Source organism: Ranitomeya imitator, chromosome 4 (assembly GCF_032444005.1).
Source record: "Ranitomeya imitator isolate aRanImi1 chromosome 4, aRanImi1.pri, whole genome shotgun sequence".
In the NCBI taxonomy this organism is placed as follows: Eukaryota; Metazoa; Chordata; class Amphibia; order Anura; family Dendrobatidae; genus Ranitomeya; species Ranitomeya imitator.
Genome location: NC_091285.1, coordinates 651,254,320 through 651,542,677, shown reverse-complemented (window position 1 = coordinate 651,542,677; position 288,358 = coordinate 651,254,320). Strand labels below are relative to the sequence as shown.

The 288,358-nt window shown below is 42.4% G+C and overlaps 1 protein-coding gene across 2 annotated transcripts; it reads right to left on the bottom strand.

The window, feature by feature from the left end:
• Positions 1-89,725: 89,725 nt before the first annotated feature.
• Positions 89,726-225,758, bottom strand: EBF2 (EBF transcription factor 2). 2 transcript variants are annotated; one of them, XM_069767019.1, is made up of 16 exons: positions 225,468-225,758; positions 218,179-218,335; positions 193,639-193,702; positions 193,357-193,412; positions 192,857-192,930; positions 175,808-175,876; positions 112,055-112,136; positions 109,928-110,069; positions 100,363-100,493; positions 99,508-99,634; positions 96,414-96,502; positions 95,993-96,058; positions 95,718-95,892; positions 95,388-95,573; positions 94,907-95,065; positions 89,726-90,357 (listed from the first exon to the last, which is right to left on the bottom strand). In XM_069767019.1, the coding sequence occupies exons 1-16, from the start codon at positions 225,605-225,607 to the stop codon at positions 90,326-90,328; spliced, it is 1,749 nt and encodes a 582-aa protein (XP_069623120.1). In that variant the 5' UTR covers positions 225,608-225,758; the 3' UTR covers positions 89,726-90,325. The 2 variants fall into 2 exon arrangements, with proteins under 2 accessions (XP_069623120.1, XP_069623122.1); XM_069767021.1 differs by having other exon boundaries at positions 109,952-110,069.
• Positions 225,759-288,358: the final 62,600 nt, after the last annotated feature.

The window sequence follows — 288,358 nt, the reverse complement described above, 5'->3', positions numbered from 1 at the left end:
GAACTAGAGCGAGTACAAAGGAGGGCAACAAAATTAATAAAGGGGATGGGAGAACTACAATACCCAGATAGATTAGCAAAATTAGGATTATTTAGTCTAGAAAAAAGACGACTGAGGGGCGATCTAATAACCATGTATAAGTATATAAGGAGACAATACAAATATCTCGCTGAGGATCTGTTTATACCAAGGAAGGTGACGGGCACAAGGGGGCATTCTTTGCGTCTGGAGGAGAGAAGGTTTTTCCACCAACATAGAAGAGGATTCTTTACGGTTAGGGCAGTGAGAATCTGGAATTGCTTGCCTGAAGAGGTGGTGATGGCGAACTCAGTCGAGGGGTTCAAGAGAGGCCTGGATGTCTTCCTGGAGCAGAACAATATTGTATCATACAATTATTAGGTTCTGTAGAAGGACGTAGATCTAGGGATTTATTATGATGGAATAAAGGCTGAACTGGATGGACAAATGTCTTTTTTCGGCCTTACTAACTATGTGTATGTTACTATGAATCCCAATTGCAGTAAGTTCACCTACTTTTGGGACAGATTTACCAGTTTTCAGCCCAAGATAGGGCCACATTTGGCGGGATTGAAAACTACGTTATCCCACCAGCTGAGGAGATGGCGGTCCCATTGTAAAATATTCAACAGGGCTCCCAACTGTCGTGGGTCTTTAGAAAAATAGTTTGGCCCAAAATGGACCAAAGGGATCTTTGGGGCTCCAGGGTCCAGGAATGATTGCAACTCCTCCATATGCCATAGTTATGTCACTGCCCACCGGCAACATTTATTACATACAAATAGGTCCATGTGATAATGGAGGGAGTCTGAAAGCAATGACCACCACCGACAATGAGACCACCACAAATAGCAAGAATGGCCAGTGTCCTCTGTATGATTGCAGCGACTTTAGATGAGAGCAGTGCCCTCACATGTACACAATGGCTCCATCCACACAAGGGGCATTCAGGATCTTAGACCCTTATTTTTGTGATCGGTGGGTTTCAGATGGCTAGGTAATAAATGTTCTTGGCCCAAAATCCTTCTTTCGTCATCTAACTGCAGTCCCATGTAAGGTTGGTGTCACACCGCAGCTATGCAGGTCGATGCACGCTCCACTAGATGGCAGTAGAGTGGATGGAGGACTGCAACACTTGCCAGAGCAGACCTGCAGCACTGCAGCGAGGCCACCACCAGGTGGCAACAAGCTAGTCAAAGGAGCCGCGTTAAAACCAGTACAGTAACGTAGTACAAAGGGGAAAATGAACGCAGAGTCAGAGACGCACCAGAGGATCAATTGTTATGATCCGGTGACCTTGGAGCTGCATGAGAACTTTCACTGGAGAAAGTGGCCACTATACTGACCGCAAACCTGAACTTAACACCGCAACTAGAAGTAGCCGTGGAGTGTACCTAACACACCTAGACACCTCGTCACAGCCGGAGGACTAAATACCCCTAAAGATGGAAATCGGAATACTATCTTGCCTCAGAGAAAATCCCCAAAGGATAGACAGCCCCCCACAAATATTGGCGGTGAGTCGGAGAGGAAAAAACATACACAGGCAGAAAAAACAGGATTTAGCACAGGAGGCCACTCTAGCTAGATAGGACGGGATAGGACAGAGTTCTGTGCGGTCAGTATTAAAACCCTTCAAAAAATCCACAGCAGAATATACAAAAAACTTCCTACATCTAACTAAAGATGTAGGAGCATATATCTGCAACTCCAGTGAATCCTACAAACAGAGCAGGAATAAACTGAAACAAGCACACAGCAGTGTGCCACAGATACAAAAACAAAACACTTATCTTTGCTGAATTTGGCAGCAAGCAGGAGAAGCCAGAAAGAGATCCAACACTTCACAAGGAACATTGACAACTGGAAAGGGCTAAAGGATCCTGCACACCTAAATATCCCAGTCAGAATTGTAATTATCCGATACACCTGGCCAGGACTGCGAGTCACAGACAACTGCATTCCCACCAACAACCACTGGAGGGAACCCAAGAGCAGAATTCACAACAGTCAATACCAGATGGAAGCAGAAGTACCAGAAGCAAAAGACAGAGTCAGGTCAAAGCCAAGTCAAGTACCAGAGAGTCCAAACACAAAGGGAAAACACTAAGTTGGAACGGTGGAAGGGAAATGAACAGACATGGGAACAGTCAGGAATCGCAGCCGGACAAATCAGGATATAATCAGAGTCAGCTACTCACGCCGTAGGCAGAAGCTATAACTGACACCGCCTGCAGGATGCAGCGGAGATAAATAGCAAACCTGAGACCAAACTGAGGCTGAGAAAAGTTAACCCTTGACATAATAAGAGGTGGAAAAGGGAAGACAGGACTCAAAACCTGGTCTGGATCATTACAGTTAGCTTCTCACATCCGTGTTTTGTAACTGATCCTGTAAGTCTATAAGACTGCTAAATTTGAGGAGACCCGCGGCCCATCAGTCCATCACGGATGTATGAAACCGGCCTAGAACTCATTATCACACCTCTAGCATGACGTTTGGAGCCGGTCTAGGAGTTCTTTCACACTTACGTATAAAAATATGGATCAAACACGGATGCGTAATCCAATTTCTTTTCAGTTTGTTCTGTATTTTGTGAAAAGTTACCTTATCTTTATTTTGTTTCTTCAAGTTTTTGTTACATGTGAACTACTCAACAGTAGACCCCATGTGTATAAATTCAACTGTATGGGATAAAATCAGATCAGATCAGTTTGAACAAAAGGCGTATGCCATGAACAAAAAAAAAATAATTAAAAATAATACACCTTTATGGACAAAGCAGACACAATATGGAAAAAGCTTTTGAAATATAATGGCCCTGTCAATAAAAATTGGAATGAATGAGGGTTCCTAATATGGAGGTGTGAATGGGCCAAATTCAAGAACTTGAAAACTAGACCCGCTGGTTCATCCGTAAGGGTAAATTATGAGAAGAGACATGTTCCCGAGGGATTACTGGAAAACTAGCTATTACCTGTCTGCAGAAATCCCCATTGTGATGTTTGTACTTACTGCACAACAGATTACATTTTCCCAACAGACCACGATGTGTGTATATGCGCACCCCTGATGTTGCTGATTGCAATGTCTCCTTTCAAGAATTATTCCAAGTGTTTTAAGGTGTTTTAAGGAGATGGAGATATTTCCAGTGTTTTCCTTTGAAGAATAAGTGTGTTATCGCAATGTGTAATGTGAATTGTGCTATATGTTAATGGTGTTAATTATGTGTGTTGCTCGACAGTAGAGAAAGTGAGGGTTAATGGTTAAGACAAGCCCAGAGTGGGATGGATCAAGCTGAAGGGAGACAGACAGTTTCCTGTTAGAAAGTCAGATAGGGCCCAGTGTGGGTAAAAAGCAACCCCAAGGTCTGAAACAAGAAGTGCTGCATGACATGGGTGTGGGTGTCCCTAACCATGATAGGAGACCAAAAGAAAAAGATAGCAAGATCCTAGCAGAAAGTGGAAAAGAAGTGACCGAAGAAGTAGATTAATCAATTGGAGATGGGTCCTGGGAGAAGACGCCTAGCAGCAGGGCCGCTATGGAGGCATTACTGGATGAAATCCGGTGAGCATAAGCAAGGAGGGGGGCTGTACAGGGCCTTCCTCTTTTTGCATCTGTTCACCAGGCTCACCAGACCCCAAGGGCATGACCCATCTATTTATTTTATTAAGAATCAGTTCAGTTGAAATTTATTGCTGGTGACTTCCTTCACAGCAATAGTTAACAGCCGCCAGCCACTCAGAGTCCAGCAGGTGATTCCAGCGTGCATGTCGCTGGCGAATGATGTCACAACCATGTGCCGGCACATCTTTGCCTCAAATTGATGAGGAAGAGGGCACTGCTGGACCGCAGCCAGGTAAGGATAAACTTTTTTTATTTTTTGTGCTGAAAACACACATATAGGGCCAGGATGGGAGATCATATGGGTTCAGGATAGAGACATTTGGGACAAGGATGGGACAACATATGGGAGCAGAATGGGGCAGGATGGAGACCTATGGGACCAGGATTGGAGAACATATAGGGGCAGGATGGAGAACATATGGGGGCAGGATGAAAACACATGGGGCCAGAATGGGAGAACTTATGGGCAGCACGGTGGCGCAGTGCTTAGCACAGCAGCCTTGCAGCGCTGGAGTCCTGGGTTCTAATCCCACCCAGGACAACATCTGCAAAGAGTTTGTATGTTCTCTCCGTGTTTGCGTGGGTTTCCTCCGGGTACTCCGGTTTCCTTCCACACTCCAAAGACATACTGATAGGGATTCTAGATTGTGAGCCCCAATGGGGACAGTGATGATAATGTGTGCAAAACTGTAAAGCGCTGCGGAATATGTTAGCGCTATATAAAAATAAAGATTATTATTATTATTATTATGGGGGCAGGCTGAAGACACATGGTCCAGAATGGTAGAACATATGGGTTCAGAAGGGAGACACATAGGGCCAAGATGGGAGAACAAATGGGGCGGGATGGAGACATATGGGACCAGGATGCAAGAACACATGAGGGCAGGACGTGAGATCATATGGGGGCAAGATGGGAGAACATATAGGAGCAGGATAGAGATATATGGGGCCAGGATGGGAGATCATATGAGTTCTGGATGGAGGCACATGGGGACATGATGGGACAACATATTGGGGCAGGAAGGGAGAACATGTGGGGGCAGGATGTGAGAATATATGGGGGGAGATAGAGACATGCAGGACCAAACAGAAGAACATATGGGGGTAGGATGAAGACACGTGGGGCAAGGATGGGAGAACATATGGGGGCAGGATGAAGACATATGGGGCAGGATGGGAAGGATGAAGACACATAGGGCCAGGAATGAGACACATGGGGCCAGAAATTAGACACATGGGGGCCAGGAATGAGACACACGTGGAGAGGATAGTGGACATTATAACAGGAAAGAGGCCAGGATGTGGGACATCATTACGGTAGGGGGTAATTAATAGATATTATTACTGCTGTGATGTATTTTAGTTTTGAGGATATTGTTGCCAGTGGTGGGGAGGTCCTGCTACTGTGCAGGGTCACACTATGTTGCTTTTTTTCTTCATCTTGCGTAGTGTAGAAGTTGGCGAAAAAATTGAGGAATGTGCACTGGAAGCGGTGCTCTAGATAACTTTGTGTCATTTTCTGCAGAGACGAGTTGTGGCTGGAAGAAGTGATGGCGGTCTGTACCGGTTGAAGAAGAAAAGTGAAGATGAATTTCTTCAACTAGAGACATCACTAGTGAGTCAGTGTGTTACCTGTACACTTACACTATACACTGTATACTATGTACAGAGCGCCTGTGTATAATGTCACTGGTGATCACTGTATTACCTGTATACTATATACAGAGCTCCTGGGACCATGGTAGCAAAGCTCATCATCCCACATGGGTAAGCACCTTATGATAGCACTATCTATGGCGCTTTATGTATAGCAACAATCCTGGTTCTATAACTCACACATAGTATTGCTATGATGGCTATAGTCTGATGAACTCTTCCCCTATATCCTGTAGGGGGACATCATACCATGGCCTACTGATATAGCACATATATTTACTCATAACCCTGATCAGATTCAATATTTGATATGAGCTATCTATGATGTAGTGTTTGGTTGCCTTGTCTTCATCATATCAACCCATATTTTTATTACATTTGTACTTGTCTTTGCTATATGAGTGAGAACTTAATAAACTTTTGATATTGTTAAACACATGTAGTGTCTCTCACCTCAGCATTTATGCAAATCTTTTGGGCACATTACCTCCAATATCTCTGCAGGATTCTAGACTTTAAGAGTTGCCCCCACCTTTACTTTTCCTTTGGAAACTTACAGGTGTGTCTGGTATGTTTTTTTTTAACTCATACATAGCTCCTGTGTATAATGTCACTGGTGATCCTTGCAATAACCTGTACACTGACACTATATACAGAGCTCCTGTGTATAAAGTCACTGGTGAGTCATTGTATTACCTGTACACTTACAATATACACTGTACACTATGTACAGGGCTCCTGTGTATAATGGAATTCATGGTAATATCACTATTTTGTTTTTTTTATTAATTATCAGTATTGTAGTATTTGGTTACTATGTGGTGGTAATATGTGATTTGGTCATGGTGTGTTGGAATTTGTTTCTTGTATGTGGCATTCATCCCTGGATACTGAAGGAATTGAGCTCAGTAATTGACAGACCACTTTATCTTATACTCTTAGACTCTTTTGTAACAGGAGTGGTGCCACAGGATTGGAGGGTGGCTGATGTGGTACCGATATTTAAAAAAGGTGAGACGGTGGAGCCAGGCAACTACTGTCTGGTAAGCCTGACACCAGTAGTTTGCAAAGTTTATGAGGGCATTATAAGAGATGATCTACTGAGATATGCAGAGAATAATATAATAAATGACAACCAGCACGGATTCATGAAAGATTGGTTGTACCGTTTTTTTTCGGACTATAAGATGCATCGAACCATAAGACGCACCCCAAATTTTCAGAAGGAAAATAGAGGAAAGAAAATAATGTGTCAAATGGGGGTCTGTCTTACAGTCCGAATTCAGCTTACCAGGTGCGGTGGTGCTCTGCGTGGTGGCGGTGCTCTGTGGGGTGGCTGGGCACTGTGGGGTGCCTGGGCTCTATGGGGTGCCTAGGCTCTGTGGGGTGGCGGGGCTCTGTGGGGTGGCAGGGCAGCAGCGCTCTGTGGTGGTGTGGTGGTGACAGGGCTCTGTCTGTGTGGTGGGGCTCCGCTGGCATTTCATCAGAGACCGGAAGCCCCCACAGCTCCATTGCTGCGATGCGGTGGCTCCGGGAAAATGGCCGCCGGGGGCAGTGCATGCTCAGATTCTGATCTTGTTGCTGAGATCTCATCCCGAAATCTTGGGAGACGAGATCTCGGGATGAGATCTGAATCTGAGCATGCCCGGTCTCCGGTGGCCATTTTGCCGGATACCACCGCACCACATCGAAGCAACGGAGCTGCAGGGGCTTCCAGACTTTGACGAAATGCCAGCAGAGCAGAGCTCCGCCACCACCACAGAGCACCGCCACCGCCGCATCACAGCCACAGCAGCCTGGGATGGGAAGGCTGCATCGGGACCATCGCTGCCACAGGATTTGTAAGTATATTCCTACCACAAGATGCACCCCCATTTCCCCCAAAAATTTTGGAGGAAAAAAGTGCGTCTTATGGTCCAGAAAATACGGTATATAACCAACATGTTGGGTTTCTATGAGGAGGTAAGTGCAAATCTGGACATTGGTAATTCAGCTGATGTGATTTATCTGGACGTTGTGAAGGCATTGTATACTGTACCCCATAACATCTTTGTACTGAAGCTAAAGAAGCATTGACTGGGGGAAACTATATGCAGATGGGTAAGGAATTGGCTAAATGACCGGAATCAAAGAGTCATCATAAATGGTATGTTCTCTAAATGGGATAAAGTCAGCAGTGCGGACTGCAGAGATCTGTACTGGGAGCAGTGAGGACCACAGGGATCTGTACTGGGAGCAGTGAGGACTGCAGGGATCTGTGCTAGGACCGATTCTTTTTAACCTCGCTATTAATGACCTTTTGGATATGATTGAAAGAAAAGTGTCTGTCTTTGCTGATGACACCACACTTTGTAGGATATTAAAATCTGACCTTGACATTACAATATTGCAAAACGATCTGAATAAGGCTAAGTTCACATTTGCGTTCGGGGGCTATGCGCAGGGGCGCTGCTATCATGAGGCAAATTGAGCCCTTTGCTTCAGGTGGCAGTCCTCAGACAGGGAGAGGCAGAGCGGCAGTCAGAACACATGGTGCCGACTCTTCATAATCCCTGACATTTGCTGAGTTTCACTAGTGCGGTGCGCGCGCCCCTGCTCACAACCCACAACCTATTGGCTGCTCTGTGCACACAGGACCTGTGATGCGGTCACAGGAGGGGAGGAGTCAGGGGTCACATGATCGGGACCTCCATGGATTGCAGGACTCTGCTGTGCTGGTTTCCATGGTAAGCTACCTTATGTGTGGGGTCAGGAGGGGTTTACAGTGTGGATGTAGCAGATGCCATGTGTGTACGAGGTGTACAGAGCAGAGCTGAATGTGTACGAGGTGTATGGAGCGGAGCTGCATGTGGATGAGGTGTATGGAGCGGAGCCGTGTGTGTATGAGGTGTATGGAGCGGAGCCGTGTGTGTACGAGGTGTACAGAGCAGAGCCGCATGCGTACGAGGTGTATGGAGTGGAGCCTGGTGTGTATTAGGTGTACGAAGCGGAGCTGCATGTGTATGAGGTGTATGCAGCAGAGCCGGGTGTGTATGAGGGGTATGGAGCGGAGCCGCGTGTGTACGGAGTGGAGCCGTGTGTGTGCAAGGTGTACGGAGCACAGCCGCGTGTGTAGGAGTAACTATGTGTGCCATTATATGGTACGCAGTATCATGTGCGGCCATTATACAGTATTGAGCACTGTGTGTGGCCATTATACAGTATGGAGCATCATGTGGGGCCATTATACAGTATGGAGCATCATGTGTGGCCATTATACAGTATGGAGCATCATGTCTGGCTATTATACAGTATGGAGCATCATGTACGGGCAATATACAGTATGGAGCACTATGTGTGGCCAATATACAGTAAGGAGCATCATGTGGGGCCATTATACAGTATGGCGCATCATGTGTGGCCATTATACAGTATGGAGCATCATGTGGGGGCATTATACAGTATGGTGCATCATGTGGGGCCATTATACAGTATGGAGCATCATGTGGGGCTACTATACAGTATGGAGCATCATGTGGGGCCACTATACAGTATGGAGCATCATGTGTGGCCGATATACACTATGGATGCAGCCATTATACAGTATGGAGCATCATGTGCGGCCATTATACAGTATGAAGCATCATGTTTGGCCATTATTATACAGTATGGAGCATCATGTGTGGCCATTATACAGTAAGGCGCACTATGTGTGGCCAATATACAGTATGGAGCACTATGTGTGGCCATTATACAGTATGGAGCATCATGTACGGGCAATATACAGTATGGAGCACTATGTGTGGCCAATATACAGTATGGAGCATCATGTGTGGTCATTATACAGTATGGAGCATCATGTGTGGCCATTATACAGTATGGTGCATTATGTGGGGCCATTATACAGTATGGATCATCATGTGGGGCCATTATACAGTATGGAGCATCATGTGGGGCCATTATACAATATGGAGCATCATGTGGGGCCATTATACAGTATGGAGCATCATGTGGGGCCATTATACAGTATGGAGCATCCTGTGGTGCCATTATACAGTATGGAGCATTATGTAGGGCCATTATACAGTATGGAGCATCATGTGGGGCCATTATACAGTATGGATGCAGCCATTATACAGTATGGAGCATCATGTGCAGCCATTATATAGTATGGAGCATCATGTGGAGCCATTATACAGTATGGAGCATCATGTGGGGCCATTATACAGTATGGAGCATCATGTGTGGCCATTATACAGTATAGAGCATCATGTGTGGGTATTCTGGTTACAAGCTCAATGTCGAGCAGCAGCCGCAAAAGCAAACAAGATTTTAGAATGTATAAAAAGAGCGATAAAATCTTGCAATCTCAACTTATTATTACCACTTTATATTTAACTGATGAGGCCACATATAGAATATGGGATTCAGTTTTGGGCTCCACATTTTGAAAAGGATATTCAGAAGTTAGAATCAGTTCAAAGACGGACAACTAGACTATTACAAGGGATGGAAGACCTCTCATATGAGGAGAGGATGGAAAAGTTTGCTTGTTTAGCTTAGAAAAAAGACGCATCAGAGGAGATCTCATTTACATGTATAAATATATGTGTGGTCAGTACAGAGGACTGGCACATGACTTATTCCTTCCAAAAACTATACAAAGAACCAGGGGGTACTCATTACAGGTGGCAGAAAAGCGATTCTAACAGCTAAATAGGAAAGAGTTCTTTACAGTTAGAGCAGTCAGACTGTGGAATGCCCGACCACAAGAGGTAGTAATGGCAGACACTACAACAGCTTTTAAAAAAGGGATGGACTATTTCCTCAATACACATAACATTGCGGGTTATAGTTAAAAATGTTTAATTGTCGGAGAAAGGTTTAACTTGATGGACCTAGGTCTTTTTTCAACCTATGTAACTATATACAGTATGTATCTATTATTCGGTCACTATGTGGTTGTGATATGTGGTCTGGTCACGGTGTGATGGTATTTGTCCCTTGTATGTGGTATTATTGGTCATGTGATAAAATGTACAGTATGTGACTGATTTCCTTAAAGAAAAATAAAGAAAAATATACCTAAAAATAGTATTGGATATTATAACAAATGTTTCATAGGTTTTAGAGTAGAGTAGGGCCCGGCCAAAAGAGTTTCCTTGTCATGGTGGCTAAAAAAATCTTTTGGCCAAAACAAAAGCTGATGGCTATATATGTGATTTGGTGTTTCATTGGAACAGTTAATGTCTGATTGGTGAGTACGTGGTGCAGAAATAGTGTTTTTCCAAGACTGTGGACTGTGGAAAGTTCGAGGGGTGGAGGCAGAGCTGGGGTGGAGCATGGGTGGAGTCTCATAGGGTTCAATAATTTTACCAATATGGGGCTCGGAAATTCCTGGTGGCAGCCGTGCCTATAAGTAAGGCCTAGAGTTTATAACTCACAGAGGCAATGGGCCTAGATGGGAAAGGGTACGTAAGATGAAGAAAGTGCTCGGGGCAAAGTTCCAGAGTGTCAGTGACAGAGAAGTACAGGCCATACTGGCAACATAGTCAGTCATCTTCACTAATGCTAATGTAATGTGTGGTTCCCTAATGTTCATTAATGTGTGTCATGTAATGTGATGCCTTTGTTATATACTGTGTGTAAGCTTAGGGACAGTATAGGACCATAGGGTGATTAAAATAGAGGGGGCATATTAGAGATAGAGAATAGGATAGATAAAAGTATTAGTTTAGGCACAGGCAGCAATGAGTTAAGTTGATGAGAGGCGCACAGAGCAGGGCAGCACAGAGCAGGGAGATATAGGGTAGACACTTCCTGGTTCCGGCAGACACCCGGGCAGTCTGCCCAAGGGGCGGAACGCATACAGTGAGACAGTTACAGGCTGTGGGGGATAAGTCTTCAGATGGCAGTAAGGGGCCACCTGGCAGAAGAATAATGCAATCGGGGACACCAGCTCTACAGGACCATCCCCAAGAAGGATCCGAGAGAGAAATGACAGAGATACTAGAGTCTGCCTGAATGGCCGAAGAAGGGAAAGTACAGGAAACATTGCCTTGTATGAAATGTACTGTGCTGCTGATGTGAAAAACACAGATAAGAAGATGTCTCTGTGTTTGAACTGTGCTGTTTGTGAGATGAATATGCTGCTGTCTAGTAAAGCTAAGCTGTTGGAAAAAGACCTCGTCTCTGAAGTGATTTGCGGAGCTCATGAATGTCGAGCCGGCATGGCAGCAGCTGACAGAGCCTGTGAGTATGCTGTGGTGCATGCTGCACATGCAGCACAAGGGACTTTATTTATCTTTTCATGTAGAAGGTGAGAGGGTGCTCACTTAGTGAACTCGCCCACAACTACCACCCTGTGCCACCTTGTTACAATACCACAAAAAAGTGTAGTAGCATGCAATCAAAAAGTCGATTGTAAATAAAAATGGTATAGCTGAAAATGTCATCTCGTTCACAAAATAAAAGCTGCCATAAAGCTCCATCAGTGGAGAAATAAAAAAGCTATAGCTCTCAGAATAAAGCGATGCAAAAACAATTTTCTTTCTATGAAATTGTTTTTATTGTGTAAAACGAGCAATAGCATAAAAAATTACATAAATGTGGTATCGCTGTAATCGTTCTGACCCGAAGAATAAAACTGCGTTATCAATTTTACCACATGGAGAACAGCACAAAAAACAATTCATGGATTGCTGGATTTTGTTCATTTTGCCTCCCAAAAATCAGAATACAAAGTGATCAAAAAATGTCTTGCGCTCGAACATAGTACCAATAAAACATCAACTCATCCCACAAAAAAGAAGCTCTCACGTTGTTAGGACTGGCGGAACGCACCAAGAACGATGTAATAGATGCGTTCGCAGTCCGGGGTCCACCGTGCAGGTAAAAACCTGCTGCTAGTAAATGGCAGCGTAATATGGCGGTGGAAGCGAACCCGGTAAAACCACAGGTCCGCAATACCGCACTAAAGAGTGCAAGCAAGGAGTCAGCGAACACAACCCCAAGACACAGGATTGAAGTCCGATTAGACCACTTGCTGACACAACACCGCAACAGGGTGTGTTAGGCAACTCTTATAATTAGAGCACTGAAGTGCGAACTGTGCCGTGCTGGCAGGCACCACTAAGCACCCAGACGTGGGTCAGGAAGCGCACTACTGGCACGTGGCGCCGCACTGGCGGTCACAGCAATAGACGCTGATACGTGTGTGACACGTTGAGTGATTAGTCGGGCGCTAGATAGCAGCCATACTCCATACGCGAACAGTCATACAATAGGGTAGGGGTATTTAATGAACGACTTGCACTCACAACAAACACACGTATTCAATTGTAAGACAATACTAGCGCATGGCCGTGCGGTCATGCGCAGTTTATATAGCAGCAGCACAGGAAGTGGCTACAGTACCTTTGCCCTTCCAAGACCTGCCAAAAGGACCAATGGAATGTGCTGCAGAGCCTGAGCACATGACCCTCGATCTCCAACGGGAGATCTTACCCTGGACATGCTCAGTACGTGCAGACAAGGACTTAGTCTCAGAGAAGTCCGCTCGCTGCTGACCAGCACTGACATTAATGGCAGAGACTGGAGAAGCAGCAGTAACTCTCAGAACAGAGTGAGAATGAGCAAGACACTGGGACCGACGTCTTTGCTGAGCAGACTCCACTGCGGCTGGACAAGAATGGGAGACCGCAGCGGAGGTGGCTCGAGATTCCCCCTGTGCAGAAGCGGGAACTCGACCCCTAACATTACCCCCCCCTCCTTGGGCCTCGCAACATTCGAAGGCAGCAATGAGCTGCGGAGCCTGAATGTGCTCAGCAGGCTCCCAGGATCTATCCTCAGGACCGTAACCCCTCCAATCCACCAAATAAAATTTTTTGCCACGAACCACCTTGTACCCCAAGATAGCGTTCACCTCGTAATCGTCCGTAGACGAACCCGACGCCCCAGTAGATGACTCAGAAAACCGGGACATGTAGACGGGCTTAAGGAGGGACACGTGAAAGGTGTCGGTGATACCCAGGCGTGGAGGAAGGGCCAGACGGTAAACCACAGGATTAACCTGTTCGAGGACCTTAAAAGGACCTAAGTAGCGAGGTGCAAACTTGGTAGACTCAACTCGCAGCCTGATGTTACGGGCGGAGAGCCACACTAAGTCGCCAGGATCAAAGGTTGGAGCGGGGCGCCGATGTGCGTCGGCGGAGGACCTCATTCTCTCCTTGGAAGCCTGAATGGCATCCTGAGTGCGATCCCAAATGTCCCGTGCCTCCACAGCCCAGTCTGCCACCCTGGAATCGGCGGAAGACACGGGCATGGGCACAGGTACCCGCGGATGCTGACCATAGTTAAGGAGGAATGGAGTCTGTCCAGTGGAATCAGCGACGGCATTGTTAAGAGCAAACTCCGCCCACGGTAGCAAAGATGCCCAGTCATCCTGCTTAGCCGAAACAAAATGTCACAGATATGTGACCAAGGTCTGGTTGGCTCTCTCTACCAACCCATTCGTCTCGGGATGATAAGCCGAAGAGAGATTCAACTCGATACTGAGAAGACGACAAAGCTCTCTCCAGAACCGAGACGCAAACTGGGGACCTCGGTCACTGACAATTTTGTCTGGCATACCGTGAAGACGAAAGATGTGTTTGACAAACAACGCTGCCAAGGCCCGTGCAGAAGGTAACCGGGGAAGCGGCACCAAATGCACCATTTTAGAAAAATGGTCGGTGATTACCCAAATAATGGTACAGCCACGAGACTTGGGCAGACTCACAACAAAATCCATCCCGACCATCTCCCAGGGCCTGTCTGCCACCGGCAGAGGGTATAACAAACCAGCTGGCCGTTGTCGGGAAGACTTATTCTTGGCACAAGAGACACATGCCTGAACGTAGTCTCCGACGTCACGAACCATATGTGGCTACCAGTACGTCCTCGCCAGTAGCTCAGATGTCCTTTTTGTCCCAAAGTGTCCACCCACTCTGGATGAATGAGCCCAAGCGAGAACCTCCGGACGCAAATTGATGGGAACAAAAGTCTTGCCCGGGGGCACAGACTCCAGCGAAACCGGAGCTACAGTTCTCAGACTCTCCGAAGGGACAATGAGCCGAGGCTCGTCCTCCTCCTCCTCAGCTGACACGAAGGAGCGAGAGAGAGCGTCAGCACGAATGTTCTTCTCCCCGGCGAGATAATGTAGGGTAAAGTGGAACCGGGAGAAAAGCAAGGACCATCTGGCCTGACGAGAATTCAGCCGCTGGGCTGTTTGTAAATAGACCAAATTCTTGTGATCCGTGAAAACTTGGAATGGGAACCAAGCACCCTCCAAGAGATGTCTCCACTCCGAAAAGGCCAACTTCATTGCCAGCAACTCTCTATCCCCGATGGAGTAATTTCTCTCCGCTGGTGTGAAGGTCTTTGAGAAAAAGAAGCATGGGTGCTTCCGACCCTAAGCATCCTTTTGATAGAGGACTGCTCCAGCACCAACGGATGAGGCATCCACTTCCAAAAGGAATGGCTTACCCACATCGGGACGATGTAAGATAGGAGCACTGGCAAAATGGGACTTTATAGAAGAGAAGGCCTTGGAGACCCCTTCGGACCACGATTTGGGATTCGCTCCCTTCTTGGTGAGGGATACCAAGGGAGCTACCAAAGTTGAGAAGTGGGGAATGAACTGGCGATAGTAATTTATGAACCCCATAAAGCGCTGCACCGCTTTAAGAGAATGGGGTTCCTGCCAGTCCATCACTGCTTGTAGTTTGGCAGGATCCATAGCCAATCCCTGGGCCGAGATGATATAGCCCAGGAAAGGCAAGGACTCCTGTTCAAACACACACTTCTCCAACTTTGCATATAAGGAATTCGCCCGTAAGAGTTCGAAGACTCTGCCAACATCTCTCTGGTGGGAGTCAATATCTGGAGAGAAGATGAGAATATCATCCAGATAGACTACAACCGAGGTGGAAAGCATATCCCGGAAGATATCGTTGACAAAGTCCTGAAAAACGGCTGGGGCATTACAGAGCCCGAAGGGCATCACCAGGTACTCATAGTGCCCATCCCTGGTATTGAAAGCCGTTTTCCATTCGTCCCCCTCACGGATGCGAATTAAGTTGTAGGCACCCCGCAGATCTAGTTTGGTGAATATCTTTGCTCCCCTTAGCCTGTCAAAGAGCTCCGATATCAGGGGCAACGGGTACTTATTATTAATGGTGATAGCATTGAGACCCCTGTAATCAATGCAAGGACGTAATTCCCCGTTCTTCTTCTGTACGAAGAAGAATCCCGCCCCTGCAGGAGACACTGACTTCCTAATGAATCCTCTTGACAAATTCTCCTGGATGTATTGAGACATAGCCTCCGTCTCAGGGAGAGAGAGGGGATATACCCTTCCCCGAGGAGGTTCAGCTCCAGGCAAGAGGTCAATAGGACAGTCATAGGGGCGATGAGGCGGTAGAGTCTCTGCTGCCTTTTTAGAGAATACATCTGCATAGCACCAATAGTACCTTGGAAGAGATGAAAGGTCTGCGGGTACCTCGGTAGTAGAGACCTCTACACACTCACTCACACACCTGCCCATACAAGACTTACTCCAACCCAATATTCTCCCAGAGGACCACTCAATATGTGGGGAGTGGTAACGGAGCCAGGGTATTCCCAGTAAAATCTCATCCATTCCCTCGGGTAGGACTAGAAGGGAAATAATCTCCTGGTGGGAAGGGGACATGGACAACGAGAATGGAACAGTCTGGTGTGTGATTTGTTGTGGAAGTGTCGACCCATTCACAACTCTAACAGTTACAGGTTTGGCGAGCATAACAAGTGGTACAGCGTGGCGCAGAGCAAAAGCAGAGGACATGAAATTTCCCTCTGCTCCTGAATCCACACAAAGCTCGACTGGTAGAGGGGATGAGTCAAACAGGATTGTCCCTTTAAAGGACAGTTTGGAGGAAAAAGCCGCTGTGTCTAGTGAACCTCCCCCTAAGGTTACTAGACGCGATCGTTTTCCCGACCGCCGTGGACATTTATTAGTGTAATGTCCTCGTTGGTGACAATTTTTACAAACCATGGGTACTCGAGCGGCCTGAGACTTAGGTCCCGCTCGAGAAACCTCCATGGGCTCATGGGAGTCGGACGCCAAAACGGAAGATTCAAGAGGTCTGGCGAAGGTGGGAGCCAGTTTAAACCTCTGCCTACACTGGGTCTGCTCTAACCTTCGTTCGTGAAAACGGAGGTCGATGCGGGTAGATAGAGAAATAAGCTCTTCCAGTGTGGCGGGTATCTCCCTGGTGGCTAAGGCGTCCTTCACGTGGTCTGCCAGTCCCCTCCAGAACACCGGAATTAGAACTTTATCCGACCACTCTAACTCCGAGGCTAGAGTCCGAAACTGGATGGCAAACTGACTGATCACGGACGAACCCTGAGTGATTGTCAATAACTGGAGCGCAGTATCGTGTGTAATACGGGGTCCCAAAAAGACCTGCTTCAGAGCATCCAGAAAGAGCGGAACACTCTGTACCACACGGTCATCACGCTCCCAAAGTGGCGTTGCCCACTCCAACGCCCTGCACGACAAGAGAGATAAAATAAATCCCACTTTCGCCCGTTCCGTAGGGAAACGCGCCGCCAGGAGCTCAAGGTGTATGGAGCACTGGCTTACGAATCCGCGACATTGTTTACTGTCACCAGCAAACTTGTCAGGAAGCGGGAGATGGGATAAAGTCGGGGCAGAGGTGGCAGCGGACAAACTGGCTGCGGCTACACTTGCAGCCTGAACAGCGACAGCAGTGACATCCACAGCTGAGGTTGAACGCTCTAGAGCCGCCAACCTTCCCTCCAGCTGCTGGATGTACCGCTGTAAACGCTGATCGTCTGCCATTTACTAGCCAGACCCTGGCACTAGTATTCTGTTAGGACTGGCGGAACGCACCAAGAAAGATGTAATAGATGCGTTCGCAGTCCGGGGTCCACCGTGCAGGTAAAAACCTGCTGCTAGTAAATGGCAGCGTAATATGGCGGTGGAAGCGAACCCGGTAAAACCACAGGTCCGCAATACCGCACTAAAGAGTGCAAGCAAGGAGTCAGCGAACACAACCCCAAGACACAGGATTGAAGTCCGATTAGACCACTTGCTGACACAACACCGCAACAGGGTGTGTTAGGCAACTCTTATAATTAGAGCACTGAAGTGCGAACTGTGCCGTGCTGGCAGGCACCACTAAGCACCCAGACGTGGGTCAGGAAGCGCACTACTGGCGCGTGGCGCCGCACTGGCGGTCACAGCAATAGACGCTGATACGTGTGTGACACATTGAGTGATTAGTCGGGCGCTAGATAGCAGCCATACTCCATACGCGAACAGTCATACAATAGGGTAGGGGTATTTAATGAACGACTTGCACTCACAACAAACACACGTATTCAATTGTAAGACAATACTAGCGCATGGCCGTGCGGTCATGCGCAGTTTATATAGCAGCAGCACAGGAAGTGGCTACAGTACCTTTGCCATTCCAAGACCTGCCAAAAGGACCAATGGAATGTGCTGCAGAGCCTGAGCACATGACCCTCGATCTCCAACGGGAGATCTTACCCTGGACATGCTCAGTACGTGCAGACAAGGACTTAGTCCCAGAGAAGTCCGCTCGCTGCTGACCAGCACTGACATTAATGGCAGAGACTGGAGAAGCAGCAGTAACTCTCAGAACAGAGTGAGAATGAGCAAGACGCTGGGACCGACGTCTTTGCTGAGCAGACTCCACTGCGGCTGGACAAGAATGGGAGACCGCAGCGGAGGTGGCTCGAGATTCCCCCTGTGCAGAAGCGGGAACTCGACCCCTAACACACGTGACTCTGTCGGCAGAAATACAGAAAAATTATAGCTCTCAAAATATGACGATGCCAAAACTTTATTTTACAAGGAAAAGCATCTTTTAATGTGTGACAGCAGCTAAACAGAAAAAAAACTATATAAATCTGATATAGCTGGAATCACACCGATCCGAAGGATAAAGTCATCTAATCACTTTTACCGCTCAAGGAATGGCGTAAAAAATAAATAAAACTAATTCTTCACGTGCTGTTGATTTGTTCATTTTGTCTCCCAAAGATCGCAGTATGGCCGAGCTCAAATTTATCCTGCACTCTTCACTGAGCGCTTACACAGGGGTTTCCATGTAAATCTCTTAAATGTGTGATTCAGATAGGACCCCTGGCAGAAGATTCCCTATAATGAGGCAAATGGAGTCACCGTGAACTCCGTCTGGCCTATTATCTGATGGTGTCTGGCGTACAAAAAAGCGCTGCCACAGATTTCTACACTTCTAAATAATGAACAATGCTGAACAGAAGCCAGATGGAGTCCAGAGTAACTCTGCTGCCTCATAATAGTAAATGGAGGGAGTTTAATCTGAATCACATCATTTGGAGATTTAGATGGAAACCCCAAATTAAGTGCTCAGCGTAGAGTGTTGGATAAATGTGATCCTAAACGTTATGTAAAATGTTCACAATAAAAGCTTCAATTCAATCCACAAAAAAGCAAGTCCTCACTCAGGTCTGTCATCTGTTAACTGAAATATAGAAGGCTTACACATTACTGGTAAAACAAAGGCTCTAGAAAAGCAAAATGGCTCCTCACAAACAAAAAGAAATCCAGAGAATTCTGCTGTCCCAAATTCAATTGTCCCCCCTCCTTTCTGAGCCCCACAATGTACCTAAACCACAGTTAGAGTCCACGTTTGCCAATTCTGTAGCAATAATAGCCCGCTTAATTTACTGGTGCATGTCTCCAGAAGCATGAGCTGGGCATAATGTGCAGGCTCCACAATGTTTAGGCATTACAATGCACGGGCACAGCAATGTATGGACATGACTATGTTCTTGGCAGTACACTGGCAGATTGAAAATTTTCACTAGGCACTATACACTGCTGCTTGCTTTTGGAAAACACCCATGGAATCAAAATCGTCATTACACCTGTAGATAAATTCCTTGAGGGGTGTAATTTCTAAACTGGGGTCACTTGAGAGGGGATTTTGCTCTTCTGCCAATTAGGATCTCTGTATATGGAGTCCACAAACTATTCTACAATAATTTGTTCTCCAAAAGTCAAATAGCTTCCATCCCTCCCGAGTCTCGCCATGTGGCTAAGCAGTACTATACCGCCACATATAGGGTATTGCCACATTCAGTAGAATTTGTGTGACAAATTTTGGTGCCATTTTTACACTTTTGCCCTTGTGAAAATTTTAAACCCGGGTCTGGAAAAAATGTTTTTGTGGTAAAAATTTTATTTTTCTTCACTGCCCAATGGTATAAAATTCTGTGACACACCCGTGGTGCTAATATGATCACTGCACCCCTAGATGAATTCATTGAGAGGTTTAGTATGTAAAATATAGTCACTTATGTGAGGTTCTGCTATTCAAGTACCTCAGGGGCTCTGCCGGTGGGTCATGGCATCCGCTAACCATAACAACAAAATCTGCACTATAATATGGCACTTTTTCCCTTCTGAGCTTTGCTCTGTGCCTGAAAAGTATTTCTCGATTACATGTAGGATATTGGCGCACTCAAGAGAAATGGCACAACAAACTGTGAGATCCATTTTTCCTATTAGTCCTTGTAATAATTAAAAACTTGTGGCTATATCAACATTTTATTGGTAAGAATTTAATTATTCTTTCTTCACCTCCCAATGGTATAAAATTCTGTGAGGCACATGTGCTGTCAACATGCTCACTGTACCCCTAGATGAATTCATTGGGGTTGCGCCAAAGCAACATTTTAGTGCAAAAAATGGTAATTTTCCATTTACTCAACCTAATGCTATACAATTATGTGAATGGCCTGAAGGTTAAAAATGCTCACCATACCCCTAGATGAATTCCTTGAGAGGTGTAGTTTCCAAAATGGGGCCACTTGTGGGAGTTTCTGCAGTTTTGTATGTAAGGAGTTCTTCATATGTGATAAGGCATCAGCAATATTTAGTCCAGCCAAAATTGAGCTCCAGAATTCAGTTGGCACTCCTTCCCTTCTGAGCTCTGCCATGCACCTAAACAGTAGTTTTCCACCACATATGGGGTATCAGGGTACTCGTGTAACTTCACAACAAATTTTACTGTGCATTTCCTCCTATTATCCTTGTGAAAATGAAAAATTTGGGGCAAAACCACCATTTTGCAGAAAAAATTTTTTCCTAATTTTCACAGCTCAACTTATAAAATTCTGTGAATCCCCTGTAGGTCCAAGGTGCTCACCACACCTATAGATAAGTTCCTTGAGGGATGTACTTTTGTTGGTGGTTTACACTGTTTAGGACATCAGGGGCTCTGCAAACACGACATGGCATTCGCTATCGATTCTTGCCAATTTTGGGTTGCAAAAGTCAAATGGTGCTCCTTCCCTTCAAAGCTTTGCCGTGCCCCCAAACAGTAGTTTTCCCACTACATATGGGGTATCAGCATACTCAGGAGAAATTGCATAACAAATTATACAGTCCGTTTTCTCCTGTTAACCTTATGAAAATACAACATTTTTGTGGGGAAAAAGTAAAATTTTCATTTTTTCCTCCTCTATTTCTTTAATTGAATTGAGAAATCTCTGATCAACTTTTAACCTTTCTAGCTTCCTAACAAAATAAAAAAAATTCAAAAAATGATACTGTTGTAAAGTAGGCATGTGGTAAATGATGCTGCTAAACCGGAGATATACGAGTCAAACAATTGCCAAAAAAGTACTAGCAAAACACATTTATTAGATATTAAAAGGAAATCATACATGTCATATAAAGTGAAAATCAAATGAGAAAAATGTGACTGCATCCATGGATACAAAGATCCAGATGCAACAGATCGGGGCACAGAGAAAAGTAATACATCACAGTACATGCATAGTTTTAAATGTATACACCAGGGTACTAGCAACCCGGATGCATGGCAGGCACACTGGGCGTAATATGTGCACAATAGCACTAACAATGCCCTTACAGCTGCCACACATCAAGTATAACTGGATAGTACCATGTGAAAATAAGGTGAACAAATAAAGGGTTAATTACCCATAAATCACAGAGTGTCCCGTCTGGCTGCTGGATCTAGACCCCAACGCGCGTTTCGCATGTATGTGTTGCGGCTTCCTCAGGGGGCGTGGTTAATTAGGGATCCCGGTCTCATATAAATAGTGAATGGATCCATAAAAATCCCATTGACCTGCCGGGTCGTCCGATTGTCTCTGGTGTGGGGGGTTTGAGTGACCCCATATGTAAATTTGTGGATTACTATTTGAAACCTTTGGTTGAGTCGCTCCCCTCCTATGCCAGAGACACATCGGACGTCCTTCGCCGGATCAATGGGATACAACTTGAGGATAATATGTGCCTTGTTACTGCTGACATACAGTCCTTATATACTTGTATTGGCCATAATGATGGCTTGGAGGCCGTCCGCTTTTTCCTGGATGCCAGCAACTGGGATGGTGCCATTTGTGATCTGGTCATGGAATTGTTAACGTTTATACTGACTAAGAATTTCTTTGTCTTCAAGGATACCTTTTACCTTCAACAGCGTGGCACTGCCATGGGCGCGGCCTGTGCGCCCTCTTTCACCAATCTCTTTCTGGGATTTTGGGAGAGAGAAATTTTTGGCGGGGGAGGGCCGCAGGCCGTGGACCATGTGCAGTGCTGGCTGCGTTACATTGATGACCTTTTCATTATATGGCAGGGACCCGATGACGCCTTACATGAGTTCATGCGACAACTAAACAACTAAACAACAATATGCTCAATACCAAATTGACGTATCAGGTGAGTAAGACCGAGGTGGACTTCCTGGACATCAAAATTGAGGTGGATGATCAACGTTATTTACAGACTGATGTCTTCAGGAAGTCCACGTCGGTCAACTCCCTGTTACATGCCGAGTCGGGTCACCCATATAGCACCATTTCAGCCATCCCAGTTGGTCAGCATAGGATGAAGCGGATCTGCTCTTCGGCCATGAAATTTGAGGCCCAAGCATTGGATCTCAAAACTAGGTTTCAAACAAGGGGATATAGCAATAGGAGCATCAGGAAAGGGTACCTAAGAGCTAAATACACACCCCGAGACCAATTGTTATGCACTAGAGGCATTTCTAGTGGCACCAGAGGGTTGCCAAATCATGACACAGTACGATTTATCTCCACTTTCAATGGGGAATGGACTGCTATGAGAGCCTGTCTTCAAAAACATTGGGGCATACTTACCAGTGACCCGCTGTTCTCTCGATGCCTCAATGAATATCCGTCAATGACGGCCAGGAGAAGCAAAAATTTAAAAGATCTACTAGTGTCTAGCCATTATGCTCCCAGACATAGTGGATTTAGCTTTGGTTCAGGTGGACCAACGAGAGGATGCTTCCCATGTGGTAATTGTATTTCATGCCCCAATATCAGTCGCAGTGCGACTTTTGATTCGGCTGATGGTGGAAGGACTTTCACCATCAATTACCACATAACTTGTAACACCACACAAGTTATTTACTATGCAGTGTGTGGTTGCCCAAAAATATACATTGGACTCACCTCTCGACGTCTGGGTACACGCATACGAGAGCATGTGCGTGACATAATGGCAGCTAAGAATGAGACGGACACAGCTAAATTAAAGACTATACCACGTCATTTTAGACAGTTTCATAACTGTGATCCCAAATCTTTCATGGCACATGGCATTGATTGTGTTCATTGTGGCATCAGAGGCGGTGATGTCAAGCGGATCCTGGCACAACATGAGTGCCGCTGGATAAGTATGGTGGGCACCATGACACCTAGGGGCCTCAATGAGACACATGGTTTTTCATCTTTCCTTTGATTATATGTTGCCCTGGATGCCAGATTTCTTTATTTGTCCTTGCTATGAACCATCAGGTTTTTAATTAGGTTTCTCTGTTTATTTTTTATTATGTAGTAGTGTGCCTATGCTCCTGTCATGCACTTATGGTCTTCGATACTTGAAACATCCACCAGGCGCGATTGGAATATTAAACGTCCCTATGAATTTGGAACAGAAGACCAAGAACTATTTTAAGCGGATGATCATTATGGCATGATACATTTTGCATAAGCTTTTGACTCTTTACATTTGTTTGTTGATCTGCTTGTTCATAAGATGAGGAATACTGTCTCTGTATAATACATTCCTTATGACATTTTTTCAAGTGCCGATGCATTTTGTGCATGACTTTTGCATTTTTATTTAGTTGTTCATTGTTTTTTGGTGTTTATTTTTATATATATATGCAAAATAAATATTGTTCTTAATACTTCATTATAGTATATAATGCACTTAGCACTTTGTTTCACCTTTATGCACTGGTCACCTTAATTTACATAAGTAACTTACAGGCATTGAATTTCAATGTTTTGAGACTCATGCATTGTAATGCTACATACTGTATGGTCATTAGCATAGCCACGTCTGTTTTGGTTATGTCTTTGTATATATGCACCTTAAACTTCCTGTCACCAGTCACACTGGAGAGCATTGTCCGCCGCTGCTTGCTTGTTCCCCCTAGTGGCGGTCCATCTGTAGCGCGATGTGGGCATGGCGCCGACCCACTCACGTGACCGGGACTTGCCCGATGGGATCGAGGCTTGAGACGCGGCGGTGATGCTCCGATGCGCTTCACGCATGCGCACTACGCACTTTACGTCACGTCACATGACCGGATCCATTCACCATTTATATGAGACCGGGATCCCTAATTAACCACGCCCCCTGAGGAAGCGGCAACACATACATGCGAAACGCGCGTTGGGGTCTAGACCCAGCAGCCAGACAGGACACTCTGTGATTTATGGGTAATTAACCCTTTATTTGTTCACCTTATTTTCACATGGTACTATCCGGTTATACTTGATGTGTGGTTGCTGTAAGGGCATTGTTAGTGCTACTGTGCACATATTACGCCCAGTGTGCCTGCCATGCATCCAGGTTACTAGTACCCTGGTGTATACATTTAAAACTATGCATTTACTGTGATGTATTACTTTTCTCTGTGCCCCGATCTGTTGCATCTGGATCTTTGTATCCATGGATGCAGTCACATTTTTCTCATTTGATTTTCACTTTATATGACATGTATGATTTCCTTTTAATATCTAATAAATGTGTTTTGCTAGTACCTTTTTTGGCAATTGTTTGACTCGTATATCTCCGGTTTAGCAGTATTATTGTTGAGTCGCCCGAATTTATATTATTTACTGACGTATATGTTTATATGTGGTAAATGATGTTTATTAACTATTTTATGTAATATAACTCTCTGGTTTAAGGGTATGATAATTAATATTTAGAAAATTGCAAAATTTTCTAAAATTTTGCCAAAATTTCGATATTTTTCACAAACGCAAAATATATCTGCCTAAATTTACCACTAACATGAAGTCAATATGTCAAGAAAAAACATTCTCTGAATCACTGGGATACATTGAAGTGTTCCAGAATTATTATCCCATAATGTGACACTGGTCAGAACTGTAAAATTTGGCTTGGTCAAGGTGAAAATGGGCTCAGGGGGTGAAGGGATTAAAGAGAGTCTGTTTGAACCAAGCACAAGAACTTAATACACCCTTGGTGTGGCCACACATTTAAGTACTCCTTCCAACCTACTTGCTTTCCATCATCTCTGCTCTTCCCTGGCTCTATAAAGCCTGAACACTCAATCAAAGAAGAGGGGTGTAGGGTAGGGATAGAGGGAATTGGTTGACCACACCAAGGGTGCACCGACCGCCTGTACTTGGTTTGAACAGTCATTCTGTGCTGACAGACTCCCTTTAACATTGTCATTGATTTGCAATGCAAAAAATATTTGTTTAAAACTGGTATTTTCACTACGGCGGGCCAAGCAGCTTGATCTCTTGTTGTATGTTAGTCAGTCCTGGAGTGACGTGGTCAATGAGCAGCATTTGTCCACCATAGACAATTTTATTAACGCCATATCTGGATTGAAAATTTGTTAAAAATTGCATAAAATATTTATATAGGAGACGTAGGCTGCATATAAGGAGGCTTTGGGGGTTCGAAATTCCTGCTGATCCTTAAAATGACTTATAAATTCGCCACATACTACCTGGAGAAGGCCTTTTAATCCACTGGTATTATTTTATGTGTATGTTCCAACAACACAAGTGCCAGATCTGTGATTGGGGGGTCTGGAACAAAATACAGTTCACCGTATGCTGTAGTGACATTAACACTTGGATGGCGACCCCCTCAAAATGTATGGAAATACTGTATATATCCCATGGTGCATTGCAATTTATATTTGTAAGTCTCCCATGGCCCTAGAAGTGATTAAGCGCTGATGTATAAAATCTTCCGAATTCACACCTGTTGCTCGCTGCTCCCGCTTGGCACAGGCACATGTGAGGAGCAGTGCTAGCCTTTTGGTGTTAGGAATTTGCACCATCTAAGTTGTTAATTAAACAGTTGTTAGTAGCTGGCAGAACATTTAATAAGGAAAATTTACAAAAAGTTTTTTTTTTCTCTCCATGGATTCCAAGAGACAGCATTGACTTCCATCATGCAGGTGCCTAATTCTGCTCCGTCATCAGAGAAACATATCAGACCATATACCACCTAAACCCAAACCAGCTCACATTCTAATTACATTAATTTTGGGGAAAACTAATATGGATAGAAAATTAGGCCTAACTGATCAAAACTGTCAAACTATAAGATTATCTCTGTTGCTCATAGCAACCAATTAGAGTTTAGCTTTCATTTGTCCACAGCAGTTTAAAAAATAAAAGCTGCACTATGATTGGTTGCCATGGGTGACAAAGACAGTCTTGATAAATGAGGCCTACTCTCTAGGCTATAGGAAGGACATAACTACGGTATTTATTTTGCTAGCTTATATAGCAACTAGCTTTTGAACCCGTTCTACAACTGGGTGGCGAGCATTTTTATTGGCAAATTTATACAGTGTCTTCAGTAAAATGGCTCCAAAGGTCACAGTATGTGCATGCACTGACTCCAGCGCCATTTTATTGAAGTAATATACTACAAAGTCAACATAGCAGTGTTCACATGCCGGCTATAGGGATAATGGTGAGGGCTGGAGCACGCACTGCTAGTACAATTCTTCAATAAAATGGTGGCGGAGTCAACATGTGTGCATGCTGCGCTATCCGGCACCATTTTATTGAAGACAGTATGCCTGCGAATTTGCTTACACAGTGTCTTCAATAAAATGGCACTGTAGTGCGGTATGCGCATGCGCCAACTCCGGCTCCAAACTACCCATCCCGGCTTCATTCATAAGCACTTTACACACATTTTCATCACTGTCCCCATTGGGGCTCATAATCTAAATTCCCTATCAGTATTTCTTTGGCACTTGGGAGCAAACCAGAGAAGCCGAAGGAAACCCACATGAGCGCCATGCAGATGTCCTTGGTGGGATTTCAACTTTGGACCCCGGCGCTGCAAAGTAACAATGCTAAGCATCGAGCTGAACTAGAACAGGTGGAGAGGAGGGTGACTAAAGTTATTAAGGGAATGGGTGGGTGGTATCATTTAATATAAGAATAGGCAGGACTCAGATCTTTCTAATGAACTATTTACACCGCAGCCTGCAACGATAACCAGGGGGCATCCTCTACATTTAGAGAAGTGTTTCCAAAACTGAAGTCCTCACGGCCCCCCAACAGGTCATGTTCTCAGGATTTCCATAGTCTTGGTGCAGCGTCCCATGGTCGTGGTCGTTGCAGTAATATCATTCTCCTCTAGGGGAGAGTGATGTTACATTTGAAGGCAAAGAAAGACAACTGAATCCAGGTATCACAAACATGCAACACATTTCGCACTCCAGGCCACCAGGGGGAGCTATGCTCCTATTTATTAGGGCACTCTTCACACTTAGGTAAAACTAGTTGTCTGGAGAGGAAGTTAGGCAGTTGCTGACTGAGCGTTGCTCAGGTAGTTGGTCCCTGACAGGGGTGGGATCCTGTCAGAGGCCGAGACAGAAGGACACGGAGCTGCACCTGCCCTGAGTGCGGCAGCTTCCAGAAAGAGACATTGAAAGAGAACTGTATTGTAGAGAGGGTGAAGAAGTCATAGCAAAGGAGAGGATATCAGAGGAGTTCTGCCCTACACAAGCTGCCTCCTTCTGAGGCACAAGATCCCGGTTGCCGGAACACCGAGGGAGCAACAGTCCTTTATGCCTTGCTCCAGAGACCGGCAGGACAGCTAATTTCACGTTACTGATCCGCCCATATACCCAGGAGGCAAGGTGGCACCGCTTAGAGGCCGGCGCATGATAGAGTCCCTGTAAAAAGCCTCAAGCCACCGGTCATACGGGTTTGTCCTATCGATCTGGGGGACAGAGAGAGAGAGACATAACATCTTCAACAGTTGTGAGGACCTTATGAGAGGCTTAGCAGTAAGGTACTACAACACACGGCGCTAAAGTAAGGCTACTGATTTCTACCTGGATAAGGGGACTCTGGATTTTTCTCCAAACCGGCCGGACTCTGCCAGCCCTGTGATCTGTGCTCTGGACTGTGGATCTTGAAGCCTTCAGTAAAAGGTAATGGGACTGCAACCTTGTGTCCTCGTTCTTCACTGCGCCTCACACCATCCTGTGGGAAGGTATACCATCTAGCTGCCATAACATCACCCCAGCAGACCCCTTAGCAGCGTCGGTCACCCTGACCGAATACCACAGGTGGCATCACAAACATTCCCTTTAAAGACCTTTCCCCCTTTAACTCGGACGTCCCACGGGCCACGGATCGGGTCAGCCACCGTGACATCCCCCCGAGAACCGAAAAACCCGGTACCGAGTACCCCGCTGCCCGTGGGGGCGCTCCATTGGGCCCAGCATAGATTGAAAGCCCTATTTTCCAAATAGACTTCAGTGTCAAGTATATAACTCTACAGTTCTCTCCAAATTTTTTTTTCACCTTGGGGACCTTTGTTGACCACTAGTGTGTCACAGCTTGGGTTCGTTGGAGGAACCTTCAGTGATTTTGACTAGTTCAAAGTCCTGGTCAGAACAGCAAATCATCCCAAAGTTCAATAGCCCTGCCTATACAATTTTCTGGTAAGTGAACTCGAGGTCTCAAGATTTTAGACTTATCCAAGGAATGAAGTATTAACAACGTAATAGTCATAATACGGCTGCCATATATGTTCGTTAGGTCTAAGCTAAGTATGTGGGAACCTTATACTGGGAAAATCCATCCATACCATTTATGTAAAATACAATTTCTGCCTTCACAAAGGGCCACACAACAGGATTACATAAAAAAGTAATGCCTATTTTCTACATAGGTGTTGGCGTGTAATAAAATTTTATTGCTTAAACCAAAGCTACACTACAAAATAGTCTATATTCCACCGTGGACCCCATGGTTGTGAGTTGAGGAGGGTCTCATTACTGTGCTAGACTAGGTGTTAATGGATGGGCTGTCAGTGGTAACATGATATGTCTACAAACATGGTATGTGTACGTATTACTACAACCGCAGGGCCTTTTGTACTCCAAACAGCCAGACTTTTGTATGTTCAACAACCGTCATAACAAATGCACAGACTTTATCACAGTGTTATACACAAGGAGACATGTTGTGATACATACAAGTGAGATGGATGTAGCCAATGCATGAGAACTTTTTGAATGGATTAGAGGTGTCTGTGAAAATTATTTACCCCATCTCAGAATTTACAGTTGATATGTAATTACATTGGATGCAGTGAATTTCATTAAGTCTTTACCACTCACCATTTTTCTCTCCTCAACCAATTCCAGTGGCTCATCTCTACGAGCTTCTCCCAACATCTGTGTCCTTCTCCTCGTCTGCTCTCATCGTTCTTGCAGTTCTTTAAGTTCAGCCCACGACTCAACTCTTACTAGATCTGACAACTATGTAAATGGACATGTACCTACTAGACTTTTCCTAGTGATCAAGGTTCTTCCTTCCCGGCTCCCTGTTTAGGAACTTCTGGGTTGCTTGTGATTACCCCTGATCCTTGTCTTGTTTCCTGACTACAATTCTTTCTTGTTGTCTATTACTAATCCTGGTCCAGAGGGGGGGCTGTAGGAACGGAGTTAACGAAAGCCTCCCATGACTGCGTTGCCAAGGGAACGCAGGGGAGCAATTTTTAAATAATAATGCAGGGAAAGGGGATTGGTTTAAGGGACGGGGAGGAGTAGGGGGGTGGCCCAGAGTGATGGGGCGGGTTATGGGAAAAGTGCGGGAAAGGGGGCCATTACTTTTAGATATCCGACCTGTGAAGACGTGCAGGATGGCCTCCGTCGATGAAATCCGGGGGCAGCTGAGGGATATGGCGAGGTCTCGGCGCGGAGGCTGGCTGGAGGACCAGCTGGCGTCATTGCTGGGCAGTCCGGGTGCCCAGGGGACCAGATCCAGGAGGACCCGTCCCCCGGAGCGCCTGTCACCGGAGCTTGGCGGTCACCTACCCTCCCCGGCCCGTCCTCCGGCAGGAATCCACAGGCCGGTGCTGCTGGCGCTGGACGTCGGACGGGAGCAGCGGCGGCGCAGGCCCAGGGAGAAGCACAGGCCGCACCGGAAGTGCCTGGTGGAGTTCCGGGTCGCGGCTCCAACATGGCGGCGGTGTGCAGGAGCGGGACCCGGCGCGCAGCAGCGGCGTCTGCGGCGCCGGCGACGAGGAGCAGAGCGCAAGGAGCGGCGGCGGGGCAAGTGAGGAGCAGCGGAGCGGCGGCGGGTACCTCAGGGTTTGAATCACCCCGGGGGCCTGGCAGGGGCGGCGCGGCAAGAGGCAGAACGACGGACAGGCGTACCTCAACACCACAGCCTGGCCCAGCACGGCGGGGGAGAACGCTGGCAGCGGCGGGGGCTCGTGGCAGAGCCCAGCAAGAACACAGGTCCGGAGTCGGGCTGGCGGCCGCCAGGTCCAGGTCACCTAGAAGGTCCAGGGAGAGTTCCAGTTCGCCTGCTCCGGTCCCCCCTGGTGACGAGGAGGCCAGGGGCGCGGGCCTGGAGCAACACAGCGGCGCAGAGGATTCCGGTTCCAGGAGCGACCCGCGGGAGTTCGGTGATCGCACGGCTGGCGGGGACACAGCACCTGCGCAGCTTAGTGAGTATGAGAATAATTCTGTTGCGGGGTGGGATAGTGGTGCTCAGGCTGGGGATAGTTGGTATGGGGGGTTTGATTTGGCCGGGAGTGGGGGGTCCAGCACCGGGGGGGTCCCGGGGGTCAGGGAGCATTTGGCGGGTATGTCCCAGATTTTGAGGAGATTGGAGGGGGAGGGCCGGGATAGTGTGCGGTCGTCCCCGTTAGGTGCTTGGTTGCCGGCTTCAGGTACGGGTTCGGGAGTGGTAGTCGGGTCTGGTAGGGATAGTGGGGTAGAACAGGCGTCAACGGCAGGGGTGTCGGTACAGACTGACAAGGATAAAGGGGACAGGATTAAGTTGGATGATAGAGCTAAGGGGGAGGTTTATGTGTGTTTCGAGGGGCCTTTGGGGGCCCATTTAAAGAAAGAGGTTAAAGAAAAAATATAGAAAGATGAATATGTAGAGATTTTCTCCCTGTTGCCCCTGGAGAAGTTCAATCTGGATAAGGGTAAGAAGGAGGATAGTAAAAAGGAGGAGGAGGAGAAGAGGCGTTGGCGATTGATACCGCAGACGTTTGCGAATTGGCAGCAGGCGTTTTTCATTTTGGCTGGTGTTATAGGTGAAAAGTTTCCAGAGAATTGTGCAGGTTTGTTCTGCTATGTCGATGCGATAGGGGAAGCATACAGGGCGTACGGGGGCCAGGCGTGGTTACGCTATGACGAGCAGTTTCGGCAAAGGAAGGCGATTAGACCCGAGATAAAATGGGAGCAGAAAGACATAGGTTTGTGGTTGAAGGTGATGGCTCCGACGCGGTTTGGGCAGTCCTTTCATGGGGGTGGAGGGAGTAGTGGTCAGCAGTCAGGGCAAGGAAGTGGGGGACAGGGGTCACAAGGGGCTAAGGACAAAACAGGGACGTGTTGGCAGTTTAATGACGACCAATGCAAATACGGCAGTACATGCAAGTTCAAGCATGTCTGTTCCCACTGTGGAGGGGCTTCACATGGAGTGGCCAAGTGTTTTAAAAAAGCAAGCGGCAAACCAGCAGTGGGAGGCGGTCATGGGGGTGACACCGGTGAAGGTTCTAAAGATGGCCCCTTATCCAAGTAGGTATCCGGATAGAGAAAAGGCTAGGTTGTTGCGGGATGGTTTTTCGGAGGGTTTTAGGATTCCTCATCCGGCTCATGCTATCCCCTTTTCAAAAAAGAATTTGAGGTCGGCTAACCTTCAGGCAGATGTGGTTACGGCTAAATTGGCGAAGGAAGTTGAGTTAGGGCGCATGGCGGGGCCGTTTAGCGAGTTACCTGTGGAAGGGGTGGTTGTTTCGCCTCTTGGGGTTGTCCCTAAAAAAGAGCCTAATAAGTTTCGCCTTATTCAGCATCTGTCATATCCAAAGGGCCAGTCAGTTAATGACGGGATAGCGGAGGAACTTTGCTCGGTGGTTTATACCTCCTTTGATGCTGCGGTGCAGTGGGTGCGTAGGTATGGCAAAGGTGCACTAATGGCTAAGACAGATGTTGAATCAGCTTTCCGTCTACTTCCGGTTCACCCCGATAGTATCCCGCTGTTAGCAGCGTCAGACTGGAGTACCTTGGGCCCACCAGAGAAAAATCATTCTTGGGGCCCACCATGCCGTTTAAAAATACCACCCAGGATAGATCCTATATACCACACCACACACGAGAGCTGACAGATCCTCTATATACTACACCACACAGGAGAGCTGACAGATCCTCTATATACTACACCATACAGGAGAGCTGACAGATCCTCTGTATACTACACCACACAGGAGAGCTGACAGATCCTCTGTATACTACACCACACAGGAGAGCTGACAGATCCTCTATATACTACACCACACAGGAGAGCCAACAGATCCTCTATATACTACACCACACAGGAGAGCTGACAGATCCTCTATATACTATACCACACAGGAGAGCCAACAGATCCTCTATATACTACACCACACAGGAGAGCTGACAAATCCTCTATATACTATACCACACAGAAGAGCTGACAGATCCTCTATATACTACATTACACAGGAGAGCTGACAGATCCTCTATATACTGCACCACACAGGAGAGCTGACAGATCCTCTATATACTACACCACACGGGAGAGCTGACAGATCCTCTATATACTACACCACACAGGAGAGCTGACAGATCCTCTATATACTACACCACACAGGAGAGCTGACAGATCATCTATATACTACACCACACAGAAGAGCTGACAGATCCTCTATATACTACATTACACAGGAGAGCTGACAGATCCTCTATATACTACACCACACAGGAGAGCTGACAGATCCTCTATATACTACACCACACGGGAGAGCTGAGAGATCCTCTATATACTACACCACACAGGAGAGCTGACAGATCCTCTATATACTACACCACACAGGAGAGCTGACAGATCATCTATATACTACACCACACAGGAGAGCTGACAGATCCTCTATATACTACACCACACAGGAGAACTGACAGATCCTCTATATACTACACCACACAGGAGAGCTGACAGATCCTCTATATACTACACCACACAGGAGAACTGACAGATCCTCTATATACTACACCACACAGGAGAGCTGACAGATCCTCTATATACTGCACCACACAGGAGAGCTGACAGATCCTCTATATACTACACCACACAGGAGAGCTGACAGATCCTCTATATACTACACCACACAGGAGAGCTGACAGATCCTCTATATACTACACCACACAGGAGAGCTGACATCCTCTATATACTACACCACACAGGAGAGCTGACAGATCCTCTATATACTACACCACACGGGAGAGCTGACAGATCCTCTATATACTACACCACACGGGAGAGCTGACAGATCCTCTATATACTACACCACACAAGAGAGCTGACAGATCCTCTATATACTACACCACACAGGAGAGCTGACAGATCCTCTATATACTGCACCACACAGGAGAGCTGACAGATCCTCTATATACTACACCACACAGGAGAGCTGACAGATCCTCTATATACTACACCACACAGGAGAGCTGACAGATCCTCTATATACTACACCACACAGGAGAGCTGACAGATCCTCTATATACTACACCACACGGGAGAGCAGACAGATCCCCTATATACTACACCACACAGGAGAGCTGACAGATCCTCTATATACTACACCACACAGGAGAGCTGACAGATCCTCTATATACTACACCACACAAGAGAGCTGACAGATCCTCTATATACTACACCACACAGGAGAGCTGACAGATCCTCTATATACTACACCACACGGGAGAGCTGACAGATCCTCTATATACTACACCACACAGGAGAGCTGACAGATCCTCTATATACTACACCACACAGGAGAGCTGACAGATCCTCTATATACTACACCACACAGGAGAGCTGACAGATCCTCTATATACTACATTACACAGGAGAGCTGACAGATCCTCTATATACTACATTACACAGGAGAGCTGACAGATCCTCTATATACTACATTACACAGGAGAGCTGACAGATCCTCTATATACTACACCACACAGGAGAGCTGACAGATCCTCTATATACTACACCACACGGGAGAGCAGACAGATCCCCTATATACTACACCACACAGGAGAGCTGACAGATCCTCTATATACTACACCACACAGGAGAGCTGAAAGATCCTCTATATACTACACCACACAGGAGAGCTGACAGATCCTCTATATACTACACCAAACAGGAGAGCTGACAGATCCTCTATATACTACACCACACAGGAGAGGGGACAGATCCTCTATATACTACACCACACAGGAGAACTGACAGATCCTCTATATACTGCACCACACAGGAGAGCTGACAGATCCTCTATATACTACACCACACAGGAGAGCTGACAGATCCTCTATATACTACACCACACAGGAGAGCTGACAGATCCTCTATATACTGCACCACACAGGAGAGCTGACAGATCCTCTATATACTACACCACACAGGAGAGCTGACAGATCCTCTATATACTACACCACACAGGAGAGCTGACAGATCCTCTATATACTACACCACACAGGAGAGCTGACAGATCCTCTATATACTACATTACACAGGAGAGCTGACAGATCCTCTATATACTACATTACACAGGAGAGCTGACAGATCCTCTATATACTACACCACACAGGAGAGCTGACAGATCCTCTATATACTACACCACACAGGAGAGCTGACAGATCCTCTACATACTACACCACACAGGAGAGCTGACAGATCCTCTATATACTACACCACACAGGAGAGCTGACAGATCCTCTATATACTACACCACACAGGAGAGCTGACAGATCCTCTATATACTACATTACACAGGAGAGCTGACAGATCCTCTATATACTACATTACACAGGAGAGCTGACAGATCCTCTATATACTACACCACACAGGAGAGCTGACAGATCCTCTATATACTACACCACACGGGAGAGCAGACAGATCCCCTATATACTACACCACACAGGAGAGCTGACAGATCCTCTATATACTACACCACACAGGAGAGCTGACAGATCCTCTATATACTACACCACACAAGAGAGCTGACAGATCCTCTATATACTACACCACACAGGAGAGCTGACAGATCCTCTATATACTACATTACACAGGAGAGCTGACAGATCCTCTATATACTACACCACACAGGAGAGCTGACAGATCCTCTATATACTACACCACACAGGAGAGCCAACAGATCCTCTATATACTACACCACACAAGAGAGCTGACAGATCCTCTATATACTACACCACACAGGAGAGCTGACAGATCCTCTATATACTGCACCACACAGGAGAGCTGACAGATCCTCTATATACTACACCACACAGGAGAGCTGACAGATCCTCTATATACTACACCACACAGGAGAGCTGACAGATCCTCTATATACTACACCACACGGGAGAGCTGACAGATCCTCCATATACTACATTACACAGGAGAGCTGACAGATCCTCTATATACTACATTACACAGGAGAGCTGACAGATCCTCTATATACTACACCACACAGGAGAACTGACAGATCCTCTATATAGTACACCACACAGGAGAGCTGACAGATCCTCTATATACTACACCACACAGGAGAACTGACAGATCCTCTATATACTACACCACACGGGAGAGCTGACAGATCCTCTATATACTACACCACACAGGAGAGCTGACAGATCCTCCATATACTACATTACACAGGAGAGCTGACAGATCCTCTATATACTACACCACACGGGAGAGCTGACAGATCCTCTATATACTACACCACACAGGAGAACTGACAGATCCTCCATATACTACATTACACAGGAGAGCTGACAGATCCTCTATATACTACACCACACGGGAGAGCTGACAGATCCTCTATATACTACACCACACAGGAGAACTGACAGATCCTCTATATACTACACCACACGGGAGAGCTGACAGATCCTCTATATACTACACCACACAGGAGAGCTGACAGATCCTCCATATACTACATTACACAGGAGAGCTGACAGATCCTCTATATACTACACCACACGGGAGAGCTGACAGATCCTCTATATACTACACCACACGGGAGAGCTGACAGATCCTCCATATACTACATTACACAGGAGAGCTGACAGATCCTCTATATACTACATTACACAGGAGAGCAGTAATGTAGGTCCAGTGTGTGTAGTAAAATACTTACCGGTGTCCATATTCCACTGCAATGAAGACAGAAGCAACGAAACAGCGGCAGAAGACGGCGACTGCTGCGTATTTTATTACACACAGGGAAGCTTTCTGTTGGGGGCGAGACATTGTTTTTATTAGTATGATTTTGGTATAGATGTGATTTTTTTCATCACTTGTTATAGCTTTTTTTGTGGAATTGTGGCGACCCGAAAAAAGGACATTTGGAATTTTTGAGTTGTTTCTGTTTATGGTGTTTACTGATCGAGTTAATTGTTTTTATATTTTGATAGATCGGACTTTTCTGAACCCAGCAATGCAAAATATGTGTTGTTTTTTTATTTTTTAAATATATTTATTTTCAATTGAATAAAAAGGGGTGATTTGAACTTTTAGGAATTTTTTAAATTTTGTTTTTACCTTTCACTGGTACAGATAGCCCCCTTAGATGACATGAGGATGCGATCATCCGATCGCATGTGCTGTTATATACAGTGATGCCACAGCATCACTGCATATAGCAGAAATCACAGTCTCCTTTAAAGCTCGGCTACAGGAAGAAGACCCATGGCTGTCATGACAACCCATCGGCGACCCACGATCACATCATGGGCGCCAATGGGTGAGAGAATGATGCGCACGCATGTTGGCATGTGTTATATGCTGCTGTCAGAGATTGACACTGGCATTTAACACGCGCCATACATGTAAGGCAGATGTCGCAAAGGTGTTACCTGAGGACCCCCATCACCACTGTGTCACCCAATATCCTGTGGGCCCCCTCTCCCACTGTGCTATCTCTATTTTCCTGTGGGCCCCCTCCCCCACTGTGCTACCTCTATTTTCCTGTGGGCCCCTCCCCCACTGTGTCACCTCTATTTTCCTGTGGGCCCCCTCCCCCACTGTGTCACCTCTATTTTCCTGTGTGTCCCCTCCCCCACTGTGTCATCTCTATTTTCCTGTGGGCCCCCTCCCCCACTGTGTCACCTCTATTTTCCTGTGGGCCCCCTCCCCCACTGTGTCACCTCTATTTTCCTGTGGGCCCCCTCCCCCACTGTGTCACCTCTATTTTCCTGTGGGCCCCCTCCCCCACTGTGTCACCTCTATTTTCCTGTGGGCCCCCTCCCCCACTGTGTCACCTCTATTTTCCTGTGGGCCCCCTCCCCCACTGTGTCACCTCTATTTTCCTGTGGGCCCCCTCCCCCACTGTGTCACCTATTTTCCTGTGGGCCCCCTCCCCCACTGTCACCTCTATTTTCCTGTGGGCCCCCTCCCCCACTGTGTCACCTCTATTTTCCTGTGGGCCCCCTCCCCCACTGTGTCACCTCTATTTTCCTGTGGGCCCCCTCCCCACTGTGTCACCTCTATTTTCCTGTGGGCCCCCTCCCCCACTGTGTCACCTCTATTTTCCTGTGGGCCCCCTCCCCCACTGTGTCACCTCTATTTTCCTGTGGGCCCCCTCCCCCACTGTGTCACCTATTTTCCTGTGGGCCCCCTCCCCCACTGTGTCACCTCTATTTTCCTGTGGGCCCCCTCCCCCACTGTGTCACCTCTATTTTCCTGTGGGCCCCCTCCCCCACTGTGTCACCTATTTTCCTGTGGGCCCCCTCCCCCACTGTCACCTCTATTTTCCTGTGGGCCCCCTCCCCCACTGTGTCACCTCTATTTTCCTGTGGGCCCCCTCCCCCACTGTGTCACCTCTATTTTCCTGTGGGCCCCCTCCCCCACTGTGTCACCTATTTTCCTGTGGGCCCCCTCCCCCACTGTCACCTCTATTTTCCTGTGTGTCCCCTCCCCCACTGTGTCATCTCTATTTTCCTGTGGGCCCCCTCCCCCACTGTGTCACCTCTATTTTCCTGTGGGCCCCCTCCCCCACTGTGTCACCTCTATTTTCCTGTGGGCCCCCTCCCCCACTGTGTCACCTCTATTTTCCTGTGGGCCCCCTCCCCCACTGTGTCACCTCTATTTTCCTGTGGGCCCCCTCCCCCACTGTGTCACCTCTATTTTCCTGTGGGCCCCCTCCCCCACTGTGTCACCTCTATTTTCCTGTGGGCCCCCTCCCCCACTGTGTCACCTATTTTCCTGTGGGCCCCCTCCCCCACTGTCACCTCTATTTTCCTGTGGGCCCCCTCCCCCACTGTGTCACCTCTATTTTCCTGTGGGCCCCCTCCCCCACTGTGTCACCTCTATTTTCCTGTGGGCCCCCTCCCCACTGTGTCACCTCTATTTTCCTGTGGGCCCCCTCCCCCACTGTGTCACCTCTATTTTCCTGTGGGCCCCCTCCCCCACTGTGTCACCTCTATTTTCCTGTGGGCCCCCTCCCCCACTGTGTCACCTATTTTCCTGTGGGCCCCCTCCCCCACTGTCACCTCTATTTTCCTGTGGGCCCCCTCCCCCACTGTGTCACCCAATATTCTGTGGGCCCCTCCCCCACTGTGTCACCTCTCATTTCCTATGGGCCTAGTCAGAGAGGGAAAGGGGAGCCACAGTAAAATAGAGGTAGTTGACACAATAGGGGAGGGGGCCCACAAGAAAATTAGAATATCACTGTGGGCCCCCTCCCTTGTGTCACCTTTAGGATGCATGGGGCCCCCTCCCCTAACTGCCTCTGTTGCTGGAGATCTACTCAGGTGCCGGCATCATGGAGTTATTTACTTACAGTAACACTGACTGCAGCCATCAGACTCCCTCTGCTCCACTGCTGCTTGGGTAGGACTGCTGACCAATCACAGCACAGCTCCTTGCCTGAGCTGTGCTGTGAGCTCACACAAAGAAAACTAACACTGATTTGGCTGCAATTCAGCCAATCAACATTTACACTGCTGTCCAGGGCTTTGTGGATTGTGGAAGAGGAGCAGAGAGATCATACCCAGCACTGGAAACAGGTGACTGCGGGTCCTCAGTGTGTGCGTGTCTCCTCAGCCTCACAGTCAGCTGTTCCTCTGACTGTGCTGGCTGAAGTGAGGGTCAGCACACACAGCTCTTCTGGCAGAGGAATGGCAGCAGCAGCAGCAGGTGATGTGAAGGAGCTGTGCCTGCACTTCCCATCACCTGTGCAGTCTGCCAGCTCTGCCGACTATATAATGTGCGCACTGCTGGTGCACCCTACGAGCATGATGCAGGGCAGGCACAAATGAAGGAGGCAGGAGCTGGGGGCGGGGCCTACCGGAGGATTCTCCGGTGTCCCGGTGCCCCAGTCCGACCCTGGCTGTTAGGATGTTTTTGGAACGGGGGGTTTTATTTGGATAGGTGTTTGCCTATGGGTTGTTCGATTTCCTGCTCGCTGTTTGAAGCTTTTAGTACTTTTTTGGAGTGGGTTGTTCGGGATGTTTCTCAGGTTCCGTCTGTTATTCATTACTTAGACGACTTTTTGTTTGTGGGCCCCTCGGATTCTTTGTTGTGCGGTAATCTGTTGGCTACGATGGAGTGGGTGGCAGGACAGTTTGGTGTTCCCTTAGCGCGTGATAAAACGGAGGGACCTGTCACGGTGTTGAGTTTTTTAGGCATTCTCATAGACTCGGAGAAGATGGAGTGTCGCTTGCCTGAGGAGAAGCTGTTGGCTTTACGGCAAGAGGTGTTGAGATGCGAGAAGTTGCGTAAGGTTACGTTGAAAGAGTTACAGTCGTTGTTGGGGCGGTTGAACTTTGCGTGCCGTATTATGCCTATGGGCAGGATATTTTGTAGGAGATTGTCAAGGGCTACGGCGGGAGTACGTTCAGCACATCATTTTGTACGCTTGAACAAAGAGCACAGGGAGGATTTGGCGGTTTGGAGGCGTTTTCTGGACAACTATAACGGTAGGGCCCTGATCCAACAGGAGGATTTGAACGATTTTGATTGTGAAATTTTTACGGATGCGGCTGGTAGTGTCGGATACGGGGCGTATTGTGCCGGAAAGTGGAGTGTTGGGGGATGGCCTGATTGGTGGCGCGAAGCGGGTTTTACAAAAAATTTGGCGTTGTTGGAGTGGTTTCCAATTGTGGTTTCGGTGTTCATTTGGGGCAGTACTTTTAAGGATAGGCGGATACGTTTTCATTGCGACAATTTGAGTGTGGTGTCAGTAATCAATAGTTTGTCTTCATCATCTCCTCCGGTAATCAAATTGGTTCGGGAGTTAGTTTTGCGGTGCCTGGAGTTGAATACATGGATTTCGGCTGTACATGTTCCCGGCGTTCAAAATTCTATAGCCGATGCTCTGTCTCGTTTACAGTGGGAACGTTTCTGGGAGTTGGCTCCAGAAGCGGAAGATGCAGGAACGACATGCCCTTTTCATTTGTGGCAGATTGTTGCGGACGAGGAGGTCGGCTGATACAGTCTTCAGTGTCCGGAAGGACGTGGTCAGGTTATGAGGCGTCATGGCATTTGTGGGAAGGGTGGTTGGAACAGTTGGGTTCAGTTGAATCGGATGGTGACAGGGTGATGGCGATTTTGCTTTTGATTGGATCGGCGGAGGAATGGGGTTGGTCTGTGTCGAAATTGAATAAATTTGTAGCTGGCGTTGCTTTTGGTTTTAAGCTCCAGGGTTCCGTCGACGTCACTAAGGATTTCTTGATTCGGCAGGCGTTAAAAGGTTTTAGGAAGGGTTTTTCAACTTGCGATACTCAACGGCCCATATCTTTCGGGATGTTGGAGCGTCTGGGAGTAGCATTAGGGGAAGTTTGCAGTTCTGACTACGAGGCTGTTCTGTTTCGACTGGCGTTTTCGTTGGCCTTTCTTGGGGCGTTGAGAATAGGGGAGTTGGTTTCCCCTAGCAAGTTTACAGCCGGGGGTTTGTTGGCGGAGGATATTGAATTTTGGTGAGGTGGGGTTGCCTTTTGGATTCGGCGGTCGAAGACCAATCAGTTTGGGAAAGGAAGACATGTGGTTTTAGGAAAAGTGATTGGGTGGGTGATGTGCCCCCATCAGTGTTTGGAAGATTATTGGGGATTGGATCCAGATAGGTCTGGCCAACTTTTACGGCACCGTCAGGGTGAATTCTTATCCCGGTTCCAGTTTACGGCAGTATTGAGACAAGCATTGACAATTTTAGGCCTGGATCCCTTGTCATTTGGGACGCATTCATTTCGAATTGGGGCAGCATCTGAGGCGGCCGGTTTGGGGCTGGGTTATTCGTCGTATTGGCAGGTGGTCGTCGAATCGTTATTTATCTTATGTGTGTAATTGATTTTGTGGGGGTATTAATTATCGTTGTATTTTGCAGGTCGGACCCCACTTCTGGCGTGGATTTTCGGACATTCTTTTGTGCATTGGGGGGCGATTCGGGCCGATGTTAGACAAGATGGTAGGCAATTGGGATTTCAGAGGGAGGCGGTGGTGGTCCGATGGTTGGGTTTTCGGGGCATGTCGTGGCGTGAGTTTTTGACCGAGTTTTCCAGATCGGTTAGTTTGGATCGTTCACCGGACATTGTAGTGGTACATTTGGGTGGTAACGATTTGGGGTCTAAGCCGGTGAGAGAATTAATTCGGGATATACGGTATGATTTTTTACGATTGTGGGTATCCTTCCCAGGGATGGTTACGGTGTGGTCCGACATAGTGCCCAGAAAAACGTGGAGGGCAGTACGCTCTATGAAGGGTATTAATAGGGCCCGGGTTAAGCTAAACAGGGCTGTGGCGAGTTTTGTGTCTCGTAACGGGGGGGTGGCGGTTCGCCACTTTGAGTTGGAAGCTGGTGTTGGAAATTACTGGAGGAGTGATGGCGTTCATTTGAATGATATTGGCCTGGATTTGTGGATGTTGTCAATTCAAGAAGGGACAAAAGAGAATAGTAAAACCAAAAACACTCAGTTTGAAAAAATGTTGCAGTAATCCGCAAGTGCTAGTAAAAGATGTAAAAAACAGGGTATTTGGTTGATACGTTTTTTGCAAAAAATGTATACTAAGCTGCTCTACCAATCTTCACGGTATACCCTTATCAGAGCAGTCCTAACTAATGTATGCAATCCCTATCTGATGTATTTAAAAACCATACAGACTTGTTCACTGTGCAAGTAGCCCATGTGTTCCTGTTTCCATAATTGTTCTCTTGTGTCTACAAGACTGGGGAGTTCCACCACTCCTCTTGGGCTATCTGCACAAAAGCTGTTCTACCCTGTATGCACACATGGATTTTTCCTCTCTGAACCCTGTTCACACAGGTTATATACAGATGATCAGGTTTTTAAATACATCAGATAGGGATTGCATACATTAGTTAGGACTGCTCTGATAAGGGTATACCGTGATGATTGGTAGAGCAGCTTAGTATACATTTTTTGCAAAAAACGTATCAACCAAATACCCTGTTTTTTACATCTTTTACTAGCACTTGTGGATTACTGCAACATTTTTTCAAACTGAGTGTTTTTGGTTTTACTATTCTCTTTTGTGTCTTCAGGTTTCTTGGTGGTGTGTGAACATGATCATACAGACTTGTTCACTGTGCAAGTAGCCCATGTGTTCCTGTTTCCACAATTCAAGAAGGGGTAGAGAGGGCCATGGCGGTGGTGGGGCACTTGCGAGCCTGAGGTGTTCAGTGCTGCTCGTGGTTGGCGGGGGCGGGGTTCTTGGAGTTGGTTGCATGGGGCTGATCTGGCTTTGGTTTACTGGCTCTGGATGGGGATTTTACCTCGGGAGCTTTGGGGTTGGTTTGCCCTGTAAACGGGTTATATGGTGCCCTCGAGCTGGTGGTTACGGCTGAGGGTAAAGAAGGGTTTTTCATGTTGGTTTTGGGCTTTTGCCTATTAGGTGCCAGATTTATTAGCTCCAAGAACCCTCCCCTCAAGTTTTTATACAAATGTATAAATGGTTGTTTATGTTTGTTATTAATAAAATGGCCGCTGTGGCCAAATTATCCAAAAGAAATAATTGTCGTGTTTTAATTTAGGGGTATTAATAGTTCTGGGGTATAAGGATTGAAGGGGTAAGAGAGGCCTGGTATCTCGGAGGTCCCATCTTGGAATACGCAGTCAAGAGGGGGGGCTGTAGGAACGGAGTTAACGAAAGCCTCCCATGACTGCGTTGCCAAGGGAACGCAGGGGAGCAATTTTTAAATAATAATGCAGGGAAAGGGGATTGGTTTAAGGGACGGGGAGGAGTAGGGGGGTGGCCCAGAGTGATGGGGCGGGTTATGGGAAAAGTGCGGGAAAGGGGGCCACTACTTTTAGATATCCGACCTGTGAAGCCCACCCACCCTCCCTTGTTTTTGGTCCTTGCTTCGGGCGCTTTGTAAGGGTAACGAGGGAATAGTTGGGGAATTAGGTGCTAATGTTGTACTTCGTAGGGGTTTATGTTATACTGTTGTCACAGTGGCTGGTTGGCGGGGGGCGGGGTTCTTGGAGTTGGTTGCATGGGGCTGATCTGGCTTTGGTTTACTGGCTCTGGACGGGGATTTTACCTCGGGAGCTTTGGGGTTGGTTTGCCCGGTAAACGGGTTACATGGTGCCCTTGAGCTGGTGGTTACGGCTGAGGGTAAAGAAGGGTTTTTCATGTTGGTTTTGGGCTTTTGCCTATTAGGTGCCAGATTTATTAGCTCCAAGAACCCTCCCCTCAAGTTTTTATACAAATGTATAAATGGTTGTTTATGTTTGTTATTAATAAAATGGCCGCTGTGGCCAAATTATCCAAAAGAAATAATTGTCGTGTTTTAATTTAGGGGTATTAATAGTTCTGGGGTATAAGGATTGAAGGGGTAAGAGAGGCCTGGTATCTCGGAGGTCCCATCTTGGAATACGCAGTCATGACTTCTGACTAATCTTGACTTTATTATTGAATTTTAATACTAAGCCCGGTACCTGTGGTGTCACTTCTGGCCCTGACTCCCAGCTTGCTTCTTACTTCTCTCTAACTCAACCCCAGGCATGTCACCTCAGGTCTGCCTTCCCTGAGACAACTCTCAGATCCATTCGTGACCATGCAATGTTCGGCTAGTGCTGCAGTTGTTAATCCGCTGCTATTCTAGGAACATCTTGGTCTGGAGGTTAAGTGTGAAGACCATGAAAGACCATAGACTATGCACACTGTTTAGCCCCATCATGCAGAGTGTAACTTAAGGTACCGTAAGTGCACATTTCATACTTTTCAAGTGGATTTGGACCCCTGAAAAAGCACTCAAACTCGTTGGTTTAGCCTGCATACAAAAAATGTTGTGTGCACATACCCTTAGAGATTTCACTTTTCAGTACATGTTCACTCCAAAATGATTATCAAAATAAGATCACTTAACATAACATTATTTTATTCATTTACTTTTTTAGAAGTGCTTAATGATTCATATATACTAGGATCTTCAGTAAACAGAAGTAATCTGGTGGAAAAACCATGTCACTTTTTCGGCAGCAGAATTGATTTGTCACCAAAGAAAAGTGCTCCGAAGACTCCGTTTGTCCTGAACAGACGTGTGTAATGCTCTGAGGTCTCCTAGAACTGTATCCAATGCCTTTCAAGCACTTTGAGACAGCCTTAGTAATATCAAAGTGACTTCAACCCATTTAACCTATGTACACATGTGTTTTTGTTGCTTTTTTTCTGTCTGGATTTGGTGCAGAAAATATGTATCACTTTACAGTAACAACAAAGTGAAAGAGATTCCGGAATTCTCATGCACACCTTTCTTATTTTTTCCTTGCAGATTTACAGGAGATCTAAAAAAAATATACAACAAAAACACATGGCAAAAATAAATGAGGCACTACACAGGCTGCACGAGTTATTGAGTGCTTCATTAAACTGTCATAGACTGAATTACAATAAACGCTGGGGTGATGTTTAAATGATAGCAGCTTGATGATTGATATGAATACTTTGCGGATGTGTAGTACCAAGCCCCGGCCACTACCAGAAGACGGGCAGCTCCACAAGTGAGTACTTCCGACTGTTGGCTACCGACAACACTGGTAACGTGATCAGCGGGGGTACGGGGAGTCGAACCCCAGCCGATCAGAAAAGTAAAAGTAGTGGACAAACTTTTTAAACTATTGGGCCATTTTTTCTGAAATAAAATTCCATATAATTCAGATTCCCAAACTTTTAAAAATTTGAACCTAACTAAATCTATGCAGAATAATTCACCAATTGGGCAAATGAAAATCAATGGGCTAAACCAAACGTAATGAGCCAGAGCATAAGTCTGAATACGTGCAATGTGTAGGAGCACGTTCACACTGTGGCCATTTCACAGACAAAACCCAAGAAAAAACAAAATGAGCAAATAACCCTGTAGTAGGTAAATAAATAAAAATAGTACATGTGTTAGGAGTCGAGTTCCCATCGCTGCACAGGGGGAATCTCGAACCATTTCTGCTGCAATCTCCCATTCTGCATCAGCCGCAGTGGAACCTGCTCGGCGCAGACATCGGTCCCAGCGTCTCGCTCGGTCTCACTCTGTGCAAATGGTTATTGCTGCTTTTCCAGCTTCTGCCATTGAAGCCAGTGCTGGGCAGCGGCGAACAGACGCTTTTGGGACTAAGTCCTGCTTTTCCCCTTCTGAGCATGCCCAGGGTAAGATCTCCCGTTGGAGATAGAGGGTCACATGCTCAGATACTGCAGCAGATCCCATTGGTCCTCCAGGAAGGTCCTGACGGTGCTCAACTTCTGTGGCAGCCTCCCATTGGTCCTTCTGGGAAGGTCCTGTACATGCTGCAGCTATAAAAGGTTCGCATGACCGCATGGCCATGCGCTAGTGTACATTATGTATGAGCTCAGTGCCAGTGTGGTCGTGTTTGTATGCAGTCAGGGACCCGGCTGAAATAAGGCCCTAGAATGCTGGCACCTCCGGTGAGGAGTTTCTTGTGTGTGCATTTAGGGACCTGGCTGAAATATGCCCCTAGAATGCTGGCACCACCGGCGAAGAGTTTCATGTGTGTGGATTCAGGGCTGGCGTATAGCCATTAGAATTCCGGCTCCACCGGAGAGGAGCTGCGTGTTTGCATTTGTCTGCATGACCACTGTCGGCTCTACTAAGTAGCTGTGTTCCCCTGTGAGCTAAACAGGGCACAGCGTTCTATTTGCTAACGGACTCTGTGAAGTAACAGAGTTTGTTTATAGTACTATATTGTACCATCATACTTAGCAGCAGGTTCTTTCCTGCACAGTGGATCCTGGGTTGCGAACGCACCTATTCTTCTAATAAATATATTCGGTGCGTTCCGCCAACCCTAACAACATGTAAATAACATAGGGGACTTAGATAACATTATTTGCATTAAAAAAGTGTAAAAGTCATCTCACTGCGACAAGGACGGCCCTACATAAGGTGAGGTTTTAAAACTAGAGGTAGGAAAGGACCGTCGCAATTGGGTACACTGTGTCACAGTGGGTTGTCTTTTATGCTTTTCCAATCAAAATAGTGTTAAATCATTACTCTTATTTACATGTACTATTACATGTTCATTTCTATTACATTCTCATTTCTGTTACAGCACTTTTTTTGGTTTTGCTGTATAGAGTGCTACTCTCCCCTTTTCAGCAAACCATTTCACCTATATAGCTTCCCATGGAAAGGTGTCTTTACAGTTGGGCCTGTATCCTTGTGAGGAAAATGTATATAATAAGCTTAGTTTCTCTGCCAGCACATATAGGGTGGGAGTTGACCCCCCTTTACTTCAGGGTTTAGCTTTTCTTTTCAATGGGTGTGGAAGAGCTTTTATTGCTTCTTGCTAGCCCATGCTGTGAGCTAACCCCCCCTTCTCTCTCTGTCTCTCTTTGTTTCTATGTGTGTGTGTGCAGCTATTCTTCTCAATGCTCTGCCATGCCCCCAAGCCCAGGAAGGTTTATTGCTCTTGTAGCGGCCCAAAGCTCCCTCCAGCTGAAACTGGTCTGATTATTCTTCTCATAGACATGCGGTTCTTTGTTCGGTTATAATAAGATATTGGGCCACCGATTTGGGCTAGAAAAGTAATAAGGATATATTGTAAATCTCCACGGATTTATCCGCCACTGTAAGCACTAGCCTCTAATTCCACCAGGTAAAAAAGTACGGATTTCTCTGGAACTGCATGTCCCAACCAGACCAAATTTGGTTTCCTTAGAAAGCCAATTTTAAAATAAGCTGAATGAGGGGTGTTCTGGCATTTTCTGGAGCGGAGATACGAGGATTATAAAAGTTTGTGTTAAATTTGGTATGTTTGAGGAGATGGGAGGGTCCAAGAAAACCAACCCCTTTTGTGAGGTCATGAGGCTGTGGTTATTTAAGTGACTTCAGTTTACCCAGCCTGGAGTGAGTTAGAGTCTGAGTTTTTGCCTGAGGAGCTGTACTATGCATTGGGAAATTTGGAGTACTGCCTATCAGCAAGGTTTTGCCTGACATGATCTGAACACATGCGAGTTTTACCTTTCTTCTTTAATCCATATTATTTTTATAATTATCTTGTACATATTTTCAATTGTCTCTTTTTTTTCACATCTTTTTATGCCTTTTTATAAACACTGCCTTAAACTTTCGGAGTAAAATATATAAATTACTAGTTTCGTTCTTCCTGCTCTAAAACGTACCCTAAGTCTTCTGAAGGGAATTACGCTACTGTTTTGGGTTAGCTTCGGACCCGTTTAATTGAAGCTGGTGGCAGCATACCGTGTTCTGTGCCTTTGGGAGTCGTTGTAGCGACTGCGGCGTTGATAATTATTGTTCCTGCCTGCGTGGGAGTAGTTATCGCCTCGCTGCAGCGTGCCCAATAGCCAGTACATAGCAGGCAGCCTTTCTGGCGACTAATTACCCTTGGTGCAGTACCTAGTCTGACCTGAGGGTGAGGGAGCACCAGAGAGCTGCAAGTTTTCAAGCGGAACTGTAAAGCGGGATATACATAAATCCCTGCAGTTCGTGGTATATTGAAGAGCAGTGGGATAACTAGAATAAGCCCCTGCTGTAAACTAAGAGGTCCATAGACTTGTGTGTGTTTTTTTTCATCACATTGTACCAGTGGAGGGATAACTAAGATAAGCCCCACTACACATGCGATAGCCATCTGTTGGCCTAAAGTCACCCCGATACGTGACGTGGGGGGTGATGGTCACGGTGTGAATCGTGACATATTGGTGGCAGCGGTGTGGATTCGTGATGTATTGGTGGCAAGGCGGTGAGATCTTAGAGCATTAGTGATTTGGTTTGAGCAATCATTCCTCTCACTAAAAACTTGCAAAGTTCTTGCGAGGACTCTGCGCAAATAAGTTTGGAGAATGAACTCAGTGTTTATTAGTCCTGAGACAATTGTGTGTACTCGTAATTATCCCTTCCCTTTCTCTTTGTTTTTCTGTCCTATCTTTTATTTGGCAACCATGGTTGTGCTGGGTGAAACCTTTTATAAGCAGCAGACCAGAGACACCCTTATTGCCTTATGCAGGTCACAGCATATTGACTTTGCAGGCAAAAACAAAGCACAACTGGTGGCAGATCTGGTGCAATGGGAAGCAGCTCCAGACCAAGCCAGGCCACAAAGCCCAGTGGCCGCAGAAGCCAGCACAAGCGAACATGGTGCTGCAGCAGAGGTCCAACCACTGAATGCCGGCCCTATTAGCAATCAGGGCGAATTGTACCCCCACCTGCTGGCGGTCTTGGAACTACTCCCCGCCGATGACCGTGATGGACGTCTGCAGCTGATCCAGCAATACCAGGAGTGAGCCGAGCGGGAGGCTGAGAAAGCCGAGCGCCAAGCCCAGCGAGAACATGAATGGGAGATGCTCCGGCAGGGGGTGATACCCTCCACCGCTTGGAGCCGTGAGCCCAGCAGCGCTCAGATACCGAAGCCATGGCACGATCACTTTCCTGTTATGGAAAAGGATGGGGACTTGGACACTTTTCTGCGGGCCTTTGAGAAAGCCTGCAGACAGTACCAGCTGCCTACAGATGAATGGGCATGATACCTGACACCAGGGCTGCGATGCAAAGCTCTGGAGGCGTTTTCTGCCCTCCCTCAAGAACACAAGATGGTGACTATGGGGCCATCAAGCAGGCCCTGATAACAAAGTACCAGCTTACACCTGAGGTTTACTGTAGAAAGTTCCGGAACCTCCAACGTGGCCCACACGACAGTTACAGCGATGTGGTGCATGGACTCAGGACCCACTTTAACCAGTGGATCCAAGGACTGTCAGTGACCACCTCTGAGCAGCTGGGAGACCTGATGATCAAAGACGAGTTCTTACATCTTTGGCCAGCTGAGGTGCACCAGTTCATGATGGACAGAGAACCCAAAGACGTGACGAAAGCAGCGCAGATTGCCGATGCCTATGAGGCCAACCGTGGATCGGAAGTGCGGAAGCCAGTCACCACCAGCTGGAGAGGGGGTAAGCCTGCAACCAATGCCAGTACCCCTGCCAGCCAACACACCAGAGGTCCTGTCCCCGTGGCCAACAGCACCAGACCTACCACCGAACCTCGCCAGTGTTTCTTCTGCAAGCGGTCTGGCCATATGAGTCCCTACTGCCCAGACAAGCAGAAGAACCCCCCAGCCAAGGCCCCAGGGCCTAACACAGCAGTTCTTTTGGTGGGTGGGGTGGCTGGGAGGGTGTGTGACAACGTACAGCACGTCACTGTGGGAGGCCATGTCGCTACAGGCCTCAAGGACACCGGGGCTGAACGGACCCTTATCTGACCCGAACTGGCGTCCTCTGAAGAAATCATTCCGAGGAAAACCCTGTCACTGGGAATGGGGGCATCAGCTGTCCCTTGCCAATGGCCCGGGTTTATATTGATTGGGGTGCCAGGAGCGGTGTGAAGGAAGTGGGGCTGTCTGAAAATTTGCCCACTGATGTTTTGTTGGGGACTGATTTGGGGAGGATGGTTGCATACTATGTCCCTGACACCCCTCCCCAATCTGATAATAAGGGTAACGTTCACCCTGAGGATGATGATGATGATGATGATGGGAAATCGCATGTGTTACCTGACCATGCTTTATCTTGTAATGATGCATCTAATAACCATTTTTTTCCTAGGATTGATGGTGGAAATTATGTTCCTGTGCCAACTGAACCTGATAATGTTTTTTTGCAAAGGTCAATGTATCCATGGGTACAAGAATGCTCAGCCCCGTCGCTCTGCGGAGTGAGACGGCTGAGGAACCCCTAGATGGGGCAAGTGTCGGTGCTACAGGAAATGGGGAGATGCATGGGAACCGTGAGAAAGGTTACGCCATGAAATTGACCTGTGCCACCGAGGAAGGCAGCTGGCCCATAAGTAGCACTGCCCCTGAAGTGTTGGGGGTGGATGGGGAGGTAGAGCCCAGAGCAGCGCTGGCTGATGGGGCTGTAGAAATCCCCGGGGAGACAGCCTACGTAGCTGCTGTCACCCGCAGTCAGAGTGCCCGGAACGCAGATAACTGTTTGCCTTCCGGACCCTCCTCAGTCATCATTGTGACTGAACCAGAGGTGGACCCAGAGCAGGTCCAAGAGGATTCCCATGGGGAAGGGACCCTGACATCGCTTCTGGCTTCCCCTAGCCAGGAGTTTCAGGCCGCTCTGTGTGCAGATGCGAGCCTAGAGAGTTTGAGACAACTCGCCGACACGCCCACCTCTGAGACTGAGAAGGAGAGGGTGTTCTGGGAACGAGGAAGGTTGTACCGGGAGACAGTACCCGGAGAATCACAAAAGGAGTGGTTGAGGGAAAGACAGCTGGTCATCCCGCAGCAATTCTGGGGTGCGTTGTTATGGATTGCCCATGAGATCCCGCTACCTGGACACTTGGGGATCAGCAAAACTAAGGTCCTGCTGTCTCAACACTTCTATTGGCCTAAGATGGGGACAGATGTGTCAAACTACTGCCGCTCCTGTGTCACCTGTCAAAGAGTGGGGAAGGTGGGGCCTGCTTTTTAGGCTCCCCTGATCCCTTTGCCAGTGATAGAGGAGCCTTTCCAGAGGATCGCGGTGGACATTGTGGGCCTGCTGGCCGTCCCCAGCAGCTCTGGAAAGCGATACATCCTTACTGTGGTAGACTACGCTACCCGGTACCCAGAGGCAGTAGCTCTGTCGTCAACTAGGGCAGATAAGGTGGCAGATGCCCTGTTGGCTATCTTTTCACGTGTAGGATTTCCCAGGGAGATGCTTACCGATCAAGGGACCCAATTCATTTCTCACCTAATGGAGGCTCTCGTTAAGAGAATGCAGGTGAAGCACCTGGTATCGAGAGCATATCACCCACAGATCAATGGCTTGTGTGAACGCTTCAATGATACCCTCAAACCGATGCTACGCATGCTGGTTGAGACCCAAGGGCGCGACTGGGAGCGGTACCTCCCACACCTGCTATTCGCTTACCGAGAGGTTCCGCAGGCCTCAACGGGGTTCTCCCCCTTCGAGCTCCTGTACGGCAGAGGAGTCCGGGGATCCCTTGGGATGGTAAGAGAATCCTGGGAAGAGGAGCCAAACCCTTCTGAAGTGTCCATAGTGGAGTATGTCATGCACTTCCGTGACAAGATGCAGACCTTGACGCAGTTGGTGCATGACAACATGACGCAGGCTCAGGCTGACCAGAAGCACTGGTACGACCAGAACGCCCGGGAGCGGACCTACTACGTGGGTCAAAAGGTGTGGGTGCTGGTCCCCGTACCAACGGATAAGCTTCAGGCAGCCTGGGAGGGTCCGTACCTCGTCCACCAACAGCTCAACCCGGTCACCTACGTGGTCACGCTTGACCACGCTCGGGGTAGGTGAAAGGCCTTTCACGTCAACATGATGAAGGCTCATCACGAACGTGAACCTTTCGTCCTACCGGTCTGCAGCTTACCCAAAGACGGGGAGGAAGACACCCTCCTGGACATGCTGGCCCAGGCAGGGGCCGGTGGGTCCATTGAGGACGAGTTGGGAAGCGCCTCACTAACCGAACCCCAGCGGTCGCAGTTGCGGACCAAGCTGGAACCCTTCTGGGCCGTTTTCTCCAACCGACCTGGAAGGACTGAGTTAGCAGTCCACGAGGTGGACACCGGGAATCATGCCCCACTACGGCGAACACCTTATCGAATCTCCGACCCGATGCAGCAGGTTATGCACCAGGAGTGATTCGACGGTTAAAGAGTGCGTGGGCCTCACCTGTAGTTCTCGTGCCAAAGGAGGATCGGACCACCCGGTTCTGCATGGACTGCAGGGGGCTCAATGCCATCACAGTCTCTGATGAGCACCCAATGCCGCACATCGAGGAGCTGCTGGAGAGGTTAGCTGGTGCAGATTGCCTAACAATAATGGATCTGAGTCGAGGATACTGGCAGATTCCCCTGAGCCCCGAGGCGCAGGAGAGGTCCGCCTTTGTCACGCCCTTTGGACTGTATGAGTCCACGGTCATGCCCTTTGGCATGAGGAATGTCCCAGCCACTTTCCAGTGGATGGTCAGCCTCCTGCTTCAGGTACTGGAAAAGTACGCAGTGGCGTACTTGGATGACATTGCCATCTTCAGTTCCTCCTGGAAGGAACACCTGCAGCATTTCGAGGAGGTGCTCAGGTGAATTCACTGAGCTGGACTGACTATCAGGCCGGGAGAGTGGCAGATGGGCATGAGTGAGGTCCACTTCCTGGGGCACCAGATAGGCGGGGGGACCATGAAGCCAGAGCATGGCAATGTTGATGGGTTGGCCCACCAGGGTGAACCTGCTGAGGTGCGCATGGAGAAGCACCATCAGGTCCTGCCTCCATAGCACACACCTGAAGGCGGAGGTGTGAGGAAAATGTATATAATAAGTTTAGTTTCTCTGCCAGCACTTATAGGGTGGGCGTTGACCCCCTTTACTTCAGGGTTTAGCTTTTCTTTTCAATGGGTGTAGAAGAGCTTTATTGCTTCTTGCTAACTCATGCTGTGGGCTAAACCCCCCTTCTGTCTCTGTCTCTCTTTGTTTCTATGTGTGTGTGTGCAGCTATTCTTCTCAATGCTCTGCCCTGCCCCCAAGCCCAGGAAGGTTTATTGTGCTTGTAGCAGCCCAAAGCTCCCTCCAGCTGAAACTGGTCTGATTATCCTTCTCAAAGACATGCGGTTCTTTGTTCGTTTATAGTAAGATATTGGGCCACCGATTTGGGCTAGAAAAATAATAAGGATATATTGTGAATCTCCATCGACGGATTTATCCGCCACTGTAAGCACTAGCCTCTAATTCCACCAGGTAAAAAAGTACGTATTTCTCTGGAACTGCATGTCCCAACCAGCCCAAATTTGGTTTCCTTAGAAAGCCAATTTTAAAATAAGCTGAATGAGGGGTGTGCTGGGATTCTGGCATGTTCTGGAGCGGAGATACGAGGATTATAAAGCTTTGTGTTAAATTTGGTATGTTTGAGGAGATGGGAGGGTCCAAGGAAACCAACCCCTTTTGTGAGGTCACGAGGCTGTGGGTATTTAAGTGACTCCAGTTTACCCAGCCTGGAGTGAGTTAGAGTCTGAGTTTTTGCCTGAGGAGCTGTACTATGCATTGGGATATTTGGGAGCACTTCCTATCAGCATGGTTTTGCCTGACATGATCTGAAAACATGTGAGTTTTACCTTTCTTCTTTAATCCATGTTATTTTTATAATTACTTTGTACATATTTTCAATTGTCTCTTTTGTAACATCTTTATATGCCTTTTTATAAACACTGCCTTAAACTTTCGGAGTAAAATATATAAATTACTAGTTTCGTTCTTCCTGCTCTAAAACGTACCCTAAGTCTTCTGAAGGGAATTACGCTACTGTTTTGGGTTAGCTTCGGACCCGTTTAATCGAAGCTGGTGGCAGCATACCGTGTGCTGTGCCTTTGGGAGTCGTTGTAGTGGCTGCGGTGTTGATAATTATTGTTCCTGCCTGCGTGGGAGTAGTTATCGCCTCGCTGCAGCATGCCCAATAGCCAGTACATAGCAGGCCTTTCTGGCGACTAATTACCCTAGGTGCAGTACCTAGTCTGACCTGAGGGTGAGGGGGCGCCAGAGAGCACCAAGTTTTCAAGCGGAACTGTAAAGCGGGATATACATAAATCCCTGCAGTTCGTGGTATATTGAAGAGCAGTGGGATAACTAGAATAAGCCCCTGCTGTAAACTAAGAGGTCCATAGACTTGTTTGTGTTTTTTTTTTCATCACATTGTACCAGTGGAGGGATAACTAAGATAAGCCCCCCTGCACATGCGATAGCCGTCTGTTGGCCTAAAGCCACCCCGATCCGTGACGTGGGGTGTGACGGTCACGGTGTGAATCGTGACATATTGTTGGCAACGGTGTGGATTCGTGACAATCCTGCTCTGCTTTTATCTATATTGAGGTCTGCTGACACAAGATGGGATTTTAATTCTAGAGACAGGATAGGACAATCCCTACTGGGGCTCATCCCTACTCTGTTCTGGCTCACAGTTCCTGGACCATATATAAAGGGTCAAATACCGGTAAGTATTGAACACATCACCAGTTTTTTTAAGTAAATATATTTCTAAAGGTGCTATTGAAATGAAATTCTCACCAGATGTCGGTAACAACCCATCCAATCCACACAGGCAAAAAAAAATCAAACTGTAGATGTCCATAGATTAAGCCATGTAAAACACCCCACAAATAAACAGTGTCCCAGTCCCTTAGTGTCACGCTGTGTACAATGCAGTGTACTCACATTCAGGCCGGAGGCCTCTGCTGCATCCACATCCTTTGATCCAGGAACAGCATACAAATCAGGGGACACTCACTTCATATCAAACAGTACAACTTTACTCAGCCTGAGCTATCCCATTGGTTAATGGCTCCCTTGGCCCCCAGGATACTCCGTCCGGCTTCGCAATTTCCCATCCCACCTCCCTCAAGCATTTTAGTGTCTGGCTTCCTCTTGTAGGAAGTAAATATGGGATACTTCCTAGTGCCTAGTTCGGGTTGTAGGCCCCAGACATTACAGGAATGTCCGCTGAAGACAGTAGCCAACGTTCTCATACTGCCAGAGCAGTTTGTACTTATTGTTCCCCCCAGCCCTCTGGCCTTAAACTCCTGCTACCACTTTATCTATCTGAAATCTAATCCTCAACAAATCTAGCCAGGAAATACTCCCTCTTTTATATGACCCTGCCCCTCCAATGCTAGGCTGGTCCCAAGAAACATATTAACTGTATCTAACCCTGTGCTCCACTTCCTATACCTAATATACCCACCTCTGCATAATCCGTATCCTAAATCTAATTATCAACCTTGCACTATATGTTATGCACTCATGTATCTAAAGTCACTAGCTAAAACTAAAACTCTTACTGTTGCTCTTATTCATTCTCGTCTGGACTATTGTAACTCTCTACTAATCGGCCTCCTTCTTACCAAACTCTCCCTTCTCCAATCCGTCTTGAATGCTGCAGCCAGGATCATATTCCTCACCAACCGTTACACCGATGCCTCTACCCTGTGCCAGTCATTACACTGGTTACCCATCCACTCCAGAATTCAATATAAACGTATCACTCTCACCCACAAAGCACTCCACTGTTCGGCACCACCCTACTTGTCCTCCTGTTATGACCTGGTGGTTAGGAGCACCAGGAATGACCTGATGGTTAAACTCACAGGACAAGCTCTGGGAAGTGGGAACTTTGCTGACCGCAATCCCTAATCCTATCACACACACTAGAAATAGCCGTGGAGCGTACCTAACAGGCCTAGACGCCTCGGCACAGCCTAAGAACTAGCTAGCCCTAGAGATAGAAAATAAAGCCTACCTTGCCTCAGAGAAATTTCCCCAAAGGAAAAGGCAGCCCCCCACAAATATTAACTGTGAGTTAAGATGAAAGTCACAAAGACAGAAATGAAACAGGTTTTAGCAAAGGGAGGCCAGACTAACTAAATAGACAGAGGATAGGAAAGGTATCTTTGCGGTCAGCACAAAAACTACAAAAGACCACGCAGAGTGTGCAAAAAGACCCCCACACCGACTCACGGTGCGGAGGCGCCACCCTGCATCCCAGAGCTTCCAGCTAGCAAGACAAAATCATGAAAGCAAGCTGGACTAGAAAATAACAAACGGGGACTTAGCTTCTTGCAGGAAGAGACAGGTCTCCAGAAAGATCCAAGAGCGAACTGAACCAGCACAGGAACATTGACAGCTGGCATGGAGTAACGATCTGAGTGGAGTTAAATAGAGCAGCCAACCAAAGGATAAACCACGTCACCTGTGTAAGGAACCTCAGAAGCAGCAGCTTCACTCACAGCCACCAGAGGGAGTCCATGGACAGAACTCGCCGAAGTACCATTCACAACCACAGGAGGGAGTTCAACAACAGAATTCACAACAGTACCCCCCCCCTTTGAGGAGGGGTCACCGAACCCTCACCAGAGCCCCCAGGCCGATCAGGATGAGCCAAATGAAAGGCACGAACTAGATCAGCAGCATGAACATCAGAGGCAAAAACCCAGGAATTATCTTCCTGACCATAACCCTTCCACTTGACCAGGTACTGGAGTTTCCGTCACGAAAAACGAGAATCCAAAATCTTCTCCACCACATACTCCAACTCCCCCTCGACCAACACCGGGGCAGGAGGATCAACGGAGGGAACCATAGGCGCCACGTATCTCTGCAACAACGACCTATGGAACCAGGCTCGGACTGGCCCACCGGGGAACCGGAGAATCCTCCGGTGGGCCCTGGCACTGACACCTGCTGGCAGGGCCTCCCCCCGCTCCAGGGCCTCCCCCCGCTCCAGAGCCCCCTCCCCCGCCGCCGCCGCCCCAGCCTTGAATACTCACCCTGCTCCAGCGATGGTCTCAGCGTCCGCACTGCAGCTCGTCCTGAACGAGCGGTCACGTGACACCGTGTTAGGACTGGCGTAACGCACCAAGTATAAGGTTTAATGGTATTAGGTGCATTCGCCGTCTGAGGTCCACCGTGCAGGTAAAAGACCCTGCTGCTAGTAAGACGGACTATATGGCGGTACTAAGTATACACACATGGGTTAACTTCACCCTGCGTGAAGGAAGCGATCCTGTTGCGTCACAGGATCACAGTACCGCACATAAAGCGCGAGCAAGAAGTCAGCGGACTCAACCCCTACACAGGATTGAAGTCCGATTAGACACTTGCTGGCACAACACCGCAACGGGGTGTGTCAGAGGAACATAAATAGTAGTATAAAGGCACAAGAGTGCGTGCGGTGCCGCACTGACGGACGCCACTAACCACCCAGGCTTGGGTCAGGAAAGCGCAGAGCAAGCGCACGGCGCCGTACTGGCGGACACACCAACTGGTAGCTGTAATGTGTGTTTCGTGCTGTTGGATAAGTCGGGCGCTAGATAGCAAACATACACCTTCCGCGAACAGACATTCAATAGGGAGGGTTATTTAAAGAGCGACTTTCACTCACAACACACACACATATTTACAAGACAATACTAGCGCATGGCCGTGCGGCCATGCGAGGCTTAAATAGCTGCAGCATGTTTAGGACCTTCCAAAGAAGGACCAATGGAGTGCTGCAGCACCTGAGCATGTGACCCTGGATCTCCACTGAGAGATCTCGCCCTGGGCATGCTCAGAGTGCAAAGCAGGATTTAGTCCTAGCAGCTACAAGGACCTTAGCTGCAGTATCTGATCATGTGACCCTCGATCTCTACTGAGAGATCTTACTCTGAGCATGCTCAGAATGTAAAAAGCAGGACTTAGCCCCAGAAACATCAGCTCGCCGCTGCCCAGCACTGACTTCAATGGGAGAAGCAGGAAACGCAGCAGTAACTCTAAGCACAGTCAGACTGAGCGAGACGCTGGGATCGACGTCTCTGCTGAGCAAGCTCCACTGCGGCAGGAGAAGAATGGGAGACCGCAGCGGAGATGGCCCGAGATTCCCCCTGTGCAGAGGCAGGAACTTGACCCCTAACATTACCCCCCCCCCCCTAGGGCCCCCCCCTCCTTGGGCCTCGCTACGTTCAAAGGCAGCAATGAGCTGCGGAGCCCGAATGTGCTCAGCAGGCTCCCAGGACCTGTCCTCAGGGCCATAACCCTTCCAATCCACCAAATAGAATTTTTTACCACGTACCACCTTGTACCCCAAAATAGCGTTCACCTCGTAATCATCCGTAGACGAACCCGATGTCCCGGCAGATGACTCAGAAAACCGGGACATGTATACGGGCTTAAGGAGGGACACATGAAAGGTGTCGGTGATACCAAGGCGTGGAGGAAGGGCCAGACGGTAGACCACAGGATTAACCTGTTCGAGGACCTTGAAGGGACCCAAGTAGCGAGGTGCAAACTTAGTGGACTCTACATGCAGCCTGATGTTACGGGCGGAGAGCCACACTAAATCGCCAGGAGCAAAGGTCGGGGCAGGGCGCCGATGTGCATCGGCGGAGGACCTCATTCTCTCCTTTGAGGCCCAAATGGCATCCTGAGTGCGGTCCCAAATGTCCCGTGCCTCCACTGCCCAGTCTGCTACCCTGGAGTCAGCAGAGGACACGGGCATAGGCACAGGAACCCGCGGATGCTGGCCGTAATTAAGGAGGAAAGGTGTCTGACCAGTGGAGTCGGCTACAGCGTTATTAAGGGCGAACTCTGCCCATGGTAATAAAGATGCCCAGTCATCCTGCCTGGCAGAAACAAAATGTCGTAGATATGTGACCAGAGTCTGATTGGCCCTCTCTACCAACCCATTTGTCTCGGGATGATATGCGGAAGAGAGATTTAACTCAATGCTGAGAAGACGACAAAGCTCTCTCCAGAACCGAGACGCAAACTGGGGACCCCGGTCACTGACAATTTTGTCTGGCATGCCGTGTAGGCGGAAGATGTGTCTTATGAACAACGCTGCCAAGGCCCGTGCAGAAGGTAACCGTGGGAGCGGCACCAAATGCACCATTTTCGAGAAATGATCGGTAATAACCCAAATGACGGTACAACCGCGAGACTTGGGCAAACCCACTACAAAGTCCATCCCGACCATCTCCCAGGGCCTGTCTGCCACCGGCAAGGGATAGAGTAACCCAGACGGCCGTTGTCGAGGAGACTTAATTTTGGCGCATGAGACACACGCCAGAACGTAATCTCTGACATCTCGGAGCATATGCGGCCACCAGTACGTCCTCGCCAGCAGCTCAGATGTCCTTTTTGTCCCAAAGTGTCCACCCACCCTGGAGGAATGAGCCCAAGAGAGAACCTCCGGTCGCAAATTTATGGGCACAAAAGTCTTGCCCGGAGGCACAGACTCAAGCGACACCGGAGCCACGGTTCTCAAGCTCTCAGAAGGAACAATAAGCCGAGGCTCTCCTTCCTCCTCCTCAGATGACACAACAGAGCGAGAAAGGGCATCAGCTCGAATGTTCTTCTCCCCAGCGAGATAATGGAGGGTGAAGTGGAATCGGGAGAAGAATAAGGACCATCTGGCCTGGCGAGAATTTAGCCGCTGGGCTGTTTGCAAATATAGCAAATTTTTGTGGTCTGTGAAAACTTGAAAGGGAAAACGAGCCCCCTCCAAGAGATGTCTCCACTCTGAGAAAGCCAATTTCATCGCTAGCAACTCCCTGTCCCCGATGGAATAATTCCTCTCCGCTGGTGTGAAGGTCTTAGAGAAGAAGAAGCACGGATGCTTCCGACCTTGAGCATCCTTTTGGAAGAGGACTGCTCCAGCACCAACGGAAGAGGCATCCACCTCCATTATAAACGGCTTATCGACATCGGGACGATGTAGGATGGGAGCGCTAGCAAAATGAGACTTAGTAGAAGAAAAGGCCCTGGAGACCTCTTCAGACCACACTTTGGGATTTGCTCCCTTCTTGGTGAGGGCTACCAAGGGAGCTACCAGAGTTGAAAAGTGAGGAATGAACTGGCGGTAATAATTAATGAACCCCATAAAGCGCTGCACCGCCTTAAGGGAATGGGGCTCTTGCCAGTCCATCACAGCCTGTAGTTTGGCAGGATCCATAGCCAATCCCTGGGCGGAGATGATATAGCCCAGGAACGGTAAAGACTCCTGCTCAAACATACACTTCTCCAACTTTGCATAAAGAGAGTTTGCCCGTAGGAGGTCGAAGACTCTGCCAACATCTCTCCGGTGGGAGTCAATATCTGGAGAAAAGATGAGAATATCATCCAGATAGACTACAACCGAGGTGGAAAGCATATCCCGGAAGATGTCGTTGACAAAGTCTTGGAAAACGGCTGGGGCATTACAGAGCCCGAAGGGCATCACCAGATACTCATAGTGCCCATCTCTGGTGTTAAACGCCGTTTTCCATTCGTCCCCCTCACGGATGCGAATCAGGTTGTAAGCACCCCGCAGATCTAGTTTGGTAAACACCCTTGCTCCCCGAAGCCTATCGAAATGCTCAGATATCAAGGGCAAAGGATACTTGTTCTTAACGGTGATAGCGTTAAGACCCCTGTAGTCTATGCATGGACGTAGTTCCCCATTCTTCTTCTGCACGAAAAAGAACCCTGCCCCAGCAGGTGACACTGACTTCCTGATGAACCCTCTTGCCAGATTCTCGTGAATGTACTGAGACATTGCCTCCGTCTCCGGGAGAGATAATGGATAGACTCGACCCCGGGGAGGCTCAGCACCAGGCAAGAGATCAATAGGACACTCATAGGGGCGATGGGGCGGAAGGGTCTCCGCCGCCTTTTTGGAGAACACGTCTGCATACGACCAATATTGCTTGGGGAGAGAGGATAGATCTGTGGGTACCTCTGTAGTAGCAACCTGAACGCACTCTCGGTGACACCTACCCCCACATGATTCACCCCATCCCAGAATTCTGCCTGAGGACCACTCGATGTGAGGAGAGTGGTACCGTAACCAAGGTATCCCCAACAGGACCTCATCAATCCCCTCAGGAATGATGAGCAGAGATATAATCTCCTGATGGGATGGTGACATGGACAGAGTAAAAGGGATGGTCTGATGTGTTATCTGTGCGGGCAGTGTCGACCCATTCACCACTCGTACCGTTACTGGTTGAGGTAGTATAACCAGGGGTATTGCGTGACGTTGGGCGAAGGCAGAAGACATAAAATTGCCCTCCGCCCCAGAATCCACGCAGAGGTCTACCGAGTGGGAGGATGAGCCTAATGTTATTGTCCCCTTAAAGGATAATTTGGAGGCAAACGTCGCCGTGTCTAGTGCACCTCCACCTACTACCACTAGATGCTGACGTTTCCTCGACCGCTGCAGACATCTGGTGGCAAGATGTCCTGACTGTTGGCAAACATGACAAACCTGGAGTGCACGAGCGGTCCGGGACTTAGATCCCGCTCGTGACACTACCATAGGCTCATGGGACTCAGGAGCCTGGACTGGAGATTCCAAAGGTTTGGCGAAGGTGGGAGCCAGCCGAAACCTCTGCCTACACTGGGCTCGCCCTAACCTCCGCTCGTGAAAACGGAGGTCAATACGAGTGGATACTGTTATAAATTCCTCCAGTGTGGCGGGAATCTCCCTAGTGGCCAGGGCGTCCTTAACGTGGTCAGCCAGCCCCCTCCAAAATATAGGAATAAGGGCCTTATCCGACCACTCCAGCTCAGATGCTAGCGTGCGGAAGTGGACGGCAAACTGGCTGACCAAGGACGAGCCCTGAGTCAATGCCAACAGTTGGAGCGCCGTATCATGGGTGACACGAGGTCCTAAAAAGACCTGTTTCAGAGTGCTCAGGATTAACGGAGCACTCTGCACCACATGATCGCCACGCTCCCACAGCGGCGTAGCCCACTGCAACGCCCTGTCCAACAATAAAGATACGATAAAGCCCACCTTAGCCCGCTCTGTAGGGAAACGAGAGGCCAGAAGCTTGAGATGTATTGAGCACTGACTCACGAAACCCCTACAGGACTTACTGTCACCAGAAAATTTCTCTGGTAGCGGGAGGCGAGATAGCGTCGGTACAGGGGCGGCAGTGGACAAGGTAGCTGCAGCCACACTTGCAGCCTGAACAGCGACAGCAGTAACATCCACAGCTGAGGTTGAACGCTCAAGAGCCGCCAACCTTCCCTCCAGCTGCTGGATGTACCGCTGTAAACGCTGATCGTCCGTCATTACTAGCCAGACCTTGGCGCTAGTATTATGTTAGGACTGGCGGAACGCACCAAGTATAAGGTGTAATGGTATTAGGTGCGTTCGCCGTCCGAGGTCCACCGTGCAGGTAAAAGACCCTGCTGCTAGTAAGACGGACTATATGGCGGTACTAAGTATACACACATGGGTTAACTTCACCCTGCGTGAAGGAAGCGATCCTGTTGCGTCACAGGATCACAGTACCGCACATAAAGCGCGAGCAAGAAGTCAGCGGACTCAACCCCTACACAGGATTGAAGTCCGATTAGACACTTGCTGGCACAACACCGCAACGGGGTGTGTCAGAGGAACATAAATAGTAATATAAAGGCACAAGAGTGCGTGCGGTGCCGCACTGACGGACGCCACTAACCACCCAGGCTTGGGTCAGGAAAGCGCAGAGCAAGCGCACGGCGCCGTACTGGCGGACACAGCAACTGGTAGCTGTAATGTGTGTTTCGTGCTGTTGGATAAGTCGGGCGCTAGATAGCAAACATACACCTTCCGCGAACAGACATTCAATAGGGAGGGTTATTTAAAGAGCGACTTTCACTCACAACACACACACATATTTACAAGACAATACTAGCGCATGGCCATGCGGCCATGCGAGGCTTAAATAGCTGCAGCATGTTTAGGACCTTCCAAAGAAGGACCAATGGAGTGCTGCAGCACCTGAGCATGTGACCCTGGATCTCCACTGAGAGATCTCGCACTGGGCATGCTCAGAGTGCAAAGCAGGATTTAGTCCTAGCAGCTACAAGGACCTTAGCTGCAGTATCTGATCATGTGACCCTCGATCTCCACTGAGAGATCTTACTCTGAGCATGCTCAGAATGTAAAAAGCAGGACTTAGCCCCAGAAACGTCAGCTCGCCGCTGCCCAGCACTGACTTCAATGGGAGAAGCAGGAAACGCAGCAATAACTCTAAGCACAGAGTCAGACTGAGCGAGACGCTGGGATCGACGTCTCTGCTGAGCAAGCTCCACTGCGGCAGGAGAAGAATGGGAGACCGCAGCGGAGATGGCCCGAGATTCCCCCTGTGCAGAGGCAGGAACTCGACCCCTAACACACCGCTCATTAAGATCATGAATATGCGCATATTCATGATCTTAATGAACACTGTCACATGACCGCTCAAGCAGGAAGAAGGTGCTGCGCCGCCAGGAGTCGGGACAGCGCAAGGGAGGGATGTCGGCACGGCCGTGCAGTGGGACAGGTGAGTATGAGGGACGGGGGGGGGAGGAAGGAGGACATAAGCCGGCGCGCCGAGCGGGTGCGGAGAGAAAAGCCTGCATACAGGGGGGAATATGAGCCATGCAGGGGGGAATATGAGCCATACAGGGGCGGACTATGAGCCTTGCATACAGGGGCGGAATATGAGCCATTCATACAGGGGGGTGGATATGAGCCATGCATAGGGGGTGGGGAATATGAGCCATGCATACATGGGGAGATATGAGTCATGCATACAGGAGGGGGTAATATGAGCTATGTATATGGGATAGGAGGGAGATGAGCCATGCATACAGGAGGGGGGGTCATTATACAGTATTGAGCATCATGTGTGGCCGTTATACAGTATGGAGCATCAAGTGTGGCCAATGGACATTATACAGTATGGAGCATCATGTGTGGCCGTTATACAGTATGGAGCATCATGTGTGGCCAATGGACATTATACAGTATGGAGCATCATGTGTGGCCATTATACAGTGTGGAGCATCATTTGTGGTCACTATACAGTATTGAGCATCATGTGTGGCCATTATACAGTATGGAGAACTGTGTGGCCGTTATACACTATGGAGCACTATGTATTGGTGGTCATTATACAGTATGGAGCACTGTCTGGCCATTATACAGTATGGAGCAATGTGTGGCCATTATACACTATGGAGCATCATGTGTGGCCATTATACAGTATGCAGCATCATGTGTGGCCATTATACAGTATGCAGCATCATGTGTGGCCGTTATACAGTATGGAGCATCATGTGTGGCCGTTATACAGTATGGAGCATCATGTGTGGCCATTATACAGTATGGAGCACTGTGTGGCCATATTTTTGTTTGCTTATAATTATTGTATATAAAACAGTGTGATCAGCAGTGCTAAATGGCTGCAGTTGGGACGTGGATATGGGTGTGACTAGTTGTGAAATGGGTCTGGTCAGAGGCGTGGACTAAAATTTGCCGCGGCGCACTACGCGCGCCGCAAACGTTATGCGTCTTTGCCTTCAAAAGTTGGGAGGTATGGTACCACATTTGCCAGATCATGGCAAGTGCCGCAAATCCCATAGGGAATGAATGAGGCCGAAGGCAGTGTTGCTGTAAGTGATCCGTTACGCGGCAGATGCATAAAAACTGCCCAATATGCTGCAAAATGCGACTTTCACATCAGCGATTCTTGCCAAAGTCACTGCCAATAGTGTCATACTCACCAAAAGGGGAGGCAGCGCTAAAAGTGCCTAGGGCAGCAGAAACTCTAAATACGGCCCTGGGGGGCTACATTATATTCTGTGAGGGGGCCACCCCAACCCTTGCTACATTATTAAGACGTGAACTACCTTATATTATACCCTGATATTAGGGCTTTTTACCGCACATTTGGTGGTCTTGTATCTATTTCTATGTAGCTACATAGTGGGCCCCAAGAATGATTTTCTCTGGTGGGCCCAAGGTGCTCCAGTCCGACGCTGTATGGCACACATTATGGATGGCAAAAGAAGCTGGAAGGTCCAAACGAAATGACACAGGATTAAGAACTTCAGAAATCTTATATGGCCCAATGAAACGAGGCTTAAACTTAGGAGAGGAAACCTTCATAGGAACATGACGAGATGACAACCAAACCAAATCCCCAACACGAAGTCGGGGACCAAGACAGCGCTGGCGGTTAGCGAAACGTTGAGCCTTCTCCTGGGACAATGTCAAATTGTCCACCACATGAGTCCAAATCTGCTGCAACCTGTCCACCACCGTATCCACACCAGGACAGTCCGAAGGCTCAACCTGCCCTGAAGAGAAACGAGGATGGAAACCAGAATTATAGAAACTAAAGGAGAAACTAAAGTAGCCGAGCTGGCCCGATTATTAAGGGCGAACTCAGCCAAAGGCAAGAAGGACACCCAATCATCCTGATCAGCAGAAACAAAGCATCTCAGATATTTTTCCAAAGTCTGATTAGTTCATTCGGGTTTGGCCATTAGTCTGAGGATGGAAAGCCGAAGAAAAAGACAAATCAATGCCCATCTTAGCACAAAAGGACCGCCAAAACCTCGAAACAAACTGGGAACCTCTGTCCGAGACGATGTTCTCTGGAATGCCATGCAAACGAACCACATGCTGGAAAAACAATGGCACCAAATCAGAGGAGGAAGGCAATTTAGACAAGGGTACCAAATGGACCATCTTAGAGAAGCGATCACAAACCACCCAAATGACCGACATCCTTTGAGAAACAGGGAGATCAGAAATAAAATCCATGGAAATATGTGTCCAGGGCCTCTTCGGGACCGGCAAGGGCAAAAGCAACCCACTGGCACGAGAACAGCAGGGCTTAGCACGAGCACAAGTCCCACAGGACTGCACAAAAGAACGCACATCCCGTGACAAAGAAGGCCACCAAAAGGATCTAGCCACCAAATCTCTGGTACCAAAGATTCCAGGATGACCAGCCAACACCGAACAATGAACCTCAGAGATAACTCTACTAGTCCATCTATCAGGGACAAACAGTCTCTCCACTGGACAACGGTCAGGTCTATCAGCCTGAAACTTCTGCAGCACGCGCCGCAAATCAGGGGAGATGGCAGACAAAATGACCCCCTCTTTAAGAATACCCGCCGGCTCCGGATCACCCGGAGAGTCAGGCACAAAACTCCTTGACAGGGCATCAGCCTTCACATTCTTAGATCCCGGAAGGTATGAAACCACAAAATCAAAACGGGAGAAAAAGAGCGACCATCGAGCCTGTCTAGGATTCAACCGTTTGGCAGACTCGAGATAAGTCAAATTCTTGTGATCCGTCAAGACCACCACGCGATGTTTAGCTCCTTCAAGCCAATGTCGCCACTCCTCGAATGCCCACTTCATGGCCAACAACTCTCGATTGCCAACATCATAATTGCGCTCAGCAGCTGAGAATTTTCTAGAAAAGAAGGCACATGGTTTCATCACCGAGCCATCAGAACTTCTCTGCGACAAAACAGCCCCTGCTCCAATCTCAGAAGCATCAACCTCGACCTGAAACGGGAGCGAAACATCTGGCTGGCACAACACAGGGGCAGAAGAAAAACGACGCTTCAACACCTGAAAAGCCTCTACAGCCGCAGAGGACCAATTGACCACATCAGCACCTTTCTTGGTCAAATCAGTCAACGGTTTAGCAATACTAGAAAAATTAGCGATGAAGCGACGGTAAAAATTAGCAAAGCCCAGGAACTTCTGCAGGCTCTTCACAGATGTGGGTTGAGTCCAATCATAAATGGCCTGAACTTTAACAGGGTCCATCTCGATAGTAGAAGGGGAAAAAATGAAACCCAAAAATGAAACCTTCTGAACTCCAAAGAGACACTTTGACCCCTTCACAAACAAGGAATTCGCACGAAGGACCTGGAACACCATTCTGACCTGCTTCACATGAGACTCCCAATCATCCGAAAAGACCAAAATGTCATCCAAATATACAATCATGAATCTATCCAGGTACTCTCGAAAGATGTCATGCATATAGGACTGAAACACAGATGGAGCATTAGAAAGCCCGAATGGCATAACCAGGTACTCAAAATGGCCCTCGGGCGTATTAAATGCTGTTTTCCATTCATCGCCCTGTTTAATTCGCACAAGATTATACACCCCTCGAAGATCTATCTTGGTGGACCAACTAGCCCCCTTAATCTGAGCAAACAAATCAGACAGCAGCGGCAAAGGATACTGAAATTTGACTGTGATTTTATTAAGAAGGCGGTAATCAATACAAGGTCTCAAAGAGCCATCCTTCTTGGCCACAAAAAAGAACCCTGCTCCCAATGGTGAAGACGACGGGCGAATATGACCCTTCTCCAAGGACTCCTTTATATAACTCCGCATAGCGGCGTGTTCTGGCACCGATAAATTGAACAGTCGACCCTTAGGAAACTTACTACCAGGAATCAAATCAATAGCACAATCACAATCCCTATGAGGAGGTAGGGCACCGGATTTGGGCTCATCAAATACATCCCGGTAATCCGACAAAAACTCAGGGACTTCAGAAGGAGTGGAAGACGAAATTGACAGCAATGGAACATCACCATGTACCCCTTGACAACCCCAGCTGGACACAGACATTGATTTCCAATCCAATACTGGGTTGTGGACCTGTAGCCATGGTAACCCCAAAACGACCACATCATGCAGATTATGCAACACCAAAAAGCGAATATCCTCCTGATGTGCAGGAGCCATGCACATGGTCAAATGAGTCCAGTACTGAGGCTTATTCTTGGCCAAAGGCATAGCATCAATTCCTCTCAATGGAATAGGATACTGCAAGGGCTCCAAGAGAAAACCACAGCGCCTGGCAAACTCCAAGTCCATCAAGTTCAGGGCAGCGCCTGAATCCACAAATGCCATAACAGAATAGGACGACAGAGAGCAAATCAGAGTAACGGACAAAAGAAATTTAGACTGTACAGTACCAATGGTGGCAGACCTAGCGAACCGCTTAGTGCGCTTAGGACAATCGGAGATAGCATGAGTGGATTCACCACAGTAAAAACACAGCCCATTCCAACGTCTGTGTTCTTGCCGTTCAGCTCTGGTCAAAGTCCTATCACACTGCATAGGCTCAGGCCTATGCTCAGAGAATACCGCCAGATGGTGCACAGCTTTGCGCTCACGCAAGCGCCGATCGATCTGAATGGCCAAGGACATACACTCATTCAGACCAGCAGGCGTGGGAAATCCCACCATGACATTCTTAAGGGCTTCAGAAAGACCCTTTCTGAAAATTGCCGCCAGGGCACACTCATTCCACTGAGTAAGCACAGACCACTTTCTAAACTTCTGACAGTACACCTCGGCTTCATCCTGACCCTGACACAAAGCCAGCAAGATTTTCTCTGCCTGATCCACTGAATTTGGTTCATCATAAAGCAATCCAAGCACCAGAAAAAACGCATCAACATCACGCAATGCAGGATCTCCTGGCGCAAAGGAAAATGCCCAGTCTTGAGGGTCACCACGCAACAAAGAAATAATGATCTTTACTTGTTGAACGGGGTCACCAGAGGAGCGGGGTTTCAAAGCTAGAAACAGTTTACAATTATTTTTGAAATTCAGAAACTTAGATCTATTCCCAGAAAATAAATCAGGAATAGGAATTCTAGGCTCTAACATAGGATTCTGAAACACAAAATCTTGAATGTTTGTACCCTTGCAGTGAGATGATCCACACAAGAGGACAGACCTTGAATGTCCATCTCTACACCTGTGTCCTGAACCACCCAAAGGTCTAGGGGAAAAGAAAGGCAAAACACAGTGCAAAGAAAAAAAAATGGTCTCAGAGCTTCACTTATCCCTCTATTGAGATGCATTAATACTTTGGGCCAGCTGTTCTGTTATGACCTGGTGGTTAGAAGCACCAGGAATGACCTGATGGTTAAACTCACAGGACAAGCTCTGGGAAGTGGGAACTTTGCTGACCGCAATCCCTAATCCTATCACACACACTAGAAATAGCCGTGGAGCGTACCTAACAGGCCTAGACGCCTCGGCACAGCCTAAGAACTAGCTAGCCCTAGAGATAGAAAATAAAGCCTACCTTGCCTCAGAGAAATTTCCCCAAAGGAAAAGGCAGCCCCCCACAAATATTAACTGTGAGTTAAGATGAAAGTCACAAACACAGAAATGAAACAGGTTTTAGCAAAGGGAGGCCAGACTAACTAAATAGACAGAGGATAGGAAAGGTATCTTTGCGGTCAGCACAAAAACTACAAAAGACCACGCAGAGTGTGCAAAAAGACCCCCGCACCGACTCACGGTGCGGAGGCGCCACCCTGCATCCCAGAGCTTCCAGCTAGCAAGACAAAATCATGAAAGCAAGCTGGACTAGAAAACCATGAACAGAAAATAACAAACGGGGACTTAGCTTCTTGCAGGAAGAGACAGGTCTCCAGAAAGATCCAAGAGCGAACTGAACCAGCACAGGAACATTGACAGCTGGCATGGAGTAACGATCTGAGTGGAGTTAAATAAAGCAGCCAACCAAAGGATAAACCACGTCACCTGTGTAAGGAACCTCAGAAGCAGCAGCTTCACTCACAGCCACCAGAGGGAGTCCATGGACAGAACTCGCCGAAGTACCATTCATGACCACAGGAGGGAGTTCTGTTATGGCTGGCAATCAGGCAACACAGCGTGCAGTAATCAGCGCACATACAGAGATCTGGCAATAACCAAAAACAATAGGACGAGCTCTGAGACGTGGAATCTCTGTAGACTGCAGTACCTGATCTATCCTCACACAACTATAAGCAGCAGTGGATTGCGCCTATCAACTACCTATGCAACTCGGCACTGCCTGAGGAGCTGACTAGCCTGAAGATAGAAATACAAGCCTGACTTACCTCAGAGAAATACCCCAAAGGAATAGGCAGCCCCCCACATATAATGACTGTTAGCAAGATGAAAAGACAAACGTAGGAATGAAATAGATTCAGCAAAGTGAGGCCCGATATTCTAGACAGAGCGAGGATAGCAAAGAGAACTATGCAGTCTACAAAAACCCTAAAACGAAAACCACGCAAAGGGGCAAAAAGACCCACCGTGCCGAACTAACAGCACGGCGGTGCACCCCTTTGCTTCTCAGAGCTTCCAGCAAAAGTTAATAGCAAGCTGGACAGAAAAAACAGAAAACAAACTAGAAGCACTTATCTAGCAGAGCAGCAGGCCCAAGGAAAGATGCAGTAGCTCAGATCCAACACTGGAACATTGACAAGGAGCAAGGAAGACAGACTCAGGTGGAGCTACATAGCAAGGCAGCCAACGAGCTCACCAAAACACCTGAGGGAGGAAGCCCAGAGACTGCAATACCACTTGTGACCACAGAAGTGAACTCAGCCACAGAATTCACAACAGTACCCCCCCCTTGAGGAGGGGTCACCGAACCCTCACCAGAACCCCCAGGCCGACCAGGATGAGCCACATGAAAGGCACGAACAAGATCTGGGGCATGGACATCAGAGGCAAAAACCCAGGAATTATCTTCCTGAGCATAACCCTTCCATTTGACCAGATACTGGAGTTTCCGTCTAGAGACACGAGAATCCAAAATCTTCTCCACAATATACTCCAATTCCCCCTCCACCAAAACAGGGGCAGGAGGCTCCACAGATGGAACCATAGGTGCCACGTATCTCCTCAACAACGACCTATGGAATACATTATGTATGGAAAAGGAGTCTGGGAGGGTCAGACGAAAAGACACCGGATTGAGAATCTCAGAAATCCTATACGGACCAATAAAACGAGGTTTAAATTTAGGAGAGGAAACCTTCATAGGAATATGACGAGAAGATAACCAAACCAGATCCCCAACACGAAGTCGGGGTCCCACACGGCGTCTGCGATTAGCGAAAAGCTGAGCCTTCTCCTGGGACAAGGTCAAATTGTCCACTACCTGAGTCCAGATCTGCTGCAACCTGTCCACCACATAATCCACACCAGGACAGTCCGAAGACTCAACCTGTCCTGAAGAGAAACGAGGATGGAACCCAGAATTGCAGAAAAATGGAGAGACCAAGGTAGCCGAGCTGGCCCGATTATTAAGGGCGAACTCAGCCAACGGCAAAAATGACACCCAATCATCCTGGTCAGCGGAAACAAAACATCTCAGATATGTTTCCAAGGTCTGATTGGTTCGTTCGGTCTGGCCATTAGTCTGAGGATGGAAGGCCGAGGAAAAAGATAGGTCAATGCCCATCCTACCACAAAAGGCTCGCCAGAACCTCGAGACAAACTGGGAACCTCTGTCAGAAACAATATTCTCAGGAATGCCATGTAAACGAACCACATGCTGGAAGAACAAAGGCACCAAATCAGAGGAGGAAGGCAATTTAACCAAGGGCACCAGATGGACCATTTTAGAAAAGCGATCACAGACCACCCAAATGACCGACATTTTTTGAGAAACGGGAAGGTCAGAAATGAAATCCATCGAAATATGTGTCCAAGGCCTCTTCGGGACCGGCAAGGGCAAAAGCAACCCACTGGCACGTGAACAGCAGGGCTTAGCCCTAGCACAAATTCCACAGGACTGCACAAAAGCACGCACATCCCGTGACAGAGATGGCCACCAGAAGGATCTAGCAACCAACTCCCTGGTACCAAAGATTCCTGGATGACCGGCCAGCACCGAACAATGAAGTTCAGAGATAACTTTACTAGTCCACCTATCAGGGACGAACAGTTTCTCGGCCGGACAACGATCAGGTTTATTAGCCTGAAATTTCTGCAACACTCTCCGCAAATCAGGGGAGATGGCAGACACAATGACTCCTTCCTTGAGGATACTCGCCGGCTCAGATAACCCCGGAGAGTCGGGCACAAAACTCCTAGACAGAGCATCCGCCTTCACATTTTTAGAGCCCGGAAGGTATGAAATCACAAAATCAAAACGAGCAAAAAATAACGACCAACGGGCCTGTCTAGGATTCAAGCGCTTGGCAGACTCAAGATAAGTAAGGTTCTTATGATCAGTCAAAACCACTACGCGATGCTTAGCACCCTCAAGCCAATGACGCCACTCCTCGAATGCCCACTTCATGGCCAGCAACTCTCGGTTGCCCACATCATAATTACGCTCAGCAGCAGAAAATTTCCTGGAAAAGAAAGCACATGGTTTGAACACTGAGCAACCAGAACCTCTCTGTGACAAAACCGCCCCTGCACCAATCTCAGAAGCATCAACCTCGACCTGGAACGGAAGAGAAACATCAGGTTGACACAACACAGGGGCACAGCAAAAACGACGCTTCAACTCCTGAAAAGCTTCCACGGCAGCAGAAGACCAATTGACCAAATCAGCACCCTTCTTGGTCAAATCGGTCAATGGTCTGGCAATGCTAGAAAAATTACAGATGAAGCGACGATAAAAATTAGCAAAGCCCAGGAATTTCTGCAGACTTTTTAGAGATGTCGGCTGAGTCCAATCCTGGATGGCCTGAACCTTAACCGGATCCATCTCGATAGTAGAAGGGGAAAAGATGAACCCCAAAAATGAAACTTTCTGCACACCGAAGAGACACTTTGATCCCTTCACGAACAAGGAATTAGCACGCAGTACCTGGAAAACCATTCTGACTTGCTTCACATGAGACTCCCAATCATCTGAGAAGATCAAAATGTCATCCAAGTAAACAATCAAGAATTTATCCAGATACTCACGGAAAATGTCATGCATAAAAGACTGAAAAACAGATGGAGCATTGGCAAGTCCGAACGGCATCACCAGATACTCAAAATGACCCTCGGGCGTATTAAATGCCGTTTTCCATTCATCTCCCTGCCTGATTCTCACCAGATTATACGCACCACGAAGATCAATCTTAGTAAACCAACTAGCCCCCTTAATCCGAGCAAACAAGTCAGAAATCAATGGCAAGGGATACTGAAACTTAACAGTGATCTTATTAAGAAGGCGGTAATCAATACACGGTCTTAGCGAACCATCCTTCTTGGCTACAAAAAAGAACCCTGCTCCCAATGGTGACGACGATGGGCGAATATGTCCCTTCTCCAGGGACTCCTTCACATAACTGCGCATAGCGGTGTGTTCAGGTACGGACAAATTAAATAAACGACCCTTAGGGAATTTACTACCAGGAATCAAATCGATAGCACAATCACAATTCCTATGCGGAGGTAGGGCATCAGACTTGGACTCTTCAAATACATCCTGAAAGTCCGACAAGAACTCTGGGATGTCAGAAGGAATGGATGACGAAATAGACAAAAATGGAACATCACCATGTACTCCCTGACAACCCCAGCTGGTTACCGACATAGAGTTCCAATCCAATACTGGATTATGGGTTTGTAGCCATGGCAACCCCAACACGACCACATCATGCAAATTATGCAGTACCAAAAAGCGAATAACTTCCTGATGTGCAGGAGCCATGCACATGGTCAGCTGGGCCCAGTACTGAGGCTTATTCTTGGCCAAAGGTGTAGCATCAATTCCTCTCAACGGAATAGGACACCGCAAAGGCTCCAAGAAAAATCCACAACGTTTAGCATAATCCAAATCCATCAGATTCAGGGCAGCGCCTGAATCCACAAACGCCATGACAGAATATGATGACAAAGAGCACATTAAGGTAATGGACAAAAGGAATTTGGACTGTACAGTACCAATAACGGCAGAGCTATCGAACCGCCTAGTGCGTTTAGGACAATTAGAAATAGCATGAGTAGAATCACCACAATAGAAACACAGTCTGTTCAGACGTCTGTGTTCGTGCCGTTCTACTTTAGTCATAGTCCTGTCGCACTGCATAGGCTCAGGCTTACTCTCAGACAATACCGCCAGATGGTGCACAGATTTACGCTCGCGCAAGCGACGACCGATCTGAATGGCCAAGGACATAGACTCATTCAAACCAGCAGGCATAGGAAAACCCACCATGACATCCTTAAGAGCTTCAGAGAGACCCTTTCTGAACAAAGCCGCTAGTGCAGATTCATTCCACAGAGTGAGTACTGACCATTTCCTAAATTTCTGACAATATACTTCTACATCATCCTGACCCTGGCATAAAGCCAGCAGATTTTTCTCAGCTTGATCCACTGAATTAGGCTCATCGTAAAGCAATCCCAGCGCCTGGAAAAATGCATCAACATTACTCAATGCAGAATCTCCTGGTGCAAGAGAAAACGCCCAGTCCTGTGGGTCGCCGCGCAAAAAAGAAATAATAATCAAAACCTGTTGAATAGGATTACCAGAAGAATGAGGTTTCAAGGCCAAAAATAGCTTACAATTATTTCTGAAGCTCAGGAACTTAGTTCTGTCACCAAAAAACAAATCAGGAATCGGAATTCTTGGTTCTAGCATCGATTTCTGATCAATAGTATCTTGAATCTTTTGTACATTTACAACGAGATTATCCATTGAGGAGCACAGAGCCTGAATATCCATGTCCACAGCTGTGACCTGAAGCACTCTAATGTCTAGGGGAAAAAAAAGACTGAAGACAGAGCTAAGAAAAAAAAATGATGTCAGGATTTCTTTTTTCCCTCTATTGGAAATCATTGGACGTCTCCTTGTACTGTTATGGCTGGCAATCAGGCAACACAGCGTGCAGTAATCAGCGCACATACAGAGATCTGGCAATAACCAAAAACAATAGGACGAGCTCTGAGACGTGGAATCTCTGTAGACTGCAGTACCTGATCTATCCTCACACAACTGTAAGCAGCAGTGGATTGCGCCTATCAACTACCTATGCAACTCGGCACTGCCTGAGGAGCTGACTAGCCTGAAGATAGAAATACAAGCCTGACTTACCTCAGAGAAATACCCCAAAGGAATAGGCAGCCCCCCACATATAATGACTGTTAGCAAGATGAAAAGACAAACGTAGGAATGAAATAGATTCAGCAAAGTGAGGCCCGATATTCTAGACAGAGCGAGGATAGCAAAGAGAACTATGCAGTCTACAAAAACCCTAAAACGAAAACCACGCAAAGGGGCAAAAAGACCCACCGTGCCGAACTAACAGCACGGCGGTGCACCCCTTTGCTTCTCAGAGCTTCCAGCAAAAGTTAATAGCAAGCTGGACAGAAAAAACAGAAAACAAACTAGAAGCACTTATCTAGCAGAGCAGCAGGCCCAAGGAAAGATGCAGTAGCTCAGATCCAACACTGGAACATTGACAAGGAGCAAGGAAGACAGACTCAGGTGGAGCTACATAGCAAGGCAGCCAACGAGCTCACCAAAACACCTGAGGGAGGAAGCCCAGAGACTGCAATACCACTTGTGACCACAGAAGTGAACTCAGCCACAGAATTCACAACAGAGTTCAACAACAGAATTCACAACATCCTCCCTCATCTCAATCTACCACCCTACCCGTGCCCTCTGTTCTGTTAATGACCTGCGGTTCATATCCTCCATAATCAGAACCTCCCACTCCAAGACTTCTCATGCACTGCGCCAATTGTTTGGAATGCACTACCCAGCATAAATTGATTAATCCCAAAACCCACAGTTTTAAGCGTGCCCTGAAAACGCATCTCTTCAGACTGGTCTACCGCCTCAACATATTAATTTAACTATCCCTGTGTTGCCCATTCAAAATTTTCACCATAACCAGGTTCCTCATATCATGTTCTCACACGCTTTGAGCATTTAATAGTCATCTGTGTCTGTACTTTTACATATTCTGGCTGATAACCGCTTCATGCAGCAATACATGAAAACCCGATTTCTTACATTATGGCTGGTAAGAACATTGAAAGCAATTATTACCATCCACTTTTCGTGTCTCCCCTATTTCTTCATAGATTGTAACCTTGCGAGCAGGGCCCTCACTCAACTTGGTATCTGTGGATTTATGTGATTATTGTTATGCTGTAATGTCTTTTATTGTCTGTACAAGTCCCCTCTAAAATGTAAAGTGCTGTGGAATATGTCGGCGCTATAGAAATACAATTATTATTATTATTAGCTATCTCTTACCTAAGCCTTAACTTGTATCCTATACTTTCCCTATATCTTATACACAAATAACATTGTACATTAGTCACAATACATTAGGAGTAGAGTTGAGCGAAACGGATCGGCCAATTTCAAAAGTCGCCGACTTTTGGCAAAGTCGGGTTTCGTGAGGTCGGCGATCTTTGCTCCAAAGTCAGGTTCATTGAGACACACACACATATATATATATATATATATATATATATATATATACAGTGCCTACAAGTAGTATTCAACCCCCTGCAGATTTAGCAGGTTTAATAAGATGCAAATAAGTTAGAGCCTTCAAACTTCAAACAAGAGCAGGATTTATTAACAGATGCATAAATCTTACAAACCAAAAAGTTTTGTTGCTCAGTTAAATTTGTATAAATTTTAAACATAAAAGTGTGGGTCAATTATTATTCAACCCCTAGGTTTAATATTTTGTGGAATAACCTTTGTTTGCAATTACAGCTAATAATCGTCTTTTATAAGACCTGATCAGGCCGGCACAGGTCTCTGGAGTTATCTTGGCCCACTCCTCCATGCAGATCTTCTCCAAGTTATCTAGGTTCTTTGGGTGTCTCATGTGGACTTTAATCTTGAGCTCCTTCCACAAGTTTTCAATTGGGTTAAGGTCAGGAGACTGACTAGGCCACTGCAACACCTTGATTTTTTGCCTCTTGAACCAGGCCTTGGTTTTCTTGGCTGTGTGCTTTGGGTCGTTGTCTTGTTGGAAGATGAAATGACGACCCATCTTAAGATTCTTGATGGAGGAGCGGAGGTCCTTGGCCAAAATCTCCAGGTAGGCCGTGCTATCCATCTTCCCATGGATGCGGACCAGATGGCCAGGCCCCTTGGCTGAGAAACAGCCTCACAGCATGATGCTGCCACCACCATGCTTGACTGTAGGGATGGTATTCTTGGGGTCGTATGCAGTGCCATCCAGTCTCCAAACGTCACGTGTGTGGTTGGCACCAAAGATCTCGATCTTGGTCTCATCAGACCAGAGAACCTTGAACCAGTCAGTCTCAGAGTCCTCCAAGTGATCATGAGCAAACTGTAGACGAGCCTTGACATGACGCATTGAAAGTAAAGGTACCTTACGGGCTCGTCTGGAACGGAGACCATTGCGGTGGAGTACGTTACTTATGGTATTGACTGAAACCAATGTCCCCACTGCCATGAGATCTTCCTGGAGCTCCTTCCTTGTTGTCCTTGGGTTAGCCTTGACTCTTCGGACAAGCCTGGCCTCGGCACGGGAGGAAACTTTCAAAGACTGTCCAGGCCGTGGAACAGTAGTTCCATAAGCCTTCCACTTCCGGATGATGCTCCCAACAGTGGAGACAGGTAGGCCCAACTCCTTGGAAAGGGTTTTGTACCCCTTGCCAGCCTTGTGACCCTCCACGATCTTGTCTCTGATGGCCTTGGAATGCTCCTTTGTCTTTCCCATGTTGACCATGTTTGAGTGCTGTTCACAAGTTTGGGGAGGGTCTTAAATAGTCAGAAAAGGCTGGAAAAAGAGATAATTAATCCAAACATGTGAAGCTCATTGTTCTTTGTGCCTGAACTACTTCTTAATACTTTAGGGGAACCAAACAGAATTCTGGTGGGTTGAGGGGTTGAATAATAAATGACTCTCTGAGAAAACTTTTCCCAATTAAAAAAAAATAAACAAAGAAATAACATTCTTTTTTGCTGCAGTGCATTTCACACTTCCAGGCTGATCTACAGTCCAAATGTCACAATGCCAAGTTAATTCCAAATGTGTAAACCTGCTAAATCTGCAGGGGGTTGAATACTACTTGTAGGCACTGTATATATATTTATTTATATTTACTTCAGCGCGATATAGAAGAAAAGCCGGTAATTCAATTGCCGGCTTTTCATTTCTCCTTCCTAAACCCGACATGATATGAGACATGGTTTACATACAGTAAACCATGTCATATTCACATTTTGTTTGCATATTCCACACTACTAATGTTAGCAGTGTGTATGTGCAAAATTTGGGCGCTGTAGCTATTAAATTTAAGGGTTAAATCGCGGAAAAAATTGGCGTGGGCTCCCGCGCAATTTCCTCTGCCAGAGTGGTAAAGCCAGTGACTGAGGGCAGATATTAATAGCCTGAAGAGGGTCCACGGTTATTGGCCCCCCCTGGCTAAAAACATCTGCCCCCAGCCACCCCAGAAAAGGCACATCTTCAAGATGCGCTTATTCTGGCACTTGGCCACTCTCTTCCCACTCCGGTGTAGTGGTGGGATATGGGGTAATGAAGGGTTAATGTCACCTTGCTATTGTAAGGTGACATTAAGCCAGATTAATAATGGAGAGGCGTCAATTATGACACCTATCCATTAATAATCCAATTGTATGAAATGGTTAAATAAACACACATTATATTGCACAAGTATTTTAATGAAATAAACACACAGATTGTTGTAATATTTTATTGTTCTCTCAATCCACCTGAAGACCCTCGACCTGCAACAAATTAAAAATAATAAACCAACAATATCTCATACCTTCCGTCGATATGTCCCACGATGTAAATCCATCTGAAGGGGTTAAAATATTTTCCAGGCAGGAGCTCTGCTATAATGCAGCTGTGCTCGTGCCTGTAAAACCCCGGGGAATCATTTACATGTATAAATATATGTGTGGTCAGTGCAAAACACTGGCACATGACTTTTTCCTTCAAAAGACCATTCTAAGAACTAGGGGGCAATCAATACGGGTGGAAGAAAGTTGATTCCGGCAGCTAAACAGGAAAGGGCTCTTTACAGTTAGAGCAGTCAGAATGTGGAATGCTCTACCACAAGACGTAGTAATGGCAGACACTATAATAGCTTTCACAAAAGGGCTGGATGATTTCCTTGATACACACAATATTGTGGATTATAGTTAACCCCTTTCTGACATATGACGTACTATCCCGTCAAGGTGGGTGGGCCCGTATGAACACCGACGGGATAGTACGTCATACGCGATCGGCCGCGCTCACGGGGGGAGTCATCACTATGTGCCAGGAGCGGTCACGGACTGCCCCCGGCACATTAACCCCCGGCACACCACGATCAAACATGATCGCGGGGAGCCGGCGGTATAGGGAAGCATCGCGCAGGGAGGGGGCTCCCTGCGGGCTTCCCTGAGACCCCCGCAGAAACGTGATGTGATTGCGTTGCTGCGAGGGTCTCTTATCTCTCCTCCCTGCAGCAGGCCCGGATCCAAAATGGCCGCGGCATCCGGGTCCTGCAGGGAGGGAGGTGGCTTACCAAGTGCCTGCTCAGAGCAGGCGCTTAGTAAGCCTGCAGTGCTGTGCAAACTGTCAGATCAGCGATCTGTGATGTCCCCCCCTGGGACAAAGTAAAAAAGTTTAAAAAAAATTTCCACATGTGTAAAAAAAAAAAAAAATTCCTAAATAAAGAAAAAAATATATATTATTCCCATAAATATATTTCTTTATCTAAATAAAAAAAACAATAAAAGTACACATATTTAGTATTGCCGCGTCCGTAACGACCCAACCTATAAAACTATCCCACTCGTTAACCGCTTCAGTAAACACCGTAAGAAAAAAAAAAACGAGGCAAAAAACAACGCTTTATTATCATACCGCCGAACAAAAAGTGGAATAACACACGATCAAAAAGACAGATATAAATAACCATGGTACCGCTGAAAACGTCATCTTGTCCTGCAAAAAACGAGTTGCCATACAGCATCATCAGCAAAAAAATTTAAAAAGTTATAGTCCTGAGAATAAAGCGATGCCAAAATAATTATTTTTTCTATAAAATAGTTTTTATTGTATAAAAGCGCCAAAACATAAAAAAATGATATAAATGAGATATCACTGTAATTGTACTGACCTGTAGAATAAAACTGCTTTATCAATTTTACCAAACGTGGAACGGTATAAATGCCTCCCCCAAAAGAAATTCATGAATAGCTGGTTTTTGATCATTCTGCCTCACAAAAATCGGAATAAAAAGCGATAAAAAGTGTCACGTGCCCAAAAATGTTACCAATAAAACCGTCAACTCGTCCCGCAAAAAACAAGACCTCACATGACTCTGTGGACTTAAATATGAAAAAATTATAGCTCTCAAACGGTGGTAACGCAAAAAATATTTTTTGCAATAAAAAGCATCTTTCAGTGTGTGACGGCTGCCAATCATAAAAATCCACTTAAAAACCCGCTATAAAAGTAAATCAAACCCCCCCTTCATCACCCCCTTAGTTAGGGAAAAATTAAAAAATTAAAAAAATGTATTTATTTCCATTTTCCCATTAGGGTTAGGGTTAGGGCTAGGTTTAGGGTTAGGGTTAGGGCTAGGGCTAGGGTTAGGACTAGGGTTAGGGTTAGGGCTAGGGTTAGGGCTAGGGTTAGGGTTAGGGCTAGGGTTAGGGCTATGGTTAGGGTTGGGGCTAGGGTTAAGGCTACAGTTAGGGTTGGGGCTAAAGTTAGGGTTAGGGTTTGGATTACATTTACGTTGGGAATAGGGTTGGGATTAGGGTTAGGGGTGTGTCTGGGTTAGAGGTGTGGTTAGGGTTACTGTTGAGATTAGGGTTAGGGGTGTGTTTGGGTTAGGGTTTCAGTTAGAATTGGGGGTTTCCACTGTTTAGGCACATCAGGGGCTCTCCAAACGCGACATGGCGTCCGATCTCAATTCCAGCCAATTCTGAATTGAAAAAGTAAAACAGTGCTCCTTCCCTTCCGAGCTCTCCCGTGTGCCCAAACAGGGGTTTACCCCAACATATGGGGTATCAGCGTACTCAGGACAAATTGGACAACAGCTTTTGGGGTCAAATTTCTCCTGTTACCCTTGGGAAAATACAAAACTGGGGGCTAAAATATAATTTTTGTGGGAAAAAAGGAATTTTTATTTTCACGGCTCTGCATTATAAACTGTAGTGAAACACTTGGGGGTTCAAAGTTCTCACAACACATCTAGATAAGTTCCTTGGGGGGTCTAGTTTCCAATATGAGGTCACTTGTGGGGGGTTTCTACTGTTTAGGTACATCAGGGGCTCTGCAAATGCAGCGTGACGCCTGCAGACCAATCCATCTAAGTCTGCATTCCAAACGGCGCTCCTTCCCTTCCGAGGTCTGCCATGCACCCAAACAGTTGTTCCTTCCTACATATGGGGTATCAGCGTACTCAGGACAAATTGGACAACAACTTATGGGGTCCAATTTCTCCTGTTACCCTTGGGAAAATACAAAACTGGGGGCTAAAAAATAATTTTTGTGGGAAAAAAAATATTTTTTATTTTCACGGCTCTGCGTTATAAACTGTAGTGAAACACTTGCGGGTTCAAAGTTCTCACAACACATCTAGATAAGTTCCTTGGGGGGTCCAGTTTCCAATATGGGGTCACTTGTGGGGGTTTCTACTGTTTAGGTACATCAGTGGCTCTGCAAACGCAATGTGACGCCTGCAGACCAATCCATCTAAGTCTGCATTCCAAATGATGCTCCTTCCCTTCCGAGCTCTGCCATGCGCTCAAACAGTGGTTCCCCCCCCACATATCGGGTATCAGCGTACTCAGGACAAATTGGGCAACAACATTTAGGTTCCAATTTCTCCTGTTATCCTTGGAAAAATACAAAACTGGGGGCTAAAAAATAATTTTTGTGGAAAAAAAATATTTTTTATTTGCATGGCTCTGCATTATAAACTGTAGTGAAACATTTGGGGGTTCAAAGCTATCACAACACATCTAGATGAGTTCTTTAGGGGGTCTACTTTCTAAAATGGTGTCACTTGTAGGGGGTTTCTACTGTTTAGGTACATTAGAGGCTCTGCAAACGCAATGTGACGCCTGCAGACCATTCCATCTAAGTCTACATTCCAAATGGCGCTCCTTCCCTTCCGAGCCCTCCCATGCGGCCAAACAGTGGTTCCCCCCTACATATGGGGTATCAGCATACTCAGGACAAATTGGACAACAAATTTTGGGGTCCAATTTCTTCTCTTTCCCTTGGGAAAATAAAAAATTGGAGGCAAAAAGATAATTTTTGTGAAAAAATATGATTTTTTATTTTTACAGTTCTGCATTATAAACTTCTGTGAAGCACTTGGTGGGTCAAAGTGCTCACCACACCTCTAGATAAGTTCCTTATGGGGTCTACTTTCCAAAATGGTGTCACTTGTGGGGGGTTTCAATGTTTAGGCACATCAGTGGCTCTCCAAACGCAACATGGACATGGCGTCCCATCTCAATTCCAGTCAATTTTGCATTGAAAAGTCAAATGGCGCTCCTTCGCTTCCGAGCTCTGTCATGCGCCCAAACAGTGGTTTACCCCCACATATGGGGTATCGGCGTACTCAGGACAAATTATACAACAACTTTTGGGGTCCATTTTCTCCTGTTACCCTTGGTAAAATAAACCAAATTGGAGCTGAAGTAAATTTTTTGTGAAAAATAGTTAAATGTTCATTTTTATTTAAATATTCCAAAAATTCCTGTGAAACACCTGAAGGGTTAATAAACTTTTTGAATGTGGTTTTGAGCACCTTGAGGGGAGCAGTTTTTAGAATGGTGTCACACTTGGGTATTTTCTATCATATAGACCCCTAAAAATGACTTCAAATGAGATGTGGTCCCTAAAAAAAATGGTTTTGTAAAAATGAGAAATTGCTGGTCAACTTTTAACCCTTATAACTCCCTAACAAAAAAAAATTTTGGTTCCAAAATTGTGCTGATGTAAAGTAGACATGTGGGAAATGTTACTTATTAAGTATTTTGTATGACATATCTCTGTGATTTAATTGCATAAAAATTCAAATTTGGAAAATTGCAAAATTTTCAAAATTTTCGCCAAATTTCCATTTTTTCACAAATAAACGCAGGTAATATCAAAGAAATTTTACAATTGTCATGAGGTACAATATGTCATGAGAAAACAATGTCAGAATCACCAGGATCCGTTGAAGCATTCCAGAGTTATAACCTCATAAAGGGACAGTGGTCAGAATTGTAAAAATTGGCCTGGTCATTAACGTGCAAACCACCCTTGGGGGTAAAGGGGCTAAATTAGTGACGAAATGTACAATTGCTGTAGAAAGGTTGAACTTAATGGACCTAGGTCTTTTTTCAACCTACTTAAAGGGACACTGTCACCTGAATTTGGAGGGAACAATCTTCAGCCATGAAGATTGCCTTGTTCAGACATGTCGTACGGAGGACAGAGAATGAACTTCAATCCAATATTGCAGCCAGCATGCAGCCAGCGGGTAAGGAAAGGGTGAATCAAAAACCCCAAAACCCCGCCTCCATGGCTGAAGATTGTTCCCTCCAAATTCAAGTGACAGTGTCCCTTTAACTATGTATCTATGGAACAGCAGTAATAATATTCCTTAATTATCCCCAACAGTAAAAATGTCCCACATCCTGCTCCGATATGTACTCCAGTCTGGACCCCACATGTCTCATTTCAGGCCCCTTGTGTTCTCCCATTCCTGGCACCTTGTTTTATCCCATTACTAGATCCTTGTTTTCTCCCATTCCTGGCCCCATGTCTCTCTTTTTGCCCCCATGTGTCTATCTTCTGCCCCATATCATTTCCACTCTGTTCCATGTTGTTTCCACTCTGCCCCACGTGTCTCCACTCTGCCGTGTCATTCAATCCTGCCCCCATGTCTCTCCATTCTGCTCCATGTGACTCCATCCTACCCCCATGTCTCTCCATTCTTCCCCATGTCATCTCCATTCTGCTCCCATGTTCTCTCCCATCCTGCCTCATGTGTCTCCATCCTGCCCCCATGTCATCTCCATTCTGCCCCCATGTCATCTCCATCTTGCCCCCAAGTCATCTCCACTCTGCCCCATGTGCCTCCATTCTGCCATGTCACTCCATTCTGCCCCATGTCACTCCATTTTGCCCCCATGTGACTCCATTCTGCCCCATGTCATCTCCATTCTTCCCCATGTCATCTCCATTCTGCCCCATATTCTCTCCCATCTGCCCCCATGTATCTCCATTCTCTCTCGATGTATCTCAATTCCACTGGTCCCTCTGCTCACCAAGCCCCATATGCCAGTAAGGGCAGTAATGCCCTGATGGCAGCCCTGTCTCAGACTACCTAGGATACCTGTCATATACCCTCAGAACCTGATAATGCATATTCGGGCGCACAGGTGACCTCTCTTCTTTCTTGGGAAATAGATGCAGGAATATGCTTATATAAACATATATACTGTGCTCCGTACACCTAACCACGTCTATAAATATAAAGCGTTTGCTGTAATGCAGATACATGCATATGGATACATATTACTCTGCAGAGACTTCGCGCTCTCTCTGCTCTTGAATTTGCATTTCTTGCATATTAATGTTGTCCAATTTACATAAATATGGAAATTGCTATCTGGGCTAGTTAAGCAACTATGGGGTTAATTCTGGAGATGTAGGTTATAAGCTATTTTAATATGTGTATCAAATAACATATGTTCTTACCCTTCTATATTCTCACTCATATTCTCTGGAAAACGGAACATATTTACTGTAGTGACAGTAAACCGGGGGGTAGATGATATTAAAGGGGCGCTCTTATATAAGAAACCTCAGTTAAGGGGCTTATTATATTCTCAATTTTAACATTTACTTTTTTATTTTTTACCTCTCCTCCCTCTTTTCAGGTACCGCGGTCAAATCATTACCCAATTTTGGCAAACAAAGCAGGTTTTGCAGCGACATTGCCAATTATTGCCAAAGGTGATGAGACTAATCTGGTCTGCACCCCCCCATCCAAGGCCCCCATTTTAGCCTTATGGTCACCATTGCTGCCTTGTTAGTCATTGTGTCACTCTAGGTATAGTCCATCGTAGGATTTTTATGTGAAGTACTCAGAGATGCCCATCAAGTACTCAGAGATGCCCATCAATGGACATGAACCATTTGTCTACAGCAGGGTGGTGGAGGTATAACTTAACCACACCAAAGCAGAAACTCATGTTAAAAGGTGAATCCATCTTATATTGGTGGAGTTTGGACCTCTGTAAATCACATACAGTCGTAATCAATAGTATTCAGCCCCAAATTGAAATTTAGGCTTATCAAAATTTGAAAACTTTGAATAAATCAATCAAACAAAAACAATGGTAATAGCTCAATACTAGAGATGAGCTAACTTGTCCAGAAAACGTTCGCAAATCTCAAATTCGGCATGAACGTTGCAAATTTGGATTCATGCTCAGATTTCCGAGCTTTTGTCCTAAAAATTGGCTAAAATTGGCCAAAGTTCAGAAACTGACCGAGTTCTCTAGGGGCTCTTTCAGACGTCAGTGTTTCCGGTAGCAGCACGGGCTGCAAAATGTCCCGCACCCATGTGCAGTGATGACATACAGATGACATCCCTATGTCATCAGTGTGACACGTACCGTCGCCTGGGAATCAGTGGTACTGTTCGTGCTGTTACCCGATGCTGGGTGCTTAAGTGAAGACAACTCACATCACTGTACCCTGGGGACAATGTTGAGAGTTGTATTCAACTGTTAGCAGCGAGAGAGAGCAGGCTGCGGCTGATGAGAGTAATTATCAGCAGCCGCCTGTGTTATAAATAAATAAAGGTAAAAAAAAAATTATGTGGGGCTCCCCTGTATTTTTTATAACCAGCCAGGCAAAACTGACAGCTGCAGGCTGCAATCCTCAGCTTTCAGCTTTAGCAAGGTTGCTTATCAAGAATACAGGGGTCCCCATGCCCTATTTTTTTAAATATTTAAGTAAAAATTTTAAAATCAAGGTATAGGGTTCCTCTCAATTTTGATACCCAGCCAAGCTAAAGCCGACAGCTGGGGGCTGGTATTCTCAGGCTGCTAAGGGGCCATGGATATTGCCCACCCTGTTTAAAAATAGCAGCCCGCAGCCGCCCAGAAAAGTCACATCTATTAGATGTGCCAATTCTGGCGCTTTGCCCGGCTTTTCCCACTTGCCCTGTGGCGGTGGCAACTGGGGTTCATATTTGTGGGGTTGATGTCACTTTTGTGTTGTCCAGTGACATCAAGCCCACAGGTTAGTAATGGAGAGACGGCTATAAGAAACAGCTGCTATGAACTCAGGTGATCTTACTGTTCTTGTTGACAATTAAAAAAGTGATTGAAAAAAAAACGCATGGGGGTCCAGTGTTATTTTTATAATCAGCAGAAGGAAAGCTGACAGCTGGGGGCTGATGTTAATATTAGTTTTTTCATTTATTTATTTATTTATAACAAGTACAGTAAACTACACAAGCAAGGCATCACTCCATTCCTCCACTTGGACCTCAACTCCTGGTTTATGATTATTATTTTTTATTATATGTTATTTTAAGTAATAATTACCCTATCCACATTTGTTTGCAGGGCAATTGTCCTGCTCTTACCCCCATTTTGCTTCCTTTTGCAGTCCCTTAGCCCTTGCTATGACCATTTTCCAGTCATTTTACAGCACCAAAGTTTGGGTCCTCATTGACTTATATGGGGTTTGGAGTCTAGTTTGGGTCAGGTTCTAGTATCCGAGAACCTTAACATCAATGGGTCCCCTCATCCCTACTCCTAGAATTTCCTGATAATTGATTGAATCTTTTTCCAGTGCCAGAGGAAGCAAAACATCTATAAAGCATCCCCTAGCCAATGCCATGCTTCACTGTAGGCATCATCGAGATCCCATCATGTTCCCTCTAGGCATCACAGAACCACTGTCATAATTCACATCTAGGTATTACCGATCCACCATCGTGTTACACTGTAGACATCACCAAGTCACCATCATGCTTCAATGTAGAAACCACTGAGCCACCGCAATGCTTCAGTGTGGGTATCACTGAGCTACCACCATGCTTTACTGCAGACATTATTGAGCCACCACCATACATCACTGTAGGGTGTTCTTTTTAGCTGATGCTTTTTTTCCCCCTCCTGACATATCGCTGATCTATAGGAACAAAATGTTCCAGTTCCATATCATCGCTCCATAGAACAGAATTAAAAATGTATTTTTCCGGTTTTAAATATACTGGAACTGACTTGAGCTTTTGGGTCATTAGATGTGTAGCTCTCATAGAGTCTGGTCATGGAGACCATCAGTGTTTAGTATGTTATTTACTGTGCAAACTTAAACCTCAGCTCCTGCTGTCTCTAAATCTGTCTGCAGGTCTTTGGCTATAACTCTAGAGTTATTGACCACCTGATTTCTGAGTAAACCGGTGGCAGCCAGTGATAGCTTCCTATTTCTAACACATCCAGTTAATGCAGCCACGGTTCCTATAATTTTGCACTTGTATTTTTTTCCTAGCTTGTACAAGGCATTAGAACTGTGTGATTGTCTTGCAGGTTTCCAGGTGGTCGAGGACAACCATGTGCAAAGAGAGAAGAAATGTGAGGATGTGAACTGTTTTACCCCATCCCTACCCTGAAGACAACCGCGGTATGCGTATGTGTAATGTGAACAGTGTTATGCATTTAATGTGCATGTGTATAATCCCTATGTAATATGTTATGCTAATGTGTAGAATATCGGGGCAGATGCCGAAACCCCATGATGGTACATAAAGATAAGTTTTTATAGATAAAAGAAGGCAAGGAATATTAGTAATATACAGTAGGAGATAGAAAATAGATAAGGAATAGTTAGGCCGGGTGCCAACAATTCGGAAGTTGTAGAGCTTTGGACATAGCTCATGTTCGCTGCTCCCAAAGCGTTGCCTTCTATTGAGTGCAGGTAAATCCACACGTGTTCAATAAACCATGCGGATTTACCACGCTCAATACATTCTATTGATGTAATTTCTCTTGCGGAGAAGAGCTCAGCAAGAGAAATTGACATGCTGCGGTCTAGAAAGACGAATGTTAGTCTCCGCAGGTGATCCGCAGGCGTCTGTGGACTCATAGTGGACATGGGATTTCTCGAAGTCCCATCCACTATGCTGTAACATCTGGCCACTGCTGGTTTGTCACTGCATAATTACGCATAAATAAACAGCCTTACTGTTAATGGGCACATACCGTCAATGTTAGGTACAGGCCAACAAGATGGGAGGGGAATAGTTAATAAATGGAGAGGTACTTCTTTGTTATGGGTGTTTAGGAGTAGTGGAAGGTTCAAGCAAGTCATTTGTGGAGTTCAAGTGCAGTGGGTTGCTAGAGTCAACATGGGCCTATCACTCAGGGCAGTGGATTGCCATACAACTCATCCATGCGAATCCATTCACACAGGACATTGGGCAGGCCTGCAAGAGAAGATGGACATGGATCCTCAAAGGCGGAGGATGATGGAATCCAGTTGCACTGTCGATGGAGAGGGATCCCTAGAGGTAGTGGAGACAGCAGGAAAAGGATACTCTATCGAGAATGAGTGCTATGGCTGAAATTATGTCTGGTACCTGAGGGAGAGACTGTAACCTGCTGTGCCCACATGCTCCACTCTTATGACTGTCAACTGTTCAGTAAAAGTTTGACTGTTGAAAAGCACTTGGTGTCCAGTGGATTGTGAGCCGTGGTTCCTGAAGATGGAAATCCTGGAGTCTGCAGAGATCTATGGCCCAAACGTGAGTGTGATGCACCCCACAATTATATCTAACATTCAGTGATATCTTAACTTTAGATTATCAGGATCAGATTACACATGGATGGATTATATCTAATTTCCAGTGGTCTCCTGACTGTAGATTACCAGGACCAGATGGCACATTGATGGATTATATGTAATATCTAGTGATCTCCTGACTGTAGACTATCAAGACCAGATCACACATTGATGGATTATATGTAATATCTAATGATATCAGGACGGGATCACACATTGTTTGATCATATCTCACATTCAGTGGTCTCCTAACTCTAGATTATCAGAACCAGATCACACATTGATGGATTATATCTAATTTCCAGTGATTTCCTGACTGCAGATTATCACGGTCTATAAAGTATAATGAAAAGAACAAGCAGAAACAGCTTTTATACAAAATTCCTTAACATGAAATTTAATCTGGATGGACATCTCGAATAAAACAAATAAAATAAAAAATAAAAACTGACATTATCATTAATATTACTATTATTTGTCTTGTCCTTCTAACAAAGCAGATATCATGAAAGCAGCACTGTAAAAACCTAGAGATATCAGAACTCTTTAGAGACTGGTCCACGATCTATCATCACAGGTATCTCCTTCTCGTCTACACATTGAGATAAGTTGCTATCAGTATGCATGTGAGGTCCAAAAAGTTCAAAGAGAGATATTGGCATTGGCACACACCAACATAACGAAAGATGGAAAATAAGGACATGTCTTAAATTATCACTGGTGCATCAACGAGGCAACGCAATAGTACATAACATTTTCGTATGGCCAACACATATTGCTTGATGGACGTACAAAGTGCTTTATATCATATTGGTACAAGCGGATTTTCTTCTGTGTGCAAACAGATTTTGTTGTGTCTAGTTTATAGATTTGTTTTAGTCCAGTTATGGAATATGTATCTACTTTTTTAATGCTATGAATGTCTTGTATGTTTCATTCAGAAATAGCATGCATGTATGGTAATTATTGGTAACCTAAACCAATGATGGGGGGCGCTAGAGAGGCACTGTAAAATATCCAAAATGGACAACTTAAATGTTTAAAGTGACTGCATTGTGGTCTACGAAGGTTTCCCGGTCAACTCAACATCTCGAGTTTTGGTTCCACCTAATCTCTTAAATTATTACTAATCTCTCCACAAGTTTTAGACTTGTAGAAGAATAAATTAAACCACCTCTATAGACACATCAATATACCTTTATGGCACCAGGTGGCTGCTACTTACTAGAGGAACGCTAGGTCAGATGGAACCTGCCGTAGGATTTAGGAAAAGGTGTTGGTAGATAGTCATTTGTGGTCAAGGCGCAATCTAGAGGTATGGGTCCAACCTTGGGTTTAGATGCATGCAACCCTACGCGACACTCTACACATGTGTCTGGCATTTGTGAGACCACAGATCCCATCACCCATTTCAATATTTATTATTATGGTTTTTGTTTCTACGTCTAAATACAATAAGTTACAAGTTTATTCAATTAAATAATGTAAAACATATTAAAAATTAAAAAAATGTAAGCATGTAAGCAGAAAACATACAGCATAGGAAGCAGATTATCCTCATAGATAATGGCTGCACCGTCCTCCCTGCCGATACCCTGTTCGGTTCCTTTTTTCTAAAATGCTTTTTTTTCTTTTTATTTTCTTCTCGACGCTCAAACATAAAATTGGTATCAGAAAAAGTTAGTTGAAAATAGAAATAGTTCTTTTTTTTCCTACAAAGAAGAAAAAAAACCAAGAGTATCCAAAATATTCCTTGTAGTTGTCCGAATTTCCAGCTTTGTACAGGACTTAATGAAAGTTGTTCCATCATGTAGACATAAGATGCGTCGTATCCTTATGGGTCACTTCTCCTTGCTATGAAGAATGGTGGATCTCCATAGATAGACCAAGAGGTCTTCTCACTTTTGTAGATGCCACCTCAGATGTGGACCACGATACGCAATGTCTTCATGCTGTCCCTCTGCTTCTCATAAATATACAAAAAGTCCAATGCTTCCTCACATCGGTGGGACGACCAGGCCAGTCATAGCTGAAAACAAAACCAAAGATGAGTCAAGGTTACTTATATCCCCCAAATACTTAAAAGACATTTATAGAGACCCACCATCTTCTAAAACACCAATTAGGAATGAGAAACGACCACAGACTTTAATATTATGTTCAAAGTTGTATTATTTAGGTATTGTATAATATTGCTGATTTATATTACCGTACTTTTATCTGTTGACTTCTTATTTGGCCACTGTATATTTGGTATTATTTGAGCACTGTATGGTAATATTGTGTGGCCCTGCTACGTAGGTCCTTTACAATAAATTTGTTTTGTACCACTGTATGGGATCGATGTTATCAATACCATGGATGGCAAGAAGAACAAACAAATCAAGTTTGGAACGACTCAAGCCAGACATGTCACTCGAAACAAAGATCACCAAGCTACGATTTGCCTACTTTGGACGCATCATACAGAGAGAGCGATCACTAGAGAAGGCCAACAACCCGATGGCTTGATGCTATCAAGATAACTGTGGAGAAGAACCTGGTGGATCCATCTAGACTTGAACAAACTATCAGAAGATCGATCTTGTGCATCTATCAAGCCGCTATGGCTCGAGATCGAGCCAAAGGCTGCTACATAATAATAACAATAGGATTGGTATTTAGGTAACTGTATGAAAGTGTTATCTAGCCAACCTATGGCACCGTTATTTCGGAACCATGCTGTTTGGCTGTTATAACTAGGCATGGTTATATACTCATTATACAGTTATGCCAAAGGAGTTTCAATACATCTCATGTTGGGCTTCTATGGGTTTGTCTAATATCCTATCTTCAGGAACGCACCGCTCCCCTTCTTGCCATGGGCTGTATGCTCCCAAAGATTGGCAGTTCGGTCAGTAGCATGACTGCGCCACTGGCCCAATTGGTACCATCTACAATGCTGCAAGCAGAGTCAACTGGTGGAGCGAAAGGGCGCTGAAACTCGTCAAGTCTATCATTCCGGCGAACTTGCAAGCATTGCGCTCCTTGCCTAGGAGATCGTCCACCACTGACAAGCCGCAGAAGTGGGAGGTCACTTAGACAATACGCAGCACAGTATAGAAATGAAAATCCTTCCATTCTTGAGAACTAAGCAGATTTTTTTTAATAAGAAGTAAATTGCAAAGTTGCTTATTTTTACGAGCAGTTTGCAATTTTGCCCATTTAACAAGATGAGACAAACACCTTAACAAATCGCTGTTAAAGAATGAGAAGTCACTATATATATATATATATAGCATATTATATATATATATTTATATATATTATATATAATTAATGTTTATATATAAATATACAATATATATAGATTTCTTTGTGTATATATATAAATATATGAAATAATATATGTGTAAATAATATGAAACTGTATATTTATGTTATATATTTAATTTTCATTATTTTTTTTAGGACCATCATGTTTGGCATCCATTAATGAACATTCTTTAAACCCTCCTTGTTTTTATTCTTCAATGCCATCTCATAATATCCACCATCATAGGAAACAAACAGCTCATTCCAAGGAGGACACGTTGGTTGTTGGCCCGGTCGGAGAGATTGGAAGGGTCCGTGGTGTGTAATAGCCACTGTTCTCTGTATGAATTGCTTAGACTGAGTTTCATTGTCCTGGGCGAGCGCTATGACTGACAGGCGAACATATGTACACACAGCCTGCGCTCTATCTGATGTGTAACACTGGCTGGTTTCCTGCCTGGCTCCACATCTTCCCTCTGCCCTGCAGAGTTTTGCTGGCAGTGCGGGGATGAGGGGAGCTCCCTGGGGTGCGAGAGAGACCTTTTTGAGCCCAGTGCTGAAAGACCGGGCCTGGGAGTGAAATAAGATCTGCGGATATTCCCCAACCTCTCTACTGCTCAGGTTACCATCACAACCTATAACCACTTTACTGCCAGAAATCATACATGCGACTTAATGTCCACAAACTGAGAAATAACCCTGCAATATTATATAGTAATATACCCGAAGCAACGTATGCACATGTCATAATAATGTAAAGCAATATAACATGATAGCATAATATAGCATAATATACGGTAAGTAATATAACATAAGATCACCTAATAAAATTATGATAATATAAATAATAATATAATGCAATATAAAACATGATAATATAATATAACATAATATAAACCATATAATAATATAAATAATAATATAATACAATATACCACAAAATACCATAACATAATGTAAATAATATAGTAATATAAGATCACATAAGATAATAATATAATACAGTATAAAACATGATAACATAAATAATATAAATATAGCACCATAAAGTAAATAATAATATAATACAATATACGGTAACTCATAATAGTATAACATAACATAATGTAATAAATAATAATATAATATAGCATACAATAGTAAACATAACATAATATAATAATATATAATATCACATAATATAATCTAAATAATAATATAATACAATAATATAATCTAAATAATAATATAATACAATATAACACATAATAGTATAACATAATATAAAAAATATAATAATATAATATAAGATCACATAATATAATAATATAACATAAATAATATAAGTAATTTAATAATATAATATAAATAACAAAAAATATATAAATAACATAAATAATGATATAATACACTAATATAATATAAATAATAATAATATAATATGATAATATAACATCACATATTATAAATAATATATCCTAACAATGTAAAACAACATAATATAATTTGCAAATGATGTAATATATGTCATTCTATTAGCCTTTAGTGCATTGCACTTGTCGATGTGAAGCTTTGTGAGTAGCCCTGTCTCTTTCTCCCTTTAGTCAAGCAGAACAGCACAGCCCCATGCTGAGATCCCTGCAGAGATTTCCCAGCAGCCTCTCTGCTCATGCTTTTTGACAGGTCCCGCAGGAAGAGGGACAGTGAAGCTCCAGTAGAACTAGCCGGGGCTGCGAGTCGCTTATGTAAGGTGCCAAACTCATTGGAGATCGCAAACATCACTCCATGATCAAGCGAATGGTTTATACATGTTACATTACTGGACACTGAAGTTAAAAAAAAAAATATTCAGGAAAATGTGAACTTCCCCTTTAAATGGAACATTTTATCTGGAAAGTTCCGCTTTCATACACACTACGTAGTAATGGCAGAGGGAATCAGGGACCTCAAGGCGCATTTTTGCACTGGGAGTTGGAGGGTTAATAAAGAGCACAGAAACAAACACAGGGTCCCTTGTACAGGACTTGTGGTCCGCCGCTGTCAGGCGCTACCTACCTATACAGGAATGCACGCGTTAATACCTTATAGACGTATTAACTAGTGATGAGCGAATATACTCGTTACTCGAGATTTCCCGAGCACGCTCGGGCGTCCTCCGAGTATTTTTTAGTGCTCGGAGATTTAGTTTTTATCGCCGCCGCTGAATGATTTACATCTGTTAGCCAGTATAAGTACATGTGGGGGTTGCCTGGTTGCTAGGGAACCCCCACATGTACTTAAGCTGGCTAAGAGATGCAAATCATTCAGCGGCGGCGATAAAAACTAAATCTCCGAGCACTAAAAAATACTCGGAGGACACCCGAGCATGCTCGAGAAATCTCGAGTAACGAGTATATTCGCTCATCACTAGTATTAACATATTACACACATATACACTGTACATACACGCACACAAGCATATACAGTATAAGATACACACGTACACATACATACTCATACTTGTTTTTTTTATGAGATGACCTGGAGTTTATTTAATTGCATCTTGCCATACATGTCTGTAATTATTACATGTGTTAACTTTTTTTTATGGGTTCTGTAGAGGAAAAATAAACAATCAAGCCAATTTTTTAACAGAATCAATAATCTCTTCACTGTATTGTATGGGTTTTTACCACTACAGGGATACCAAATAATTTAATGTTTTTTTTCTGGTTTCTGGCATTTTTTTTTTTAAAAAGTGTATTAAAATATTTGATTATTTTAATTGGTTTTTGTTATTTTTGGGGGGTAATACAATTTAATCTCTGACTTTTATTTTATCCCTAAGACCACGTCCACATGTTCAGTATTTGGTCAGTATTTTACATCAGTATTTGTAAACGAAAACCAGAAGTGGAACATATAGAGGGAAACTATAATAGAAACATGTCACCACTTCTTTATTTTTCACCCACTCCTGGTTTTGACTTAATACTATTTAGATTTTTAGGCAGAGAAAATTACCTTATACTTACAGTACAGTCTGTGGCTCTCTATTAAAGTTTTTGCTGCCATTTTTCAGGTTGTGAGCGTGAATGAGTCAGGGAATAATGTAGTGCATGTGTAAGTATTACCTCACTGGGTGGCATCTAGCGAAAAGACCCCCATGCAGCTGCATATATGTTATGTCCGCCCCTGATTCAGGCTACATTTATCCACTATGTATGGCCACCTTAGAATGTTCCTGATAGAATGCTGTGTTTTCCATATATAAATATACTTTATGTCTTAAACATTTCAAAACATGCTATGTGGGATGCCCTCACCTCTGAAACCATTACCATTTCCACTGGAACAGGCTGGAGATGGGGAACCCTGCGGTCGAATAACTGGGGCGAAGGCACTCTTCTGTTTCATGGAAGGGAAGACGGAGGAGGAAAAAGGCAGGATGGATGAACTTCCAGAAGGTGGGCTGGACGGCATGACTGCAAAAAAAGTAGGGCATGAGTAAAGACACTGCCATTAGGACAATTAAAACTATTCTTTGAAAGATAATCCAAATTCTGAACATTCAATGTAGCAAAACCTCGACAGGCTGCAATTCATACTACAGCCACTGGGGGCAAACATATAGACACTACAGCATACACATCTCGTGATAGAATATCATAAAATCAGATTTTTAATTATTATTTTTGAAATCTGGTCATCTCACACCATTCATCTTGAGAGGAAATAAGACATCTGTAAAATTGTCTCAGCCTATAATATTCCATCCGTAGAGTGGATAAATGATAAATTACTCACTGCCATAGGGTGATGTAGTAGGTGAACCATTGATGAAACCTGGAGACCCAGGGACCCCCAAGTTAGACATTGGGACATTGCTGTAGCCATTCATGCTGTTACTAGGGGTGCTGTAATTAGACTGTTGTGGTGTGGAACTAGTGGAATAGCCGCGAGGGGAGATACTGCTTGTATTTCTTATGTATCCTGTGGAGGAAACACATAAAGGATGATCTGTTATGATGGGAGATCTGACGAACAGTGGAAACAATCAAAATGGTAATGACAGGAAGTACAAAGACTAGGCGGGATCATGGATCTCATAAATAGAAGTTGTATGATGCCACTTACCCTGATTATTGGCCTGTGTTTCTGAAATTGTGACTCCTAGCTGCCCTCCATATGAATTAATGCCCATCATGCCACCGTGCACAGGAGAGCTTGAGAGAGTAGGGATTTGATTGTGGTTGCGAGGGACACTATATAAAGCCTCAGCAATGTCCGCCGCTCTCTTGAGAATTATATCCTGTTGGAAGTAGGAAGAAGAAGATTGTCAAGATGATCAAGAAGATCAAAGACCTAAACATGAGAAATTTGCTTCCAAGAAGGATTGCAAGAATCGTTACCTGATTATTATGTGGGGTTCCATACAAAGCTTCTACCAAATCTGCTGCTCTTTTAAGTAACATTTCCTAAGGAAAATAGAAGAAACTGGTGAATGACGAGAACCAGAAATTTCCGAGGACTCAGTGACACTCAAGACAAAGGGGGCACTGGATGGAGCTGTCCCTGGTCCTGGTCCCATCACTATGAGGCTGACATTGAATATATGTACTATATATATATATATATATATATATATATATAATTTTTCTTTCTAAAGAAATTTATTATTTAGCCTTTTTGCCCTGTAGTCCACAATTTCCATCTTTGCTATTTTGCTTAAACGTCTTATCTTAAAATTGCAAATTGGCAGAATGTGTCCTTGAAGAACATCATATAAAATAGCTGTGGGCATTTTTTTGTTGGAAGCTATGCTCGTGTTACCTTTGCAAGCCTCTCAGGGTCTCCAGGATGTCTAGGGATCACCTTCTGTAACCTCTGGAATCCATAATCAATTGTAGGCTCATTTAATGCTGTTGAGAGAGAAAATAATCACATTAGTGACCATGTAAATGTATGTAGAATATAAAGGAGTCACCAATGAATTCATAGTTGTGGTCGTACTAGATAAGCTGAAACGGATGTGTCCACCATCCTTACCGCGAATTTCGTTAAGAGCTCCACTTTTTCATAAAATCCCAAAAATTCTCATGCAGACACATATAGCATAAGCAACGCTCCCCAGAGTTCTGCTTTTTTAAGCACGTCATCGTCGCCATTTAAATGTCTTGAGCCAAGAAGAAATGTAAAGAAGGACATATCTGTAGTTGTTAGCCATCTTGACTATCTGAGAAAGGTCCAGTAGACCACTCCTCACGTTCTTTCCTTTTCATATATTACATGAGCAGGTCAATATCCTAGGACACAAGATCTACATTTTTTTAGAAGATCATATGAGGTGTATGTTTACCCCACCAATCTGTATATATTTTGTAAGTGAAACTCAATGATATCTTTGGAGTAAATTAGTCCCTCTCCAACATCTTTTTCAGGACTAGGACCAGTATCTCCATTACTCTATTGGACATCAGTGTCCAATTCATGGAACTCCATAATCAGCCCCTCATCTTGTCAACAGGAGATTGATCTGTAATAATCTAAGGATGGACAGTAAAATCCTACATGAGAACCTACATGGTGGAGCACGAAAGTCACCACCAAAGGCTACCTCACCAGCCTTTGGGTCAAATACCAAGTGGATTCCATATTTCTTCCATTTGTCGGGGGAGCCTATATATAGTCTGTACAAATTAATGTTAGCTAAACCTCTGATTTTGGCAGGTTCAACTTATTATCCAACATCTTGGACATTAGAATTCAACATAACCGATCCTTGTCTCGATCCTCTGGAAAAAGAAGGATTAGGCATGTTGAATTATTTTGCCTAATCCTTTTCGGAGATATTTCACCGCCAGAGGTATCTGTCAGATGCTTATTTTCCTCTCCCCGTTGAAAAGATCTAAACTCTTGGCCAACCACTTGTCAACATTTAGAACCACCTCAACCTTAGGTTTAGTTTCACAAATTTCCGAAAGACCTGAGATCTTGCCTCTGGGATCCCTCACCCTTTTGTATAATCCATTAGATTGTAAGCTTTGCAAACTAGGAATGTTACCGATATAAACTAAGTGGGTAAATCATTATGAGAAACATATAGTACAACCTCCGCCTCTTGTTTATCTACGTGAAACATCCTCCTATTAAATGAACAGAGAAGGTCACGTCCCCACAGAAGCGGCATTTCTATTTACTTTTTATTAAGTAATTACAGGGAACATGAATTTTAATATAACGGGAGCCAGACGAGAGGGAATCTAATAGAAAAAAAAACTAAAAAAAAAAAGTAACGTTGGCTAAACTTAGATTTTCCCCAATCCCAGTGGGTGCGTTTAAGCAGTTTAATAAGACCCATTTCATCTGTCATTGAATTGCAAACCCCAATTGAATTAGGCTGGATGAAATTTACTGTATATCCTGGGAACGGCGGAAGATGGAAATGCTTCTATAGCATATTCTGTCGCTCCGCTGGCTGACACACATTACACCTTGCAAATTGATGCAAAATAGGTGTTTTTTTACCATAAATGTTTTCTTATTGAATGTAGTAGCTCCTTTGAGACACAAACATTTCCAATAATGATGAAGCACAACAGTGATAATTTGCCGCCGAGGCAAGGTGCGAAAAGTACACTATTAGCTCCAGTTTAGGCTGCTAAAATGTAATTTAATATTGTCGCTATCGTGTTTTTTTATTTCTTTTTTTTAAGCTTTTTTATTTTCACATTGAATGTTTTGCTCATTTCTTAAAATGGTGTCCATTTCTTGTACCGGTTAACACCATCACACCACTAACTACCAATCCAGGAAAAAAAAAGTTATAGTCATTGGTGCCGATCTACTTTTCCAAACCTTTATTTGTCCCCTGTAATGTGGATCCCTGCTCAGATTTTTTTTAGTACCCATAAAGCCAACTTGGCTTGTCCTCTTCCCTCCTGGAATCCATAAATGATAATTGGGTTACCTCTATGGTAAGTACACCCTTACATATTGATTAACAGACCAGCTAAGGTAAGGATAAAGAAAGGGGACTCCTTAGGAAAAATAAAAATAGAGTTCTCTACCCCAGGTTGGATGATGCCCCATGTTTAAGGGTGAGTAAAGTTAAAATGGTGGCCCTTCCTGGAGCCGGTTAACACCATCACACCATTAACCATCTGGACCAGGAAGACGTTGGTGCCCATCTGCTTTCCATGAGTTTTGGGTTAATTTCCCAAACCTTTGTTTATCCTAAGTAATGCGGATCCCTGTGCAGATTTTTAGGACCCAACACGCCAATTTGGCTTGGCCTCTTCTCTCTTGGGGCCCATAACTGTTGGATGGGCTACCTCCATGGTACCTCCACCCTGAATGTTGAATGACAGTTCAGATAAGGTTAGGATAAAGAGAGGGGGTCTCTCTAGGAAAAATAAAAATGGCGTTTTCTACCCCTTGGAGGATAACACCACCACACTTCTAGAACAGAGGGATGACATGACCTACAGATGTCTATCCTTACCTTCACTCTTGGCTTGAGATAACTTGAGATAAGTACGGTAGTAAAAGATGACCATGTATGAAAAATGAAAAAGATTTACGAAATTTGTTTGGGTGTTGTGAGTTTTCCAAACATGATTTTTTTTCTTTAAACTGGTCATCTCACACAGAAGAAAGGCAAGGAACGACATAGGTCTTCCTCATTAAGAACAATACAAGGGATAACTTCGAGATAAGTAGTAAAAGATGACCATGTATGAAAAATTGAAAAATAAAAAACAGTTACGAAATTTGTTTGGGTGTTATGTGTTTTCCAAATATGTTTTTTTTTCAAACTGGTAATCTTCCCCATTAAGAACAATACTACGGTGGAAGGGATTGCTTTGGGGTGAGGAATAGACAACAAGTGGCCTATAAATGACTTCTGGTCTTGGCTATGTTTTACCTGTGTATATAAACCTCCCTGGGGCTCCTTTGCAGAACTGTTTGGATTTGTAGGATAATGTCACCTCTACCACACCTGGGATGTGCCGTGGCGGTGTCTGTACTCGGATGGCATGTGGAGTGATAAGCTGTAGATAAGAAAGGCAGTTTTTTAAAATATTAAAGGACAAGAGTTATCAGAAAACAACCTATTGTTTTATCGTTAAATATCTTTAGAAATGATGGCAGTATATTTTGTTTTTATTTTTCATATAATGATCTCTTTAAAAATTAGAAATCTTTCAAATTTCATCCTGGCCACTAGGACTATATTAGACTCAAACTTCCTGTTGTTTTTTTTATAGAAAACTTTTCAGAAGTCTCATTATCATCACAGACAGGTGATATCAAAGCTCACCTCCTCCTTTCAAAATGACCTTTGCACATGGAAAGTATGAAAGCTTGCTAAATGGACCGCAAAATTGACTGATAGGATTTTATATTGAAGAGTGTAATATTAAACATTTTGGAAAAAGATATATTAATGATATTTATACTCGAAATGAAAAAAAAAATGAGAATTAACTATTAATATCAATGATAAACTAAATGATAGAGATCAATGCCAGTCTGCTGCATGGAAAGCTAACAAGATATTGTCTCATATTAGAAAGCAAGATTCTATCCCTTTCTATATAAAGGCATTTTTGACTTTTATGGCACATTGGTCAATCAATGCCCATTTTTTCTTTTTTTTTTGACCCAGTAACTATGTTTTTGCTCAACAGATAAATCTTAGATACTATCTTTATTCTACCGAGTTATGATATTTAACTAATATCCATACTGTCCTAAAAACAAGATAAAATGTACTAACCTCACTCCAAACCAACATCGTCCCAAACACCACTTGAAGACCATCAAAGAAGTTGTCCCCGATAATGATGACCATAGCACCTCCGGTTGTCCAACCCTCACTTGGACTGATGGCTTTGATGCATGGTGTAGCTGTAGACATACGAAAAAAAATGTCCTATTATGTAGAGCTTGAGCTACTTTACCTCACTTTATCGGTCACTTCCCTTGGGTTTATGCCAGTAATAGACAAAGCTGGTACCAAAGTTATGTGGGCATGACATATGGTATCATCTCAACAATATACAAATTAGTGCCCCAAGATGTTTCTGAATATTACATGTATTGTATATGAGATGCATGTGCATAAAATACATGCTAACTAATGTTTTTAAAATATTTTTAATTTTTTATTACATTTAATTTTCAATAGTAAAGATAGAAATACAAACTAAAAAAGTTAAAAAATGAAATATGCTAAGAAAAAAGGGAATATTTTATATAAATAAAATGAAAAAAAAATCTATCTCTATTAACGTGAAAATAAAAAATAAATTATAACCATCCCCGGATATTGTTAAGAGAAGAGTCAGATGTCCATATAAATTGGACAGGAATGGGAACGCAATGCTCGGACTGGCCGGCGGCTCTTCCCACCCGAGCATGACAGCTGCATAGAAATACATGCTGTCACACTCCTGTCGGGAAAGCCGCCGGCCAGTCCAAGCATTGAGTTACGATCCAAGTCCAATTTATACAGCCATCTGACTCTTCCTTAAAAAGTGGAATATAACACCTATATTATTGATGCCCTCAGCCAGAAACAATTCAGAGACTCTGTGCTCGTGGGATTAATATAAGCTTTACATGATTTCAATAGTAATTTGGGAGGACCCGACTCTCCTTAAGGAGACCAACTATGGAGTCTTATTGACAATGCTCCATGGGAAAACCAAGCAAATTAGATCTTTCCTGGTAGGCGAAAGCTCACAAGTACTGCCCATACAAAGCTTCTACCTTGTAACTCGGTGTTCAACCCTTCCCCAAATCTTAAAATATGAATAAAGACAAGTTAGAACCCGACATTTTTAGCCACACTTTCCTACCGGAAAAAAATTGCAGATTTCAATTCTAAGGGTACGTGCACACTAAGTTTTTTTCAGGAGTTATTAGAGCAGAAAGTGAGAGTAAACTCAATGTTATTGAGAAGCTTTGAGACTTTTAGGAGGATTTGGAGATTTTCCGTTGAGTTTCCATTCATTTTCTGCTCCAAAATCTTCTCTAGCCCAAGGCTAAGTGCACACAACATCTTTTCATCTCAGGTGAGCTCGACAAGTTTTTAAAGCAGAAGACTCTACAGGAAACGCTGGAGTTTGTTTTCTCCTGAAGGGCTTTTTGTGTCCTTTTTTTCAGTAGTTTCCTGAGAGTTTTTCTTATGGTTTTATCCACCGATGCTTTTTTGATGGGTCTCCTGGTTTTTGTGAAGGCTTTTTTTACTGTTGTTTTCTGGTCATTTTTTAAAATTCCATTGAATAATGATGAAACCGCTAGCGATTTTTTTTTTAAGTTCCAAAAATGTCCGCTCGTCTTTTGAGCTTCCCCATTGACTTGTCTTGTGAAATACAGAGCACTTTCCAAGCAGAAAATGCCTAAAGCAGGGACATGTTATTTTTTTTACCCGCTTGGAGATTTTAGAAACTTGAAGGTATTCTTAAGCCTACACATGTGCACAGCAAGTCATTTTCACATAGAAATGCACATGTTCATTCTTTTGAACTTTTTTTTATAGTATTTTCAGGCGATTTCCAGCTAAATAAGACGTTGTGTGTATAGCCAATGAGCGGAAACTCCAAGTTTTTAAGCAGTTTTGATTCTTTGAGGAGGATTTGGTCTATGTGCACATGGAGCATTTCGAGGAGTTTTTGGAGCAGAAACTTAGCAGAAACTCTTTCAATCCTTCTAAAAGATGTTAAACTTCTCAAAAACTTGAAGGTTCTGCTCAGTTTCCGCTCCAAAAAACTCAGCAAAATGAATTGGTGGTCACATAGCCTTGGAGAGTTTCTGTTCCCAAAACTCTCCCAAAAGACCGTGTGCACATACCCTTACAGAATGACTAGAGCTGTGAAGTGGAACATGGAGTCCTAACGAATCTACGCTTCACACTCAAGACATGTTTTTCCCTAGAAGAAATGGCTCAGTAAGCTTCCATGAAATTTGAGACCCAGTATGGATTGCATTGGTTTCTGTGGGCACCATACTATGACTTTACACAACTCGAAATATGCCGAGTGCATAAGGCCCAATTTTTTTTTAAAGAAAAGTCCTCAGAATGAAACATTGTCCAGATACATGACGTGCACATAATAGGATGTATCTCCACAGAGTAAGCTCGCTAAGGGGGGTGTTTGGTGTCATGAAGTCGAGCTGTCAGGACGAGGGAGAACTCGCACCTGCGCTGGGGCCCACTTCATGTTTATTCTGGGGGAATTGCAACCCTATATTTCACACTTAAGTCCCGAGTTTCCTTTCCAAATTCTTTATATGGGTGTGTTCTGACTACAATCTCATTTCATTACAGAGTTGTGGATTACAACCAGACATGAGCAAAACTATATATCCTGTGAAATAATGGAAATACCCATCATACCCAAGCCAAAAAAGAACATTTTACATCTTTAAAGTGCAAACTGAGAAACCTATCGGAAATTAATTCAAACCTGAGAATTTAAATCTAAGGATGGCAGGAGATGGAGCAGGGGACAGAGCAGGGTAAAAAGCAGGGGAGAGAGCAGGATACGGAGCAGGGGACAGAGCAGGGTAAAAAGCAGGGGAGAGAGCAGGATACGGAGCAGGGGACAGAGCAGGGTAAAAAGCAGGGGACTGAGCAGGAAATGAGCAGGGGACAGAGCAGGGTAAAAAGCAGGGGAGAGAGCAGGATACGGAGCAGGGGATGGAGCAGGGGACAGAGCAGGGGACTGAGCAGGAGAGAGCAGGATACGGAGCAGGGGATGGAGCGGGGGACAGAGCAGGGGACTGAGCAGGGGATCGAGCAGGGGAGAAAGCAGGGGACACAGCAGGGGACGAAGCAGGGGAGAGAGCAGGGGACTGAGCAGGTGAGAGCAGGGGACAGAGCAGGGGACTGAGCAGGTGAGAGCAGGGGACAGAGCAGGGGACTGAGCAGATGAGAGCAGGGGACGGAGCAGGGGACTAAGCAGGGGACGAGGCAGGGGAGAGAGCAGGGGACAGAGCAGGGGACTGAGCAGGGGATGGAGCAGGGGACGGAGCAGGGGACTAAGCAGGGGACGAAGCAGGGGAGAGAGCAGGGGACAGAGCAGGGGACAGAGCAGGTGAGAGCAGGGGACGGAGCAGGGGACTAAGCAGGGGACGAAGCAGGGGAGAGAGCAGGGGACAGAGCAGGGGACTGAGCAGGTGAGAGCAGGGGACGGAGCAGGGGACTAAGCAGGGGACGAAGCAGGGGAGAGAGCAGGGAACAGAGCAGGGGACTGAGCAGGTGACAGCAGGGGACGGAGCAGGGGACTAAGCAGGGGACGAAGCAGAGCACAGAGCAGGGGACAGAGCAGGGGACTGAGCAGGTGACAGCAGGGGATGGAGCAGGGGACTGAGCAGGTGAGAGCAGGGGACTGAGCAGGTGAGAAAGCAGGGGACAGAGCAGGGGACTGAGCAGGTGACAGCAGGGGATGGAGCAGGGGACTGAGAAGGTGAGAGCAGGGGACTGAGCAGGTGAGAAAGCAGGGGACAGAGCAGGGGACTGAGCAGGGGATGGAGCAGGGGATGGAGAAGGAGACAGAGCAGGGGACAGAGCAGGGGACTGAGCAGGGGATAGAACAGGGGACTGAGCAGGGGACAGAGCAGGTGAGAGAGCAGAGGAAAAAGCAGTGAAGAGAGAGCAGGGAAGAGAGAAGAGGACAGAGCAGGAGAGAGAACAGTGGACAGAGCAGAGGAGAGAGCAGAGGACGGAGCAGAAGAGAGAGCAGGGGACTGAGCAGGAAATGAGCAGGGGACAAAGCAGGGAATAGTGCAAGGGAGACAGTAGGGGATGGATCAGGTGACAGAGCAGGGGACGGAGCATGGAAAGGAGCAGGGGACAGAGCAGGGAATAGTGCAGGGGAGAGAGCAGGGAACAGAACAGGGGATGGAGAAGGGGACAGAGCAGTGGGCACAGTAGGGGAGAGAGCAAGGGACAGAGCAGGGGATGAGAGAAGGGGAAAGAGCAGTGAACACAGCATTGGAGGAGAGACCAGGGGGCAGAGCAGAAGGGAGAGCAGGGGACTGAGCAGGAGATGGAGCAGGGGACAGAGCAGGGAATAGAGCAGGGGAGAGAGAGAAGGGAAGATAGCAGGGGACTGAGCAGGGGCAGATCAGGGTAGAGAACAGGGAACAGAGCAGGGAATGGAGCAGGGGAGAGAGCATAAGAGAAAGCAGGGAACTCAGCAGGAGATGGAGCAGGGGACAGAGCAGGGAATAGAGCAGGAAAGAAAGCAGGGGACAGAGCAGTTGAGAGAGCAGGGGACTGAGCAGGGAAAGGAGCAGGGAATAGTGCAGGGGATAGAGTAGGCAATGGAGCAGGTGACAGAGCAGGGGACGGAGCAGGGGATGGAGCAGGGGACAGAGCAGGGGACGGAGCAGGGGACAGAGCAGGGGTCTCAAATTCAGTCATGTAGCAGGATAACTGGATAAACAGATAAGAGGGACAGACCATTCTTCTGAATCAGATTTTTTTAATTTAATGACAGTATGGAGTTTATCCAAAATGTGAAATAAAAAAAAATATTCAAATAGCTTCTGAGGAGATTTGAGATATAGAGGAGGATTTGAAGAGTTTGTACTCAGTTTATGCTACAAAATCTCCTAATAAAAACATTCTGTGTACACAAAGGCACGTAAAGAAAAACTAAAAAGGCGCTGATAGTAAAAAAAAATTACTAGGTGCTAGGTCATCTAGAACGTTCTTGTATACCGCATGTCAATTTAACTGGAAACACACCGGAGATGGAGAAAATGCCTATATATATACAGTATATAGGTCTATTACAATATATTATTTAAATATTTTATCTATTAAATTACATATTATCATTATTATTATTGCTTATATATTTTTATATATACATCTTATATATAGTTCAATTACTTATTATTATTATTGTTGTCATTGCTATTATTAATACTGCTGTTTATATATTTTTTGAATATATAGATTACATATATATTTATATAATGTAATTATATATGCATTATTATTATTATTGTTGCTGTAGTTGTTTTTGTGGTTATTATATAAATTAATTTTCCATACAGTTTATCTAAAAAATATATAATACTAATATTTTAAGTAAAAAACCTAATTAACATTTGCCTGAGATAACACTATAGGCTAATAAAAAAATATATATACCGTATATAGAAAACATAGGATGTATTACTTTACATTGTGATAAAAACAAATTTAAAAAGACGATGCTAAAAAGAAAAGCATCTAAGCCATAAAACATCCGACCATCCAAGGGTCATACTGTGTAGACTCTGTAGTACATGACATCGTTCATTTTTATTTTTTATTATATACTTTAGGAATCGATATTTCTTACAAAACGTTCATAATTTTTTTAGCATCTCGTGATTTATCGATCCACCCAAAACATTTTTAAAAAAAAATAATTTTGATTGAAATGTTTACAAATTAAACTATCCTCTAGAAATCCGAGCCAAAAAAAAAAAATGAATCGGAGAGTCGTAAGGAAAGAGCAAGTTTTGTGTGCATATTTTTTTATTTTTTTATGGCTTCTTCCCCTTCCATATGGATAGGCCTCACAACTCCATTTTCCATCAGGAGCCATAACCAGCCTCAATCTATCACTCGGCTTCCACCACTGACAGGGTCAAAGGTTCCTCAGATCTCTGGCTAGGTTCCAAAAAAACGGAGCAGCCAGTCAATCAAGTCCAATCAGTTTAACCAAAGCTGGACTCCAGTCTAGCCCCGCGCCCTGGGATTTATTTCCACCATTTGACCGCCCGCCGGGGGAAAATTAACACCACACTAAATTCCTCACTGATTCAATCATTCTCTTCCAGTTCATTAATTCCTCACATGGTTAATACAAGATGTGTTGAGTAGGAATAACCAGTCAAACAGTGCAGAAGTGATTCTGGGACATCAAGCCTTATAATAATACGTAAGATTAGATCATGAGTATTGTGCGTTCTAGAGCTCCGACACTTAAAGAAACCATTCTCTGCGCTAATTATTAAATCACTTTACTCCCACTTCATACCTATATTCATTTCAGTGTATGATGTAGGGCGGGAACGCTACGTGAGTATTTTCTGTGGGCTCACATCAATGCCTGTCATTCACACTTTACAGAAAGAAGTTACTGAACAGAATGGTTTACCGAGGCAAAATGCTTGTTTAGACATGCTTAAAGGGGTTGTCCAGACTCAGGACTCAAGTCTGCAGACTTTCTATATGACTACAGACTTGTGAATCCTCACAGTGCGCACAGTGATTGCTGTCAGGATTCTCCAATGTGGACGCAAGGAGCAGGCAATCTGCATACTTCCGGCCACATTCCAACTAGACTCAATTCACTTGTATAGAGGAAAGCTGTGCACATCTAGTTGGCACGTGGCGGCATGTATCAGGATTCTCCGGCCTTAACGCCCAAGAATCTTGACAGCGCGCACACTGCGCACTGTGAGGAATCACAAGTCTGCAGTCACACAGAATGACTACATGAACCCTAGGCCTGAATAACCCCTTTAAGATATGCTGTCACAATCTGTCAATATATAGCAATTTTTTTTTGTTTTACCCCTGTGTTGTCTTGTGCAACTTCTAGAGAACCTATCACCATTTTTTCTAAATGATAGGTATTAAAACACATTAACATATTTAAACACAAGTCATTGAAAAGTATTAAAAAAATTTGCTCGAAAACTATTTGTGAAAAACAGTCTGGGATTTTTTCAATGTGCTGGATCCATTTGTGGTCCGTGTATCAATTTTGCATCTGTTAACCTATATCCATTAATGAGGACATGTCGCTTGGTCAGAAATGCACAGTTTTTGCTATTATTTTATTCCTGCTGCTTCCCTGTGTATTCTTTTTTTTTTTTTAATCTGCCATACGGTTCCAGAGGTATGGGCCTTTTACTTTAAAGCTAATTTTTATGGTTTTTATAAAGGGGATGTGATGCGCAAGCTCCTCTTGGGTGTGTCTTTAGATTGCTCTGCATAATTACCCTGTGAGCCACGCCCCCTTGCTAAAGACTATAAAACGTAGCATTAATTAAAATGGTCTATATCTCTGGAATAGTAGAGTGGATTTAAAAGAAAAATCGGAATACTCAGGGAAACAACGGGAAAAACATAAGAGCAGAAGGTCTACACTTTTGACCTGTTGACAGGTCCTCTTTAAACTGTAAAATATGGACAGAAAATTGATGACTTCTGTGTAGTAGATGTTCTTTTTCACTGGGCCATTGAGTTGCGTTGGTGAGTTTGATCTTCAAAATGGGCCAATGAAAGACATGGCTGCGTTCTTTTTTTTTTTTCCGGACATTTGGTCGGCAAAACAAATGATATATGGATCATTGATCAATCTGGAAAAATAAGTAACAGCACACATACCCCCAAAAAATGATATGTGAAACTGGCCTTATTTGTGACCACTGATGGGTAAGGAGAACTTCATGATAAGGAGAATCTTGTTATGTCCTTGGTACCTTTCCACAATCCCCGATAGTAGACAGAGAGAGACCTAGCTAATTATCACGAGCTTTCATAGCCCTATCTATAAAAAAAACAGGGCCGGTAACTATCCATGGCAGTAAAAAGCGAGTGTCAGAACCGTGACATCACCCCCAACATCTCACAGCTGACAATTTAGGGCACTGAGGATAGTTAGCAGTTTTGTTTTCAGTCAAAGATATTACACCTTATGATAGCTAGCTATGTTTCTGTGCATTTTTTGGAATTACTAAAATTTTGAAATTTAACTATTATTCGAAAAGAATTATAATAGATCCTCTCTAATTTTAAGGGTGTTTTATTGAGGATTGAAGCTATCCAACAATCAGTGGATCGTCATGGGTATGGTTTCAGGAACCCAGAGCTGTGATTGCAGGTGGTAGTGACCACTGGCCATACATACATACCAACAGGTGCTAACTGGTGGTAACCAGCATCCGATTTAACTACACATTGCAGTATCGGAATTTTTAGACTTCTTAAATTGTGAAAACAGTCCAAAAATTATCCGTTTATGGGGGCAGATGCTTGCCTTGGCATTGGCTTGTCTGGGACTAATATTAAACTATTAAAAGGAAGTGTGCAATAAAAAATGGATTTACAACATGCAAACAGTTGCATTTCTGGAATGTGGAGATTTTTCTTTTATCTTTAAATAAAAATACAAAATTATGGTTCCTCGTCTCACGAGGCAGGAAGCAGATTTTCTGCGAAACACAAACCTTGGTTTCAGGATTTTTCTTCAGAAGCCAAATTATGACAGAGGGGTTTTAAACTCCCCTTCTTATTCGCAATGGGTGAAGAATAAAAAAAATTGCTGTTGTTATGGTGCTATTGCTTCAGTATATTACAGATCAATCAATTCCCAATCACTTGAATATTTGAGAATACCAATCTCAATTTCTATAGTCTTCAGCACTACAGTAGATCCTTCACAATGAGATTCAGAAGTTTCTATCACTATGAGGAGTGAGCTATGTGCTTTGACCTCCTACCGCTAACTTCTAAAATACTAAAGTGGCCGCTGCTTGGCTGGCCCTCATGTTTTATAGGGGCTGCGATAGACAATGTAATAGCTGCAAGGCCTTAAGTGGAAACCCACATTGCGCCTGACATCATGACCTTGCCTTTTGGCAGCTTTCAGTAGTGTGTAAAATGGTGGTGGTTATTTTTTTACAATCCTCAAGAATCAAATTGCAAATTGTTTGAATTTGCATGGATCTGTTCGAAGATGATTCACAGCGGATTGATCCGCTCATTGCTATCTTCCAATAATAACATCAATGGCAAGCATGTAATACCTTGGCTTCCATAGTAAAAGTTGCTCTTTGTAAGCAGTCTTCTTCTATGCCTCAGATCAGTAGGTCCCATGTGGCATAATGCCTCTATGACCACCAAAAGCCTTAATACAGAACTATACAATAGAGTTGTCTTCATATTTGGTCATCAGGACCATAATTAATTTTGGAAGAAAGCTCTGATGTGAATTGAGGTTGTCAAGATTAGACAACACGTTTAAGAATCTTGATACAGTCAGATATGGTCAACTGGTTTTCGAGTAAATGGTTCTACAGCTACGAAGTGTCTATGCAAGCGCTTGTATATTAGTACATGAATGGGAGGAAAGAGTTCAGAATACTATGAGTAGTTACAACACGATAGTTCACCAGTAGAAGTGGAACATCCACTTAAGAAGTTGTGTGCAAAAACAAGTCAGTTAGAAAGAAATGAATGAAAAGCACTGTCAGCATTAGCGTAGGTTAACGTAGCGTTGATGTCTCTGGTTGCAGATAGTGAAAGAATGAGAAGACCGTACCGTACTCCAGACAAGGGTCCGTACCTTCGGTAGGGTCTAGCCTTCTTGCCCGCCGCCCATGCTTCGAGTTGTTATGGACAAACATATTATCTGACACGGCCAGGACATGTCCATCTACGTTCACTGTGGTGGAGAGGACAACCTGTAAGAACAAAGATGTCAGATATCGAGCCCAAAATTTCCTCCTATTCTCTTTATTCAAAAGTTAAACTCATAAGTTTACTGAGTTCATTATTTGGGTAAAATAAATGCAAAAACTTAAGCAGAGGTAGAGCCTGAAATTCAGAGTCCTTTGCGAAATCTAAATGTGAACCCCCAACTATAGAAAGAGCCTTTGTGCAATTGTGGGCTACAATCTGGCTGGGAAACTAGCATGTAACTCAAGTAAGACCCCCTGTAATGCCTCTACAGTGGCCCACAATTGTAACTTCTTTTTTTTTAACCAATTCTCAGCCTTCATTTACTATGGCTGTGGTGGTCTCACAATCTTTTTCTTCCCTGGGTCAAGGGCAATGACATTCTTGTATAATTGTTGTATTATTTGTACGGAACTCTGTAACAGAACTCATGGTTTCATGAGATCTTGTTCCTCAACAGGATATGAATATGCTTAAAATATGCACAACATCTTTATGACAGTGTTATTAATTCCTACAATAAGTTGTTCTGTGCCCATTTACATCCAGAAGTATAAACACATCACTCAAGTAAAAAGCAGTCGAACACATTCTGGTAATATTTCCATCCTCTACGATAAACCCTCTTTAGACTCCACCTCGGGTTCAGAGCCTCTAGGGCTGAGGGTCAGACAAAGTCAAGCTCAGAAACACTACACAAGAGACCCACTGACCTTGGGAAATCTTTACATCTTATCTAAACAGATCAAGGTCAGTAGGTCTCTCCGCCACCTTAACTGTTTCCATGTTTAAGAGGGCTTGAGGTGTCAATGTGTCCCTGAGATGTGACAAGAAATGAGACTGAAGGTTCAGACCACATCTTAGAAAAAGCTTGTGATTCACAAGCAGAACTGATACGAAGGTGTTTATGTAGAAGTTGAATGATATTTATGGTATAAGAATATGAATCCCACAAGATATATGCTCTACCTGTAATTGTGAGATGTTCAAGCGATTGAGAAAACTGGATCTGGTTTAATTTTTGGTTGCTAATCACTTATGTCTCTCATCATTTCTCCTCTATAATCAAACTCAATTTTGGACAAACATCCTTACCTATCAGTTGTAAACTGTTCAATTTCCCTGCAGTGCCTCCACTGGACAAATAAAGTATTACACAATTCTGTTTAACATTTACAGGTTGATGATAAAATGTATATAAGTAATCAAAAGATTCTATGATGCTGCCTCTCTTTCTCTTCAACCTACAGAGCAGAGTGGCTTCTTAATCCGGAACCTCCATCTTTTAATTCAATGTTCTAAGAAACCCTCCTCCCGAAAGAACAAAATGGCATACAGGAAGAACTCAGAAACATCGATGTCTAACGATGGGTGTCTTTGGTTTGGCTTAAACCCCTAGACATGTTTGAAAGCTTTTTAAAGGGAGTCTATTAGCACAGAATGACTGTTCAAAACAAGTACAGGCACTTGGAGAATCCTTGGGGTTGCCAAACAATTTAATGTACCTTCCCTCCTACTTGTTTTCCCTCTGTTCCCACCTCTCCTCTTCTTTGATTGACAGCTCTGTCTTTATTAAGCCAAAGATGGGTGTAGATAGATGGACAACAAGCTGGTGGGAAGGTGCACTGAACTGTTTGGCCACGCCAAGAGTGCACCAAGCACCTATGCTTGGTTTGAACAATCACTCTGTGCTGACAAATGACCTTGAATAAGTCGACTTTCCTCCGACAGGGTAGCTTTTTGTAGGTGGTACTAAGAGACAGTGTCCTTCTCTTTGGAGTTGACCAAATTAGCATATTTTTCCCTTTTTAATTCTCTAAACAAGTTTAATCTCCACAATTATTCCATAATAAGATGTATTAAAATTGACTGTCTAAACCATTTTACAATTATGTACTTTGTACGTTTGTATTAAGAATCTTCGTATATTGACCCTTTTCAATGTGTTATAATGCATAAATAGATTTTATTAGAAATATTAAATACAAACCTGGAACCGTCTCATGTCTCGGGGGTTTCCTGCTGTCTTTAGACAGTTCTGGTTACATTTCAAAAAGAACTTGAGGAAGAACCTAATGGAGATAATACAACATATTAGTCCAAGAATCTAACATCCCAGGGCTTGACATAACATCATATTAAAATACGTACTTCTATTTGACAACTTACAAAATAAGCGTTATATACAGCAATAATCCTAATTGACACAAACTTGGCTCCATCCCTCGTGACAGATTTGTATGATTATGAAATACTGTACAGTATATGTCTTACCATTGTATGTGTATATACTGTAATGAGGACCAAATAATTTAGTACCTGAATATGAGGGCTTAGAATCTAAAGAGGATAACTTTTAGCCTACATAAACATACCATACAAACATATCCTAACTGTATTAAACATTCATTAACTGCAGACCTCTCGGGTGAAGTAATGCTAATGCTACAAAGCAGAGACCAGGCTGATGACCTAGATCTGAATGAAGAATAATCAGGCTATTTGTGTGAACTATGTAGACAGAAAACTTGTGTGGATGCTTGATGAATGTTATTTTTCTTAATATGTAATTACTTTATATATCTTTACTTTAAATACCTACTTACACTATGTTTGAGACATTAAATGTATGTAGATCATGTGATGTCATTTAAGAGAGATTAAATCGTTTGTAAAAAGTTTAGGACTATATTACTGATATTAAAGAGTTAAACTGATATAATAATAAAAAAATTTAAATAAGGTACCGCAATGGGGTCAAATGTTACCCGCAATTGTGCAAAAAATTTACATTATAATATACTAATCTATTTTTTCCTACTGTATGGTTATTTAGATATACACTGGATTGAAGATCAACGTTACAACATTCTGCGCCACTGTTTTTTTAGATTTCTACTCTGTATATCTTCAACATTAAAAATGCAAGATTGACAAAATGTCCTTTTATGGATTGTGCAGTTAAAAGAAAATTTTTCAAGACTTTCATGTATTTATAAAACGAACGGTATATTATATCCGGGTTACATACAATTTTATAATTTCATAATTTTACACATATATTTACTATGCTAATGTATTCGATGTAACGTATGTTATATCACATTATGATAAAAAAAATATATGATATTAAATATTTATAAATATAAATAAATAAAAATGATAGCATATTTCAGACATGATTTATTTTTTTTTACTGATGGATGATGAGCATGATTATCTCTTTTTTATCACTTCCTCCAGGCTGAGAATTATGCTGTTTTCATACTACTTCTCTGGTTACATAATACATTTAATTTCTATGTATACACATGAAGCACATCAGCATAATGTAACTGCTAAAATGAAAAACGAGATACCTCATCATATAAAGCCCCTGACAGCTACATGTCCCATATCCAGTCTATGACTATAGAAACATTTAACACTTCTTCTAAGTTGTACAAACATGCAATTTGCTGAATGACTTTAATTTACTTCTATTCTCCATCTAGTTGCGTATTTGGTTAAACAGCAGCTGACATTCCTGAATATTCAAGTAGCTTTTTTTTCTCAAATTAACACACTTTTTATTGCAATTTTAGCACTTTAGAGTCTACTTATCCATAACAGCAGTTTCCATATTAAAGACGTGGCAAACGATCTGAAGACAGGATGACTTTGATATGAGATTTCCTAATGATTTACAAATCCTTCATCACTGTAAATAATGTTTGGCAACACATTTATCAGATTTAATGATTGGGGTTTTTTTTTTTCTGTTGCTCCTTTAGCTATGGCATTTAATCCAGTTTTTGCATCAGTTTGCATCCGTACACAAAATGGAAAAAAAATCTAAAAAAAATATTGGGTGACAATTAAAAAAAGTTTAGTGTATTTTATCTATCATTTTAAATATTTTTTTTTAACTTTTTTTTTAAAGTATTTATGTTCACTAACTACTGAACCTTTACTAATAGACCTGCAGATTTTTAGCAAAGATTGGATATTTGGTATGCTTCTGGTTCTGCGTTAATCTATTCTACCATATGTGTGTCCCTCTACATATAGGTAGAGTATGTGTGTATATATATATATATATATATATATATATATATACACACATATACCGTATATATATATATATATATATATATATATACACCCATAGCACCCAATATACCCATAAAAGAACTGCCCTGACACTGTTACATCACAGCTGCACCTGACCTGAGATATAAATATATATATATATATATATATATATAAATTTTGGTTTCATATTTATATATATATAAATATGTATAACTACACATATATATGTATTAATATATATATATAAATATATATATACTGTATATATACACGCTTTCGTGGGTACATATGGTTCTGGCATTGTGTATATATATATATATATATTCAAATCTCTAGTTTATATATTTGTAAGTTCTTATAAGGTCTGAACTGTACATATAGCTGTGGTGTCATATATGTATATATATATATATATATATATATATATATATATATATATATATATATATAATAGACATATATATGCAGTATATATATATACACAGTATATATACTGTGTACATATATATATATACCAAACCAGAGCTATATGTACACTTCAGACAAGAACATAGGGACGAGCCCTTAGCTACCATATGTACACTATATATAGGTATATAATATATACACAGTGAGGCCCTGTGCACATTAATACCGGGCTGCATGTACGCACGGCGTATGTATGTGAGAGGCAGGGGGAGGGTGGAAGCGGCGCAGGAGACGTGTGTGTGGGTCATAGCTGTATGTTCCCGCAGTAAGTTTGGGTCCCAGGTGAGTCGGTCGGTTCCTCGTGTTACTATGACAACCACATTTACTGCAGTCCCAAAATCCCATCACAGCGCACACGTACAGAGCAGAATTAAAGGCAGAGGCACACAGCCGTACAGCAGCATGCCACTCCGGCCGACACACACCGCGCTGCGCCACACAAACCGCACACAGACCCACAGGGCAATCAGCGGGAATATTATATGGCGCGCCGCACCACGAAGCACATACAGCTGAGAGATATGGCGCTAGGTCTCTTTCCCACTATATTCAGCGCTGAGATTTGGCTCCTGAGAGGTGAATTGGGGTCCGCAAACGTATGGGGGGGGCTAGTTGTCTGCTTACACGCATCTGAGCCGAAGAGTGGAACGTCCATAGGGATCAGTGTGCGCGAGTGTCCATGGGAAAAGGGGCGCAAGGTGCAAGAAAAGAGCGACTCTAAAAATAACGAGCGAAATAGCACAACATTAAATAAAGGAGGAATAACAGCTCTAAAATTCCATAATAGTTGTAAGTTTACATATATATATATATATATATATATATATATTGCTCTACACACAGTTTATTAATTATATTACATACACACAGGACAATATATATGTGGGTATATATATATATACTGTTTTATGTATGTGTGTGCACATATATATATATACTGTTCTATATGTATATGTATATAGCTCTATATGTGTGTGTATATATTGTTCTGTGTGTGTATATGTATATATATATTGCTCTGTGTATATATGTATATATATATTTATTCTGTATATATATAGTTCTACGTCAGATTGTATATATATACATTGCTCTACGTGTATATATATATATTGCTTAAGCACACTTTATAACTTATATTATATACACACAGAACAATATATACTGTATAAGTGGGTATATATATACTGTTCAATATGTATATATATCGCTTTACATGTGAGTGTATATATATATATATATATATATATATATAGCTCTATGTGTGTGTATATAGTGTTCTATGTGTGTATTTATATATACAGTATATATATATATGTATATATATATATATTGCTCCATGTATACATGTATATATATTTATTGTTCTGTATGTGTGTGTGTATATATATATATATCATTATATATATATATATACTGTATATACAGTATATATATAGTTCTATGTGTGTGTATATATAGGCGCATGCATATTTGTATATATATATTGTTCTGTATATATATATATGTATATACACACAGAACAATATATATATATATATATATATATATATATATATTTATATACACACACACATATATATGCACAAATGGAAATATATATGTATGTATATATATATATATATATATTTATATATATATAGGTAAAAAAAACAATGGTGATGATACTACAGAAATTAAGAATATTAATAACATAGAGAAAATAATGCTGAATAATAAACTAATAATCTCAGTTATTAGTAGGACTAATATTAGGGTTAGGGCACATGAACACACACAGCACTGACACTCTCCCAGTCTTTAAGGAGTTAACTTCATCTTGAACTGTTCGCACCCCTCGCCGCTCCCAGCAGTAAGCATGAACAGATAAATAAGCCATTATTTCCATACTAAATACGTGGCAAACGATCTGAAGACAGGATGAACATTTTTCACCAGGACCATTGAAACTCCTGTCTATCGGCTGAGCCAAATATGGCAGCTCAGACCTCTTTGAGTAAAGAGAATGAGCTGCAATACCAGATTCTGCCAGTGGACAGAAGAGGCGCTGTTTCTGGGAAATATGACTATTTTTAGTGTTTTGTGACAATTGCTTTAAAGTCTGTAGGTAGTACTATAGCTGCATAGGTGCTTGTCCCCCAATAAAAATGATACCTTTTTTGTAAAGATCGGATGTGCCAGTCATGAGAAATCTTGTGTACAAGCCATATGCAAATCAGACTGGAAGTGCACTGGGGGCGTGTCAGAGCACTTGGTAGAAGCACTTCCAGACTGATTTGCATATCTCTTCTAAGGCAGATTTCTCATGACTGGCATATCGGATCTTTACAAAATAGGTATCATTTTTATTGGGGGGCAGGCGCCTACACAGCTGTACTGCTACTTTCACATATAAAATCATGCTGACAGGTTCCCATTAAGTCTGTCATGAAGAATCACAACTTATCTCATGCCAGGATTTTATTGCAGTGGCTAACTTTTTTTAAATCCTAATTTCTAGGGGAAAAAAAATAAAAGTCACCTGTGGCAATAACACCCAACCATGGTCTCACAAGAATACATTCCAATCATTGCCGTTGACCACAAGCCTTTGTAAAAACTGGGGTTTACTTTTGCAATTACTCATAAAGTATTGGAAAAAGTTTTTTTTGAGGCTTCAGATATATGTATATGTTAGCAGTTAGGGCTCCATTTTCTTATATAAAGCTGCAAATCCCCTGCATCAATATCAAGTCAAATGATAAAATTCTGCCTACCAGTAGTCACCACTAGAGGGAGCTTATCTTATTACTGTTTACACATTGATCTTAAAGGGATTCTGTCAGTGGGATCACCTCTCCTAAGCCGTCCATATGGGCATGTAGGTCATAGGAAGCTGAACTAAATGATACCTTGATACCTGTGATCCAATGTTTTATTCCTGAGAAATCCAGATTTTTCTTAATATGCAAATGAGCTGTTAAGATCTATGGGCCGGACATAGATCTTCCTCAAAATCTGCCTCCAGAGCTTATTTTTAAATGAAAGGGGGCGTTACCAGTGTGAGACATGTAGATCAGGAGAGCAGACTGTCAGTCACTACATGTTTTACATTGGTAACACCCCCTATTACTTACAATAAGCTCTGGAGGCAGATTCTTGGGGAGATCTATCTCCTACCCATAGATCTTAATGGCTCATTTACATATTGAGAAAAATATGGATTTCTCTGGAATAAGAAACTGGACCACAGATATCAAGGTATCATTTGATTACATTAGTAATACCCCCGTTCATTTATAATAAGCTCTGGAGGCAGATTCTTGAGGAGATCTATCTTCCACCCATAGATCTTAATGGCTCATTTGCATATTAAGAAAAATGTGTGTTTCTCTGGATCAAGACATCAGATCACAGTTATAAAGGTATCATTTTATTCAGCTTCCTATGACCTACATGACCACATAGGAGGGTTGATCCTACAGTCAGAATCCCTTTAATAATAAAACAGTATCAAGTGAGCGCCCTCTAGTGGTTGCTACAGGGAGACTTTTTTCTAACTTTATGTATAAACATATATTGTACATTTTTGAAAAAAATATTTTATATTTTTTTATATTATATATTTTGAGATATTTCAAAGAATTAAGCGAGAAAAGTGATAAAAATGGAGGTTAGCAACAATTTCATTGCAATGCCACATTCTTATGACCAGAACCAGATTACCCACTGTGGGGTAGGATTTGCGAAATCCCAAAAATTGCATTTTGCATTTCTGTCTGATTTTTGCCCCCTCTTTGCATCGAATGTTCCATTTAATTTCATTGCGATGTCACATTCTTACATCCTGAACCAGATTACCCACTGCGAGGTAGGATTTGCGAAACGCGTCTCATTTATTTTTTCCTTTTGATTCAATTTTCCCAAAAATGGCAAAAATTGCGGAACATTTTCCATTTCTGTCTGATTTTTACCTCCTCTTCGCATCGAACTTTTCATATAATTTCATTGCGATGTCACATTCTTACAACCAGAACCAGATTGCCCACTGCGGGGCCGGATTTGCGAAACACGTCTCATTTTTGTGATTCAATTTTCCCGAAAATGGCAAAAATTGCCGAACATTTTGCGCTTCTGACCGACTTTTGCCCCCTCTTTGCTTCAAACAATCCATTTAATTTCATTGCGATGTCACATTCTTACATCCTGAACCAGATTACTGTGAGGTAGGATTTGCGAAACGCGTCTCACTTTTTTTTTCCTTTTGATTCAATTTTCCCCAAAATGGCAAAAATGGCAAAAATTGCCGAACATTTTGCGTTTTTGTCAGATTTTTGCCCCCTCTTTGCATCGAACGTTCCATTTCATTTCTTTGCGATGTCACATTCTTACATCCTGAACCAGATTACCCACTGCGAGGTAGGATTTGCGAAACGCGTCTCATTTATTTTTTCCTTTTGATTCAATTTTCCCAAAAATGGCAAAAATTGGGGAACATTTTGCGTTTCTGTCCGATTTTTGCCCCCTCTTTGCATCGAACGTTCCATATAATTTCATTGCGATGTCACATTCTTACAACCAGAACCAGATTACCCACTGCGGGGTAGGATTTGCGAAACGCGTCTCACTTTTTATTTCCTTTTGATTCAATTTTCCCAAAAATGGCAAAAATTGCGGAACATTTTGCGCTTCTGACCGACTTTTGCCCCCTTTTTGCTTTGAACGTTCCATTTAATTTCATTGTGATGTCACATTCTTACATCCTGAACCATATTACCCACTGCGAGGTAGAACTTGCGAAACACGCCTCATTTTTTTTTTCTACTTTTGATTAAATTTTCCCAAAAATGGCAAAAATTGCGGAACATTTTGCATTTCTGTCTGATTTTTGCACCTTCTTCGCATCGAACGTTCCATTTTTCTCGAAAATCGGGCCGCGATATCCGACAGCTTTTTTTTCCCCCTTCTCTCCCCTTATAATCATCCAATGTTTGTTAGGATCATTAAACTAAAACTGACTTTTCACCTGCTCCCATACCATATGCAGCTGCAAATTTTTAAATTAAACTATGAAACCATGCATACATTTACATATATTACGGCATACCCTCTCCATTTAACATGCAAATGTACTCCAATGTTTCAGAACACCTTCTGTCGCTAATTAATTTGCTGAATTATAATTAGACTAATCCTGCATAATTAATAAGCGCAGACTTCTTTTTTTTTTTTTTTTTAAATGTGTTTGAGGCTCTGTAAGACTCAGCACGGCTTTCGATAAACTGCTAAATAAGTGTCGGGGAAAAAAAAGGAGTAAATAAACACGAGGAAGAGGGGGTTAGGAAGAAAGGTAGAGGGGGTGGGTGGGTGGGCACACGAGGGCTGGGGGGGTCCTTGGCACGGGAGGCACTTTGTGCGTGACTGGTGGGTGCATCAGGGTGTGAATGTACAGAGGACATAGAGCGAGGAGCGCGGAAGCCTTCCGAATGTCGCGCGTAGGAAGTGGGTGGAAAGGATTAGCGAGCCGTATGTTGCATTAGGACGTGTAATTCTATTAAAGTCGGGGTATATCAAAGCCCGGAGTGCGAGCCTGAAGATTTTGCGAGCTCCGTCGACGCTGACTGGAGTCATTTTCGTCCCAGGTGCCAGGAGCAGCTGAGTGATCCAGTGAAACGATTAAGCTCCATTAGTGTTGAATCCGCTCGGTGATGGAGAAGAGGGCATTCCAAATAGCCGGTGTTTAATGCCAAGAAATACTGCGGGGATAGGCCTGGCAGCTATACAGAATTCAGGGAGGTCGGGGGGTTTAAAGGGAAAAATATAAATAAAAATGTAGCATTGTAAAAATAATAACAGATGTGGTTCAGTGGTTAAGAGCACCAAATAGAAAAAAAAATGTGTTTTGTTTGTTTGTTCGTTTTTTGTGTTGTGTGGACCTTGATCGGTAATTCAATTATTGACACGAGGGGCCGAATTGGCAAAAAAGAAAATCTGTGTACAAAATCTGTTAATGGGGGTCCTAACCTGTACGGAGAAACACTGTAGGAATGAGACTGGCAAGGCTACGTCATTGAGAGCTGCGGGGCCTGCCGTGAACCCGTACACAAGCACATACTCAAATGTTAATTGAAGACATAAGAGAATTGCCACCCGAATCCATTGACTAAATAGTCTGGCCGAGGAAGAATTGGTTGAAGCCAACCCCTCTAACTTCCTTGGCATCCAGTAACTGCAAATCCTACCCTCTCCCAGCTGCCCTGTAGCATTGATGATTGGGAAAACCATATAACTACAAAAAAAGTTGAAGAAAATAGCATAGGTGAAAAGTACCGTGGGTGGTTCAGTGGGTAAGAGCACACCAGTAAATCAAATAACAGGGATGCTTTATAGTCCTAGCTGCAATTTATGGTTGTGGGTCTATATGCACATAAAATGACATATTCTTAAGAAAACAGCAACATATTAGAGTGAGAGGTTCAGTGGTTAAGAGCACGCTATTGAGTAAAATAACAGGCAAACATTATAGTCCTAGCTGTAATTGATGATTGGGAAACCATAAGCATATAAAAAAGACATATACATAAGAAAATAGGAACATATTGGAATGAGTGGCTCAGTGGTTAAGAGCATGCCAGTAAATAAAATAACAGGCATACATCATAGTCCTAGCTGCAATTGATGGTTAGGAAACTGTATGCATACAAAAAAAACGTATATATAAGAAAATAGCAACATATTGGAATGAGTGGATCAGTGGTTAAGAGCACACCAGTGAATGAAATAACAGGCATACATTATAGTCCTAGCTGCAATTGATGGTTAGGAAACCGTATGCATACAAAAAAAGACATATACATAAGAAAATAGCAACATATTGGAATGAGTGGATCAGTGGTTAAGAGCGCACCAGTTAATAAAATAACAGGCATACATTATAGTCCTAGCTGCAATTGATGGTTAGGAAACCGTATGCATATAAAAAAGACATATGCATAAAAAGATAGCAGCATATTAGAGTGAGTGGATCAGTGATTAAGAGCACACCAGTGAATAAAATAACAGGCATGCATTATAGCTGCAATTGATGGTTGGGGGATCATATTCACACAAAACGACATATTCATAAGAAAATAGCAATGTATTAGAGTGAGTGGCTCAGTGATTAAGAGCACACCATTGACTATAATTTACAGGCATGCTTTTTATTATGATTATTATTTTTTTTAACCCACTCATTTAATTACTCCTTTCAAGGAATTCGGACCAATAAATGACTCTCTATGCTCTAAAATCGTGTAACCAAAGGGCACAGTTAGCCCAATCGAATAGTTTATACTTGTGCCCGTCTGTTAACCCTGTCAATTCCTGAGCGTCTTTCTACAACGATCCAGTTAATTCATCCAAGACTGATATTGCGGACTACCTTGTTACGCAGCATATTCCCCTACAAAGTTTTTTCCAACCTCATTTAGATGACAAAACCAAGTCGGCTACAGTTTGATTTTTTTTTTTTACTTCTCAGTACAAGGACTATTACGAGGCAGAAATGTGCAGATCACTGAGCTTTTAATATCCTCTGGTAGTGATTAATTACCTCCAATACATAACATTGGAACAGTGCCACCCGGTGGTCACATTACCACTGCACATCTACAACAGTTGGTTGAAAGTAATATAAACCATTTAAAAAAAAATAAAAATAAAGTAAAAATATAAAATGTCAGGCTGGAAAAGTGTATGTTTAATTCTAATTTATCTCACCCCTCTTCTCCAGATGTGTCCATATCTTAAAGAATAAGACTTAAGGCAATACACTTGTAAGCCCTGACAGCCCTGCGAGTGCACTGCCAATGACCCGCACCTCGCTGACACACTTCCGTCATACAGGGAGTGATATCAGCCTCGTCCAGCTGTTCTATATCCTCCAGTATCACATAGCAGCGTCTTAATTAAGCGGCCGTATGTGTATACAGCTGTATGACTATCTCGGTATTATAACATACAGGTGTTTATATGAAGGGACTTGTCAGAAAAAATCCTAAAAAGGAGGAGAAGGGTTTAGAAAAATGGAATTGTTCCATTCCGGAAAAACAAAATCCAACATTCTAAATCTGCAGACTCATAGAACCCGAGATGTCGAGTCGTCTTATATATGGCGTAAGCTATTGTTCTCTGTTATCTGGAGCCTAGGGAAAAAATAGGTATGCAAACTAATACTGTCCTAAAAAAGAAAGAAAACAGTCTCTCTAGTGCCACCTATTGGAAGCACCCATGCTGTCAATATCTGACCCAGCAATGAGCCTTGTCACGTGGCATAAGATATGCTGCAAAACAGAAAAGAGAGATATCCTTCCTCTGGGAATCAAATATCTTTGTGGAGTATTTAGAGGGATATTTCATTGTCTTTTTTAAAATTTCAACTGAGTTCCTCCTCTAATTGCACCGTTCCACTGATTCTAGAACAGTTTTTCTTTTTCTTCTGCGCCCCTCCATTCCAAAGTTATGCCCCTGGTAATAAAAGTGTAAATTTTCCCTGCAACGGGCTGGGCGTGTACCATAGAACTCTGTGGGTGTTTCTTTTTTCTCCTCTATAAAGCTGACCAATGAAAACATGGCCACGCCCACAGATAAGTTCTGTAGTAGATTTCCAGCTGGTTGAAGGAAAAATGTGCCTTTTTATTACCAGGGGGCATAACTTTGGAACCGACGGGCGCAGAAGAAAAAGAAAAACTGTTCAAGAATCAGTGTAGTGGCAGCATTTTGATGTGGTACTCATTTTAAATAAAAAAATCCAGTTAAAAATCCTTTAAAGGGTGCAATTGTGAAGATTTATAGGGCAATTTACAGATACTTAAAGGGATCCTGTCTCGTTGATGAGTTCTGTTTAAGTAGAAGGGAGACATGAAGGCACATAGTGACCTGAAATTACATGGTTGTGAACAAAATGGAGTATGTAAACTTATACCAACCCAACAGTGAGTGACGGGCACGTGCCCGGGCAGACGTGACGGGCTCCGCTCCTGTGTATTATTACTCCGTGTTATATAACAGAGCGGCTCATATAAAGGCCTGTGATGTAAGACGTCGGTATAAATCTCGATATTTCCAGGGCAAACATATGATTTTAGGGCAGTAATTGGACGCGCACTTGTATTTCCATGAAATATTGACTCTCCCACCCAACACTCATTGCAGCCAAAAGCCTGGAGATGGCGAAGAATAAATCACTTGCTCGCTGCTTTACGAACAAGGCGAAAAACAAATCAAATTTGTCTGCGGCCCTAACTGCGCAAAGTCGTTGCTTCCAATTTAAAGGAGCTCAATAGAGTCTGACGCCAGCTAGTAGCACTTAATAAGCAGTGATGGATGGTGAAACGAAATGTGTTCTCTCCGCTCGTGTTACCAGCCACGCCGAGCAGCCAGGGGGAATCTCACTTCATGCCTTCCTTACTGACATGTGTGTCTCAAGGGGAGGCTGCCATCTTTAATTCATAGCGCCCTCCCTCCGCCCCCTCTGGGCAACACAAACATACAACTTCCCATCAATTTACAGACACAGATTTGCAGTGGGAAAAATCAATGAACTGATTTCTAATTCTGTTTATTTTTGTTCTTTCAGGGTGAAGGTCATAAAAAGGAAGATGAGGGGGAGACCTCTGCTCACACGGACCATGGACTATACAACGGGGGTCTCATTCCTGGGGTTGGACCTTGGGCGAATATGGACAGGTTCAGATCAATGCAGACCAATATCTACTATCTATCATCTATCTATCTATCTATCTATCTATCTATCTATCTATCTATCTATCAATCATCTATCTATCTATCTATCTATCTATCTATCATCTATCTATCTATCTATCTATCTATCTATCTATCTATCTATCTATCATCTATCTATTATCTATCTATCTATCTATCAATCATCTATCTATCTATCTATCAATCATCTATCTATCTATCTATCTATCTATCTTTCTATCATCTATCTATCATCTATCTATCTATCTTTCCATCTATTATCTATCTATCTATCTATCTATCTATCTATCTATCTATCTATCTATCATCTGTCTATCTATTATCTATTATTTATCTATCTATCATCTATCTATCATCTATCTATCATCTATCTATTATCTATCTATCGTCTATCTATTATCTATCTATCTACATATCTATATTGATTATCTATCTTTCCATCTATTATCTATCTATTTATCTATCATCTATCTTATCTATCTATTATCTATTATCTATCTATCTATCATCTATTATTTATCTATCTCCATCTATTATCTATCTATCTATCATCTATCTATCATCTATTATTTATCTGTCTCTATCTATTATCTATCTTTCCATCTATTATCTATCTATTATCTATCTATCTATCTATCTATTATCTATCCATCTTTCCATCTATTATCTATCTATCTATCTATCTATTATCTATCTATCTATCTATCTATCTATCTATCTATCTATCTATCTATCTATTATCTATCTATTATAGTAACATAGTAACATAGTTACTAAGGCCGAAAAAAAGACATTTGTCCATCCAGTTCAGCCTATATTCCATCATAATAAATCCCCAGATCTACGTCCTTCTACAGAACCTAATAATTGTATGATACAATATTGTTCTGCTCCAGGAAGACATCCAGGCCTCTCTTGAACCCCTCGACTGAGTTCGCCATCACCACCTCCTCAGGCAAGCAATTCCAGATTCTCACTGCCCTAACAGTAAAGAATCCTCTTCTATGTTGGTGGAAAAACCTTCTCTCCTCCAGACGCAAAGAATGCCCCCTTGTGCCCGTCACCTTCCTTGGTATAAACAGATCCGCAGCGAGATATTTGTATTGTCCCCTTATATACTTATACATGGTTATTATATCTATCTATTATTTATCTATCTATCTATCTATCTATCTATCTATCTATCTATTATCTATCTATTATCCATCAATATATCTATTTATTATCTATCTATCTATTATCTATCTATTATCTATCATCTTTATTACAGAGTACGTGGGATGTGGGCCTATAGCAAAGAAGTAAAAGTCCACAAAAATGGCTGATTCAGCTCCATCCTGCCCACAGTCTGGCAAGAACAAGAGGACCTGATGTTGGATTGTCACCCACGCCCCTTGCTTGACCCGTGGGCCATCTCTTCACCCTTCTATGCTAATATATTTTTGCCTTTGTGGAGAGGTTGGCCTCTGTCTCTTCGAGGGTCCTAGGTAACACATATAGGCTACATACCCCCTGATTATTGTTTTCTGAGTGTATTTATCGAGGATATTCTTACTTAGAAGTAAAGGATGAGTAGACGTCTCCCAATGAAGGGTTACGTAACATGCTGCCGATATGGTGCATTTGCCACATGATACATGACTTCATATGCTACCAACACTTGTTAAAATGCAATATAAAAAATACCTTTGATAAATTTATTTTTTTAATGTGGATGAAAGTTATTTGGAAATTAGAGAATAAAAATAACCATAATATAGAATAGTAATCATATAAAACCTACATAAAAAAGTAACAAAAAATAAATAAAAAAGCATTAATAAATGAAAAAAATAATACTAAATAAAATACTAACATAACAAAAACTTTTAAGAACGCAATTGAAATTATAAAATCGCAAAACATGTAAAGAAATTAATAATAAAATAATTAATAAAATCATTTCAGAATAGATATGTAAAAAAAAACGAAATCTAAAACTACAATAAGACAATTGCAAAATAAATAAACAAACAAAATCAATAATAACATCATTTCAAACTACACACGTCAAGAAAAAAAAATAAATTAAATAAAAAAACTTAATAAAACAATCACAAAACAAATACGTAGCGAAAAAAACTTTAAAATAAATTACAGTAAGTAAATTATAACATCATTTCAACAAAAGTACATAAAGTAAAAAAAAAAATGAAAGGATTAAAAAAAAATAATAAAACGCAAAAAAAAAAAAAAAAGCTAAAATAATGGAAGTAAATTATAACCTCATTTCAATATAGATGTGTAAAGAAAAAAATAAATGGAATGAACGTAAAACTTTCAAAAAATGATCACAAAACAAATCTATAAAGTAAAAATAAAAGGATAGCTGTAAAAAATAATTGTAATAAAAATATATAAAATAGGTAAAAAATAAATTAAAAATAAAGATTGAACCATGATAAAAATGTATATATATATATATATATATATATACATATATATATATATATATATATATAGCACATTGAGTGATAAGATGTATGGCAGTGGAAAGGGAAAGCGATGATGCTTCTCCTTATTAATGATGTGACTGTCATCTCGGCCCAGTGTGATAATATTAGTTGAAATATTTTCTGTAGTCACCTAATGTAAACATCCAACAGGGGGGAAGGTCACTTCAGCCTCTTCCAGCACCTCCCAGGAGACCCCCCTGTTTACATAGGCGTCCCCCAGGACCTAGAGGAACAAGCTGAGCAGATGTCTAGGGAGGAGAAGACGCCACTGACTGTTGTGGGGGGAGGGAGAGGAGTTGAGGTTTGGAAGACTTGGAACAATAAGGATGAACATAGATCTGCGCGTGGGGCTGTCATACTCATTGTCCCGGTCTTTGTCCCTCCGTCATAGGGCGGGGTACCGGTGTCAGTAGTTTTGTGCATGGGACAGGGTCTCCTTCCTTTTAGTCCTCTATGGACTATAGGAGTCACTCATTGACCTTCTCTCTATTCCTCCCTTCCACCTGCGGGATGCTCCGCTTTTGGGAAGTACATGGAGCTCCGGTCTCTTCTTGGTCATTGGTTTGCGCCATGTTGTCCTCCTCATCTTATAGATGACATGTCTTACACTGCTTCACTTGGGCTTCACTCTTGGTTTCCACCACTAGTTGAATCCAGAAATTGCATTAGACTATATTTGATTATAGCAGAAGGGAAAGATTCCCTCTAGTCTAGATCCAACTATTCCTACTCCCCACCCCACCAAACACGCGTAATAAGGGTCTCGGTGCTGCGTCACTGGGGACATCACTGGAAGATTTCTGACAAGTGATGGACAGATAAAGCTTCTCCTGGATGGGCGCAGGCAGATGGAAACACACAGCTTGTCTTAAATATTCATTTCTTTCCCTTAACCGGATTCCCCAGTTTCCACAGAATCGTTTTTCCTGCGATATCAGGGATATATTCCACGGGGGAATATGCGGAGGGAAACGTGGAAGGAGTTAGGGGATGGGGTGAAAGATGGCAGAATATTAACTCAATATCGAGCAGCTTCGTCTAGTTGTTTTGACAGGAGCCTCGTACACATGTTGGGTCGGGGAAGTGTGTTTCTCAAACGTAGCGGAATCGAGTTATTTTTTCTTTAAAATTTGGCAAAGCTTAACAATAATATTGCCATATGTTATCTGTAGTTTTACATAGGACTGCATGTAAACCTCCTGCACAGATGATTTGGTCCCAGAGGTATATGATAATGTCAGTTCACCTCGTAAGATCTATGGCAGATTGTGCTCAAATTATTTTTTTGTAGGGTTTCAGGAAGCTGATATGTAGGTCACCTCAAAGAAGCTGTGACCCATTGAGGCCTGGACTCATCCAGATCTCTTCAGTGTCCTGTGGCCCTATAGGTCTAGAACGTTTCTCGCTGCGGCCTACATCGATCAGACTTGTTTTTCACCAGATCCCACAGATGATCAATCAGACTGAGATCTTGGGGATTTGAGGACAAGTCTTCACCTCGATATCTATGTCATGTTCCTCACATCATTCCTGACAATGTCTGTAGTGTAGAAGGGGCATTACCCTGCTGGAAGAGGGCACTGCCAATAGGTAATATCGAGAATGATCAATGTTTTACGTAGTTGAGAGGTGTCATGTCTACATGATGCCAGGATCTAAGCAAAACTTTGCTCCATCACACTGTTTGTCTTCCGATAGATCACCCTGGAGCCATCTCTTTCCATGGTAAGTGATGCACATAAAACTGGCCGTCCACAGGATGTAAAATGTGATTCCTGAGACCAGACACCTTCTCCACTGCTTCATGGTCCAGTTTTGATAACCATGTGCCCATTGTAGGCAATTTTGATGCTAGACAGAGATCAGCATGGGCTCTTTATGACTGCACAGCTCTGTACACAGCAAGCGGAGATGTTCTGTTGGTTCCGACAACTTTCATAAGCAGCAGTAACTACTAAAGTTGTCGTTCTTTTGTGGCATCACAAGAGACCTGACAGACTAGTCTTCTCTCACCACACACATCAGTCAACCTTAGGCGCCCAAGACCCTGTTGCGAGTTCCCGAGTTCTCCTTCCTTGGACCACATTCAGTAGGTACTAATCACTACTTACTGGGAACCTCCCTACACCATGGTTTCGGAAATGATCTTACCAAATCGTATAGTCATCACAATTTGACCCTCTCGTCAAAGTCCTTACGCTTGGTCATTTTTCCTGCTTCCAGCAAATTGACATCAAGAGCAAATTGTTCACTTGCTCCTAATATATCTACCCCTGAGAGAAGCCATTATCAGCAGATAATCAATGTCATCCATTGATATCAGTGGCTTTAATTTTTTTTTATTTTATGGTAGTAGATAGAAAAGCCCCACTATTGTCTATAGGCATAGGTCCCGCTTCATAATTTCTGTTTCTCCACTGTTCTGGAGTAATTTGCTCCTTTTAGCAGCTTTAGCATTTGCTCCTTACTATATACGTTTTGCGTACCTTTCATTGAGTCTTTTTGTTTTTTATTTTTCCTTGACAACTTTGAAAATTTTTATTAAATGTCTTTTTTATTTTATTTTATACAGCTCACTACAGTTCTTGCCGGAAGTAAAGTTTCTGGAGGAGTTTTCCATTTGGTGCATTTTTGTGACTTTTTAAATGATTTTTTGACTTTTGGTGCTGAAAAGTCCCAAAAACGCTAGATAAAAAAATAAAGGACATTTTTTTACTTTCTGCCAAATTTATAACCCCTAATTTTCAGAATTTGGCACAAGAAACGTCAGCGAATACCACAAGACAAAGCAAGAAGAGTAACTTCAATACATCGTAAATGATGAACCGGGCTTTTAGTCTTTTGTTGCAGCTCAGCTCAGCCTCTACGCAATTGAATACAAAAAAGCTGCCATGCCAGGGACATCCTGCAGACAAGGGTGGCGCTGTTTATAAGAAAAATTTTAAAAAAAAATATTTTCTGAACCTGAATCATTCATATAAATATGATTTTACTATCTTAGTTGTGAAAATTTTTCACTCAAGGCACGAAGTGAAAAATTGCAATTTTTCCCCCTTCAAAATGTGGTTTATGAAGTAATTACAATGACTGATTATCTATTCTGTCGCCTTATTTTATATAATTTGTGACCACTGAAGAGACAAGTATAGGAGCTGTCTGCACCTAAATTAGATACCGTCATGTCTTTGGCCCTAGAGACGTCGTCCTAACCGTCCCTCAGAGTTTCTGTAGGACTCCTAATTTCACCATTTAGCGCTTTCCAGCGACGGATTCGCTTTGTTCTTACTGCGGCTTTCACCCCTGTAATCTGCAACTTATTCCCTTGTCTGCCTCTTGTAATGGGCCGTGCACATTGACGTTTCTGGTGCTGTATAAGCCCAATTGCCTGTATGAAGCGATTTTCCCATCGAGGAGTATGCATTCATTCATGGTCACATTACACTCTCTGTACTTCGACCACAAATGTTCCATTTTTCAACAGATCCGATTACTTTCCAGTTTCGTATTCCCTTCCTATAGGTTAATAGGTGTATCAAGGAGAAAATAAACTACTAAAAAAAAAACAAAAAAAAAAATATGAAAGCCAGATTTGATAACTCATCAGACTTTAGAGCAGCTTACTGGCATTGAGAAAACAACACTAGCAGCAATCTATTCCTTCAAGCCATAAATGCCATAAAAGTTGAGGGGCTTATGCCTAAGGCAAAACTCATATTTATGTTTAGTCTTCTATTTTACTTCTTTTGAACTCTTGTTTTTTTTTTAAAAAAAAGGGGGTATGGGTCCTACATGGATTGGTATAAGAATCTGAAGAATGTAGAACTCAGTCCTTGAGGTGACATCCACTGAAGATCCAGATTTGAGGTCAGTATCATTGTATACTTTGTATATTAGAGATGATTTCTCCCTGTTACTCTCCAGCCTCTCCTCTCTGCCAGGCCCTTCACTGACTTCCTATCGCCCAGAGGCTACAGTTCAAAACACTAACAATGACATACAAAGCCATTCACAACCTGTCTCCTCCATACATCTGTGACATGGTCTCCTGGTACTTACCTACACGCAACCTTCGATCGTCTCATGATCTCTACTCCTCTCTCATCTCTTCCTCCCACAACCGCATCCAAGACTTCTCCCGTGCTTCCCCTATACTCTGGAACTCTCTACCCCAACACATCAGACTCTCGCCTACCACGGAATCCTTCAAAAGGAACCTGAAGACCCATCTCTTCTGACAAGCCTACAGCCTGCAGTGATCCTCAACCTACTGAACCGCCGCACAACCAGCTCTACCCTCTCCTAGTGTATCCTCACCCATCCCCTGTAGACTGTGAGCCCTCGCGGGCAGGGTCCTCTCTCCTCATGTACCTGTATGTGCCTTGTTTTACTCATGTTTATTGTACTTGTCTATATTTGCCCTGTTCACATGTAAAGCACCATGGAATAAATGGTGCTATAAAAATGTATAATAATAATAATAATAATGATTTGATGCAAATCAAATTTGTGTAAATTTTTTAGGAACCTGGTGAATTTGAAAAATTTGTGGCTCGCTTAGGCTAAAAGCCAGAAAAGGATCAAGTGACGTCAGGTGTGGTTGTCTGGGCTTTCCCCATAATGCCTGACATTTATCACATGTTATGGCTCAGTCAATCAGGAGGGATTGTCATAGCCTGTATAAAAGCCAAGGCAGGAAATGCAGCAGCCATAACATGGGCGAATCTGGACAGTGAGAGGACGTCACGTCACGACTTTTCCATGGAGAAAATGACATAAAATACTGAATAAACTGTAAAAGATAATATACGACAGCACAGAAGTGTAGAAGATTATCGCGTGATGAAAAGAGAATAGTGTCATAGGCGACTCGAGGCATCGGAACATTCAATTTGCATCAAATCGATTTTTGGCAAAATTGGTGAATCTGAATTTCGATCATGGTTATTGTATAGACTTTTGTATGCTTTTATGTGGTTTGGTAGCAATAATGCTGCGATATTTTAGTAGTTCTGCTCCCGACAGCCAAGATGCTAATCACACACATGGTGTGAGGCTCCCTATGTAGACGTGTAAGGGCACGGAGAGGTCTGTACAGTGAAAACCTCACACAGGATCCCGTCTAACGCTCCCTCCTGTACTTCCTCTCTGCAGGACCATATTTTGTTTCATTTACACCGTCCAGTCCTCGGCGCTCGGCTTTCGAGCACACCAGCGCACCTCATTAAATAAAATAGTGTAAAACATGCCAATTAATATATTAATGTGCAGGCTGCGGGGCGGGAGGGGAAGCAGGCCCCAAACGTCCCATGTGAGAGGCAGCCGGCTACAGACCAATCCAGCAGAGACTCGTTTAGAAATTACCCACAATGCCTCACCAAAGTGTGTTTCTGATACCAGAATGCACAGGGGGGCTTTAAATAATGGATTGCACCAGGAATCATTAAAAACAAAATGCAATTTTTTTTTTTTTCTTCCTGTGGATTTTTCTTTTCCTTTGGCGAGGATAAAATGCGAGATGTAGAATTTCGTGCGCCTTTCCGACACATTCGGTATTGTTACTCGCTCTTAACCCCTTGCTTCCTACAAGCCAGGAAGGCTTTTATGTATGCGAGTGGAGTACAGAAACGCTCGCCATATTCTTCTTTTTTTGCATCTGAGGTGTTTGGGACTTGTCCTTGGGGGGGGAGTGGAAAAATACAATCTTAGCTAGGGGCTGTTGGGTAAATTCTGGCCGACCGAACTCCCACCTAAGAATGAGTTCCTACTAAAACGTCTTCTTACATCCATGATGGGATCAGAATTTAAAGGGACTATCCAGGATTCAAAACCACAGCTGTTGTTTTTTTTCCTCCGAAACAGCGCCACTCTTCTTCATAGGCTATTTTTGGTATTGCAACTTAGTCACATTCACAGTAATGCTGTCATAGATTAGACAAGATCAAATGCAAAATTGATGCTGACGTCAGACTAAGGAGCGGAGATGTTCTTGCTCAGGCTCTGGGACTAACGAAAATCACCCAGTGTTGCTCTAGAGCAGTGTTCCCCAAGTCCGGTCCTTAAGAGCCACCAACAGGTCATGTTTTCAGGATTTCCTTAGTATTGCACAGGTGATAATTGCATCACCTGCACAGGAAAGCATTCAATGATCTGTGCAATACTAAGGAAATCCTCAGAACATGACCTGTTGGTGGCTCTTGAGGACCCGACTTGGGGAACACTGCTCTAGAGTCAAGGTTGAGTATGGAGACTTATGATCCATTCAAGAAGGGGTCCTGAAAATCTTAGTTCTGAAGACCACAGGAGGTCCTAGTGAGAAAGACCCCCATTAATCAGCATGTTATATTCTATCCTTGGGATAGGGGTACTTGAAATTTTGGAAAAAACCCCTTGAAGGTGCCCATATGGGTAAGAGCAAAGGAGCCAAACCCAACTAACTCATGTATATGGAGGCCTCAATGAAGATTATGATGAGGGAATGAAGGATGAGGCATGTTCAATACCAATGCCTAATCATTTCCCTCTCCATGGTAGACAAGCAGCGGCCAGAAGTGGAACTGGAAAATATATTCCAAAATAAACACCTGCTTCCCCAAGAATGCTATCTGATCTGATCGCCACATACATACTATAATAGCCAGGTATTCTATTAGCTTCTCTTGCTCTGGAGGACTCAACACATGAGAATTGTGTAATACTTCACTTCCCCTGCGGGGGCGCTGTAGGGATGTCAAACACTTCTAGACCTCTTCTTCAAGACTTCCAAAGCGGACTAACGTGAAGGAGGTTGCGTAGTTAAATTGGAAGGTTCTCATCATATAGTTTATTGACATTTATTTAATCTGGTTATTTGATGATGCCATGCTCCTCGTGGTATTTATGAAACATAATCCCTCTCTACATTTATAGGATTAGTCAAAATCCTGTAATGGAAGATATCTCCACCACTGCATCAATAATGATCTCTCCCTGGAAGATGAGGCCATTCCATGGACACAACTATCAAGGCAGCAGGTATAGCAGCTGCAATAGGATCATACAACTAATGGGTGGCAGGCAAATTCACCAAAAATGAAAGGTATCCAAGGGGTATCGCTTCTTGTGGAGAGTGATGTCAACCATGTCGAGATGAGGAGACTTTCAAGCCACAAGTGCAGTTCTATTTCTGAGATATCATTATGTTTATCATCCCCAGGCTGCGACATCACTGTTTTATATCTCTTTACCGTGACATTATCTATATATATAATTGTCTAAGGGTTTTTCCGTCTTTCTGTCTGTCTGTCCTGGAAATCCCAAGTCTCTGATTGGTCGAGGCCGCCAGGTCTCGACCAATCAGCGACGGGCACAGTATCGACGTAGAAATCCCACGTCTCTGATTGGTCGAGGCCACCAGGCCTCGACCAATCAGCGACGGGCACAGCGACGATGAAGTCATAAAGGACGTAGAAATCCCGTGTTTCTGATTCAGCTATGGGCACAGTATCGAAGTAGCTGTCATACTGGTTGCCATGGCGACGATGATGTCATAAAGGTTGCCTCAACCAATCAGCGACGGGCACAGTCTGCCGCGAATTCTGGAATCATCATTGTCCATATACTACGGGGACATGCATATTCTAGAACACCCGATGCGTTAGAATCGGGCCACAAACTAGTTGTGTATATAATCCTTGTACTGTGACATCACTGTGTTTATTATCCCTGTACTGTGACATCACTGTGTTTATTATCCTTGTACTGTGACATCACTGTGTATTTTATCCCTGTACTGTGACATCACTGTGTTTATTATCTCTGTACTGTGACATCACTGTGTATATTATCCCTATACTGTGACATCACTGTCTTTATTATCTCTGTACTGTGACATCACTGTGTTTATTATCCATGTACTGTGACATCACTGTGTTTATTATCTCTGTACTGTGACATCACTGTGTTTATTATCCCTGTACTGTGACATCACTGTGTTTATTATCTCTGTACTGTGACATCACTGTGTTTATTATCCCTGTACTGTGACATCACTGTGTTTATTATCCCTGTACTGTGACATCACTGTGTTTATTATCCCTGCACTGTGACATCACTGTGTTTATTATCCCTGTACTGTGACATCACTGTGTATATTATCCCTGTACTGTGATATCACTGTGTTTATTATCCCTGTACTGTGACATCACTGTGTATATTATCCCTGTACTGTGACATCACTGTGTTTATTATCCCTGTACTGTGACATCACTGTGTTTATTATCCCTGTACTGTGACATCACTGTGTTTATTATCTCTGTACTGTGACATCACTGTGTTTATTATCCTTGTACTGTGACATCACTGTGTTTATTATCCCTGTACTGTGACATCACTGTGTATATTATCCCTGTACTGTGACATCACTGTGTTTATTATCCCTGTACTGTGACATCACTGTGTATATTATCCCTGTACTGTGACATCACTGTGTTTATTATCCCTGTACTGTGACATCACTGTGTTTATTATCCCTGTACTGTAACATCACTGTGTTTATTATCTCTGTACTGTGACATCACTGTGTTTATTATCCCTGTACTGTGACATCACTGTGTTTATTATCCCTGTACTGTGACATCACTGTGTTTATTATCCTTGTACTGTGACATCACTGTGTTTATTATCCCTGTACTGTGACATCACTGTGTATTTTATCCCTGTACTGTGACATCACTGTGTTTATTATCTCTGTACTGTGACATCACTGTGTATTTTATCCCTGTACTGTGACATCACTGTCTTGATTATCTCTGTACTGTGACATCACTGTGTTTATTATCCATGTACTGTGACATCACTGTGTTTATTATCTCTGTACTGTGACATCACTGTGTTTATTATCTCTGTACTGTGACATCACTGTGTTTATTATCCCTGCACTGTGACATCACTGTGTTTATTATCCCTGTACTGTGACATCACTGTGTATATTATCCCTGTACTGTGACATCACTGTGTTTATTATCCCTGTACTGTGACATCACTGTGTATATTATCCCTGTACTGTGACATCACTGTGTTTATTATCCCTGTACTGTGACATCACTGTGTTTATTATCCCTGTACTGTGACATCACTGTGTTTATTATCTCTGTACTGTGACATCACTGTGTTTATTATCTCTGTACTGTGACATCACTGTGTTTATTATCCTTGTACTGTGACATCACTATGTATATTATCTCTGTACTGTGACATCACTATGTATATTATCCCTGTACTGTGACATCACTGTGTTTATTATCTCTGTACTGTGACATCACTGTGTTTATTATCTCTGTACTGTGACATCACTGTGTTTATTATCCTTGTACTGTGACATCACTATGTATATTATCTCTGTACTGTGACATCACTGTGTTTATTATCCCTGTACTGTGACATCACTGTGTATATTATCCCTGTACTGTGACATCACTGTGTTTATTATCCTTGTACTGTGACATCACTGTGTTTATTATCCATGTACTGTGACATCACTGTGTTTATTATCTCTGTACTGTGACATCACTGTGTTTATTATCCCTGTACTGTGACATCACTGTGTTTATTATCCCTGCACTGTGACATCACTGTGTTTATTATCCCTGTACTGTGACATCACTGTGTATATTATCCCTGTACTGTGACATCACTGTGTTTATTATCCCTGTACTGTGACATCACTGTGTATATTATCCCTGTACTGTGACATCACTGTGTTTATTATCCCTGTACTGTGACATCACTGTGTTTATTATCCCTGTACTGTGACATCACTGTGTTTATTATCTCTGTACTGTGACATCACTGTGTATATTATCCCTGTACTGTGACATCACTGTGTTTATTATCCCTGTACTGTGACATCACTGTGTATATTATCCCTGTACTGTGACATCACTGTGTTTATTATCCCTGTACTGTGACATCACTGTGTATATTATCCCTGTACTGTGACATCACTGTGTTTATTATCCATGTACTGTGACATCACTGTGTTTATTATCCCTGTACTGTGACATCACTGTGTTTATTATCCCTGTACTGTGACATCACTGTGTATATTATCCCTGTACTGTGACATCACTGTGTTTATTATCCCTGTACTGTGACATCACTGTGTTTATTATCCATGTACTGCGACATCACTGTGTTTATTATCTCTGTACTGTGACATCACTGTATTTATTATCCCTGTACTGTGACATCACTGTGTATATTATCCCTGTACTGTGACATCACTGTGTTTATTATCCCTGTACTGTGACATCACTGTGTATATTATCCCTGTACTGTGACATCACTGTGTTTATTATCTCTGTACTGTGACATCACTGTGTTTATTATCCCTGCACTGTGACATCACTGTGTTTATTATCCATGTACTGTGACATCACTGTGTTTATTATCCTTGTACTGTGACATCACTATGTATATTATCTCTGTACTGTGACATCACTGTGTTTATTATCTCTGTACTGTAACATCACTGTGTTTATTATCCCTGTACTGTGACATCACTGTGTTTATTATCCTTGTACTGTGACATCACTATGTATATTATCCCTGTACTGTGACATCACTGTGTTTATTATCTCTGTACTGTGACATCACTGTGTTTATTATCTCTGTACTGTGACATCACTGTGTTTATTATCCTTGTACTGTGACATCACTATGTATATTATCTCTGTACTGTGACATCACTGTGTTTATTATCCCTGTACTGTGACATCACTGTGTATATTATCCCTGTACTGTGACATCACTGTGTTTATTATCCTTGTACTGTGACATCACTGTGTTTATTATCCGTGTACTGTGACATCACTGTGTTTATTATCTCTGTACTGTGACATCACTGTGTTTATTATCCCTGTACTGTGACATCACTGTGTTTATTATCTCTGTACTGTGACATCACTGTGTTTATTATCCCTGTACTGTGACATCACTGTGTTTATTATCCCTGTACTGTGACATCACTGTGTGTATTATCCCTGTATTGTGACATCACTGTGTTTATTATCTCTGTACTGTGACATCACTGTTTATTATCTCTGTACTGTGACATCACTGTGTGTATTATCCCTGTACTGTGACATCACTGTGTTTATTATCCCTGCACTGTGACATCACTGTGTATTATCCCTGTACTTTGACATCACTGTGTTTATTATCCCTGTTCTGTGACATCACTGTGTTTATTATCCCTGTACTGTGACATCGCTGTGTTTATTATCCCTGCACTGTGACATCACTGTGTGTATTATCCCTGTATTGTGACATCACTGTGTTTATTATCCCTGTACTGTGACATCACTGTGTTTATTATCCCTGTACTGTGACATCACTGTGTTTATTATCCCTGTATTGTGACATCACTGTGTTTATTATCCCTGTACTGTGACATCACTGTGTTTATTATCTCTGTACTGTGACATCACTGTGTTTATTATCCCTGTACTGTGACATCACTGTGTTTATTATCCCTGTACTGTGAAATCGCTGTGTTTATTATCCCTGCACTGTGACATCACTGTGTGTATTATCCCTGTATTGTGACATCACTGTGTTTATTATCCCTGTACTGTAACATCACTGTGTGTATTATCCCTGTATTGTGACATCACTGTGTTTATTATCTCTGTGCTGTGACATCACTGTGTTTATTATCCCTGTACTGTGACATCACTGTTTATTATCTCTGTACTGTGACATCACTGTGTGTATTATCCCTGTATTGTGACATCACTGTGTTTATTATCTCTGTACTGTGACATCACTGTGTTTATTATCCCTGTACTGTGAAATCGCTGTGTTTATTATCCCTGCACTGTGACATCACTGTGTGTATTATCCCTGTATTGTGACATCACTGTGTTTATTATCCCTGTACTGTAACATCACTGTGTGTATTATCCCTGTATTGTGACATCACTGTGTTTATTATCTCTGTGCTGTGACATCACTGTGTTTATTATCCCTGTACTGTGACATCACTGTTTATTATCTCTGTACTGTGACATCACTGTGTATTATCCCTGTACTGTGACATCACTGTGTTTATTATCCCTGTACTGTGACATCACTGTGTTTATTATCCCTGTACTGTGACATCGCTGTGTTTATTATCCCTGCACTGTGACATCACTGTGTGTATTATCCCTGTATTGTGACATCACTGTGTTTATTATCCCTGTACTGTGACATCACTGTGTTTATTATCCCTGTACTGTGACATCACTGTGTTTATTATCCCTGTATTGTGACATCACTGTGTTTATTATCCCTGTACTGTGACATCACTGTGTTTATTATCTCTGTACTGTGACATCACTGTGTTTATTATCCCTGTACTGTGACATCACTGTGTTTATTATCCCTGTACTGTGACATCACTGTGTTTATTATCCCTGCACTGTGACATCACTGTGTTTATTATCCCTGTACTGTGACATCACTGTGTTTATTATCCCGGTACTGTGACATCACTGTGTTTATTATCCCTGTACTGTGACATCACTGTGTTTATTATCCCTGTATTGTGACATCACTGTGTTTATTATCCCTGTATTGTGACATCACTGTGTTTATTATCTCTGTACTGTGACATCACTGTGTTTATTATCCCTGTACTGTGACATCACTGTGTTTATTATCCCTGTACTGTGACATCGCTGTGTTTATTATCCCTGCACTGTGACATCACTGTGTGTATTATCCCTGTATTGTGACATCACTGTGTTTATTATCCCTGTACTGTGACATCACTGTGTTTATTATCCCTGTACTGTGACATCACTGTGTGTATTATCCCTGTATTGTGACATCACTGTGTTTATTATCCCTGTACTGTGACATCACTGTGTTTATTATCTCTGTACTGTGACATCACTGTGTTTATTATCCCTGTACTGTGACATCACTGTGTTTATTATCCCTGTACTGTGACATCACTGTGTTTATTATCCCTGCACTGTGACATCACTGTGTTTATTATCTCTGTACTGTGACATCACTGTGTTTATTATCCCTGTACTGTGACATCACTGTGTTTATTATCCCTGTACTGTGACATCACTGTGTTTATTATCCCTGCACTGTGACATCACTGTGTTTATTATCTCTGTACTGTGACATCACTGTGTTTATTATCCCGGTAGTGTGACATCACTGTGTATATTATCTCTGTACTGTGACATCACTGTGTTTATTATCCCTGTACTGTGACATCACTGTGTTTATTATCCCTGTACTGTGACATCACTGTGTTTATTATCCCGGTAGTGTGACATCACTGTGTTTATTATCCCTGCACTGTGACATCACTGTGTTTATTATCCCTGTACTGTGACATCACTGTGTTTATTATCCCTGCACTGTGACATCACTGTGTTTATTATCCCTGTACTGTGACATCACTGTGTTTATTATCCCTGTACTGTGACATCACTGTGTATATTATCTCTGTACTGTGACATCACTGTGTTTATTATCCCTGTACTGTGACATCACTGTGTTTATTATCCCGGTAGTGTGACATCACTGTGTATATTATCTCTGTACTGTGACATCACTGTGTTTATTATCCCTGTACTGTGACATCACTGTGTTTATTATCCCTGCACTGTGACATCACTGTGTGTATTATCCCTGTATTGTGACATCACTGTGTTTATTATCCCTGTACTGTGACATCACTGGGTTTATTATCCCTGTACTGTGACATCACTGTGTTTATTATCCCTGCACTGTGACATCACTGTGTGTATTATCCCTGTATTGTGACATCACTGTGTTTATTATCCCTGTACTGTGACATCACTGTGTTTATTATCCCTGCACTGTGACATCACTGTGTTTATTATCCCTGTACTGTGACATCACTGTGTTTATTATCCCTGTACTGTGACATCACTGTGTTTATTATCTCTGTACTGTGACATCACTGTGTTTATTATCTCTGTACTGTGACATCACTGTGTTTATTATCTCTGTACTGTGACATCACTGTGTTTATTATCTCTGTACTGTGACATCACTGTGTGTATTATCTCTGTACTGTGACATCACTGTGTTTATTATCTCTGTACTGTGACATCACTGTGTTTATTATCTCTGTACTGTGACATCACTGTGTTTATTATCTCTGTACTGTGACATCACTGTGTTTATTATCTCTGTACTGTGACATCACTGTGTGTATTATCCCTGTACTGTGACATCACTGTGTTTATTATCCCTGTACTGTGACATCACTGTGTTTATTATCTCTGTACTGTGACATCACTGTGTTTATTATCTCTGTACTGTGACATCACTGTGTTTATTATCTCTGTACTGTGACATCACTGTGTTTATTATCTCTGTACTGTGACATCACTGTGTGTATTATCCCTGTACTGTGACATCACTGTGTTTATTATCCCTGTACTGTGACATCACTGTGCTTATTATCTCTGTACTGTGACATCACTGTGTTTATTATCTCTGTACTGTGACATCACTGTGTTTATTATCTCTGTACTGTGACATCACTGTGTGTATTATCCCTGTACTGTGACATCACTGTGTTTATTATCCCTGTACTGTGACATCACTGTGTTTATTATCCCTGTACTGTGACATCACTGTGTTTATTATCTCTGTACTGTGACATCACTGTGTTTATTATCTCTGTACTGTGACATCACTGTTTTATATCTCTTTACCGTGACATTATTGTGTATATAATCCTTGTACTGTGACATCACTGTGTTTATTATCTCTGTACTGTGACATCACTGTGTTTATTATCTCTGTACTGTGACATCACTGTGTTTATTATCCCTGTACTGTGACATCACTGTGTTTTTACAGTGACTAATTAATATAATGTTATATATCACTTTGTTACTTTATGTATATGTACATTATGTATTGATATATGGTTTACACTGCTGCTCTTTATTTTACCTTTTTAACACTCTGTACTTTAATTCTAGTAATTGATATTTTAAGATGAACTTTTTTGGTAGTTTATGGCTCGGGCTGTCTTTTGTAAGTGATATAATATCGCTATGTGTGTTATCCCTATACTGTGACATTACCCGCACTGACCTATCCCCTATGCATGAAGTCAGGTGATTTAGGAGCTGGGCTTAATTCTTCTATGATTATATGCTGAATTATAATCTCTTCATGACTAGAATTGACCTCTAGTGCCCTAATCCAATAAAATATCCAGTAGTCTGAAACATTAAATTGCCATCGAGTCAAGCCTGAAACATATTTCATTTTTGTTTCAAATTATGCAACCTATAAGCAAACAAATTTGCCTGCAGCGCCCCCAGAGGACAAATGAAGTATTACATGGTATCTGTTTGAGTTGAATGCATTTTCTGTGTAATATATGGACATGCTAGGTCCTCAGAAACAGAGATTACTTATAGATAATGGATCCAGGTCCTAAATGATCTGAGAATACCCTAATAGGATACATATTGGGATATATTAGGTGGAACCTTAGCTGTAACACCAATTTGGTGCCTTTTATGGAGGTTTGGATATGGGATGGAAAAAGTAATTGGATTGGCTGGATTTTGCGATATGATATTCATATGATACTGGATTCATACTAGGGTGCACCAACACCCCATAGAAGTCTATGGATGTCGTATGACAATTACTCTCGTGTGCAGGAGCCCTATAATGCCAAATCAATGAAGAAGCCTTATGTATATGACCCCAATTATCCATCAGCAATCAGCAATTAGCTATTACCTTTCCGGGGAAGATTGGACAATGAACATCGTCCGGTTGATTGCTATGGATTATTGCATTTTTTGGACTAAATGCACTGACAGTAATTGAGTCTTTGATGGCTTTAATAATAAACGCCAGGAGCCGATTTGCTGCCGGGTTTTTAGTGCTGATTTGCACCTTTGAGCATCGTTACATAGTTAAATAACCCTTATTGCCTCTTGTACCGTCCCCAGAGATACTTGTTAATATCTAAAGCAGGTTTGACTCCAGAACGGTAATGACTTGTACCATCGCTTTATAGGACCAGTAAAGAGATTAACAAGCCGAGCACCGGATACAGACGTAACAGGGCTGAGGATGACGGATACAGTGGGGTACGTGTCAGGGACGGAGCAGGGCTGAGGATGACGGATACAGCGGGGTACGTGTCAGGGAGGGAGCAGGGCTGAGGATGACGGATACAGCGGGGTACATGTTAGGGATGGAGCAGGGCTGAGGATGACGGATACAGCGGGGTACGTGTCAGGGAGGGAGCAGGGCTGAGGATGACGGATACAGCGGGGTACGTGTTAGGGATGGAGCAGGGCTGAGGATGACGGATACAGTGGGGTACGTGTCAGGGATGGAGCAGGGCTGAGGATGACGGATACAGGGGGATACGTGTCAGGGATGGAGCAGGGCTGAGGATGACGGATACAGTGGGGTACATGTTAGGGATGGAGCAGGGCTGAGGATGACGGATACAGTGGGGTACGTGTCAGGGATGGAGCAGGGCTGAGGATGACGGATACAGTGGGGAACGTGTTAGGGATGGAGCAGGGCTGAGGATGACGGATACAGGGGGGTACGTGTTAGGGATGGAGCAGGGCTGAGGATGACGGATACAGTGGGGAACGTGTTAGGGATGGAGCAGGGCTGAGGATGACGGATACAGTGGGGTACGTGTTAGGGATGGAGCAGGGCTGAGGATGACGGATACAGTGGGGTACGTGTCAGGGATGGAGCAGGGCTGAAGATGACGGATACAGTGGGGTATGTGTCAGGGATGGAGCAGGGCTGAGGATGACGGATACAGTGGGGTACGTGTCAGGGATGGAGCAGGGCTGAAGATGACGGATACAGTGGGGTATGTGTCAGGGATGGAGCAGGGCTGAGGATGACGGATACAGTGGGGAACGTGTTAGGGATGGAGCAGGGCTGAGGATGACGGATACAGTGGGGTACGTGTCAGGGATGGAGCAGGGCTGAAGATGACGGATACAGGGGGGTACGTGTCAGGGATGGAGCAGGGCTGAGGATGACGGATACAGTGGGGTACGTGTCAGGGATGGAGCAGGGCTGAAGATGACGGATACAGTGGGGAACATGTTAGGGATGGAGCAGGGCTGAAGATGACGGATACAGTGGGGTATGTGTCAGGGATGGAGCAGGGCTGAGGATGACGGATACAGTGGGGTACATGTCAGGGATGGAGCAGGGCTGAAGATGACGGATACAGTGGGGTATGTGTCAGGGATGGAGCAGGGCTGAGGATGACGGATACAGTGGGGAACGTGTTAGGGATGGAGCAGGGCTGAGGATGACGGATACAGGGGGGTACGTGTTAGGGATGGAGCAGGGCTGAGGATGACGGATACAGTGGGGAACGTGTTAGGGATGGAGCAGGGCTGAGGATGACGGATACAGTGGGGTACGTGTTAGGGATGGAGCAGGGCTGAGGATGACGGATACAGTGGGGTACATGTCAGGGATGGAGCAGGGCTGAAGATGACGGATACAGTGGGGTATGTGTCAGGGATGGAGCAGGGCTGAGGATGACGGATACAGTGGGGTACATGTCAGGGATGGAGCAGGGCTGAAGATGACGGATACAGTGGGGTACGTGTCAGGGATGGAGCAGGGCTGAAGATGACGGATACAGTGGGGTACATGTCAGGGATGGAGCAGGGCTGAAGATGACGGATACAGTGGGGTACGTGTCAGGGATGGAGCAGGGCTGAAGATGACGGATACAGTGGGGTACGTGTTAGGGATGGAGCAGGGCTGAAGATGACGGATACAGTGGGGAACGTGTTAGGGATGGAGCAGGGCTGAGGATGACGGATACAGGGGGGTACGTGTTAGGGATGGAGCAGGGCTGAGGATGACGGATACAGTGGGGAACGTGTTAGGGATGGAGCAGGGCTGAGGATGACGGATACAGTGGGGTACGTGTTAGGGATGGAGCAGGGCTGAGGATGACGGATACAGCGCGGTACGTGTTAGGGATGGAGCAGGGCTGAGGATGACGGATACAGCGGGGTACGTGTCAGGGATGGAGCAGGGCTGAGGATGACGGATACAGTGGGGTACGTGTCAGGGATGGAGCAGGGCTGAAGATGACGGATACAGTGGGGAACATGTTAGGGATGGAGCAGGGCTGAAGATGACGGATACAGTGGGGTACGTGTTAGGGATGGAGCAGGGCTGAGGATGACGGATACAGTGGGGTACGTGTTAGGGATGGAGCAGGGCTGAGGATGACGGATACAGCGGGGTACGTGTTAGGGATGGAGCAGGGCTGAGGATGACGGATACAGCGCGGTACGTGTCAGGGATGGAGCAGGGCTGAGGATGACGGATACAGTGGGGTACGTGTCAGGGACGGAGAAGGGCTGAGGATGACGGATACAGCGGGGTACATGTTAGGGATGGAGCAGGGCTGAGGATGACGGATACAGCGGGGTACGTGTTAGGGATGGAGCAGGGCTGAGGATGACGGATACAGCGGGGTACATGTCAGGGATGGAGCAGGGCTGAGGATGACGGATACAGCGGGGTACATGTCAGGGATGGAGCAGGGCTGAGGATGACGGATACAGCGGGGTACATGTTAGGGATGGAGCAGGGCTGAGGATGACGGATACAGTGGGGTACATGTCAGGGATGGAGCAGGGCTGAGGATGACGGATACAGCGGGGTACATGTTAGGGATGGAGCAGGGCTGAGGATGACGGATACAGCGGGGTACATGTCAGGGATGGAGCAGGGCTGAGGATGACGGATACAGCGGGGTACATGTTAGGGATGGAGCAGGGCTGAGGATGATCAATACAGCGGGGTACGTGTCAGGGATGAAGCAGGGCTGAGGATGACGGATACAGCGGGGTACATGTCAGGGATGGAGCAGGGCTGAGGATGACGGATACAGTGGGGTACGTGTTAGGGATGGAGCAGGGCTGAAGATGATCTATACAGCGGGGTACGTGTCAGGGATGAAGCAGGGCTGAGGATGACGGATACAGTGGGGTACGTGTTAGGGATGGAGCAGGGTTGAGTTTGCCATGTAACACAAATCATGGCGATCTCACATTGCATTTTTTGGGGGTTTGCATGGGACTGCATGTAGTGGACATCTTACATTGGTTACCTATAAACTGGCAGCAGATTAATTGGGCTATGGAATATGGTGTCACATAATAAGAGGAAGGATGGAAGGAAGGATTATATATATAGAGAGAGAGAAAGAAAGTAAGAAAGAAAGGAAAGATAGAAAGAAAGGTTTCCTCTGACAAACAGCAGCCCCAGTTGTGTCTATTGCGGCCCAGTAATATGATCTGTTCTTATCTCTGACACTGGTCAGATTGAGCTGGTGCCAAGCATGGACTTCCTGCCATTAGACTCCATTCTCTGCACATTCGCCGCTCTTCTCTGTGCTCCTCATACAAGATCCGATATACTGGAGTCTGCACTGTGTCTCCCAGTTGCTCCCATTGACATATTAACATGTTAGTAGAAGTCAACATGCAGAATTGGTAAAATCCGCAGTGGAATACACTGGCGTGTATAGGGTGTATATTTTACGTATCCACAAGCTGCAGACTTTTTTTTCTGGACAAAGTCTGATTCTGTTGCAGAATCAGCACAATTTTATTGCAGATTTTTCCCCACTGATGTCAATGAGGAAATAAAAAAATCTGCAATCAGAACCTTAAATAATAAGGGTAAGTTCACACTGGGCATTTTTGCAGCATTTTTTTCACCACCCATTCAAGTTATTGGGTGAAAAATGCAAAAAAAAATGCTAAAAAAAGTTTAAAAAACACTGAAAGAAGTGACATGCTCTATGTCAAAAAAACGCAGCAAAGCACAAAATACTGATGACAAAAAAAAACAACGTGTGTGAATGAGATTTCTGAAATCTCATAGGCTTTGCTGGTAACGTAAAAAGCAGCTGAAAATTAGCATAAAAAAACGCAACAAAAACACCCAGGGTGAATGTAGCATTAATGATATGGAGAAATGGATTTTAAACCAATATTTTATTCAGATTTATTTTGCTGCAGCCACAGGAAATTCTAATTTGTACCAAAATCCACAAGTTTTCGTGTGGGTTTCCTCCGGGTTCTCCGGTTTACTCCATAGACATTCTGACAGGAAATTTAGAGTGTGAGCCCCAGTGGGGACAGGGATGATGTCTGTAAAGCGTTGCGGTATATGTAGGTGCTACGTAAGTATGGGGAGTGTATATAGGATGTAGTTTTTTATGGGGAAGTTACCACTGTAGACGACAAACCCCACACGCTTTCCCCAAATTCAGGTTCAATCAAGTGTTAGAGCTCATTCAGACGTCAGTTTTTCTCATCTGATTTCTTTCTGTGGATTTTACCGATAGAATTTGTACCTATTATAGTCTACGGGGCTGTAAACATGTCAGACCAACCGGTCTGCACCAAATCATGGAGACTTGGCTGATTTTGATCCGAGTGTTGACTCAAACTCGCCAATGTAAGTCTATAGGTCCATTAAAAAATCGGACGGCACATGGATGCCGTCGATGTGCAACCATTTTGCACTGATTTTTTGATAGCAAGTGGAGAAAAGAAGGCTTCATTCAGACATCCAATTTTCACATACAAGCGCTGTGTTTTTCATGGATAGCACTCATACCCATGATATTCTATGGGGCCGTGTACATGTCCAATTATTTTCCTCCTCTGAAAATATCAGAGATGTCCATTTTTGGATCCAAGGGGCGGCTCAATATCGGCAATGCGAGTCTATGGATCTGTGAAAAACTCGGACCGCACTCGGATGACATCCTGGACTGTCAGAATGGAGAAGGTGGAGAAACGTTTTTGACATTTCTCCACATCGAAGAAAAATGGATGACCCTAGGACCGCACTCTGATCAAAGTCTGGTAAGAATAATTGGTCTGATTTCCGTATTCTGATTGAGGCCTGACACTGACCAAAACTTTGATGACTGATCAGAAACATGGATGAAGTTCGGACAGTTTTTTGTGTACGAGAAAAGTCACTGATGTCTGAAGGTGGCCTTTGATACACTGAATCTACAACACAAGAGAGAAGATGGAGAAAAGGGCCCCACCTAGAAGATGATATTAAGGTCTCATTCAGACGTCAGTGATCTTTATCCTTAACGTAAAATGCTTTGATATCCATCAGTGTTTTTGGATGAGATTTTGAGCACTGTTGGGTCCATGTTTTAGCATTTACTGTCAGTGAATTTTTCATATGCTGAAAGAAACAAAAAAATTGCAAAGCCCGATTACAATGTTAAAAAAAACACAGACTCTACACTGATGGCTTCTGTGTGCTGTCCACTATAGACTTGTACTGACTGATTTTGATACATGATTCATATCAAAAAAGGACATGTCTCCATTTTTTGTGTGGTTGGCAAAAAAAATACACTATAATGGTAGGTGTTCTATCAGTGAGAAAGCTAAGAGAGCCATCTCCATATCAACGTGTGTCACCATCCTTAGCACTGAGGTCATCCCTCACATCAGTCCCCGAGCTATTGAGGCTTGCAATCATATTTCTAGATTAACCAATCAATATTTTTTTCCATCCTTGTAGACCACGGAAGGAAACCTATGAAAACACGGGAATAACATGCAAACTCCATTCAGATGTTCCTCCTTTGGTCGGTTTCAAGCCCAGAATCTCAACACTAGAAGAAAATAGCATGAACTTCTGAAATTTGTAGAAAATGCCACGTCTTTGTCAATTTTATGTTTCCTACATACGTGGCTCCCTATGTCCCCAATATTCCTCTGCTTTGGGTGGGATTGGTGGGAAAGTTATACACAATATGTGTATACTGACCATTCTCTTGGCCACCTCTGAATCATCACCATTAGTGTCACAACCACCAGAAGTCTCCAATAGTTGGGTGGGAAAGTTATACACAATATGTGTATACTGACCATTCTCTTGACCACCTCTGAACCATCACCATTAGTGTCACAACCACCAGGAGTCTCCAATAGTTGGGTGGGAAAGTTATACACAATATGTGTATACTGACCATTCTCTTGGCCACCTCTGAATCATCACCATTAGTGTCACAACCACCAGAAGTCTCCAATAGTTGGGTTGGAAAGTTATACACAATATGTGTATACTGACCATTCTCTTGACCACCTCTGAACCATCACCATTAGTGTCACAACCACCAGAAGTCTCCAATAGTTGGGTGGGAAAGTTATACACAATATGTGTATACTGACCATTCTCTTGACCACCTCTGAACCATCACCATTAGTGTCACAACCACCAGGAGTCTCCAATAGTTGGGTGGGAAAGTTATACACAATATGTGTATACTGACCATTCTCTTGGCCACCTCTGAATCATCACCATTAGTGTCACAACCACCAGAAGTCTCCAATAGTTGGGTTGGAAAGTTATACACAATATGTGTATACTGACCATTCTCTTGACCACCTCTGAACCATCACCATTAGTGTCACAAACACCAGGAGTCTCCAATAGTTGGGTGGGAAAGTTATACACAATATGTGTTTACTGACCATTCTCTTGACCACCTCTGAACCATCACCATTAGTGTCACAGCCACCAGGAGTCTCCAATAGTTGGGTGGGAAAGTTATACACAATACGTGTATACTGACTATTCTCTTGGCCACCTCTGAACCATCACCATTAGTGTCACGACCACCAGGTGTCTCCAACAGTTGGGTGGGAAAGTTATACACAATACGTGTATACTGACTATTCTCTTGGCCACCTCTGAACCATCACCATTAGTGTCACAACGACCAGGAGTCTCCAGTAGTTGGGTGGGAAAGTTATACACAATACGTGTATACTGACCATTCTCTTGGCCACCTCTGAACCATCACCATTAGTGTCACAAACACCAGGACTCTCCAATAGTTGGGTGGGAAAGTTATACACAATATGTGTATACAGACCATTCTCTTGGCCACCTCTGAACCATCACCATTATTATCACAACCACCAGGAGTCTCCAATAGTTGGGTTTGAAAGTTATACACAATATGTGTATACTGACCATTCTCTTGGCAACCTCTGAACATCACCATTAGTGTCACAATGACCAGGAGTCTCCAATAGTTGGGTGGGAAAGTTATACACAATACGTGTATACTGACCATTCTCTTGGCCACCTCTGAACCATCACCATTAGTGTCACAACCACCAGGAGTCTCCAATAGTTGGGTGGGAAAGTTATACACAATATGTGTATACAGACCATTCTCTTGGCCACCTCTGAACCATCACCATTAGTGTCACCAGCACCAGGACTCTCCAATAGTTGGGTGGGAAAGTTATACACAATATGTGTATACAGACCATTCTCTTGGCCACCTCTGAACCATCACCATTATTATCACAACCACCAGGAGTCTCCAATAGTTGGGTTTGAAAGTTATACACAATATGTGTATACTGACCATTCTCTTGGCCACCTCTGAACCATCACCATTAGTGTCACCAGCACCAGGAGTCTCCAATAGTTGGGTGGGAAAGTTATACACAATACGTGTATACTGACCATTCTCTTGGCCACCTCTGAACCATCACCATTAGTGTCACAACCACCAGGAGTCTCCAATAGTTGGGTGGGAAAGTTATACACAATATGTGTATACAGACCATTCTCTTGGCCACCTCTGAACCATCACCATTAGTGTCACCAGCACCAGGACTCTCCAATAGTTGGGTGGGAAAGTTACACACAATATGTGTATACAGACCATTCTCTTGGCCACCTCTGAATCATCACCATTATTATCACAACCACCAGGAGTCTCCAATAGTTGGGTTTGAAAGTTATACACAATATGTGTATACTGACCATTCTCTTGGCCACCTCTGAACCATCACCATTAGTGTCACCAGCACCAGGAGTCTCCAATAGTTGGGTGGGAAAGTTATACACAATAAGTGTATACTGACCATTCTCTTGGCCACCTCTGAACATCACCATTAGTGTCACAACCACCAGGAGTCTCCAATAGCTGGGAGCCTGGAAAGTTGCCCTAAGCTAAAAGGACCTGCCCCGGTGAGGTTATGGACCGTGCAGTAGACATGTACTGGATAAACGTGTGTGGATCGATCCCATTGTGTGTTCAGAACAGAACTACATGTCCTCTCGCAGAGGCCTGCTGCCATGAAATGTGCTGCTCCCCTAAAACATTTGGCAGGAAAAGTGAAATGAAATGAAACTGGTTTTTGGAGAAGCGGAAGGTCAGAGGCGTTCTCCCGCGCCGGCACATGAGAGGTGAAGTCTTTCCAAGCTGTTCTCGAGTCTTTGCTAGGCGATGATCTTACATCCGAATGTCACAGGCGCTGTGTCACAAAACAGATGTTCTCCCAGCCCTGATTGCTGGAACTTTACTGTTCTTCAGTGCAGCACACAGGCCAAAAAACTGTGCGATTGTGTGAACTAAGGGGGATGTTCCTGAGGTTTTGAGAAGTAGAGAGCGATGAAGAGTTAACCCCTTATTATGTTCTCCTATATGCCTGAGACCCAACATATACAAGTACAGGAGAAGGATCAATAACAGCCCAAAACTGTGACCCCCTGGATGGATTAATGTGAACATTTGTGACTTGGGGTCAGACTATGTCCTTATTAAGGCTGTTCCGAAAAATTAAACTGAGCAGAAAGGGCATCTTGTGCCACTTGATGGACACTTCAGGTTCTACAACTTCCTGTAGACCATGAATAGTTGGACATCGGTGCTCAGTTTATGTACCGCCTTAGGGCTACGTAGTTTATGTGTATTTACTGTACTATAAATTGTGAACACGTGTGGAATATACAATAATGCAGAGCTTTACTCATCGGGATTCATCAAAACTTGAAGTTTCTGGGCCCCAATGAGGCATCAGTAACAAGGGCCCCGCACCTATCATGAGCTATTTATCATTAAGGTTTAATCTGAAAGCAGCATAATATAGGGCAAGAGAGTATGATTCCAATGATATGTCACTTACTAGGCTGTGTCCTGAACTTTCAATACAATCAGTGATTTATCAGCAGGAAATTATCATTGAAGGACTAGGTGTCACGTACACAGAAGTGAGGCTAATCTGTAACCTCGCCCCTATCACTGATTGGCAGCTTCCTTTCAATATAAACAGGAAGCTGCCAATCAGTGGTGTGGGCGGGGTTATTCACAGCTCAGTATTCTGAGCACTGCTCCATCTACAGCAGAGAAAACAAGGATTTTATCAAAATGGCATCAAGCAGGCCAGTAAGTGATACATCGCTGGAATCAGGCTCTCTTACCCTATATTATTCTTCTCCAAGATTACATAGCAAAAACTTACTGACAGATTCCCTTTACGTCCAAAAATGTCCTATGTTAGAAGTATTGGAATGCTATGGCCATCTTAAAGGATATTTTAGGGTATTCAAATCTAGTAAGTGGGCAAAAGTAAAGAGTTGTTCCTACGAAAAAAAATAATATATTGTATCCCTTATCCAAAGGATAGGCCGTTAGTTGAAGACTGCTGGAGGTCTGACCGGTAAGACATCAGCAATCCAGAAATTGGTGGTCTGAAACCCTGAGAACAAGGTTCTGCTCTGGTCTTGGATGGAGCGGAGTTGTACATGCTTGATCTCCTCTCCGCGCCACACATTGAGTATTCAAGTGCCAGCAGTCAATTTCCAGTAGTCCCAGTGGTGAACACAGATGGATGAGGACCCCTATGTAAGAACAGTATATGGGTCCCTCTTTGTGTCTGTGACAGGACCTGGAGGTGGATGTGGCCCCCTTACCTCTTGGGCTCCATGTTCCATCAATGATAGGACTTCCCCTGGGTAGTCCAATAGACAATGACTGGAGCGGAGGCGGCACTCTGGGCTGCAGAGCCTCATTCTCACGGATCAAGAGCTCCAATCTTAGGATCACTAGGGTCAGAGCATCCGCAACCCCAGGAATCAGCAAGTTAGCATCCTAGGGGATGTGTTTTGTTTTTTTTTTGTTGGGAGGGGAATAACCAGAATCAGAGCAGAGAGTAGGAACGAATAATTTCTCTAATGCTGGAGGACCAAGTCCATTTATGCCCTTCACTGACTCATATGAGAACGGTGTAATACCTCATTTGCCCTGCGGTTGTGCTGTAGAGAAACTGATCGGTTGCTGCTAGGGTCTTCCGCTGATTGTGCCAGATCGTTGCGATCAGGAGAAATCTTCTAACAAAAAAGGGATTTCCGATGTTAACAACCCCTGTAATTGATATCTCACAAGCGTTTTCTGGCCGCTCTCCTCTTAACGCATTATACAATAGAAGTCGCCCATGAACAAAGATTACTCACAGATTTTATTTCAAAAGGAAATATGTGAAGCAGCATTTGACACCACGAGTGGCAGATCAATAGCCCGATTCCCCTAATTAGCAGCGAGCGGCGTCCGACTACATGAGGGAAATTTAAATACATATTGATACAAATAGGGATGAAAGAAGCCAAAGATCTTATTTGCCGTTCCTAATTGTGAAGCATAAATGTTACCGCAGCTCCTGAGCGTTTAAGAAAAGACTTTTTCACAGACTCCATCGAGCCCTCGGCTAATTAAGAAAGAAGCAGGTGCACAGAAATTTCTAATTTAGGCAATTGTTTGTAATTAATAATGTTTACTTCCAACGTCCTATCCGAGGCGGCCGGCCAAACCTCTGGGGTGATATCAGCCATTAACTGCAGTTCCCACTGTAATAATTAGTGGGAGGAGGGGAGGGACGGGGAGAAGAAACTTGTAATTTGAGGTGGTCCTTCTTTATTGCGGGTGGATGTTTCATTTTGCTAATTAATGATACGTTCCGAAAGTCTAATAATGTTGTTATTAAGGAGTAAAGGCAGAGGAAGCAGAGACGAATTTGTCATCAAAGGCTTCACTGACAATAAGGTTGGTTTACACTCGGTTCTTTCTTAATGGGGTATTCCCATCTTGTAAAGACATGATACACCATCACTTTATGACCAGTGGTGGTCCAACCTCTGGAACTCCTGTCAATATTTGGGAAAGAAGGGACTGATTGAACTCTGAAGGGCTAAACTAGCGCTGCGGTCCCTTCATTGTAAGGATCCGTGAAGGTCCCAGAAGTCAGATCCACAGCGATCATACATGCATGACATATCCTAATTATACATTATCACTTTATGACCGGTGGTGGTCCAACCTCTGGAACTCCTGTCAATATTTGGGAAAGAAGGGACTGATTGAACTCTGAAGGGCTAAACTAGTGCTGCGGTCCTTTCAATGTAAGGATCCGTGAAGGTCCCAGAAGTCAGATCCACAGCGATCATACATGCATGACATATCCTACTTATACATTATCACTTTATGATCGGTGGTGGTCCAACCTCTGGAACTCCTGTTGATACTGGGAAAGAAGAGACTGATTGAACTCTGTAGGGCTAAACTAGCACTGTGGTCCTTTCATTGTAAGGATCCATGAAGGTCCAAGAAGTCAGATCCACACTGATCATACATTGATAACATATCCTAGGTATACACTATCACCTTATGAATGGTGGTGGTCCAACCTCTGGAACTCCCGTTGATACTGGGAAAGAAGAGACTGATTCAACTCTTTAGGGCTAAACTAGCACTGTAGTCCTTTCATTCCAAGGATCCGTGAATGTCTCAGAAGTCAGACTCGCATTGATCATACATTTATGACATATTCTCCTTATACACTATCACTTTATCATCGGTGGTGGTCCAACCTCTGGAACTCCCGTCTATACTGGGAAAGAAGGGACTGATTGAACTCTGAAGGGCTAAACTAGCGCTGTGGCCCTTTCATTCTAAGGATCCTTGAAGGTCCCAGAAGTCAGATCCACACTGATCATACATGTATGACATATCTTAATTATACAATATCACTTTATGATCAGTGGTGGTCCAACCTCTGGAACTCCCGTTGATACTGGGAAAAAAGAGACGGATTCAACTCTGTATCTGCTTATCCATGGACCGCAGCTATAAAGAGAAAATAGGAAGCAGAGCTAAACTAGTGCTGCGGACCCTTCATTCTGAGGCTCTGTGAAGGTCCCAGAAGTCAGACACAAACCGCTCGTATAGTGATGGCATATCCTACTGATATACCATCTCTCTAAGAAATGTGAATACCCCCTTTAAACTGTAGATAAAATATCTATAGATAAAATATCTACATCAGGTCCAAGACGTCAGATCCACACTGATCATACATTGATAACATATCCTAGGTATACACTATCACTTTATGAATGGTGGTGGTCCAACCTCTGGAACTCCCGTCGATACTGGGAAAGAAGAGACTGATTCAACTCTTTAGGGCTAAACTAGCACTGTAGTCTTTTCATTCCAAGGATCTGTGAAGGTCTCATAAGTCAGACTCACATTTATCATACATTGATGACATATTCTCCTTATACACTATCACTTTATGATCGGTGGTGGTCCAACCTCTGGAACTCCCGTCTATACAGGGAAAGAAGGGACTGATTGAACTCTGAAGAGCTAAACTAGAGCAGTGGCCTTGTCATTCTAAGGATCCTTGAAGGTCTCAGAAGTCAGATCCACACTGATCATGCATGTATGACATATCCTAATTATACAATATCACTTTATGATCAGTGGTGGTCCAACCTCTGGAACTCCCGTCGATTCTGGGAAAGAAGAGACTGATTGAACTCTGAAGGGCTAAACTAGAGCCATGGCCCTGTCATTCTAAGGATCATTGAAGGTCCCAGAAGTCAGATCCACACTGATCATGCATGTATGACATATCCTAATTATACAATATCACTTCACTATCAGTGGTGGTCCAACCTCTGGAACTCCCGTCGATACTGGCCGCAGCTATAAAGAGAAAATAGGAAGCAGGGCTAAACTAGTGCTGCGGACCCTTCATTCTGAGGCTCTGTGAAGGTCCCAGAAGTCAGACCCATACCGCTCATATAGTGAATGCATATCCTACTGATATACCATCTCTCTAAAAATGTGAATACCCTCTTTAAACTATAGATAAAACATTGTGCTATCATCATGTATTCTGCCAAGTGCCAAAATGAGCGAATCTTTTGAAATTCTAATGCGGTAGCTTCAGCAATTTTTTCCCTCAAAATTAATTTTCAACTAATGGTAGGTACGGCAAAGCCTCCAATTGCCCAGAAAATATGTGTGTAACACTCTGAGATCTTCTAGGACAGCATTAAACACTTTTCAAACTCCTTAAAGCAAGCACAGCCTTAGAAATGTCCAACATATATGGCTATGGCTAAGCTGTGAACTGTGATGTCCTCTGCTTATTTAGAGTCACTACAAAGTGGCATCTGCAATCATTGCCTTTGCTTTTATACAGGATATGAATCTCCCTCCTGATTGGCTGCGCTATACCATGTGATGTGAAGGCTCCAAGTTACTATAGGGGAGCCTGCGTATTTGTGCCTGTTGTCATGTGAGCCTTCTTTGGATGATACAATCTTTTGTTTTGTGTAAGGTGGCAACAGGTATTTTTTTTTACAATAGCTGTTCTTCAATGCTGTACTGTCGCACACACTATTTATAATGTTTATTCAGTGTTTTAGAAATTTCTACCCCTATCTGTACGGAAAACTGTGAGCTATGATGTCCTCTCCCTATCCAGAGTTTCTACAAAGTAGCAGCTGCATTCCCCTGCCTTTGCTTTTATACAGGCTATGAAAATCCCTCCTGATTGGCTGCGCTATGCCATGTGATGTGATAGCTGTAAGGCACTCTGGGGGAGATTGTGCATTCATGCCTGAGGTTATGTCAAATCGATTTACTCATCTCTAATATATAACAGCATGTCACGTTCGGCAAACCGTTATTCTTCCCGACTATCTCGTGGACCTGCGCGTTATTCTTCCCGACTATCTCATGGACCTGCGCGTTATTCTTCCCGACTATCTCATGGACCTGCGCTCTCAGCTTAGTCGATGTGTTGTCAGTGGGGCGAGGGAAATATGCTGCTGTTAGTGAGAATGAAGTATCAGGCATATTGGATGTCAATATGCCCGATCCTTTGTTCTCTCTATAATCAAACAGAAGTGTCCGCCGGCAGCTTATTCCCCTCTCCCCTATGAGAACACATGTACGATCTGCCAAGCCAAAAACGCATATATATGAGGATGTCAGGGGGAACAGGACACCTCAGATGGCAGCAGTTCTCATGTAAATTGGCAGGTTCGGCCACCTTTAATTGCAAAAAAAGACATAAAGAACTGAAGGTAATATATCAGATATAACTATTCCATTTGGCTCATCATATTAAAAATAAAATAAAAAAATCAGCTTCTCTACATCACTTTTAGGGTCCTGACAACCAATATAATTTACCAGCCTTCTACTTTCCCTTTAAGTGGGCATACATGATCACAAACTGCAGCCTGGGAGTGCGAGGGTTACTCCGTGTAGCTTTCTGGGAAGTTCTTTGCTTATTTTGAGGTCCATTGGGATTCCCCATTTACCACACTCAGCAGAGCCGAGGTCAGCAGGTCAAAACGGAGAGATCCCCGCAGGACGTGCGGAGACTACTTTCCACAGCTAACAACGTTCCCCCTGCACTTATCGCCCCGCACACTGCTCTAATATACTCCCATCTCTAAGCCCACGCTATACGTTACACGCACGCCATCTCCTTGCTATGCATTACCCGTACTGCCAAGAATGAAGACAAAACACATGATGCAGATACTGCGAAAGAAAATAAATTACCCCAAATTTATCTAAAAAATTATATGTGTAATAAAAGGACTAAAAGTGGTCTCACAACAATGGAGTCCCTGACCATTGAGAAAACAAAAGATTATTATTCATTAGATAATGAAATTTCCTTCCATCCAACGATGCAAAAATTTGCAAAAATTTTACACTCAACCGAAGACGTAAACATATATATTTCTATATGTCTAATTTGTAGATTGGGTATAGATGTCCTGATTTGTAGAACCTCTTTTTTGGGGGTGTACTTATCCTTTGGAAGGGGGCTGTAGGTGATAAGGTATCAAGTTGTTGACTTTACGGGGTCAAAAGCAGGGATTTGAATCTGCAAATTTTCGTAAAAATTTTTTGTCAAGGAATCAAGTTGAATCTTTAATACGCCGGTTCATAAAATATAGTCGATGCTTCCGTCATTTCAAAATTCACAAAAATCACCTAGAAATGTTGAAATTGCAAGACTTGGCATGAGGGGGATAATTTTTTGACTGTAAAATTAACGGTGAAAGAAACTAAATTGCCCCAAATTTTTTCTAAAAAAAAAACTATATGGGTAATACAAGGAGACTAATACAGGTTTAAAAGTGGGATCACAACATTGGGGATCTCTGACCATTGACAAAAGATTAGTCATTAGATCATGGAGTTTCCGTCCATCCAACAGTCTAAAAATTATCGAAAAAATTGCGGACTCAGACGAAGTGGCACACACATATATTTTTATTTCTGTCCACTAATTTGCAGACTGGGTAAAGAAGTTCTGATTTTACAGAACCTTTTTTATGGGTAGACTAGGGTTGTAGTTGATTATGTATCAACTTGTTGACTTCATGGGGGTGAACACAGAGATTTGAATCAGCAAATTTTAGCACAAAAAATATTTTGGCAACGGATCAAGTTGAATCATATATATGTCTGTTCATAAAATACAACAGATGTTTCTGCCATTTCGAAATTCTCAAAAATCACTTAGAAATGTTAAATTTACAAGACTAGGCATGAGGGGGTTCATGTCTATAAGTTTTTTTACCTAAATTTGGTAGAACAACTACATGTAAGACACACGAACCTTTCAAATATCAAATATCACTTTCTCGTGAGACATCCCTTTATTAAGTTTTTACTTCTAGTTTTTTTTTATTTTAGGGTTTTATTTTATCTGTAAGCTCCTATCAAAGATATTAAAATGAAAATTGGACACAAATGAAACATGAAAATTAGGGTAAAATTTGGAAATATACTTAAAAATGAAGCAAGAATTTTAATTTGGATACTGAAATGTAATTTTACTGAAATTAGGACACATTTTTTCCTTAAATACAGATCAATTAAAAATAAGTCATCCATCAATTAAATGTTGCATTATTTTATGGGTTAAAAAGGAAAAAAAAATTAATAATTAAAAATAAATAAAAAATACTCATAATTATTACCACAATTATATTTTAAATTGTTTTATAAAAAATAAATGTTATGATTTTTGTACAATCTTTCACATTGGATTTTTTGGACTAAAGAAAAATTTATGAAATTTATGTCCTGCAAAATAAAATTTTAAAATACTGTGAATTAAGAAAAAAAACACACAAATCCATGCACATAAATTCTCTAAAGAAAAATTCAATTTTGTACAAATATTTTTTAGTAAATGTTAATTACATTAAAACCACTTATCATAGTAAGTTTTGGTTATCTAAGTGTCTGCAAAACCATGAAACTCAATATAGGTGTTATAACAAGATTTAATTTTTAGGTTCTTTAAAACTAATTTGCCTACAAGGGTCCGATCTGCACAATATTCCAGGTATTTCATTTATTTCCACAGAGTGACCTCCACTCAATGATTCTCACAGCCCTTGGAAACACAGATCATAAACATCAAGTTAAACACCTCCCCGAACCTCTACTTCGGCCACCCATGGGACCGGCCAACAAAGAACCAGGTCAACAAGGTCAGCGTCAAGACCACCACATTTAGATTCTTCATAGCTCTACACCCTTCAGTCAACCTCCAACACCTCAATAGCTAGATGATACCTTCAACCCTCCCACTTCTCAAACAAAAATATACCAAGGCCTTAGAGGTCCTTACCGAACGACAACTCAAGAGTTACACTATGTCCATCCTACAGGAGCCTGGAATTATCTACAAGAGACCATGAAACTAATCAAGAAAAAATCAGCATGGTAAAAGAAAAAATAATTGGTGGATGAAGGTCCCACTGATGAGATCCATATCTTATGGGAATTGGTCCCTATCTTGCGCCACCGGGAATGCTTTCTCCATTTACATTTATGGGAGTTCGGAGCTTTTGGAACTTCCCGAAATATCAATGGAGGTAGCAATGTATGGTCGGCAACCCGTTCATTCCCAATTATGTAAGTCGAGGCCCCGTTCTCGAGGTAGATGAGATCCTGAAGTTGGGACCTGCGTGAACCAGACGTTTATGGCTTACAGTGTAGATGTCTGAGATAGCTATACCTTCCTTAACACAAATTTTTACTAGGACAACTCAACGAACTAACATGTTGCCGATCAGTGTAGGGATCCAGCATTCAGACCCCATCGATCACCAAATTATCACCTATCCCTAGGATAGTTGATAATTTGTTTTCACTGGACAACCCCTTTGAAGGAGAACTCTCAAATTTGAAAGATAGCTCCTGTCCACGAGATGGGGGATAACTTCCCTATTACTGGGAGTCCAACCGCTTTGACCCCCACTGATCCCGAGAACCATGGCTCTTCAATTGAGCGGAAGTCGATCATGAGCACTTCCGCTGCTATCATTCATAGGGGGTTGCCGAAGACCAGCCGGGGGCAGCGCTCAGCTCTCTCCTGAGGTTTCATTAAAATTGAATAGAACGGCAATGCACATGCTTAACCACCTCTCCATTCTCACAGGCTCTTTGGAGCCTGGGTACTCTAGATTGGTGAGGGTCCCAGCAGTTGGACCCCCAGTGATAGGGAAGTTAGCCCCTATCTGATGGATAGGGTATAACTTTGATATCTGATGAATAGACTGACGCATTTAAGCAAAATAAAAATTTTTTTACAAAAAGTTGATTCTTCCTGAAACAGTGACACTCTTGTGTATTGGCCAAGGCTGGTATTCCAGCTCAGTTCCATTCAAGTGAATAGAGCTGAGTTGCTGCACCAGAAGAACGGCACTGTTGTTTTTTCTGGAAGACACAAAAGATTGTAAAAAACATGGCAGCGCTGCTCTGGTGGCTAAGGTGTGATACCAGACATAGCCTATTGACAACAGTGGCGCTATTTCTTGAAAAAAGACGTTATGTTTTTCTAATCTCGCACATTAGCTTGATCAGATTTTAGTCTGAAAGTGCTGGGTTCCTTGGACAGTGGACATGCTGGGAGTAGTAGTTTTACAACAGCTGGAGAGCCCCAGATTGCAGACCAGTGTCTTCTAATGGGATGCCTGTGTGTTCGGTGGTGTAATGAGGTGATCCCCATGTGTTCTGCTGGTATATTGCGGCACCAGGGGCGGGCGTGCGTGCGGTGATGGGTAATACCGGAGATCCTCTGTGCCTCATTAGTAAGTAGGCTCCCATCAAATGTGAACCTGATCTATTATTACACTGCTGCCTTCTCCCAGCTCCGGTCTCCTGCCTGCCCAATAAAGCTACAGGCTCGCTCGCTGAACCCGCAATTACTCCCCAGCCGTCCGCGCTGAAGCTTTTCTGGCTCGTAACATATGCTGAGGCTTCATAAGCAAACAGAGGTATTAAAGAGAGAAGCAGCAGAGATATTAACCTTCTCAGGATCGTATAATTCCTGGGATTTTCTCTCAATGTTATATATATTAATATATAAAAAGATTTATAGGAACACATGAAGCCATGCGACAATCGCATAGATAGCCATTACCCAATAAGATATTATTATTGACTTTAGATGTACAGACGACCCTATTATACACATTCAGGGTCAGAGAGCGAATGGGAGAAAAATGGTCTGCTTTTTTTCTTACCAGAAACAGCGCCACTTTTGGCTGTGTTTGGTATCGCAGCTCAATCCCAATTCACTACTTAAAGGGTATCTGTCAGTAGTATCAACCCTCGTAAGCCGTCTATATAGGCATGATAACCATTGGACAGTGAATAAAATGATACCTTGATATCTGCGATCCGATGTCTTATTCCAGAGAAATCGACATTTTTCGTAATATGTAAATGAGCTGTGCAGGTCTGTGGGTGGCGCACAAACCTTAACAGCTGATTTACGTATTAAGAAAAAAAGTGGATTTCTCTGGAATAAGACATCGGATCGTAGATATTAAGGTATCATTTTATTCAGCTTTCTCTGACCTACATGCCCATATAGGCGGCTTATTATGGTTCATCCTACTGAAAGATTCCCTTTAAGTGAAGCAAAGTGTGGCGCATCAATTGAATTAAGACACAAAATTAGCGTCAGTTGTTTTCTTGCCAAAAACAGCGCCCCTCTTGTCCATTGGTTGTGTCTGGTATTGCAGATAACTCCTATTGACTTGAATAGATTTCAACTGGATTACCAAACACAACCAACGGACTAGAGCCGCGCTGTTTCTGTAAAAAAAGATGGCAGAAAATCTGATCCATCAAAATTTCCGTATGTCCAACAGTCCAGAATATCTGTGATCTGTTATCTACCATGCATAATTTATGCCTTTGATGCCGTTTTTTGGCTTTATTCCATCACAACCATGTAGTAAAATAGAAACCTCGGTTATGGGGTCTAGCTACCACAATGTGTCCTTGTTAGACAGAATTAGAAGAACATGGCTGTTTTCCTTCAGAAACAGCGCCACACGTGTCCACAGGTTGTATCCGGTATTGCAGTTCAAATTCATAGACATACTGAATAGGGTTGAGCTGCAATACCAAGTACAACCTGTGGACATGAGTGGCGCTGTTTTTCAAAATAAGAATAGAAAAGTCAAGAAAAGATAGAAATAGAAAGGTCAAGAAAAGGGTACAGAAGGAAAAAAAAACAATCACCATGCTATTCTGACCTAAGTGGCAATCCAGACGCTGTAATGGTTCCCTTACATCTTTGTTATAGGGCCCCATCTCCCTTCTGCATATTTCCCTCCCCATTAGTGTCTATGGGATTCAGTCTTTGCTGCTTCTCCCCCCAATGAATGAACTATATTCCATCTGGCAGTTTCCAGGGAACGGTCGCCTGCGTCCCCCTCTACAAGGGAAGGAAAGATTTACAGCCTATTGTCAACACAGATAATGGCTGTTAATTTGTTATTGGCCGTGTAAAGGTTAACACTGAAATAATTCACACTACTAATCCAGTGCGATACGTATGGAGCAGGTAATTACCAGCTGTACCTGCGCCGCCGCACCGCGCCGTGATTGATATCTGCCGTTATTACTGCACAGCTGACGGTATAAAACCGCCGGCTACAAAGTACACACGTTATTCTACTTATATATACTACAGATCCAGTCATCGAAGTAAACTACAGTCAGGAGATCACTGGATGGTATATGTAATCTGGGTGATCCGGTCCTGATAATACACAGTCAGGAAATCACTGTACGCTATACAGAATCTATGTGATCTGGTCCTGATAATCCACAGTCAGGAGATCACTGGATGACATGTGTAATCTGTCTGATCCGGTCCTGATAATCCACAGTCAGGAGATCACTGAATGCTATACAGAATCTATGTGATCTGGTCCTGATAATCCACAGTCAGGAGATCACTGGATGACATGTGTAATCTGTCTGATCCGGTCCTGATAATCCACAGTCAGGAGATCACTGAATGCTATACAGAATCTATGTGATCTGGTCCTGATAATCCACAGTCAGGAGATCACTGGATGACATGTGTAATCTGTCTGATCCGGTCCTGATAATCCACAGTCAGGAGATCACTGAATGCTATACAGAATCTATGTGATCTGGTCCTGATAATCCACAGTCTGGAGATCACTGGATGACATACGTAATCTGTCTGATCCGGTCCTGATAGTCCACAGTCAGGAGATCACTGGATAATCCACAGCCAGAAGATCACTGGTTTACATGTGTAATCAGTGTGATTCGGTCTAGATAATCCATAGTCAGAAGATCACTGGATGACATACATAATCTGCCTGATCCGGTGCTGGTAATCTACAGTCAGGAGATCACTGGATAATCCACAGCCAGAAGATCACTGGTTTAGATGCGTAAACTGTGTGATTCGGTCCTGATAATCCATAGTCAGAAGATCACTGGATATTATACGTAATCTGTCTGATCCGGTCCTGATAATCCACAGTCAGGAGATCACTGGATGTTATACGTAATCTGTGTGATCCGGTCCTGATAATCCACAGTCAGCAGATCACTGGTTTATATACGTAATCTCTGTGATCCCGTCCTGATAATCCACAGTCAGAAGATCACTGGATGTTACATATAATCCATCAATGTGTGATCTGGTCCTGATAGTCTATAGTCAGGAGATAACTACTTATTACATATAATCCAGCGAACTGTGTGATGCGCTCCTGGTAATCTACAGTCAAGAGATCAGTGGATGTTACACATAATCCTACACTGTGTGATCCTATTTTGATAATTTAAAGTCAGAAGATCACTTGTTATTATTTTTGATCCAGCCATGTATGATCCAGTCCTGATAATCTTCAATCAGGAGATCACTGGATTTTAGATATAATCCAGCACTATGAGCAGGGCCGGTTTTAGGCAAAGTGGGGCCCTGGGCAAAAGTTTAAATTGGGGTCTCAAATGCTCACATATTGCACCATCACACAGAAACCTTTCGGTTGTATTTACATGCGCTGAGTTCAGTCCATTAAACAAGTGTGATCGCCAATATTGAAGGTGGGCAGCACGGTGGCTCAGTGGATAGCTTGCAGCGCTGGGGTCCTGGGTTCAAATCCCACGAAGGACAACATCTGCAAGGAGTTTGTATGTTCTCCCTGTGTTTGTGTGGGTTTCCCGGTTTCCTCCCACATTCCAAAGACATACTGATAGGGAATTTAGATTGTGAGCCCCATTGGGGACAGCGATGATAATATCTGTAAAGTGCTGCGCTATATAAAGATAAAGATTACTATTAAGTCGTTCAACGCTTATTTCCCAGCCTCTTTACACCAGCTGAGGAACAATTATGGGTACAGATAGTACTCAATACAGTATAATGCAGGTCCCATATAGTATAATGAGCTGATCATGGTCCCTTATAGAGAATAATGCAGCTCCCTCTCAGAGTATAATGCAGCCCCAACACACAGTTTAGGGCAGCCCCCACAGTATAATGCGGTCCCCACACACATACACAGTATAGTGCAGCCCCCCACAGTATAATGCAGCCTCCACACACATAGACAGTATAGTGCAGTCCCCACACACAGTATAATGCAGCCCCCACACACATACACAGTATAATGCAGCCCGACACACACAGTATAATGCAGCCCCACACACAGTATAGTTCAGTCCCCCCACACAATATAATGCAGCCCCCACACACATACATAGTATAGTACAGTCCCCGCACACAATATAATGCAGCCCCCACACACATACACAGTATAGTACAGTCCCCCCACACAGTATAATGCAGCCCCCACACACATACACAGTATAATGCAGCCCCATACACACAGTATAGTGCAGCCACCACACACAGTATAATGCAGCCCCACACACATACACAGTATAGTAAAGTCCCCCACACACATACACAGTATAATGCAGCCCCACACACAGTATAGTGCAGCCCCACACACAGTATAATGCAGCCCCACACACATACACAGTATAGTACAGTTCCCCACACACATACACAGTAAAATGCAGCCCCACACACACAGTGTAATACAGCCCCCAACACACAGTATAATGCAGCCCCCACACACAAACACAGTATAATGCAGCTCCACACACACAGTATAGTGCAGTCCCCCACACACAGTATAATGCAGCCCCACACACAGTATAGTGCAGTCCCCCCACACAATATAATGCAGCCCCCACACACATACACAATATAGTGCAGTCCCCCCACGCAGTATAATGCAGCCCCCACACACGGTATAATGCAGCCCCACACACAGTATACTGCAACCCACACACACAGAGTAGTGCATCTCCTCCCCCCAAATTATAATGCACACACATGCACAATTCTTACCTCTCCTCATTCCCCCACTGCTCTGGCTTCTGCAGAGCGTCTCATCAGCTCCACTGCTAGAACAAGCTGAGGCAGAGGGGGAGTGATACGAGAGGGAGCATCATCTGACTCTGTCTCCTCCATCACTGCTTTCAACTGTATCGGCATCTATGATGCAGATAAGTTGAATGCGCAATGCGAGGGGGAGGGAGACGTCAGCCCCTCTTACTCATGGACCCCATAGCGGCCGAGTGGTGCGCCGCTATAAGCAGCTTGCCACTGGCTTGGGGCCCTTGGAGGGTCGTGGGCGCTAGGCAGCTGCCTGGTCTGCCTGCCCTTAACACCGGCCCTGATTATGAAATCCTGTCCAGATAATCTACAGTCAGGAGATCACTGGATACTAGATATAATCCAGTGCTGTGTGATCCAGTCCTGATAATCTAGAGTCAGGAGATCACTAGATATTATACATAATCCACCACTGTGACATCCTGTCCTGATAATCTACAGTCAGGAGATCACTGGATGTAATACTCTGGTTCTAATAATCTACAGTCAGGTGATCACTAGATATTATACATAACCCAGCGCAGGGTGATTCAGTCCTGATAATCTGCGGCCAGGACGTCATTGGATGTTGCATACAACCTCAGCATTGCACCAATATGATGGCGGACATCACATTGTGCTCATTGGATTACTGTTTGCTCAGGGTAAATGTGTGTTTGCGGCCGCTCAGCACGTGTAGTGCATTAGTAAGGGATAGTAAATTAGGATGACTCTCTTAAGAAAACACACATAATGGCCCTTTCTCGGTGTCTCCCTCTGAGCTATTACTGTCTTGTACTAAAGGCTTTCACCTCCAAAATCAGTTACAGATGTGCCGGGAGTGGTGTGAATGGCTCTGGAACATGTTCCTCCTGATTGTCTTACTTCATAGAAAATTGAAACAAAGTACGAACAAATTCATTGAGTGAAATGCCAAAATTAACTAACGAAATACAACATTCTGTCCATTGACTAAGACTTCACAAACCATGGGGAAACATCCTATAACCATAGGGGGAAGTGTCCTAGTACTGCAGGGGAAAACATCCTAGTACCATGGGGAAAGCGTCTTAGAACGATGTGGGAAAACGTCCTAGTACCACAGGGAAAACGTGTCAGTACAATATGGAAAATGTCCTAGTACCAGAGGGAAAACGTCCTAGTACTGTGGGGAAAACTTCCTAGTACCATGAAGGAAAACATCCTAACACCGTGGGGAAAACATCTTAGTACCGCTGGGGAAAATGTGCAAGTACCAGGGGAGACATGTCCTAGTACCAAGGGGAAAATGTCCTAGTACCATAGGGGAGAAAGGTCCTAGTTTCATGGGGGAAAACCTTCTAATCCCATGGTGGAAAATGGCTTGGTGTCATGGGGGTAAATATCCAAGTACCATTGGGGAAAATGTCCTAATCCTGTGGTGAAAAATGGCCCAGTGCCATGGTGGAAAATATCCAAGTACCATGGGGGAAAAGTCCTAGTTCCATGGGGGAAAATGTCCTAGCACCGCGGGGAGAAAAAGTCTTAGTACGGTGGGGGGAAACATCCTAGTACCGTGTGGGAAAATGCCCTAGTTTCATGGGGGAAAACATCCTAGTACCACAGGGGAAAATGTCCTAGTACTGCAGGGGAAAATGTCCTAGTACCTCAAGGAAAAAATGTCCTAGTACCACAACGGAAAATGTCCTAGTACCACGAGGGAAAACGTCCTAGTACTGCAAGGGAAAATGTCCTAGTACCACGGGGGAAAACGTCCTAGTACTGCAAGGGAAAATATCCTAGTACTGTGGAAGAAAACATCCTAGTACTGCAAGCGAAAATATCCTATGGGAAAATGTCTTAGTACTGGGGAAGAAAACATCCTAGTATCAAGGGGGAAACATCCTGGTACCACACAAGAAAACATCCTAGAGGAAAATGTTTTAGTACCGTTTGGGAAAATGTCCTATTACCGGGGGGAAATGTTCTAGTAGTCTGCGGGAAAACGTCCCAGCCCCATGGGGGAAAATGTCCTAGTATCACCGGGAAAAACTTCCTAATACTGCAGGGAAGAAAACATCCTAGTACCACAGTGAAAACATCCAAATATTGGTGGAAAATGTCCCAGTTCCGCAGGGGAAAATATCCTAGTACCACAAGGGGAAACATCCTAGTACCGCAGTGAGAATTGTCCTAGAACCATTGGGGGAAAATGTCCTAGTAATGAGTGGGAAAATGTCCTAGAACTGTGGGCAAAACTGTCCAAATATAGCGGGGGGGGGGGGGGACATCCTAATACCACGGAGGAAAACGTACTGTGGGAGAAAACATCCAAGGAGCGTGTGGAAAACATGTCTTGGAATCATGGAGGAAAATGTCCTAGTACTGTGTGGGAAAATGTCCTGGTTTCATGGGGGACAATGTCCTAGTATCGCTGGCGAAAATGTCCTAGTACTGTGGGAGAAAATGACCTAGTACTACAGGGAAAATGTTCTAGTACTGTGGGCGAAAATGTCCTAGTATTGTGGAAGAAAATGACCTAGTACCGTGTGAAAATGTCCTAGTATTGTGGGGGAAAATGTTCTAGTACTGTAGGGGAAATTGTCCTAGTATTGTGGGGGAAAATGTCCTAGCACTGTGGGGGAAAATGTCCTAGTACTGTGGGGGAAAATGTTCTAGTACTGTGGGGGAAAATGTCCTAGTATTGTGGGGAAAATGTCTTAGTACTGTGGGGGAAAATGTTCTAATACTGTGGGGGAAAATGTCCTAGTATTGTGGGGGAAAATGTCCTAGTACTGTGGGGGAAAATGTTCTAGTACTGTGGGGGAAAATGTACTAGTATTGTGGGGGAAAATGTCCTAGTACTGTGGGGGAAAATGTTCTAGTACTGTGGGGGAAAATATCCTAGTATTGTGGGGAAAAATGTCCTAGTACTGTGGGGGAAAATGTTCTAGTACTGTGGGGACAAATGTCCTAGTATTGTGGAGGAAAATGTTCTAGTACTGTGGGGGCAAATGTCCTAGTATTGTGGGGAAAATGTCTTAGTATTGTGGGGGAAAATGTCCTAGTACTGTGGGAGAAAATGTTCTAGTACTGTGGGGGCAAATGTCCTAGTATTGTGGGGGAAAATGTTCTAGTACTGTGGAGGCAAATGTCCTAGTATTGTGGGGAAAATGTCCTAGTATTGTGGGGAAAAATGTCTTAGTACTGTGGGGGGAAATGTCCTAGTACTGTGGGGGAAAATGTCCTAGTATTGTGGGGGAAAATGTCCTAGTACTGTGGGGGAAAATGTCCTAGTATTGTGGGGGAAAATGTCCTAGTACTGTGGGGGAAAAATTCCTAGTAATGTGGGAGAAAATGTCCTAGTATTGTGGGAGAAAATGTCCTAGTACTGTGGGGGCAAATGTCCTAGTATTGTGGGGGAAAATGTCCTAGTACTGTGGTGGAAAATTTCCAAGTACTGTGGGGGCAAATATCCTAGTACTGTGGGGGAAAATGTCCTAGTGCTGTGGGGGGAAAATGTCCTAGTATTGTGGTGGAAAATGTCCTAGTACTGTGGGGGAAAATGTCCTAGTATTGTGGGGGAAAATGTCCTAGTACTGTGGGGGAAAATGTTCTAGTACTGTGGGGGAAAATGTCCTAGTATTGTGGGGAAAAATGTCTTAGTACTGTGGTGGGAAATGTCCTAGTACTGTGGGGGGAAATGTCCTAGTATTGTGGGGGAAAATGTCCTAGTACTGTGGGGGAAAATGTCCTAGTATTGTGGGGGAAAATGTCCTAGTACTGTGGGGGAAAATTTCCTATTACTGTGGGAGAAAATGTCCTAGTATTGTGGGAGAAAATGTCCTAGTACTGTGGGGGCAAATGTCCTAGTATTGTGGGGGAAAATGTCCTAGTACTGTGGTGGAAAATTTCCTAGTACTGTGGGGGCAAATGTCCTAGTACTGTGGGGGAAAATGTCCTAGTGCTGTGGGGGAAAATGTCCTAGTATTGTGGGGGAAAATGTCCTAGTACTGTGGGGGAAAATGTCCTAGTATTGTGGGGGAAAATGTCCTAGTACTGTGGGGGAAAATGTTCTAGTACTGTGGGGGGAAATGTCCTAGTATTGTGGGGAAAAATGTCTTAGTACTGTGGGGGAAAATGTTCTAGTACTGTGGGGACAAATGTCCTAGTATTGTGGGGGAAAATGTTCTAGTACTGTGGGGGCAAATGTCCTAGTATTGTGGGGAAAATGTCTTAGTATTGTGGGGGAAAATGTCCTAGTACTGTGGGAGAAAATGTTCTAGTACTGTGGGGGCAAATGTCCTAGTATTGTGGGGGAAAATGTTCTAGTACTGTGGGGGCAAATGTCCTAGTATTGTGGGGAAAATGTCTTAGTATTCTGGGGGAAAATGTCCTAGTATTGTGGGGGAAAATGTCCTAGTGCTGTGGGGGAAAATGTTCTAGTACTGTGGGGGAAAATGACATAGTGCTGTGGGGGAAAATGTTCTAGTACTGTGGGGGCAAATGTCCTAGTATTGTGGGGGAAAATGTCCTAGTACTGTCGGAGAAAATGTTCTAGTACTGTGGGGGCAAATGTCCTAGTATTGTGGGGAAAATGTCCTAGTATTGTGGGGAAAATGTCCTAGTATTGTGGGGAAAATGTCCTAGTATTGTGGGGGAAATGTCCTAGTATTGTGGGGGGAAATGTCCTAGTACAGTGGGGGAAAATGTTCTAGTACTGTGGGGGCAAATGTCCTAGTATTGTGGGGGAAAATGTCCTAGTACTGTGGGGGAAAATGTTCTAGTACTGTGGGAAATGTCCTAGTAAGATGAACACTAAACCAAAGTGAATGGTGCAGAAATCTGATACTAACTCCTAATTATCACAGGAGCACAACCAAACAGCCTTAAAATAAGAGAGAAGCATCTGAAGGCCACAGAGTTCAGCTGCGAAGGATGCATAATGCATCTGTTGACAAAATTAAAAACAATACACTATGGACCTCCAGAACTAAAGGCCGTCATACACATTAGACCACCAAACCCATGAATTTCAGTGGGACAAAACAACCGTCTAATGTATCTCTCAACTCTCACCCCAATAGATAATGTCAGGAGAAAGCAGGATCCATGAATGTTTTATTTCAACATGCCCAATCCTATGTTCTCATGGAAGATAAGCTGTCTCCAGGAATGTCTTACCCTGTGTATGGGGCAAATGGGAGAACCAAAATGTTACCAAAAATATGATGGTATTTGGACACAGTAAGACCCATTCACATAACCCCATTTTGGCCCGTGACGTGGTACCAAATCCTATCGTGACACACAATTCCATGAAGTTCCGTGTATAAGACCTAATAGTGGTAATATTACCAGACCTGTGCTCCCTTACTAGGGGAATCTCTTGATTTGTATGGATGGTAGGATCTTCATTTTGGCCCATAATTTTGTGGCTCTTGAGCATAGATATCAGTCTTGAAGCTGCCTCAATATGAGTACTTTTTTCCACCACGTGACACATATAGAATTCCAAAAGTCACACAACATAAACCAGTATACAATGCACAGCATAAAAACAGCATAAAATGTCATAAATTGATACCACAACTCACAATTACCATGCACAGAATAAAGGGGTTCGTTCATCTTCTAAACTGGATAAAATTGCAAAGTTTTATAAAGCAAGCAAGTAACTTCTAACAAAATCTTGAGAATGGAAGGATCCTTAATTCTATTGTTTACTACTCATGGCTTAGGAAACTGGCCATCTCCGTAGCCTATCAGAAGTGACCGGTTTCTTAGGCAAAGAACACAACACTTGCAGTCTAGTGTTCCGACTGCAGACACAAAGCTGCCTCTGCTTGCAACAATGCACATATGCAGTTTGGCAATAATGCTGTCCCAAACTTTCAATCATCAGAATCACAAGTAGATCAAATGATCAATTATTCTTCCCTTCATCGGCAACCATGACTAGTTCACCCATACATCAATAAGCATGAAGAGTGACGTTAAGAACTTACAATCTAGGGAAAATGAAGGAAGACTGCACAACCAGCTCTACCCTCACCTTCTGTATCCTCACCCATCCCTTGTATATTGTGAGCCCTCTCGGGCACAGCCTTCTATCCTCCTGTACCAGTCGTGACTTGTATTGATTAAGATTATTGTACTTGTTTTTATCATGTATACCCCTCCTTACATGTAAAGCGCTATGGAATAAATGGCGCTATAACAATAAATAATAATAATAAATACTGGGGGGGGGGGTTAAGATAGTTTTACCAAGATGAAAATCAGAGCTATAAATGCTGACATCCGCACTGGTATGCTCTTGACAGAACACAAATCCCAGCCAGAGACGAAGCATCTTCCTAGTACAGACTCACTAGCCGCCTAGGGAATGTACAAGCCCAGTTTACAGCAAGGGAGGGCTTGCTCACTCCATAGTAATAGCCCTGAGCGATAACACGCATGAGACTAGAAGCCTATAGTAAAGCAAAATTCACATCCGATTCTTAAGCTGTAATTACCGGCAAGGAACATGGAGTAACAAGGGAGTATATTATCTATACTCCGCGCACACGCAGCCCATGTGAAGAGGCATGATGAAGCCTGCGCCATATTAATGTATGGTAATGAATAGAGCCCTGTACGTGGTGAGCATGAAGACATTATTTCTTATGTGGGTCTGAGTGTGCACCATGTATCTGGGGTTGTGTATGGTGACTTGTGGGTCTGAGCAAGAGCCGTGTATCTGGGGTTGTGTATGGCGACTTGTGGGTCTGAGCAAGAGCTGTGTATCTGGGGTTGTGTATGGAGACTTGTGGATCTGAGCAAGAGCTGTGTATCTGGGGTTGTGTATGGAGACTTGTGGGTCTGAACAAGAGCTGTGTATCTGGGGTTGTGTATGGAGACTTGTGGGTCTGAGCAAGAGCTGTGTATCTGGGGTTGTGTATGGAGACTTGTGGGTCTGAGCAAGAGCCGTGTATCTGGGGTTGTGTATGGCGACTTGTGGGTCTGAACAAGAGCTGTGTATCTGGGGTTGTGTATGGAGACTTGTGGGTCTGAGCAAGAGCTGTGTATCTGGGGTTGTGTATGGAGACTTGTGGGTCTGAGCAAGAGCCGTGTATCTGGGGTTGTGTATGGAGATTTGTGGGTCTGAGCAAGAGCTGTGTATCTGGGGTTGTGTATGGAGACTTGTGGGTCTGAGCAAGAGCTGTGTATCTGGGGTTGTGTATGGAGACTTGTGGGTCTGAGCAAGAGCCGTGTATCTGGGGTTGTGTATGGAGATTTGTGGGTCTGAGCAAGAGCTGTGTATCTGGGGTTGTGTATGGCGACTTGTGGGTTTGAGCAAGAGCCATGTATCTGGGGTTGTGTATGGAGACTTGTGGGTCTGAACAAGAGCCGTGTATCTGGGGTTGTGTATGGAGACTTGTGGATCTGAGCAAGCGCCGTGTATCTGGGGTTGTGTATGGCGACTTGTGGGTCTGATTGTGCGCTGTGTATCTGGGTTTGTGATTTCGACTTGTGGATCTGATTATGTGCCATGTATCTGGGGTTATGTATGGCAACTTGTGGGTCTGAATGTACAACTTGTATCTGGGGTTGTGTATGGCAACTTGTGGGTCTGAATGTACACTTTGCATCTGAGGTTGTGTATGGCAACTTGTGGGCCTGAATGTACACCTTGTATCTGGGGTTGTGTATGGCAACTTGTGGGTCTGAGCGTGCGCCATATATCTGGGGTTGTGTGATGACTTGTGGGTCTGAGCGTGCGTCGTGTATCTGGGGATGTGTATGGCAACTTGTGGGTCTGAGCGTGCGTCGTGTATCTGGGGATGTGTATGGCGACTTGGGGGTCTGAGCGTGCGCAGTGTCTCTGGGGTTATGTATGGCGACTTGTGGAATTGAGAGTGCATGATATATCTGGGGTTGTGTATGGAGACTTGTGGGTCTGTACAAATACAAATAATAGGTAAATAATGGTGCAACCTTTATCATTTTTTGACTTGTGGGTCTGAGCGTGCGCCGTGTATCTGGGGTTTTGCATGGAGACTTGTGGGTCTGAGCATGCACCATATATCTGGGGTTGTGTATGGCGACATGTGGGTCTGAGCGTGCGTCATGTATCTGGGGTTGTGTATGGAGACTTGTGTGTCTGAGTGTGCGTCATGTATCTGGGGTTGTGTATGGCGAGTTGTGGGTCTGAGCATGCGCCGTGTATCTGGGGATGTGTATGGTGACTTGTGGGTCTGAGTGTGTGTCGTGTATCTGGGGTTGTGTATGGAGACTTGTGGGTCTGAGTGTGCGCCTTGTATCTGGGGATGTGTATGGAGACTTTGTGGGTCTGAGTGTGTGTCTTGTGTCTGGGGTTGTGCATGGAGACTTGTGTGTCTGAGTGTGCGTCATGTATCTGGGGTTGTGTATGGCGAGTTGTGGGTCTGAGTGTGCGCCTTGTATCTGGGGATGTGTATGGAGACTTTGTGGGTCTGAGTGTGCGCCTTGTATCTGGGGATGTGTATGGTGACTTGTGGGTCTGAGCATATGCAGTGCATCTGGGATTGTCTATAGCAACTATTCTGGGACATGATGAGCTGATATTAAGGACTTTTTAATGTTATGACTATTCATTTTTACCAAAAACAGTGCCACTCTTGCTATTAGCCAGCATTTAGTATTGCAGATCAGCCTCTATTACCCTTGTGTAATATCAGACACAACCTATGAACAAAGCTGTTTCTCATAAAAAAAAATATGGTGCAATTTTTTTGGTGAGGTTTTCTCCCGTTTGAAGGCAAAGTATAGATTGCAAAGGCTCCTAAAAGTGAGATTCCCCCCTCACCAAAAATCTGGGTTTGCCTCTATAATAAGAGTCATCTGCACTAGATTTTTCGTGAGACATTCACCTCATAGTTGCAGCCAAGTGAGGTTGACAACACGACCCCATTTGATGGGAGCAGGAAGCCTAAATTTAACATAATATTAAAAAATAAAGCACATATCCACTAGGTCATCATTAAAATAAGTTCTACTTTTTTTGTGTCTACAGCTTCTATGATGACCTATGTGTATCCATGGTAACAGACTACAAACACACTCTGTGTAGTCTGAACCTGCAATCTCAGATGTGTCAGATTAAAGGGGGTATTCTCATCTCTTACGTTTATGCCATATCTACCGGCACCTAGCTGAAGTACCGAGCCCCATCTTATGCTGCCATGAATGTGGAGGTGGCCGAGCATGCGTGGCCACTTCCACACTTACAGAGTTGCAAGACAAGGTCTAATTCAGCCATATTTTTCAAAGATTGGAGAACTTCTTTTACCCAGAAGTAGAGGACAAACAGAGATATGAAATGAAATATGAGGGCAGGATCAGACTACATGGAGTTTGTTTGTAGTCTGTTACCATGGAGACACAACAGTCTGCATAGGAGCTGTAGGCGCCAAATGAAAAGTTTTAATTTAATTAAAAAAATATTTATGAAGATGGGCATAGATACAGTATATGAAGTGGGGCATAGCTATATGAAGCGGAGCATGGATATAAGGGCGCTGCCCAATTTACTCCATGCCCGGCCGGCTCGGCTCCAGGGCCTGTTGTGTGGCGTGTTACGCCCTGTGTGCAATGTGCTTACTCCATGCTGCTGTCCATATCCGCTGAAGCAATGGCTTTTGCAGATGAGAGAAGCAGATGGTCCTAGGAATGTAGAGCGAGCTGTGGGCAGCGAAAGGTCTCACAGGACCGCAGAATATTTATCAAGGCGGAGAAGACACCCTACAAGCAGCACAATGCGGCGCAGCATCCGTACAGTCAGCAGCACAGACAATACATGGCCCCAGCGGCCCCGGAGAGCAGATTGTATGGACAGGCCGGCAGGCGGCATATAATACCCCCATACTGTCACCTCACCACAGTGCGGCATTGTTACACACAAGGATACAGACCCCCAGCTCTGATAGGAGGCAGTGATAACAGGGACATGAGCAGTCTGCCATGTCAGCCCAGATGTCCTACCTGTCAATGATCACCGGGTCAGATGGGGTCTCATTCCGGTTACCGCAGCTTTTCTTCTCACAGCAACGACTGAAACATAGGAAGAAAGATGGATCAGATCGAGTCCGGCATACAGGGGCAAAAATACCACCCTGAAGAGGTGGCCGGACACACGGGGCAAACGATAATCACAGTCAGAGATAATTATCATTAGTATTATGCTTTGTTTATATAGCGTCATCATATTCCACTTTACAGATATCATCATCACTGTCCCCATTGGGGCTCACAATCTACATTCCTTATCAGTATGTCTATGGAGTGTGGGAGGAAACCGGGGAAACCGTATGGATAGATAGATAATAGATAGATAATAGATAATAGATGATAGATAATAGATAGATTATAACATAGTAACATAGTAACATAGTTAGTAAGGCCGAAAAAAGACATTTGTCCATCCAGTTCAGCCTATATTCCATCATAATAAATCCCCAGATCTACGTCCTTCTACAGAACCTAATAATTGTATGATACAATATTGTTCTGCTCCAGGAAGACATCCAGGCCTCTCTTGAACCCCTCGACTGAGTTCGCCATCACCACCTCCTCCTCTATTATAGATAGATTATAGATAGATGATAAATGATAGATAATAGATATATAATAGATAGATAGATAATATATAGATAGATGATTGATAGATAATAGATAGATAGATAGATAGATAGATAGATAGATATGGGATAGATAGATAGATAGATAGATAGATAGATAGATAGATAGATAGATAGATAGATAGATAGATAGATAATAGATATGGGATAGATAGATAATAGATAGATAGATAGATAGATAGATAGATAGATAGATAGATAGATAGATAGATAGATAGATATGGGATAGATAGATAATAGATAGATAGATAGAATATAGATAATAGATAGATAATAGATAGATAATAGATAGATAGATAGATAATAGATAGATAGATAATAGATAGATAATAGATAGATAGTTAGATAAATGATAGATGATAGATAGATACTGCACAAAAACCCAGACTCATAATATTTAGGTGGCCAGGAACAATGCCCAGGCCCTTATAATAACCCACTCCAAATAAACTAAGAACATAGGAGGACCACAGGAGTATATAGGAAAGTACAAAGTTTATTACAGAAAAAACACATTAAAAACTACACATTAAAAGACACCAAATGAAATAACCAGGGACACCCAACCCCAGATAACATCAATTCATCTACTGTATAAAGTATAGCAATAATGCCTAGTTATAATGAATTGATATAGACAATGGAAGATCCGTGGCCACCACCACCCGCCTCACAATAAAGCAATAACGTCTGATCCACCCATATTAGTACTGGGTATCATAACACATGCTCCATTATTTCAGACCGGACTATTATGCACCATGTAGAGGCTGGGATGTGAACAATGTCACAGGAGGGACATAAAAAAGTCATATGCCGATCAACGTGGCCAAATATCCCTCCAGATATAAACCAAATCCGGATCTTACCATGCAGGAGGGGTCCCTGGATGAAGTGCAACCCCCCCCCTATATACTCCTGTGGTCCTCCTATGTTCTTATGATAGATAGATAATAGATAGATAAATGATAGATAGATGATAGATAGATAGATAATAGATAGATAGATAGATAGATAGATAGATAGATAGATAGATAGATAGATAGATAGATAATAGATAGATAGATAGATAGATAGATAGATAGATAGATGATAGATAATAGATAGATAGATAGATAGATAGATAGATAGATAGATAGATAGATAGATAGATAGATGATAGATAGATAGATGATAGATAGATAATAGATAGATAGATAGATAGATAGAGAGATAATAGATAGATAGATAATAGATAGATAATAGATAGATAGATAGATAGATAGGATAGATAGGTAATAGATAGATAGATAGATAGATAGATAGGATAGATAGATAATAGATAGATAGATAGATAGATAGATAGATAGATGATAGATAATAGATAGATAGATAGATAGATAGATAGATAGATAGATAGATAGATAGATAGATGATAGATAATAGATAGATAGATAATAGATATATAGATAATAGATAGATAATAGATAGATAGATAGATAGATAGATAGATAGATAGATAGATGATAGATAGATAGATAGATGATAGATAGATAATAGATAGATAGATAGATAGATAATAGATATATAGATAATAGATAGATAATAGATAGATAGATAGATAGATGATAGATAGATAGATAGATAGATGATAGATAGATAATAGATAGATAGATAGATAGATAATAGATAGATAGATAATAGATAGATAATAGATAGATAGATAGATAGATAGGATAGATAGATAATAGATAGATAGATAGATAGATAGGATAGATAGATAATAGATAGATAGATAGGATAGATAGATAATAGATAGATAGATAGATATGATAGATAGATAATAGACAGATAGATAGATAGATAGATAGATAGATAGGATAGATAGATAATAGATAGATAGATAATAGATAGATAGATAGATAGATAGATAGGATAGATAGATAATAGATAGATAGATAGATAGATAGGATAGATAGATAGATAATAGATAGATAGATAGGATAGATAGATAGATAGATAATAGATAGATAGATAGATAATAGATAGGATAGATAGATAATAGATAGATAGATAATAGATAGATAGATAGATAGATAGATAGGATAGATAGATAATAGATAGATAGATAGATAGATAGATAGGATAGATAGATAGATAGATAATAGATAGATAGATAGGATAGATAGATAATAGATAGATAGATAGATAGATAATAGATAGATAGCTTGAGAAAGGCTCTACACGGGCCGAAACGTTGCCATGATGGGCTATTAAACTTGAACACCTTCAAAACCTAATCTACAATGGTGTGCTGCCTCTGATTTTTGGATTTGTAATAGATAGATAGATAGATAGATAGATAGATAATAGATAGACGGCCACGATTCAGTACAACATGGGGAGAAACAGACCGGCAGATCCTGAGCCGGCATAGTCAGTGCATACAATCTGTCCATCATCTCCGGCCAGCTCAGACAGAGTTACAAGCCCAGGGAGGACAGACGGTGCCCACACTGTGACCTGGAGGCCCTGGAAAATGAGACCCAGGTACTGACTGGTGCTGACATTTGAAATCACACAGGCCCATGTTGTCCCCGTCCCCAAGCACCAGATGGGATATATTACTAATATTACCCTGGATGGAGGAAAGCAAGATTTACTAAATGATCAATATTTCTAATGATATCCGTGGCCTGCTGGGGTAAGTGACGGAGTCAGTGACTTTGTGCTCCATCACAACTCTTAACAGTATGGGTGTCTTGAGAACACGGATTCTGTTAACATGGCCAGTCCGACCCTGATGAGACCTACCTCCTGATACACTGTACCAAATACTCAGCAGTGAAGGACACTCACTTCAAGAGACTCTGTGATCTCTATCTGAATTTCAGCTCCATGAAGGAGGAGAAACATTTATCCTGCTGGGGAAGAAGAGAGTGAGGGGGAGAGAGCAGTGCAGTACGGGAGTGTATGGCGGTCGCTGAACGTCCGCCGCTTGGAATTCTGGGATCCGGACGCATCTAGACAGAACAGGATGTGAAGACATTACAAGGTAAGTACAGTACAGAGCAAAAGTTTGGACACACCTTCTCATTTAAAGATTTTTCTGTATTTTCATGACTATGAAAATTGTACATTCACACTGAAGGCATCAAAACTATGAATTAACACATGTGGAATTATATACTTAACAAAAAAGTGTGAAACAACTGAAATTATGTCTTATATTCTAGGTTCTTCAAAGTAGCCACCTTTTGCTTTGATGACTGCTTTGCACACTCTTGGCATTCTCTTGATGAGGAAATATAAGCCAGCTCACCCGTGATGCATAAACCAAACTTCAGGAGCATGGACCCACTGTGTCCAGGCGTATAAAGTGCAAAAAAAGGAAGAGAATGTCCAGCTCCACCAAATCCGTAAAAAAAGAGTTTTCTTTATTCACAAACTTTAAGCATAGAGGATACAGACTTCAGCACGAACCATATGGGTAAGAATCTCTACGTGTTTCTGGAGACTAAGCTCCCTTAATCATGACCCTTGAATCATGATTCTCTTGATGAGCTTCAAGAGGTAGTCACCGGAAATGGTCTTCCAACAATCTTGAAGCAGTTCCCAGAGATGCTTAGCACTTGTTGGCCCCTTTGCCTTCACTCTGCAGTCCAGCTCACCCCAAACCATCTCGATTGGGTTCAGGTCTGGTGACTGTGGAGGCCAGGTCATCTGGCGAAGCACCCCATCACTCTCCTTCTTGGTCAAATAGCCCTTACACAGCCTGGAGGTGTGTTTGGGGTCATTGTCCTGTTGAAAAATAAATGATGGTCCAACTAAACGCAAACCGGATGGAATAGCATGCCGCTGCAAGATGCTGTGGTAGCCATGCTGGTTCAGTATGCCTTCAATTTTGAATAAATCCCCAACAGTGTCACCAGCAAAGCACCCCCACACCATCACACCTCCTCCTCCATGCTTCACGTTGGGAACCAGGCATGTAGAGTCCATCCGTTCACCTTTTCTGCATCGCACAAAGACACGGTGGTTGTAACCAAAGATCTCAAATTTGGACTCATCAGACCAAAGCACAGATTTCCACTGGTCTAATGTCCATTCCTTGTGTTTCTTCTGCTTGTTGCCTGTCCTTCGCAGTGGTTTCCTAGCAGCTATTTTACCATGAAGGCCTGCTGCACAAAGTCTCCTCTTACTGACCGCTTGCCCAGTAATGTTTGGGTTGGCAGATAGAGAATGATAGGTAGTGAATAGGGCTGATTAATGGTGGTATGATACAGGATTATTTGGTATAAGGGCATACATCGTCTTAGAGCTGCCATACCTGTATACTAAGGTGAAAGAGGAATATTAAACTATTTATTGATTGATTTATTACGGTTATTGTTAGTTTCCCACCAAATATTTGATATGTGAGTTATTTGTCTGTCACTTGGCGCTGTGCGTCAACATTGGTAACAGTGGGGGATGTATTTGTTGTTCCACTCCCTAAATCTGGCAGCATGATTTTAAATCATGTAGTACTTTAATAAAATTATGTGTTTGATATATGAAAATTGCCTTATGATCATCTTTTTTGTGGCGTTCTATGTAGTAACTGATAATAGGCTGCAGGAGTCCTGTTGTTTACATGGTAATTAATGGTGGATCTATTCATATTATACCATGTTTTACTGTCATATGTGTTTATGGTTATCTTAACAGTTGTTGTAGAGATGTGTCTGCTGCTAGAACTCTGTGTGGGATTGACCTGGTCTCTAATCTGAGCTGCTGTTAACCTGCGATTTCTGAGGCTGGTGACTCGGATAAACTTATCCTCAGGAGCAGAGGTGACTCTTGGTCTTCCTTTCCTGGGGCGGTCCTCATGTGAGCCAGTTTCTTTATAGCGCTTGATGGTTTTTGCCACTGCACTTGGGGACAGTTTCAAAGTTTGCCAATTTTTCGGACTGACTGACCTTCATTTCTTAAAGTAATGATGGCCACTCGTTTTTCTTTACTTAGCTGCTTTTTTCTTGCTATAATACAAATTCTAACAGTCTATTCAGTAGGACTACCAGCTGTGTATCCACCAGACTTCTGCACAATACAACTGATGGTCCCAACTCCATTTATAAGGCAAGAAATCCCACTTATTAAACCTGACAGGGCACACCTGTGAAGTGAAAACCATTTCCAGTGACTACCTCTTGAAGCTCATCAAGAGAATGCCAAGAGTGTGCAAAGCAGTCATCAAAGCAAAACGTGGCTACTTTGAAGAACCTAGAATATAAGACATAATTTCAGTTGATTCACACTTTTTGTTAAGTATATAATTCCACATGTGTTAATTCATAGTTTTGATTCCTTCAGTGTGAATGTACAATTTTCATAATCATGAAAATGCAAAAAAATCTTTCAATGAGAAGGCGTGTCCAAACTTTTGCTCTGTACTGTATATATGTCTGTATTATTGGGGCTTTATCTCTATATTATTGGGGCTTTAAGGGTGTATTATTGGGGCTTTATGTTTATATTATTGGGGCTTTATCTCTATATTATTGGGGCTTTATCTCTATATTATTGGGGCTTTATGTCTGTATTATTGGGGCCTTATCTCTTTATTATTGGGGCTTTATGTCTATATTATTGGGGCTTTATATTTATATTATTGGGGCTTTATCTCTATATTATTGGGGCTTTATATTTATATTATTGGGGCTTTATCTCTATATTATTGGGGCTTTAAGTCTGTATTATTGGGGCTTTATCTCTATATTATTGGGGCTTTATCTCTATATTATTGGGGCTTTATCTCTATACTAGATTGTGGCCCGATTCTAACGCATCGGGTATTCTAGAATATGCATGTCCCCGTAGTATATGGACAATGATGATTCCAGAATTCGCGGCACACTGTGCCTGTCGCTGATTGGTCGAGGCAACCTTTATGACATCATCGTCGCCATGGCAACCATTATGACATCTACGTCGATACTGTGCCCGTCGCTGAATCAGAAACGTGAGATGTCTACGTCCTTTATGACATCATCGTCGCTGTGCCCGTTGCTGATTGGTCGAGGCCTGGCGGCCTCGACCAATCAGACGCGGGATTTCTACGTCCTTTATGACATCATCGTCGCTGTGCCCGTTGCTGATTGGTCGAGGCCTGGCGGCCTCGACCAATCAGAGAGCCGGGTGTTGTGAATTCTGTGGCTGAATTCACTCCTGTGGTCACAAGTGGTACTGCAGCTTCTGAGCTTCCTCCCTCAGGTGTTCTGGTGAGCTCGTTAACTGCTTCATTACTTAACTCCGCCTGATGCTGCTATCCTTGCTCCTTGTCAATGTTTCAGTGTTGGATCTGAGCTTCTCCTGATTGTTCCTGTGACCTGCTGCTCTGTATAGCTAAGTGCTTTTTGCTTTTTTGTTGCTTTTTTTCTGTCCAGCTTGTCTTTTGTTTTGCTGGAAGCTCTGAGACGCAAAGGGTGTACCGCCGTGCCGTTAGTTCGGCACGGTGGGTTTTTTTTTGCCCCCTTTGCGTGGTTTTGCTTTAGGGTTTTTTGTAGACTGCAAAGTTCGCTTTACTGTCCTCGCTCTGTCCTAGAATATCGGGCCCCACTTTGCTGAATCTATTTCATCCCTACGTTTTGTCTTTTCATCTTACTCACAGTCATTATATGTGGGGGGCTGCCTTTTCCTTTGGGGAATTTCTCTGGGGCAAGTCAGGCCTATTTTTCTATCTTCAGGCTAGCTAGTTTCTTAGGCTGTGCCGAGTTGCCTAGGTAGTTGTTAGGCGCAATCCACAGCCGCTTTTAGTTGTGTTTAGGATAGGATCAGGTGTGCAGTCTACAGAGTTTCCACGTCTCAGAGCTCGTTCTTGTATTTTTGGGTATTTGTCAGATCACTGTGTGCGCTCTGATCGCTAAGCACACTGTGTTTCTGGATTGCCTTCATAACACCTGTCATTAGCATACATAACAGCCGGGATTTCCAGGACAGACAGACAGACAGACAGACAGAAAGACAGACAGACAGACAGACAGAAAGACAGACAGACAGACGGAAAAACCCTTAGACAATTATATATATAGACTAGACTGTGGCCCGATTCTAACGCATCGGGTATTCTAGAATATGCATGTCCCCGTAGTATATGGACAATGATGATTCCAGAATTCGCGGCACACTGTGCCCGTCGCTGATCGAGGCAACCTTTATGACATCATCATCGCCATGGCAACCATTATGACATCTACGTCGATACTGTGCCCGTCGCTGAATCAGAAACGTGAGATGTCTACGTCCTTTATGACATCATCGTCGCTGTGCCCGTTGCTGATTGGTCGAGGCCTGGCGGCCTCGACCAATCAGACGCGGGATTTCTACGTCCTTTATGACATCATCGTCGCTGTGCCCATCGCTGATTGGTCGAGGCCTGGCGGCATGTCCCCGTAGTATATGGACAATGATGATTCCAGAATTCGCGGCAGACTGGCGGCCTCGACCAATCAGAGACGCGGGATGTCTACGTCCTTTATGACATCATCGTCGCTGTGCCCGTCGCTGATTGGTCGAGGCCTGGCGGCCTCGACCAATCAGAGACGTGGGATTTCCAGGACAGACAGACAGAAAGACAGACAGACGGAAAAACCCTTAAACAATTATATATATAGATTATTGGGGCTTTATGTCTGTATTATTGGGGCTTTATCTCTATATTATGGGGGCTTTAAGTCTGTATTATTGGGGCTTTATCTCTATATTATTGGGGCCTTATCTCTCTTTTATTGGGGCTTTATGTCTGTATTATTGGGGCTTTATCTCTATATTATTGGGGCTTTATGTCTGTATTATTGGGGCTTTATCTCTATATTATTGGGGCTTTACGTCTGTATTATTGGGGCTTTATCTCTATATTATTGGGGCTTTATGACTATTATTTGGGCTTTATCTCTCTATTATTAAGGCTTTATCTATATATTATTGGGGCCTTATTTCTATATTATTGGGGTTTTATCTCTCTATTATTGGGGCTTTATGTCTGTATTATTGGGGCTTTATCTCTCTGTTATTGGGGCTTTATGTCTGTATTATTGGGGCTTTATCTATATATTATTGGGGCTTTATCTCTATATTATTGGGGCTTTATCTATATATTATTGGGGCTTTATCTCTATATTATTGGGGCTTTATCTCTCTTTTATTGGGGCTTTATGTCTGTATTATTGGGGCTTTATCTCTATATTATTGGGGCTTTATCTATATATTATTGGGGCTTTATCTCTATATTATTGGGGCTTTATCTCTCTTTTATTGGGGCTTTATGTCTGTATTATTGGGGCTTTATGTCTGTATTATTGGGGCTTTATTGGTATGATCCTACAGTGGCCGCCGTGCATGGCCCAAACCTGTGGTAACGTATGAAGACTGTACGGACATAGCAGAGCTGAGCCGCAGACACACACGTCTCCGCACACACATTGCTCCGCACACACACTCGCCATCAGCCTTTGTGTTACATTCTGCTCCTGCTGATTGCATAACAAAAGTGTATAAATTCCCACCATCTGCCTGGGTAGGACATGGTGACCAGCAGCCATGCGCCCGGCCCAGGCTGAGCCCCAGCTGTGAGCATTGCAGGTTGTCAATATCTCTCTTATTAAGCATCTGTGGGGTTGACATCGCCCCCATCAGTCTGCAGCGCCATTGTAGTGGACGGGGGGCAGCAATGCTCCATAGGGTCTACCAAGACTTCTGCACCTCTACATTCATTTCTAACCATAAGTTTTGCCACATTATTTTTTGGGGGGCTGAATGCAAAATCTAACAGGGGCAAAAGTTACCTTTGCAAGCTACTATACTTGGACGGAACGCCAATATCTGGCAGCATTAAAGGGGTTAACGACTCTGCTCTCCACCTGTGGTCTCCAGCGTCAGGACCTCCTTGTAACTTCTCCATTTTTAATTTTTTTTTTACGATTTTCCGATGAAAACGGTGACAATTCTCGGGTCGGTGATGAGACGCGAGTCACTAATTGGGTGCAGTAACTAATTAGCCTTTTGTTCCCGGACAGAATCAGTAAGGAGCCGGGACTGAACAAGATGGCGGTACGGTGTATAATTAGAGAGAGCTTATTAAGTTGGCGGCGTCCGTCCTAAGAGGAACCATGTAAATGATTGTCCTATCTCGGAGCAGATGGAGAGGTGACCTCTCTCATAATGACTCCTAATATTAGAGATCCTATAGATATATATGGCCGAGTCTGGGATGCCTCGTATCAAAAAATTCTGCCTTTTTACTGGTGGATCATCCTTATTCTGGGAATGAAAGGGTTACTGAATCCCAATTTGCCTGATTGTGGTAATTTAGTTCACTCAGAAGTCTAAATTATAGGAAAAATTAGAATTCAAAGCTAAAGTGTCGGAGTGAGATAAACAGGTAGCGTCCTGGGAAATGCAGAACATATGGCCGTCCTGAGGAGGAGAGGCTTTCATCTGTTCCGTTCTTCCTCCACTTTCGCATTGCAGAATAGTAAACGAGTGTGAGTAGACCTCGCTGATTGCCTACAGGACACCCAAGCGGGGGCCATAAGGGGGTTACATGTGATTTATCTATATATGGAGGGTCTCCCAAACATTGTAACATAGTAACATAGTAACATAGTTAGTAAGGCCGAAAAAAGACATTTGTCCATCCAGTTCAGCCTATATTCCATCATAATAAATCCCCAGATCTACGTCCTTCTACAGAACCTAATAATTGTATGATACAATATTGTTCTGCTCCAGGAAGACATCCAGGCCTCTCTTGAACCCCTCGACTGAGTTCGCCATCACCACCTCCTCAGGCAAGCAATTCCAGATTCTCACTGCCCTAACAGTAAAGAATCCTCTTCTATGTTGGTGGAAAAACCTTCTCTCCTCCAGACGCAAAGAATGCCCCCTTGTGCAGGGGAGAGGATTTTTCTTTGATGAGAATGTAACCCATTTTGTTTCAGAATCCGGTGACTCATTTGTGTCGTTGTCATCTCCTGATCCATCACTGAGGTTACGAGGGGACGGCGGTATACCGGGTCAACGCACAAAATGGGTCGACTTGTGAGCATGGCTTAATAGCTTGGCAATCAGGCAATCAAAGCGGTTGTCTGATGTAGAAGACATTATCACCTGTCCATAAGATAGATCGAGGGGGTCCTAGCAGTCAGAACGGGGCACTTCTATCCCTATTAGAATGCAGTAGCAGTGTGCATGTTGGACTACCGAGCCGTTCCTTCTCCAAGGGAAAGTTAAGGACTGAAATCGGCTTTTCCCCCCCATAAAAAATTAGTGAAATGGGGGTCAAGCATGTATACTGCCGCTCCATTCTAACAAAGAAAAATAAGTGCCCCTCCTGGCAATAGATGGGATCCCAGCAGTCAGAGACCCACCAATCTAGAGGCTATCACCTATCCTGGATGGGGGACATATATACCAGGATGGGCCCACGATGGGGGACATATATACCAGAATGGGCCCACGATGGGGGACATATATACCAGGATGGGCCCACGATGGGGGACATATATACCAGGATGGGCCCACGATGGGGGACATATATACCAGGATGGGCCCACGATGGGGGACATATATACCAGGATGGGCCCACGATGGGGGACATATATACCAGGATGGGAAACATATATACTAGGATGGGCCCAGGATGGGGAACATATATAACAGGATAGAGGACATATATATCACGATGGGATACATACAGATCAGGCTGGGGGCCATATATTCCGGGATGGGGAACATATATACAAGAATTGGGTACATATATACCAGGATGGGCCCACGATGGGGGACATATATACCAAGATGGGCCCACGATGGGGGACATATATACCAGGATGGGAAACATATATACTAGGATGGGCCCAGGATGGGGAACATATATAACAGGATAGAGGACATATATATCACGATGGGAAACATACATATCAGGCTGGGGGCCATATATTCCGGGATGAGGACCATATATACAAGAATTGGGTACATATATACCAGGATGGGCCCACGATGGGGGACACATATACCAGGATGGGAAACATATATACTAGGATGGGCCCAGGATGGGGAACATATATAACAGGATAGGGGATGTATATCTAACAATGGGAAACATACATATCAGGCTGGGGGCCATATATTCCGGGATGGGGACCATATACAGTGGGGCAAAAAAGTATTTAGTCAGTCAGCAATAGTGCAAGTTCCACCACTTAAAAAGATGAGAGGCGTCTGTAATTTACATCATAGGTAGACCTCAACTATGGGAGACAAACTGAGAAAAAAAAATCCAGAAAATCACATTGTCTGTTTTTTTAACATTTTATTTGCATATTATGGTGGAAAATAAGTATTTGGTCAGAAACAAAATTTCATCTCAATACTTTGTAATATATCCTTTGTTGGCAATGACAGAGGTCAAACGTTTTCTGTAAGTCTTCACAAGGTTGCCACACACTGTTGTTGGTATGTTGGCCCATTCCTCCATGCAGATCTCCTCTAGAGCAGTGATGTTTTTGGCTTTTCGCTTGGCAACACGGACTTTCAACTCCCTCCAAAGGTTTTCTATAGGGTTGAGATCTGGAGACTGGCTAGGCCACTCCAGGACCTTGAAATGCTTCTTACGAAGCCACTCCTTCGTTGCCCTGGCGGTGTGCTTTGGATCATTATCATGTTGAAAGACCCAGCCACGTTTCATCTTCAATGCCCTTGCTGATGGAAGGAGGTTTGCACTCTAAATCTCACGATACATGGCCCCATTCATTCTTTCATGTACCCGGATCAGTCGTCCTGGCCCCTTTGCAGAGAAACAGCCCCAAAGCATGATGTTTCCACCACCATGCTTTACAGTAGGTATGGTGTTTGATGGATGCAACTCAGTATTCTTTTTCCTCCAAACACGACAAGTTGTGTTTCTACCAAACAGTTCCAGTTTGGTTTCATCAGACCATAGGACATTCTCCCAAAACTCCTCTGAATCATCCAAATGCTCTCTAGCAAACTTCAGACGGGCCCGGACATGTACTGGCTTAAGCAGTGGGACACGTCTGGCACTGCCGGATCTGAGTCCATGGTGGCGTAGTGTGTTACTTATGGTAGGCCTTGTTACATTGGTCCCAGCTCTCTGCAGTTCATTCACTAGGTCCCCCCGCGTGGTTCTGGGATTTTTGCTCACCGTTCTTGTGATCATTCTGACCCCACAGGGTGGGATTTTGCGTGGAGCCCCAGATCGAGGGAGATTATCAGTGGTCTTGTATGTCTTCCATTTTCTAATTATTGCTCCCACTGTTGATTTCTTCACTCCAAGCTGGTTGGCTATTGCAGATTCAGTCTTCCCAGCCTGGTGCTGGGCTACAATTTTGTTTCTGGTGTCCTTTGACAGCTCTTTGGTCTTCACCATAGTGGAGTTTGGAGTCAGACTGTTTGAGGGTGTGCACAGGTGTCTTTTTATACTGATAGCAAGTTTAAACAGGTGCCATTACTACAGGTAATGAGTGGAGGAAAGAGGAGACTCTTAAAGAAGAAGTTACAGGTCTGTGAGAGCCAGAAATCTTGATTGTTTGTTTCTGACCAAATACTTATTTTCCACCATAATATGCAAATAAAATGTTAAAAAAACAGACAATGTGATTTTCTGGATTTTTTTTTCTCAGTTTGTCTCCCATAGTTGAGGTCTACCTATGATGTAAATTACAGACGCCTCTCATCTTTTTAAGTGGTGGAACTTGCACTATTGCTGACTGACTAAATACTTTTTTGCCCCACTGTATACTACAATTGGGTATATATATATACCAGGAAGGGGCCCATGATGGGGGACATTAGTAGAGGATGGGGGCCAAAACTACATAATGGGGGAAGGGGGAAACAAGTTTATCCTTATAGGATTTAAAAAGCTACAAGAGCTCATACATCTAACCAACTTGAGTTGGGGATGTGCAAATTCATATTTTTCACTAGGGTCCATCGGATTCTAGTTACGCCACTGAATGACAGAACCATCACTAGTAATTTCAAACTTTTCCATAGATTTTTCAATCTATGAAGGTATGGTGGTGACACAAGAAATCCAGCTATCTTTTGCACCTCACTCAAACATAAAGCAGCATCAGGGACAATATTGAATTTAATGAGTGGATGAGGTCTGAGGAATAATGGTGATAACGGTACAGGAGTCAACTTATGAAATGTGATAGGCCTGATTAAAAAGCAGTGTTTTAGGGGTCACTTAAATTGAGGATGTTAAAAATTAATCTGAAAGGGTAGCACATTCCAGAGATCTGGTGCAGCAGGAGAAAAGTCTTGAAGGCAGAAGTGGGAGTTTTAGATTATGGAGGAAGTTAGACTTGGTAGAGCATGGGAGCTTTGTAGATGGAGAAGAGAGAGATGTACTTGATGGATGTGTGTCTCTTTTCCCACGGTTCTATGTAACTGTGTAAAATGATGCAGCACTATGGAGAGGAGAAGTACACAGGCAGACAAAAATGAGGAGGAGGTGTAGGGTGGTGTAGCACTGTGTAGAGGACAGGTAAGGTGGTAGACAGTCATGACGAAGGAGATTTAGGGCGGTACAGCAATTTGGAGAGAAGAGGTATGGTGGTAGACAGAGATGATGAAGGAGATATAGAATGGTGCAACACTGTAGAGAAGACAGTTACAGTGTTGAATACTGTAGAGATAAGGAGGAGATGTAAAGTGGTGAAGAACTGTGGAGAAGACAGGTACAGTGGTAGAGAGAGAAGAGGAAGAAGATGTAGGGCAGTGCAGAACTGTAGAGAAGACAGGTAGGGCAGTAGACACAGATGAGAAATGAGATGTAGGGTGGTGCAGCACTATGTAAAGGACTGGTATGATGGTAGATAGAGAGAGAGGAGGGAGGAGATGTAGGGCGGTGCAGCACTGTGGAGTAGGTATGGCAGTAGAGATAGAGGATGTAGGAGATGTAGGGCGGTGCAGTACTGTGGAGTGGACAGGTTTGGCAGTAGAGAGTTAGGAGGGAGAAGATGTAGGGCGGTGCAGCACTGTGGAGAAGACAGGTATGGCAGTAGAGAGAGAGGAGGGAGGATATGTAGGGCAGTGCCGCACTGTGGAGAAGACAGGTATCGCAGTAGAGAGAGGAGGGAGGAGATGTAGGGTGGTGCAGCACTGTGGAGAGGACAGGTACGACGGTAGAGAGAGTGGAGGGAGGAGATGTAGGGCGGTGCAGCACTTTGGAGAGAAGTGGTACGGTGATAGATCGTGATGATGAATTTAGAATGGTACAGCACTGTAGAGAGGACACTTAAGGTATTGAATATATAGATAGATATATATATCTATCTATATAGGTATAGATATAAGGAGGAGAGGTAAGGTGGTGCAACACTATGGAGAGGACAGGTAAGGCGGTAGATAGAGAGGAGAGAGAAGATGTAGGGAGCTGCAGCACTGTGGAGAGGACAAGTATGATGGTAGAGTTAGAGGATGTAGGAGATGTAGGGCGGTGCAGCACTTTGGAAAGGACAGATACGGTGGAAGAGAGAGAGGAGGGAGGAGATGTAGGGCGGTGCAGCACTGTGAAGAGGATAGCCTTGGCAATAGAGAGAAAGGAGCGAGGAGATGTAGGGCGGTGCAGCACTGTGGAGAGGATAGGTATGGCAGTAGAAAGAGAGGAGGGAGGAGTTGTAGGGCAGTGCAGTACTGTGGAGAGGATAGGTATGGCAGTAGAGAGAGGAGGGAGGAGATGTAGGGTGGTGCGGTACTGTGGAGAGGATAGGTATGGCAGTAGATAGGGAGGATGGAGGAGATGTAGGGCGGTGCAGCACTGTGGAGAGGATAGGTATGGCAGTAGAAAGAGAGGAGGGAGGAGATGTAGGGCGGTGCAGCACTGTGGAGAGGATAGGTATGGCAGTAGAGAGAGAGGAGGGAGGAGATGTAGGGCGGTGCAGTACTGTGGAGAGGATAGGTATGGCAGTAGAAAGAGAGGAGGAAGGAGATGTAGGGCGGTGCAGTACTGTGGAGAGGATAGGTATGGCAGTAGAGAGAGAGGAGGAAGGAGATGTAGGGCGGTGTAGTACTGTGGAGAGGATAGGTATGGCAGTAGAGAGAGGAGGGAGGAGATGTAGGGTGGTGCGGTACTGTGGAGAGGATAGGTATGGCAGTAGATAGGGAGGATGGAGGAGATGTAGGGCGGTGCAGCACTGTGGAGAGGATAGGTATGGCAGTAGAAAGAGAGGAGGGAGGAGATGTAGGGCGGTGCAGCACTGTGGAGAGGATAGGTATGGCAGTAGAGAGAGAGGATGGAGGAGATGTAGGGCGGTGCAGCACTGTGGAGAGGATAGGTATGGCAGTAGAGAGAGAGGAGGAAGGAGATGTAGGGCGGTGCAGTACTGTGGAGAGGATAGGTATGGCAGTAGAGAGAGAGGAGGAAGGAGATGTAGGGCGGTGTAGTACTGTGGAGAGGATAGGTATGGCAGTAGAGAGAGAGGAGGAAGGAGATGTAGGGCGGTGCAGTACTGTGGAGAGGATAGGTATGGCAGTAGAGAGAGAGGAGGAAGGAGATGTAGGGCGGTGCAGTACTGTGGAGAGGATAGGTATGGCAGTAGATAGGGAGGATGGAGGAGATGTAGGGTGGTGCAGTACTGTGGAGAGGATAGGTATGGCAGTAGAGAGAGAGGAGGAAGGAGATGTAGGGCGGTGCAGTACTGTGGAGAGGATAGGTATGGCAGTAGAGAGAGAGGAGGAAGGAGATGTAGGGTGGTGCAGTACTGTGGAGAGGATAGGTATGGCAGTAGAGAGAGAGGAGGAAGGAGATGTAGGGTGGTGCGGTACTGTGGAGAGGATAGGTATGGCAGTAGAGAGAGAGGAGGAAGGAGATGTAGGGTGGTGCGGTACTGTGGAGAGGATAGGTATGGCAGTAGAAAGAGAGAGGGGAGGAGATGTAGGGCGGTGCAGTACTGTGGAGAGGACAGATATGGCAGTAGACAGAGAGGAGAGAGGAGATGCAGGGTGATGCAGTACTGTGGAGAGGATAGGTATGGCAGTAGAAAGAGAGGATGGAGGAGATGTAGCACAGTGCAGCACTGTGGAGTAGGTATGGCAGTAGAGATAGAGGATGTAGGAGATGTAGAGTGGTGCGGTACTGTGGAGAGGACAGGTATGGCGGTAGACAGAGAGGAGATGCAGGGTGATGCAGCACTGAGGAAAGGTAAGGTGCTGCATCAGCGATTGGGGAGTAGATGTAAGGCAGAAGAACACTGTGGAAAACTTTTTGAGTGAGAGTGATATTTATATTGTATTTTATAGTAGACGGGCAACCATTGCTTTAAGGAAATGAATATGAAGATTGAATGTCCAGCTTCTGGTGAGGAACATGAAAAGATGCCACAGAGAGAATACTTCTTACCTGCACATGACCTCATGAGTGAGCAGGACGCGGCACATCTCTGGATTCTTATTCTGTCCTTCATATGCTATGGGCTGCAGAAAACTGAGAGTTAGTATAGGCCTACACACCATCTACTACCTTAGAGGGCAGTAAAGTCTACCGTTCCCAAATCTCTACTCCTTACCCTCCTTATACTATCCCATCTTATCACAGGATTGTGCCCTTATGACCACATACAAAAGAACGAGCTGCCCATTTAGATAGTATTAAAGCCTACTGAACGGTAAGTTGAAGCTTCTGGATCCCAAAACCAGATGAATGTCAGGGCCCCAAACCTACTAGGTGCCATGTATAATACTGGTGTCTTCTTATGTGGAAGACGAGACTTTGGGCCCGTTTAGGCACCAGGGCCTGGTAGTGACTTCTACCATTGCATGCCATATTGCTCCATCCCTGCCCTGCGGCGCACAAGACCAGACGATATATAATCCAAGCTCACTGCGCCCAAAGGAACCAACCTGTTTTGTCACTGAATCGATTAGTCTCACGAAAAGGTCTTGTTCTGTCCGGACACCTTAAAAACAAAGAAAAGAATGAGAAACAGAAAACATACAAACCTACAAAATATATAAAGTGACGGTAGATGTATGGCCGACTGAACGTACACTAGCAAACAAGGGACGAACTAGGAAAAACAACAGTAGAAAAGAAAATAGCAAAAAATACGAAACACACTGAGGCCTAAACCTTATTACAGGTGTAGCAGGGCTAAATTTACTGTTTAACCCTTCGGGACTCACCGTTGCTATAGAGAAGTTGCAGCCGATAATGGGTGCCATTATTGGTTTTCTCATTGCTCAGTTCCTTCAAAATAAAAGGGATATATGTAAATTATAGTATTCGGTATTTGTGCTTGCATATATATATATATATATATATATATATATATACAGTGCGGAAAATACGGTAAGTATTTGATGCACTGTTGATTTTGCAAGTTTTCCCACCTACAAAGAATGGAGAGTTCTGTCATTTTTATCTAGGTACACGTCAACTGTGAAAGACAGAATGTAAAAATAAAAAAAAGAAAATCACATTGGATGATTTTTACAAAATTAATTTGCATTTTATTGCCTGAAGTAAGAATTTGATCCTATAGAAAAGCAGAACTTAATATTTGGTGCAGAAACCTTTGTTTGCAGTTACAGAGGTCAGACGTTTCCTGTCATTCTTGACCAGGTTTGCAAACACTGCAGCAGGGATTTTGGCCCCCTCCTCCATACAGATCTTCTCCAGATCTTTCAGGTTTCGGGGCTTTCGCTGGACAACATTGAGTTTCAGCTCCCTGCAAAGATTTTACTTTGGGTTCAGAGACTGGCTAGGTCACTCCAGGACCTTCTTACTGAGCTACTCCTTACTTTCCCTGGCTGGAAGACCCAACCATGACCCATCTTCAATGCTCTTACTGAGGGAAGGAGGTTGTTGGCCAAAATCTCGCAATACATAACCCCATCCATCCTCCCTTCAATACGGTGCAGTCGCCCTGTCCCCTTTGCAGAAAAGCACCCCGAAGTATGATGTTTCCCCCACCATGCTGCATGGTTGGGACAGTGTTCTTGGGGTTGTACTCATCCTTCTTCTTCCTCCAAACCTGGCGAGTGGAGTTGATACTGAAAAGTTTTATTTTTGTCTCATCTGACCACAAGACCTTCTTCTTCTCCTCTGGATCATCCAGTTGGTCATTGATGAACTTCAAACGGGCCTGGACATGTGCTGGTGTGGGACCTTACGTACCCTGCAGGATTGTAATCCGTGACATCATAGTGTGTTACTAATGATAATGTTTGAGACAGTGGTCCCAGCTCTCTTTAGGCCATTGAATAGGTCCTCCTGTGTAGTTCTGGGCTGATTCCTGACCTTTCTCCAAATCATCCTTACCTTATGACGTGACATCTTGCATGGAGCCCCAGACCGAGGAAGATTGACAGTCATCTTGTGTTTAATCCACTTTCTGGTAATTGAATAATTGTGCCAACAGTTGTTGCCTTCTCACCAAGCTGTTTGCCCATTGTCCTGTAGCCCATCCCAGCCTTGTGCTCGTCTACAATTGTGTCCCTGATGTCCTTACACAGCTCTTTGGTTTTGGCCATGGTGGGGAGGTTGGAGTGTGATTTATTGTGTGTGGACAGATGTCTTTTATACAGGTAACAAGTTCAAACAGGTTCAATTAATACAGGTAATGAGTGCGGAGTAGGATTCTTCTTAGAGAAAAACTAACAGGTCTGTGAGAGCCAGAATTCTTGCTGGTTAAGTGATCAAATATTTATTTCATGCAATTTAATTATTTAAAAATCATACAATGTAATTTTCGGGATTTTATTTTGCAGATTCTGTCTGTCACAGTTGAAGTGTACCTATGAAAAAAATTACAGACCTCTCCATTCTTTGCAGGTGGCAAACTTGCACAATCAGCAGTGTATCAAATATTATTCATTTTCTTCACTGTATATACCATATACAATACATGTATATAAAATTATGTGCAGGCAGGTGTGGGGAAAAAAAGGCTGCAAAGTAAAAATGCTTTAAAAAATGCAAGTGCTAAGTTTATTTTGATTAATTAACAAAATTCAATGGAAACATAAAATAAAATAAAATCAATATATGGTGTGACTGCCTTTTGCTTCCAAAACAGCATCAATTCTTCTGTACATGGGTTTTGAAGGAACTCAACAGGGAGGTTGTTCCAAACATCTTGGAGAACTAAGCACAGATCTTCAGTGAACAAACTGCCATGTGTTACATACAGCCAAATACTTCCCATTTAGTCTCATCAGTCCAGAGCAGCTGCTGACATTTTCCTGCACCCCCGTTCCAATGTTTTCTGCATAGTCGGGTCACTTGGCCTTGTCTTTTTGTAAATGGTAAGATTTTTGGCCTCAATTTTTCCAGAAACACCACATCTGAACAGTTTTCTATGAACGGTAGATAGATGTAGTCAAGTCCCACTGGTTGCTGTCAGATCTGAGTTGATGGCACTGCTGGACATCTTCCAATTCAGAAGGGAAGAAAGCATGATGTGTCTTTCATCTGCTGCACTAACATCCATTAGCCGACCACTGCGAATACAGTCCTCAACGTAGCCTATTTCTTGGTGCTTCTCCAAAAAGGCTTGAACAGTACTCTTGAAGCCACAGTCCCCTTTGAAATCTTTGCCTGGGAGAGACCTTGCTGATGCAGTATAACTACCTCGCATCTTGTTGCTGTGCTCAGTCCTTCCATGATGTATTTGACATGTGCCATGAAACTGTCTTCCACAACCTCACCATTATATCAGAGTTTGACTGTTCCTACCCCAATTTTAAGCCTCACACAAATAATGATCATTATCACCTGTTCGGTATATTTTGTTATTCCTAGACCTAACTATAATCCAACTTAATTCCGGACTTTGTACCTAGAAGAATCGATGCTGTTTTGAAGGCAAGGCCGGTCACGCCAAAATCATTAACTGATGAAATATATATATATTTTGCATCCACTAATAAAAAGAAAAAGCCTAATATCCACCATAAAGAGGAGGATTTCCTCATTAGTCCTGTATCTGTGCGGGATCAATAATCAATAGTTCATGGTAAATTAGTGCTTATTAATGAGCAGAGGATATGATATCACAGATCAATAAGCAATAAATCACATATCACACTGGGGATATATAATAAATAGCAGCTGTCACATGACACCATCCGGCTATATTCACTGCACGATGTTTAACCGGGACTATGAAGTCCCTAATATGGATATGTAAGGTAATTGTAAGCGCATATAATGGAAAAGACAAGACGTCAATGAAACAACATGGACAACAGTATTCTGACAAAACAAAGGCGGAATTCACCATAACACATACATCACTGTGTGCGGCAGTGTGACGTCTAACATACACATACATCACTGTGTGCGGCAGTGTGACGTCTAACATACACATACATCACTGTGTGCGGCAGTGTGACATCTAATATACACATATATCACTGTGTGCGGCAGTGTGACGTCTAACATACACATACATCACTGTGTGCGGCAGTGTGACGTCTAACATACACATACATCACTGTGTGCAGCAGTGTGACATCTAATATACACATATATCACTGTGTGCGGCAGTGTGACGTCTAACATACACATACATCACTGTGTGTGACGTCTAACATACACATACATCACTGTGTGCGGCAGTGTGACGTCTAACATACACATACATCACTGTGTGCGGCAGTGTGACATCTAATATACACATACATCACTGTGTGCGGCAGTGTGACGTCTAACATACACATACATCACTGTGTGCGGCAGTGTGACGTCTAACATACACATACATCACTGTGTGCGGCAGTGTGACGTCTGAGGGCCGTTAGCCAAACCCAGTCCGTCAGGGAAAAGGTATATATTGACAGTGGTAGATTATGCCACACGGTATCCAGAGGCGGTTGCGTTACCTAACATAGTGGCAGAGATGGTGGCAGCCGCCCTGCTCCAGGTTTTCTCATGGGTTGGATTTCCCTGGGAGATTATCTCGGACCAGGGTACCCAGTTTACAGCAGAGGGGACCAACCAACTGTGGAAGCTGTGTGGTGTAAAGTCCATTAGAAGCGCCCCATACCACCCGCAAACCAATGGGTTGTGTGAACACTTTAACGGGACGTTAAAACAACTCATTGGGACTTTTACCAGGACCTACAGGGACTGGGAGAAATTCTTGCCAAACCTCCTGTTTGCCTATCGGGAGGTGCCCCAAGAATCCATGGGGTTCTCTCTGTTTGAGCTGGCATACGGGAGACGGGTAAGGGGACCCCTAGACTTAGTGCTAGAACACTGGGAAGAGAAGGGCCTCATAGAAGGGGTACCTATTGTACCCTATGTGTCGGAATTCCGGGACCGCCTACAGGAGCTGACCCAGGCTGTATATGAGAACATGCAGGTGACCCAGCGGTGCAAGCGCGTATGGTACGATCGGAGGGCCAGAGAGCGCACCTTGGAAATAGGACAGAAGGTCCTCGTATTAGAGCCCACTAGGCAGAACAAGCTGCATGGCAGGGGCCCTACCAGGTGGTGGGGAAAATAGCCGACACCACCTATAATGTCGCCGATTGTGACGACCCCAGGGTTATCCGCATGTTCCACGAGAATATGCTGAAGCCCTACCAGGAGTGCCCTGAAGAGGTAGTGGCCATCTGTGCACGTGAAGCACAGGATTTAGCCGGACTTCCCTTGCCTGATCTCTTAGGGGAAATGTTGTGAATTCCGCTCTTGGGCTCCCTCCGGTGGTTGTAAGTGGCACTTTTGTGAGTTTTGCTCTTGGGCTCCCTCTTGTGGTTTCTAGTGGTATGGCTGCTCCTTGGAGTTAGCTGTCATCAGCTGCCTCCACTTATCGTCTCTTCTGCTCGGCTATTTAAGTCTGGCTCTATCTTCAGCCAGTGCCACTTGTAAATGGTTCCTGGTTGGATTCACATCTCTTTGGAGTTCCCTGCTATCCTGACCAGTTCAGCTAAGGCTACGTTCACATTTGCGTTGTGCGATGTTGCGTCGGAGACACAACGCACAACGCAAACAAAAACGTAACAAAAGGCATGCTAAAACGCAGCGTTTTGCGACGCATGCGTCCTTTTTTGCCGAAATTTGGACGTAAAAAAAATGCAACTTGCTGCGTTTTCTGCGCCCCACTCTTGCGGCAAAAAAAATGCATGTGTTGCAAAACGCAGCACAACGCATGTCCATCTGCCCCCCATGTTAAATATAGGGGTGCATGGCGCATGCGTCGCCGCGGCTGCGCCCGACGCAGCCCGGGAGAACGCAAATGTGAACGTAGCCTAAGCTAAGTTTTTGCTTGCCCTTTTCTGTCCATAGATTGTGGACTTATCCATTCTGTGCTTTCTATGTTTGTCCTGCTTATCAGTGTGAATTATTCTGTCTTGCTGGAAGCTCTGGGAGGCAGATTTGCCCTCCACACCTTTAGTCAGGTGTGGAGATTTTTTGTAAACTCTGCGTGGATTTTTGTAGTGTTTTATACTGACCGCACAGTATTCCATCCTGTCCTATCTATTTAGTTAGACTGGCCTCCTGTGCTCATCCTGGTTTCATTCTGTGTATGTCTTTTCCCTCTCCACTCACAGTCATTATTTGTGGGGGGCTAATCTGTCCTTTGGGGATTTTCTCTGAGGCAAGATAGCTTTCTTGCTTCTATCTTTAGGGGTAGTTAGCTCTTAGGCTGTGACGAGATGCCTAGGGAGAGTTAGGAGCATTCCACAGCTACTTCTAGTGTTGTGTTGAGCTTAGGGACTGCGGTCAGCACAGTTACCACTTCCTTCAGAGCTCGTTCCATGTCGCTCCTAGACCACCGTATCATGACAGGGAAAGGACTCAGTCTAAAACATGGGACAAGGTACACTTGGGTGAAGACCTAGGCCCCCGGGAGAGACAGCAGGCGGAGGAGTTGTTGACGCAGCAACAGAGGATGTTTTCAGGGAGACCAGGGTATACTCGCCTGGCACAACACAAGGTTGAGACCCAGGATCAGACCCCTCTGCGACAAAACCCCTTCTGCGTCCCTTAGTCTGTACGAGAGGGGATGCAACAAGAGATGTTGCGCTTAGGGGTCATTGAAGAGTCAGATAGTCCCTGGGTATCCCCCATAGTGTTAGTGCCCAAGAAGGATGGGACTACACAGTTTTGTGTAGACTATCGTAAGCTCAATGAGAAAACAGTGACGGATGCATATCCCATGCCGCGTGTGGAGGAGTTGTTAGACCGGCTGGCGGGGGCAAAGTATTTGACCACGATCGATCTATGCCAATGCTACTGGCAGATTCCCCTTAGTCCTGATGCTATTCCCAAGTCGGCATTTGTCACCCCGTTTGGCTTATTCCAGTTTCGAGTTATGCCATTCGGGATGAAGAATGCCCAGGCGACCTTCCAGAGGCTGGCTGACCGGCTTCTGGATGGTCTCCAGGACTATGCTTGTGCCTACCTGGACGACATCGCCATCTACAGTGCGAAGAGCATCTAAATCACCTAGAGACAGTATTGGACAGGGTCCACAAGGCCGGAATCACCCTGAACCCAAACAAGTGTCACATGGGCAAAGCAGAGGTTAAGTATTTAGGACATTGGGTGGGAAGTGGGAAACAGCGACCAGAACCAGCCAAGATTGAGGCCATAGCCAAATGGCCCACCCCACGCACTAAAACCCAGGTCATGGCGTTTCTAGGGACAGCGGGGTATTACAGGAAATTCCTTCCCAATTACAGCAGCGTAGCCAAGCCCTTTACTGATCTGACCCGTAAGAACCAACCCCGCCAGGTAACCTGGACCCCAGAGTGTGAGGAAGCCTTCTGCCAACTAAAGGACGCCCTCACCAATACCCCTGTATTGGCAACACCCGATCCAAGTAAACGTTTCCTTGTTCACACAGACGCTTCTATGTTTGGATTGGGGGCAGTAGTGAGCCAAGTCGGGCCGGACGGCCAAGAACACCCGGTAGCTTACCTGAGTCAGAAACTACTGCCCCGTGAAGTAAGCTATGCGGCCATCGAGAAGGAGTGCCAGGCGGTAGTATGGGCACTCAAAAAGTTGCAACCATATTTGTATGGACGACAGTTTTCCCTCCTAATGGACCATAATCCCCTAGTCTGGATTAATCGGGTCTCTGGAGACAACGCCAGATTGCTGCGGTGGAGATTAACCCTACAACCTCTGGACTTCACCATCCACTACAGACCCGGCAAACAAAACGGTAATGCCGATGGACTAATTCAACAAACGGAACTTGTACCAACCCCATAAACTTCGGTCATCCCCAAAACGATCCGCTAAGGAACAGACTGTGTATGCCGATCGCGTCGCTGAAAAGGGGAGCCGTGTTACGTGTTACGGAACCACTCAGCACCCAGAATATGTATGTATAATAGGTTCCATGTGAGATGCATGTCCCTAATGCATCAGCCCACAGGTTGCGCCCCTGGGCAGAGGGGACACGATATTCCCCTTTTGTCTGCCCCCCACCTTTGTACTTTCCACAGTAAATATCAGGCTCCAGCGACCTGTGGCTATTGTAATGTATGTCTGGCCTGCCGCTTTTCTATAGGCCTGCCCTCTGTATCTGTGTGAAATATTCTGTGTCCTGTGAGTAAAGTGTTGTCAGACTGGAAATACGTGGAGAAGCAGTGATCTTTTATATGCGCCCATGTAACCAAGCAATTCCAGCCAGCGTCCTTCATTCAGACTCCAGCCAAAGCAGAGTGGACCGCCTTAAACACGGGGTGGTACTGAAAGAGGTACCCCAGCTTGGTAGACCCCGTTACAATACACATACATCACTGTGTGCGGCAGTGTGACGGCTAACATACACATACATCACTGTGTGCGGCAGTGAGACGTCTAACATACACATACAGCACTGTGTGTGGCAGTGTGACGTCTAACATACACATATATCACTGTGTACGGCAGTGTGACATCTAACATACACATACATCACTGTGTGCGGCAGTGTGACGTCTAACATACACATACATCACTGTGTGCGCGGCAGTGTGACATCTAACATACACATACATCACTGTGTGCGCCAGTGTGACGTTTAACATACACATACATCACTGTGTGCGGCAGTGTGACGTCTAACATACATCACTGTGTGCACGGCAGTGTGACATCTAACATACACATACATCACTGTGTACACGGCAGTGTGACGTCTGACATACACATACATCACTGTGTGCGTCAGTGTGACGTCTAACATACACATACATCACTGTGTGTGACAGTGTGACGTCTAACATACACATACATCACTGTGTGCGGCAGTGAGACGTCTAACATACACATACAGCACTGTGTGTGGCAGTGTGATGTCTAACATACACATATATCACTGTGTGCGGCAGTGTGACATCTAACATACACATACATCACTGTGTGCGGCAGTGTGACGTCTAACATACACATATATCCCCGTGTGCGGCAGTGTGACGTCTAACATACACATACATCACTGTGTGCGCGACAGTGTGACATCTAACATACACATACATCACTGTGTGCGCCAGTGTGACGTCTAACATACACATACATCACTGTGTGCGGCAGTGTGACGTCTAACATACATCACTGTGTGCACGGCAGTGTGACATCTAACATACACATACATCACTGTGTGCACGGCAGTGTGACGTCTGACATACACATATATCACTGTGTGCGCGGCAGTGTAACGTCTAACATACACATACATCACTGTGAGCGGCAGTGTGACGTCTAACATACACATACATCACTGTGTGTAGCAGTGTAACGTCTAACATACACATACATCACTGTGTGCGGCAGTGTGACGTCTAACACATACATCACTGTGTGCGGCAGTGTGACGTCTAACATACACATACATCACTGTGTGCGGCAGTGTAACGTCTAACATACACATACATCACTGTGTGCGGCAGTGTGACGTCTAACATACACATACATCACTGTGTGCGGCAGTGTAAGGTCTAACATACACATACATCACTACAGCTCTCTGCAGACCCATAGACAGCACTGCTGTCTATATACCACATACAGCTCTCTATAGACTCACAAATAGCCCCACTCTCAATATACCACACACCGCTCTCTGTAAACCCATACATAACCCTACTCTCTATATACCACATACAGCTCTCTATAGACTCACAGATAACCCTCCTCTCTATATACCACATACAGCTCTCTATAGACTCATAGATAGCCCTACTCTCTATATACCACATACAGCTCTCTATAGACTCACAGATAACCCTCCTCTCTATATACCACATACAGCTCTCTATAGACTCATAGATAGCCCTACTCTCTATATACCACATACAGCTCTCTATAGACTCATAGATAACCCTACTCTCTATATACCACATACAGCTCTCTATAGACTCACAGATAACCCTGCTCTCTATATACCACATACAGCTCTCTATAGACTCATAGATAATCATAATCTCTATACACCACATACAGCTCTCTATAGACTCACAGATAACCCAGCTCTCTATATACCACATACAGCTCTCTATAGACCAGTAGATAATCGTACTCTCTATATACCACATATACTGTAGCTCTCTATAGACCCATAGACAGCCCAGCTCTCTAAATACCACATACAGCTCTCTATAGACCCATAGATAACCCTACTCTCTATATATCCCATACAGCTCTCTAAAGACTCAAGACTAACTCAACTCTCTATACAGCAATTACAGCTCTCTAAAGACTAGATAGGACTGCTCTCTATATACCACATAAAGCTCTCTATAGACTCATAGATAGGACTGCTATCTATATACCACATAAAGCTCTCTATAGACTCATAGATAGGACTGCTCTCTATATACCACATAAAGCTCTCTATAGACTCATAGATAGGACTGCTATCTATATACCACATACAGCTCTCTAAAGACTCAAGAATAACTTAACTCTCTATATACCAGATACAGCTCTCTATAGACTCATAAATAACCCTACTCTCTATACACCACATACATCTCTCTAAAAACTCATGGATAACCCTATTCTCAATACACCATATACACCACTCTATAGACTCAAGGATATACCACATACAGCTCTCTATAGACTCATAGGTAACCCTACCCTCTATAAAGCACATGCAGCTCTCTATAGTCTCACAGATAGCCCTCTATATATCCCACATACAGCTCTCTATAGATTCATATACCATCCTACTCTCTATAAACCACATACAGTTCTCTATAGACCAATAGATAACCCTGCTCTCTGTATACCACATACAGCTCTCTATAGACCAATAGATAATCGTACTCTCTATATACCACATACAGCTCTCTATAGACTCAGAGATAGCCCATCTCTCTATATACCACATACAGGTCTCTATAGACCCATAGATAATCCTACTCTCTGTATACTACATACAGCTCTCTACAGACCCATAGATACCAATTCATCATCTTTCCCCCATCTCACGCGACCCCCCCAACGAACCTATCCATTACAGTAAATGGCTGCCCACTCTCCCCAGTCCCACAAGCTCGCTGCCTCGGGGTAATCCTTGACGCTGATCTCTCCTTCAAACCACATATCCAAGCCCTTTCCACTTCCTGCCGACTTCAACTCAAAAATATTTCATGAATCTGTTCATTCCTCAACCAAGAATCTGCAAAAACCCTAGTCCATGCCCTCATCATCTCTCGCCTTGACTTCTGCAACCTCCTGCTCTGTGGCCTCCCCCTCGAACACTCTCGCACCCCTCCAATCTATTCTAAACTCTGCTGCCCGACTAATCCACCTGTCCCCCCGCTATTCCCCGGCCTTTCCCCTCTGTCAATCCCTTCACTGGCTCCCTATTGCCCAGAGTCTCCAGTACAAAACCCCAACCATGACGTACAAAGCCATCCACAACCTGTCTCCTCCATACATCTGTGACCTCGTCTCCCGGTACTTTCCTGCATGCAACCTCCGATCCTCAAAAGATCTCCTACTCTACTCCCCTCTTATCTCCTCTTCCCACAATCGTATACAAGACTTCTCTCGCGTATCACCCCTACTCTGGGACCCTCTACCACAACACATCAGACTCTCGCCTACCATCGAAACCTTCAAAAAGAACCTGAAGACCCACCTCTTCCGACAAGCCTACAACCTGCAGTAACCACCGATCGACCAAACCGCTGCACGACCAGCTCTATCCTGACCTACTGTATCCTCACCCATCCCTTGTAGATTGTGAGCCCTCGCGGGCAGGGTCCTCATTCCTCCTGCACCAGTTATGACTTGTATTGTTTAAGATTATTGTACTTGTTTTCATTATGTATATCCCTCCTCACATGTAAAGCGCCATGGAACAAATGGCGCTATAACAATAAATAATAATAATAATAATAATACCACTGCTCTCTATAAACCACATACAGCTCTCTATAGACCCATAGATAATCCTACTCTCTATATATCGCATACAGCTCTCTATAGACTCAAGGATAACCCGACTCTCTAGATACAATATACCACATAAAGCTCTCTATAGACTCATAGATAGGACTGCTCTCTATATACACCACATAAAGCTCTCTATAGACTCAGAGATAACCCTACTCTCTATATACTACATAGAGCTTTTTAAAAGTTCATAGACAACCCTACTCTCTATATACCACATACAGCTATCTATAGACTCCTATAACCATACTCTCTATGTACCACATAAAGATTACTATAGACTCATAGATAATCCTACTCTCTATACACCACATACATCTCTCTAAAAACTCATAGATAACCCTATTCTCGATATACCATATACACCACTCTATAGACTCAAGGATATACCACATACAGCTCTCTAGAGACTCATAGATAACCCTACCCTCTATAAAGCACATGCAGCTCTCTATAGACTCACAGATAGCCCTGCTCTCTATATACCACATACAGCTCTCTATAGATTCATATACCATCCTACTCTCTATATACCACATACAGCTCTCTATAGATACATAGATAACCCTATTCTCTATATACTACATACTGCTCTCTATAGACTCATAGATAGCCCTACTCTCTATATATACCACATACAGCTCTCTATAGACTCATATACCATCCTACTCTCTATATACCACATACAGCTCTCTATAGACTTATAGATAGCCCTACTCTCTATATATCACATACAGCTGTCTATACACTCAAGGATAACTCTACTCTCTATTTACCACTTACAGCTGTCTATATATAGACTTATAGATAACCCTACTCTTTATATATTTGACAAGATTTATTTTGCAAATTATTTGGTCATTAACAAAAGTTCATCTCAATATTTTGTTATATATCCTTTGTTGGCAATGACAGAGGTGAAACGTTTTCTGTAAGTCTTCACAAGGTTGGCACACACTGTTGGTGGTATGTTGGCCCATTCATCCAAGCAGATCTCCTCCAACAAGGACTTTCAACTCCCTCCAAAGGTTTTCTATGGGTTGAGATCTGGAGACTGACTAGGCCACACCAGGACCTTCATATGCTTCTTACGAAGCCACTCCTTTGTTGCCCTAGTGGTGTGCCTGGGATCGTTATCACGCTGAAAGACCCATCCAAGTTTCATCTTCAATGCCCTTGATGAAGGAAGGAGGTTTGCACTCAAAATCTCATGATACATGGCCCCATTCATTCTTTTATGAAAACAGATCAGTTGTCCTGGTCCTTTTGCAGGGAAACAGCCCCAAAGCATGATGTTGCCACCCCCATGCTTCACAGTAAGTATGGTGTTCTTTGGATGCAACTCAGCATTCTGTCTCTTCCTAACATGACGAGTTTTGTTTCTACCAAACAGTTCTACTTTAGTTTCATCAGACCATATGACATTCTCCAAATACTCTTCTGAATAATCCAAATGCTCTCTAGCAAACTTCAGACGGGCCCGGACATGTACTGGCAGGTACGGACTGGGACTAAAATTCAGCCCTGGCATTTGAAATCAGACAGGCCCATGCTGTCACTGTCCCTAAGCACCAGATAGGATATATTACTAATATTACCCTGGATGGAGGAAAGCAAGATTTACTACAAAACCAATATTTCCAATGATACCCGTGGCCTACTGGGGTAAGTGACGGAGTCAGTGACTTTGTGCTTCGTCACAGCTCTTAACAGTATGGGTGTCTTGAGAACAATAATTCTGCTAACAACGTAGCAGACGAGACGGACCACGACCAGCCAGATGGCCAGTCCGGCCCTGTGTACTGGCTTAAGCAGGGGACACGTCTGGCACTGCAGGATCTGAGTCCCTGGCGGCGTAGTGTTTTACTGATGGTAACCTTTGTTACGGTGTTCCCAGCTCTATGTACGCCATTCACTAGGTCCCCCTGTGTGATTCTGGGATTTTTGCTCACCGTTCTTGTGATCGTTTTGACCCCTCGAGGTGAGATCTTGCATGGAGCCCCAGATCGAGGGAGATTATCAGTGGTCTTGTATATCTTCCATTTTCTTATTATTGCTCCCACAGTTGATTTCATCACACCAAGCTGCTTGCCTATTGCAGATTCAGTCTTCCCAGCCTGGTGCAGGGCTACAATTTTGTTTCTGGTGTCCTTCGACAGCTCTTTGGTCTTCACCATAGTGGAGTTTGGAGTCAGACTGTTTGAGGTTGTGGACAGGGGTCTTTTATACTGATTACAAGTTCAAACAGGTGCCATTACTACAGGTAATGAGTGGAGGACAGAGGAGCCTCTTAAAGAAGTTACAGGTCTGTGAGAGCCAGAAATCTTGCATGTTTTTAGGTGACCAAATACTTATTTTCCAACATAATTTGCAAAATAAATCTTGCCAAACCAGACAAGGTGATTTTCTGGATTTGTTTTCTCATTTTGACTCTCATGGTTGTGGTCTACCTATGATGTCAATTACAGGCCTCTCTCATCTTTGTAAGTGGGAGAGCTTGCACAATTGGTGGCTGACTAAATACTTTTTCCCCACTGTATGTTGAACAGCTCTCTATAGACTCTTACACTAACCTACTCTCTATTTACCATGTATAGCTCTCTATCGACTCTTACACCATCTTACTCTCTATACACCATGTACAGCTCTCTATTGACTCACATATCCAATTCTCTATATACCACCTACATCTCTTTATAAACTCACAGACCATTCTACTCTCTATATAAGTTGTAAAGCTCTCTATAGACGTAAAGAACATCTTACTCTCTACATACCGAATACACTCTCTATATCTTTCATAGCTCTGTATATACATATAGACCATTGTTTTCTTTACATCTTTACATCTCTCTACACACTATTACACCATAATGTCTATACCACATATGGCTCTCTAGAGAGTTGTAGGCTATGTGCACACGTTGCGGATTCTGTGCGGATCCGCAGCATTTTTTGAGGTGCAGAAACGCTGCAGATCCGCAATTGATTTTCAGTACAATGTAAATCAATGAGAAAAAAAATGCTGTGCACACTTTGCGGAAAATCCGCTGTGGAAACGCTGCGGTTTAAAAGAAGTAGCATGTCACTTCTTTTTTGTGAATCTGCAGCGTTTTTGTACCCATTCCATTATAGAAAACCGCAGGGGTAAAAAGCGCAGAAAATCCGCAAGAAAACCGCAGAAAAAACTCACAAAAAATGCTGCGGAACCGCACAATAAACGCGACAAATCCGCAGGTGCGTTTTCTGCCAGGAGAGGCAGAATCCGCACCAGAAATTCCTAATCCTAATCCGCAACGTGTGCACATAGCCTTAGGCTGTCAGACTATTTATACCAGATATAGCTTTTTATATACTCCTAGATCATACCTAGAAAACTATACACACTTCTATGTGAAGTCACAGACCGTCCAACTTTCTATATGCGACATACTGCTCTCTATAAACTCTTATACCATTCTACTCTCTATATACCACTCACTTTATAGACTCAAACCCTAGCCCACTCTCTATATCAGGCACAGTTCTTTAAAAACATACCGACCTCCCTTCTCTTTATATTATATACATTTCTCTGCGCAATATCTGACCATTCTCTTTATATCACATATGGCTCTGTAGAAGCTCTCCGACTGTCTCCTGTCTTCTATATAATCTTAGACCACTCTCTATATACCACATATAGCTTTGTATTTACTCTAAGACCATCCTACTCTCTACATATTACATACAGCTCTCTATAGACTCACATACCATCTTACTCTCTATATACCACGTACAGCTCTCTATAGCCTCATGTACCATCTTACTCTCTACATATTACATACAGCTCTCTATAGACTCACATACCATCCTACTCTCTATATACCACGTACAGCTCTCTATAGCCTCATTTACCATCCTACTCTCTACATATCACATACAGCTCTCTATAGACTCATGTACCATCCCACTCTCTACATATCACATACAGCTCTCTATAGACTCATGTACCATCCCACTCTCTACATATCACATACAGCTCTCTATAGACTCACATACCATCCTACTCTCTATATACCACACACAGCTCTCTATAGTTTCATGTGCCATCCTACTCTATATGCCACATACAGCTCTCTATAGACTCATGTACCATCCTACTCTCTATATACAACATACTGTACTGTATGGGAAGAAGGAATCAATATCACCATTACACACTGAATGGGAAACCACTGGGTAAATCTGACAGGGAGAAGGACTTGGGGATCCTAGTTAATGATAAACTTACCTGGAGCAGCCAGTGCCAGGCAGCAGCTGCCAAGGCAAACAGGATCATGGGGTGCATTAAAAGAGGTCTGGATACACATGATGAGAGCATTATACTGCCTCTGTACAAATCCCTAGTTAGACCGCACATGGAGTACTGTGTCCAGTTTTGGGCACCGGTGCTCAGGAAGGATATAATGGAACTAGAGAGAGTACAAAGGAGGGCAACAAAATTAATAAAGGGGATGGGAGAACTACAATACCCAGATAGATTAGTGAAATTAGGATTATTTAGTCTAGAAAAAAGACGACTGAGGGGCGATCTAATAACCATGTATAAGTATATAAGGGGACAATACAAATATCTCGCTGAGGATCTGTTTATACCAAGGAAGGTGACGGGCACAAGGGGGCATTCTTTGTGTCTGGAGGAGAGAAGGTTTTTCCACCAACATAGAAGAGGATTCTTTACTGTTAGGGCAGTGAGAATCTGGAATTGCTTGTCTGAGGAGGTGGTGATGGCGAACTCAGTCGAGGGGTTCAAGAGAGGCCTGGATGTCTTCCTGGAGCAGAACAATATTGTATCATACAATTATTAGGTTCTGTAGAAGGACGTAGATCTGGGGATTTATTATGATGGAATATAGGCTGAACTGGATGGACAAATGTCTTTTTTCGGCCTTACTAACTATGTTACTATGTTACTATGTTACTATGTTACAGCTCTGTATAGACTCATGTACTATCCTACTCTCTATATACCACATACAGCTCTCTATAGATTCATGTGCCATCCAAATTCAAATTCAAATGAGCTTTATTGGCAGGACTAAGTACACGTTAGCATTGCCAAAGCATATGGTAAAAACACGGAGGTGGGGGAGGGGGGGGCATATAGAGGTCCAGGATATATCAGACTCCTTTTAGAGGATAGGGGATGTTTCCAGGGTGGGGTATAGGAGTCCATGACATATCAGGCTCTTTAGTCGGGGGATGGGGACGTTTCCAGGGTGGGGTATAGGAGTCCATGACATATCGGGCTCTTTAGTCGGGGGATAGGGATTTGTCCAGTGTTGGGGTACGGGAGTCCATGACATATCAGGCTCCTCTTAGTCTGTGGCAGGCACTGACATATTCCGCTGCTACGGCCGCTGCACTTTCTCTTCCCCCAGTATTATCGGCAGTTTCTCTTCCTCCTCCTTGGAGGTGAAGTCTGGGAGGAGATCAGTCTCTTGAAGTGAGCGTCCCTCACTGCGGAGTATTTGGGGCACCTCAGCAGGAAGTGGGCCTCATCCTCCACGGCCTCCTGGGGGCACTGCTGGCAGAGTCTGCTCTCTCGAGGCTTGTAGTTCTGTCGGTGCCGCCCGGATTCGATGAGTAGGCTGTGGGCGCTCAGTCTGTACTGGCTCAGGATCTGTCGCCCTTTGGGGTTTTCTAGTTTCTCTAGATATGGGGCCAGTTTGTACTCCCTCTGTAGATTCCGGTATATTGTCAGTTTCTGGGATTTGTTTATGTCGTTCCTCCAGATGCTGAGATATTCCTCTTTGACTTTGTGTACCATCTTCTGGATTTCACCTTTTGTCAGGCCATGGAGGTTGATGGCTTGGTCAGACTGGCTTTGGGCACTTTTTCTTAGGAGGCTTCCTGAGGCTTCCTGGTGTAGGAAGGCTTTGTGATGGTAGGAGCTGGGACTGCTACTTTGTAGATGAGCCTTGAATGACAGCGCCTTCTTCTTTATTGCGATGTGTAGTGGGAATCTGCCCAGCTCTGCTCGGCAGGCGCAATTTGATGTGCTCCGATGGACTTGGAGAAGATGCTTGCAGAACTCTAGGTGGAATATTTCTGTCGGCCCAGCGCCCCACTTTGACCAGTTTGGGTATGAGACTGGGCCCCAGACCTCACTACCGTACAGAAGGATTGGGGCAATGATGGAGTCAAAGATTTTTAGCCAGACGGTTACTGGTGCTTTGAGATAGTACTACTCTCTATGTACCACATACAGCTCTATATAGACTCACATACCATCCGACTCTCTATATACCACATACAGCTCTATAGACTCACACACCATCCTACTCTCTATATACCACATACAGCTCTATAGACTCACATACCATCCTACTCTCTATATACCACATACAGCTCTCTATAGACTCACATACCATCCGACTCTCTATATACCACATACAGCTCTATAGACTCACACACCATCCTACTCTCTATATACCACATACAGCTCTATATAGACTCACATACCATCCGACTCTCTATATACCACATACAGCTCTCTATAGACTCACACACCATCCTACTCTCTATATACCACATACAGCTCTATAGACTCACATACCATCCTACTCTCTATATACCACATACAGCTCTATATAGACTCACATACCATCCGACTCTCTATATACCACATACAGCTCTCTATAGACTCACACACCATCCTACTCTCTATATACCACATACAGCTCTATATAGACTCACATACCATCCGACTCTCTATATACCACATACAGCTCTCTATAGACTCACACACCATCCTACTCTCTATATACCACATACAGCTCTATATAGACTCACATACCATCCTACTCTCTATGTACCACATACAGCTCTCTATAGACTCACATACCATCCGACTCTCTATATACCACATACAGCTCTCTATAGACTCACACACCATCCTACTCTCTATATACCACATACAGCTCTATATAGACTCACATACCATCCTACTCTCTATGTACCACATACAGCTCTCTATAGACTCACATACCATCCGACTCTCTATATACCACATACAGCTCTCTATAGACTCACACACCATCCTACTCTCTATGTACCACATACAGCTCTCTATAGACTCACATACCATCCGACTCTCTATATACCACATACAGCTCTCTATAGACTCACACACCATCCTACTCTCTATATACCACATACAGCTCTATATAGACTCACATACCATCCTACTCTCTATGTACCACATACAGCTCTCTATAGACTCACATACCATCCGACTCTCTATATACCACATACAGCTCTCTATAGACTCACACACCATCCTACTCTCTATATACCACATACAGCTCTATAGACTCACATACCATCCGACTCTCTATATACCACATACAGCTCTCTATAGACTCACACACCATCCTACTCTCTATATACCACATACAGCTCTATAGACTCACATACCATCCTACTCTCTATATACCACATACAGCTCTCTATAGATTCACATACCATCCTACTCTCTATATACCACATACAGCTCTATAGACTCACATACCATCCTACTCTCTATATACCACATACAGCTCTCTATAGATTCACATACCATCCTACTCTCTATGTACCACATACAGCTCTCTATAGACTCACATACCATCCTACTCTCTATGTACCACATACAGCTCTCTATAGACTCACATACCATCCGACTCTCTATATACCACATACAGCTCTATAGACTCACATACCATCCGACTCTCTATATACCACATACAGCTCTCTATAGACTCACATACCATCCTACTCTCTATATACCACATACAGCTCTATAGACTCACATACCATCCTACTCTCTATATACCACATACAGCTCTCTATAGACTCACATACCATCCGACTCTCTATATACCACATACAGCTCTCTATAGACTCACATAGCATCCGACTCTCTATATACCACATACAGCTCTCTATAGACTCACACACCATCCTACTCTCTATATACCACATACAGCTCTATAGACTCACATACCATCCGACTCTCTATATACCACATACAGCTCTCTATAGACTCACACACCATCCTACTCTCTATATACCACATACAGCTCTATAGACTCACATACCATCCTACTCTCTATATACCACATACAGCTCTCTATAGACTCACATACCATCCTACTCTCTATGTACCACATACAGCTCTCTATAGACTCACATACCATCCGACTCTCTATATACCACATACAGCTCTCTATAGATTCACATACCATCCGACTCTCTATATACCACATACAGCTCTCTATAGACTCACACACCATCCTACTCTCTATATACCACATACAGCTCTATAGACTCACATACCATCCGACTCTCTATATACCACATACAGCTCTCTATAGACTCACACACCATCCTACTCTCTATATACCACATACAGCTCTATAGACTCACATACCATCCGACTCTCTATATACCACATACAGCTCTCTATAGACTCACATACCATCCTACTCTCTATGTACCACATACAGCTCTCTATAGACTCACATACCATCCGACTCTCTATATACCACATACAGCTCTCTATAGACTCACATACCATCCTACTCTCTATATACCACATACAGCTCTATAGACTCACATACCATCCGACTCTCTATATACCACATACAGCTCTCTATAGACTCACATACCATCCTACTCTCTATGTACCACATACAGCTCTCTATAGACTCACATACCATCCGACTCTCTATATACCACATACAGCTCTCTATAGACTCACATACCATCCTACTCTCTATATACCACATACAGCTCTCTATAGACTCACACACCATCCTACTCTCTATATACCACATACAGCTCTCTATAGACTCACATACCATTCTACTCTCTATGTACCACATACAGCTCTCTATAGACTCACATACCATCCGACTCTCTATATACCACATACAGCTCTCTATAGACTCACATACCATCCGACTCTCTATATACCACATACAGCTCTCTATAGACTCACATACCATCCGACTCTCTATATACCACATACAGCTCTCTATAGACTCACATACCATCCGACTCTCTATATACCACATACAGCTCTCTATAGACTCACATACCATCCGACTCTCTATATACCACATACAGCTCTCTATAGACTCACACACCATCCTACTCTCTATATACCACATACAGCTCTCTATAGACTCACATACCATCCTACTCTCTATGTACCACATACAGCTCTCTATAGACTCACATACCATCCGACTCTCTATATACCACATACAGCTCTCTATAGACTCACATACCATCCTACTCTCTATGTACCACATACAGCTCTCTATAGACTCACATACCATCCAACTCTCTATATACCACATACAGCTCTCTAGACTCACACACCATCCTACTCTCTATATACCACATACAGCTCTCTATAGACTCACATACCATCCGACTCTCTATGTACCACATACAGCTCTCTATAGATTCATGTGCCATCCCACTCTCTATATACCACATACAGCTCTCTAGACTCACATACCATCTTACTCTCTATATATCACATACAGCTCTCTATAGACTCACATACCATCCTACTCTCTATATACCACATACAGCTCTCTATAGACTCATGTACCATCCTACTCTCTATATACCACATAAAGCTCTCTATAGATCCATAGATGATCCCACTGTCTACATACCATGTACAGCTCTCTATAGACCACCCAACTCTCTGTATACCACATGTAGGTCCGTACAGACTTTTAGCCTTCTCTCTATTATATACACCTCTTTATTGTCTCTTACATTTCCATTAAAGCACATATGGCATTATTAGGCAATATATAAATATATACAGTGGGGCAAAAAAGTATTTAGTCAGTCAGCAATAGTGCAAGTTCCACCACTTAAAAAGATGAGAGGCGTCTGTAATTTACATCATAGGTAGACCTCAACTATGGGAGACAAACTGAGAAAAAAAAATCCAGAAAATCACATTGTCTGTTTTTTTAACAATTTATTTGCATATTATGGTGGAAAATAAGTATTTGGTCAGAAACAAAATTTCATCTCAATACTTTGTAATATATCCTTTGTTGGCAATGACAGAGGTCAAACGTTTTCTGTAAGTCTTCACAAGGTTGCCACATACTGTTGTTGGTATGTTGGCCCATTCCTCCATGCAGATCTCCTCTAGAGCAGTGATGTATTTGGCGTTTCGCTTGGCAACACGGACTTTCAACTCCCTCCAAAGGTTTTCTATAGGGTTGAGATCTGGAGACTGGCTAGGCCACTCCAGGACCTTGAAATGCTTCTTACGAAGCCACTCCTTCGTTGCCTTGGCGGTGTGCTTTGGATCATTGTCATGTTGAAAGACCCAGCCACGTTTCATCTTCAATGCCCTTGCTGATGGAAAGAGGTTTGCACTCAAAATCTCACGATACATGGCCCCATTCATTCTTTCATGTACCCGGATCAGTCGTCCTGGCCCCTTTGCAGAGAAACAGCCCCAAAGCATGATGTTTCCACCACCATGCTTTACAGTAGGTATGGTGTTTGATGGATGCAACTCAGTATTCTTTTTCCTCCAAACACGACAAGTTGTGTTTCTACCAAACAGTTCCAGTTTGGTTTCATCAGACCATAGGACATTCTCCCAAAACTCCTCTGGATCATCCAAATGCTCTCTAGCAAACTTCAGACGGGCCCGGACATGTACTAGCTTAAGCAGTGGGACACGTCTGGCACTGCAGGATCTGAGTCCATGGTGGCGTAGTGTGTTACTTATGGTAGGCCTTGTTACATTGGTCCCAGCTCTCTGCAGTTCATTCACTAGGTCCCCCGCGTGGTTCTAGGATTTTTGCTCACCGTTCTTGTGATCATTCTGACCCCACGGGGTGGGATTTTGCGTGGAGCCTCAGATCGAGGGATATTATCAGTGGTCTTGTATGTCTTCCATTTTCTAATTATTGCTCCCACTGTTGATTTCTTCACTCCAAGCTGGTTGGCTATTGCAGATTCAGTCTTCCCAGCCTGGTGCAGGGCTACAATTTTGTTTCTGGTGTCCTTTGACAGCTCTTTGGTCTTCACCATAGTGGAGTTTGGAGTCAGACTGTTTGAGGGTGTGCACAGGTGTCTTTTTATACTGATAACAAGTTTAAACAGGTGCCATTACTACAGGTAATGAGTGGAGGAAAGAGGAGACTCTTAAAGAAGGAGTTACAGGTCTGTGAGAGCCAGAAATCTTGATTGTTTGTTTCTGACCAAATACTTATTTTCCACCATAATATGCAAAAAAATGATAAAAAAACAGACAATGTGATTTTCTGGATTTTTTTTTTCTCAGTTTGTCTCCCATAGTTGAGGTCTACCTATGATGTAAATTACAGACGCCTCTCATTTTTTTAAGTGGTGGAACTTGCACTATTGCTGACTGACTAAATACTTTTTTGCCCCACTGTATATCATACAGAGCTCGCAACAGATCTTATCAAGATAACACATGACACATGACTGTATATTACCTCTACCACATACAGTATAACTCTCTACAGTCCTATCTATAAGGAATAGCAGAGTACTGACTGTTGTACAGACAGCCCACACTGTGCAGCAAGGTAGCACCTTATATGGAGTAGGGTAGCACCTTATATGGAGTAGGGTAGCCCCTTATATAGAGTAGGGTAGCCCCTTATATAGAGTAGGGTAGCCCCTTATATAGAGTAGGGTAGCACCTTATGTAGAGTGGGGTAGCCCCTTATATAGAGTAGGGTAGCACCTTATGTAGAGTAGGGTAGCACCTTATATAGAGTAGGGTAGCCCCTTATATAGAGTAGGGTAGCCCCTTATATAGAGTAGGGTAGCACCTTATATAGAGTAGGGTAGCCCCTTATATAGAGTAGGGTAGCCCCTTATATAGAGTAGGGTAGCACCTTATGTAGAGTGGGGTAGCCCCTTATATAGAGTAGGGTAGCACCTTATATAGAGTAGGGTAGCACCTTATATAGAGTGGGGTAGCCCCTTATATAGAGTAGGGTAGCCCCTTATATAGAGTAGGGTAGCACCTTATGTAGAGTGGGGTAGCCCCTTATATAGAGTAGGGTAGCACCTTATATAGAGTGGGGTAGCACCTTATATAGAGTAGGGTAGCACCTTATATAGAGTGGGGTAGCACCTTATATAGAGTAGGGTAGCCCCTTATATAGAGTAGGGTAGCACCTTATATAGAGTGGGGTAGCCCCTTATATAGAGTAGGGTAGCACCTTATATAGAGTGGGGTAGCCCCTTATATAGAGTAGGGTAGCACCTTATATAGAGTGGGGTAGCACCTTATATAGAGTAGGGTAGCACTTTATATACTGTAGGATCGCACCTTATATAGAGTAGGGTAGCATCTTATATAGAGTGTAGTAGCACCTTATATAGAGTGGAGATAGCCCCTTATATAGAGTAAGGTAGGACCTTATATGGAGTTGGATAGCACTTATATAATAATAATCCATATTTTTATGTAGCGCCAACATATTCCGCAGCGCTTTACAGTTTTGCACACATTATCATCGCTGTCCCCGTTGGGGTTCACAATCTATATTCCCTATCTGTATGTCTTTGGAATGTGGGAGGAAACCCACGCAAACACGGAGAGAACATACAAATTCTTTGCAGATGTTGTCCATGGTGAGGTTTGAACCCAGGACTCCAGCGCTGCAAGGCTGCAGTGCTAAGCACTGCGCCACTGTGCTGATATATATATACATCTATATATAGTGGGGATAGCACCTTATAAAGAGTGGGGTAGCACCTTATATAGAGTGGGGTAGCCCCTTATATAGAGTGGGGTAGCCCCTTATATAGAGTGGGGTAGCCCCTTATATAGAGTGGGGTAGCCCCTTATATAGAGTGGGGTAGCACCTTATATAGAGTGGGGTAGCACCTTATATAGAGTGGGGTAGCACTTTATATACTGTAGGGTAGCACTTTATATACTGTAGGGTAGCACTTTATATACTGTAGGGTAGCACTTTATATACTGTAGGGTAGCACTTTATATACTGTAGGGTAGCACTTTGTAGGGTAGCACTTTACATACTGTAGGGTAGCACTTTATATACTGTAGGGTAGCACTTTATATTCTGTAGGGTAGCACTTTGTAGGGTAGCACTTTATATACTGTAGGGTAGCACTTTATGATATAGCATACTGATATGTAATGTTTATATGAGGATCAGTCTAGCGTCGCGTTATCCATACATGTAATGTAATACACTAATATAACACATTATGCCATATGAACCCACCTTATCATTTTCCACAAAGTCCACGAAGGAGGTGCGCTCGATCTCTATGGGCTGCCCCTGCCGGTCATAGAGCGCCAGCACGAAGTGGAAAAAGTTAGATTTCCGTAAATTGGAAGGCGGCTGCTTCTCAAAATGTGCCCGGGATACTGCGACCCCACTGCAAAGTGCAAGGATACAACATGTTATGGGCGCAGATCCGGCAGAACAGCCACGATATACAGTCCAGTGTGCGGATAGAAGAACATTACTACAGGCAATAATTAGATTGTGATTGCGATAGTTGGATCCCTCCTTATTCAGCTCACTAATAGCCGGAACCCGGATCCCTGACAATCAGGGGTCCGGCTATGTGACAGTCACAATACACAGGCTCTCCACTCAGGGTGTGATAGATAGATAATAAACTGATAGATAAAAGAGTGTGCAGTGTACCAGTAGGGAAAGGGTTAAATGTTCTAACAATCGCGCATGATACATTTGTCACATCTTAACATATAGAAGAATGTCTGACTATAGACATTGCACCACATTCTGCACGGGACTCCGTTTGTGAGTAGATAGATAGATAGATAGATAGATAGATAGATAGATAGATAGATAATAGATAGATAGATAGATAGATAGATAGATAGATAGATAGATAGATAGATAGATATATAATAGAAGATAGATAGATAGATAGATAGATAGATAGATAATAGATAGATAAATAGATAATAGGTAGATAATAGATAGATAGATAATAGATAATATATATATAGATAGACGGATGGATAGATGATAGATTGATAGATAGATAGATAGATAGATAGATAGACAGACAGATAGATAGATAGATAGACAGACAGATAGATAGATAGATAGATAGATAGATAGATAGATGATAGACAGATAGATAGATAGATAGATAGATAGATAGATAGATAATAGATAGATAGATAGATAGATAGATAGATAGATAGATAGATAATAGATATATATAATAGAAGATAGATAGATAGATAGATAGATAGATAGATAGATAGATAGATAGATAGATAGATAATAGATAGATATATAATAGAAGATAGATAGATAGATAATAGATAGATAGATAGATAGATAGATAGATAGATAGATAGATAGATAGATAGATAGATAGATAGATAGATAGATAGATGATAGATAGATAATAGATAATAGATAGATAGATAGATAAATAGATAATAGGTAGATAATAGATAGATAGATAATAGATAATATATATATAGATAGACGGATGGATAGATGATAGATTGATAGATAGATAGATAGATAGATAGATAGATAGATAGATAGATAGATGATAGACAGATAGATAGATAATAGATAGATAGATAGATAATAGATAGATAGATAGATAATAGATAGATAGATAATAGATAGATAGATAGATAGATAGATAGATAGATAGATAGATAGATAGATAGATAGATGATAGATACTAGATAGATGATAGATAGATAGATAGATAGATAGATAGATAGATAGATAGATAGATAGATAGATAGATAGATAGATAGATAGATAGATAATAGAGATAGACAGATAGATAGATAGATAAATAGATAGATAGAAAGATAGAGATAGATAATAGATAGATAATAGAGATAGATAATAGAGATAGATAGATAGATAGATAGATAGATAGATAGATTGACAGATAGATGATAGATAGATAGATAGATAGATAGATAGATAGATAGATAGATGATAGATAGACAGATAGATGATAGATAGATAGATAGATAGATAGATGATAGATAGATAGATAGATAGATAGATAGATAGATAGATAGATAGATAGATAGATAGATAGATAATAGATAGGTAGATAATAGATAGATCATAGAAAGATAATAGATGATTGATAGATAGATAGATGATAGATAGATAGATAGATAATATATTGATAGATAGATAATAGATAGATAATAGATAATAGATAGATAGATAGATAAATAGATAATAGGTAGATAATAGATAGATAGATAATATATATAGATAGACGGATGGATAGATGATAGATTGATAGATAGATAGATAGATAGATAGATAGATAGATAGATAGATGATAGACAGATAGATAGATATATAATAGATAGATAGATAGATAGATAATAGATAGATAGATAGATAGATAGATAGATAGATAGATAATAGATAGATAGATAGATAGATAGATAGATAATAGATAGATAGATAGATAGATAGATAGATAGATAGATAGATAGATAGATAGATAGATAGATGATAGATAATAGATAGATACTAGATAGATGATAGATAGATAGATAGATAGATAGATAGATAGATAGATAATAGAGATAGACAGATAGATAGATAGATAGATAGATAGATAGATAGATAGATAGATAGATAAATAGATAGATAGATAGATAGAGATAGATAATAGATAGATAATAGAGATAGATAATAGAGATAGATAGATAGATAGATAGATAGATAGATAGATAGATAATAGATAGATAGATAGATAGATGATAGATAGATAGACAGATAGATGATAGATAGATAGATAGATAGATAGATAGATAGATAGATAGATAGATGATAGATAGATAGATAGATAGATAGATAGATAGATAGATAATAGATAGGTAGATAATAGATAGATCATAGAAAGATAATAGATGATAGATAGATAGATAGATGATAGATAGATAATAGATAGATAGATAATAGATAGATAGATAGATAGATAGATAGATAGATAGATAGATAGATAGATAATAGATAATATATATAGATAGGCGGATGGATAGATAATAGATGATCGATTGATAGATAGATTATAGATAGATAGATAGATAGATAGATAGATAGATAGATAGATAGATAGATAGATAGATAATAGATAGGTAGATAGATCACATAGCTATGTGCACACTTGCTTGTTGCATGTACAGGTGCTGACTTCCTCGGCTCCGCTCCAGCACACAGCGCCCCCACAGTGTGGCGGTGGTCAGTGGTATGTAGCACTGGGGTACAGGGCAGTAGCGGGGTCTTCTGATCATATCCCTGACCGGCTCGGTCTCCTACAACTGAACTTTTGATGGTAAATCTATGAGCGACTTCTCTGCCGGCGACAAAGTACAAGGAGGAGGAGAGCGGAGCAGCCGGCGGCGGCGGGGAGAGAGCGAGATCCCGGGAGCGGAGCAGCACTCGGTGTAGGGGAGCCACTTGGATTATGGAGTTTATAAAAATATATATATCAGATATGCCTCCAATAGCTACATGTATGTATATACACATACAGATCCCTCCAACTCATCGCCAAGAAATATCTCAACAAGACATTTACTGGAGGAGTTATCTGTAGGTGTAAAGTAGGGAACTGGTAGTAGATATAGATAATAGATAGATAGATAGATGATAGATAGATAGATAATAGATAGATAGATAATAGATAATAGATAGATAGATGGATAATAGATAGATGATAGATAGATAGATAGATAGATGATAGATAGATAGATAGATAGATAATAGATAGAATATAGATAGATAGATAATAGATAGATAGATAGATAGATAGATAGATAGATAGATAATAGATGGATAGATAATAGATGATAGATAATAGATAATAGATAGATAGATAGATAATAGATGGATAGATAATAGATGATAGATAATAGATAGATAATAGATAGATATGAGGCAGATACATCATTCTTGATCACTTTCTATAAATCCTCCCGGTAATTGCCTGAATGATTCCCCTTTTTCATCGGTATCTGCGGGATTCTCTGGACTCTATGACCCCTCCGGTTCCCCCTCTGAATCCTCCAGGTCCGGGCTCCGGTGCGGGCAGAGCCCGGGACTCGGGAGCAGCAGTGTACAGATCTCTAGATGTATTCCAGTCCCACACTGTATATATATATATATATATATCCCAGGCTATACTGATGAATATAATATACATGTGTAATAAGAATAGTATCACACACACCCGAGGTTCCCTCCACTGACACTTGATTATAATGTACAGCCCTGTAATAACGCGGTGACATCCTCTGATATAAAGCTTACATACAATATTACCGTCACAGTAACCACTATTTGTAATACAATGCTACATATAAATGCGGAATCCAGATATATAATAATAATGTAATATACCGATTCATAATACTACTGCAGTAACCTTATATAATAGCAATGTAACAACACATTAAATTAATATAATTCTCTATTCCAGAACATTGGTATATAATAGAACTACCATAACCCGATGTATAATATCAAAGTTATGTTTCCTTATATCATCACATCAGATTTAATATAATACACCAGTGATATCCTGATATATATATATATATATATATATATATATATATATATATATATATATATATATATATATATATACACACTCACTGTTGTATGCTCGTGAAATTATTAAGAAGATGCCAACAGAAAGTTGCTGCTACGTTCACACAGTGCGGTAGGAGCAGTCCTGTGATTGTCGGTATAATCCCCTATTATAATGGTTTCATAGACTGCGGACTTGTGTAATAAGTTACAATATATAGTGCAATGGCCGAAATCTATAATAATTCTCTATATGACGATGATGTGTTGTTGTGTAATATATATAAAGTTTTATGACAATGACTTACAGTACAATAACCCTAAATACCGAGCACAGGACTGTACATAATATGTCATTTATTACTAATTATTAATGGATGTCCATAAATAGATAGGGGGAAATATTACAGATATTCAATATTACCGCAAATATCACTGATCTTCCTGCAGTCCTATGTAAAATCACAGCTAAAACAGTCTGATATTCACCATGAGTTGTGTCCGATCTGCTAAATCTGTGTTTATGTTATGTACATGAGATAGATATTTAACAGATAGATAGATGATAGATAGATAATAGATAGATAGTAGATAGATGATAGATAGATAGATAGATAGTAGATAGATGATAGATAGATAATAGATAGATAGTAGATAGATGATAGATAGATAGATAGATAATAGATAATAGATAATAGATATTTAACAGATAGATAATAGATAAATAATAGATAATAGATAGATGATAGATAGATAATAGATAGATAGTAGATAGATAATAGATAGATGGATAATAGATGATTGATAAAGGGAGAATAAGTAGATGATATATAGATAATAGATGTATATAATAGATAGATAATAGATACATAATAGATAGAAAATAGATAGATAATAGATAGAAAATAGATATACTGTATAATAGATAGTAGATAGATAATAAATATAGATAATAGATAGATGATAGAATAGATGGACACTTTGTAGATATTAGATGGAGGATATCTGCTGTCACTGATGGATTATTATTATTATTCAGCTCTGAACCTGCAGAGAAGTGAAGTTCTTACAGAAGTTCCTCGGCTCCTGCAGATGTCGGCGCCATTACTGTCTGCTCCCGGCCGCTGATCGCCCGGTGCTGTGAGCAGTTTCGGGTGTCTCCGGGTCACATCTCTGGGTGACTCTGACTCCGGCCAGGACTTCTCGCCATCTCCTCTGTGCCCTCCGCTCCCCAGCTGCCTCCATCATTAGTGCCGGCTCCTCATCTTCTCCGGCCCCATCTTTGTCTTTCCATCCGCCTCCATCGCTCCCCAGCAGACATATTACTGATACTCACTGACCGAATGGGAGTTGTAGTCCCAGAACTTCTTGTAGGGTCTGATGGCCCTTCTAACCCGACTTGTAGTGTTATTCCATGGACTTGTAATGTTATGATATGGTCTTGCTGGGACTTGTAGTGTTATGACATGGTCTTGCTGGGACTTGCAGTGTTATGACATGGTCTTGCTGGGACCTGTAGTTTTGTAAAGTGCTCTTGCTGGGACTTGTGGTGCTATGACACGGTCTTGCTGAGACTTGTAGTGTTATGACACGGTCTTGCTGGGACTTGCAGTGGTATGACATGGTCTTGCTGGGACCTGTAGTTTTGTAAAGTGCTCTTGCTGGGACTTGTGGTGCTATGACACGGTCTTGCTGAGACTTGTAGTGTTATGACACGGTCTTGCTGGGACTTGCAGTGGTATGACATGGTCTTGCTGGGACTTGCAGTGTTATGACATGGTCTTGCTGGGACCTGTAGTTTTGTAAAGTGCTCTTGCTGGGACTTGTGGTGCTATGACACGGTCTTGCTGGGACTTGTGGTGCTATGACACGGTCTTGCTGAGACTTGTAGTGTTATGACATGGTCTTGCTAGGACTTGTAGTTTTGTAAAGTGTTCTTGCTGGGACTTGCAGTTTTTTGACATGTTCTTGCTGGGGCTTGTAGTTTTGTAAAGTGTTCTTGCTGAGACTTGCAGTGTTATGACATGGTCTTGCTGGGACTTGTAGTATTGTAAAGTGTTCTTGCTGAGACTTGTAGTGCTATGACATGGTCTTGCTGGGACTTGTAGTGTTATGACATGGTCTTGCTGGGACTTGCAGTGTTATGACATGGTCTTGCTGGGACTTGTAGTATTGTAAAGTGTTCTTGCTGAGACTTGTAGTGCTATGACATGGTCTTGCTGGGACTTGTAGTGTTATGACATGGTCTTGCTGGGACTTGCAGTGTTATGACATGGTCTTGCTGGGACTTGTAGTATTGTAAAGTGTTCTTGCTGAGACTTGTAGTCCTATGACATGGTCTTGCTGGGACTTATAGTGTTATGACATGGTCTTGCTGAGACTTGTAGTGTTATGACATGGTCTTGCTGGGGCTTGTAGTTTTGTAAAGTGTTCTTGCTGGGACTTGCAGTGTTATGACATGGTCTTGCTGGGACTTGCAGTGTTATGACACGGTCTTGCTGAGACTTGTAGTGTTATGACATGGTCTTGCTGGGACTTGTAGTGTTATGACATGGTCTTGCTGGGACTTGCAGTGTTATGACATGGTATTACTGGGACTCGTAGGGTTACAGCAGTGTTTTGCTGGGACTTGTAGTCCCCTAAGTCTCTGCGTCCTACCAGTTGCCGCACAGCTGCTGTTATACCACATTATCCGCTGCACCTTGTAGTTCTCCAGCTCGAGCACATCTATAATGCAATACTAGCCTGTCTCCTGCCAGACTGTGTCCACCATTGATACCTATCGATGTCCCACTACAAGCTCCAACACTGCTATCCTGGGACTTGTAGTTCCTCCTCTCCTGGAGAACCAGTAGTTGTCTCGGAGATGGTGGACGGTAGAGCATGCAGTCAGTGTGAAAGTTTCTGTGCCCGGTGCCCCCTGCATTTCTTACCTTTGAGCCGCCACCTTGGCATCCACAACTCCAACATTCCTCACCCAGGACCTGACAGGATCCATGCCAATGCCAGCTGTCAGGGCTTTGTCTCTCAGGGCAGATCCTCCTCTTCCTAAAGTGTCCTGGACCCCAAACATTGAGAGCTGGCAGCAGAGAAGTTGTGGGCAGGCGCCAGTGTCCTCCACATGCAGCCCCTAGCCAGCCCCCTTGTCACCTGCCCAGCACCCCAGCAGCAGCAGCAGCAGCAGCAGGGTGACCCTGGATCCTCTGCCCTGTACACTATGCACTGAGGCAGCATCAGCCCAGAGCATGAATGAGCCCCCCAGAGGGGAGGGACCACCCTGCATCCTGCCTCTCATTGGCCAGCTCCCTGTACAGGACCCTACCCACAGGCTGGAGCCATTAACCCCTGCAGTGCTGCAGCAGCTGAGTCCTGCCATAGAACATATCACTAGGATCGGATTTATCAGCGCACAAATCATTCTCAAAGAAGAGGAGGAAAGTGCCCAGATCCAATGGAAAAAAGCTAATGAAGAAAAGGACAGAGTGCAATCATGGAGGAAAAGGAGAAGATGCCGCCACAAAAACCATGGCACCTCCAAACATTACACTTTTATTATACAAAGAAAATGAAACAACAAGGAAAAAAATTCATAGCAAATATTTAAAAAAGCCAAAAAATTAGGCAGATATTTCCATTTTAGCACATGATAAAGCTAAAAACTGAAAATGGACCCCACATTTAATATCCTACACCGTTGGCTATTATTATTATTATTATATGTGAGGAGGGGTATACATAATAAAAACAAGTACAGTAATCTTAGTTAATACAAGTCACGACTGGTACAGGAGGAGAGAGGACCCTGCTCGCGAGGGCTCACAATCTACAAGTAAGGAAGTGATAACCCGCACTAATATAAAACATCCAATAAATATAAACATCTAAATGAAGTGTGGAGGACAGGAAAAGATCATATAAAGGGGGGAAGCAAAGGGGACCAGGGGCCTCACACATCCTCCACTCAACAATACGTAACACTGCAGATCTAAAGAACAGTGATGTCACAGTACAGGGATAATACACACAGTGATGTCACAGTACAGGGATAATACACACAGTGATGTCACAGTACAGGGATAATAAACACAGTGATGTCACAGTACAGAGATAATAAACACAGTGATGTCACAGTACAGGGATAATACACACAGTGATGTCACAGTACAGAGATAATACACACAGTGATGTCACAGTACAGAGATAATACACACAGTGATGTCACAGTACAGAGATAATACACACAGTGATGTCACAGTACAGAGATAATACACACAGTGATGTCACAGTACAGGGATAATAAACACAGTGATGTCACAGTACAGAGATAATACACACAGTGATGTCACAGTACAGGGATAATACACACAGTGATGTCACAGTACAGGGATAATACACACAGTGATGTCACAGTACAGAGATAATACACACAGTGATGTCACAGTACAGGGATAATAAACACAGTGATGTCACAGTACAGGGATAATACACACAGTGATGTCACAGTACAGAGAAAATAAACACAGTGATGTCACAGTACAGAGATAATAAACACAGTGATGTCACAGTACAGGGATAATAAACACAGTGAAGTCACAGTACAGAGATAATAAACACAGTGATGTCACAGTACAGGGATAATAAACACAGTGAAGTCAAAGTACAGAGATAATAAACACAGTGATGTCACAGTACAGAGATAATAAACACAGTGATGTCACAGTACAGAGATAATAAACACAGTGATGTCACAGTACAGAGATAATAAACACAGTGATGTCACAGTACAGGGATAATAAACACAGTGAAGTCACAGTACAGGGATAATAAACACAGTGATGTCACAGTACAGAGATAATAAACACAGTGATGTCACAGTACAGAGATAATAAACACAGTGATGTCACAGTACAGAGATAATAAACACAGTGATGTCACAGTACAGGGATAATAAACACAGTGAAGTCAAAGTACAGAGATAATAAACACAGTGATGTCACAGTACAGAGATAATAAACACAGTGATGTCACAGTACAGAGATAATAAACACAGTGATGTCACAGTACAGGGATAATAAACACAGTGAAGTCAAAGTACAGAGATAATAAACACAGTGAAGTCAAAGTACAGAGATAATAAACACAGTGATGTCACAGTACAGGGATAATAAACACAGTGATGTCACAGTACAGAGATAATAAACACAGTGATGTCACAGTACAGGGATAATAAACACAGTGATGTCACAGTACAGAGATAATAAACACAGTGATGTCACAGTACAGGGATAATAAACACAGTGAAGTCAAAGTACAGAGATAATAAACACAGTGATGTCACAGTACAGGGATAATAAACACAGTGATGTCACAGTACAGAGATAATAAACACAGTGATGTCACAGTACAGGGATAATAAACACAGTGATGTCACAGTACAGGGATAATAAACACAGTGATGTCACAGTACAGGGATAATAAACACAGTGATGTCACAGTACAGAGATAATAAACAGTGATGTCACAGTACAGAGATAATACACACAGTGATGTCACAGTACAGAGATAATACACACAGTGATGTCACAGTACAGAGATAATACACACAGTGATGTCACAGTACAGGGATAATAAACACAGTGATGTCACAGTACAGAGATAATACACACAGTGATGTCACAGTACAGGGATAATACACACAGTGATGTCACAGTACAGGGATAATACACACAGTGATGTCACAGTACAGAGATAATACACACAGTGATGTCACAGTACAGGGATAATAAACACAGTGATGTCACAGTACAGGGATAATACACACAGTGATGTCACAGTACAGAGAAAATAAACACAGTGATGTCACAGTACAGAGATAATAAACACAGTGATGTCACAGTACAGGGATAATAAACACAGTGAAGTCACAGTACAGGGATAATAAACACAGTGAAGTCACAGTACAGGGATAATAAACACAGTGATGTCACAGTACAGAGATAATAAACACAGTGATGTCACAGTACAGAGATAATAAACACAGTGATGTCACAGTACAGGGATAATAAACACAGTGAAGTCACAGTACAGGGATAATAAACACAGTGATGTCACAGTACAGGGATAATAAACACAGTGATGTCACAGTACAGAGATAATAAACACAGTGATGTCACAGTACAGGGATAATAAACACAGTGAAGTCAAAGTACAGAGATAATAAACACAGTGATGTCACAGTACAGGGATAATAAACACAGTGATGTCACAGTACAGAGATAATAAACACAGTGATGTCACAGTACAGGGATAATAAACACAGTGATGTCACAGTACAGGGATAATAAACACAGTGATGTCACAGTACAGAGATAATAAACACAGTGATGTCACAGTACAGAGATAATAAACAGTGATGTCACAGTACAGAGATAATAAACACAGTGATGTCACAGTACAGGGATAATACACACAGTGATGTCACAGTACAGGGATAATAAACAGTGATGTCACAGTACAGAGATAATAAACACAGTGATGTCACAGTACAGAGATAATAAACACAGTGATGTCACAGTACAGGGATAATAAACACAGTGATGTCACAGTACAGGGATAATAAACAGTGATGTCACAGTACAGAGATAATAAACACAGTGATGTCACAGTACAGAGATAATAAACACAGTGATGTCACAGTACAGAGATAATAAACACAGTGATGTCACAGTACAGAGATAATAAACACAGTGATGTCACAGTACAGGGATAATAAACACAGTGAAGTCACAGTACAGGGATAATAAACACAGTGAAGTCACAGTACAGAGATAATAAACACAGTGATGTCACAGTACAGAGATAATAAACACAGTGATGTCACAGTACAGGGATAATAAACACAGTGAAGTCACAGTACAGAGATAATAAACACAGTGAAGTCACAGTACAGAGATAATAAACACAGTGAAGTCACAGTACAGAGATAATAAACACAGTGATGTCACAGTACAGAGATAATAAACACAGTGATGTCACAGTACAGGGATAATAAACACAGTGAAGTCACAGTACAGGGATAATAAACACAGTGATGTCACAGTACAGGGATAATAAACACAGTGATGTCACAGTACAGAGATAATAAACACAGTGATGTCACAGTACAGGGATAATAAACACAGTGAAGTCACAGTACAGAGATAATAAACACAGTGATGTCACAGTACAGGGATAATAAACACAGTGATGTCACAGTACAGGGATAATAAACAGTGATGTCACAGTACAGGGATAATACACACAGTGATGTCACAGTACAGGGATAATAAACAGTGATGTCACAGTACAGAGATAATAAACACAGTGATGTCACAGTACAGAGATAATAAACACAGTGATGTCACAGTACAGAGATAATAAACACAGTGATGTCACAGTACAGGGATAATAAACACAGTGAAGTCACAGTAAAGGGATAATAAACACAGTGATGTCACAGTACAGAGATAATAAACACAGTGATGTCACAGTACAGGGATAATAAACACAGTGAAGTCACAGTACAGGGATAATAAACAGTGATGTCACAGTACAGAGATAATAAACACAGTGATCTCACAGTACAGGGATAATAAACACAGTGATGTCACAGTACAGGGATAATAAACACAGTGATGTCACAGTACAGAGATAATAAACACAGTGATGTCACAGTACAGGGATAATAAACAGTGATGTCACAGTACAGAGATAATAAACACAGTGATCTCACAGTACAGGGATAATAAACACAGTGATGTCACAGTACAGGGATAATAAACACAGTGATGTCACAGTACAGAGATAATAAACACAGTGATGTCACAGTACAGGGATAATAAACACAGTGAAGTCACAGTACAGAGATAATAAACACAGTGATGTCACAGTACAGAGATAATAAACACAGTGATGTCACAGTGCAGGGATAATAAACACAGTGAAGTCACAGTACAGAGATAATAAACACAGTGATGTCACAGTACAGGGATAATAAACACAGTGAAGTCACAGTACAGAGATAATAAACAGTGATGTCACAGTACAGGGATAATAAACAGTGATGTCACAGTACAGAGATAATAAACACAGTGATGTCACAGTACAGGGATAATAAACACAGTGATGTCACAGTACAGGGATAATAAACACAGTGATGTCACAGTACAGAGATAATACACACAGTGATGTCACAGTACAGGGATAATAAACACAGTGAAGTCACAGTACAGGGATAATAAACACAGTGATGTCACAGTACAGAGATAATACACACAGTGATGTCACAGTACAGGGATAATAAACAGTGATGTCACAGTACAGGGATAATAAACACAGTGAAGTCACAGTACAGGGATAATAAACACAGTGATGTCACAGTACAGGGATAATAAACACAGTGATGTCACAGTACAGAGATAATAAACACAGTGATGTCACAGTACAGGGATAATAAACACAGTGAAGTCACAGTACAGAGATAATAAACACAGTGATGTCACAGTACAGGGATAATAAACACAGTGAAGTCACAGTACAGGGATAATAAACACAGTGATGTCACAGTACAGGGATAATAAACACAGTGAAGTCACAGTACAGAGATAATAAACACAGTGATGTCACAGTACAGAGATAATAAACACAGTGATGTCACAGTGCAGGGATAATAAACACAGTGAAGTCACAGTACAGAGATAATAAACAGTGATGTCACAGTACAGGGATAATAAACAGTGATGTCACAGTACAGAGATAATAAACACAGTGATGTCACAGTACAGGGATAATACACACAGTGATGTCACAGTACAGGGATAATAAACAGTGATGTCACAGTACAGAGATAATAAACACAGTGATGTCACAGTACAGAGATAATAAACACAGTGATGTCACAGTACAGAGATAATAAACACAGTGATGTCACAGTACAGAGATAATAAACACAGTGATGTCACAGTACAGAGATAATAAACACAGTGATGTCACAGTACAGAGATAATAAACACAGTGATGTCACAGTACAGAGATAATAAACACAGTGAAGTCACAGTACAGGGATAATAAACACAGTGATGTCACAGTACAGGGATAATAAACAGTGATGTCACAGTACAGGGATAATACACACAGTGATGTCACAGTACAGGGATAATAAACACAGTGATGTCACAGTACAGGGATAATAAACACAGTGAAGTCACAGTACAGGGATAATAAACACAGTGAAGTCACAGTACAGGGATAATAGTTACATAGTTACATAGTTATTAAGGTTGAAGGAAGACTATATGTCCATCTAGTTCAACCCATAGCCTAACCTAACATGCCCTAACATGTTGATCCAGAGGAAGGCAAAAAAACCCCATGTGCAAAGAGTAAGCTCCACATTGGGGAAAAAAATTCCTTCCCGACTCCACATACGGCAATCAGACTAGTTCCCTGGATCAACGCCCTATCAAGGAATCTAGTGTATATACCCTGTAACATTATACTTTTCCAGAAAGGTATCCAGTCCCCTCTTAAATTTAAGTAATGAATCACTCATTACAACATCACACGGCAGAGAGTTCCATAGTCTCACTGCTCTTACAGTAAAGAATCCGCGTCTGTTATTATGCTTAAACCTTTTTTCCTCCAACCGCAGAGGATGCCCCCTTGTCCCTGTTTCAGGTCTATGATTAAAAAGATCATCAGAAAGGTCTTCGTACTGTCCCCTCATATATTTATACATTAAAATGAGATCACCCCTTAGTCTTCGTTTTTCCAAACTAAATAGCCCCAAGTGTAATAACCTATCTTGGTATTGCAGACCCCCCAGTCTTCTAATAACCTTGGTCGCTCTTCTCTGCACCCGCTCCAGTTCAGCTATGTCTTTCTTATACACCGGAGACCAGAACTGTGCACAGTATTCTAAGTGTGGTCGAACAAGTGACTTGTATAGAGGTAAAATTATATTCTCCTCATGAGCATCTATGCCTCTTTTAATGCATCCCATTATTTTATTTGCCTTTGTAGCAGCTGCCTGACACTGGCCACTGAATTTAAGTTTGTCATCCACCCATACACCCAGGTCTTTTTCATTGACGGTTTTGCCCAGAGTTTTAGAATTAAGCACATTATTATACATCTTATTACTTCTACCCAAGTGCATGACCTTACATTTATCCCCATTAAAGCTTATTTGCCATTTATCAGCCCAAGCTTCTAGTTTACATAAATCATCCTGTAATATAAAATTGTCCTCCTTTGTATTGATTACCCTGCAGAGTTTAGTGTCATCTGCAAATATTGAAATTCTACTCTGAATGCCCCCTACAAGGTCATTAATAAATATGTTAAAAAGAAGAGGGCCCAATACTGACCCCTGTGGTACCCCACTGCTAACCGCTACCCAGTCCGAGTGTGCTCCATTAATAACCACCCTTTGTTTCCTATCCCTGAGCCAGCTCTCAACCCACTTGCACATATTTTCCCCTATCCCCATTATTCTCATTTTATGTATCAACCTTTTGTGTGGCACCGTATCAAAAGCTTTTGAAAAGTCCATATACACTACATCCACTGGGTTCCCTTGGTCCAATCCGGAACTTACCTCTTCATAGAAACTGATCAAATTAGTCTGACATGACCGGTCCCTAGTAAACCCGTGCTGATACTGGGTCATGAGGTTATTCCTCTTCAGATACTCCAGTATAGCGTCCCTTAGAATGACCTCCAGGATTTTACCCACAGTAGAGGTTAAGCTTACTGGCCTATAGTTTCCGAGTTCAGTTTTTGTTCCCTTTTTGAATATTGGCACCACATTTGCTATACGCCAGTCCTGTGGCACAGACCCTGTTATTATGGAGTCTTTAAAGATTAAAAATAATGGTCTATCAATGACTGTACTTAATTCCTGCAGTACTCGAGGGTGTATCCCATCCGGGCCCGGAGATTTGTCAATTTTAGTGATTTTTAGACGCCGCCGCACTTCCTGCTGGGTTAAGCAGGTGACATTTAATTGGGAATTTTTATCACTAGACATTTTGTCTGCCATGGGATTTTCTTGTGTAAATACTGATGAAAAAAAGTCATTTAGCATATTGGCTTTTTCCTCATCCTCATCCACCATCTCACCCAGACTATTTTTAAGGGGGCCAACACTATCATTTTTTAGTTTCTTACTATTTATGTAGTTAAAGAATATTTTAGGATTATTTTTACTCTCTCTGGCAATGAGTCTCTCTGTCTCAATCTTTGCTGCCTTGATTTGCTTTTTACAGAATTTATTTAATTTTCTGTATTTATTTAATGCCTCCTCACTACCTACTTCCTTTAATTCTCTAAATGCTTTCTTTTTGTCCCTTATTGCGCCCCTTACAGCTCTATTTAGCCATATTGGTTTCCTCCTATTTCTAGTATGTTTATTCCCATACGGTATATACTGTGCACAGGTCCTATCCAGGATGCTAATAAACGTCTCCCATTTTCTCTGTGTATTTTTGTGTCTCAGGATATCGTCCCAGTTAATTGCACCAAGATCCTCTCTCATCCGTTGGAAATTTGCCCTCCTGAAGTTTAGTGTCCTTGTAACCCCTCTACTACACATCTTTTTAAAGGATACATGAAAACTTATTATTTTGTGATCGCTATTTCCCAAGTGACCCCCAACCCTTATATTTGATATGCGGTCTGGCCTGTTGGTTAATATTAGGTCTAGCAGTGCCCCCCTTCTTGTTGGGTCCTGAACCAGTTGTGAAAGGTAATTGTCTCTCATAGTTGTCAGACACCGATCACCTTTGCTGGAACTGCAGGTTTCTGTTCCCCAATCTATTTCAGGGTAGTTGAAGTCCCCCATAATAATGACTTCTCCTTGAGTCGCAGCTTCATCTATTTGCTTTACGAGGATATTCTCCATTGCTTCCATTATTTTTGGAGATTTATAACAAACCCCTATCAGTAATTTATTATTTTTTCCCCCTCCCCTTATCTCCACCCACAGGGATTCTACATTTTCATTAAATTCACCTATATTATCGCGCAGGATGGGTTTTAAGGACGATTTTACATATAGACACACCCCTCCCCCTCGCTTATCTGTACGGTCATTTCTGAACAGGCTATAGCCCTGCAAGTTAACAGCCCAGTCATGGCTCTCATCCAGCCACGTTTCAGATATCCCCACCATGTCATAATTATGCTCCAACAACATTAGTTCTAATTCGTCCATTTTGTTGGCGAGGCTTCTGGCATTAGTATACATGCACTTTATGTTCCTCTCTGTACTTCTATTTCTTAAATTATTAACTGTTCTGACCCCACCCCCCATGCCACCGCCACCCCCAACTTCCTTATTTGTGCCCAGGACTCTGTCTGCACTATCTTCACCTCCTATAAAATGAATACCCTCCCCCCCAATTCCTAGTTTAAACACTCCTCCAACCTTCTAGCCATTCTCTCCCCCAGCACAGCTGCACCTTCCCCATTGAGGTGCAGCCTGTCCCTAGCGTAGAGCCTGTAGCCAACTGAGAAGTCGGCCCAGTTCTGCAGGAACCCAAACCCCTCTTTCCTACACCAATTCTTGAGCCACTTATTAACCTCCCTAATCTCCCGTTGCCTCTCTGGCGTGGCACGTGGTACCGGCAGTATTTCGGAAAATACCACGTTGGAGGTCCTTGCTTTCAGCTTGCAGCCTAATTCCCTGAAATCATCTTTAAGGACCTTCCACCTACCTCTAACTTTGTCATTAGTGCCAATGTGCACCATGACCGCTGGGTCCTCACCAGCCCCTCCCAATAATCTGTCCACCCGATCAGCGATGTGTCGGACTCGAGCGCCAGGTAGGCAGCACACCGTTCGACGATCCCTGTCTTTGTGACAGATTGCCCTATCTGTTCCCCTAATAATTGAGTCGCCCACTACCAGCACCTGTCTGGCCTGCCCTGCTCTCCTATTTCCCTCCTTACTGGAGCAGTCACTCCTCCGGCTTTCAGAGGACATGCCTGGCTGCAGCAGTGCTACCCCTGTACTGGCACCCCCCTCATCTGCCAACTTAGCAAACTTATTGGGGTGTTCCAGATCAGGACACAGTGATATCACAGTACAGAGATAATAAACACAGTGATGTCACAGTACAGGGATAATAAACACAGTGATGTCACAGTACAGAGATAATAAACACAGTGATGTCACAGTACAGGGATAATAAACACAGTGATGTCACAGTACAGGGATAATAAACAGTGATGTCACAGTACAGGGATAATACACACAGTGATGTCACAGTACAAGGATCATAAACACAGTGATGTCACAGTACAGGGATCATAAACACAGTGATGTCACAGTACAGAGATAATAAACACAGTGATGTCACAGTACAGAGAAAATAAACACAGTGATGTCACAGTACAGGGATAATAAACACAGTGATGTCACAGTACAGAGATAATAAACAGTGATGTCACAGTACAGGGATAATACACACAGTGATGTCACAGTACAGGGATAATAAACACAGTGATGTCACAGTACAGGGATCATAAACACAGTGATGTCACAGTACAGGGATAATAAACAGTGATGTCACAGTACAGGGATAATACACACAGCGATGTCACAGTACAGGGATAATAAACACAGAGATGTCACAGTACAGGGATAATAAACACAGTGATGTCACAGTACAGTGATAATAAACACAGTGATGTCACAGTACAGGGATAATAAACACAGTGATGTCACAGTACAGGGATAATAAACACAGTGATGTCACAGTACAGGGATAATAAACACAGTGATGTCACAGTACAGGGATAATAAACAGTGATGTCACAGTACAGGGATAATACACACAGTGATGTCACAGTACAGGGATCATAATCACAGTGATGTCACAGTACAGAGATAATAAACACAGTGATGTCACAGTACAGAGAAAATAAACACAGTGATGTCACAGTACAGAGATAATAAACACAGTGATGTCACAGTACAGGGATAATAAACACAGTGATGTCACAGTACAGGGATAATAAACAGTGATGTCACAGTACAGGGATAATAAACAGTGATGTCACAGTACAGGGAGAATAAACACAGTGATGTCACAGTACAGGGATAATAAACACAGTGATGTCACAGTACAGGGATAATAAACACAGTGATGTCACAGTACAGGGATAATAAACACAGTGATGTCACAGTACAGGGATAATAAACAGTGATGTCACAGTACAGGGATAATACACACAGTGATGTCACAGTACAGGGATAATAAACACAGTGATGTCACAGTACAGGGATCGTAAACACAGTGATGTCACAGTACAGAGATAATAAACACAGTGATGTCACAGTACAGAGAAAATAAACACAGTGATGTCACAGTACAGGGATAATAAACACAGTGATGTCACAGTACAGAGATAATAAACAGTGATGTCACAGTACAGGGATAATACACACAGTGATGTCACAGTACAGGGATAATAAACACAGTGATGTCACAGTACAGGGATCATAAACACAGTGATGTCACAGTACAGGGATAATAAACAGTGATGTCACAGTACAGGGATAATAAACAGTGATGTCACAGTACAGAGATAATAAACAGTGATGTCACAGTACAGGGATAATACACACAGTGATGTCACAGTACAGGGATAATAAACAGTGATGTCACAGTACAGAGATAATAAACACAGTGATGTCACAGTACAGAGATAATAAACACAGTGATGTCACAGTACAGAGATAATAAACACAGTGATGTCACAGTACAGGGATAATAAACACAGTGAAGTCACAGTACAGGGATAATAAACACAGTGATGTCACAGTACAGGGATAATAAACAGTGATGTCACAGTACAGGGATAATACACACAGTGATGTCACAGTACAGGGATAATAAACACAGTGATGTCACAGTACAGGGATAATAAACACAGTGAAGTCACAGTACAGGGATAATAAACACAGTGATATCACAGTACAGAGATAATAAACACAGTGATGTCACAGTACAGGGATAATAAACACATTGTTGTCACAGTACAGGGATAATAAACACAGTGATGTCACAGTACAGAGATAATAAACACAGTGATGTCACAGTACAGAGATAATAAACACAGTGATGTCACAGTACAGGGATAATAAACACAGTGATGTCACAGTACAGGGATAATAAACAGTGATGTCACAGTACAGGGATAATACACACAGTGATGTCACAGTACAGGGATAATAAACACAGTGATGTCACAGTACAGGGATCATAAACACAGTGATGTCACAGTACAGAGATAATAAACACAGTGATGTCACAGTACAGAGAAAATAAACACAGTGATGTCACAGTACAGGGATAATAAACACAGTGATGTCACAGTACAGAGATAATAATCAGTGATGTCACAGTACAGGGATAATACACACGGTGATGTCACAGTACAGGGATAATAAACACAGTGATGTCACAGTACAGGGATCATAAACACAGTGATGTCACAGTACAGGGATAATAAACAGTGATGTCACAGTACATGGATAATACACACAGCGATGTCACAGTACAGGGATAATAAACACAGCGATGTCACAGTACAGGGATAATAAACACAGTGATGTCACAGTACAGAGATAATAAACACAGTGATGTCACAGTACAGGGATAATAAACACAGTGATGTCACAGTACAGGGAGAATAAACAGTGATGTCACAGTACAGGGATCATAAACACAGTGATGTCACAGTACAGAGATAATAAACACAGTGATGTCACAGTACAGAGAAAATAAACACAGTGATGTCACAGTACAGAGATAATAAACACAGTGATGTCACAGTACAGGGATAATAAACACAGTGATGTCACAGTACAGGGAGAATAAACACAGTGATGTCACAGTACAGGGATAATAAACACAGTGATGTCACAGTACAGGGATAATAAACACAGTGATGTCACAGTACAGGGATAATAAACACAGTGATGGCACAGTACAGGGATAATAAACAGTGATGTCACAGTACAGGGATAATACACACAGTGATGTCACAGTACAGGGATAATAAACACAGTGATGTCACAGTACAGGGATCATAAACACAGTGATGTCACAGTACAGAGATAATAAACACAGTGATGTCACAGTACAGAGAAAATAAACACAGTGATGTCACAGTACAGGGATAATAAACACAGTGATGTCACAGTACAGAGATAAAAACAGTGATGTCACAGTACAGGGATAATACACACAGAGATGTCACAGTACAGGGATAATAAACACAGTGATGTCACAGTACAGGGATCATAAACACAGTGATGTCACAGTACAGGGATAATAAACAGTGATGTCACAGTACAGGGATAATACACACAGTGATGTCACAGTACAGGGATAATAAACACAGTGATGTCACAGTACAGGGATCATAAACACAGTGATGTCACAGTACAGAGATAATAAACACAGTGATGTCACAGTACAGAGAAAATAAACACAGTGATGTCACAGTACAGGGATAATAAACACAGTGATGTCACAGTACAGAGATAATAAACACAGCGATGTCACAGTACAGGGATAATAAACACAGTGATGCCACAGTACAGGGATAATAAACAGTGATGTCACAGTACAGGGATAATAAACAGTGATGTCACAGTACAGAGATAATAAACACAGTGATGTCACAGTACAGGGATAATAAACACAGTGATGTCACAGTACAGAGATAATAAACACAGTGATGTCACAGTACAGGGATAATAAACACAGTGATGTCACAGTACAGGGATAATAAACACAGTGATGTCACAGTACAGAGATAATAAACACAGTGATGTCACAGTACAGGGATAATAAACACAGTGATGTCACAGTACAGAGATAATAAACACAGTGATGTCACAGTACAGGGATAATAAACACAGTGATGTCACAGTACAGAGATAATAAACACAGTGATGTCACAGTACAGGGATAATAAACACATTGATGTCACAGTACAGAGATAATAAACACAGTGATGTCACAGTACAGGGATAATAAACAGTGATGTCACAGTACAGAGATAATAAACACAGTGATGTCACAGTACAGGGATAATAAACACAGTGATGTCACAGTACAGAGATAATAAACACAGTGATGTCACAGTACAGGGATAATAAACACAGTGATGTCACAGTACAGGGATAATAAACACAGTGATGTCACAGTACAGGGATAATAAACACAGTGATGTCACAGTACAGGGATAATAAACACAGTGATGTCACAGTACAGAGATAATAAACACAGTGATGTCACAGTACAGGGATAATAAACACAGTGATGTTACAGTATAGAGATAATAAACACAGTGATGTCACAGTACAGGGATAATAAACACAGTGATGTCACAGTACAGAGATAATAAACACAGTGATGTCACAGTACAGGGATAATAAACACAGTGATGTCACAGTACAGAGATAATAAACACAGTGATGTCACCGTACAGGGATAATACACAGTGATGTCACAGTACAGGGATAATAAACACAGTGATGTCACAGTACAGGGATAATACACAGTGATGTCACAGTACAGGGATAATAAACACAGTGATGTGACAGTACAGGGATAATAAACACAGTGATGTCACAGTACAGAGATAATAAACACAGTGATGTCACAGTACAGGGATAATAAACACAGTGATGTCACAGTATAGAGATAATAAACACAGTGATGTCACAGTACAGGGATAATAAACACAGTGATGTCACAGTACAGAGATAATAAACACAGTGATGTCACAGTACAGGGATAATAAACACAGTGATGTCACAGTACAGAGATAATAAACACAGTGATGTCACCGTACAGGGATAATACACAGTGATGTCACAGTACAGGGATAATATACACAGTGATGTCACAGTACAGGGATAATAAACACAGTGATGTCACAGTACAGGGATAATAAACACAGTGATGTCACAGTACAGAGATAATAAACACAGTGATGTCACAGTACAGAGATAATAAACACAGTGATGTCACAGTACAGGGATAATACACACAGTGATGTCACAGTACAGGGATAATAAACACAGTGATGTCACAGTACAGGGATAATAAACACAGTGATGTCACGGTACAGAGATAATACACACAGTGATGTCACAGTACAGGGATAATAAACACAGTGATGTCACAGTACAGAGATAATAAACCCAGTGATGTCACAGTACAGGGATAATAAACACAGTGATGTCACAGTACAAGGATAATACACACAGTGATGTCACAGTACAGGGATAATACACACAGTGATGTCACAGTACAGGGATAATACATACAGTGATGTCACAGTACAGGGATAATAAACACAGTGATGTCACAGTACAGGGATAATAAACACAGTGATGTCACAGTACAGGGATAATACACACAGTGATGTCACAGTACAGGGATAATACACACAGTGATGTCACAGTACAGGGATAATAAACACAGTGATGTCACAGTACAGAGATAATAAACCCAGTGATGTCACAGTACAGGGATAATAAACACAGTGATGTCACGGTACAGAGATAATACACACAGTGATGTCACAGTACAGGGATAATAAACACAGTGATGTCACAGTACAGAGATAATAAACCCAGTGATGTCACAGTACAGGGATAATAAACACAGTGATGTCACGGTACAGAGATAATACACACAGTGATGTCACAGTACAGGGATAATAAACACAGTGATGTCACAGTACAGAGATAATAAACCCAGTGATGTCACAGTACAGGGATAATAAACCCAGTGATGTCACAGTACAGGGATAATAAACACAGTGATGTCACAGTACAGGGATAATACACACAGTGATGTCACAGTACAGGGATAATACACACAGTGATGTCACAGTACAGGGATAATAAACACAGTGATGTCACAGTACAGGGATAATAAACACAGTGATGTCACAGTACAGAGATAATAAACACAGTGATGTCACAGTACAGAGATAATAAACACAGTGATGTCACAGTACAGGGATAATAAACAGTGATGTCACAGTACAGGGATAATAAACACAGTGATGTCACAGTACAGAGATAATAAACACAGTGATGTCACAGTACAGAGATAATAAACACAGTGATGTCACAGTATAGAGATAATAAACACAGTGATGTCACAGTACAGGGATAATACACAGTGATGTCACAGTACATGGATAATACACACAGTGATGTCACAGTACACGGATAATAAACACAGTGATGTCACAGTACAGAGATAATAAACCCAGTGATGTCACAGTACAGGGATAATACACAGTGATGTCACAGTACAGGGATAATACACACAGTGATGTCACAGAACAGAGAAAATAAACACAGTGATGTCACAGTACAGGGATAATAAACACAGTGATGTCACAGTACAGGGATAATAAACACAGTGATGTCACAGTACAGGGATAATAAACACAGTGATGTCACAGTACAGGGATAATAAACACAGTGATGTCACAGTACAGAGATAATAAACACAGTGATGTCACAGTACAGGGATAATAAACACAGTGATGTCACAGTATAGAGATAATAAACACAGTGATGTCACAGTACAGGGATAATAAACACAGTGATGTCACAGTACAGAGATAATAAACACAGTGATGTCACAGTACAGGGATAATAAACACAGTGATGTCACAGTACAGAGATAATAAACACAGTGATGTCACCGTACAGGGATAATACACAGTGATGTCACAGTACAAGGATAATAAACACAGTGATGTCACAGTACAGGGATAATAAACACAGTGATGTCACAGTACAGGGATAATACACAGTGATGTCACAGTACAGGGATAATAAACACAGTGATGTGACAGTACAGGGATAATAAACACAGTGATGTCACAGTACAGAGATAATAAACACAGTGATGTCACAGTACAGGGATAATAAACACAGTGATGTCACAGTATAGAGATAATAAACACAGTGATGTCACAGTACAGGGATAATAAACACAGTGATGTCACAGTACAGAGATAATAAACACAGTGATGTCACAGTACAGGGATAATAAACACAGTGATGTCACAGTACAGAGATAATAAACACAGTGATGTCACCGTACAGGGATAATACACAGTGATGTCACAGTACAGGGATAATATACACAGTGATGTCACAGTACAGGGATAATAAACACAGTGATGTCACAGTACAGGGATAATAAACACAGTGATGTCACAGTACAGAGATAATAAACACAGTGATGTCACAGTACAGAGATAATAAACACAGTGATGTCACAGTACAGGGATAATACACACAGTGATGTCACAGTACAGGGATAATAAACACAGTGATGTCACAGTACAGGGATAATAAACACAGTGATGTCACGGTACAGAGATAATACACACAGTGATGTCACAGTACAGGGATAATAAACACAGTGATGTCACAGTACAGAGATAATAAACCCAGTGATGTCACAGTACAGGGATAATAAACACAGTGATGTCACAGTACAAGGATAATACACACAGTGATGTCACAGTACAGGGATAATACACACAGTGATGTCACAGTACAGGGATAATACATACAGTGATGTCACAGTACAGGGATAATAAACACAGTGATGTCACAGTACAGGGATAATAAACACAGTGATGTCACAGTACAGGGATAATACACACAGTGATGTCACAGTACAGGGATAATACACACAGTGATGTCACAGTACAGGGATAATAAACACAGTGATGTCACAGTACAGAGATAATAAACCCAGTGATGTCACAGTACAGGGATAATAAACACAGTGATGTCACGGTACAGAGATAATACACACAGTGATGTCACAGTACAGGGATAATAAACACAGTGATGTCACAGTACAGAGATAATAAACCCAGTGATGTCACAGTACAGGGATAATAAACACAGTGATGTCACGGTACAGAGATAATACACACAGTGATGTCACAGTACAGGGATAATAAACACAGTGATGTCACAGTACAGAGATAATAAACCCAGTGATGTCACAGTACAGGGATAATAAACCCAGTGATGTCACAGTACAGGGATAATAAACACAGTGATGTCACAGTACAGGGATAATACACACAGTGATGTCACAGTACAGGGATAATACACACAGTGATGTCACAGTACAGGGATAATAAACACAGTGATGTCACAGTACAGGGATAATAAACACAGTGATGTCACAGTACAGAGATAATAAACACAGTGATGTCACAGTACAGAGATAATAAACACAGTGATGTCACAGTACAGGGATAATAAACAGTGATGTCACAGTACAGGGATAATAAACACAGTGATGTCACAGTACAGAGATAATAAACACAGTGATGTCACAGTACAGAGATAATAAACACAGTGATGTCACAGTATAGAGATAATAAACACAGTGATGTCACAGTACAGGGATAATACACAGTGATGTCACAGTACATGGATAATACACACAGTGATGTCACAGTACACGGATAATAAACACAGTGATGTCACAGTACAGAGATAATAAACCCAGTGATGTCACAGTACAGGGATAATACACAGTGATGTCACAGTACAGGGATAATACACACAGTGATGTCACAGAACAGAGAAAATAAACACAGTGATGTCACAGTACAGGGATAATACACACAGTGATGTCACAGTACAGGGATAATACACAGTGATGTCACAGTACATGGATAATACACACAGTGATGTCACAGTACAGAGATAATAAACACAGTGATGTCACAGTACAGAGATAATAAACCCAGTGATGTCACAGTACAGGGATAATAAACACAGTGATGTCACAGTACAGGGATAATACACAGTGATGTCACAGTACATGGATAATACACAGTGATGTCACAGTACATGGATAATACACAGTGATGTCACAGTACATGGATAATAAACACAGTGATGTCACAGTACAGGGATAATAAACACAGTGATGTCACAGTACAGAGATAATAAACACAGTGATGTCACAGTACAGAGATAACAAAACACAGTGATGTCACAGTACAGAGATAATAAACACAGAGATGTCACAGTACAGGGATAATAAACACAGTGATGTCACAGTACAGAGATAATAAACACAGTGATGTCACAGTACAGAGATAATAAACACAGTGATGTCACAGTACAGGGATAATAAACACAGCGATGCCACAGTACAGAGATACTAAACACAGCGATGTCACAGTACAGAGATAATAAACACAGTGATGTCACAGTACAGAGATAATAAACACAGTGATGTCACAGTACAGAAATAATAAACACAGTGATGTCACAGTACAGAGATAATAAACACAGTGATGTCACAGTACAGAGATAATAAACAGTGATGTCACAGTACAGGGATAATAAACACAGCGATGCCACAGTACAGAGATAATAAACACAGTGATGTCACAGTACAGAGATAATAAACACAGTGATGTCACAGTACAGAGATAATAAACACAGTGATGTCACAGTACAGGGATAATAAACACAGCGATGCCACAGTACAGAGATAATAAACACAGTGATGTCACAGTACAGAGATAATAAACACAGCGATGCCACAGTACAGAGATAATAAACACAGTGATGTCACAGTACAGAGATAATAAACACAGTGATGTCACAGTACAGGGATAATAAACACAGTGATGTCACAGTACAGGGATAATAAACACAGCGATGTCACAGTACAGGGATAATAAACACAGTGATGTCACAGTACAGGGATAATAAACACAGCGATGTCACAGTACAGGGATAATAAAAAGAGTGATATCACAGTACAGGGATAATACACACAGTGATGTCACAGTACAGGGATAATAAACACAGTGATGTCACAGTACAGGGATAATAAACACAGTGATGTCACAGTACAGGGATAATAAACACAGCGATGTCACAGTACAGGGATAATAAACACAGTGATGTCACAGTACAGGGATAATAAACACAGTGATGTCACAGTACAGGGATAATAAACACAGTGATGTCACAGTACAGATTTAATAAACACAGTGATGTCACAGTACAGGGGTAATAAACACAGTGATGTCACAGTACAGAGATAATGAACACAGTGATGTCACAGTAAAGGGATAATAAACACAGTGATGTCACAGTACAGGGATAATAAACACAGTGATGTCACAGAACACGGATAATAAACACAGTTATGTCACAGTGCAGGGATAATAAACACAGCGATGTCACAGTACAGGGATAATAAACACAGTGATGTCACAGTGCAGGGATAATAAACACAGTGATGTCACAGTACAGGGATAATAAACACAGTGATGTCACAGTACAGAGATAATAAACACAGTGATGTCACAGTACAGGGATAATAAACACAGTGATGTCACAGTGCAGGGATAATAAACACAGTGATGTCACAGTACAGGGATAATAAACACAGTGATGTCACAGTACAGGGATAATACATACAGTGATGCCACAGTACAGGGATAATAAACACAGTGATGTCACAGTGCAGGGATAATTAACACAGTGATGTCACAGATCAGGGATAATAAACACAGTGATGTCACAGAACAGGGATAATAAACACAGTGATGTCACAGTACAGGGATAATAAACACAGAGATGTCACAGTGCAGAGATAATACACACAGTGATGTCACAGTACAGAGATAATAGATACAGTCATGTCACAGTATAGGGATTATAAACACAGTGATGTCACAGTACAGAGATAATAAACACAGTGATGTCACAGTACAGAGATAATAAACAGAGTGATGTCACAGAACAGGGATAATAAACACAGTGATGTCACAGTACAGGGATAATAAACACAGAGATGTCACAGTGCAGAGATAATACACACAGTGATGTCACAGTACAGAGATAATAGATACAGTCATGTCACAGTATAGGGATTATAAACACAGTGATGTCACAGTACAGAGATAATAAACACAGTGATGTCACAGTACAGGGATAATAAACACAGTGATTTCACAGAACAGGGATAATAAACACAGTGATGTCACAGTACAGGTGTCACGATTCACACCGTGACCGTCACCCCCACGTCACGGATCAGGGTGACTTTAGGCCAACAGTCGGCTATCACATGTTCAGGGGGGGCTTATCTTAGTTATCCCTCCACTGCTACAATGTGATGAAAAAACACACATAAGGCTATTGACCTCTTAGTTTACAGCAGGGGCTTATTTTAGGTATCCCACTGCTCTTCAATATACCACGAACTGCAGGGATTTATGTATATCCCGCTTTACAGTTCCGCTTGAACTTGCAGCTCTCTGGCACCCCCTTACCCTCAGGACAGATTAGGTACTGCACCTAATGTAATTAGTCGCCAGAAAGGCTGCCTGCTATGTACTGGCTATTGGGCATGCTGCAGCGAGGTGACATAAATACTCCCACTCAGGCAGGAACAATAATTATCAACGCCGCAGTCGCTACAGCTGCCACCAGCTTTGATTAACGGGTCCGAAGCTAACCCCAAACAGTAGCGTAATTCCGTTCAGAAGACTTAGGGTACATTTTAGAGCAGAAGAACGAATCTAGTATTTTAAATATTATACTCCATAAAAGATTTATGGCAGTGTTTATAAAAAGTTATATAGAGATGTTACAATATGAGACAATTGAAAATCTGTACAACATAATTATAAAAATAACAGGGGTTAAATGAGAAATTAACACTTACATGTGTTCCGGTCATTTCAGGCAAAAACAGGCTAGTGGGCGGAGCTCCCAAATGTCCCAATGCATCAGGACTGGCAGTGAGGGCTCTTCAAGTCAGACTCAGAAAGACTCTGTAGGCTGGGTAACGTGGAGTCACTTAAATAACCACAGCCTCGTGACATCACTAACAGGGCTGGTTTCCTCAGACCCTCCTATCTCTTCAGTCTTACGAAATTTCACACAAGTATGTCTAATGCCTGTATCTCCGCTACAGAACATGTCAGAATCATACCACACCGAGCATTCATATTGTATTAACATTTGTGTTCTAATGAGACCAAATTTGGGCTTGATGGGATGTATAGTTCCAGAGAAATCTTTACTTTTTTACCTGTTGGAATTAGAGGCTAGCGCTTACAGTGGTGGATAGATGCGCCGATGGACTTTAGCAATATGTACTTATTATTTTCCTAGCCCAAATCGTTGTCCCAGAATCTTACAAGATTAAGACAAAGAGCCTCATGTTTGAATAGGGAGATCAGGCCAGTTTCAGCTGGTACAACTGGCTATGCATCTATACTGATTGTAAAAATTCCTTTGGGAGGGGCATGAGGGGTTTGGGAGCTGAAAATCAGGAGTTTGCAGCAAGCAGCAATAAAAGCTCTTCTACACCCATTGAAAAGAAAAGCTAAACCCTGAAGTAAAGGGGGGTCAACGCCCACCCTATATGTGCTGACAGAGAAACTAACTTATATTATACATTATCCTCACAACAGGGATAATAAACACAGTGATGTCACAGTACAGGGATAATAAACATACTGATTGCACAGTACAGAGATAATAAATACAGTGAGGTCACAGTCCAGGGATAATAAACACAGTGATGTCACAGTACAGAGATAATAAACCCAGTGATGTCACAGTACAGGGATAATACACAGTGATGTCACAGTACAGGGATAATACACACAGTGATGTCACAGAAAAGAGAAAATAAACACAGTGATGTCACAGTACAGAGATAGTAAACACAGTGATGTCACAGTACAGAGATAATAAACCCAGTGATGTCACAGTACAGGGATAATACACAGTGATGTCACAGTACATGGATAATACACACAGTGATGTCACAGTACAAGGATAATAAACACAGTGATGTCACAGTACAGGGATAATGCACACAATGATGTCACAGTACAGAGATAATAAACCCATTGATGTCACAGTACAGGGATAATAAACACAGCGATGTCACAGTACAGGGATAATAAACACAGTGATGTCACAGTACAGGGATAATACACACAATGATGTCACAGTACAGAGATAATAAACCCAGTGATGTCACAGTACAGAGATAATAAACACAGTGATGTCACCGTACAGGGATAATAAACACAGTGATGTCACAGTACAGGGATAATAAACACAGTGATGTCACAGTACAAGGATAATAAACACAGTGATGTCACAGTGCAGGGATAATACACACAGTGATGTCACAGTACAGGGATAATACACACAGTGATGTCACAGTACAGAGATAATAAACCCAGTGATGTCACAGTACAGAAATAATAAACACAGTGATGTCACAGTACAGGGATAATAAACACAGTGATGTCACAGTACAGGGATAATAAACACAGTGATGTCACAGTACAGGGATAATAAACACAGTGATGTCACAGTACAGGGATAATAAACACAGTGATGTCACAGTACAGAGATAATAAACACAGTGATGTCACAGTACAGGGATAATAAACACAGTGATGTCACAGTACAGGGATAATAAACACAGTGATGTCACAGTACAGAGATAATAAACACAGTGATGTCACAGTACAAGGATAATAAACACAGTGATGTCACAGTACAGGGATAATAAACACAGTGATGTCACAGTACAGAGATAATAAACAGTGATGTCAGGTGATGTCAGTGAGGTCCATAATTTCCCACGGGATCAATAAAGTGTATCGTATCGTATCGTTGTACAGAGATAATAAACACAGTGATGTCACAGTACAGAGATAATAAACACAGTGATGTCACAGTACAGAGATAATAAACACAGCGATGTCACAGTACAGAGATAATAAACACAGTGATGTCACAGTACAGAGATAATAAACACAGTGATGTCACAGTACAGAGATAATAAACACAGTGATGTCACAGTACAGGGATAATAATCACAGTGATGTCACAGTACAGGGATAATAAACACAGTGATGTTACAGTACAGGGATAATAAACACAGTGATATCACAGTACAGAGATAATAAACACAGTGATGTCACAGTACAGAGATAATAAACACAGTGATGTCACAGTACAGGGATAATAATCACAGTGATGTCACAGTACAGGGATAATAAACACAGTGATGTCACAGTACAGGGATAATAATCACAGTGATGTCACAGTACAGAGATAATAAACACAGTGATGTCACAGTACAGAGATAATAAACACAGTGATGTCACAGTACAGGGATAATAATCACAGTGATGTCACAGTACAGGGATAATTAACACAGTGATGTCACAGGGCAGGGATAATAAACGCAGTGATGTCACAGTGCAGGAATAATAAACACAGTGATGTCACAGTACAGGGATAATAAACACAGTGATGTCACGGTACAGAGATAATAAACACAGTGATGTCACAGTAAAGGGATAATAAACAGAGTGATGTCACAGTACAGAGATAATAAACACAGTGATGTCACAGTACAGGGATAATAAACAGTGATGTCACAGTACAGTGATAATAAACAGTGATGTCACAGTACAGGGATAATAAACACAGTGATGTCACAATTCAGAGATAATAAACACAGTGATGTCACAGAACAGGGATGATAAACACAGTGATGTCACAGTACAGGGATAATAAACACAGAGATGTCACAGTGCAGAGATAATACACACAGTGATGTCACAGTACAGAGATAATAGATTCAGTGATGTCACAGTATAGGGATTATAAACAGAGATATCAAAGTACAGAGATAATAAACACAGTGATGTCACAGTACAGAGATAATAAACAAAGTGATGTCACAGTACAGAGATAATAAACACAGTGATGTCACAGAACAGGGATAATAAACACAGAGATGTCACAGTACAGGGATAATAAACACAGTGATGTCACAGTACAGAGATAATAAACAAAGTGATGTCACAGTACAGGGATAATAAACACAGTGATATCACAGAACAGGGATAATAAACACAGTGATGTCACAGTACAGGTGTCATGATTCACACCGTGACCGTCACCCCCACGTCACGGATCAGGGTGACTTTAGGCCAACAGTCGGCTATCACATGTGCAGGGGGGCTTATCTTAGTTATCCCTCCACTGCTACAATGTGATGAAAAAACACACATAAGGCTATTGACCTCTTAGTTTACAGCAGGGGCTTATTTTAGGTATCCCACTGCTCTTCAATATTCCACGAACTGAACGGATTTATGTATATCCCGCTTTACAGTTCCGCTTGAACTTGCAGCTCTCTGGCACCCCCTTACCCTCAGGACAGATTAGGTACTGCACCAAATGTAATTAGTCGCCAGAAAGGCTGCCTGCTATGTACTGGCTATTGGGCATGCTGCAGCGAGGTGACATAAATACTCCCACTCAGGCAGGAACAATAATTATCAACGCCGCAGTCGCTACAGCTGCCACCAGCTTTGATTAACGGGTCCGAAGCTAACCCCAAACAGTAGCGTAATTCCGTTCAGAAGACTTAGGGTACATCTTAGAGCAGAAGATCGAATCTAGTATTTTAAATATTATACTCCATAAAAGATTTAAGGCAGTGTTTCTAAAAAGTTCTATAAAGATGTTACAATATGAGACAATTGAAAATCTGTACAACATAATTATAAAAATAACAGGGGTTAAATGAGAAATTAACACTTACATGTGTTCCGGTCATATCAGGCAAAAACAGGCTAGTGGGCGGAGCTCCCAAATGTCCCAATGCATCAGGACTGGCAGTGAGGGCTCTTCAAGTCAGACTCAGAAAGACTCTGTAGGCTGGGTAACGTGGAGTCACTTAAATAACCACAGCCTCGTGACATCACTAACAGGGCTGGTTTCCTCAGACCCTCCTATCTCTTCAGTCTTACGAAATTTCACACAAGTATGTCTAATGCCTGTATCTCCGCTACAGAACATGTCAGAATCATAACACACCGAGCATTCATATTGTATTAACATTTGCGTTCTAATGAGACCAAATTTGGGCTTGATGGGATGCATAGTTCCAGAGAAATCTTTACTTTTTTACCTGTTGGAATTAGAGGCTAGCGCTTACAGTGGTGGATAGATGCGCCGATGGACTTTAGCAATATGTACTTATTATTTTCCTAGCCCAAATCGTTGTCCCAGAATCTTACAAGATTAAGACAAAGAGCCTCATGTTTTAAAAGGGAGATCAGACCAGTTTCAGCTGGTACAACTGGCTATGCATCTATACTGATTGTAAAAATTCCTTTGGGAGGGGCATGAGGGGTTTGGGAGCTGAAAATCAGGAATTTGCAGCAAGCAGCAAAAAAAGCTCTTATACACCCATTGAAAAGAAAAGCTAAACCCTGAAGTAAAGGGAGGTCAACGCCCACCCTATATGCGCTGACAGAGAAACTAACTTATATTATACATTATCCTCACAACAGGGATAATAAACACAGTGATGTCACAGTACAGGGATAATAAACATAGTGATTGCACAGTACAGAGATAATAAATACAGTGAGGTCACAGTCCAGGGATAATAAACACAGTGATGTCACGTTACAGGTATAATAAACACAGTGATGTCACAGTACAGGGATAATAAACACATTGATGTCACAGCACTGGGAAAATACACACAGTGATGTAAAAAATACAGGGATAATAAACACAGTGATGTCACAGTACAGGGATAATACACACAGTGATGTCACAGTACAGGGATAATAAACACAGTGATGTCACAGTACAGGGATAATAAACACAGTGATGTCACAGTACAGGGATAATAAACACAGTGATGTCACAGTACAGGGATAATAACACAGCGATGTCACAGTACAGAGATAATAAACACAGTGATGTCACAGTACAGGGATAATAAACACAGTGATGTCACAGTACAGGGACAATAAACACAGTGATGTCACAGTACAGAGATAATAAACACAGTGATGTCACAGTACAGAGATAATAAACACAGTGTTGTCACAGTAAAGGGATAATACACACAGTGATGTCACAGTACAGGGATAATAAACACAGGGATGTCACAGTACAGGGATAATAAACACAGTGATGTCACAGTACAGAGATAATAAACACAGTAATGTCACAGTACAGGGATAATAAACACAGCGATGTCACAGTACAGGGATAATAAACACAGTGATGTCACAGTACAGGGATAATACACACAGTGATGTCACAGTACAGGGATAATAAACACAGTGATGTCACAGTACAGGGATAATAAACACAGTGATGTCACAGTATAGGGATAATAAACACAGTGATGTCACAGTTCAAGGATAATAAACACAGCGATGTCACAGTACAGGGATAATAAACACAGTCATGTTACAGTACAGAAATAATAATAACAGTGATGTCACAGCTCAGAGATAATAAACACAGTGATGTCACAGTACAGGGATAATAAACACAGTGATGTCACAGTACAGGGATAATAAATACAGTGATGTCACAGTACAATGATAATAAACACAGCGATGTCACAGTACATGGATAATAAACACAGTGATGTCACAGTACAGGGATAATAAACACAGTGATGTCACAGTACAGAGATAATAAACACAGTGATGTCACAGTACAGGGATAATAAACACAGTGATGTCACAGTACAGGGATAATAAACACAGTGATGTCACAGTACAGAGATAATAAACATAGTGATTGCACAGTACAGAGATAATAAATACAGTGAGGTCACAGTCCAGGGATAATAAACACAGTGATGTCACGTTACAGGTATAATAAACACATTGATGTCACAGCACTGGGAAAATACACACAGTGATGTAAAAAATACAGGGATAATAAACACAGTGATGTCACAGTACAGGGATAATACACACAGTGATGTCACAGTACAGGGATAATAAACACAGTGATGTCACAGTACAGGGATAATAAACATAGTGATTGCACAGTACAGAGATAATAAATACAGTGAGGTCACAGTCCAGGGATAATAAACACAGTGATGTCACAGTACAGGGATAATAAACATAGTGATTGCACAGTACAGAGATAATAAATACAGTGTTGTCACAGTAAAGGGATAATACACACAGTGATGTCACAGTACAGGGATAATAAACACAGGGATGTCACAGTACAGGGATAATAAACACAGTGATGTCACAGTACAGAGATAATAAACACAGTGATGTCACAGTACAGGGATAAACACAGCGATGTCACAGTACAGGGATAATAAACACAGTGATGTCACAGTACAGGGATAATAAACACATTGATGTCACAGTACAGGGATAATAAACACAGTGATGTCACAGTATAGGGATAATAAACACAGTGATGTCACAGTTCAAGGATAATAAACACAGCGATGTCACAGTACAGGGATAATAAACACAGTCATGTTACAGTACAGAAATAATAATAACAGTGATGTCACAGCTCAGAGATAATAAACACAGTGATGTCACAGTACAGGGATAATAAACACAGTGATGTCACAGTACAGGGATAATAAATACAGTGATGTCACAGTACAATGATAATAAACACAGCGATGTCACAGTACATGGATAATAAACACAGTGATGTCACAGTACAGGGATAATAAACACAGTGATGTCACAGTACAGAGATAATAAACACAGTGATGTCACAGTACAGGGATAATAAAAACAGTGATGTCACAGTACAGGGATAATAAACACAGTGATGTCACAGTACAGAGATAATAAACACAGTGATGTCACAGTACAATGATAATAAACACAGTGATGTCACAGTACAGGGATAATAAACACAGTGATGTCACAGTACAGAGATAATAAACACAGTGATGTCACAGTACAATGATAATAAACACAGCGATGTCACAGTACAGAGATAATAAACACAGTGATGTCACTGTACAAGGATAATAAACACAGTGATGTCACAGTACAAGGATAATAAACACATTGTTGTCACAGTACAGGGATAATAAACACAGCGATGACACAGTACAAGGATAATAAACACAGCGATGTCACAGTACAAGGATAATAAACACAGTGATGTCACAGTACAGGGATATTACACACAGTGATGTCACAGTACAGGGATAATAAACACAGGGATGTCACAGTACAGGGATAATAAACACAGTGATGTCACAGTACAGAGATAATAAACACAGTGATGTCACAGTACAGGGATAATAAACACAGTGATGTCACAGTACAGGGATAATACACACAGTGATGTCACAGTACAGGGATAATAAACACAGTGATGTCACAGTACAGGGATAATAAACACAGTGATGTCACAGTACAGAGATAATAAACACAGTGATGTCACAGTACAGGGATAATAAACACAGTGATGTCACAGTACAGGGATAATACACACAGTGATGTCACAGTACAGGGATAATAAACACAGTGATGTCACAGTACAGGAATAATAAACACAGTGATGTCACAGTATAGGGATAATAAACACAGTGATGTCACAGTTCAAGGATAATAAACACAGCGATGTCACAGTACAGGGATAATAAACACAGTCATGTTACAGTACAGAAATAATAATAACAGTGATGTCACAGCTCAGAGATAATAAACACAGTGATGTCACAGTACAGGGATAATAAACACAGTGATGTCACAGTACAGGGATAATAAATACAGTGATGTCACAGTACAATGATAATAAACACAGCGATGTCACAGTACATGGATAATAAACACAGTGATGTCACAGTACAGGGATAATAAACACAGTGATGTCACAGTACAGAGATAATAAACACAGTGATGTTACAGTACAATGATAATAAACACAGCGATGTCACAGTACAGGGATAATAAACACAGTCATGTCACAGTACAGGGATAATAAACACAGTGATGTCACAGTACAGGGATAATAAACACAGTGATGTCACAGTACAGGGATAATACACACAGTGATGTCACAGTACAGGGATAATAAACACAGTGATGTCACAGTATAGGGATAATAAACACAGTGATGTCACAGTTCAAGGATAATAAACACAGCGATGTCACAGTACAGGGATAATAAACACAGTCATGTTACAGTACAGAAATAATAATAACAGTGATGTCACAGCTCAGAGATAATAAACACAGTGATGTCACAGTACAGGGATAATAAACACAGTGATGTCACAGTACAGGGATAATAAATACAGTGATGTCACAGTACAATGATAATAAACACAGCGATGTCACAGTACATGGATAATAAACACAGTGATGTCACAGTACAGGGATAATAAACACAGTGATGTCACAGTACAGAGATAATAAACACAGTGATGTCACAGTACAGGGATAATAAACACAGTGATGTCACAGTACAGGGATAATAAACACAGTGATGTCACAGTACAGAGATAATAAACATAGTGATTGCACAGTACAGAGATAATAAATACAGTGAGGTCACAGTCCAGGGATAATAAACACAGTGATGTCACGTTACAGGTATAATAAACACAGTGATGTCACAGTACAGAGATAATAAACACATTGATGTCACAGTGCAGGGATAATAAACACAGTGATGTCACAGTACAGAGATAATAAACACAGTGATGTCACAGTACAGAGATAATAAACACAGTGTTGTCACAGTAAAGGGATAATACACACAGTGATGTCACAGTACAGGGATAATAAACACAGGGATGTCACAGTACAGGGATAATAAACACAGTGATGTCACAGTACAGAGATAATAAACACAGTGATGTCACAGTACAGGGATAATAAACACAGCGATATCACAGTACAGGGATAATAAACACAGTGATGTCACAGTACAGGGATAATAAACACAGTGATGTCACAGTACAGGGATAATAAACACAGTGATGTCACAGTATAGGGATAATAAACACAGTGATGTCACAGTTCAAGGATAATAAACACAGCGATGTCACAGTACAGGGATAATAAACACAGTCATGTTACAGTACAGAAATAATAATAACAGTGATGTCACAGCTCAGAGATAATAAACACAGTGATGTCACAGTACAGGGATAATAAACACAGTGATGTCACAGTACAGGGATAATAAATACAGTGATGTCACAGTACAATGATAATAAACACAGCGATGTCACAGTACATGGATAATAAACACAGTGATGTCACAGTACAGGGATAATAAACACAGTGATGTCACAGTACAGAGATAATAAACACAGTGATGTCACAGTACAGGGATAATAAACACAGTGATGTCACAGTACAGGGATAATAAACACAGTGATGTCACAGTACAGAGATAATAAACATAGTGATTGCACAGTACAGAGATAATAAATACAGTGAGGTCACAGTCCAGGGATAATAAACACAGTGATGTCACGTTACAGGTATAATAAACACAGTGATGTCACAGTACAGAGATAATAAACACATTGATGTCACAGTGCAGGGATAATAAACACAGTGATGTCACAGTACAGAGATAATAAACACAGTGATGTCACAGTACAGAGATAATAAACACAGTGTTGTCACAGTAAAGGGATAATACACACAGTGATGTCACAGTACAGGGATAATAAACACAGGGATGTCACAGTACAGGGATAATAAACACAGTGATGTCACAGTACAGAGATAATAAACACAGTGATGTCACAGTACAGGGATAATAAACACAGCGATATCACAGTACAGGGATAATAAACACAGTGATGTCACAGTACAGGGATAATAAACACAGTGATGTCACAGTACAGGGATAATAAACACAGTGATGTCACAGTATAGGGATAATAAACACAGTGATGTCACAGTTCAAGGATAATAAACACAGCGATGTCACAGTACAGGGACAATAAACACAGTCATGTTACAGTACAGAAATAATAATAACAGTGATGTCACAGCTCAGAGATAATAAACACAGTGATGTCACAGTACAGGGATAATAAACACAGTGATGTCACAGTACAGGGATAATAAATACAGTGATGTCACAGTACAATGATAATAAACACAGCGATGTCACAGTACATGGATAATAAACACAGTGATGTCACAGTACAGGGATAATAAACACAGTGATGTCACAGTACAGAGATAATAAACACAGTGATGTCACAGTACAGGGATAATAAACACAGTGATGTCACAGTACAGGGATAATAAACACAGTGATGTCACAGTACAGAGATAATAAACACAGTGATGTCACAGTACAATGATAATAAACACAGTGATGTCACAGTACAGGGATAATAAACACAGTGATGTCACAGTACAGAGATAATAAACACAGTGATGTCACAGTACAATGATAATAAACACAGCGATGTCACAGTACAGGGATAATAAACACAGTGATGTCACTGTACAAGGATAATAAACACAGTGATGTCACAGTACAAGGATAATAAACACATTGTTGTCACAGTACAGGGATAATAAACACAGCGATGACACAGTACAAGGATAATAAACACAGCGATGTCACAGTACAAGGATAATACACACAGTGATGTCACAGTACAGGGATAATAAACACAGGGATGTCACAGTACAGGGATAATAAACACAGTGATGTCACAGTACAGAGATAATAAACACAGTGATGTCACAGTACAGAGATAATAAATATAGTGATTGCACAGTACAGAGATAATAAATACAGTGAGGTCACAGTCCAGGGATAATAAACACAGTGATGTCACGTTACAGGTATAATAAACACAGTGATGTCACAGTACAGAGATTATAAACACATTGATGTCACAGTGCAGGGATAATAAACACAGTGATGTCACAGCACAGGGATAATAAACACAGTGATGTCACAGTACAGAGATAATAAACACAGTGATGTCACAGTACAGAGATAATAAACACAGTGATGTCACAGTACAGAGATAATAAACACATTGATGTCACAGTGCAGGGATAATAAACACAGTGATGTCACAGTACAGAGATAATAAACACAGTGATGTCACAGTACAGAGATAATAAACACAGTGTTGTCACAGTAAAGGGATAATACACACAGTGATGTCACAGTACAGGGATAATAAACACAGGGATGTCACAGTACAGGGATAATAAACACAGTGATGTCACAGTACAGAGATAATAAACAAAGTGATGTCACAGTACAGGGATAATAAACACAGCGATATCACAGTACAGGGATAATAAACACAGTGATGTCACAGTACAGGGATAATAAACACAGTGATGTCACAGTACAGGGATAATAAACACAGTGATGTCACAGTATAGGGATAATAAACACAGTGATGTCACAGTTCAAGGATAATAAACACAGCGATGTCACAGTACAGGGATAATAAACACAGTCATGTTACAGTACAGAAATAATAATAACAGTGATGTCACAGCTCAGAGATAATAAACACAGTGATGTCACAGTACAGGGATAATAAACACAGTGATGTCACAGTACAGGGATAATAAATACAGTGATGTCACAGTACAATGATAATAAACACAGCGATGTCACAGTACATGGATAATAAACACAGTGATGTCACAGTACAGGGATAATAAACACAGTGATGTCACAGTACAGAGATAATAAACACAGTGATGTCACAGTACAATGATAATAAACACAGCGATGTCACAGTACAGGGATAATAAACACAGTGATGTCACTGTACAAGGATAATAAACACAGTGATGTCACAGTACAAGGATAATAAACACATTGTTGTCACAGTACAGGGATAATAAACACAGCGATGACACAGTACAAGGATAATAAACACAGCGATGTCACAGTACAAGGATAATAAACACAGTGATGTCACAGTACAGGGATAATACACACAGTGATGTCACAGTACAGGGATAATAAACACAGGGATGTCACAGTACAGGGATAATAAACACAGTGATGTCACAGTACAGAGATAATAAACACAGTGATGTCACAGTACAGTGATAATAAACACAGCGATGTCACAGTACAGGGATAATAAACACAGTGATGTCACAGTACAGGGATAATAAACACAGTGATGTCACAGTATAGGGATAATAAACACAGTGATGTCACAGTTCAAGGATAATAAACACAGCGATGTCACAGTACAGGGATAATAAACACAGTCATGTTACAGTACAGAAATAATAATAACAGTGATGTCACAGCTCAGAGATAATAAACACAGTAATGTCACAGTACAGGGATAATAAACACAGTGATGTCACAGTACAGGGATAATAAATACAGTGATGTCACAGTACAATGATAATAAACACAGCGATGTCACAGTACATGGATAATAAACACAGTGATGTCACAGTACAGGGATAATAAACACAGTGATGTCACAGTACAGAGATAATAAACACAGTGATGTTACAGTACAATGATAATAAACACAGCGATGTCACAGTACAGGGATAATAAACACAGTCATGTCACAGTACAGGGATAATAAACACAGTGATGTCACAGTACAGGGATAATAAACACAGTGATGTCACAGTACAGAGATAATAAACACAGTGATGTCACAGTACAGGGATAATAAACACAGTGATGTCACAGTACAGGGATAATAAACACAGTGATGTCACAGTACAGAGATAATAAACACAGTGATGTCACAGTACAATGATAATAAACACAGTGATGTCACAGTACAGGGATAATAAACACAGTGATGTCACAGTACAGAGATAATAAACACAGCGATGTCACAGTACAGGGATAATCAACACAGTGATGTCACAGTACAAGGATAATAAACACATTGTTGTCACAGTACAGGGATAATAAACACAGCGATGACACAGTACAAGGATAATAAACACAGCGATGTCACAGTACAAGGATAATAAACACAGTGATGTCACAGTACAGGGATAATAAACACAGTGATGTCACAGTACAGGGATAATAAACACAGTGATGTCACAGTACAGGGATAATAAACACAGTGATGTCACAGTACAGGGATAATAAACACAGTGATGTCACAGTACAGGGATAATAAACACAGTGATGTCACAGTACAGGGATAATAAACACAGTGATGTCACAGTGCAGGGATAATAAACACAGTGATGTCACAGTACAAGGATAATAAACACAGTGATGTCACAGTACAAGGATAATAAACACAGTGATGTCACAGTACAAAGATAATAAACAAAGCGATGTCACAGTACAGGGATAATAAACACAGTCATGTTACAGTACAGGGATAATAAACACAGTGATGTCACAGTACAAGGATAATAAACACAGTGATGTCACAGTACAGGGATAATAAACACAGCGATATCACAATACAGGGATAATAAACACAGCGATGTCACAGTACAGGGATAATAAACACAGTGATGTCACAGTACAAGAATAAACACAGTGATGTCACAGTACAGGGATAATAAACACAGTGATGTCACAGTACAGGGATAATAAATACAGTGATGTCACAGTACAATGATAATAAACACAGCGATGTCACAGTACATGGATAATAAACACAGTGATGTCACAGTACAGGGATAATAAACACAGTGATGTCACAGTACAGAGATAATAAACACAGTGATGTCACAGTACAGGGATAATAAACACAGTGATGTCACAGTACAGGGATAATAAACACAGTGATGTCACAGTACAGAGATAATAAACATAGTGATTGCACAGTACAGAGATAATAAATACAGTGAGGTCACAGTCCAGGGATAATAAACACAGTGATGTCACGTTACAGGTATAATAAACACAGTGATGTCACAGTACAGAGATAATAAACACATTGATGTCACAGTGCAGGGATAATAAACACAGTGATGTCACAGTACAGGGATAATAAACACAGTGATGTCACAGTACAGAGATAATAAACACAGTGATGTCACAGTACAGGGATAATAAACACAGCGATATCACAGTACAGGGATAATAAACACAGTGATGTCACAGTACAGGGATAATAAACACAGTGATGTCACAGTACAGGGATAATAAACACAGTGATGTCACAGTATAGGGATAATAAACACAGTGATGTCACAGTTCAAGGATAATAAACACAGCGATGTCACAGTACAGGGACAATAAACACAGTCATGTTACAGTACAGAAATAATAATAACAGTGATGTCACAGCTCAGAGATAATAAACACAGTGATGTCACAGTACAGGGATAATAAACACAGTGATGTCACAGTACAGGGATAATAAATACAGTGATGTCACAGTACAATGATAATAAACACAGCGATGTCACAGTACATGGATAATAAACACAGTGATGTCACAGTACAAGGATAATAAACACAGTGATGTCACAGTACAGAGATAATAAACACAGTGATGTCACAGTACAGGGATAATAAACACAGTGATGTCACAGTACAGGGATAATAAACACAGTGATGTCACAGTACAATGATAATAAACACAGTGATGTCACAGTACAGGGATAATAAACACAGTGATGTCACAGTACAGAGATAATAAACACAGTGATGTCACAGTACAATGATAATAAACACAGCGATGTCACAGTACAGGGATAATAAACACAGTGATGTCACTGTACAAGGATAATAAACACAGTGATGTCACAGTACAAGGATAATAAACACATTGTTGTCACAGTACAGGGATAATAAACACAGCGATGACACAGTACAAGGATAATAAACACAGCGATGTCACAGTACAAGGATAATAAACACAGTGATGTCACAGTACAGGGATAATACACACAGTGATGTCACAGTACAGGGATAATAAACACAGGGATGTCACAGTACAGGGATAATAAACACAGTGATGTCACAGTACAGAGATAATAAACACAGTGATGTCACAGTACAGAGATAATAAATATAGTGATTGCACAGTACAGAGATAATAAATACAGTGAGGTCACAGTCCAGGGATAATAAACACAGTGATGTCACGTTACAGGTATAATAAACACAGTGATGTCACAGTACAGAGATAATAAACACAGTGATGTCACAGTACAGAGATAATAAACACAGTGATGTCACAGTACAGAGATAATAAACACAGTGTTGTCACAGTAAAGGGATAATACACACAGTGATGTCACAGCACAGGGATAATAAACACAGTGATGTCACAGTACAGAGATAATAAACACAGTGATGTCACAGTACAGAGATAATAAACACAGTGTTGTCACAGTAAAGGGATAATACACACAGTGATGTCACAGTACAGGGATAATAAACACAGGGATGTCACAGTACAGGGATAATAAACACAGTGATGTCACAGTACAGAGATAATAAACAAAGTGATGTCACAGTACAGGGATAATAAACACAGCGATATCACAGTACAGGGATAATAAACACAGTGATGTCACAGTACAGGGATAATAAACACAGTGATGTCACAGTACAGGGATAATAAACACAGTGATGTCACAGTATAGGGATAATAAACACAGTGATGTCACAGTTCAAGGATAATAAACACAGCGATGTCACAGTACAGGGATAATAAACACAGTCATGTTACAGTACAGAAATAATAATAACAGTGATGTCACAGCTCAGAGATAATAAACACAGTGATGTCACAGTACAGGGATAATAAACACAGTGATGTCACAGTACAGGGATAATAAATACAGTGATGTCACAGTACAATGATAATAAACACAGCGATGTCACAGTACATGGATAATAAACACAGTGATGTCACAGTACAGGGATAATAAACACAGTGATGTCACAGTACAGAGATAATAAACACAGTGATGTCACAGTACAGGGATAATAAACACAGTGATGTCACAGTACAGGGATAATAAACACAGTGATGTCACAGTACAGAGATAATAAACACAGTGATGTCACAGTACAATGATAATAAACACAGTGATGTCACAGTACAGGGATAATAAACACAGTGATGTCACAGTACAGAGATAATAAACACAGTGATGTCACAGTACAATGATAATAAACACAGCGATGTCACAGTACAGGGATAATAAACACAGTGATGTCACTGTACAAGGATAATAAACACAGTGATGTCACAGTACAAGGATAATAAACACATTGTTGTCACAGTACAGGGATAATAAACACAGCGATGACACAGTACAAGGATAATAAACACAGCGATGTCACAGTACAAGGATAATAAACACAGTGATGTCACAGTACAGGGATAATACACACAGTGATGTCACAGTACAGGGATAATAAACACAGGGATGTCACAGTACAGGGATAATAAACACAGTGATGTCACAGTACAGAGATAATAAACACAGTGATGTCACAGTACAGTGATAATAAACACAGCGATGTCACAGTACAGGGATAATAAACACAGTGATGTCACAGTACAGGGATAATAAACACAGTGATGTCACAGTATAGGGATAATAAACACAGTGATGTCACAGTTCAAGGATAATAAACACAGCGATGTCACAGTACAGGGATAATAAACACAGTCATGTTACAGTACAGAAATAATAATAACAGTGATGTCACAGCTCAGAGATAATAAACACAGTAATGTCACAGTACAGGGATAATAAACACAGTGATGTCACAGTACAGGGATAATAAATACAGTGATGTCACAGTACAATGATAATAAACACAGCGATGTCACAGTACATGGATAATAAACACAGTGATGTCACAGTACAGGGATAATAAACACAGTGATGTCACAGTACAGAGATAATAAACACAGCGATGTCACAGTACAGGGATAATAAACACAGTCATGTCACAGTACAGGGATAATAAACACAGTGATGTCACAGTACAGGGATAATAAACACAGTGATGTCACAGTACAGAGATAATAAACACAGTGATGTCACAGTACAGGGATAATAAACACAGTGATGTCACAGTACAGGGATAATAAACACAGTGATGTCACAGTACAGAGATAATAAACACAGTGATGTCACAGTACAATGATAATAAACACAGTGATGTCACAGTACAGGGATAATAAACACAGTGATGTCACAGTACAGAGATAATAAACACAGCGATGTCACAGTACAGGGATAATAAACACAGTGATGTCACAGTACAAGGATAATAAACACATTGTTGTCACAGTACAGGGATAATAAACACAGCGATGTCACAGTACAAGGATAATAAACACAGTGAGGTCACAGTACAAGGATAATAAACACAGCGATGTCACAGTACAAGGATAATAAACACAGTGATGTCACAGTACAGGGATAATAAACACAGTGATGTCACAGTACAGGGATAATAAACACAGTGATGTCACAGTACAGGGATAATAAACACAGTGATGTCACAGTACATGAATAATAAACACAGTGATGTCACAGTACAGGGATAATAAACACAGTGATGTCACAGTACAGGGATAATAAACACAGTGATGTCACAGTGCAGGGATAATAAACACAGTGATGTCACAGTACAAGGATAATAAACACAGTGATGTCACAGTACAAGGATAATAAACACAGTGATGTCACAGTACAAAGATAATAAACAAAGCGATGTCACAGTACAGGGATAATAAACACAGTCATGTTACAGTACAGGGATAATAAACACAGTGATGTCACAGTACAAGGATAATAAACACAGTGATGTCACAGTACAGGGATAATAAACACAGCGATATCACAATACAGGGATAATAAACACAGCGATGTCACAGTACAGGGATAATAAACACAGTGATGTCACAGTACAAGAATAAACACAGTGATGTCACAGTACAGGGATAATAAACACAGCGATGTCACAGTACAGAGATAATAAACACAGCGATGTCACAGTACAGGGATAATAAACACAGTGATGTCACAGTACAAGGATAATAAACACAGTGATGTCACAGTACAAGGATAATAAACACAGTGATGTCACAGTACAAAGATAATAAACACAGCGATGTCACAGTACAGGGATAATAAATACAGTGATGTCACAGTACAAGGATAATAAACACAGTGATGTCACAATACAGGGATAATAAACACAGCGATGTCACAGTACAGGGATAGTAAACACAGTGATGTCACAGTACAAGGATAATAAACACATTGTTGTCACAGTACAGGGATAATAAACACAGTGATGTCACAGTACAGGGATAATAAACACAGTGATGTCACAGTACAGGGATAATAAACACAGTGATGTCACAGTACAAGGATAATAAACACAGTGATGTCACAGTACAAGGATAATAAACACATTGTTGTCACTGTACAAGGATAATAAACACAGCGATGTCACAGTACAGGGATAATAAACACAGCGATGTCACAGTACAAGGATAATAAACACATTGTTGTCACAGTACAGGGATAATAAACACAGTGATGTCACAGTACAGGGATAATAAATACAGTGATGTCACAGTACAATGATAATAAACACAGCGATGTCACAGTACATGGATAATAAACACAGTGATGTCACAGTACAGGGATAATAAACACAGTGATGTCACAGTACAGAGATAATAAACACAGTGATGTTACAGTACAATGATAATAAACACAGCGATGTCACAGTACAGGGATAATAAACACAGTCATGTCACAGTACAGGGATAATAAACACAGTGATGTCACAGTACAGGGATAATAAACACAGTGATGTCACAGTACAGAGATAATAAACACAGTGATGTCACAGTACAGGGATAATAAACACAGTGATGTCACAGTACAGGGATAATAAACACAGTGATGTCACAGTACAGAGATAATAAACACAGTGATGTCACAGTACAATGATAATAAACACAGTGATGTCACAGTACAGGGATAATAAACACAGTGATGTCACAGTACAGAGATAATAAACACAGCGATGTCACAGTACAGGGATAATAAACACAGTGATGTCACAGTACAAGGATAATAAACACATTGTTGTCACAGTACAGGGATAATAAACACAGCGATGACACAGTACAAGGATAATAAACACAGCGATGTCACAGTACAAGGATAATAAACACAGTGATGTCACAGTACAGGGATAATAAACACAGTGATGTCACAGTACAGGGATAATAAACACAGTGATGTCACAGTACAGGGATAATAAACACAGTGATGTCACAGTACAGGGATAATAAACACAGTGATGTCACAGTACAGGGATAATAAACACAGTGATGTCACAGTACAGGGATAATAAACACAGTGATGTCACAGTGCAGGGATAATAAACACAGTGATGTCACAGTACAAGGATAATAAACACAGTGATGTCACAGTACAAGGATAATAAACACAGTGATGTCACAGTACAAAGATAATAAACACAGCGATGTCACAGTACAGGGATAATAAACACAGTCATGTTACAGTACAGGGATAATAAACACAGTGATGTCACAGTACAAGGATAATAAACACAGTGATGTCACAGTACAGGGATAATAAACACAGCGATATCACAATACAGGGATAATAAACACAGCGATGTCACAGTACAGGGATAATAAACACAGTGATGTCACAGTACAAGAATAAACACAGTGATGTCACAGTACAGGGATAATAAACACAGCGATGTCACAGTACAGAGATAATAAACACAGCGATGTCACAGTACAGGGATAATAAACACAGTGATGTCACAGTACAAGGATAATAAACACAGTGATGTCACAGTACAAGGATAATAAACACAGTGATGTCACAGTACAAAGATAATAAACACAGCGATGTCACAGTACAGGGATAATAAATACAGTGATGTCACAGTACAAGGATAATAAACACAGTGATGTCACAATACAGGGATAATAAACACAGCGATGTCACAGTACAGGGATAGTAAACACAGTGATGTCACAGTACAAGGATAATAAACACATTGTTGTCACAGTACAGGGATAATAAACACAGTGATGTCACAGTACAGGGATAATAAACACAGTGATGTCACAGTACAGGGATAATAAACACAGTGATGTCACAGTACAAGGATAATAAACACAGTGATGTCACAGTACAAGGATAATAAACACATTGTTGTCACTGTACAAGGATAATAAACACAGCGATGTCACAGTACAGGGATAATAAACACAGCGATGTCACAGTACAAGGATAATAAACACATTGTTGTCACAGTACAGGGATAATAAACACAGTGATGTCACAGTACAAGGATAATATACACAGTGATGTCACAGTACAAGGATAATAAACACATTGTTGTCACAGTACAGGGATAATAAACACAGTGATGTCACAGTACAGGGATAATAAACACAGTGATGTCACAGTACAGAGATAATACACACAGCGATGTCACAGTATAGGGATAATAAACACAGCGATCTCACTGTACAAGGATAATAAACACAGTGATGTCACAGTACAGGGATAATAAACACAGTGATGTCAAAGTACAGGGATAATAAACACAGTGATGTCACAGTACAAGGATAATAAACACATTGTTGTCACAGTACAAGGATAATAAACACAGCGATGACACAGTAGAATGATAATAAACACAGCGATGTCACAGTACAAGGATAATAAACACAGTGATGTCACAGTACAGGGATAATAAACACAGTGATGTCACAGTACAGGGATAATAAACACAGTGATGTCACAGTACAGGGATAATAAACACAGTGATGTCACAGTACAGGGATAATAAACACAGTGATGTCACAGTACAGTGATAATAAACACAGTGATGTCACAGTACAGGGATAATAAACACAGTGATGTCACAGTGCAGGGATAATAAACACAGTGATGTCACAGTACAAGGATAATAAACACAGTGATGTCACAGTACAAGGATAATAAACACAGTGATGTCACAGTACAAAGATAATAAACACAGCGATGTCACAGTACAGGGATAATAAACACAGTCATGTTACAGTACAGGGATAATAAACACAGTGATGTCACAGTACAGGGATAATAAACACAGTGATGTCACAGTACAGGGATAATAAACACAGTGATGTCACAGTACAAGGATAATAAACACAGTGATGTCACAGTACAGGGATAATAAACACAGCGATGTCACAGTACAGGGATAATAAACACAGTGATGTCACAGTACAAGGATAATAAACACAGTGATGTCACAGTACAGGGATAATAAACACAGCGATGTCACAGTACAAGGATAATAAACACATTGTTGTCACAGTACAGGGATAATGAACACAGTGATGTCACAGTACAGGGATAATAAACACAGTGATGTCACAGTACAGGGATAATAAACACAGTGATGTCACAGTACAAGGATAATAAACACAGTGATGTCACAGTACAAGGATAATAAACACATTGTTGTCACAGTACAAGGATAATAAACACAGCGATGTCACAGTACAGGGATAATAAACACAGCGATGTCACAGTACAAGGATAATAAACACATTGTTGTCACAGTACAGGGATAATAAACACAGTGATGTCACAGTACAGGGATAATAAACACAGTGATGTCACAGTACAGGGATAATAAACACAGTGATGTCACAGTACAAGGATAATAAACACAGTGATGTCACAGTACAAGGATAATAAACACATTGTTGTCACAGTACAGGGATAATAAACACAGTGATGTCACAGTACAGGGATAATAAACACAGTGATGTCACAGTACAAGGATAATAAACACAGCGATCTCACAGTACAAGGATAATAAACACAGTGATGTCACAGTACAGGGATAATAAACACAGTGATGTCACAGTACAGGGATAATAAACACAGTGATGTCACAGTACAAGGATAATAAACACAGCGATCTCACAGTATAAGGATAATAAACACAGTGATGTCACAGTACAGGGATAATAAACACAGCGATGTCACAGTACAAGGATAATAAACACAGCGATCTCACAGTACAAGGATAATAAACACAGTGATGTCACAGAACAGGGATAATAAACACAGTGATGTCACAGTACAGGGATAATAAACACAGTGATGTCACAGTACAGGGATAATAAACACAGTGATGTCACAGTACAGGGATAATAAACACAGTGATGTCACAGTACAGGGATAATAAACACAGTGATGTCACAGTACAGGGATAATAAACACAGCGATGTCACAGTGCAGGGATAATAAACACAGCGATGTCACAGTACAAGGATAATAAACACAGCGATGTCACAGTACAAGGATAATAAACACAGTGATATCACAGTACAGGGATAATAAACACAGTGATGTCACAGTACAGGGATAATAAACACAGTGATGTCACAGTACAGGGATAATAAACACAGCGATGTCACAGTACAGGGTTAATAAACACAGTGATGTCACAGTGCAGGGATAATAAACACAGCGATGTCACAGTACAAGGATAATAAACACAGCGATGTCACAGTACAAGGATAATAAACACATTGTTGTCACAGTACAGGGATAATAAACACAGTGATGTCACAGTACAAGGATAATAAACACAGTGATGTCACAGTACAAGGATAATAAACACATTGTTGTCACAGTACAGGGATAATAAACACAGTGATGTCACAGTACAAGGATAATAAACACAGTGATGTCACAGTACAAGGATAATAAACACAGTGATGTCACAGTACAGAGATAATACACACAGCGATGTCACAGTACAAGGATAATAAACACATTGTTGTCACAGTACAGGGATAATAAACACAGTGATGTCACAGTACAAGGATAATAAACACAGTGATGTCACAGTACAAGGAAAATAAACACAGTGTTGTCACAGTACAGGGATAATAAACACAGTGATGTCACAGTACAAGGATAATAAACACAGTGATGTCACAGTACAGAGATAATACACACAGCGATGTCACAGTATAGGGATAATAAACACAGCGATCTCACTGTACAAGGATAATAAACACAGTGATGTCACAGTACAGGGATAATAAACACAGTGATGTCAAAGTACAGGGATAATAAACACAGTGATGTCACAGTACAAGGATAATAAACACATTGTTGTCACAGTACAGGGATAATAAACACAGCGATGACACAGTACAAGGATAATAAACACAGCGATGTCACAGTACAAGGATAATAAACACAGTGATATCACAGTACAGGGATAATAAACACAGTGATATCACAGTACAGGGATAATAAACACAGTGATGTCACAGTACAGGGATAATAAACACAGTGATGTCACAGTACAGGGATAATAAACACAGTGATGTCACAGTACAGGGATAATAAACACAGTGATGTCACAGTACAGGGATAATAAACACAGTGATGTCACAGTACAGGGAAAATAAACACAGTGATGTCACAGTGCAGGGATAATAAACACAGTGATGTCACAGTACAAGGATAATAAACACAGTGATGTCACAGTACAAGGATAATAAACACAGTGATGTCACAGTACAAAGATAATAAACACAGCGATGTCACAGTACAGGGATAATAAACACAGTCATGTTACAGTACAGAGATAATAAACACAGTGATGTCACAGTACAGGGATAATAAACACAGTGATGTCACAGTACAGGGATAATAAACACAGTGATGTCACAGTACAAGGATAATAAACACAGTGATGTCACAGTACAGGGATAATAAACACAGCGATGTCACAGTACAGGGATAATAAACACAGTGATGTCACAGTACAAGGATAATAAACACAGTGATGTCACAGTACGGGGATAATAAACACAGCGATGTCACAGTACAAGGATAATAAACACATTGTTGTCACAGTACAGGGATAATGAACACAGTGATGTCACAGTACAGGGATAATAAACACAGTGATGTCACAGTACAGGGATAATAAACACAGTGATGTCACATTACAAGGATAATAAACACAGTGATGTCACAGTACAAGGATAATAAACACATTGTTGTCACAGTACAAGGATAATAAACACAGCGATGTCACAGTACAGGGATAATAAACACAGCGATGTCACAGTACAAGGATAATAAACACATTGTTGTCACAGTACAGGGATAATAAACACAGTGATGTCACAGTACAGGGATAATAAACACAGTGATGTCACAGTACAGGGATAATAAACACAGTGATGTCACAGTACAAGAATAATAAACACAGTGATGTCACAGTACAAGGATAATAAACACATTGTTGTCACAGTACAGGGATAATAAACACAGTGATGTCACAGTACAGGGATAATAAACACAGTGATGTCACAGTACAAGGATAATAAACACAGCGATCTCACAGTACAAGGATAATAAACACAGTGATGTCACAGTACAGGGATAATAAACACAGTGATGTCACAGTACAGGGATAATAAACACAGCGATGTCACAGTACAAGGATAATAAACACAGCGATCTCACAGTACAAGGATAATAAACACAGTGATGTCACAGTACAGGGATAATAAACACAGTGATGTCACAGTACAGGGATAATAAACACAGTGATGTCACAGTACAGGGATAATAAACACAGTGATGTCACAGTACAAGGATAATAAACACAGCGATCTCACAGTACAAGGATAATAAACACAGCGATGTCACAGTACAGGGATAATAAACACAGTGATGTCACAGTACAGGGATAATAAACACAGCGATGTCACAGTACAAGGATAATAAACACAGCGATCTCACAGTACAAGGATAATAAACACAGCGATGTCACAGTACAGGGATAATAAACACAGTGATGTCACAGTACAGGGATAATAAACACAGTGATGTCACAGTACAGGGATAATAAACACAGTGATGTCACAGTACAGGGATAATAAACACAGTGATGTCACAGTACAGGGATAATAAACACAGCGATGTCACAGTGCAGGGATAATAAACACAGCGATGTCACAGTACAAGGATAATAAACACAGCGATGTCACAGTACAAGGATAATAAACACAGCGATATCACAGTACAGGGATAATAAACACAGTGATGTCACAGTACAGGGATAATAAACACAGTGATGTCACAGTACAGGGATAATAAACACAGTGATGTCACAGTACAGGGTTAATAAACACAGTGATGTCACAGTGCAGGGATAATAAACACAGCGATGTCACAGTACAAGGATAATAAACACAGCGATGTCACAGTACAAGGATAATAAACACATTGTTGTCACAGTACAGGGATAATAAACACAGTGATGTCACAGTACAAGGATAATAAACACAGTGATGTCACAGTACAAGGATAATAAACACATTGTTGTCACAGTACAGGGATAATAAACACAGTGATGTCACAGTACAAGGATAATAAACACAGTGATGTCACAGTACAAGGATAATAAACACATTGTTGTCACAGTACAGGGATAATAAACACAGTGATGTCACAGTACAGGGATAATAAACACAGTGATGTCACAGTGCAGGGATAATAAACACAGTGATGTCACAGTACAGGGATAATAAACACAGTGATGTCACAGTACAAGGATAATAAACACAGTGATGTCACAGTACAAGGATAATAAACACATTGTTGTCACAGTACAGGGATAATAAACACAGTGATGTCACAGTACAAGGATAATAAACACAGTGATGTCACAGTACAAGGATAATAAACACATTGTTGTCACAGTACAGGGATAATAAACACAGTGATGTCACAGTACAGGGATAATAAACACAGTGATGTCACAGTGCAGGGATAATAAACACAGTGATGTCACAGTACAGGGATAATAAACACAGTGATGTCACAGTACAGGGATAATAAACACCGTGATGTCACAGTACAGGGATAATAAACACAGTGAAGTCACAGTACAGGGATAATAAACACAGTGATGTCACAGTACAGGGATAATAAACACAGTGATGTCACAATACAGGGATAATAAACACCGTGATGTCACAGTACAGGGATAATAAACAGTGATGTCACAGTACAGAGATAATAAACACAGCGATGTCACAGTACAGGGATAATAAACACAGTGATGTCACAGTACAGATATAATAAATGAAAAAGGGTGCCGGCGCACAACCAATCTGTAAATAGTTAATGAGGGGTGCAGAGAGATGGTAGACCACCACGCCGCAATCCACGGAGACAATTCCGCAAATGACTCTTCCTACTGCTGATTGTATGAGTGAGTATAATCGGACAGATTCTCTTCAAATTGTTAATCTTTCTAGCCATGTTTTAACACCACAGGAGATTTCTGTCTTGTCTAAAGGCCTCACGTTTTCGCCAGTCCAGCATATTGACAAGTTCATTTTGATCAAAGATTTATTTTTGTTCTGCAGAAAAATCATCCTGCAAGCACTTCATGATAAACCACAGTTTATTCCATTCTCTGATCACACTGAGCAAAGGGTGTTTCAAGATCTTTTGGATTTGCTACGCGAAGGCGATGAAGTCCCAGGTAAGACAAGATTCCCACATAGAAATAAATCTCGAGTTTCACCACCCTTGTCCATTGTCCCGGCAGTCAAAATTTTCTTTGATATGGCTAAAAGAGACATTGAGGCACTACCTGCAAAGATCCCTACCGCGGCAAATTTGACATCACTGGAAAAACGGGCACTCACCCAGCTAAAAACAAATCAGGAATTCATCATACGTGAAGCTGACAAGGGGAGCAATATTGTCCTTTGGCCCCATGACATGTACATGGAAGAAGCACTTAGGCAATTAGACAATGATAGGTTCTATCGGAGGCTTCCATCAGATCCTACAAGTGTATATGCAACCAAAATGAGGAATCTTATCGACAGAGCATTTGAGTTGGGCATTATTAACAAAGGTGAACGTGATTTTATTTGGGCCAAACATCCTGTTATTTCCACCTTTTATATGTTACCCAAGTTACATAAAAATGTCCATAAGCCACCCGGGCGCCCTATTGTTTCTAGCATAGGGAGCCGGTGCGAGAAAGCCGGTACATACATTGACTTCTTTCTTCAACCCCTGGTATTGGAGCTTCCATCGTACATCAGGGATTCGTCACATTTTATTACATCCCTACGGGGGATCACTCTTTCACCAGGTGACATCATGGTGACATGTGATGTAGAGTCACTGTACTCGAACATCAATCACGAACAGGGCTTACAGGCGGTATTGTTCTTTTTGGATAAACAACAAAACTCGGACAGGTTACACGATTCCTTCATTGTAGATTTGTTGGATTTTATTCTTAAACACAACTTTTTTGTTTTTGACAGAACATTTTTCCTTCAAGTCTCTGGCGTGGCAATGGGGGCCCGCTGTGCCCCGGCTCTGGCGAACCTCTTTTTAGGATGGTGGGAAGCCACCGTTGTCTACAACTCCTCATGGTTTATATCCAAGGTACGATGTTGGCTTAGGTTTATTGATGATGTTTTTTTTATTTGGTCAGGCACCCAGGATGAACTTGGGTCTTTCATTAATTCTCTTAATGAGAACATCTTCAACATTTTCTTAACGTTCACATCTTCCCCTTCTTCAGTTTGCTTTTTGGACCTTAGCATCATCTGTCATGAGGGTATGATTTCCACCCGTCTCTATCGTAAGCCCACAGCAACCAATAATGTGTTGGAATACCACAGCTTTCATCCGACGCATACCAAGAGGAGTGTCCCCGTCAGTCAATTCTTACGAACCAGGAGGAATTGTACACTGGATAGTGATTTCCGCGAAGAAGCTCGTGATCTGACTCTAAGATTTAAGAGGAGGTCATATCCGAACAAGTGTATCACGAAAGCCTACCAGCGGGCTAGACTGCAATCGCAAACTTCTCTTCTGACGTCTACAAAAAGATCTTCTGATAAGTCCATCCGTTTCATCACGGGATTCAATACCCACTGGTCTCAGGTAAGACATGTCTTACAAAAACATTGGGGGATTCTTACTACGGATGCAATAACATCACGGATTGTAAGCGAACATCCACTCATGACGGCGAGGAGAGCACCCAATTTGAGGGACATCCTCACGAATAGCCATTACACCAGGCCCACAACACGTTTGAACCGGGGCATTACACTCAAGGGTTCATTCCCTTGTGGTGACTGCAACAAGTGTCAATACATGCGCACAGTACAGGGATAATAAACACAGTGATGTCACAGTACAGGGATAATAAACACAGTGATGTCACAGTACAGGGATAATAAACACAGTGATGTCACAGTACAGGGATAATAACACAGCGATGTCACAGTACAGAGATAATAAACACAGTGATGTCACAGTACAGGGATAATAAACACAGTGATGTCACAGTACAGGGATAATAAACACAGTGATGTCACAGTACATGGATAATAAACACAGTGATGTCACAGTACAGAGATAATAAACACAGTGTTGTCACAGTAAAGGGATAATACACGCAGTGATGTCACAGTACAGGGATAATAAACACAGGGATGTCACAGTACAGGGATAATAAACACAGTGATGTCACAGTACAGGGATAATAAACACAGTGATGTCACAGTATAGGGATAATAAACACAGTGATGTCACAGTTCAAGGATAATAAACACAGCGATGTCACAGTACAAGGATAATAAACACAGTCATGTTACAGTACAGAAATAATAATAACAGTGATGTCACAGCTCAGAGATAATAAACACAGTGATGTCACAGTACAGGGATAATAAACACAGTGATGTCACAGTACAGGGATAATAAATACAGTGATGTCACAGTACAATGATAATAAACACAGCGATGTCACAGTACATGGATAATAAACACAGTGATGTCACAGTACAGGGATAATAAACACAGTGATGTCACAGTACATGGATAATAAACACAGTGATGTCACAGTACAGGGATAATAAACACAGTGATGTCACAGTACAGGGATAATAAACACAGTGATGTCACAGTACAGGGATAATAAACACAGTGATGTCACAGTACAGAGATAATAAACACAGTGATGTCACAGTACAATGATAATAAACACAGTGATGTCACAGTACAGGGATAATAAACACAGTGATGTCACAGTACAGAGATAATAAACACAGTGATGTCACAGTACAATGATAATAAACACAGCGATGTCACAGTACAGGGATAATAAACACAGTGATGTCACTGTACAAGGATAATAAACACAGTGATGTCACAGTACAAGGATAATAAACACAGTGATGTCACAGTACAGGGATAATAAACACAGTGATGTCATAGTACAGGGATAATAAACACAGCGATGACACAGTACAAGGATAATAAACACAGCGATGTCACAGTACAAGGATAATAAACACAGTGATGTCACAGTACAGGGATAATACACACAGTGATGTCACAGTACAGGGATAATAAACACAGGGATGTCACAATACAGGGATAATAAACACAGTGATGTCACAGTACAGAGATAATAAACACAGTGATGTCACAGTACAGTGATAATAAACACAGCGATGTCACAGTAAAGGGATAATAAACACAGTGATGTCACAGTACAGGGATAATACACACAGTGATGTCACAGTACAGGGATAATAAACACAGTGATGTCACAGTACAGGGATAATAAACACAGTGATGTCACAGTATAGGGATAATAAACACAGTGATGTCACAGTTCAAGGATAATAAACACAGCGATGTCACAGTACAGGGATAATAAACACAGTCATGTTACAGTACAGAAATAATAATAACAGTGATGTCACAGCTCAGAGATAATAAACACAGTGATGTCACAGTACAGGGATAATAAACACAGTGATGTCACAGTACAGGGATAATAAATACAGTGATGTCACAGTACAATGATAATAAACACAGCGATGTCACAGTACATGGATAATAAACACAGTGATGTCACAGTACAGGGATAATAAACACAGTGATGTCACAGTACAGAGATAATAAACACAGTGATGTTACAGTACAATGATAATAAACACAGCGATGTCACAGTACAGGGATAATAAACACAGTCATGTCACAGTACAGGGATAATAAACACAGTGATGTCACAGTACAGGGATAATAAACACAGTGATGTCACAGTACAGAGATAATAAACACAGTGATGTCACAGTACAGGGATAATAAACACAGTGATGTCACAGTACAGGGATAATAAACACAGTGATGTCACAGTACAGAGATAATAAACACAGTGATGTCACAGTACAATGATAATAAACACAGTGATGTCACAGTACAGGGATAATAAACACAGTGATGTCACAGTACAGAGATAATAAACACAGCGATGTCACAGTACAGGGATAATAAACACAGTGATGTCACAGTACAAGGATAATAAACACATTGTTGTCACAGTACAGGGATAATAAACACTGTGATGTCACAGTACAAGGATAATAAACACATTGTTGTCAGAGTACAGGGATAATAAACACAGCGATGACACAGTACAAGGATAATAAACACAGCGATGTCACAGTACAGGGATAATAAACACAGTGATGTCACAGTACAGGGATAATAAACACAGTGATGTCACAGTACAGGGATAATAAACACAGTGATGTCACAGTACAGGGATAATAAACACAGTGATGTCACAGTACAGGGATAATAAACACAGTGATGTCACAGTACAGGGATAATAAACACAGTGATGTCACAGTACAAGGATAATAAACACAGTGATGTCACAGTACAAGGATAATAAACACAGTGATGTCACAGTACAAAGATAATAAACACAGCGATGTCACAGTACAGGGATAATAAACACAGTCATGTTACAGTACAGGGATAATAAACACAGTGATGTCACAGTACAGGGATAATAAACACAGCGATATCACAATACAGGGATAATAAACACAGCGATGTCACAGTACAGGGATAATAAACACAGTGATGTCACAGTACAAGGATAATAAACACAGTGATGTCACAGTACAGGGATAATAAACACAGCGATGTCACAGTACAGAGATAATAAACACAGCGATGTCACAGTACAGGGATAATAAACACAGTGATGTCACAGTACAAGGATAATAAACACAGTGATGTCACAGTACAAGGATAATAAACACAGTGATGTCACAGTACAAAGATAATAAACACAGCGATGTCACAGTACAGGGATAATAAACACAGTCATGTTACAGTACAGGGATAATAAACACAGTGATGTCACAGTACAAGGATAATAAACACAGTGATGTCACAATACAGGGATAATAAACACAGCGATGTCACAGTACAGGGATAATAAACACAGTGATGTCACAGTACAAGGATAATAAACACATTGTTGTCACAGTACAGGGATAATAAACACAGTGATGTCACAGTACAGGGATAATAAACACAGTGATGTCACAGTACAGGGATAATAAACACAGTGATGTCACAGTACAAGGATAATAAACACAGTGATGTCACAGTACAAGGATAATAAACACATTGTTGTCACAGTACAAGGATAATAAACACAGCGATGTCACAGTACAGGGATAATAAACACAGCGATGTCACAGTACAAGGATAATAAACACATTGTTGTCACAGTACAGGGATAATAAACACAGTGATGTCACAGTACAGGGATAATAAACACAGTGATGTCACAGTACAGGGATAATAAACACAGTGATGTCACAGTACAAGGATAATATACACAGTGATGTCACAGTACAAGGATAATAAACACATTGTTGTCACAGTACAGGGATAATAAACACAGTGATGTCACAGTACAGAGATAATAAACACAGTGATGTTACAGTACAATGATAATAAACACAGTGATGTCACAGTACAGGGATAATAAACACAGTGATGTCACAGTACAGGGATAATAAACACAGTGATGTCACAGTACAGGGATAATAAACACAGTGATGTCACAGTACAGAGATAATAAACACAGTGATGTCACAGTACAGGGATAATAAGCACAGTGATGTCACAGTACAGGGATAATAAACACAGTGATGTCACAGTACAGAGATAATAAACACAGTGATGTCACAGTACAATGATAATAAACACAGTGATGTCACAGTACAGGGATAATAAACACAGTGATGTCACAGTACAGAGATAATAAACACAGCGATGTCACAGTACAGGGATAATAAACACAGTGATGTCACAGTACAAGGATAATAAACACATTGTTGTCACAGTACAGGGATAATAAACACTGTGATGTCACAGTACAACGATAATAAACACATTGTTGTCACAGTACAGGGATAATAAACACAGCGATGACACAGTACAAGGATAATAAACACAGCGATGTCACAGTACAAGGATAATAAACACAGTGATGTCACAGTACAGGGATAATAAACACAGTGATGTCACAGTACAGGGATAATAAACACAGTGATGTCACAGTACAGGGATAATAAACACAGTGATGTCACAGTACAGGGATAATAAACACAGTGATGTCACAGTACAGGGATAATAAACACAGTGATGTCACAGTACAGGGATAATAAACACAGTGATGTCACAGTGCAGGGATAATAAACACAGTGATGTCACAGTACAAGGATAATAAACACAGTGATGTCACAGTACAAGGATAATAAACACAGTGATGTCACAGTACAAAGATAATAAACACAGCGATGTCACAGTACAGGGATAATAAACACAGTCATGTTACAGTACAGGGATAATAAACACAGTGATGTCACAGTACAAGGATAATAAACACAGTGATGTCACAGTACAGGGATAATAAACACAGCGATATCACAATACAGGGATAATAAACACAGCGATGTCACAGTACAGGGATAATAAACACAGTGATGTCACAGCACAAGGATAATAAACACAGTGATGTCACAGTACAGGGATAATAAACACAGCGATGTCACAGTACAGAGATAATAAACACAGCGATGTCACAGTACAGGGATAATAAACACAGTGATGTCACAGTACAAGGATAATAAACACAGTGATGTCACAGTACAAGGATAATAAACACAGTGATGTCACAGTACAAAGATAATAAACACAGCGATGTCACAGTACAGGGATAATAAACACAGTCATGTTACAGTACAGGGATAATAAACACAGTGATGTCACAGTACAAGGATAATAAACACAGTGATGTCACAATACAGGGATAATAAACACAGCGATGTCACAGTACAGGGATAATAAACACAGTGATGTCACAGTACAAGGATAATAAACAAATTGTTGTCACAGTACAGGGATAATAAACACAGTGATGTCACAGTACAGGGATAATAAACACAGTGATGTCACAGTACAGGGATAATAAACACAGTGATGTCACAGTACAAGGATAATAAACACAGTGATGTCACAGTACAAGGATAATAAACACATTGTTGTCACAGTACAAGGATAATAAACACAGCGATGTCACAGTACAGGGATAATAAACACAGCGATGTCACAGTACAAGGATAATAAACACATTGTTATCACAGTACAGGGATAATAAACACAGTGATGTCACAGTACAGGGATAATAAACACAGTGATGTCACAGTACAGGGATAATAAACACAGTGATGTCACAGTACAAGGATAATATAGACAGTGATGTCACAGTACAAGGATAATAAACACATTGTTGTCACAGTACAGGGATAATAAACACAGTGATGTCACAGTACAGGGATAATAAACACAGTGATGTCACAGTACAAGGATAATAAACACAGTGATGTCACAGTACAGAGATAATACACACAGCGATGTCACAGTATAGGGATAATAAACACAGCGATCTCACTGTACAAGGATAATAAACACAGTGATGTCACAGTACAGGGATAATAAACACAGTGATGTCAAAGTACAGGGATAATAAACACAGTGATGTCACAGTACAAGGATAATAAACACATTGTTGTCACAGTACAGGGATAATAAACACAGCGATGACACAGTACAAGGATAATAAACACAGCGATCTCACTGTACAAGGATAATAAACACAGTGATGTCACAGTACAGGGATAATAAACACAGTGATGTCAAAGTACAGGGATAATAAACACAGTGATGTCACAGTACAAGGATAATAAACACATTGTTGTCACAGTACAGGGATAATAAACACAGCGATGACACAGTACAAGGATAATAAACACAGCGATGTCACAGTACAAGGATAATAAACACAGTGATATCACAGTACAGGGATAATAAACACAGTGATGTCACAGTACAGGGATAATAAACACAGTGATGTCACAGTACAGGGATAATAAACACAGTGATGTCACAGTACAGGGATAATAAACACAGTGATGTCACAGTACAGGGATAATAAACACAGTGATGTCACAGTGCAGGGATAATAAACACAGTGATGTCACAGTACAAGGATAATAAACACAGTGATGTCACAGTACAAGGATAATAAACACAGTGATGTCACAGTACAAAGATAATAAACACAGCGATGTCACAGTACAGGGATAATAAACACAGTCATGTTACAGTACAGGGATAATAAACACAGTGATGTCACGGTACAGGGATAATAAACACAGTGATGTCACAGTACAGGGATAATAAACACAGTGATGTCACAGTACAAGGATAATAAACACAGTGATGTCACAGTACAGGGATAATAAACACTGCGATGTCACAGTACAGGGATAATAAACACAGTGATGTCACAGTACAAGGATAATAAACACAGTGATGTCACAGTACAGGGATAATAAACACAGCGATGTCACAGTACAAGGATAATAAACACATTGTTGTCACAGTACAGGGATAATGAACACAGTGATGTCACAGTACAGGGATAATAAACACAGTGATGTCACAGTACAGGGATAATAAACACAGTGATGTCACAGTACAAGGATAATAAACACAGTGATGTCACAGTACAAGGATAATAAACACATTGTTGTCACAGTACAAGGATAATAAACACAGCGATGTCACAGTACAGGGATAATAAACACAGCGATGTCACAGTACAAGGATAATAAACACATTGTTGTCACAGTACAGGGATAATAAACACAGTGATGTCACAGTACAGGGATAATAAACACAGTGATGTCACAGTACAGGGATAATAAACACAGTGATGTCACAGTACAAGGATAATAAACACAGTGATGTCACAGTACAAGGATAATAAACACATTGTTGTCACAGTACAGGGATAATAAACACAGTGATGTCACAGTACAGGGATAATAAACACAGTGATGTCACAGTACAAGGATAATAAACACAGCGATCTCACAGTACAAGGATAATAAACACAGTGATGTCACAGTACAGGGATAATAAACACAGTGATGTCACAGTACAGGTATAATAAACACAGTGATGTCACAGTACAAGGATAATAAACACAGCGATCTCACAGTACAAGGATAATAAACACAGTGATGTCACAGTACAGGGATAATAAACACAGTGATGTCACAGTACAGGGATAATAAACACAGCGATATCACAGTACAAGGATAATAAACACAGCGATCTCACAGTACAAGGATAATAAACACAGTGATGTCACAGTACAGGGATAATAAACACAGTGATGTCACAGTACAGGGATAATAAACACAGTGATGTCACAGTACAAGGATAATATACACAGTGATGTCACAGTACAAGGATAATAAACACATTGTTGTCACAGTACAGGGATAATAAACACAGTGATGTCACAGTACAGGGATAATAAACACAGTGATGTCACAGTACAAGGATAATAAACACAGTGATGTCACAGTACAGAGATAATACACACAGCGATGTCACAGTATAGGGATAATAAACACAGCGATCTCACTGTACAAGGATAATAAACACAGTGATGTCACAGTACAGGGATAATAAACACAGTGATGTCAAAGTACAGGGATAATAAACACAGTGATGTCACAGTACAAGGATAATAAACACATTGTTGTCACAGTACAGGGATAATAAACACAGCGATGACACAGTACAAGGATAATAAACACAGCGATCTCACTGTACAAGGATAATAAACACAGTGATGTCACAGTACAGGGATAATAAACACAGTGATGTCAAAGTACAGGGATAATAAACACAGTGATGTCACAGTACAAGGATAATAAACACATTGTTGTCACAGTACAGGGATAATAAACACAGCGATGACAGAGTACAAGGATAATAAACACAGCGATGTCACAGTACAAGGATAATAAACACAGTGATATCACAGTACAGGGATAATAAACACAGTGATGTCACAGTACAGGGATAATAAACACAGTGATGTCACAGTACAGGGATAATAAACACAGTGATGTCACAGTACAGGGATAATAAACACAGTGATGTCACAGTACAGGGATAATAAACACAGTGATGTCACAGTGCAGGGATAATAAACACAGTGATGTCACAGTACAAGGATAATAAACACAGTGATGTCACAGTACAAGGATAATAAACACAGTGATGTCACAGTACAAAGATAATAAACACAGCGATGTCACAGTACAGGGATAATAAACACAGTCATGTTACAGTACAGGGATAATAAACACAGTGATGTCACGGTACAGGGATAATAAACACAGTGATGTCACAGTACAGGGATAATAAACACAGTGATGTCACAGTACAAGGATAATAAACACAGTGATGTCACAGTACAGGGATAATAAACACAGCGATGTCACAGTACAGGGATAATAAACACAGTGATGTCACAGTACAAGGATAATAAACACAGTGATGTCACAGTACAGGGATAATAAACACAGCGATGTCACAGTACAAGGATAATAAACACATTGTTGTCACATTACAGGGATAATGAACACAGTGATGTCACAGTACAGGGATAATAAACACAGTGATGTCACAGTACAGGGATAATAAACACAGTGATGTCACAGTACAAGGATAATAAACACAGTGATGTCACAGTACAAGGATAATAAACACATTGTTGTCACAGTACAAGGATAATAAACACAGCGATGTCACAGTACAGGGATAATAAACACAGCGATGTCACAGTACAAGGATAATAAACACATTGTTGTCACAGTACAGGGATAATAAACACAGTGATGTCACAGTACAGGGATAATAAACACAGTGATGTCACAGTACAGGGATAATAAACACAGTGATGTCACAGTACAAGGATAATAAACACAGTGATGTCACAGTACAAGGATAATAAACACATTGTTGTCACAGTACAGGGATAATAAACACAGTGATGTCACAGTACAGGGATAATAAACACAGTGATGTCACAGTACAAGGATAATAAACACAGCGATCTCACAGTACAAGGATAATAAACACAGTGATGTCACAGTACAGGGATAATAAACACAGTGATGTCACAGTACAGGGATAATAAACACAGTGATGTCACAGTACAAGGATAATAAACACAGCGATCTCACAGAACAAGGATAATAAACACAGTGATGTCACAGTACAGGGATAATAAACACAGTGATGTCACAGTACAGGGATAATAAACACAGCGATGTCACAGTACAAGGATAATAAACACAGCGATCTCACAGTACAAGGATAATAAACACAGTGATGTCACAGTACAGGGATAATAAACACAGTGATGTCACAGTACAGGGATAATAAACACAGTGATGTCACAGTACAGGGATAATAAACACAGTGATGTCACAGTACAGGGATAATAAACACAGTGATGTCACAGTACAGGGATAATAAACACAGTGATGTCACAGTACAGGGATAATAAACACAGCGATGTCACAGTGCAGGGATAATAAACACAGCGATGTCACAGTACAAGGATAATAAACACAGCGATGTCACAGTATAAGGATAATAAACACAGTGATATCACAGTACAGGGATAATAAACACAGTGATGTCACAGTACAGGGATAATAAACACAGTGATGTCACAGTACAGGGATAATAAACACAGTGATGTCACAGTACAGGGTTAATAAACACAGTGATGTCACAGTGCAGGGATAATAAACACAGCGATGTCACAGTACAAGGATAATAAACACAGCGATGTCACAGTACAAGGATAATAAACACATTGTTGTCACAGTACAGGGATAATAAACACAGTGATGTCACAGTACAAGGATAATAAACACAGTGATGTCACAGTACAAGGATAATAAACACATTGTTGTCACAGTACAGGGATAATAAACACAGTGATGTCACAGTACAAGGATAATAAACACAGTGATGTCACAGTACAAGGATAATAAACACATTGTTGTCACAGTACAGGGATAATAAACACAGTGATGTCACAGTACAGGGATAATAAACACAGTGATGTCACAGTGCAGGGATAATAAACACAGTGATGTCACAGTACAGGGATAATAAACACAGTGATGTCCCAGTACAAGGATAATAAACACATTGTTGTCACAGTACAGGGATAATAAACACAGTGATGTCACAGTACAAGGATAATAAACACAGTGATGTCACAGTACAAGGATAATAAACACATTGTTGTCACAGTACAGGGATAATAAACACAGTGATGTCACAGTACAGGGATAATAAACACAGTGATGTCACAGTGCAGGGATAATAAACACAGTGATGTCACAGTACAGGGATAATAAACACAGTGATGTCACAGTACAGGGATAATAAACACCGTGATGTCACAGTACAGGGATAATAAACACAGTGAAGTCACAGTACAGGGATAATAAACACAGTGATGTCACAGTACAGGGATAATAAACACAGTGATGTCACAGTACAGGGATAATAAACACCGTGATGTCACAGTACAGGGATAATAAACAGTGATGTCACAGTACAGAGATAATAAACACAGCGATTTCACAGTACAGGGATAATAAACACAGTGATGTCACAGTACAGATATAATAAATGAAAAAGGGTGCCGGCGCACAACCAATCTGTAAATAGTTAATGAGGGGTGCAGAGAGATGGTAGACCACCACGCCGCAATCCACGGAGACAATTCCGCAAATGACTCTTCCTACTGCTGATTGTATGAGTGAGTATAATCGGACAGATTCTCTTCAAATTGTTAATCTTTCTAGCCATGTTTTAACACCACAGGAGATTTCTGTCTTGTCTAAAGGCCTCACGTTTTCGCCAGTCCAGCATATTGACAAGTTCATTTTGATCAAAGATTTATTTTTGTTCTGCAGAAAAATCATCCTGCAAGCACTTCATGATAAACCACAGTTTATTCCATTCTCTGATCACACTGAGCAAAGGGTGTTTCAAGATCTTATGGATTTGCTACGCGAAGGCGATGAAGTCCCAGGTAAGACAAGATTCCCACATAGAAATAAATCTCGAGTTTCACCACCCTTGTCCATTGTCCCGGCAGTCAAAATTTTCTTTGATATGGCTAAAAGAGACATTGAGGCACTACCTGCAAAGATCCCTACCGCGGCAAATTTGACATCACTGGAAAAACGGGCACTCACCCAGCTAAAAACAAATCAGGAATTCATCATACGTGAAGCTGACAAGGGGAGCAATATTGTCCTTTGGCCCCATGACATGTACATGGAAGAAGCACTTAGGCAATTAGACAATGATAGGTTCTATCGGAGGCTTCCATCAGATCCTACAAGTGTATATGCAACCAAAATGAGGAATCTTATCGACAGAGCATTTGAGTTGGGCATTATTAACAAAGGTGAACGTGATTTTATTTGGGCCAAACATCCTGTTATTTCCACCTTTTATATGTTACCCAAGTTACATAAAAATGTCCATAAGCCACCCGGGCGCCCTATTGTTTCTAGCATAGGGAGCCGGTGCGAGAAAGCCGGTACATACATTGACTTCTTTCTTCAACCCCTGGTATTGGAGCTTCCATCGTACATCAGGGATTCGTCACATTTTATTACATCCCTACGGGGGATCACTCTTTCACCAGGTGACATCATGGTGACATGTGATGTAGAGTCACTGTACTCGAACATCAATCACGAACAGGGCTTACAGGCGGTATTGTTCTTTTTGGATAAACAACAAAACTCGGACAGGTTACACGATTCCTTCATTGTAGATTTGTTGGATTTTATTCTTAAACACAACTTTTTTGTTTTTGACAGAACATTTTTCCTTCAAGTCTCTGGCGTGGCAATGGGGGCCCGCTGTGCCCCGGCTCTGGCGAACCTCTTTTTAGGATGGTGGGAAGCCACCGTTGTCTACAACTCCTCATGGTTTATATCCAAGGTACGATGTTGGCTTAGGTTTATTGATGATGTTTTTTTTATTTGGTCAGGCACCCAGGATGAACTTGGGTCTTTCATTAATTCTCTTAATGAGAACATCTTCAACATTTTCTTAACGTTCACATCTTCCCCTTCTTCAGTTTGCTTTTTGGACCTTAGCATCATCTGTCATGAGGGTATGATTTCCACCCGTCTCTATCGTAAGCCCACAGCAACCAATAATGTGTTGGAATACCACAGCTTTCATCCGACGCATACCAAGAGGAGTGTCCCCGTCAGTCAATTCTTACGAACCAGGAGGAATTGTACACTGGATAGTGATTTCCGCGAAGAAGCTCGTGATCTGACTCTAAGATTTAAGAGGAGGTCATATCCGAACAAGTGTATCACGAAAGCCTACCAGCGGGCTAGACTGCAATCGCAAACTTCTCTTCTGACGTCTACAAAAAGATCTTCTGATAAGTCCATCCGTTTCATCACGGGATTCAATACCCACTGGTCTCAGGTAAGACATGTCTTACAAAA

Excerpts from the sequence above, each read along its gene's own strand:
- EBF2 (XM_069767019.1), bottom strand. The coding sequence starts at position 225,607 with ATGTTTGGGGTCCAGGACACTTTAGGAAGAGGAGGATCTGCCCTGAGA. Across the intron at positions 95,893-95,992 it reads GAACCCCACATAATAATCAG|GATATAATTCTCAAGAGAGC; the intron begins GTAACGATTCTT and ends TACTTCCAACAG. Across the intron at positions 95,574-95,717 it reads AACACAGGCCAATAATCAGG|GATACATAAGAAATACAAGC; the intron begins GTAAGTGGCATC and ends TTTCCTCCACAG.